Consider the following 287,007-nt stretch of genomic DNA (forward strand, 5'->3'; position numbering starts at 1 on the left):
TGGGAAAATGTAGACTTTCCAGACTTCTGATGTGAGTGCAATTGTATTCTTGTTACTCAGAAGGAATGCATTGCAGAAACTGAAAGTTAAATTATAAGGATATTAACATTTTGGGATTATAAACACAGCAGATGTTTCTCTTATAGCCAGTTTGCATGCAACTACTCTGTAATTTAAACAACAGAGAGAATGCAGATGTGGCTTAGCTGCAAAGTTGCCTCATGCTTACTCATCTCCAGAGGTGTTTGGCACCAGTTTAACTCTTTTCCTGCTGAAAACCAGCACAAAACTGCTTCTACCCTGCATTTCCTTGCTTATATCTTGATAAAGGTGCTTTTTTTCGTTGACTTCAAGGAACAATGCTGATTTGTTGCTTGGTCAAAAAGAATGGGCTTCTTCCTTCATGCTTTTTTTCAGCAATCCACATGCATCACAGGGGTGGAGGAAAAATAATTGGCCCATAACTTTGCACAGCTCAGGGAAAACATACAATTAGCATTGCAGCAAATTGCTCCCGGCTGAAACCGGGGAGCTGACAAGTAGAAAAGCCAAAGAACCTTTAAAGTAGGAATATTTCCCTGTTTGCCTGGAGGATGTTTATGGTCTTAAGCCATCAGCTGTATCTCTGCGTCTTGTTTTCATAATGGAGCATCTCTTGAGATTTCTTCCATCGGCGTTGTCAGCCTTAGCATGGGAAACATCAAAGCAAAGCGAGATAACTGGCAAGTGGCATGGCAGCGTGGGGTAAAAGGTGAACACTCAGTGAAATGGGGCCTGCAGGCTGTATGTTCCACATCAAATGCAAGCTCTCCTGAGCTTTAAAACCAGAGCACCATAAAACTCTAGGTGACTCCCTTAATGGGTTTAAAAATCATTCTCCCAGGCTTGCTCCCCATTGCTCAGGCAGCCTCTCACCTGCGATGGAGAGAAGCAGCAGGCTGCAAGGAAGGGGTGAGAGGGGAGAGCAGACACAGAGCAGGAAGGAGATGGAGGCAGCTGGTAGTCCCACAGGATAACGTAATTGCTCCGGGGCCAAGGGCCAGGTGCAGTGTTCAAAGGAGGCTGAGGAGGGAGGTGCCCAAATCTCATGTAAAATCATTGCAAAATGGGCAATTACTTGCTTTAGGCTTCCATGCTTTGCAGTAATCGCTGTGTGGGGGAGAAAAGGAGTGTAGCTGTCTTGGGCACTAAAGGGGGAGATGGTATTTCAACCTTCACTCTCTTGAGCAGTTCGGTGAGCCCAGCTCTTTCGTTTACAAGCCTGGTGTTGTTCCATGTGTAAAGTCCGAAGCGGTTCGATTGGCAAGGATCATGCACAAAAGGAGCAGTTCATTTGAGACACAGAGCCAGTTTGAGCAGAGGATTGTATGGGCTTCTTGAGGTCAAGAGGCTGGGAAAAAGCAGTCCCAAGGGATCCAAATTGTGTATTCACTCAGCTCGCCGATGTGGTAGGAAGTGTCCAATCCTGACTCACCGCGTGGCAGGGAATAAACCATACCCTAACCTTGACCTGTTCCCTTGTGTCGCTAGAATACATCCTAAACCAGTTGTAATGTCCCTTGTTCTCAATGAATGCTGCCAAAGGTCTCCCAAGAACAATAATCATGGGGAGCCAAGATGTATTTCTAATAGAAACAGAGAGCTGAGGACCTGCTTACAGCTGGAGTGGGCTGCCAGGCCAGATGTACCTGAATGCTTATACTAGTGAAAAGCATCGCAAAGTATAACTATTTCCCCCCCTCCTTTAGCTTGTTTTCTCTCCTCTGCTTAGGAGCACTTTGCAGGCAGGAGATTATCTGTCTCTGGGAAATGAGGGTAGAAGCGTTAGCAAGGTCTGAAGTGGTATGCTAAGTGTTGGCAGGATGGGAATAGATGTGGCACTCTGGGAATAGATGCATTTCACTGCCCCAGCAAATGCTAGTTGTGAAGAAAAGGGTTTATGAGCAGGTTAGTTTGGGAGTGTGAGCAAGCAAACACTGAGTGCATTAGTTCCTGGATGTTCAGTGAGTTGGAGGTGATGCCAATGACAGGTACTCATGGCTCTGCATAAAGAATGAGAGTGGTGTAATTGGCACAAAGGAGCAAGTGTTAAAATCCCAAAGGCATGATCCTAAAACAGCCACGGCCACTTAAAAATCAAATCCCAACCACCCTCAGAAGCATTTCTCCCCTTGCAGCTCTGCTCAGGGCTTCCCTGGACAAGAACAGCCCTGCATTGTCTCCTTCCATGGATGTCTAATTGGGACTTTTCAGAGCAGCCAGACCATGACGGAGCAATTTACTGCTGACTTTGCCTAGGAAATGAGAACCATGCCCCTGTGAGATGGGTCTGCTCTGCCCCTGCTGCAGCTCTGGGGACAGGGGCAGAAGAGGAAGGAGCTCTTGCAAAGCACATAAAACCAGGAGTTTGAACTGTATGATCTTCAGGTCCTTTCCAACCCAAACAATTCTATGATTCTATCATTCTATACTGTGTGCGAGAGGTATGGCATTGCCTTGAAGCAGGCAGGAGGTACTTAAAAGGTCATTACAGGGAGCAATAGCCCCTGCATAAGGGAAGGAATCTGGCCCTAAAGAGAGGGCTGTCCATTGGCAGCATTACTTACAATGTAATGGCAATGATCAGGGCAGCTTTTTCAGATATGACTGCCTTGTGCTGCAGTGTGAGTCCTTGGGGACTCTGTCTGCAAAAGGATGCAATGGAGGACCACAGTCTCCACAGAAGGAAGGCAGACAGATGGAGGTGTCTGATAGCTGTAGAGACATCTTCCTGTGTGATCTCCTTGGGTGCTGGATCTCTGTAGCAGAGGTTGAGAGGCTGCTCATATCAGAAAGCAGGAAGATGTGGAAGAAGCTGGGGCATCAGTTGGAGTCAGAGCATCTCACAGCGCGCCTCATTTCATACTTGTATATGAAGATGAGGCACATCAGAGCACTTAATTCCATATTTTTAATTGGAATTAATAGGATTCCCATCAAGCCTTTCTCATCTCTTATGGTTTTTTTTCCACCTGACTTTTATTTTATTTCTGGCTCTTTATGGCCTCCCTTTCCAGCTGCTTACTATTATCACCTAGAATTCTAATCCCTCCTTAACTGCTCACATAATCACCCCTTTATTTGGCAACCTGGATTCATACCCTTTGATCCACAGGTTATCCTTTTATTTCCTGATCTTAGTTTGTTCCAGGGCACCCAGGGCTTTCCAACATTCTGGGATCCTTGCTTGCTTTAGCCTATCCTTCTTTGCCACAGCATGGGAACAAAGTACATGTAATTGACCTTGCCTCTTTGCTAAGAGATGGGCTGCAGTTTTCATGACCAAAGGGTTGTTTCAATTTGGTGAATCCCCTCTCATAGGTTATGAACAGGCTGCAGTGATAGTTCTGCTTTAGTTGCTGGTTTTCTTCTTACCGCTTCAGGTGTGCTAATACGTGGAGCGCTCTGAAACTCGCTCTGAAGTAACTTGGTGAACATAGGCCACATTCACGTTAAGGCAGAAGGAAAGCTAGGATCAACTAACTACCTGCCACCTAGGATCTGGGCAAGTGGGGCTGAGGTTTGGAGGATTTTGTGTTGTGTACAGCAGAGCTGCTACCCCTTCTTGCCAGTGAAAATCTCTTGCTTTTTACAGCTTCCTCACTTGTCTCTCTGCCTGCATGGCTTCTACTGGCGAAGTTACCAAACCAACACACTGGATCTTTTACTTGCTGTCTACCCTCTCACATGAGAGGCTGGTGAGTTGATTGTTAACATTTTCCTTGCTTTTTCTAGCCAGTGGCTACTTGCCAAAAGCACCTTTTTAATAGCTAAATAATGGAATGTTGCAGTTGGAGCTGCCTAAAAATCTCAGTGAGTTTTAAAGGGGGAATCTTAAGGCAATGGGGGAATAATAAGATATCGTTTGAGGCCAGAGGAAAATCTGTGGAATCATGAAGTTCTTTGTTCTTCTCCACCCTGCAACCAGTTCCTAAAATGGTCTCTCTTAAACTAAACTGAACCCCCCTGTTTATAACCAACCTTCTGCCCATGAACTGGTGTAGCAACCTCATGTTTATGACTGGAAAGAGATTAGTGTAAATGGTGGGAGAGAGTTTGGAGTTGGAGAGACAACATCACTCTGATCACGTCTTTTACTAGAAGCCTGGAGCCTTGGGGAGGAGCAAGCAGGTCAGCCCATTTCTTTTATGTGAACAAAGGAACATGAGCTCCAAGTAGGGGAGATGGTCAAGTGATGCTGGTTTGGGATTTGGGAGATCCCAGGTCACACTGTAGCTCTTCTAGAGACTTACTAGCATGAATTTAGGCTAGTATCCAAGATAATGCAATTAAAGATACTATTCATGTGAGTAACTTGCACCCACTGGAGCAGGGTCACCCACCACTCATGAGAGAATCTGTTCTGGGTCCCTTCAACTCCTTTAGAAGAAAAGGAAGAAAAGAGAGAGAAAATACAAATGCAGCAGGGACACTGAATCTTCCAGGCTTTTAAATGGTTCTTACTGCTTTGCTTCCTCTTCAAATGCTTCAGGCAACCTTAGAAAGTGGTGGCTGAAAGGGTCCAGCCACAGAGGCTGGCAGTGATTCACTGGGTGCACTTTTCCAGTTCAGATGTAAAAAAGGTGTTTGCCTTTTTAACAGGGCACGTCTGCCTATGGCCGGCTCCCTGCAGGGAGCCAGGACCGGGTGTCCAAGCTCTTGCACCATGACTAATGTGGATTCAACTAACCGTATCTGCTGTCAGTTGCATCTGTCCAGCTGTTATGCTGAAATCAGTGCTATTTCTCTTGCTGTAAGTTTAGATTAACACTGAAGTCCAGCATATTTGGCTTGTTGCTGCTGATGCTTGGGCAGGTTTCGAACACACTTCTACTGATTGTATCAATGAGTAGTTGTCTTCTGTACCTATGTGGGGTTTTGTTAACTTAGTCGTACATGTGGGGTTTGCTTTTGCTACACAGTGGAGCCAAACTGAAGGCAGCAGAGAACAGGAGGGAGGTAAAGCTCTTTTGGTTTTATATGAGCATTACCTCAGGTCTGCATAAAGTAGGGCTTGACTTACCACTCATTAATATCAGTGCTAGTATCTGCTTTGGGTATAACTTGCACCGACCAGGTCTGGCTTTCCTCAGTGATGGATACACTGGCTGTAGCTATGTAACATGTTGCCTTGCAGCATCTGCAGCTTTTGAGGTTTTGTGAGCAAAATAAGGAAAGAAAACATTACAACCACTTGCCCTGTGCTGCAAAAGGAGATTTCCTTGCTTTCTTGCAGTTCTTCCCTCTGTCCAGTGACTACAATGCAAGCATTCACTGGACAGTCTCATCAGAGTGAACAGTGATCTTGTGCAAAGGGAAGGAAAATTATGCTGGAAAGGTGATTTGGAGCACATCAGGACCGTGAGAAATGAAGGCAGGGTCTAAGGGTCACTCTTGAATAGCCATGAAACTTAGCCCCCATTTTTCTCGTGCATCGTCCATATGGTTTCTGTTTGACTCCTTCGCAATTCTCACCTTGCAGCCCCAGCTCCGCCAGTCCCTTCCAATGGCAACAGCAATGGTCAGCATACACTCAGGCATGTTAAAGTGAATAAAACCGGGTACATCCTCCTTTTTATGGCAGTTGAAAGGAGGAGTGTGAGGGGAAGGCACTCAGTACAGGCTCTGTGAGAGCTTGGGAACAGGCAGCTTCATGTTTGTGGCACATGCCGAAGCTGTTTTCCTCTAGCAATGGGGTAGATAGCACCTGATGGACTGATGCTTGCTCTCTTGGTTTAGGTTTATAGCCATTCTTCAACATCCCGGTGGCTGACAGGGCACGTGTCAGCACTCGGGTAGGACACCTGGTTACTCCACTGGGAAACTTGGATACAAACAGCCAGGACAAAATGGCATTTAGGCATCTGCTGGCCCAATTGCTTCACTTCCCTGCCTCCCCTCCGCATCACCCCCTCAACCTGCAGTGGGTCTGGGTGACATCTGAAGCATATTGCTGTGAGGTTTGAAAACCCTTGGCACTGAGAGAAGTGTTGGGTGGAAGATAAACCAGAGGTACCTTTTCTTGTGGTGTGAGCCAAAGCCTATTGCAGGTTTGGGGTTCTTGGGCAAGGATTTTGCAAGAGAACGTGTTTTGCAACTTTGGTTTTCATTGTTTCGCCTGTAGACAAACATGCTTAGCTGGCTCATTACAGCATGTACCAAGAATTTGTTCTAGGACAGGATTAATTAATTACACTGTCAACATGCTGGTTTTCCACCACAGTTCTGCTTCGTGGTCTCCCTTGGGAAACAGGCATCTGCCCAGGGGAAAATGTTTATGGTAATGGGGCGGCTGCAGTTTCCTTTTCCTCAGAAGCTACAATTATTTTAGGGAGGAAAAGATGCTTTCAATGCATTCACAAAGGTTTTAACCTAGAACTTTATGGAAATGGTGGCAGTTTGGGACACTTGCAAAAGTCATTTTGGTTACCTCTTGTTCTGACTTGAGACAGGACCGAGGGAGGTGACTGCAGAAAGTACTTGAAAGAAAACAGTAGATGATGTTCAGCTTTGCTCATCCTTTCAAGTGACGTGGCTGAGAATAAACCAAGGCACAGGAAAAAGCAGCAGTCAGCGTCTGGGAGACTGAAAAGCTTTGGGTCAGCAGGCAAGACGTGGATGGGATTGACCAAGGAGTCATGAGAAGGACAGCATTTCTCCTTTCATGGGTCAGAGACAAAGCCAAAAGCAGGACAGAGGAACTCTGAGTTTGCCTTGAGGCTTCTTCACCTCTGATAAGAGAAACTTGCTACAGCAGTGGCAAGAGAACAGGCGCTGTAGTTCTCAGAAGGGAGGAATGGACAGGAACAGAGGTGGGGGACCACCAGCTGTGCCTGGAGGACAAGCATACTGCTCAGGATAGAGCCAGGGCAGGGTGTTCATGCTACAGTCATTCCTCTCTTTCTCCTTCCTAAACTGGAGCCCATGAAGGCTCCTCCTCAAAACATTCTCCAGCAGTTTGTGTCTTGACCTAAAGCTTTCCAGCGTACCAAAGGGAGAGCCATGGGTGTCATCCTTGCTTGACTCTGTGAGGAACCAAGTAGGGTCCTCAGGAGAATGACACTTCACAGTCAAAGTTTCATGAAGAGGAAAGCAAGTCTCTGCTTCGCTCCCACCTTTCTTGTGTGACTGCAGGCAACTCATAGAGGGATTTTCCGAACCACTCCTCATGTGCCTGCTTTCGCTCCCTATGGGAAAATGGGAATACTTTGTCTCTTATCTTAAACTGAAGCTCTTTGCCTCTTCACAGTTCTCTCACTCTGTGTCCGGACAGCTCCCAAGAACATGGATCCCCATCAGAGCTGGAGCTTCCCTGTGATTTTTCTCACTATCATGTGCAGCCAGGAGTGTCCTGGTTTCCTTCAGCTGTGCTGAGGAGGGGAGGGTGCAGTTCAGGATGCTTGTAACTCGTGGTCCTGCTTGTATTTGGATCTGATACCATGGGTAAGTGGGTCTCTCAGCATACTACCTGTATTAGACTGTTGTGCTAGAGTGCCCTAGATGTACAGATGTTGCATGCAAGTCTGGCTATGGTGTTGAGCTTGACAGATACCTGGTAGCAGCTGCCCCTGTGATGGGAAGAGTGAAGGCTTGGAAATCTGGAATGAAAGGCTAAAAGTCTCTAATTCTACCCAGTCTAAACTTTTCAGAGGGCAAAGAGGACATCTCATAATCTTTTCTCACCGATGGGTAGCCCTGCAGCGATTCAGCTTGCTGGACTTCTCCAGATTCTCCTCTGAAAATAGGTCCTTGGCATGATATCATCTAAGTCCAATTAACACAGCTGCTGCTAATAACTGGGTTTGTTACCTGTTGGGTTTTGATGGCCATCGTTATCTTTTTACCACCCTTCCTGCTCCATGTTTCTTTCCACATGTCTTGGACTGTGAATGCCCTGGGACCGGGACCAATTGATGTGTTTGTACATTTTCTGCCACCTTGGCTTAAGCTTCAAGGTATCACCAACTACAGGTGGTAGATAATGGTTATCTGTTGACCAGAAGGGAGGTGCAAGGGGCACATTAAAAGTTTACTGTTCTGTTGAGTTCCTCTTCCATATCCTAGGAGCTGTGGGACATCTATTAGAAAAGCTTTATTTAATCTATAGATCATCCAGTCCCAGTCTTCACCCAAGTTTCCCACTTCTTTTTCACTGCACATGCTCTTTAACCCAGCTCTTCTGAAGTCTACTCTCTTGTCACATATGACTTGCATTAGCTCTAATGAGAGCTATCCATGCAAATATCCCACTCAGCTAACAGTGATGGTTCATGGTTGACAAGCTAATTTTGTCCATGTGGAGAGCTTTGCAATTAGATGGCTTTATAGCTCAGTAAAATTGAAACTTAAACGAAGAAGTTTAAAACCTTATTAGTGGACAACAGACCTAGCACTTGCAAATGCTAACTGCTGCACAGTGATTGATGGCCCAGAAGAGACCTGTCAGTAGACACAGGTAAAGTAGTTAAGGGAGGAAGATCCTAAAGGTGGCATTCAGAAATGTATAGCATTATTGCTGCCTTTTTTAGGAGCAGAAAAGGTCCAAGTATTTGTATATGGCAAATACCTTCCTTTAAGGGTATGCTTGCAGGACTTGTTGCATCTTCTGCTGCAGGTTGTGACAAAGTGATCAGACGTCCTTAGGGATCATAGAATCATAGAACCCTGGTTGGAAGAGACCTCAAGGATCATCTCATCCAATCATTCATGGCGAAGTATGACCTAGAGTAGATGCCCAGCACCCTGTGCAGCCAAATAACAATGTAAAGACCCACTTCTTCCCCCAGCTTGCTGATAGATACCTCTCCCCCTGGGCATGCAGGTGGACTTAGCCAGGCCACGTTCTCCAGCCATGCCAGGCACACCCAGCAGACATGCCCAGAGCGTAGCCAGGTACAAGAATCCCCATTCAATGATAGTGTGTGAGATGCCAAACTGCTAGCAGGTTGGGAGTGAGAAAATGCAGCAGGAAAGCAGCCCAACTCTTACCACCAGCCCCCCATCACATTACTGTTGAGCCTGTGTATTGCCATTACAGTGGCTGGCCCACTGAGTGTATCTGAAAAGCCTGCTTGGTCCCTGACTAAGGAATGTTCCCAGAGAACTTTGCCCATTGCGTGATGTGGGCAGCATTTGGTTCCCTTTGTTCCAGAGAGGAGCGTTTCGCCCACGATTACTTGGACACATCGCAAAAATAGAAAGCATTGCATTATGAGAGTCACTCATTTAGGAAACTCATGCAAAAAGTCATGTAAAAATGTGAAATAAATACAAAAGAAACCCTGTATGAGAGCCAGCTGCATGAAAATCCCCATAAATTGAGCAGATTTCAGCACTGAGATGAAGTCATGCAATCAGGAAGATTGCGGTGCCTTGAGGAATGACACAGCCCAACGTGCAGCCTACACGTAGCTTGCTTGCCCTCTGCCACTGCAACAGGCAAAGTGAAATCTTGCAACCAGCAGATTCTCCCAGCCTGAGCCCCTCACCTCGTCATCTTGGCTGTCTATAGCATGCGGGGCTGGGGATAAAACCGGACTTGAGGCAGGAGATCCTACATTCTTTGCACCCCCATCCTCTTTCCAGCAGAGGTATCCTTTCCTAGGTACCAAGAAGGGACCTTGCAGGTCTCCTGGCATCTCTGGGAATCCCTCTGTGCCCACACAGCACTAGGACTTACTGCAAGACCTGTATTGTCTATCTTGTCTATACGGATCTATATTGTATCAAAACCAGTAAGGGATCAGCTTTGCTTTCATCTGCATTTGCATCCCTGATGATTCTGCATGATGTTTCTATGTGTCCCCTCTTCAGGGAGGACTGAAGCACATGTTTAAAAGCGTTAAGTGAACCCTTTTCAGATATAGATGCATCCAAGGCAATGTGAAATGTATTTCATCCATCAGGGTTAGGTGAGGGCCAGGATAATTGGTGTGCTGAACAGATTCCATCTCAGAGTGAACCTGATAGTGCCGTTGTGGTAATGGTCTTTCTGAATGCATCTGTATTTTCAACAGTACAGCTGGTCCCAGGCCTTTTTTCACTGCCACAGGGCTATAGACTACTGGTATTGCTCTTGAAATGCTATGACTTTCCTCACTCAGCCCTCATGTTTTGAATCACTGTTGCTTTGGTGGGGGAGAGGAAGCTGCTTTCCATCCCCTGGATGCTATTAAGAACTGTCTGATTATTATTTCTCTTTTTCTTTTCAGACCTAAAGTGCTGTGAGTAATGAATGTGCTAAACCTCACACCCCCAGCAGCCCAAGGAGACAGAACATCTATTTACACAAATACAAACTGTCCCCAGCATTCATGCAGCACTAGAAAGCTAACCCACAGCCCCAGAAATCAACCCCTTCAGTCTGAACTTGTGCTCGCAGCATAGGGAAGGGGATGTACTGACACAAAGCCAGTGTATAAGAAGGTGCATGAAGGAGCAGCCAAGGCACTGCTGAACCTCTGCAGCATGGAAACTCAGGAAGTGAATCAGCCCCATGGAGAGCTTGAAGGCAATTAAGTAAAAGGGGTGATGGGTTTAAGCTTAAACCAGGAAGTTCAGGTTAGGTATAAGGAAGAAATTGTTCCCTGTGAGGGTGCTGAGGCGCTGGCACAGGGTGCCCGGAGAAGCTGTGGCTGCCCCATCCCTGGCAGTGTTCAAGGCCAGGTTGGACACAGGGGCTTGGAGCAAGCTGCTCCAGTGGAAGGTGTCCCTGCCCGTGGCAGGGGTTGGAACTGGATGAGCTTTAAGGTCCCTTCCAACCCAAACCAGGCTGGGATTCTGTGATTCTATGAAAATCTTCCCCAAAATTCCCATTTTTTTGTCACTGGTGCTTGCACTGATTATTGGGGGGAAAAGGAAGGAGGATGGTGAATGAAGGGCAAGCTTCAGCCCTTAAGCACCTTCCTGCGCAGTTGATGCTGGATGCTACCTTGGACCAGCAGCAGCCTGTTTCCAGGGCTGAGGGGAGTTCACTCTGCTCTGCCTCCCAGCACTCCTCCTTTACACCCTGGTTGAGCAGCCCCTTGTTGAGTTTAAATGGCACAAAAAGGAGGATGCTCTTTGCATGTGCTCTGGGCTGCCACTCGCTTTGCTCCCCTGAAATCAACTTGTGCTCAAGCACAAGCAGAAGAGTTTCATCTGGCTACAATTCTGCAACTTGATTGAAAGCAGTTAAGCTTTGAAGAATACAGCCCTTATGGCCACTTCTGTTCATTAGTGATGGAAGATAATGTATGGTAATAAGGGAATGAATATAGCTTAAGCAAATGTCCCTTTTCTTGTGCCTAATGAAGCTTTTTGATGTCTTTTCAAAAGGATCTGCTACGAAAGGAAGATAAACACCTGCTGAACATGGCAGCAAGACAAAAGGGGTGGCAGGAGAAGTAAAACAAGAGCTCATAAGGCTGTATCTGGTTCAGACAGCTTCAGTCACAGCCCCCTGCAGCACTGTCAGCTCAGTCTCAGGAGCCTCAGCCCTTGAACAGGGGGCTGTAAAGCTGTCAGGTGCGGTAGGATCACAGCAGCTTCTACTTTCCAGTTTATATATAAAGATGAAAGGCAAAAATAGACAAACACACGTGCATATCAAAAGAGCAGATGATTGCATCCAATGGCCAGCACGGGCTGCTGCTTTCTTTGCTTTGCAAAGCAAGCCAAGATGCAATTAAGGTCTGATGACAATTAGAACCCTCAGAGTAATAAAATAAATAGGACTTATTCTGTGCTAGAAGCAGCAGCTAAAACGGTATTAGACCTTCCCTGGGAAACAATCCCTTCTTTTCTTCCACTCCTCTCATTTTGATTCTTGTTTCACCAGGCTTAGTGGGGTTCTGCTGTTTTATTGATGAAATAATGGAGTTTTCTGCTCTCCAGTAAACCCAAACAAAGGAAATTGAAAAGTGACAGCTCTGTGAACAATGTCTCAGGGGCAGGGTGGGAGGGCAAAAGAAGATGGTTTTCATTACATGTTGTGAATGAGCATTATTTTACCCTCTGCCTTCAAACATAGACCCTGTGGTCTCCCTCCTGATAGGCAACACTGTAAATAAAACATTTTCCTTTCCCCGGCTTGATCCTCTTCTTGCTTCAGCAAATATCCAAGATGAGAGATCTAGATTGCTTGCTCTGAGAAGGTTCTTGAGCCAGTCTGTCAACGTGGTCTATTGGTGGAACCTCTAACTGCATCTTTTAAGGTCTAGATAATCTTTTAAGTTATGTATGCTAACGTGTTTGCAAAGGAAAAGGACAAAGGTATTGCTGGTCATGCTTCTTCACATGGTGACCAGTGGCACCAGTGATGCTCTGTCCCAGCCAAGTGAGTGCGGTGCTGTGATTTATGGTCCTAAACATGCCCGGCGAGGGGAGAGCAACGCCAGCCGCTAGCTTACCATGGGATAACCACACAGGAAGGGCCAAAGTGATGAGTTTGTGTCCAGCAAATTTACAGCGTGGTTGTTTTCCAGATGTTTGCAAAGTGCCTGGTACCGCCCCCAGCGCTGCAATGTGAGGTTAAAAGGCAGATGCAGTGATGAGCTGCCAGGGGCAGATAGGCACATCCTGCCGCTTGCAGGCCAGCACCACAGATGACGCTGGGGCTTCATTATTCCCCCTTCTGCTTCTCACTGCCCAGGGTCCTTCTGGGACAAGCAGGAGGGTGGGAAAAGAGCCCCATTAAATTCATCCTGCTGCAAACCTCCTGATTTCAAAACAAGCAGATGAAAGCACAGTCAAGCTGCATGAACAGCAAATTGCTCTGTGCCTCGTGCACACCCAGGAACATTAACATTCCTGGGTTCTGTGACAGAGATGCTCTGGATCTCTTCAGCAGCCAGACAACATCTTTCTTGATCCCCATCAACTCAGCTTTTACACCCTGAAATGCTTTTGTCCAGCCCTTCTTCAGCATTGGTCAACAAGAGGTTTGGTCTTAACTTGATGGTCTGGGTGCATGTGGGCAGTTCCAACCATCTCTCTGGTTGAGGAGCGATCCTCTGGTGAGCCTGCACTTTGAATCCTGTGTTCAGCTCTGGGCCCCTCACTACAAGAGAGACATTGAGGCGCTGGAGCAGGGCCACAGAAGGGCAGCGGAGCTGGTGCAGGGCCTGGAGCACAGTGTGATGGGGAAGGGCTGAGGGACCTGGGGGGTTCAGTCTGGAGAAGAGAAGGCTCAGGGGGGACTTGATCGCTCCCTACAACTACCTGAGAGGAGGATGGAGCCAGGAGGCGCTGGGCTCTGCTCCCAAGGGACAAGGGATGGGACAAGAGGAACCGGCCTCAAGCTGCACCAGGGCAGGTTTAGATGGAGCTGAGGAACAATTCCTTCCCCAGAGGGTGCTCAGGCATTGGAACAGGCTGCCCAGGGCAGGGCTGCAGGCACCGTCCCTGCAAGTGTTCACACACTGTGGAGACGAGGCCTCAGTGCCATGGGTTAGTGGTGGCCTTGGCAGGGCTGGGGAAGGGTTGGACTGGATGAGCTTAAAGGGCTTTTCCAACCTGGTTGATTCTGTGATTCTGTGATCTCTGCATTTCCGCCTGTGGCTGCAGAGAGGGTAGGGAAACCTTCACCTCCCTGGTGCACGGTTCTCAGTTGGGAGGTGATGGCAAGCTGGAGAGTGCCGTTGTTTGCTCACCTATCTCTTCCTTTCAGCCTGTTTAGGGTAGAGCTAATCCATGCTCCCAAAGCGAAGGCAGGATGCTCAGGTCTGTCAGCACACACAGTCCCCAACCCCATGAATCAATCATCACGAGTCCCAAATACAAGCATCAAATATCTCAGACAAACTCAGTTTTCCAGTTTTGAAGCAAACACCTTTCTTATTTTATTTCTTTTTCTTATTCCTCATTTTACCATTTTAAGTCTAAGATTTAGTGCTAAACTGACAGGCTTAACTTGTAAAGTAACTGGCAAACCTTGAAAGAATTGTGGTTTTCTCCTTCCCAAAGGACATTGCGAGTGACATGGTTTTTCGCTTTAGTGATGGATGGTACTTGCAGGCAAGTATTTAGATATCTAAGTACTAAAGCAGCCACAGGTCTGGTTCCTATCAATAATACATTTTGTCACGCAGAAATTGAAACAGCATGGATACCACACATAGAAATGGAAGGGGGAATTATCCATACAATTAATTTTCCCCATAAATGCACGCAGTTTAAGCACTCTCAGTTCACAGCAGAGTCAGCGCACGTTCATTTCCCGGGGACTGCCCATCTCTAAGATTTACCTTTGATTTGGGGTACCAGTGAGCAGCATCTGTCAAAGCAGCACATGGGAGGAGCCGTGGGATTCCAATGAAATTAGGGAAAAAAAGGGAAAAAACCCAAAACCAAAACACCAACACACACCCCCCAAGCTAAACTCATGGAGCTGACTTGATTGAAGTGTGTTTAAATCGAAGCCTGGGATCAAGATGAGCAATGAGATGTGAAAGCACACTCAGTGCCACATGCCCTTGAAGGACAGGGGGAATATTTCCCATAGCTCAAGGTACCACTGAGCTCTTCCTCGCTGAGTCTTCATGGCAGAAAGAGAAGTTAATGGCCCCCTGGCTATGCTTTGGGCAATGGAGAAGCAGTAACTGCTCCTCACCACAGAGGGGATCATCAGGTTCCAAGACTCACCTCCCTCCCTTTTCAACTTTTTCTGAAGTTCATGAATTAAAGGTAATTTAATTAATTTCTCAATGAACAACAAATCTCTTGCACCAAGAAGCATCACTGGGCTTAAGAGTGTTAACTGGCGCTACTAATGCCATGTGTGGCCAGTATTCGCTTCCCTTCTCTCTTCATTAACAAGGAATGGTGTTGCCTTTCCTAACTTCTTTCTTCTTTGTTTGTGCCACATTAAAAGACTTCCTAAACGCTTTTGTGTTTTATACGTTTCATTTCCTGGTACAGTCATCTCGTGGCTGCTTTGGGTCTGAGGCTTTTCTGCCCTTACTAAGGGACACTTACAAGGCTGATGAGATGGTTTCCCTTCAGACAAAGGTATTACAGGGGGACCAGAGCCAGGCAGAGTCACTCTGTCCTATGCTTATGATGAGGGAAAAAAACCATATCAGGAAGGCAGCAGCTGCACTCCTGATTTTGGGAATTTAAGTCCTTTTCTCTGCTATTCGCTTCCTAGACAACCTTGGGCCCATTTCTTGCCATCTGCCATTGCTTCCCCACCTTGGAATAGTGCTCTGAGGGCAAAGAAGGCTCATGAGGCTGAAAAGAGAAGTCCCATATAGTGGCAACCCTCTTGCAACCCCGATAGCCCACTCTCACTGGAACATGAACATCAAAACCTGGATCCAGCCTTGTCCTTTTTACTATGTATTGATTTCTGTCTGCAAAGACATCAGTCTGAGCTTAGGGCTAGATAATACCAGGCATTTCATTGGCCTTACAGGGCCACAGCTCACCTGTGAATGCTGGCCAAGTGAAAACAGCCAAGAACATCTTTTTGGAGTGGCTTAAATCATCGTTTTTATCATTTCTATTTAAATAAAAGCTCGAAAAAACTCAGAGCAGGTAATTGCAAATTTCAGCATGAAGTAAATGATTATAACCTCACTACAAACCCATAGGGACTTGGGAACAAAGTTATGGCAAATTCAGAGCCAGAGCCCGAACAAGAAGCCCTGGGTTGCCTTTAGGAAAGAGTAAGCTGGCCACTGCTTTGAAAACCAGCAACCAGTACGGAACGAATTAAAAAGGGAAGCAGCAAACTCCTCTGGGATTGCATAATAGTTTAAGCATTCCTCTGGGACATCTGAAGTTTGGAGGAAAGGGGAAGAGGGGGGTGGTAAAGAAATGTTTCTAACTTATAAGGAATGTTCGCAATAAAAAGGCACCCATACGGGTGTGCCATAGCCTGAATTAGTCAGAAAGCAGATGTGTGCATCTGCAGTCTCCACTTCTTCCCCTTGTTTTCTCCTCTGTTTCCTTCCTCCCTCTCCCTCCTCTCCCTCACTTTTACAGCAGTTACACCTGCACGATGGAAGCAGCAGGGAGGAAGCAAAGCTTAAAGCATTTGGTGTGTTAGGTCAGAGTACAGAACAATAGCACCATAAATCAATTCGGAAGGGGAACAGAGCTTGGGGTGGGAGGGGGCTAATCCAAAAATAAACCATGTGTGAGTTTTATTTAGTTCTGTTATTGCTGAAGGGAGTTAACAACAGGGCAGAAATAACACAGTTTGGGGGGGGGGGGTGCCTCTTTCTTTGCCCTCTCCAGCAGCATGAGCTGTGGGTCATATCCATATGGTGCACAGGGTCCTCAGCTGGTGGTGTTCCTTCCTTCTCTGTGGTGCTTGAACCCCTTGGAGGAGTCATGGGGGATGTCAAGGGATCCTGGTGTCAACAGGAATTGTGTTTAGCTGACCATGACAATGGGAGCCAGGAGCCCAAAGCCTTCTCCCCTATGAGCTTTCAATGTAGCCTTACAGCTTGGGCAGGAGGCAGTGGGCATCCATTTCACACAAGCATATGTGTACATGAGCAATGTGTATGTGTTTGGGGGAAGAAGCTGAGGGGTCTTCTCAGCCTTCAGCACCAAAGCGAAGAATGCTTGGGTTTGGTTTGTTAAATGAAGAAAAAGGCAAGAACTAAAAACCCCCAACTGCCTAAAGCCCAAGTGTGACATAAGGAGCCTTGAGGCAACTTTCATCATGTTTTTAATGTGGTTTCCTTCATTTCCCTGGGCTCGCCTGTTTGCTGGAGCAGATTGTATTTAGATGATGTATTTACCAGATCAACAGGAGGATGCTCCCCCCCCTTCAGATCCCCTACCCTGTAACTGTACCTAACAACAACCATAACAGAAAGGTCTGATTTGTGCTTTAAACGCACAGTGCTGCAGCACGGTGTCATTTTGTCCTCATACTGATTCCTGTGGCCGGTGTGTACAGCCTGAATCCTTGCTCTCAGCAGCCACTATTAAGCTCTCCCTGCAGAGACTGGCTGTGGACGTGCCTACAGATTAATTCTCCTTTCTCCTCATTAAGAAACAGTGATTCATTTGCAAACTGATCCCATTGAAACTGAGCTTTTTATGTTGTGTACCACAAGAGAGAGGGAAACCAGGAGCTGTTAACCTTGCAGATAGACTATTCTTCACACTTTGCTAGCTGGAATCTCTTGTGATGTTTATAAAGTTATGGACCAACAGCTTTTGAGCCATTCCTATGGAATAAAAATGCTTCTCTTTCAGAGAGCTCTGTCAATTGCAAAGGGCTTTTGAACCTCTATTTTGCAGGTGGGAAAAAGAGAGTTACAGGGATGAGGAGTGGACAGTGCAAGGAACAACAGTCTGAAACCCAAACCAAGCACTGATGCTGGGAAGCATTGTGAACAAATCACATCTCAAAGGAGTTAAATGAGGCTCTCAATGGCCCAAGATGAGACCCTTTGACATTAAATCTCAGCAGGGATTGTATAGGTAGCAGCAGTGCTCTTCCCCCATCACAAGATGTCAAGTGACAGGGAGCTGAGCAGGGGTGCAGCAGAGCTTGCCTCTGTCTGTGGTCCAAGTGGTTCATTTTTAGCTCATGCTGGTAAGTGATCCTAAACCAGGATAGTTCATCTCTCGAGGCTGATGGATTTCATTTCCAGCAGTGTAATGTGATGGAGCTGTGGTGAAGTGAGGAGCTTCGTTTCTGCAAGAGGTAAAGGGAAACCATGATGATTTCTTCTCAAGGCTACACAGTGCAGAAATGGGTTGATCTGGCCAAACTGTAAGACACGGGGTTTGGCCAGACTTTCAAAGGTGGGGGTCTACTCAGCTTGGCACATAAAGCTTCAGAGGAGACGAGGGAAGGGGCATGTTCAAAAGGCCAGACAAGGTTGCATAAAAGCAACCTTCCTCATTTGGATTCGAGTCCAGATGTGTACTTCCCTGTGTTTTTTAACAGAGAGACTATTATTCAAGTATGAGTAGGAAGAGGAGGATGCTTAGGTCGAATTTGGACAGTTGCACTCAGTATTGAACAGTTCTGGCTTTGGAAGACCTCCAGAGCAGGTGCTTGTCCTGCTTTGAGCCCAGATGTGCTTTGCAAAGTCGGTGGCTTGGCTGAAGCTCACGAACAAATGACCTCACCTAAGCTAATGTTCCATCCAAGGTCTGTTCGCCACAGCTTGCTTACTCCTTAGCCTCCCAGCTAGAAAGCTTTGCCTTCCCTTTTTAAAGTGAGGAGCACCAGGTAAGTCAGTGGGTAGAGGTATTTTCATTGCCACTAGGTTTGATATCACCCACTTCTCTTTGTCCCAAGGGTGCTTGAGCAAGGAGCTGATCATAGGCCCATCTACCTCACCTCCCACCTCATGAACCACTGTGTACCTCCTGCTCCACCACATTCCTCATTCGCCCTGCCCTTGCTAAAGAGGTCTTTTCCTTCCAGCCATCACCTTGGCTTACCCCAGCTGGCACCCCAGCCCCACTCCATGCTGTCTCCTCACCCCTGTTAAGCACCAGCTAGTGACCGCTCTAGTTCCTTTGTGCTCAATGCACAAGCAAACGATGAAAAATCACAGAGAAGCACAGGACGTCCCACAAATCAGCTTTGATGAGATTTTTGAAAGTGAAATAAAGGGAATGTCCAGAGAAAGAAAAACAGATGTCCATCTGCATAAGCAGTCACTCACTCGGGGGGGGTTGGGGAGCTTGCCACCAGCTTGCTCTTCGGTTAGGAACAAAGCTTTGCTCTTTAACCCCCCCCAAAAGACACACCAAAAGCCCTAAGGCAAGCCCTGAAGCTCCTGCAATCATGCCAGGTGTGGACATGTAGCGCTGGAGGGCAATGCAGGGACCTGCACAATGAGGGGAGCGCAGCCTCGGTGATGAGTGCAATGATGAACACGGTGTCAGACAGTACAAGCCCCCCCGCTGCTGAGACCAAAGTGTTGGAATTTCCAGGCACATTTGTCCCGTGCGAAGGTAATTGCCTGCAGTAAATAAACCAGCATCATTGTTTTTGAAATAGAAAGCAGATTATGATGTATGAGGCGTCAACTGTCACTGCAGTCGAGGCCCAAGTGTTGGAAATGCCATTATGGAAGTGCTCATAAAAGTTCGGTGGGGCTGGAAAATGCTGCCTGTTGTTGCTATCTGCCTTCAAAGCCCCCTCCTTTTGCACACTGGACTTGTTCTGCTGTAAAATACAGCAAGAAATACCTTGGTGATTGAATAGGAAAGTGCAGTTAGTAAGCACAGGGATCTGGAATACAATATAGATAGATAGATGTGCAGAGTCTCTGTCTGCTGCAGTCGCTCACAGGAGCTGAACCAGCAGCTTCTGAAGGTGGATTAACTTCAGACTCCAGACGCAGAGCTGAGAGAGAAATGGCACTGCATATGTGAGGCAGAGAAAGCGGTGGAGCAAATGCTTGTGCTCTGGTCCCTGGGAAAGCTTCAGCAGCTCAGCTCCACTGCTCTCCCACCCCAGGCATTGCTCCGAGTGCTGTCCCTGCATCTCCTCCCCAGTGCTTGTAGGGCTGTGCCTGCACCATGCAGTTGTCCGGGAGCATCACAGAGCTTAGTCTGAGCTCTCTTGTCTGACTGAGCAAGCAGGGAGTCATTGCCCACTCCTTACCTTGCACATCTCTACATAACATCAAAGAAAAGCCTACTTCTGCAAGCAGAGACCAGACAGCTCCTTTGTAAATGTCAGCACACCTTGCTCTGTAGGTCCTTTTGCAGCTCCTGTTCTGAGTTTTGGAGGGCCTGAGTTCTGCCAGCAGTGACAGTCACTGTCACATTAACACGCACAGTTTTATGGGTCCACTCATGGGGAAAAATACAGTAAGCGATGTGCCCCTGTGCGTTTTTTCAGGCTGCTTTAAATCGTGCTTCTGCAGCCAAATGATGCCTGAAATTGCATACTAAAAGCCCAGCTTTCAGAGGTTTTTGTTCTCTTTCTCTCTAAGTGCAGGTCTAGTGTCTTGACTTTCAAACTGGCTATTTTCCGTAAGCAAATGCCTTTTCTACTTCACTGACCAATCTGAGCCTTCAAAACGTGTAATTCAAATGTCTGATCAAGGCCGTTGTGACTGGATTCTGGGCTCCCAGTTTGAATGTGGATTACTGTCTATAAAACATTTTATATCATCTACAGTTATATTAGAATCATATTCCCTTGACCATCCTTAGAAAAACAGTTCTTGACTGGGCTAAAAGAAGGGGAACACATGGTATCAGTAAAAGCTCAGTTAACATACCATTCCAAGCAATAACATTACACTATATAGTGTAGCAACAAGCCAAGAAGTAATAATTATTGGGAGTAAGTGGAATCAAGAATTGCCCCCAGTGTTGCATTATGCTCCTTTCAGTGGAAGAACCTCAGGCACACAGTATATAATAACCAGTCCCATTGTCAATATAAAAAGGGTGATAGAACTTTATTTAAAATCTCTCTTTTTCCCTGTTAAACAGAGCAGCAGTGATTTGTGCCAGGGCTGCTGAGCGGTTCAGAATGTGTCCATGAGGTCAACACCGATGGTTCTGTTGCAGTTTGTATGGTGGTTTCTTGTGATGGCAGTCCTTTTTGCCTGGCTGAGATACTCATTTTGGGCTCTGTCGCATATTCCCTGTGCACTTGGCCTGCTCCTCTGCTGGCTTCCTTCATCAGGACCAGCCCATGGAGCAGGAGATGAGTATCACTATGCCCTTCAAGAAAGAATGCTGCTCTTCACTGAAGTGCAGGATGGTTGAAGCCAGCAGAGAGGATATGCCCCGAAGACATTGCCTGGGACTTCAGGTGGGAACCAGGAACACCTGACCTCCTCTCATGGCATGGAGCAGTGAGCAGGTAGGCATCTGCATTGCTCTTCTCCCATCAGCATCTGTCCAGTTCTTTCCCCACATTCAGCCCCACCAGGAAGCCCCATCCTTAACTGGCTGCCCTGCAGACCTCTTGCCCATCTCCATGAGGAGTAGCCAACAAGCCCCTCTCTGAGTCCCTAGGGATAGAGATCCCTGCCCGGCCACATAAGGGTGATTCAGCCAGCTCCCTCCATTCCCAATCCCCCCTTTCCGTGAGTCATGATTTCCCCTTAGCCTCCTAGTTGTGAAAGGGGATGCTCTCACTGTGCTGTCCCATTCCCCAACACAGCCTTCCTCCAGGAGATGAAATGGGGGACTTGTGCCTCATCCTTGCTCTCTAGAGCCAGAGTACCTCAAAACCATCCTCTTCTTCCATAGCCATGATGGGTAACAGAGGTTTCTGCTCCCGTCTCACCTGCCCCCATGCATCCTCGCTCTGATTCACCCCTTTTTAAGCTCTGATGATGGTTTTTTCCTCCTTGAAGAGTGGAGTTGGGTGGCGGGTGGCTGGGGCGAAGCAGACACACACACCAGGAATGCAAGGTTGGGTTTTGCAGGGTACAGCTTCAAGTGCCTGGCAACAACCCCCCTCCATCATCCCCCTCCTGATTTGAGCCATGAAAAACAACTTCCTGTCAATAAACACGAACAAAAGCTTGGAAGCATCTTCAAAGTGATGAGTTATGTCGAAAATATGTTTCAGAGCACTTTGAATGTTCCTGTAAACTGGAGGGAAATGATTGTTCGTGGCGCTTTGGCATTCAGGAGGGTTTATAAATAACCACCGCAGGTCTGCAGGAGTTAGTTTTGCCATGAGAAAAAATGCACTGGAGCAAGGAGGGAGAGAAAGAACAGAGGAGAAAAGCCTAAGAGGGGAAATGAGTGGAAATCAGGTCCAAAACCTGGGGAATGGCATGAACTGTAAAAGCTAAAGCATTACTGGTGAACTGGCATCACCCAGTGTGAACTGAGTCTGCCTTTGGGAGAGTGCTTTCTGCCTGTCCTGGCTGCAGGGCTGGTGGAGCAGGGTATGGATGCTTCTGCCTGCCTCTGCACTGCTATTGCTGCATGGGACGTGGAAGAGGGAAGCAAACATACGGTTCCCATTGGTTTCCAAAAGTGAAACCATGTGCTGGAATCCCAGCCAGACGTGCTTCTTGTTATTTTAATGAGAAATTCCATAATTAGTGGCAAAAAATAAAAAGAAGCTACTCTGCAAGTGAAAGAAAACCCCTCTCTCTGCTCTCCAGCGCATGACAGATGCATCAAAGAGATGTGGTGTTTTTACAAACATACATTACTTGACAGGCTATGATGTTCCTTAATCTGTTTGCTTGGGGGAATTAGAAAGAAACAGGGAAAAAAAGCAACCAAACAAAACTGACAGGTTTTTTTACTTAAACAGTCCTTGTCTTAAAGGGGCAATGCGCTCCCCACCTGTAATTCATTTGTCAGCAGTTAAACATCATTACAACATTAACAGCCAATCTGAATGCAGAAGACCTGGGCTTTGTACAGCTATAAACTACAGGACATCAAACTGTACTTTATGGAGTTGGGGCCAGTCAGAACTGACCCCTTCTAAACTTTTACAATTCTCTGCATTCTTCTGATTATAGTAAAGATTTATTTGCACTTTGATATATATATCTATATAAAAAAGAGTGTTTTATTAAAAACACTGCATCCCAGTTCTTTAAGTGAAGGAGGAGAGAAAAGAAATACGTCAAGAAGTCTTAAGCTGGTAGGTTTTATTCATCTTGCAAAATGGCCATAGATGGATTTGCTTGGATTCAGGTTCAGAAATAAACACATAGTATGCATTACATCCCGTTTACACATTTCGCTCTCCAAGCATGTTTGACATCTAATTGCACGACTCCTTGCTGGTATAACATGGGAAGTCCTTGCAAGCGGCTTGCTGAAAGCCAGGTTTCTGAAGCAGCAAAGGTGCTTTGGTGGCTGAGTGCTGATGGATGCCCTCTCTCACTGTGGTGTTTCCCTAGAGCATCCTTTGATGCTGCTGGGAAAAGCATTTAGCAATTCACATCGCAACAATTCTCCAAAAATCTTATTCATCGTTCCTCGATGTTTCAGCTTGCTGCAGAAAACATGGAGCTAAGAACTAGGAGCAGGTATGGGAAAGATATTAAGGTGGTGCTGCAAGCAGAGCTGTGCAGTCAGGAAAGAAGAAAACACCTTGGGTTTCCCTCCTCTTTTGCAGCACCTTCATGTGTTGCAGTCATACCCAGCTCAGTGCAGGTGGCTGCTTTTCAGCACTCAGACATGGACCCATGTAGCAGAGGAAATGCCTTGATGCTGTGCAAGTTCTGCTTCACCTGCTGGGCAGCAGCACTCCCCAAAGTGATTTTACAAGCTCACATACACACTAGTATGCACACATGTACAGAAATACAAATACAAGAGATGGGATGGGGGTCAGCGTTTAATGGAATCCTATTTTAGGCATGGAATGGTCTCAGGTTCATGACGTCCGAAGATGGACATCAGATATTGTTGCCTGCAGTGCATCTCAGGAAACATGCTCTGAGCAGGAAGGTTGAGTTAGGGACAGATGCAAGAGGCACCTAAGCCATCATTCCCTAATTCCCAGATCAGAGCTATGGGCTTTTCAGAGGTTGTGCATACTGAAGTGCTGATAAGAAAGATTGTTCCAAGGAAACTTGCCACTTGCACAGATTTGCTGTTTCCCATGGGGAAGAAATGTGATTGTGCTGAAAACCTGCCGGCTTGTTCTTTTTTATTATCATTATTGGGTTATTTTCTATTTTGAAGGGTGGGGGGAGACAAACCTGAAATGAAACACTTCATTTTGGTCAGTTTGACCTGATTGGGGAATATTTCATTCTTTTGATTGGATTGGTTTCAAATCAATTCAGAATACGCTTCAGCTTCCCTCAGGGAAAGTGCAGCTCTCTTTATTTATTATGGCTGTGCTTTTAGGAGGACCTCGAAGCCCAGGAGGCAAAGAGCATCTTTTGTGCTGGCTGAGTCCATGGGAATAGTGTAAACCTAGGGGCCTGGTTGCATGATCCAAAGAAGAGCATCCAGGAACTGTATGATATAAAATGGCCAGCTAGCTGCGTACTCTCAAGTTAGTTATGGGGCTTTGTGAAGGAGTATAATAAAGACAGAAACTATATTGAGATACTTCTTCTGCGCCTTTCTCTGCTGCTAGCCACCAGTAAGGTAGAGGTCTTGTGCTCTTTTCATAAGACAAAGCATGCAGAGGGGTTGGAAGTGGATGATCTTAATGTTCTTTCCAACCTTAACTATGCTATGATTCTAAATCCGTTTTAATAATGTAATGTCTTGAAAGTCAGCATTTTGCACTCATTTCAGCTCCTGTTCTGATCTTCAACATTTGAATCTACCTACACATCACTCCAGTGGTGACATTTCTATATAATATTATATATATTATATTATATTATATTATATTATATCAGATTATAGTATATAAGATTATATATCATATTAGATAATATTATGTATTATTTTAGATAATATTTTATATTATATTATATATATAATATATTATATATTATATGTACACATATATTATTATAATATATATTATATATTATATATTATATTATGAATATATATTATAATAATAAATAATATATAATAATAAAATATATAAAAAATACTATATAAATGACTATTATGTGTTATTTTAGATAATATTCTATATTACAATATAGAATATATAATATTATTTTATGATTTTATATTTTGTTATATTATTTATATTATATTATATTGTATAGTATTGTATTGTATATTACATTATATTATATTATTATATATTATTGTATATAATATATAATATAATTTTTTTCCTGGACAATATTCCCGGAGCATTATTTTCAATTCCAACTTTTTGCTTTGTTTCAAAGCATGGAGCAAACTCTGAAACATCAGACAGAACCTCAGAGTCCTCTTTCTCTTCAGTTAACATCTGGGCATGACAACGTGGCTGAGATAGGGAAGACAAAGAAAAGCTGGAATGAGCCCATAGCCGCTGATGTTTTGGTGCTGAAGAGCTCAGTGATCACTGCTTGGAACAGCTCAGTCTTTTTGCTGCTTGTTGGCCAGCTCCCTCCAAATTTCTTTAGTTGCTTTCTTTAAAATTTACAGCACAGATCAACTTGACCAGGTTGACTTCCTTCTGTTCACATCTCTTTCAAAAGAACTGGTGTATTTTGAAGGGGAAATGTCCTAAAAATGCTGGATCCCAATCTCTTGTCAAAAGTGCTGCTCTCCTTGTGTTCTGCAGCCCAGCTACAGAAGTGTTGGCTAAAGCAAAATATGCTGTGTTCTAACAAAAGAGGGAGTCATGAGGCTTTATCGTGAGTGAATAGGGAAGACTGGGGAATGTCACCCTGCTTTGTCCAGGATCCCTGATCACTTATGCATCTTCTGCAAGGTGCGATACAATTACACACTGGAAAGCAGGGTTTCTCTACCCAAGGATCTATGACATGCTTTCAGTGTGTGTTTTACAAAGCTTTTGTATTGCCAACATGTGTCAAACAGGTAACAGGAAGCTCCCCTGAATCATAGAATCCCAGACTGGGTTGGGTTGAAGGGACCTCAAAGCTCACCCAGCTCCAATCCCCTGCCACGGACAGGGACATCTTCCACTAGAGCAGCTTGCTCCAAGCCCCTTCCAACCTGGCCTTGAGCACTGCCAGGGATGGGGCATTTACCACTTCTTTGGGCACCCTGTGCCAGTGCCTCACTGAATGCTCCAGGTCTGCCTGATGCTCCATTTCAGAGCAGGCACTGCTTTCCCACAGCAGGTAACGTGTCCTGTAGGTGTACATGGACTTGGCAATAAACCCCCCAAAAAGGCACAGCACACCTGGTTTCAGCATTTACTCTGAACCTCACTGCTGAACCTTGGCAGATCTTTCTGTAAACCTCGTCCAAGCGCAGAGTAACCCCTGTGAGGAAAGATTTAGTGCTTTGGATCGAAACCAGGCAGCATTGCATCCTTTTGGAGCCCCCAATCTGCCCGCACTCTGGGCTAGGTTTGCTATGGGGTGTTGGCAGTGTAGACACCCACAAGATTGTGGAGGCTGGAAGGGACCTCCAGATGGCATCTTCCCCATCCCAAAGTCTAAGGTACCATTTCTCTAGAGGCACAAGGTTTCTCCCCAGGTTAGAGTCTTTTCCTTCCTCTGAGACTCTGTTTGTGACAAAGCTTCCTTTCTTCCCTTTTCTAATGTTCTTACCAGTCACATAACAAGTAAAGTCTAAAATCCTGAGGTTTTTGACTGTTCACTGTGAGCTGGATTAAAGCCTCAATGACTGTGATGCGTAAAAGAGACCAGAGGAAATAAGGAATAACAAGTCTCGTTGCCATAACAAAGGGTGATCCAATACCTTGAGATCTAAAAATAGTTTCTCCCTATTAACCTCTCCATGGTGTCTGCTCAAGGATTGCTGCTCTTCTGTTTTTGAGCACCAAGAGAAAGGAAGAATTAATTCATGCTACAGAAAGGAGAGGTTTGGCCCAAATGCAGTGACCACATTTGACAGGTTGAGAAGCTGGGCTGAGGAGTGGAAGGATGGGTTTGCAGTTAAATATCTGCGCTGGGATCCCAAAAGGCTCAGCTTTGTCCTTGGTTTTGCCCCATGCTCCTCTCATGGCATTGGACTGATCCTTTCTGCTTCTGATTCCTTCTGGGCTCTTTCTTCCCATAACGTTTAGCAGAAGGCTGAGGGCAGATGCTCCATCCCTGGCAGTGTTCAAGGCCAGGCTGGACTGGGCTTGGAGCAACCTGCTCTAGTGGAAAGAGTCCTGGCTTGGAGCTGGATGAGCTTTAAGGTCCTTTGCAACACAAACCAGTCTGGGATTCTATGAGTATTCCCAAAACGTGGTCAGATTCTGGCCTTACTTGTCTCAGAAACAGAAATCCAAGGAAGCACTTTTTAAGCCCTCCAACCCCACAGCCTGTCTCATCTCATGCTCTCCACTCACCAGCCCTTCTCAGTAGCTGGGAAATAGTGGGAATTTTCCTCCTTTCCTGAAATTTTCCAGTGAAACCGAGGGCAGATCCCCAGCTGCCGTGCTGTGTCCATGCGCCACAGCTGGAACTGGGTTGGCTTCTTTCTTTCCCTCTAAAACCACACAAAGTCGGGAAGGAAGGGAAGACCTGGATGGATGATAGCTTCCATTTTGGAAAAGGGCTGCCTATATCTGAACCTATCTCATAGGTGTGACTGAGAGTTTGCTGTACAGAGCCCCCATGAGGTGGCTGCAAGGCATGGACAGCTTCAGCTCCTTCCTTGGGCACAAATAGTGATTATTGCCCTCTCCTAATGATGTCTGCAGGCTACAGAGCTCTTGAGAAGCTGCTTCGGAAGCAGCCACAGCTCTGTCCCACTGCTTGAACACAGGCAGGATAACTGTGTTTTAAAGAAGAAGCCTCCCTTTTTCCCTCTCTTACAAAGAAATTGATTGGGTAACTTTGTGCTTCCTTTTCTCCCAACTTATGGATCTCTGTTACTTTCTTCTTGTTGTTGTTTGTCACTGTAAACACACAGAGCAATTGAAGGAAGTGCTATTGGTGTAATGCAATCCCTGTCAATTGCAGTCTGCTCTTAAAACCTCATCCCTGCTTGTAAAGCTGCCCAGATAAACCTAAGGGCTGAGTGCAGGTGCATTAAATGCACACAGAGCTAGCAAAGAGGTGGGCTGCTTGGTCCCCAGGAGGTGGCTGGAGAACCCTGCTCCATACCAGAGCACGCAGAGCGGGGCTGGGATCTTTGCCCACTTCTTTTGGGATAGATTGGATATAAGGAGGAAGTTCTTTACTGTAAGGGTGGTGAGGCACTGGAATGGGTTGCCCAGGGAGGTTGCGAATGCTCCGTCCCTGGCGGTGCTCAAGGCCAGGTTGGACAGAGCCTTGGGTGCCATGGTTTAGTGTGAGGTGTCCCTGCCCATGGCAGGGGGGTTGGAACTGAGTGATCTTAAGGTCCTTTCCAACCATAACTATTCTATGATTCTATGATTCTATATCTGCAAAAGACCTCACCAATTCCTATTTGTGAAGTTCACACCATAGCAGAGCCAACGCCAAGCCTCCAGAAAGCGCAGTTTGTTTGCAGAGCAGAAGGACCTTTGGATCTGCAACCGCTACAAACTCACAGGAGATTATGCTTTATTCTTTAGCAAGAAGTGAGAAAGTCTCATTCATTTGGCCTGCCAGTTTCTGAGGTTTTGGGGTATTTCAGCATCTGCCTCAGAGAAGACTGGAAACCCTGTTTCTGTGAAGACTGGGATTCTTTCCCAGCAATAAAAGACGGGGGTCATTTTTAGTGCAGTGCTGAATTTACCAGGGTCACGAGAAAATGGGGATAGAAGGGAAACACTGGTAATAGAGTTATTATGGGAAACCACGTGAAGATGAGCCCTTCCTGCTCTTAGGTCTGCATATTCCTGGTCTCCTTGGTGCTCTGAATCTAGTGCCTAGTGTGGAGCTGGTGCTCTATCCCCATCCCCTCCCTGGGAAGAACTCCCAAACCTCTCCAGTCTGCTTCCAAGAGACACTGTGCTCAGCTGATGGATGCTGAACAGATTTATGGAAGAGAAGAACATTCCAAATAGTCTATGTTATTGCTGTTTCTGCCCATCCATCAGGTTTTGTACAGCATTTAAAACAGAGATGGTCTTTATTACAGCTGAAATTTCTGCTTTTTCCTGAAAATGAAAGCTCTGATTTCACTGTTTTACATTAAACTGCATATTGATGTCTTGTTCTGTTGTGGAAATGGGCAATGATAGATTTCAAATGGCAGAGTAGAGGTTGGAGATCAAACAGGGAAACTCCTCGTTCCATTTCCTAAGGCAGGACCTTGAAAGCTGTTCCTGGAATGCTCTGCAGCTCTGTTGGCTCCCAATAGCAGATACTTGGGCATATGCAAGCAATCACTGTTATACCATAAAAAGCCAGGAGGTCACCCGAGAGGTGCAAGAAGGCTGTAACCTGGTCACAATTGCTGAGATTGGGAATTCCACATCACCTCTTCCATAGGCATGAAGCTGCAGGACACTCATTTCTGCTCCAGCAGGTAGGACTGCAGTCAGTTGATGCATATTACAGGCACTTCCACAACATCCCAGTCTTTGGCTCCAAGGTAAGAACGGCTCCAAGGTAAGAACTGCAAGGTTTGCCACAAAATAGCTGCCTTCATCTTCTCTGTTTATTAAGTTCCTTTCTTAGGCATCTCCTCTTGACAGCTTTAATGATGGGAATCTGCCTTTGGACTACTGTTATGCATTTCTTCTGCACTGCATTTCTACCTCAGCATAGATGGGAACTGAGCTGCTTTGAGCTTCCCTTGGTGAAAATGAAGCAGATGCCATTGGGTAACACTGATCTGTTGATCAGGTCGAATTGACCAGTTTGGAAGCAACGGGGCACACCTAAACTGAGTAATGGAGCATGGTTTGCATGCCCGTGAGCTGGGCAGTCCAGGCTGGAATGTAACCCGGGGAATCAGAGGGGTGCCTGGTTTGAGTGTTCAAAACCTACATCACTTCCCCAGTGGTTTGACTGTGTTGGCTGTGGCTTTTCTTGTTGAAGAGCTGGAGGTGTGGAACCACCTCCACATCCCTCAAGCAACGATGTTGGCATATCTTGAAGGCAATTTGGTTGACATGTCTGCTCTTCCCCTTGCTGGGAACCCCATGGCTCTGTTGTAAGTTGGTCAACAGAAGTCCTCTACCACCATAACAACCCATGTCTATGTCTATCCACAGCAATTGGATTCCACTTAAAGACCAGTTTGGGGATTTTAGTGACACCAGAAAACCCTCCATGTGCCAGCAAGTGGAAGTGAGCCCTCCAGGACCACTGTGGTCCCTGGATTCCTCTCTCTACCCAAACATCATCTGGTCTGTGGACATGAAAAGAGCTCTACTGTAGAACTGATGGCTGCATTGCAACAGGCTTCTCCCGCTTATCTTCAAAGCCAAGTTTTGCTATGGCATGGAATAATGTCTGCTTGGGAAAACAGGGCAATTGTTGGCTGAAGAAAAGTGTCTTTCAGATATTTTATAAGCCATAAAACATGGCTCTCTAATGAGATTTTCCAAGCACGTTACTGCTACACCCATTAATAATCATAGAGCTCCAAAAGAACAAAAAAAATCAGCTGGGAAAGAGTTGAAAGGGAGACCTATTAAAACAAAAAAAAAAGCCATTTCCAAAAAATATACACAGTTTCATTTCCAATTTTTGCTTGCTTTTTTGAGTTATTTTCTGCTGTAACTAAAACTTTCAGTGACCTAAGAGTCCTTTTAAAAGACAGCTGCACAGAATAAAAATAGGCCGTTTTGTTCCTCTTGCATTGTTCCTAACAGCAGGACCCATTTTCCCTTCTCCTGATTGAATGCTTCCCAGAGTGTCTAGACATGTCACCACCAGCACTGAGGAGCCGGGAGATAGCAGGGTCATCCAAGGAGGTGTAAATGCCAGTTGCGTGTCCTCCCCCTCCTCCAGATTTGGGTGAAAATCTGGCTTAAGAGCAATGAGATTCCTAAAAGTAAGTTTCTGTGTTGTTAGTTTTTAGGTTGTGTTGGGGTCATATTTTCCACCTCCTCTTTTTCGGTAGTGGGAAGCTGAGATTTCGGCAGAACAGGGCTTCCTGAGCAGGGCTTTAGATGGCAGCACCGGGTTCTCCACTCCTGGAGACACACAGCAGAAGCTGGCAGGGCAAACTGGCTCGCACCTCCCCAACTACTCACCTCCTCTCCAGCTTGGAGCTGATGCCAAGCCTGGGATAGCTTTGCCTAGGATAGCTTTGCACGCCTTCCAGGGAGGTTCCAGATGCAGGTACCTGGCCCAATGCTCCAGATGTTTCCAGTGTTTATCATGTGTGAGATGTTTCACTCCACCATTTTCAGACTGGTTTGGGTTGGAAGGGACCTTAAAACTCATCCAGTTCCAATCCCCTGCCACGGGCAGGGACACCTTCCACTAGAGCAGCTTGCTCCAAGCCCCTGTGTCCAACCTGGCCTTGAACACTGCCAGGGATGGGGCAGCCACAGCTTCTCTGGGCACCCTGTGCCAGCGCCTCAGCACCCTCACAGGGAAGAGCTTCTGCCTTATCTCCAACCTGAACTTCCCCTGTTTCAGTCTGAACCCATCACCCCTTGTCCTATCGCTGCAGTCTCTGATGAAGAGTCCCTCTCTGCATCCTTGTAGCCCCCTTTAGACACTGGAAGCTGCTCTGAGGTCTCCCTGGAGCCTTCTCTTCTCCAGGCTGAACAGCCCCAATTTTCTCAGCCTGTCTCCATGCAGGAGCTGCTCCAGTCCCTGATCATCCTCATGGCCCTTACTCTCACTCCCACTTCACAGCACTCAGTAGCAGCTGCTCCTTGGTGAGATGTGGCATGGCAATTCCCGGCCTTGGGCTGCCTCCAGTCAGGATGAACCGATGGTTCAGTTCCCCCCTTCATGCCAAATGGGTGTTAGCGCATCCAGCCCACAGCTCATAGCTCATCTCCAGTCACACCCTTGGATCCCAATGATCCTGTGTGCTAAGGGCAGGAACAGTCTTGCTGACAGTTCAGAGAGCACTTGAGACAATAGGAGTGCTACCCAAATAATAAAGAGCGGTGCTAATAATAGCCCTTATCCTTGCATCCCCCTGCAAGCCACACTAATTCACTAGGCCTTGGCCAGAGCCTGTAATCTGTCAGTTATAATCTATTTCAGTCCTGTGCAGAGGGATCTGGCTGTGTTTCCTGGGTTTGGGCTGCTAACATGACTCATTCCCAGCTGATCCTTTCGTGGTTTCAGCCAGGTGCTTCTGGGACTTGGTGTCCTCAGCCCTGCTGCTCTCAGTAATGAATTGATGCTTCAGGGCCAGGAGGCAGCAAGGAAAGGGTGGTGAGGAGCACACCCAGCAGGGCTCCCCTCTGCCAAGAAATAAGCCTCATGAGGGTCTAAGGGAGTATTTTGGAGGTAAGGACAGGAATGAGGTGGGGTGAGAGTCTCCAAGCTGGATTTTGGTGGGGATGAGGGAAAGGTGGAGTCACAGACATCTTGGGGAGATTTCCTGTGGACCCATCACTGCAAAAGCCAGAGGAAGGATGAAATGGGGGAATAACATCCATGGTAGAGTCTAGATGATGAGGTTGGCTGTAGCTGAGTTGCAGGGTGCAGAATGGGAAGGCATGGCCAGATCTCAAGACCTGCTCTCTTTCCCAGGCAGCATGGGACCATGATGTCGCAATGCATAGCTGGGTACAAATAGTAGTGCCTTTGCTTGTGCGAAGGGAAACATCATGCAGAGACTGAGTAACACGCTTTCTTGGTGAAAACCAGAGCTAGAACATGGCCAAACCCTTGGAGGGATGGAGCTGGAAGAGATCTTCCTGAGCCCTGGCCCTGGCAGCATGGACCATTCAGCATTGTGCCCTGTGCAAGCTTATGGTGGGGAGAGAGTGGCCAAAGCCCTAGGAATGAGCCCTGGCAATGTGAGGTATTTCCAGGAGTAAGGACCTGCACCAATGTCTATGAGGCCACTGCACATACATGGCTCTCCAGGCAGAGCGAGCATTGGCATCCATGGGCTTGTCTCCAGCACAGAGATGCTGCAAGTGCTGGTCCCTGCTGAGCTGGGGTTATCTGGGCTTGGAAGAGCAGCTCTGTGAGCAGGAAGGGGGGGAGATCATGTGTGATGGGTGAAGGTGGCTCCAGCCCAGGACCTTCATCCTGGGGGAACATGGGGGTATTCTCCTTCCCATCCAAGCTCTCTGTACGCCGCAATGGGATCTCAGCCCTATCGTTGTCCAAGCAAGCTGTGCTTTCCAAAGCATCCTGGAGCAGAGGAGCAGAGGGCTTTGAAATGCAGTCCAGTGGGGACCCCAGCCCCACACTGGGCTCCAGCAGTGTCACCAAGCTGGGTACTCAGGCATGTTTCCCAAGCCCTGTGGTAATTCCCACCTCATATGGCCATACAGCTCTTTATACATTAGCAAATCTTTCCAAGAGCTTCACTCTTGGCCATGGGAGATGAGTCCTGGATGGTCCTTTTAACCATAGCTATCTCCTTGGGGAAGAGGGGATGGCAGAGAGCTACCATTGCACAGAGGATGGGAAATGGGGAAGCCTTCCCTGGCACCTCTCCAATCTCAGCTCGTCTCATGTTTTGCACACAGAATAAATGCTCCAATAAATGCCAGCTGAGAAAGAAGGAGAGGGGGATGGAGGGCAAGCACCATCCAAAACACTGGTGCTTGTGTTGGTCTGGAGGTGAAGCAAAGCTGAAGGTGAACTGAGATCACAGTGCAGACCTCCGGGCTGGGAGAGAAATGAAATGTGGTCCTAATTACTTGATAACTATCCCACATTTCACAAGTCATTTTAATGGCCCAAATGGATTGCTTTCAAGCTCAGAGTTAATGATGGAATGATAGGGATAGAGTTCTCTTGCAGTGAGACATATGGTGCCAGAAAGCCAGCTCTGAGGAGAATATTATTATCTAAAATGACATTAATACATCCTGTTATTCCCTCACGCCATATCATGTGCAGGGAAGGGACTGTGCTGTTAAAATGTCAGCATTCAGGCAGCGTCTCGGCACGGTAGCTGATGCTGAGCACTCAGTCTGGCAGCCCTGGAAGCAATCCCCATTGCCCTGGGCAAACCATGGCCCTTCACAGGAGACAGATGCTCCAGCAGTGGGCATAACCTGGAGCCACCCCAACCGCACTGTGCTTCCAGGTGAACTGGGAAGGGATGGATGTTGGTTAGCCACCAGCAAGTGCTGTTTTCCAGGGTTTCTTTCCTCCACTGTAATGTCTTTGTACCCAGTACTATGCTGCTGTGTAGGTGATGGCATCTTTCTTAGGCACTGGAATATTATTGCCACGTTGCTTCTGGGCACCTTAGAGTAATTGGGAATAAGCTCAGTAAATTGTGGCTGCTGAACCTCTTTTAGAAATGAACCTTTTATTGCTAATTAATATTATTAATAATTCATAAGGTTTATAATTAATGATGTATTTTTCCTTCCCCTTTTCCTTAAGTTTTATTGGATTTGAAGTGGAGAGGTGAGAAGCCAGGGAGATGTTTTCCCAGCTTTGCCTGCCTAACAACTGTCTCTGCTCTGATCTTGTGGCTTAGCTGCTAAGGAAACACATCAGAAAAGGGAAAGGAAACACCAGCCATGGGTTTGCCTCTGCTAATTATGGAAAGAATCAAAAGAAAAGATCCTCCTTGTTTCCTATGCACAGTATGGGAAAGCGATTAAAGGTGTGACAGTCTTTATTACTCAGATACCTACCCTGCTCTGCACAGAAATAGGGGCTTATTCAAGCAGGACCCCAGACTGTTTGCCCCTCTCCTTACCTTAGTTTCTCACAAGCAAATTCATCCCTGGTGTGATTCTGCTGACAGCAGCAGGGCTGAAGCACAGAAGAATTTGGCCCCTGGATGGCTCCAGGCCAGATGTTGCTTTTTCAATGCAATAATGGGAAGAACAAGCTTTGTTTCCAGTTAGAAGCATGTTCAATAAAGTTGATGGCTCTGTTCTGTGCTCTAATGTGAGTACCCAACATACAGTGAGTGCACATGACCTCATATCCCCCTCCCTGCTCCCCCCTTCTGCTTTTCTAATATAGCTCCTCAGCCTGTCTTGGCTTCCATCTCCTGGTGTAGTTTGTACTGAAGTCAAGCAGCAGGATAAAGATGGATGACCTCATGGATGTCAGGAGTGGGCTTTGCTAACACACTCGCCTTGGTAGCACAAACCAGCATGTGCTGAATCCATTTCCTTTCCCAAGCTTCCACGCATCAGTTCTAAAGGTCTGTGCTTCGTTTTCAAGCCTAAAAGCTGACGTGGAAGGAGGTGCACCCATTCTTTTTCTTTGCTTCATTTTTCTTGCTTCTAATGGGAGCTGTTATCTTCAGTCCCAACCTGCCTGAACACACTGAATCTTATATCGGTGCTGCTATGAACATGCAGCATCACTGCTCCATGCTGTGCCTTGGCCATGCTTGTTTCCAGCTGCTGCTCACTCACTGCAGCCATTATCAGCAATACATTTTAAGCATGTTGGGATGTAGCTAACAGGGAGCTTGCCTGGGCCCTGCTGAGGGAGTTTGTTGTTTCAGTTGGGTCTCCTCATCGTGGCCTGAGATCTGATGGCTGACACCCAGCAGTAGAAGGATGGAGGTAGCTCTTGGCTAGGCAATAACATCTTCATTTGGGAATGGAAACTGCTGCCCACAGCATTAACATGGGATTTACGATGTTCTCAGGGACATGGGTTATGCAGTTTACATTAAATGACAGTCCATCCTCCGCTGGATCATCTCAATCAGGCCCTACAGCTCTGCCCAAGCGGTAGCCCCATTCCCAAACCCCACCATAACAGCCTTTCCATACAGAAATGCTTATTGCAGCTAATGAGAGAGAGAAACCCCACGTTATCTAACATCTTGGTTCAGCCTTCTCACGCTTCCCAGGGAGCCCCTGTCCCATGGTGGAGATGAGATGTATCTCCCACGGTTCAATTGGCCTTCCAGAGCTTCAAGCCAAGTCCATCTCTCTTGCTCAAGGAGTCATCAGGATCAAATCAAAAGCTCGGAAAGCTCTCCTGGTGGCCAAATACAGACTCCCAAGTCGAGGGCTATAAAACAGTGTGCTATTTGCCAGCTGTACTGACAAAACGCATGACCATATTGATTCAAACTTCCTTCTGGACTCTGCGTAGGAGAGAGATCGCTTCTGGGGAGAAACATTAGTTCAAGGACATCCAGATGAAACAAAGGAGGTTCTTGACCAGTTTGGAGCCAAAATCCCATGGACAAGTTTGAATCAGATTCCTCTGTATGAGATCAGGTTCAATTTTGATAATCTACTCTCCAATTCCAGACCAAGAGAAGCAAAGCTCTGGGATTCATTTGCCATAGATTTCTATGAACTACTGAGTAACTTGACATGCAGCAAACCAGATGTCCCCTGCAGAACTCATGTGCAGAGTATGCAAGCCAAATGGACTTGAGATGTGCTCCAAACATCCAACCATGATGGAAAAGGTACCACAAGATGCAACTCAACAGGGTGTCCAACTTGCAGGTTGAGAAAGGCAAACAGCGTGTACAGCTACGTGCTTTGCTCCTCACCAACCAGTGTGGTTCGTTGTGGTTCATAAATGCTCATCTGTGAGAAAGCTTAAAGATTAACTTCAGGCTCATGGATTTATGGGAGGCAGTGGTAGCAATGATTACTGGGTCTTAGACAAACCAGTTGACAACAAACAAACAGCACTTTTTGGAGGAAAAACCCCACTGTTCCTTCATTGCTCAATACATGACCTGTTTTCCTACTGACCTGGTGTGAAACCCCTGCTCTATCTTGTCAGCCTCCAATGGGCAGTGATCTTGCAGGTGTTTGAGTGCATGTCCTGCCTTGCAGTGCTCAGATCCATCCCCACAGATCATAGAATCATGGAACAATCGGGTTGGAAAAGACCTTTAACATCATCGAGACCAACCATTACCCCAGGACTGCCAAAACCACCACTAAACCATGGCACTAAAGGCCTCACCTACACCTTTGAGATGACTTGCATTACTAGATGCCTAATTCATGTATTTCCAGGAATTTTGGCACCCAGTTCGAAATCTATTTTTAAAGCCTTGGTGTCCCTGGCCATGGCAGGGGGTTGGAAAGAGATGACTTTAAAGGCCTCTTCCAACCCAAAGCATTCTATGTTTCTATCATCACCAAACACAGCCTTGATGTCTCTGCCACCTCCCTGGTTGGCCACCAGTGTCTGTTTCTGGTAGCAGCTCACACAGAAGGCTGGCAGTGGCTACCAACATAACCAGATGCTCAAAGCTTGGTGGTTTCAATTTTTCATAGCAATCTCTCTGTCTCAATCTCAATCTCTCTCTTTTCACCCCAAAAACACCCCCAGATTATTCTGGAAACATGAATCAATTATTCCCAGATTCCAATTCTCGTGCAGCAGCGAGCACAGCACTTAACAGTCAGGGAATGCATGGGGTTTGTGTTTCAGCTGCATGCCCATACTCATGCTCGGGATGTGCCGTGCTGTCATCTCCAAGAGCATCCCGCTCTGAGCCTCTGTTTGCCTCATCTCTCTGCAATGGCCTGAACCAAAACTCCAAGGCAAAATACACTGAAGACTTCACAAAAACCCAGCACTTGTAACCAGACTTTTCACCCTCTCTATATTATTTATTATACCTCTTATTCTAAGCCAGTGGATCTGAGGGGGTTTGTAGCTCCTACAAGTGAAAACTGCTTCCTTAGAGTGCAAAAAACACGATTGCTCCACTGAAGGATCAATGGTTCACATTTTCATGATGGCTGCAAAGGAAAATGGCCAGTCCAAAAAGCTGAGCTGTCAGGGCACCCACAGGGGACCTTAGACCTCAACTTCTGCCACTGTCCAGACAGGGATCACAGTCAGGATTCACCTCATCTTGGTGAAGGCACCTTTGCTGCTGGCTTGAATATGTGTGATTGGTATCAAAGGGAGGTGCTGGGGAGGTTCTAGTGTTGGCTCAAGGGGGAGATGTGCCATATACCCCTTCCCCACTCCAGTGCAGCACCACGGGGAACCATGGGGTGTGGGTTTTCTTTGTGGCTCATAAGTACTCCAGCATCCAAACCTTCAGCTTGGCAGGCAAAGGCAAGAATGAGGTCTTTTTGTCAGGAGGTGGAAATCAGCAGAGCAGTACCTGAAAATAAAGTGCTGATGTTTTGGGGAGAGCAGTTCTTCATCAGGGATGGGTTATGGGAGAAAGCATACCCTGGAGGCAGCATAGCTCCAGCACTATAGTACTGGGATAGTGTGGGATTTTGGCTACGCCGCTCCTGGTTCTGGTTGGCGAAGCGGTGCCATATGCCTGGGGACTTGGCAAACCCATTAGGAGCATCCTGCTCCAGCTGATTCAGAGCCAGGGGATGGACAGTCTTCTCTTGCAGACTTGTAGACCAGCCCCTTCTGGCTCTGAAACCTACAGTTTGGGAAAGAACGGCTCATTCTCTTACCCATCATTTTCCTGGTTGTCTCCAATAAACTGGATTGAGTGTGGACACAGTTTTCCATCAGTGAGCAGTACAGTGAATCAGGGCAGAGCTGCAGAGGCTCTAAGTCCATCTGTAAGTCATGGAGGAAGATGGCTCAGAGGCAGGGAAATGAGGTGGACCAAGCAGATGAACGTAGCCAGGTTTGGGATGATTGTATTCTATGCCTCAGTGGCTTTACAAATGGCCTGGTTTAATACCTGGCAGAAGCAGGGAGTGTGAAGCAGGGCTTAGCGGTGCAGATGCAGTCGCTATGCCCCACATTTCACCAGGCTTGGGAGCTTCCAGCTGTGAGATGGCAATGAGCACCCGTGGGCATACAGCATGCGCTTCACACCCTGCACACCCCTTGGTGTCTGCTCATCCCCCATATAGTGAGCTGCACACAGGGCTGCACTACAGCCCCCAGTAGCCTGGGCAGGGTTGTGGTGTCAGAATAAACAGCACTCACCTAAATATATGAAGTGCTAATGACCCTCGTTGGCTTTACTTGAGGGAACAATGTTGCCTCAGCAGTAAATCGGCTTCCTCTTCATTAAAGCCACCACCTTGGGAAGGCCAGCTTTGAAACTCATGCCTCACCTCCTCAAGCTCCTTGCCAGGCTCTGAACACCAGAGGACTTTGTATGAGGGCATTAAAGAAAGTATGTCCCAGAGAGCTTTTGGAGAGGCCTGAGTGCCGTAATAGGAGCAAGGGAGCTACAGCAAATTCCCCCTTCAGCCACTTGTTTTTCTTTGTAATTATTACTTTTGGAATTCTGGAAATCAGAAAAGGCAGCAAATGGGAAACTGTGATTGACGTCTTGGAAAGGATCACAGGAGCTTATAGGTTGCTGTAGAAAGAGAAAGGTCAGCAGGTAGCAGTGGATATTACGGATTAGTATACATACATGTGCCCTCAGTGTGGTTGGGAAGCAGTTCTTAGGAGAAAGACCACCAAGGAGCCTTCCCCTAGGTCATGGCACATGTTTAAACCCAAAGTCTGCAGCCAAAGTCTACAAAGCTCCTTAAGACCAATATAGAAATGAGGCTGAAGTGACCAAATCTTCCATTAGCTTTTCCCTCCCTTTCCTGACCTTTACCAAAGAAATTTCTATGCTAAATTGGGCTTTCTTAGAAATAACTTCTCCAGATGGAGGTGGAGATGCTGTGCAGTGATGGTTGGCTGACCTGGCAACACAAAGAGTCAATCCAAAGGATGGAGCTGGGTGATAGTGAGGTTTTCCTTCCCCAGTGCTCAGCTCGAAGGGATCAATTGATGCTGCCATTGCCAGGGGGTTGGAGAAGATGTTTTTTACAGCTAACCCTTGATTCAAAGGGGTGTCTGGGCCCATGGGGACAGGGTCAATGCCTCAGTATTGTGCCAGCCCATCAGCAGAGGCCAGGAAAGACTTGGCTTCAAGGCAGAGGTTGTACCTGATGGCCCTGTGTTCAGAGGAGCAACATGTGTCAGTGGCACCTTTGATGCACAATCTGTTAGAACACTTGCTTGGGGTGCCCGAAGGAAAACACCCAACACTTGAGCAGATCTGGATGTCCAGACCTGTATTTCAGCATCATAAAGAGGGCCGGACGCATTCAGGCTGCCCTGAAGTTCACTCCAGAGCTGGCACCCTTCAGACAAGGGGTTCATGAAGCAGATGACCCTGTATTTTAGTGCTTGCACAAATGAATGTGCTGTGAATGCCTTGTGTGAATCCTCATAAAAGGCACCGAATGTCTTAAAACCAGAGTCAACAAACACACACACAAGTCTTGATGCAAAAGCATCCCAGTCAGACAGGTCTGGATCCCATAACTACAAAGGTGTTTTATTTCCTGGAATTCTGACATCAAAGGGTGGATTTTCAAGACAAATAGCTGCTATTTTCATTTCTCTGGAGAAATCATATGATGTGATTGACAATTAAGATCAGAAAAAGATTTGATGGGCAAAAGATCAGGAAATAAATCTCCCCACACCACCAAATCCAGGGTTGTTATCAAAAGCTATTCATCCCCGCTCAGCACTATGAGGATCACAGGAATTTGGGACCTAATTTAGGGGCATTTTTTTTAGTAACACTAACAGAGGATTGAGGAAATTTGGCTTAGTTTTACCTGCTACAACGCTCGGTAAGAGCTAGAGTGAAGGAACAGATATTGAGCTGGATTCCCTGAAGATGGTACAACAGAGACATGGGCTTGCAGCATCCCCCACTGGACATTTTAACCCATTGAGGCCAAGAGCCTTTCCCACACAGTGAGCAAACATCATCACCTTCCTCCATCCACATGGAAAAGTTACAATAAGGGGTAAAAACAGCTACCATTTAAGATGCATTGGTAAGTGGCAGTGACAAACATGTTACCCATGTGGTTGCTAGCTGTGATGGTAGGGATGGAGAAGGGGAGACACTAGTCACAGCCATCCCTAAAAATCAGGAGGGTCAACTGAGCCTTGCCTCCACCCATCTCTGACCACTGAGGAGTCTGGGCTGGATTTGACATTGATTGACCATTTTATTCCAAAGAAAGAACATTTTATTTCCTGAGTCCATTATATTTGTGTGTCACAACCGCATAGTCCAGCCTCCTCTGGTAACAGGCAAAGGCATCTGGTTTTATTTCTCTAGTAAGCCTAATAGTGTGCAAGAGGCAAGGTTCTGATGCTGTGTTGGTTTTCCCCCAAGGGAGCTCACAGATGGTCCTGAGTCCTGAGGTGTGGTGCAAGCTCAACCCGAAGCTGGGTTTGGGCCTTCTGTCCTACTTCAGTCCTAGTGTAAAGGCTCTGTGAGAAACAACTTCAAAACATGGACTGAGGGTTAGGAGATCAGGACTGTACTGGGGGAAGTGTGATTGACCCTGATGATCCTGCTGGCTGCTATTAATGCATTTAATAAGGACTTAATAGGGAAGGAAAGGTGATCTTCTCAATGCCATGAGCAGAAGTAGCTGGGGCAGCCGTGTTCAAATCTAACCAAGGGGTCAGATACAATGATTGGGTAGGGGCTGAGGAGTCCTTCCTCCCTCCTACGTTATCCTTCCCTCCAGATCAAGCTGCTGTGCTGGTGTGCTCTGCCAAGCAAAGGATGCTCTCCTGATGTACCATCACCTACTCAGAGCTCTTCTGTGACCCTTTGGGGTGTCCAGATCCTGTAGTGCCACGGGGATGCTAACATTGCTCTGCAGCCCAGAGATGCTGTCAGTTACACGCTACAGTAACGGGAGTTATCAAAGTACAAGAGGAACTTGGCATCCCTTTGTATTTACTGTTCATGGTCTGGACAGAGTTAGATAAAACTGCTTTCAGGTGGGAGCCTCTGCCACCGGCTGTGCAAGCACGTGGCTTTCTTTTCTCCTTTAACTCCCCCAAAACCTGCCCAAAGACAGCATCATTAGTTCCCAATTGTTCCACCCTCAATCCAGGAAAGCACCTTAAGCACACGCTTAACTTTTGGTATGTGAGTAATCCTGCTCCTCGTTGGCAATGCACTTAAGCACATGCTTAATGTTGAGGTTGTTCTTGAGCACAGTGAAATGTAAGCTGGTGTTTGAGTGCTCTGCTGGAGAGGAGCCAGGGCGCTCAGCACCTCCGTGGCTTCAGCTCCTCAAAGAAAGCTTCAAGCAAGCTGTTAACTTTAAGTACTTGCTTAAGTTTCAGGTGTAATGTGGTATAAAGTCTTAACCTGTGAAGCCTAGGTGAGTAATGTGGACAAATGCCAGCCAGAGCTGGTAGAAGAATGAAGAAAAGGTCCCTCATTGTTCTTTGTCTTTCTCTCTTTTCACTGGTATTCTGCTGGTTTGGTACCTCTCTGTATGACTTTAGAGTAGCCAAAACTGATTTAAAAAGCCCAAAGTTGGTCAAGATCTTGAAAGTGCCCATTTTCCTACCCACTCGAAGGACAGTGACCTTTCTTATAACTTTGTTATGAAGTCAGAATGTACATATGTTGTAGAAAATGGGTTGTAAATGATTTTAAGGAAGACATGAATGTGTATGTGCATATATATGCACACACACACGTATATGCACTATATATACAGATATATTTCTCTTCTCATAAATCTGAGACACTTGCTTAATAAGGAATGCAGCTTTGCAATGGTATGGAAGGCAAAAGCCAGCTGCAGAGAGCATTTCAAACAATACCTGTGCCCTTAAGGCTTCCTGCCCATCCCCGCATAAGGGCATACATTAAACATATCCCAGTGTGAAAGCTTGTCCTCTTGGTGGTTTTCAAGCTCCGGTGGTTTGTGAATCATCAAACAACATATCTGGCTAAGATCTGAACGTTGCTTATGTGAGCACACATGTCAGTAACATTTTATGGAAGGGGGGGGGTGGAAATTCCACGTTTTAAGGGGAAAAAAGAAAGGAGCAGAGGTTTAGGTCTGGTTCTCTTTAAAATATGGCAGCTGTTTGAAAGCTGCCTACAAGTTCAAAATGTTAGAAGCTGGTATTAGGAGCTCAAACCTGGTGTTAACAGAAATGAAGGGATGGATAGCACGACCACATATGTGATACTGATGCAAGAGCCGATGGGAAGTCAAAGAGAGAGTGCTCTTGTAACATAATTGTAAATGATATTTCAGGTCCTCTTCAGTCTTTTGTCCATAGAGGATAACTGCCTGCCATCCCCAGGGCATGATAAAAGGCTTTCTCCAGCTCAAGCTGAGCTGGAGATGCTGGTGAAGACATTGAGGAGGGAACAGGGTTGATTTCTCTTGCGTGATGGCCACACGGACATGGAAGAGAGCTTGTTCTGACCTTTCAACAGAAATGGGAATATTCTATTTTCTCCAAAAGCAAGCAAACACAATGAAGGAAGGTGAAACAAAACTTCTGTTTTAATGAATTCTGGTCGATTTTGGATACTTTTCCAAGCCAGGCCACTTTTAACAAGAAAAATAATACCGGTGGATGAATGGATATTAACAATGAAATAAAGCATTTGACAACTGTCCAAGTAAAACCTTTTCATTTTTACTATGTCAAAGCGCAGCATTTTGACACCTAAGCAAACTTAAACATACATTTTTCTCCTTAAACCTCACTGCCTTGCCAAGCCTTAATTCAGCACATGATTCTGCCCTACCCAAAAGGCACTTTGTGGTGGTAGTAACTGTTCTGGCAATTCCTTTCCTACAGCAGTGGGAGAGGAGAGCAATGTAATGTAAAATAAGAGCAATGTAAAAGAGGAGAGTAAGTAAAGTACCTCTTGTAGCATTAGTTGCCCCAGAGATGTGACTTATGATAGGATGCAGCTGCCCTAAAGGCACCTCCTGTGAAGATGCATCTACTGTCCTTGTAGATGCATGGAGCTGGTCCATAGCACCAGCAAACCAATGTCAACTTATTCATTTAAGTCTCCATCTCCCATGAGTTTCCTGAATACCCAGTTTCCCAGGGAAGAAGGAGGATTTTGTACATATGTTTGCTCTTAACCCCTCTTTTGGTAGGAACCTGTCAGAGGAAAGGGTTAATACGCCTGCAAAACAGCCAAGGGAAACGGGAGAGCCAGGAAGCCCAGGTCTTCGCTGGTGTCTGTCATTGCAGGGTCTGTCTTTCAAAGCCTATATAAATAAACTCCCTAGTAAACTCAGCAGTTTTGTCATCATAAAGGCTGGCAGCCTTTCCTGGCAATAAAATAAACCCTAATCATGCCTTCAAATAAAACACAAATAGCAGCAATGCCTTCACAGGAGGCTCTGCCTGCATTGGCTTCTCCCCCCCGCTCCCAGCTCCTCCAGCCACCCCACCATGTGCGTGCCATGCCAGCCCATGATGGATGGAGGAATGCAGGGGCACAGTGCTGCTAAATGACTAAAAGGAAACAGACCCTAGGTCTGCAACGTAAATCAGGAAAGGGCAAGGAGCTCAAATGAAATAAGAAACCACTCTGATCCTCCTGCCGCACGGCTCAACCAGAGCAGAAATACGCCTGTTCCCTCCATGAATCCCAAGGATGCAGCTTTCCTTCCCTTCCTCATGCACACCTGTTGCCTTTCCAGCTCTCTTTTCCTATGAAACAGAACAGATCTGATTCTCTATCTCAGGAGAAGCCTGCTCTTGCCATTTTCCCTCTGTGGTGTGGCTGATTGAAACCCATGCTTCACAAAGAATGTGTTCAATGGACAACCAGCAAAAGGGAAAACCCTGAGTCAAGAATTTATGCCTACAGAAAAATGGATGCCCCATCCCTTTTCCTATAGGCAGTTAACCAGAAAGCAAGGAAATGTGAGCAGAAAAGATGGCAAAAGTGTAAAAGAAAGAAAGAAAAGTGAGGTGAAACTTGTTGTGTGTTAGTTTATGGCCATTGCTCCTTGTCCTGTTGCTGGGCACCACTGAAAAGAGTCTGGCACCATCCTCCTGGCACCCAAGTTTAAGCTATTTATATGCATGGATTTAAATGCCCTTCTCTTTTGAGCCTTGCTCTGCAAGATGCATCAGAGAGCAAAAAAGGGAAGATGGAAGTGGCAAAAGAAGCTGAAACTATCAATTTTTAACAACTTTTTATCTTGCATATCATTTGTTTGTTTGATTAGGAAATAGGTGATGGGGTTTATGGGGATGCAGGTTGGAGGACATCAGATCGCATCCTGCTCCTGCCCAGATTCACTTGGTCCCCAGGGATGTACCTGATCCCTTTTCAGTATTAACCCTTCCTTCTGCGTGTCGACTATTTAGCTGACTAAAAGCTCACAGCACACACTTGTGCATTATCTCCCTGGTCTCCCAGCTCAACTGCATCTCCACTGCAGCATACATGGCAGCTACAACCGCTATTAAACAGCACCGACTCGAACACCCTTGATAGGCATCGCGGCAGGGGGTGCTCAGTGACGCCAAAGAGCACTGTTTGGTTGTGCATCCATCTCGAAAACAAGCACAATATGGTCCAGTTTTAGTCATCTGTAAAATAGAGCTGCTGGCTCCTGTCCTAGTGCGGCGTCAGCCTCTCCAGATGATGAAAGAATGTCACTTGGGCCGGGTCTTTGGCACAGTCCATCTCCCTCTGCATTAGATCTAGGCAACAGAAGTTTTGCCAAGTGGTTTGTGTTTGGTGGAGGGGGGGGGATGTTTTTTGCAATGAAAATACTCAGTTCTGGAAACTTCAGCACGTTTTGCACAAGTTGTGCAGGAGTTTCACTGAGCAGCTCAGTCACATTGAGAAATGTTGCCCAAAACTCTGAGGAACGGGTTTCTTCTGATGTACAAAGAAGACATCAGAGCGGCTTCCAGTGCCTAAAGGGGCTACAAGAGAGGGGCTTGGAGCAACCTGCTCTAGTGGAAGGTGTCCCTGGATGAGCTCTAAGGTCCCTTCCAACCCAAACCACTCTGGGATTCTGTGATTCTATGATCCTAAGACACTTGCTTTCAAAGTAGCCACTGGCTTGCTGGCTACTGCCTAATCCCAACACAGTTCTTCCAGTTCAACAAACTCATCGCACTGCGGAAACCACATGACACAGCAAGGCCACGGTTGTGTTTCCTGCGGGAGCATTATCCCACTAGAATAACATCCGCAAAGAACAAAGGCTGAAAGCCTGGGCAAAGCTTAACGCTGGAAAAAAAAAAGGAGTCTAAAAAGCGAAGGGAAAAATCCTGTGGCATTGCTAATGAAAAATAAACATCCATTTTGCATCTGCAGGGAAAGGGAAAGAAAATGAAGTCAAAGCGCAAGGTTCTTCTATTCTAGGAATTCTCTCCATTGAAGACTGTCAAATACTGCCTGCCAACACTTGGGAGAATGACAACAGCGTCTTTAAGTGCAATGAATCAAAGCCCCGGAGTCAAGTTTTATGGAACTCAAACTGCTATTCTTAGAAATCATCCCCAATCAAATAATAAACAAGTCATCAGGAAAAGAACCCTTCAAACTCGCAGGGGAGATCAACTCTCGTCTGAGTGGAAACAAAACCTCAAATGAGCCACATCGTCATTCCCACCCTTCCCTAATTGCAGTCTTGTTCAAGGGCAGGACCAAGCGGTTGGAAGGCTACAGAGCTGAGTGTAGGAGATGGCGTTTTAAGAAGATAAAAAGGTATAAAATAATACCTTTTCCCTTGTGACAGGCTCCAGGGATGATGCTTTGCCAAGGTCTAGGACAGCAGTAGAATGGATGGGCAGGATCATCAAACAGGACATCAAATAAAGATGTCAAAAGTGCAATACAGAGATGGGGACAACCTGAAATCAGGAACCAAACTGTGTTTGGAAGTAATTAAGGGAGTGCTTTGCAATGTCTTAGGTTGACCAGGCAGAGGCATAAAGAAATGTAGCTCTTGATGCAGGGGAGATACCCGAACACAGGGAATCTCTCAGCCAGGTTTGGTGGGTTCTTCAACACAGGACATCTAAGATCTGACATTTTATCCCTTGAAATGAGTAAATCATGAGATAAGATTTTAATGCCACAGCTACCGAGTGAAAACACTACCTGTACCTAGCCAAAATAGCTGCCTTTAATGAACAGCAGATGCCCATGCACTTCCACCACATGAGAAAACACAAAGCAGATTGCCCTCAGCCTTGGAGGACTCCAGCTCTCCATTTCCAGCCCTGGTGTTGATGCATGTGGGGTAAGCACGTCGGCGAGGGGCAGCTCACTGTCTCAGCTATGGTGGGATTCACGTTGCGCATAGACTTGCCTCAACTTGCTCTTTTCTATGGGAACAAAATCATCTTGGGATGGTCCCACCATCAAAAGTGGGGGGGCTGTGTGGATGAGAGGCCTTGGAATGATCTCTGCCACATATGTGCTGGTGGGAGAAAAAGGGATATTCATAGGCTGAAAGGTGAAGATGCTCTTTAGGAAGTATCACTGTGAATTTACCTCTCTGGAGCTGCTTCAAATGTGAGCGTTCATGGAACAGGGTTTTCTGCAGTGAAAACCTTAATTTCACGCAAAATATTCCCAGAGAAAAAGGCAAAAATCAAACAAATTTGTATATCTTTATAAATAAAACCAAACCAAGCTGCTTGGATGAGTCCCTAAAAATTCCCACCGCAGCAGCATCGGGAAAACCAAAAAAAGGCCTGGAAAACCAATTCACCCCAAACGGGCACTAAGAGGCCTCTGTTACTTGCAGGTATATTCTGAGGGATTTCTTCTTTGGATCACACAAACAAAGTCATTAAAAGTCAGTTCTTTGCTTTTATTAGCAATAGCCAGGGCTGGATGATTCAAACCACATTCACTTTGCAGAACGGAGGTTTTGATCAAAGCGTTTCTCAAATCAGATGAAAGACCATTATAAAATATGTTCATGCAATATGAGCCAGGAAGTGGGAATGGTTGTCCAGGAGAAGAGTTGGGAATAGTGTGAGATAAAACCCACCCAAACCCCCACCAAAACCCAAGCTGATACTATGGATAACCACCTAAACAGTGCCACAGTGTAAAGCAACCTTTATAGGGGCTGTGTTTCTTTATTTGTGGCATGAAGAATGCAATTGCCACTTTAAAATAGGACTGACTCTGTCAAGTTGTGTGATCCTTCAGTGGGATAGAACTAGGATTGCTTTGAATCTTTTCAGGCAGGTGACAGCATAGAATCATACAATAGGGTTGGAAAGGACCTTAAGATCATCTAGTTCCAGCATCCCAGGTATGACAAGCGTGGCCATTCTAGCATCCCAGATATGACAAGAATGGCCAAGCATGACACCACCAGGTTCTTCAGGATGGGAACTTCCCTTCTCAGGTGTCCTCTATCCACTCTTCTAACATGGGTGGCTATTTGTTGGGGAAGCCTTTTTGATTGGAGTTGCTGGTAAAGGTGAGATAATGGTCAGGGTGTGCAAAGTTGGAGAAGAAAGGGGCATGGCAGGGGGTTGGAGCTGGATGATCTTAAAGCCCTTTCCAACCCTGACTGTTCTATGATTCTATGACGGGTGATCAGAACAGAGAGATGCAGAAATAACCCTAAGGAGGTGGATGCTTTCCTGGTGAGAAATCCTGGTGGCAAGTTCAGCTTTGCTAGCACAGGGCTGTGCTCAGCCTTGTGTGGTGCATGAAGAGTGCTTCCCTTCAGCATCTGAGGGAATTAAACACAGAAACCTTCACCCTGGTTTATTCTAATAGCCTTTCACCCTTGTTTTGGCAGTGGGGAAGATGCTGAGTGTGTCATGTATACCCCAGCTCCATATGGGTCTTGAGTTCTTTCTATCAAAAGGCACTGTGACAGGTTTCTGTGTGTGGACATATCTGCTCTAGCTTGAAATGCACTCAAGTCTGGCCATGGAGCTTAACTCTGTCAAGACAACCAGAGACTGACAAGAACCTGAGGCAATGAGGCTGCTTTGTCTGGGGAGACCTTGGGTATCCCTGCATTTGGGTGCTGTCATCTGTTGCATCAGCATTTTAGGGGGTGATGAAACCACAGTGTATTTCCACTGGGACACTGGTGTGGGCATCCTTGGTACCAGTCCCCTCCACTTCCTGCCTTTAGGGTGGATAGGGATTGCTCCTGCTGGTGGCACAGCATCATCCAGGAGAATATGGCAAAGGCAGGAAGAAAAGTGTGATCTTGTGTTCACAAATACCTCGGGTTGTCCCATTGAGAGCTGCTGCAGCTCTGGTGTTCAAATGGCTATGCTGGGGCATAGCAAAGTATTCACCAAAGCTGTGCTTTGCAGCACCACATCCTTGCATTAAAACTCATCTGTCAAGAAGAAAAGGCTCGTATAAATGATGATCTATAAATAGATCATATAAAGGCTTATATAAATGATGAGCAGCTATTCCCTGGGACAGCAGTTTCCCTCTCTAAATGTAGGACATTTCCCAGCACAACCACCACGGTGGTTCCTGTATCCAAGGTCAGCTTCTGCACAGATTTCTGTGCTTCCCATCCTGAAGAACCTGATGCCTAAAGAAGTGTCATTTCAAATCAAATGGGTTTATGCTTGTGGCTTTGGGTTGGTTCTGGTTTGAATCTAATTCATTTTAGATGAATCAGTGACACAATAATGCTCAAAAGAGAACTCCAACCTGAGCAGCTACAATCAGGCTGAAAACCAACCTGAAAAGAGTCAGTTTTCCTCAGTGACATGAAAGAAGTGTGACATTTCATTCCTTGTTGGGAATGCAGATGAAAACCCCAGGGAATGCGTATGTGCTACATGAGTATTTCTAGTTCATGGAAGTTTCATAGCCCTCAAAATGCTGTTTTAGATCATTTCCACAGAGAAGCTGTTTTCCAGCGAGGTGCAGTTTCCAGTCAGTTTCAGACAAATCATCTCCTCTCAAGACTTTAAATCCAGAAACTCTTCCAGGGAAGTTGTTCCCTTTCTTTTTGAAGCAATCGAAGTAATGAGATGTTCTCATCTACTCTTCCACAGCCCCTGCACTGCAAGCTGCTCAGAGTGTATAGGCAGAAGCCAGCTGCCCAAATGAATGGTTTCTGGTTCATTAGCAACCATCATTCATCAAACCAACCCAAAACGATAGCAATTCCAGGCAGAGTGAACCATTTGGGTACAACTTAAAGACAGAAACACAACCTTGCACTAGCTCTTTGCCTGCCCTTCGCCGGCAGAACCTACCTGCGGGAATCCCCAGCACAGCCTGCACATGGACAGTGATACTCACCACAGCAGTGGTTTCTAACCAGAAACCTGCAGATTTTCTCCTATCTGATGTGACATTCAGCTTCTCTACCAGCACCACAGACACCCTTACCATGAGATTTACAGTCACGGAAATCCTAGACTGGTTTGGGTTGAAGCTCATCCAGTTCCAATCCCCTGCCACGGGCAGGGACCCCTTCCACTAGAGCAGCTTGCTCCAAGCCCCTGTGTCCAGCCTGGCCTTGAACACTGCCAGGGATGGGGCAGCCACAGCTTCTCTGGGCACCCTGTGCCAGCGCCTCAGCACCCTCACAGGGAAGAGCTTCTGCCTTATCTCCAACCTGAACTTCCCCTGTTTCAGTCTGAACCCATCACCCCTTGTCCTATTGCTACAGTCCCTGATGAAGAGTCCCTCTCCAGCATCCTTGTAGCCCCCTTCAGACACTGGAAGCTGTTCTGAGGTCTCCACGCAGTTTCTCTTCTCCAGGCCGAACAGCCCCAGCATTAGTTCTGCTCACTCAGTTCTTTTAATGCCTTTTGACCTGGGGACCTCCATAAGAATCCCCACTCAGCCAAACCCTGTCACCCTAGCTCCCATGGGCTGCCTGTTAGGGACACGCATCCTTCATCTTTAACCTCACCAGGAAGCACTCAGGCTCTGGGGTAACTTCAGGTTCCTGCAAGTGCTCGAGAGCTTCCTGGTGGCCTGGAGCTTCCAGCCAGCACCCACCCACATTTGTGGTGCCTTTGAACTGCTTATAAATAGATCGCGCTCATGCGGCTGTTTCATGTGCGACCATGGGAGCGAGGGGAAGCGGCTCAGATCTCAGGCACAGTGTACAGGCTCTGGTGTCATCCCGGCCATCCATCACTGCCGAACGCATTATGAAATCCAGAAGAGATTCTGACATGCGATTTGCTCACTCCATCCAAGGAGGGTGGGGGGAGAAGAGGGCCGGGGAGAAAACCAGGGTGGGTGTTTTTAGGGAAGCGAGCAAGCGAACTGGCAGAATTCCTGCCACAAGGAATGAATTTACACGCACACTTTGATCCCTTTATGATTTTCTTATTTGTGTTAGCCACATCCTCTTCGCTGCACCACTCAGCAAAAGATGCTTTAAATTAGATGAGGCTTGGAAAACACTCTCTTTGTGGCTCCCTCCCCGCCTCCATCCCCAGCCTTGCCTGCCCCCAAGGCTTAGCATTGGTCTTAGCTTTGCCTAACATGAAACTGGCACAACTGAAAAGGCGGATAAATAAACGTCCAGGAATCTTGTTTGTCAGATTTAATCCATCACGTTTCCCAAGCAGCCTGGTCAGAAACTTCTGCAGCAGTGTTTACATCATCCTGATTGAAAGCTACATCCGTGCGTATAAATACCATTCCTGGATGGAGCTCCAAATTCACATGAAGGCAGTTATCATCCAGTCTGCCCTCAACTCTGACAAAAGGAAGCAACCTGCCCTCATCCTGCCCAATCCAGCCTCCAGCACTTGTCCACTCCTTGCTTCCCTTTGTTTTCTGGTGAATGTTGACCAGTTCTGGGACTTCCTGCTATCCACAATGGGTGATGAGCAACTGGAATTCATGACAGCACGAGGAGATGGTTAATCACCATGCTCATGAAAGTGACACAGTGCATGCACTTAGACATGCAACCTGGTTGGGTTTTGCATCACCAGGAGCCACGTGTCTTGTACTGTGCACTGGGGATGGGAGCAGCAACCCTGCTTTGAGGTGGGGAAACCCACCAGCAACACACGTCAAAGCCAGTGCAAATGAGAGATGTTTTCCATTTTAAGGACTGGAAGAGGAAAATAACTCAGCATGAGATCAAGGATGGTCACTGGCCCTACATACAGGCAATCAAGGGCAGGTGATCATGCCTGATAATGCTATGATGAGGGTGGTGAGGCTTGGAGCAAGCTGCTCTAGTGGAAAGTGTCCCTGCCTGTGGCAGGCGGTTGGAACTGGATGAGCTTTAAGGTCCTTTCCAAGTCAAGCCAGGCTGGGATTCTATGATGGTGAAGTTTAGGAAGGACCATAGACAGCCTGACACCTCCACACGCCATGGGCCACCAAACATGTTCCTTCAACAGACCGAGTCTAAAATTAAGTCAACAGATTAAGCTAAAGGACTAAATAAAACAAAAGGCAAAGGAAACTCTAGTATATTTTGTCTCCTCAAACATGATGTTTTCTGTTTCATGGGCTCCTCCTGTTAAAGGAAAACCAAACCAAACTGTACTTTTCCATTCTCACCTTCCCCATTCCCCAACCTTTTTCCATGGCAAAAATTATTCATCACACGGATGTAAATCATCCCTGTAAACTGCATTGTTTGTGGTAAATGGTTTCATCACACAATGTCATGCTATGTTGCCTCATCCGACTCTGCCACACCTATTGCTATAACTTACACATACTTTGCCCACTCAACTCCCCTTACAGAGTGAAGGGGATATTACAGTGCAGTTCAATCACTTCATTTTGTAAGCCTCATCCTGCTTTGGTGCCAGGATGTTTAATCACATGGATCGCCAGTATTGTCCAGAGGTTGGGTTTTGCAAATGGATTGGAGACAGACATCTTAACACTGAAAGGCTTTGAAAGAAACAGGCTCTGACTTCAGCATTCCCTTGGGTTTGGGATGGTTTGTGAGCCCTTAGCATGGAAAACCTCCAGCCCACAAGGAAACAGCACCTGTTTTATCCAGCACAGACATTCCCCAGGTGCCTCTGAACATGCCTTGGAATGAAATGAAGGCTGTCGGATGATGCAGCACAGATAAATCAGTGTTTTACCTATCAGAAAACATCCACTTCCTTCTTTATAAGTGCTGTTAGCACCCCTACTTCTGAAGTGAGGACCTTGCAGAGGACTAAGGCACCACTATCTCAGGTAACAGCAAACCCTATAACCTTTTATCCTATGTTTTTAATCCCATTAAAGAGAAAACAAGCGGCTGTAAACCTACTTTTCCCCTTCCTCCTTCACCTCTTGCCTTACTCCAAAGCAGGAGCTGCTTCTGGCCTCCAGATGTCAAAGCCACAAGCTCTTCCCCTTCTGCTATTTTTGCCGCACGCTTTGATCTCTTGTAACGGCTGCTTAGGGAAGCAGGGGGAGGCACACAGGGCTGTGGATGCCCCCTCCAAGCCCATGGGGCTTTGCCCCCTTGCTTCCCTTTGTCCTTGCTATGGATGGGAGGGAAATGCACCCAAAAGGTGAGGTGCAAAACAGGGAGTGAGGTGGTGGAATGGCAGTGGAAAGGGATAGGCAGCAGGGCTGGGAGAAGACAAAGAGAGAAGAGAGATGGGAAGGAAGGGTGGGCACGGCTGAGCAGAAGGGCTGGAGGGCACCTGTCTGTGGACTCTTGAGTTAGAATGGGTCTTGTGTGGGGTGGGAAGGAGTTTTTCCCCTACAGCACATAGCTCTGAGACAAAGTGGGATGCGGGACCTGATAGCAAGACCATCTTGAGCCATGGGGGCAGTGCAGAAGACAGCACTCAATAGCCACCACCTGCCTTCCTTCCACCCTAAAGAAACCTCACCTGCTTCAGGGACATCTGATTGCCCTGGGCTTTCCATTTCACTGTGCTGAGGTTGAACACTAGCATTAAAGGCAGTGGAATGTGCTATATATAGCAGTGTAAGCACGGTGACACACGAATCACTCGCTACCGGAGGGGTGCCTGACCTCCAGGCATCCCCAAAAGAGATGGGATTCCCTTTCAAAGGCAGCTGAGTCATACCCAGAGCAGTGCTCTGTTACAATTCACTGCATGATCAATGGGCTGCATCGCCCCATAGTGTCTTAGATCCACTAACACCTTGAAACCCACCCTCCCTCCACTAAAGACATAAAAAAGACATCTTTTTCATGCAAAAAGGAAAATGAAATTATACTATCAGTGGGACTCATTCCTGGAGCAAAGGAAGCAATATTACAGCTAGAGAGTCAATGTCCAGTTCAAGAGTCATGAATATCTTCTTTCTCCTTCCTTGCCAGTGTTTTATTGCTGTGGTGGGTGACATAAGAAAGCTTTCACAGCACAGCTTAGCTTGCCTTGAGAGGCTCACTCAACAACTCCAGGCTGGTAACAGTGCTGAGAGGTCTTGATGCTTTTACTGCCAAAACAGAACACAAAGATGAAAACTGGTGGTTTTAAAACCCTATGGGGACAGGGTGGTGGGGGGGAATGGAAACTGATGTTTGTGACCAAAGCAAATCGCATCAGGTATTTGCCCAGTCTCTGCATCCTGCTGGGAGCTTGGGATGAAGACACATCCAGGGCATATTGCATGGACAGAGGTGGGCAATGAGAGTGTAACCCACACAAGCTGCCAAGACACAGGCAAACTGCTGGTGAGTGCAACTGGTGCTTTACTTCCTCTGGTTTTCCAATGGGAATTACAATAGAGGCTTCATTTGGTATGGGCGTGCAAAGATGGCTGAAAAGCACATCTTTCATAGAGCCACCTTTGCATCTTTACCTTCCAAACAGATCACTGCATTTTAACAGCAAATATCCCCATTAAGGGTGCTCCAGGACAATGGTTTACTGCGGACTTCTCACTTTCGGGGCCAGTCAAAAAAAGCTGTAAGTTCACCTAAGGAGCAGCAAACTTAAGGCCTCTTGTGTCACCCTCACATTGTCCAGGGCACCTGAGACTGGAGAAGTGACTTCAGAGCTTTAAGTTAACAGGAATGAATATAAAACCTCAGGTGGGCTCTCTGTTTATGCAGACCTTATTGAAAGCTTCATTTCTTGTCTAAAAAGGGGCAGTACCCTGGGATAATGCTGCCTCTTTGCTGAGTGATGGATATTACAGTGAGATGCCCCTTGGCTGCAAAGGGGCTCTCAGCAGCTCACCAAGCACTTCCCCAAAACCTAGCTCCATTAACTCTGTCTGAGCTTCTTAATCCAATCCAGATGTGCCAGCAGGGATCCTGGCACAGGCCAGCTGCCATTCCCCTCTCATGGCCAGCCACACCACTTCAGGCACTGGGAATGCCTCATGCCTGCACATCTGGGCATCCTTGTTGGCCCCACATGGCCCAGGCAGGCTGCACATCAGTGTGGCAGAGGGTCGTTGAGGTGTCCTGAAGCCCCGTTATAACCATTTTGCAGGTGACAAAGGCAAACAGCAACAGTGAGCTTGGCAGTTACGCTGGATGAGCTTCAATGTCCCTTCCAACCCTATGGTTCTAAGCCAGAGCGGATTTTGTCTGCGGAGGACTAAGGTGATTTAGAAGGTAAAACACTTGAGTTTGTGTTGAATTCCCCTTTCCTCTGCTCCCCAGCACCCACCCACCCAGCTGCCTGTTATCCTCCAGCCCTCCCTTGCTCCCAGCCACCATCACCTCATTGCTCATTGTGGCACCGCTCAGGGTGACGACAGGCACAGGGCTGCACATCAGAGCCTTCCTTGGCCACCTCCACATCCCTGCAGGAGCTCCCCTTCACCTGGAGGGCAAGGGACCGCACATGGGGATGCTCCATCCTCCCAGGCACCCACCACCTACCTTCCCCTGGGCGTTTTGGGGTCACCACAGTGGTGGAAAGCGACTAAACCCAGTGTCAACAACGTGCAAGCAGGTGTTTCCTATCCATACATACGTGCACATACACATATACGTATAGCCCTGATGTGGCACTGCAACGCCTCACTGTTTTCTGTTGAACAGCTTCAGTTTTGCCCCCAGGGCACTTGGGAAAGCAAGGCCATGATACACATTACAGATACCACAACAGAAATCTCCTCTCCTGCAATCACACTGACTCTTTCCCTTGTAAACATATCAAGTTGAGATCAAAATTCCCTCCCTCCAAATGAATTCCTGCATCTCCGCTAGCTGCATATTTGTGGCTGTTTAGTATTCCCAATTTAGGCATTGGCAGAAACAAAGAAGTAGTGAGTATAAGAACACATATGCTGAGAAATGCAGTGCTGAAGGGTATCCCACCCTTCATTTAAATGGTAGAACTAAAACATCTCATGTGTGTGTGTGTGTACACATATGCACATATGTCATGGCACTTAAGCAAACACTGGATCCGCAGACCACTGAGCATTTGCTTCTCCTATGATCACATTTGGAAAAGTGCTAATGCCTTATGGGAAACGTGGAATAGAATGTAAATATTTTGTTCCAAAGCAACATAGCTTACCACTGTGCTCCCCTGCCTCAATCCTCCCTCGCAGCAAACAGCAAGCAATCATGCACCCAAGGCTTCTGCTTTCTCCATGTAGAAATTACTCCTTTGCCCCTTTGAAACAGCCAAACTGGAAGCAGTTTTTTCCCAGGTATGTTTTTAATGCTTTACAAATCATCAGTTCCTATTGGCTGCCTCCTGGGGAAAACAAGCAGATCTATCCAAGACAATTGCCAGGGAAACCTTATAACCTTCTAACAGTCTTCCAATAGCTAAAGGGGCTACAGAAAACCGGGAGAGAGGCTTTGGACAAGGGCCTGTAGGGACAGGCCAAGGGGAATGGCTTTAACCTGCCAGAACAGGGGAGACTGAGATGAGCTCTTAGGCAGAAGCTCTTCCCTGTGAGGGTGCTGAGGCGCTGGCACAGGGTGCCCAGAGAAGCTGTGGCTGCCCCATCCCTGGCAGTGCTCAAGGCCAGGTTGGACACAGGGGCTTGGAGCAAGCTGCTCCAGTGGAAGGGGTCCCTGGATGAGCCTTACTACTGGTGTATGGGGTAGCAGTCTCCAGTGGGAAGGGTTTGATGGCAATAGCCATGCAGTACTGCCTCTGGGCTCATTACTAGCTGCCTCAGCTTAAGCAAGGTGTTTGCACAGGAGCACACTAGCAGATATCAGATGACCAAATCAAAGACGACTCAGTGTACACATTTACCTCAGACTCACTTTTTGCCAGTGACTCCTGTTCTCTTTAGATGGAGACAACACCATGCAGTTGCTTGCTACAGCCTTCAGAGTCAGCATTGATGGGAAGGGTGGCTTTTCCTGGACAGCCAGCAATCTCTCAGGATGAGGGAATCCCAGGCTATCGAGGGTTAAAAGGCATGGGGGGAATATGTGCTCTGAGGATGAATTTATGAACCTTAATAAAGCTGCTGGGAGAGGAAAGATAATTAGGGCAAACTGAAAACTGCTTCAGCATTTGCAGTCCTCCACCTTCTGTCCTAGAGGCAGGCAGACATTCCCCCTCCTGTCCTGCCAAGAAAAGGAATGGCTGTAAAACTGCTGATATCATTTTCAGTTCCTCCCCCCACTATGAATCTGCAAACCTCATCCCTGCTTCCCTCTCCAAGAGTAGGGAACGGTTCGGGCTAAATGATTGTGGAAGTTGGAAAGCCTGGAATTGGAATCATTTCCCTGCTGGCCTTCCAGGGGCTCTGACAAAGGGGAAAAGCCCCCAGGCACAACCGGAGAACAAGATCTCCTGCCAGAGCTTCTTCCACTTACACCTCCCAATGCTTCAACTCATGGGGTCTGCTTTAGCACTTAGGTGGTGGGGCAGAGCCAGGGAGAAGGTTGGTTTTCTCTCCTTCAGCTTTTGTAGATGGAAGATGGTGGCACTTTATGAGCACAACCCTTATGCTTGCACCTTTCAGGCTTGAATATGCTTTGAGATAGGATTGGGAAGCCCAAAGGAACCAAAGGATGCTAAGTACAGTTATGCTTCAAAAGGCAGATGAAGGTTTCCAAGAAGCAAGCGTGAGGAGGAAGGGATGACATGAGGAAGGGGATGCACAGGGGGATGCAAGGCATCCACAGAAATCCCTGAAGGAAGATTGGTCTGTGCTGCTGATCTGTTCCCCTGATCACACACATAAACTGAGCTGATTCAAAGGGCAGTGCAGCTACAGAGATCATAGGACCATAGATTGGTTTGGGTTGGAAAGGACCTCAAGATCTTAAGACAGCCCTTTCCCCTGTCTCGGCAGGGCTACATGGTCTCCTCACACTGACCCAAGGAGCCTGCAGCAGAGGTGTGTGTAGGACCCAGGCTTCATAAGTACAACTCTGCCTGTTAAGCACCAAACCAGCCTTCTCTCCAGATGAATAGGAGGCAATTCCAGCACTCTGGCAAAACTGCTTGGAGAGAGGCAACAGAGCCCCAAGGCTACCCCTAAATCTGTCACATAACACGTCCTCTTTCCCTTAGCACTCACATATTGATATTGTTGGGGGAAAGAAACCAAAAGCAGCCCTGGCTGTCCCTGTAGGTCCCAGAGGAAATGGTTTTATAGGACTCTGGTGGATGCAGAAAATAACTTCCACTTAACGGCAGGCGCTGGCTCAGCATTCGCTGGCCCGAGACAGATCAAACACTTCAGTGCAATTCCCAAGTTATTGGTCTTCCAGCTCAGAGGTTCCCAGCCAAATCTTCATCCTCTGCCTCCAAAACCTGGTTCTACTTTATATTCAGGAATCATATCCCTAAAACCAAGTATTTATGACTGAGCAATACTTTCCTCACCTCTGCAAAAGCCCAGCGCCCGGCTGGAGTCCAGGACACAGCAGCACCTCTTGCAAAGGTGCAGAGCATTTGTGTCCAGACCCCACAAGCACTTTGGGGTGCTTGCAATTGAAACGGACATTGCATTTCTGAACGCACACTGCAGAGCTTTAGAAAGAGCACCAAAGATGAGAAGAGCACATTAACCTTGGTGGCGAAAACCTTCACACTTTGGGAAAGGCCATGTGCAGCCCAGAAGGAGGAAAATGGCATGAGGAAATGGGAAACTCACCCAAAGGGAGCTGTGCTACCAGCACCAGCTGGCTCTGCTCATCCGTTGATAAAGTCCCATTTTCTCTCCAAAAGAGAATCTTTACTGAGGGATTTCTTCTTTTCTCTCCCCCGGCCCTTTCCTTCTGCCACAGTTCTGGCATGGTGTAAAGGGGAACAGATGTAGCAGACATAAATGATGGATGAAAGAAGAGAGAAATAGAGGAGGGTAAGAAACCACTCAGCTTCACCAGCACATCAACCCCTGATTATATCCCCATGCTAAGCTGTCCTCTCCTCCTTCCATCCCCATCCAGTGCACATACCTCACAGAGTTAAGGGGAGCAAAGCACACACAAAATTATAATGGGTTCCCATTATAAAGTTGAGCTTATGTGTTCAATTAAGGAAATGAAGAGGAACCAATTCATTACTTATTCCATGCTACATTGCTCTTTCCAGCCTAGAGAAGCTTTGGAGAAATTGCTGGTCTTGGTTGTCCCAAGGAACACAATCAGCCTCTCAAATCAGGCCATTTGTCAAACCCAAGGCAGGGAGAGTTCAGGAATACATCAGTTCCATGCTAACTGCCTGTAGGAGAAAAGAAATAACTGATGTCAACGTCTTCCAATGTGAGGTTTGACAAACGTCTGATTTTCTGTTGTCAAAATCACATTAAAGCCATTAGCATCAGAATTAAGCCACAATTAATCATCTGTTGAAGCACCCCCTGCCTACCACCACACTGTCAGCAAGCTGCAAGAAGGGGTCTGCCCCATGCAAGGGGATGAGCCGGGAACCAAGGGGGACCCTGGTGCAGGTGTGTCCCACCACTAACAGCATGTGGTGCATAGCAGGGTCCACCAGCAGCCCCAGACAAGGCAAAGGATGGCCCACACCAGAACCCAGCCAGGGGTCCAGCCTGGTCTCTGTCTGAGCACATCTATGGTGCAGATCTTGGTGACAGGCACCTTGTGTCCAGCTCCTCCACAACCCTGGCACATGCAAGGGCGTGAGACAGGCTTTCTCTGCCTGTCTCATTACCTTGCTCAGAGATGAAAGCTTCTGGAAGTCCACTTCCTGCATCCAGCTGCCATCTATCTGCATCCCTCCCACAGCGCCAGCGGAGTTTATTGTTTTTAACCTACTGTTGGATAATAAGACAGATGTCCACACTGGGTCTTATTTTGAATAGAATTAAACTAGAAACAAATGTATAAGACGGGATGAATGGATGCGGAGCGTGAATGTTCCAGCATGTCTGACTGAAGCAAGAAAGAGCTGCTAGCTCCCATTTTATCTTTGTGAGGGAGATGCTTTTTAGCTGGGAAATGGAATTACCCCAGCAAAGGAGGGGGTCCTTGAAGTAAGACACGATTCCTGTAGGGAAGCGTGACAAAACATAGCTGAAAGCATACAAAACACAAGAAAAGAGGTGTTTGCCTATTGCCTCTCCCTCCTAGCGTGGTCCCCTGGGGTGGGCTGAAGCATTCAGATGGGGAACAGAAGAACAGGACAACCCTCTGAGTTAATTCTGGAGGAAGGACATGCTCTTGGATGCCTTTGACAGGCCAAAGGAGTACTCCTGCTTGATGGTCCTGCTTGATCAGAGCCCAGAACCACCTAGGGAAAGAAGAGGAAGAAAACAAACCAGGGGGGCGAAGCGTAGCAGCGGAGGAAGGTAGGGCGAAGATGAAAGGAGAAGGGCAGGCTCAGAGAGCCACTGAGCTGCCTCTGGAGCCAAGGAGCGATCCTGTTGGGTTCTGTTGGGTCTCCCTCCGCCACCCCAGCACACGTGTGCATGTTTGCACAGCTGACTGTCGCTGACCCCGGCTGCTCGGAGCTGTTGGTGGGCTAAAGCGATGCTGGTTCCTCGCTGCCTGGGATGCTCCAGGGGCATCACCAGGGCAGTCTCAAGCCTGTGTGTGGTCAGGGCGCTGCCTTCCCTCCCAGAGCAAGAGATTACAGAGAGCACAGCTGAGAAACAAGAAATGCACCAGAAGGAAGCAGAACAGGAAGCAGGGAATGCAGCGCTGCAGCTGGCTGGGGCTCCAGCGCTAATCAATGCAGTCTATTTTAGTTCTTTAAAGCAGACATCAGTGATGCAGCTGTATTTAATGCCTGTCCCAGCACTCCATGCTTTCTGCAGCGGAAAAAGGCAACCACATCACCCCAGCCTACCTCAGGCTAGCAAAAGCAGGACAGAGGCAAGTCATCATGCCACAGGAATGAAGGGTTTGTAACCCCGTCCACCACCTCTTCATCAGGGACTGTAGCGACAGGACAAGAGTGATGGGTTTAAACTGAAACAGAAGTTCAGGGTGGATATAAGGATGAAATGAGCAGAAGGTGGCAGGGGTTGGAACTGGATGAGCTTTAAGGTCCTTTCCAACACCAATCATTCTATGATTCTATGATCTCTTGCATACAGGACTGGGGACTGCCATTGCAGGAGAAACATCTGATACTGGCACGTGTCTTCATCTCTTCCCAGCTCTCCTACTAGCTTCTGACAGCCTGGGTTTTTTGATTAGGAGGTGGTGTTAGCATTTAAGCCACTGTTCAGAGAAGAGCAGAGTCCAGGCATCACTTTTATACCAGCTACTGTCAAAATCCCCATCTCAGCCTCCACTTTGGAGCTGATGGGTCCAAATCTCAGCCGCATTCATTCACTGCTGCTTATTTTATTGGCAGGAACTGATGCAGCAAAGCAGGACGCGCTGGAGGACTCCAAACATCATTAAATACCCCTGCAGACCAGTGTTATCTTCTGAGTCCAGAAGAGAGCCAAACTCAGGAGGTCACAGTGAGGTCCTGTCTGAAACTCCTCTTGCTGTTTGAATTTCCCTTAGCATATTACCCTGCCCTCAGAGCTTTACTTCACTTGTTGGGTTTGGCATCTTTTTTGCACTATTTTAGTGCACTATTCTAGAATATGTTTCTGATTTTGGCCATCTTCATCATCATCTTCTAATTATTCATGTTTTCCTTCCAGTCACTGGACTCACTCCCATGCTGGCTGCAAGGCTTCAACACCAATAGTCATTTAACTCAATCTTCCTCTCTTTCAGAAGCACCTTCTCGTAACACTGCCTTAGTACTGCTCTAAATCCATGGAAAAGACAAACTTGGAGAAGCAGGAGTTTTCACTTATGGGAAGCACCTTGAAATACATCCCTGGGTATGCTTTGTACCATAAATGCTTTCTCTTCCTCTTCCATGAAAGAGAAGGTCCCTCATAACATGTCCCTGATAGGATACGGGGCGATCCCCAAAAACTCAGAAGGCTAAAAACCCAGTTTATCTCCCTGGAAAGCTGGAATCTGTCAGCCTGCAGCAGGGGGATAGAGCAGAAGGGATCTCCTGATCTGAACAAGTCTCCCCCCATTTTGGACCAGCCAAGGATTTGCCTCTGCAGCCCCAGGAACCAAGAGAAGCCCAGAGATCCCAGCAAGGAAAGAACAAGAAGGGACGTGCCTACCAGAACAAGAGAAGATAAGAACAGGCTGGAAGAAGGAATAGGTTTTCCTGAGCTTGACAAATATTCCACATTCCTTCCTTTTCTCTTTGGGATTGAACTCAACATGACCCAGAGAATGTGTCATGTCAAAATCCACTGTCTTCTGCTGTTAGCAAAGAAATAACACCTAAGAAACAGCAGGCTTAGCTGAAATGAAGGATGTCTAATTTGGTCTCCCTGTGCCTTACAATGTGATAATGAGGTTCCTCATACCTCCAGGCCCTCGATGTACTTTGGATGGTGCTCAGGCCCCATCCAAACCCCACGAGACTCCCTCAGGACAATGACACTCCACTGCATGAGGAACATTTGCATGGATGTCTGCATTCACCATGACTTCAGTGCCATAAAACTTGGGTCAGAAGCACAGAGAACATCACTGTTGGCCCTTGTGGACAAAATTCAGTGCAGCAGAGAGACAGAAAGGGAAGTTCTCCAGTTGCGTGGAGACCTCAGAGCAGCCTTCCAGTATCTGAAGGGGGCCTACAAGGGTGCTGGGGATGGACTCTTCATTAGGGACTGTAGTGACAGGACAAGGGGTAACGGGTTCAAACTGAAACAGGGGAAGTTTAGACTGGGTATAAGGAAGAAATTCTTTACTGAGAGGGTGGTGAGGCACTGGAATGGGTTGCCCAGGGAGGTTGTGAATGCTCCATCCTTGGCGGTGTTCAAGGCCAGGGTGGATGAGGCCTTGGGTGCCATGGTTTAGTGTGGGGTGTCCCTGCCCATGGCAGGGGGGTTGGAACTGGATGACCTTAAGGTCCTTTCCAACCCCAACTATTCTATGATTCTATGATTCTGAGTCTCAGCTAACCTTACCTCAGTAAACCTTAGGACATAGCTGGCTAGAAACCCCACTCTGAGAAAGGACCTGCATGAAAGAAGAAGGGGGGGAAAGAGATTCCTGCAAGCAAATGCAGTATCATTTCAAGTGAACTACAACCAAATTCCTCCATGTGCTCTAGCAAGCAATGGGAAAATCCACAGCTGGGCAGCCAAGCAAGTAGAAATAAACCTCAGGATAAACATAACAGTCTCCCACACCACCTCTGAACTTCAAACTATCAACTCAGAGTGGTTAGGGTTGGAAAGGACCTTAAGAGCATCTAGTTCAAAACTAGATAATCTTCACTAGTTCCTAAAGAACCTTATTTAGGACATAAATAAACCTTTCTTCTTGTAAGATGGCATTACAGTGTCTCCTCCACTTCAGTCTCGAGGAGAAAGCTCTCACGGAGGCTGCACAACACTCCCAATGTACATCCCTCTCACCAACACCAGAATTCACCATCTTCCCTTCTAAACCTCGAGCCACTTCTCTGAGTGGAATAAGACACTTGCCAAGTGAAAGAAGTACCAAAGGAGCAAGGCGATGTGTTATTCCCAACAGAGGAGTACTTCAGAGCAGGGGGAAGCTATTAGAGAAGGTAGCTGATGGGGACCCAGACAAAAGCTTCCCAAAGAATCTGTCTTGGTGGCTTTTCCCACAGGATTACACAACTCAGCACAATAAACCCAAGGAAATATCACAGCTTGCCTTTAGGCCCCCCCCCCCGATGGTATGTTAAGGCATCACTGAGTTTTCCAACAGTAAACCAAGGGAAAACCTTCATTTGGACACCTGGGGTCCAACACAAGGCATGTTGAAAGCAAAAGGAAAGCTCTTGCATCTGGGCAGCCTGTTCCAGTAACAATAACAGAACAAGCAAGGCTCCAGCCACGTTGCCTCTAGAAATGCCAGTGGATAGGACATACGTTGTGTTGACCACTAGAAGCTCTGGTACCCATATAGTAGTAAAGAACAAATGGAGAGAAGTTGTAGTGTCATGCACTGAACTTGGAACTGAGCTTCAACATGGTTTCAACCGCACGCAATTAGCTCAATTAAAGGATTTTTTGCCTTTTCAGGGCCTGGTTAAATCCTGCCTGCATTTTAATGGGGAGAATAAACTTGTGTTGCCAGCAGATGTTGCCACTCGTGCAGCAGGGTGTAGTTTGGGGCCACGTATGCCTGGAGAAGTTGCGTGCTCAGGCTATTAGCAAAGGCAGGGAAAAGGTTCGCTCTAAAGATGAAATGCATTAAAGAAGCTCACATGCTTTCTGCTCATGCTGTGCCAGGCAGCAGTAAATGTGACCAGCTGAAACTGCATCCAAGAAAGAAAAGCAGGGATTTGGGGAGGGGGGGACACACAACTGCTGGAACCCAGGATTCTTTAAAGAGAAAACAAAACCTGGAAACATTTGCCGAGCGAAACCAGACTTTGGTGATTAGTTTGTAATTAGGCACGGTTGAAGGGACAGAAAAACTCCACTATTTAAATGTGCTTACTCAGTTGTTTGTTGCTAATGGTGATGCTTAATGGGAAAGAAAAGGAAGCAATGTGTAGAACTGACATTCAGTGCTTGCCCTCTGCATTAGTCAACCACAGTTTCTTATCGCTATGGGCCTTGTGTGGAGCTGGAGGATTATGAAATACATTGCCCTGTTAAGCCTCCATCCCTGTTGCTGGCATGGAGAGCAAAGAAAAAAGCACATTTCTTTCTCATTTTCTTTAATACCCACATGAAGAATGATTCTGGGATGCTCTGAAATGGCTCTCTACAGCTTTGAAGTTCTGCTTTCAATCTGAAAGAGATCTCAGGAAGCCCAAGTATGTTTGTGAGCAACAAAACTTGTACCTTGACAAGTTCAAAGCAGGATGCAAGGACTCAAGCTTCCCTTAATGCTACCCCCTGGCAGCCTTGTCTGCGAATATCCAAGGAAAACTATCCTGCAGACTCCCCAGATGGGAAAAGGTGTCACACTGCTCTGCACATCTCTTCTGGTCATCAAGAACAATTGCATGGATAAAAAGGTTGTGAGCTTTTCCTTATAGGCAAGGATAAAATCAAGACTTCCTATTGGTAAGCTCTTGCATTCTGTGCTCAAGCAGCAAAGACAAGCCAACAGCACTCCCCACATCAAACATCTGCAACCACCAAATGTACCAGCTTAGACAATAGTCATGTTGGTTTAGGAGGTGACAGGTTTTCTGATGTCCATCAGTGATTTAGGGACATACGTTCCCCTGACACCTAAGACACCAAAGTACTGAAGCCACCCAAAGCTGTGAACAAATATCATGGGTGAGCACTGAAACATCCAAGGCAATGAGACCTTTTGAGTGCCTTCCTAAACATGGGAACACAACTCCTTTGTGTTACCCAAGACAGCCGCACTGGCAGATGTGATGGAGGTCACATCTGGAGCAGCAGTGGGAGACTTAGAAGCCTAACTCAGGACAGGTTTGGGGTTCTCTGGAGATAACGGATATTGGGAGAAATGCTGCAGGAGCCCTTCACGATTTACTGGGACAGCAGCTGCTGACTGCAGCAGCAGCAGTGGCTTTGTTTGTCCCTACTCGGGGGACAGGGTTTCCTGCTGGGGTGGCTGTTGCACCAGGGATGCTCCATCTTTCTGAAGGGCTCCAGACCCATCCTGGCTGGTCAGAAAGATCCCATTCAGGCTATAACTGCCAGAGTGGCATTCTGACAGCACTGGCATTAGCTGGATTTATAGTGAAGCTTTATCTGTTGCCTGCAATTCTAATTTATGCTTCATAGGCCATAAAACTCCCAAGTTTTCCAGGCAGGGGAAAAAAAAAAAAAGAAGTGACGATTGACTGTTACTGCTGCTTCTTTTTTTTCCACTAGAGCTGTTCCTTATGCAGTTGTAACCAAACAGTAACCAAACACACAGTCTAATGGCCAGTGCTGTTTATTCCAAACCAGGATGGATTTCCCATTTCTAATTCAAAAACCATAGGGTGCAACTCTCCTCGCTTGGCATGAAGCGTGGTCCAGCTTCTAGGTCTCAGAGGCGGTCCTGAAGAAAACGGTTCCTGCCTGAAGAAGGATCCATGAGAAATAAACTGGTGAATGATGTGTTTTTTAAAGGCATCTCCAGCCTAAGCTGCAAACCAGCCATTTGTTTCCCAAAGTGAGTATTTATTATACTCTGTGCAGTTAAATCCTTTTTACTCCCACTTAAAAGTCCATTTTCTTACCCCCATGCAGTTATGGTCTTCCATTTAGACTTGAATTTGGGTTTTGAAACAAGCTTCATCACTACCAAACCCAAACAGAATTACAGAGAACTGTTAGCCTGGCTTGTTTCATGTGAGACATAGAATAAAATCAGAACAAACTCACTATTAATCACACTGAAATCTGGCTGCCCACACTGAACACTGCTTCTGCCTTCCTCTACGGGAGTGTTATCAGACCACCCAACCCACCACATGCCAAGGATGCTGAGTTTCACCTCCTGAAATGCTGCAGTTTGGGGGTGAGGAACAAAGTCCCTCTCCTGTCTTATGGAGGAGATGCAAGCACCTTAAAGCTTGCAAAGTAGTTGCAAAGGTGCAGGAACAAAAAGGAAAGGGGGGGGGGGGAGTTCTTCCATATTCCTCTGATGTCTGAAAGCTTGGAAAACACTGCCATGCTTACCTTGCAGAGTAATGTCATTGTGGCAGAAAGCATCCAGGCTCTCAAGTATTATTTAGTGTAAGTAAGATCTGGGGTTGGGGTTTGTACTTCAAGAAAGGTGTGGAACAATGCAAAGGTGCAAACCAAGGCCCAGGAAAAGAAAGCCATCATCTCACACAGTGATACCTGCAATCCAGCTATGGGAAAGACCCTGTGGAAAGACCAAGCTCAGTAGGTGTAAGATGATGTAAGGGATTTAGGGAAGCTTTCTCCTGAGGAACACCAAGAATGGGAATAAAAGGCATGAGAAGAGGGTGGGTTTACTGGGGAGGAGGTTCAGCGCACATCCCTGGGAATAGGTTAGATGAGGAATGCAGCAAGTGCGCAGGCTGGGGAGGGATGGACTGGGCAGAAGCACAAGCTCCAGCCCAGGCATGGCTCAGGGGAGCCCAAAGCATTTTGGCAAGGGGCCCCTCCCCGGGAGCCAAAGGGCAGAGCAGGGAAGCTTCTTGCAGCCCAATTACCTCGGCAGCAATCTAAGAGATATTCCCATTGCCTGCGAAGCCGTGTGCCAAGTCTGGTATTTGTTTGTGTCTGTGTTTATTTCTCAGAGTTTCTTTCTCTGCACCCCAGGGAACTGGCTGGATGCAAGCTCCAGCCTTCTCATGGAATAAGAATTAACTCCTGGATCTTGGCAGCACCAGGAGGAGAGCAGCTCCTGCTGAATCGCAGCCCGGCAAAAGTCCCACAAGCCACAAGACAACCCAAAAGCAAATGCTGCCTGCTTCCTATCTGTCAGGAGACCCCAAATCCCCCAGACTGACAGGCCTCTGTCCCATGGCATTGCATTGCAGAGAGGGGCTTGGTGTGCTCCCAAAAAAGACAGCATCATCCTGGCCACTGTGAACTCGAAGGGCCTATGATTCCCAGCCCCTTATCAAATCTGAAGGTGAATAGGGGAGCAAGAAACAAGAGTGAAAGGCGCAGTGCTGGCTCAGACACTGAAATGAAATGATTTGCCCAAGCCCAGTTTTCCACTGGGCTTTTGAATTCCTGAAGTAATTAAGATCTTCTGGTACAAATTGGTTTTGCTTCTCCCCTGGACCACGCCAACGTGCACGAAGGGAGGCTCTGACCCATCCTTACAGGGGCTACTTCTGTTTGAAGATAGGGTGAGTAATGGCTGAAACACATCGGGACTTCAACGTTTTGGGGTAGTTTGGCTAAAAATGTTCTTTCTCCCTCCCTCCAGTGGGGATGAACCAACGTCAGTGCTTCGGGAAATGAATCGCTGCTCTTGGACTTCCTGCATCCCTGCATCACGCATTCCTGCCAGCGGTGAATCACACACAGCAGACATGGCACTTGCCCACAGCCATCCAGCTTGGACCTGGGGAAGTCTGGGCAGAGATGGGGAGGGGGAAAGTGACGTGAAGGGAAAAACCTGAGTCACTGAGAAAACAGGTCTGGAGGCTCCCAGGCTCATGGGACCTAAGCGCTGCACACGCCTGAGCCACGGTAAGCCAGGGAGCTTGCTGCTCTATCCACTTTCTTGTTGCTGGCTACAGAGAAGGAAAATAAGCAGCTTTAGACACTTCAAAGACAAAATTCCAATGCACTGATGCACCTTATCATGGCCTTTCAATACCTTAAAGGGGCCTACAAGAAATCTGGAGAGAGGCTTTGGACAAGGGCCTGTAGGGACAGGACAAGGGGAATGGCTTTAACCTGCCAGAACAGGGGAGATTGAGATGAGCTCTTAGGCAGAAGCTCTTCCCTGTGAGGGTGCTGAGGCGCTGGCACAGGGTGCCCAGAGGAGCTGTGGCTGCCCCATCCCTGGCAGTGTTCAAGGCCAGGTTGGACACAGGGGCTTGAAGCAAGCTGCTCTAGTGGAAGGTGTCCCTGCCCATGGCAGGGGGTTGGAACTGGAGGAACATTAAGATCCCTTCCAATCCAAACCAGTCTGATCCTAAGGAACATCAGGATTATCTTCTTGCAAGCAGCAGAGAGGAGTGGGGCTACAGACTTGAAACGCCAACTGCTCAGAGGCCAAACAGGCACTTGAGCAGCCAGGGCTGTTTAGCCAGCTCCATCTAGTAGCCTAAACCTCATTTTAAAGAGAGGTGGTCTCTGGAAGAACACAAGATCCATCTGATACATAATCTAATCTTCTAATGACATTCATGGCATATAAACTGTTTTCCATGGAAACCTATCTGCAGGATGATATGCACGCCAGACGCCTTGACTTAATTAGCCCATATAATAGCCTTAGTTATGTTTAAACATCTGACCCATGCTTAACAAGACTGGGTACTTCAAAGCTGGGTGAATCATTTTTCATACCAGAGAAAAGGAACATCACCAGAGCCAAATTTACAGTGGACATCCACTGATGTCCTGTTTGCCTGCCCAGTTACCAGCTTCACTGACCTTGGCAATGAATGTACCACCAACTAAGTCCTTTCTTTCAAACAGCAGGGTGGTGGTGTCCAAATTCCTACTGGATCCTGAAGAGGATCCCATATGAAAATACATCCAGCCAAGGCTGCCCAGCGAATCTGTGCTGGTTAGGAGTGATGCATACTCACCATGGTTCTGCAGCATTTTAAATGCTCTCTGCTAGGAAGCAAACACAATCCTGCAGCAGTTCACACCAGCACAGAGCTCCTTTCAGTGCTATGGAGGTCTAAATGGACAAATAACTTTTAACTGTCCTACTTTTTGTCTTTTGATAGCATAGCATTTTGAGATTCATATTTACCCGCACCTCATCCCCTTTGGCCTCTCTTAATGTGCAGACACACACACAGAGTGAAGGGGAATAAAGTTCATGCACCAGCAATGGGAACAGTAAAACTTCCTAGCGTTGTTTGCATTGGCACAATGGGCTTTGCTGACATTTTGGCGTCACTTATAGTCTACAACGCATTAAATATGTAGGGTTATCACTACACTGAAAGCTTATGGACTAATCCCAAAGTTCACTGAACACCCAGCAAGAACAACTCCCAGCAAGAGGGATCAGACACTGTCTCAGGCTACTGAGTTAAAAGTGATTCTCAACTTCAAGATTTCACAGCTGGCCTTCAGGCTACCGCTCTGAATGATGAATGATTTGGATAGGACACTGTCGTATTGTGTCATGAAGGCCATAAATCTAGCGCTGCCAAGTCCATCAAGTCCAAGGTGCCACCTCCAGGCTGGTGGCAGCCACCAACTAAGGCAAAGAAGAACTTCTGCTTTGATGCTTTGTCTTTAAGAAAGTTTGTACTACTGGAGGCTGGTAATTATAGGGACTGATCTTGGTAGTGGAGCTAGGGTAATTGGAAACTTCTGCTTTCCTAAGTAGCATTTATAGGAGGCTTTATGGGTTGCTTTGAGGAAGGTAAGGACTTGAACACCTTTAAACAACAAGAAAATCTTACAATATGGAAGCAAAATTCCTTTCCAGCTCGACAAATTGTATCTGGAGGTGCATATCCAAGTGCTAGTGTTCAGATGTGAGGAAAATCACTGTTAGACAGCCACAAAGGTCCAAAGTCTGCAGCAACTCAAGACTAAGCCGGGCTTTCCATGCCCCACAAGCTTTGGCCTATCCAGCAATGAAGTGCTGCTTAGAGATGCCACCAGCATATCACCTAGGCTTCATCAGTCATCTGTGCAGGATGGCACCAAGCTAACATGCCCTGGACTGCTCTTCAGAGCATCTGCCTGCGAGTCTTAGTGGTGTCCAAGAAAGCTCTGAAAACATGCTTGGGATCTACTACAGCACCCAGCCTTTAAGCTCATCCTAAGACAAAGGGGGAACAAAGCAAAAGAGCTCTCATTTGAAAGAAAATTATTTAAACGTATTAATTTGATGTAGGTTCCATTCGAGACCAAGCTGCAGCTATCATTAGTCATTTGAAGACATAAATCAAAAAATCAAATAAAATACTGAATCTACTGCATATAATGTCATAGAATAATGTGGATATGATTAAAAGTAAGAGAAAACTTCCAGAAGCTGCTTACATACTGATACAAAATGCTCAAACTCCTGAAGCTTTCCGAAATTAAGACTTGCTGGTAAAAACTGTGTTTTGTGGGAAATGCAATAAGGGATGATTCTATCATGACATTCCAACTGCAAACAAAAGCAGGCTCACAAAGGCCAGAAATACCCACACAAAACCAGCAACAGCCACAAAAGCCATCACCCCACTCCCTGTGCCTCCTGAATCTTCCGTGCCTCCAACCAGCACCACAGCTCGTGATGCTGTGAGAAACACCATGCCATAGAGCTAACAGCCCTCAGTGCTTTTAAAGCAATTCCTTCATTTAACTTCCAATTTATGAAGGCATTTTCCCATCCTTCAACTCCCATTTGCTCTGAGGAAAGGCAGACCCCGCTTTGCAAAATGTTAAATAAATGGATGTCGCCAAATTATTAGAATTAAAGGCAAGTGCAGAGTTGGCCAAGAGAATCATGGCTGGGAACCAGCTCCCAGAATTCCCTGAGCAGCTTTCAGATGGTTGTGGCAAGATGCCACGCGAGAAACTCACCTCATCCTGGTATGTTTGGAAAGGTTAGAGAAAGCCTGTGCCATGGGGAAGGGACTGTGTACAGATCGTACATCATCCTGCTACGTTCTAGGGAATGGCTCAAGACATGAATCAACCATCATTGTTGTCCGGCTGCACCTAACCCATCTTGGCTTTATTTTTCTCTCCGTGTTCCTAATGACAAAAGCATCCTATGGAAGTATTTGGGGATGGTTGGTGCTGGGGCTCACAGGTATGCAATACCCACCCACTGTTCCCTTCTCACACGAAGCTTTTTAGGCCAGTTTTACTTGTGGTACCTCACAGCCTTCACTGAACATACATTTGATGGAAAATGTGAACTTCCAGCAGTTTACCTGTAGATTTTGCCCAGAGAAGCTGTGGCTGCCCCATCCCTGGCAGTGTTCAAGGCCAGGTTGGACACAGGGGCTTGGAGCAAGCTGCTCCAGTGGAAGGGGTCCCTGCCCGTGGCAGGGGGTTGGAACTGGATGAGCTTTAAGGTCCCTTCTAACCCAAACCATTCACTGATTCTATGATGTTCACCACTGTGCAGAGAGTTTGGCTGGCACTTTCTTGGTACCTTTCTTGGACTTCTTAGTACCTTTGAAGGAGAAACGTCGTGGCCCACGTGAGCTCCTGGTCAGGCACACTCAGGCTGGCCCATTTTCTGTTGGAAGGACTCATCGTGCATTTTACAAACACCAGATGCTCAATGCTGGGAAAATAAAGCATACTTTCCAGTAAACAAAAGCAGATTTCATTTGTCTCTGAAGCATAAACAACACAAAAAAAAGAAGAAGAGTGAAAAAAGTGCAAAACAGAGCAGTACAAATCAGGTTTGGAGGGGGTGGGATGTGCTGAAAGCAGCAGGAAATGCGTGTACCTGGAGCTGGCTTAGTGAGCTCTGCAGTGCAACTGTGCTCTGGGGGGCTGCAGCCTCCTTTTCCCTGCGCAGGGCTGGTGTGGGACCCTGTGTGTACTGCCCTGTCTCAGGCACAACACATGGACCTCATCTTTTCCTTCCAGGTTGCAGGGGACAGAGAGCTCATCTGGGAGGGAAGAGGGAAGAGAAGCCTGAAGGAGCTGACAGGGAACCAAAATGAAGTCAAACAAGTAGGGGCTTCCCCCGCAGCGGCTGGGGGAGTGGAAGCAAAGCATGCAAGAGGAAACGCTTTGAGACTGCCTAAGATTTACTGCAGCCTTGGTCGGTTCTCATAGCCCAGGGCACATAGTTGAGCATCACAGTGCAAGCCAAAGCCTCTCCCCTTCCTTGCTGCTGCAGGGAAGGGAACTCAGCATTAGATGTTAAGATAAGATTAATGAGTGCGAGTAAGAAGGAAAACGTTGCAATGCCATTATGTAAACCACGGGCAGACTCACCTATGAGCTCTTTCCCCCTCCCAGCCATACATGAAGCTCAGTGAGAAGCGACCAGAAACCCCAGACTTTCTACTCCAAGAGAAATAAGCAAGAAGAGGACAAGTTAACAGCGTGCAAAATCACGGCTGCAGTCTAGCAGCCCTTTAAACAACTCCCTGTTTATCTTCCTGAGGTCTGCAGCTCAGACACACTGATCTCTCCCAACTGACAGCCAATCCCCTTGTTCTTTCTAAGCTGCAGCACAGAGATGCTGTTGCTGACCCACTACCCAGCAAGGTACCAGCTTGGCATGGCTACTGCGCAAGCCTGAGGGGGATGGAGGCAGGAGGGAGATGCTTCCAAGCTCAAGGAATATCAAGGCTGGAGATGATTTGCTTGTTTTGCTTTGTTTGTAATCACCATAATTTCAACCCATGTGATGGTTTTCTTCCAGCTTAAGGAGAAGCTCTCTTTTTGCCTTTAGATGAAATGCTGGCACCAACGCAAACATTTCCCAAGTGAAAAGAGCAGGAAAACTAAAAATAGCAGGAATCCAGCCTTGGACTGGAAACAGCTATGGGGACTTCATCCTCAGGTACCTGCAATGCTCTTTCTACCAGCTGTGCTTAAGAACACAAAATGGGTGCTGCAGATGGAGCCTGCTGACCCATAGGGAAGAGCAGCCATCAGAAACGCTTGAGCTTGAGCCTGGAGAGAGTTTTCCAATGACAACGCCAGGGGAAAAACAAGGCTGTTATAAGAATCCTGCTGAAACCCGTCCATGGGGAGGCACGGCAGGAGCTAGCAATGGTGCAGCAACCCACTGCCCAGCCCCTGCCTGATGCAGGCAGCACGGTTCTCCGGCCCCCTCCAGCGGTGACAGGACATGCAGAGGAGCAGTGAGAGCCTCCAAGGCATGATTCAGGGTTTTGCAACTCCAGTCCACGCTCTTTGCTGCATAGAGCAGGCCTCCTCCTCCCCAAGGCAAAGAGCCACACTCCTGCACTGGCACATCTTTATCCAGCTACCCATGGATCCAGGCCCACCATAGATACCACCTATCTACTCTCAGACGTGACCTTGCTGCTTGTGCACAGTCATTTTACCCTGGGCAAAACCAGAGCATTGATTAGCACTTCTCGAAGTGAGACCCTGTCACCTCCATTCTGTCCTGGGCTGCTTTCCTCAGTGGGACAGGTAGGACTAAAAAGGTGCAGTACCTTAATGGCCAGTTTGGGTGTTAAAACTGCCTTACCTGACCCTCTGTGAGGATGTTGATGCGCTGGCACAGGGTGCCCAGGGAAGCTGTGGCTGCCCCATCCCTGGCAGTGTTCAAGGACAGGTTGGACAGGGCTTGAAGCAGCAACATTATATCTGGGTATCAGCTACCAGCATCTCAGGCTCTGGAAATCCCCCACAGCAACAAAGACAAGAAGAAAGCCTCCATACAAAAAGACTGCTTTGGATCTGCTTTGCTCAGTCCAGATCTGGTTTGGTTCTATAAGCATTTGCCAAATCTTGCCATTCCCATCCCACCCAAGCTTATACACAATGCTTTGTATCTTACACACAAACATAGCAGACATTCTTCAGTATAGGGGATGTACACACAATTAACAGTTTAATTTCCCACCCATGACTTCAGGATACTCATTTGTTACTCATGTTAGCTGACAACATGGAAAAACAACACCTTTACAAAAGAGAACACTTTGCTACATAGGAGGAAATGGTGAAGTCCAAGTTAAGGCAAAAATAAATGCTGTTCGTATAGTGCAAAGACACACAATATGCACATGTAACTCAGATTTCATATTGGAAGACTTGTTTCTTCAGTTTAAAAGTACAGGGACAGCCAGGGCATGTAGGTTTTGGCCCTACAGGACAGGATACACAGGTCTATGAATAGCATGGATCTATTTTGAGATTCATTATTATCTCCCTACAATGAAAATTCCAGATCTAAGTCTTCACTCAGCACCTTCACTCAGGCAAAGCTGGGTTTATGTAACTTCAGCAACCAACATCCACAGGGACTCACTCTAACAGTTGTCTCTGCACTTATGGCTTAATAGTATGAGTTGTCCCCTTGAGCTGGACTCCCTTCAGGCCCTCAAGACTGAAAGACCATCCAAGTTTAACACAGAGACCTAGGCACAGTCCCTCAGTTGGATGGGTCCAGGCGAAATGTCTCCTGCCCTTCAAAGCTTTGATCCTGCAAATGTCCAAGGGATTGATGAACCTCAAGCTTATTTGCTAGTGGGTTGGGAGAACCATCTTTTGACCTGTGGATCACAGATATCCATGGTCAGGGGAAGCCCTTGGACTCCACATCAGATAGATTTGAAAACCCATATAGTCTTTTCAAGCTTGAGGTCAAAAGAACTACCCAGAGGCCAAAGTCTTCAGCCCCAGCATGGCCTGACTTTACCAGTAGGGCCTACAGAGGAATCCTGGCAGTACCAAGCACTGACTCTGCATGGGGAGAGGATGCTCTTCACAGTTTCACTCACATGGAGTTAGTGCTCTGGAAGGGAGCACTGTTGCTAAACTGGTCAGGGTGCAATGGCAGGCTATCCATAAGCACACTGCAGGATAGCATCAGGCAAGGGCACAACAGTCAGCAAACCAAATACTGAAGCATCTAGAATTAAAGCCGTAACAGCTCATCTGCAGAGTCTTGGCTTCAAGTTACATCAGGCACTGAGCTAACTAAATTCTCTCCATTTCCTTGGACCACTTTCTATCATTCACAGCATATCTCGTTCCAGGTGGAGCCAGCTCTCCCCATCCTGCCACCTTCACCCAAAAGGCACTAATTGGTACACAACTATGGGTACACAAAATCAAGGGGGAAAAAGGATCAACCCAAAGCAGCAGTTGAATGGCACTTTCTCAAGACAACCTACCTCCTTTTCTGCCTCTATACACTGGAGCTGGAAAGTATGGTCGGCCCGTGCTCCTGCAAAACATTATGGTTCTGCCAGCAAGGTGACAAGAGGCTTTACAACCTGTTTGCATCTCTCAGGCATGTTAACACTTCTATAAAGCAAGCGCACAACTCTCCCAGGCAACATGCTCATGGGCTGCCCTGGCCTCCAGCATGGTGAAAACCTAAACCATCTGCAAGCCTGAAAAGGAAACAGTGCAAAACTGCTGCCTTCTCACCTTGAGAGCATGCCTACAGCTACACAGCCTTGCCATTAGATCTCACCTGAGGAGTGACATAAAACTATCATTCTCTTTAGCATCGAAGCACTGAATGCAACCATCACACTTTAGCCTGTTCCCAGCAGTGCAGATTGTGCCACCTTACCCCAAAATCAGGGAGTCAAGCAGTTTAAGGATCTTCCAGGCCTAGCCATGGAATTGGAGTAACAGGAAACAAGCAGGGGCTTGCCCTTCCTCCTCCTCTGAAAGCAGCTTCAAAAGGCACAGTTCTTCAGCAGATAATAAAACATACCAGCAAGCCCATCACTGCTTATTAAACTCTACCCTTAACACATCCCATAGTGGGAGGACAAGAAACTGAACTGAGCTTGCATTCATTTATACTTCTGGAAAAGAAAAAGCACATTTTCTAACTATCAAGACCTATGGGGCAAGTCTTGAGGATCTGCTCCTCTAGTGACAGCCAACAGCATTTGAAATCAAAATGCAAGGTAGCTTCAACAACCCCAATTCTCTTACTGCAGCAGGTCAAGTGATCAGATCAAAGTCCATTCCCAATGGGGCTTATTGTCCCTGCCATCCCACGCTTAACTCAGCTCTCAGCAACAGGTCCCTAGGCACTAATACCATACATGATATAAATATCGAAATAAATCCCCATCATCTTTAAGATCACATCTGGAAAAACATCTGGCAAAGAACAAATTACTCAAAAAATCAACTAGGAAGCACGTGAATCAGTAAAGTAAAAGCAAATACCAATTATCACCTGAGCTTTTACCCCAGATCCTGAGGGACCATCATCTCTGTCCTTCTAAAGCTGCTACTTTGACAATGTCTCCTATACAAGGAACTGGCTGACCCTGAGATCCCTATGAAAGGCCGTCAAATCACCGCAGAGTGAGCTTATCCTGTGAGCTTGTGACATGAAGGCAAACAGCAATGGAAATCAAAGGAGCCCAGGCTGCTGGGCGCAAGGCTGCATTTAGAAGCACATAAACTCCTAACTCTTCAAGAACAGACAAGAAGTCTTCTCTTCTCCCTTTTCCATAATGCTGGAAGGAGCAGTATGCAAACAGAAAAACCTGTGAAGTGGATCTGGGAAGGTTTTCTCTGGTCCTACTGACATGGTGGGATATAGAGTAAAAGGAAAGTAGACTCTTCTATTTCTATGTACTGTGCACTGTCAGCTACTTTACTGGGCCTTCAGTAGCATCATCACCACCGCAGTATTGCAAGCAGGCAGTCTAGTGATCATTCTGGTGTCTTTTTCTTCCTAATCACACAGATACCTTCACAAGCATTGCACCAACTACCATCCAGAACAGCAATAGAACCATTTAATTCCGCACCTCCTCCCTCCACTGCTGCTCTTGGTCACTCTCAAACATTCAAATCCATTTTACAGGGAGCAGAAGATGAGTTTAGGCACTGCTTTTCCAAAGAGCAGTCTAGCAATCTCCCAGGTTCACATGCTGTCATAGTCCTTGCCCCACCACCACTGCAGTAGGGATCACATCCCCACATCAGGCTGTGGAGCTATGAGTTTCCAGAGGTGAAACTACCTTTTCCTCTTCTCTTCACATCTGCTCATTCGTGCTATGGCAGCAGTCACAAGACTTGACCCAGTCCCAGGCTGAGGCCAGCCAGCCCCTGCCTTGTCCATTACAGTGCTGGAGGGAGAGCCAAGCTGCCACAGCAGCTCTGATGCTCTGTAGGAGTGATTCAGACTGGACAGGATTACATATTCTGCTACTCTCCCACCTGTGTGATGAAGCCTCTACATGAAGAGAGCCACCTTGCAGCACGCAGATACAATTTTCCAAGTAACACCCAGCACTGGACAGGAAACGATGGGTTTCACACCATGAGGACAGAAGAAAATACACCAAGTTTTACAGCAGCAATCACAAACTTCATACAGAAGAAGAAAGGTCAGGTACTGATGGGAGAAAGAGAACAGTGCTCTCGTAAAACCTTCACCACGGTGAGGAGAAGCTCCCTTGTACACTATAGGAAGAGCAAAGACACTTCCCCATGCTGAGACACAAGGTGTGTGTAACAGAGATCAAGAACAGAGGCAGAGTTCAAACAAACAGACATATGCTAACAGCTATAGGATGCATTGTATTTGCTCATGTAACAGCCACAGATGCTTACCGGCCTCAGTGCCCAACCAGTTGCAAACAAGAGATCACCAGTGAGATAATCAGTAGCTTAAGAATAGACACACAAAATCACTGCACCCTAAATGTGGGGGGAAAATCACAGGGGCAGGGAGTTATGTGCACTCCATGACCACCACAGTGTTCCACTGTGAGGGAAGGGTTAGGATTGGCATCTGGCTTGATCAGCGCACTCATTTACCGAATCAAACTGTCCCAGAAAGCAGCCAGTTGCCCTTTAACTGTGTTCATGAAGCAGAAATTGTTTAATGGGGTCTGGGACTGGAAGGCTATGGATCAGATCCAGCCGAGATTTGCCAAGTATTCTTCGTACAGCTATGCGGCAGAGAGACAAGAGGCTCCGGGTGCGGCCTGCAAGGAAGAAAGAGAACAACTATTGAGGCTAACAGTGTGTAAACTGTGCTGAGCTCTGGCTGACAGCTGAGGAGCCATTTACTCCTTCCATCCTACACAGCAACATGAAGGTAGTGCTGTGAGTAGAGCACGCACAGATTCCCCCTGTGAGGAGGCCAAAGCCATGGAGCAATGAGCCACCACACACGCAGTGTGGAAGGGCATGCTGGAGGCTGCACGGGGTCGTGACCATGGAGCCAGTCCCCGCACGAGAGGGTTCAAGAGATCACTGCCAAATCCACACCAGGGGAGGCTGTGGGAGGCTTTATGCTATTCAGATTGTTTTAAGATGACATGGACTTTATTTCTGCTCTAAATCACCCCCTTGGGAAACAACAGCATTGATGGCCAACTTAGGCCTTCCACCAACATTCTTTTGATGGCTTCTTTTCAGTTCATGGAGAGCTCTTCCAGCACAGGGACATCCACATTGGTGGTGTCCATGTTGATTCAGGACCTCCAAGGCACCACTCCATTATCCTGCATGCTCTACCTGAGGAGTCCCATTTGCCTCCTAAACCCAGGCTTAATGGAAACCATGTGCTGCAGCTCATGTGTGCCTCTTCCCAGCAAAAGTCCAAGCAGTCTGAAAAACCAGGCACGTGCAAAGCTGAATAACTTGGAGCTGGGAGGTGTATCCCACAGCCTGAATCCCTTGGAAATTCCTGTGGAGTTCAGGAGGGAAACTCCACTTCCAACCTGATGCAAAGTCCTGGCCTTCACCAGCTGAGCCTGGTGGTTTTATGAGGTGCTGCCCTTGCTGGAACAAGCACGCACACTGTACTGGTGTTGCTTTTGTCATAAAAAGAAAGAAACAGCAGGTAAACTTAGGCATGATCAGGTCTGAGACTCTGGTTTACTTCTTTTGTAACCCATTTGCTTTCCAGAGGATGTGAAATTCCAAACCCCAGCTTTTTCCCACCTTTCTCCACCACCATCCTGCCACTTGCTACCATCATTTGTGGCTTCAATGCCCGAGCAACCTGTCCAGATACACCTCTTGGGTCCCTCCCCATGCAGAGAACAGGGTTACCCAAGAACAGTGAGGGTACATCTGCATGGCTTTGGAGAGCTTGTGGAATATGCCATAACCTGCTTGTGGTCTACAGATCCAAAGCCCAGCTCTGACAGGCCCATGCTGCCTAAACCTTGCTGAGGACATGGTTAGGCAATGGAAAAAGGAGCTGGGAGAAAGATAAAGTTACAAACTGCTGCAAGAGGCACCGAAGGACTGAAGAGGGTAGCTGAAGGACTCAAGAGGGAGGAAACCACCACATGAAGGTATCAAATGCAACAGGAGAAAACCAGCTGGCTGGAGGCTCATGGGAAGCCATTGGGTTGAGTCATCACTGCTGGCAGAGCAGCAGCTCAGCAACACTAAGGACCTGTGTCAGGGAGCCACAGAGGCCAGCCCCATAGTCCTATCCTGCTTGATGATGCCTGCCTGGCCAGCAACAGCTCTAGGGGAGCTGTATCAGGGGTGGTGAAGTCATTCACACTTTGCTTAACAGTTTGTTATCTTTTAAGTTAGGTATAATCTGTTTACACCATCTTCATGCTGAACAGACCCAAAAGAGGATGCTACCACTTGAACAGCTCCTAACTCCCAAATAAACTCTCCAAAGAACTCTCCTGAATCCAGAGTGAGATAGAACCAGACTTCAGTAAATCAAAGCTACTTACCCCTTGCTTCTTTGAACACCTGCAGAGCCTCAGGGTTGACTTTGACCCTTCCTGTGGATTCGACTCCCAAGGCCTCCACTTTCACCAGGTTCAGATTGGCTCCAAAGTCAATCAAGAGGTGGACGAACGCCGCTTCACAGCCATGCCGCAGGACAGCGTCCATCACACACACTGGGGAACCCCGGGAGAAGCCTTGGATGTTGATGGGCCCACAGCAGTTAAAATCCGGGTTGGCTCCAGCCTGGAGCAGCAGCCGGAAGCACTGGAGGTTGTGGTAGGCAGCACTGATGTAGAGTGGGCAGACCACCAGCGTGGTGAGGGGCCGCAGGGATAGGCTGGGGCCGCGGGAAGGCAGGTGGTGATTCACATCCACATCTGCACCATACCTGGTTGGGAAAGAAGAGAAAAGCAGAGGTTTGGAAACAAGGGCAACAGCACCACAACTGCAGCCCAAAATGGCAAGAGGTGAGGCCAAAGAGTGAGCACCTTCCCTGTCTTTGGTACCTCTGGGGCCCACCACCCAAGTACCATCCATACCTATCCTCAGATGGGCCTGGTGGGGCTTCTGAGCGGGGATGCTGTATCCAGCATGGTCTGATCTTCAAGAAGCAAAGCTGTTTCTCTGCCCACAACAGCCCAGGCTTTGGAGGGAGGAGGAGCAACTGAGGAACATCTTTCCCTGCCCTCCTGAAGGACTGGCCAAACACAGCCTTGGCACAAGGGATGGCTCAGCCCTGAGCCAGCACCACGTAATGCTGGATGCTAGTGAGCTGGCTAGGGAGCAGGGATGCTTCCAAATTACTCAGTTGAAGAGATGCAGTGAAGTAACTTCCCCATCAGGCTAACACAGGCCAAAAAGCAATACAGACAATCGATCTGACTGTCACAAACAGCACGGAAATGGAAACAGAAATCTGTGCTCAACAGCAACACATGTATGTCAAAACCGTGCTCCCGAAGGAACTAGGGCACTTGGAATACCATCAGAAATCCCTTCAGGAAGTCAAAAAGAGGCCTTTTTCCTAGTATTCAGCTCAGAAAACTGGAAGAACACAAAGTAATGGCATCAGGCCCTCCCCTGTCCACATCCATCCTGCACAGCTCCATTCACAGGCTATACATTGTACTGGATACCACACAAGGGATTACAGCTCACTTCAGGAGCTGCAGGGGGAACCCCCAGGAGCTGCAGCACCAAACCTCCCAAGCTTTTTGCTTTGCCCTACCCCACAGAGAAACCCACATCCTGTATCTTTGCCATGGGCTTGGGCTTGCAAGATGCCATGCGAGCAGGCCAAAGCCCTGCTCAATGGCCATCAGCATCACCATGAAACAGAAGCAGTGCCCGTAGCATACTTCTTTTCAGTAAGTACAGATGGCACTAAGTTGTGAACAAGCAGGAAACAGGGCTATTGGCTTTGGTTCTTTTCATTTTGTTTTTTGTAGGAAGTGAAGAATGCAGCCAAATAAATGGGAGCAAAAAAGGCCAAGTGCTGCTCTCTGGCAAAGCAATCTGAAAAATGGCAATGCTGCAGAAAGAAGAGACAGCAGAAATAAGCATTTCTTTCCCCCAGGCTGGGTAACACCCAAGCAATGGGGACACTATGTCCATCTGCTTCACATGCGGCTTGGATGGGAAGGAGGTGGAAGACACACAGTCCCCTCAGGAGTAGCTGGTTTTAATTGCAGCACTAAGATCAGGCAAAGCTCTCCCCCTTCTCCCCACAGAGGGATAAAACCCTTCTTCATCCACCAGTCCCTCACCCAAAACTAGACTTTTCTGTCTTCCTAGGTAGCATTATAGCCCTTTCTGCAGTTAATAAAGCAAATAAGGAAAGCACCTGGGGACAAATCCTGCCTCAAGGCAAGCACAGCCCAAGGAGGGGCTGGTCCCCATCCAGCAAATGCTTCAATTCTGAGGATGGGAACAGTCTCATTTAAACGAAGCACACTCAGAACAAGGCCCAAGGAAACTTGTCAAAGAGCTGCAAAGGACATGCAGTGCATTTTCACCCCAACAAGCAAGATCTCCCAAGCATGAGCATCTTAGCTGAGATTTCAGGAGATGGGTAGGGCCACTGCTTCCTATGGCCATGATCCTGACCAGACAGCAGATATCCTTTTATTTGAGTTCTTCTTTTCCCATTATTGTCATCAAAATTCCCAGTGGAAACCCTCAATCCAAAGCTAAATATGAAGTTCTACAGCTGAACACGCACCTGGGGCAGCAGGGCCATTTGTCAGGTCTCTTTTTCACTGTTTTAGTGTGGCAAAAGGATTCTCTTCACCCTTAATCCTTCATAATCAGGTCAGCCCTCAATCATACTGCAAGTACAGTGCAACAGTCCAACCTCATTGTGTCATGATCACAACACAAGCTGTTAAGAAAGTAATCTCTATACCCTGGCAATCTAACCATAAATACTTCCACCAGTCATGTTAAAAAACAGATCACCGTTCCATAGCTATGTGTGTATTTACTATTCATGGATACAGTTTCAGCTCTTGCTTGGGTAGCTGGTTCAGCAATCATAGGAGTATCCAGGAATCCTGATTGTGGTACCATATGATAAACAAAGAGATGAACTAGGTGATGTTTCAACACTTGCAGCAAGCCTGGCTGGGTTGGGCTTTCTCTTTAGGACTTTGGAGGGTTTCTGGAGTTGAATATGCTGAAATATTTCCTTCTATCCCAGTAAAAGTGTCTTCCTCGTTGCATTCCCCCTGCCAAAGCCTTTGAGAGCAACATCTTACAACACTCCAAGTGAGCTCTGCAACAACAGACTGCATTTGAAAGAAGCAAATCTGAAGAGATCTGTGAAATCCATCCTCCAAGATATTTGAAATTGTGGGCAATCTGACAATTTGGTATTAGCTTAGCAGCTTTGGGAGAGACATTGTCTAATAAAAACACATTGGACAAACTCCAGTTCATTTTTAAGCCTGAAAGTGTTCCAAACTCTTGCTTTTAATATTGCTGGCAAGGTATCCCTAGGAGTAGACACATAAATCAATGCATCAGCTCTCCCTTGTGCTGCTGAAACACCATTTGCTATGTTTCACTCTGCCTAAGCAGATATCTCAGGGCAGATTCTTGGGAATGCAGCATGGGAGCTGAAGCCTGTACTGACAAGCACATGGCAATGGGGACATCTTTCTCTCAGCTTGAGAAAGGAGAGAGGAGGGGGGACCATCTCCCCTTCTTTCTACTTGCCAGCTTCCTTAAAGATGCCCTTGTTGGAAAATTAACTTCCCCACAAGCAAAAAGGAGAGGAGAAAATCACCAAGTACTTTGAAATGTTGCTATTCAAACCCTTTTGATTGTTATTTTCTAGCATCTGTGGTCACTGAAGGGGTTTCTTGGACAGCATTTCTGTGCGAATCCAAGAACACTTTCTTCTATTATTTCTTTCTACAACCTGTATTTTCCCCTGATGCTCCCTTAGTATTTGGTGTCAACGGCCCATTTAGTCCCTTATACAAAGAGCTTCCAATTTAGAAGAAAGGAAGTATCACAGCACACCACAAAGTTCACACAGCCTGCTGCTACATCTTGAGCACTGCTGGTGCTGCAGAGGAAGTTTCCTGAGGGATGGATGGTCACCAATCAGTCACCACCCAAATCTAAGGTTACTGTTCATCACCTTATAGTGATGGCCATCACTCCCTGCCCCAGAGATGCCACTCCGTCAATGGAGCTGTGCATCGGATGTATAGCAAGGGGAGACTGAAACAGATGCAATGGAGGGTGTCCCAGTGACGGGCAAACATCAGGCAGGCAAGTACAGCCAGTGTCAGTGACAAACATCTCTCCTCCTAAGGGCAGAAAATGGTCAGAGCAGCAGAGCTAAGCAGAGGAGAGATGTGTTTCCGAACACTTTTTGCTCACTGGGAGATCCATCTCACTCACAAATTCAGGCAGGGTACAGAGCTGACAGTCAAGAGAGAGTTTGGGAGAAGACACTTTGAACAATTTGGATCTGACTGAATAGTGGATGGTGGGCTCAGAAACAGAGATTCCTCTCTTGGGCTTCATCCTAGGAGAACAGGCATGGGAGTCACACAGCGGGGCATAGACCTGTTGTCACGGTCAATCAATGGGGAATACAAGGATGTCCCTTTGGGTACCTCTCCATCCTCTCACCCTGTCCCTCACTTAGTGAGCTTCACCAGGCCTGTGGAGGCACTGGGCATGCAAGGAGGGAAACAGTAAGCTCCATGGGGGAAAAGCTCCCAAGGGAAGAGGAGGGAGGTAGAGTCACCCATCTCCAGCATGTACCTGAGCTCTCACCTGATCAGCTCCTGAAGGATGTCTGCCCGGCCCACACGTGCCGCATGGTAGACAGGGGTGCTGCGGTGGTGCCTGCTGCCGTTGGGGTCAGCCCCAGCTTCCAGGAGGATCTTGGCACACTCGAGGTGCCCGTTGACCACAGCTACGTAGAGGGCTGTCTGCCCCTTCACGTCCACCAGGTCGATCTCAGCCCCTTTGCGGAGGAGGAAGTCCACGCAGGGCCCATGGCCGGCAGTGGCAGCGATGCGCAGCGGCGTGCAGGGCAGCCAGCCACAGCACCACACCGACTTCTCGTTGATCCGGCTGCATTGGAGGGGGAAAGCATTCCATCAAAGGAGCCCTCCTGCTGCCTTGCACCCCCCCACCTCCCCCAGCCCCCAGGGAGGATCTGGGAGAACCCAAGCTGCTCTCATGAAGCTTTTCCTGACCATTCTGGGCACTTCAGAGCAGCCCTGAAAAGCTCCTGCCAATAATAGGAGGCTATGCCATAGTGCCTGGGAGATGGGCTTTATGGTAGCTCAGCTGCACATATGCAGTGAGGGGCAAACCCTGCATCAAAACGCAGTCAAAATTACCAATAAACAAATAATATAGTCCCTTTTTACAGGGAAATGTCCCAGATCAGCAGCAACCAAGCTGGGGACCACAACCACTTACTTCAAGCTGCTCCAAAAGGGACACAAAGTCATCACAGCAGCAGGAAAAGAGCAAGACGGCATAGCGAGGAAAGAAACAATGCATAGAAATATACACATATCACACCACCAGCAATATCCACACGGAGCCAGGCATCATGGCATGACAAACACAAATTGAGGGAAACCTAGCCCTGCCAGCAAGCAGCAAAGTGGAGAGGTGCAGCAATCCCGGTCCGAACAGGAGGCCATTAGCATCCTCTCTGGGCGGGTGTATTGGCATAACAGCCTTTTCCAGTTTATTGGAAGACATAGATCTGGCTGGCAGCTGCTTAGATCCCTCTGAAATAACCTGCATTAGCCTTTATGCTCATGCAGATCTCAGGTTAGTCCTAAAAGTCTCATAAGCATCACTCCCAAATTCTCTGCAAATCACTGCCAGTGGCCTTTGAACAGAAAGGAAAGGATTTCTTTAAGGCCAATGTAGGCTGGTGAAAATGCTCTTTAGCCAGCAGAGCAGTGGATGTGCTCTTCTGGCTCACTCCATAAGCCCACGTAACTGGTACAGGACAAAGCAGTTTCTATACAGTGTGCTTACAGAGTTTGCCAGGAGAGCAATCCCACAGCTGGGGCTTTTTTAACCACGTCAAGCCCTCACCTTTTAAGTCTTATGATAAAAGTGCCCCTCTTTAACCTTGGAGGTTTGGGGATCACCACCCCACACGTACCCTCAAAGCCGCCACTTCTCTGCTCACTCCATCCGCTGTGTGATGGTGCTGCAACCTCCAGCCCTCCTCCTCCCACCAAATACTGCTTTTCCTGCTAGGAAGGACAACCTGGCCCTGCTGCCATAGGGTTGTTATGTGACATGGGGCAAAATAAGGTAAAAATCTCAAACCAGGGGTCCATGGGAAATTTGGGCCAGCAAGAAACCCAGAGAGGGGCTTTGGACAAGGGCCTGTAGGGACAGGCCAAGGGGAATGGCTTGAACCTGCCAGAACAGGGGAGACTGAGATGAGCTCTTAGGCAGAAGCTCTTCCCTGTGAGGGTGCTGAGGCGCTGGCACAGGGTGCCCAGAGAAGCTGTGGCTGCCCCATCCCTGGCAGTGTTCAAGGCCAGGTTGGACACAGGGGCTTAGAGCAACCTGCTCCAGTGGAAGGTGGCTGTGGCAGGGGGCTGGGGCTGGATGAGCTTTAAGTTCCCTTCCAATACAACCCAGTCTGTGGTTCTAAACACCCCCATCTGCCCAGAGGCAGAAAGAAGGGCTGGCTCATTCTCATTCTCACTTCTGCTGAAAGGACACTTCTTTGAGGCTGGGAGACATTTCGCACTCAAACCAGCTTTCTCACCGTGGTGCAGGAAAATTCATTAACTATCCCCATGGTTCCAGACTTCGCACTGGGCAGATTTTATAACATTGGGTGTTTCAGGTTTATATGCGATTTTAATCCCTTTTGCATGTTTCTTCTATCATACACAAGCCCCCATTTCTCATGGTATGACACTGTTCTGAAAGGAATCAGAGGACACACACACTCACAAAGTGGCTCAAGATTTCCCTCCTTGGAGACCACAGAGGGAGGATTGTGGGGGGCAAGCAAAGCATCCTCCCATCCTAACACCCATCCCTGGCAGCGTTCAAGGCCAGGTTGGACACAGGGGCTTGGAGCAAGCTGCTCCAGTGGAAGGTGTCCCTGCCCGTGGCAGGGGTTGGAGCTGGGTGAGCTTTAAGGTCCCTTCCAGCCCAGCCTATGTGTCTGTACATGCAGGACACCTCCCTCACCTTTGGAAGCTCTCCTCCTGCAGCAAGCTCTTGAGGGTGGGCAGGTCCCCCACGTAGGCCGCGTCGTGCAGCCGCGTGTCCTCGCAGTGCTCGAGGGGGTGGTCGCAGAACTGCTCCCGCAGCCACTCCTTCAGGTTACGACCTGCGCTGGAGAGAGACCGGGGGGGGGGGGGGAGCCAGGCTGAGTCCTACCCCGGGGCGAAGAGCCGGCGGTCCCGTCCCCCGGGAGAAGCCCCTATCCCCCACGTTACCTGCCTGCCCGCCGGAGGCAGCGGGCGGATCCCCGCCGCCTGGGAGGCCGCCCTCCGCCATCTGCCCCCAGCGCCGCCGGCTCGGCTGGGCCCGCCCTCCCTCCGGTCCCCCCCGCCCCCGGTCACCGCCCGCCCGCCCTCTCCGGGCCGGCCTGATTGGTGCCTGCCTTCCCCGCGGCTTCCTGCCTCCGCGTTAAGGTGGTTTTCCGCGGCAGCAGCGAGCGCCGGAGGAGCCGTTCCTCCTTCAGAGCAGCGCCGCCGGGGTACCTCAGCGGCAGGGAGGCGGCGCGGCTCGGCCGGCAGCGCCCGGGGGGCTCCTAGAAAACGGGAGTCGGGCGGATGCTCGGCCGCTGATGGAGGGGATGCTTCTTGTTCCAGCCATGGGTGAAATGGGGCTGACAATACATAGTGTTTGTGCACACAGCGTGGGGGAGCCCCGCACCGCCTGCAGGAGGGACGGAGCAAGTGACTGAAAGCAGATACATAAACAAGGCTTGTCACAGCTAAAAGCTGCAACGGGGGGGTTACGTCATGGAATCCCAGACTGGTCTGTGTTAGAAGGGACCTTAGAGCTCATCCAGTTCCAACCCCTGCCACGGGCAGGGACCCCTTCCACTGGAGCAGGTTGCTCCAAGCCCCTGTGTCCAACCTGGCCTTGAACACTGCCAGGGATGGGGCAGCCACAGCTTCTCCGGGCACCCTGTGCCTTTGGCTTTCCTTGAGTCAAAGGGACCAGATCTGGGAACTAGGCTGCGGGGATAGGTGTTTAGGAAAGGCTTTTCTAGGACTGGTATGGGCTCTGACTGGCCATTCTTTGGGAGATGCTTTCGCTGGGTTTGCAAGCATCCCGGCCGAGGAGCCCCACCACATTGTGCTCCTCTGCGTTTCCTTCTTGGTTTCCAATGTACAACTGCATCTAGCTACAGTCCCTCTCTGTGTCTGCTCATGGGCAGGGAAGCAGCCACATACATCTCAGTTCCCAGCTGCTGTGCTTGAATAAAGCACAAGACAGACCAGAGCAGCTTTCTTAGCTGTTGCATCGTCTGCAGCCCTCACAGATTTGATGGGACTAGATTTAATGAGCAATTCCAGCTGCAAAGTGTGGTGTTGGATTGCTGGTCTCATCCAGAGGAAAATGGCATGTTAGTCCATGGGCTTTCATACACATGGCCCCGGACCAAAAGCCATAATGCCTGTATGCACAAGGGGATAGTTAGTGCAAGGGACAGAAACCTTTGTACTTTAGTGTGTTCCCAGCAGGAACACAATGCCAGTTTTCAAAGCTCTTAGGGAAAGGCCACTCCTACTCAGCACAATCTGTCTTTAAAATAGATTTGTTTACTCACTGTGTCATGCAGAGCTGGCTCTTCTCTCTTCTCCCATGGGGAAAGTGCAGACAGGCAAGGAAGGGCAGCAGAGGATGTAGCAGTGTTTACTTGTAATACGGGATTTGTCCCCATGGACAAGGCAGAGAGGAACAAAGTGAGGGTAAACAGGACAGATGAAGCTGGAACACCAGTGTCTGGATCACGCCTGATTTGAGGTTCATTCAGTTCTTGCAGCAAATGCCTCCATTTAACCACAGTCTTCTCTCTCCTCCACAAATTGTTATGTATTTCTGTACTTACAGACATGCTGCAATGAAAGGCAGAAGATTTTTACATACCATATCCCATTATCCTTCCTAGCAGAATTTTATCCCCTTTTTTTGTGTGCATGTTTGTTTTCCTTAAATACATACAAAACCCAACCCATCCTAAGTTGACCTAATGAGTTCTTGTACAGGGATGGTAGCAAGGGAGTGACTGTCTCAGCCTTGGAGATGGCCAGCACTGGAAATCCATAGGTGTTTAAGAGAAATCCCATAGAGAAATAAGACTATGATGGAAACCTGTATCACTTTGACTGCAATTTGCAAGCAGGTTAACATTCAGCCAAGATCTAGGAAATACATGTCCAGCATACCTGACTGCTCCTACCAGACATCTCTCTTACCAGCTGAGGACATAGGCTGTGGGCAGCCCTGGCTGCATTTCCTGCCCCACCAGGACACTGGACTAGATGACTTCCTGAGTCTGAATTCCTTTCAGCCTGAATTATCCAATAACCCTGGTAATAGTCAGCCAATGCTTCCTGTACCTGGAACACTGCTCAACTCCAGGGACCGCTTCAAAAGACTGCAAAAAGCAGTTGTTTGTTTGAGGTACATCAGGTAGTTCCTCCTCTTGCACAAGACAGCAGAGCTCCAGAGGGATCAGGATCTGCTGGCTCACTGTCTTGGAGCACATTACTGCTAGTAACCTGCCTTGGCCATGCCCACCACCAGGAGGGAGGAGCAGCCAGGCAGGTGAGCAAGCTTGGCCCCTCTTCCCTCCATGGCCAGCAGTTCATTATCTGTGGGTGGCCTTTTGGCTTACTGCAGTGATTCCAGCCCGCTGGAAAACCAATCCACCCAGCAACTGGGGCCTGTGACTCTCTTAAGGAGAAGCTTCCAGTATCTAAATATAGCCAGTAATCCAACACAGCCAACACACACTGACTCACTCGTTAGGCCAGGCCATTTCTGCAGCTCCTAATGCTGAAGCAATGAAAAAGAAACAAGTACAAGAAAATAAGTAAATAAAGACAAAAACCTCCTTCTGAGCCCTCAGCCATGGGCAGCTCCCTCAAACACCATCCACATTCATGAACATTTCCCACTGCCTCTCAAGCACGCACATCATAGAATGTGGTGTGGGTTGGAAGGGACCTTAAAGCTCATCCAGTTCCAAACCACTGCCACGGGCAGGGACACCTTCCACTAGAGCAGGCTGCTCCAAGCCCCTGTGTCCAGCCTGGCCTTGAACACTGCCAGGGATGGGGCAGCCACAGCTTCTCTGGGCACCCTGTGCCAGCGCCTCAGCACCTTCACAGCAAAGAACTTCCTTATATCCAGCCTAAACTTCCCGTTTCAGTTTGAACCCATCACCCCTTGTCCTATCACTGCAGTCCCTGATGAAGAGTCCCTCCCCAGCATCCTTGGAGCCCCCTTCAGACACTGGAAGCTGCTCTGAGGTCTCCATGCAGCTTCTCTTCTCCAGGCTGAACAGCCCCAATGTTATCAGCCTGTCTCAGCACAGGAGGTGCTCCAGCCCCTGATCATCCTCGTGGCCTCCTCTGGACTTGCTCCAGAAGAAGGAAAGAAGAAAAGAAAGCAAGCAAGCAGGTATAAAAGAAGGAATGCTGTAACCAGAACTGTAATTCACGCTTAGCTCAGTCTATAAAACTTCTCCCTTCTGGAACTAAGCCAACAGCTTGAATTTTTAGTGAACTCTGAAGCTGAGTTGCCCTAGTGATAAATGCATCTGTGGGGTAAGGAGAGAGGGGCGGAATTCCTGTCCTCCCATTTTTAGCACAGCTCAACATTTTTCTGTGAAATTTGCATAGTTCCTAACATGGACATGAAGATGTACATCAACAAGGGGATGGGAGGAGAACTTAATTCCAGCATCCGGGACTGTCATTAGGACTGGGGCTGTAATCACAAAGACGATGAAAGATAGGTTGCTTGGAGTCCAGTAAGTGAATTATGCTGCAAGAGGCAGGACTGATGCATCAGCTGTATTTTGACCTTCCATCTGCTATCCAGGACTTTGCTCCATCAATCCTGACCATGGGAAAGTGGAGGACACGGAGTGGAGGTTATAATGTAACGCCACGGAAAGGCAGAGACTAGAAAATCCCACCCACCTCTCATCTTCAGCATGGCACAAAATGGGACGGAGATGACCAGTACCCCTGATGCTCCCAGCTGAGCAGCACAATCAGTCCTGCAAGTGAGGAAAGAGGGTTAAACTTGAGTAAAAAACCACCACAATAAACAGATAAATTCAATAGCTTGGATATGGGTGCTGGTAGGTCAGGAACATTTCACCTGCATGTAGCATGCCAGCCCCAAGGTGGTCCCAAAGGAAAGGTTACACTGGCTTCACCATGCAATGACACCCTTAAGGAAAACTGGCCCCATAAAAGGTTGCATTTCATCCTGGTTGTACTCAGAGAGGTGCGAGTTGGGGTGAAAGAGGGTGGCAGCACATGCCTTGGCCACAGGCCCCCAGCTCACGGAGCAAACATGCTTACAAGTATTCGGATGCCCCATCCCTGGCAGTGTTCAAGGCCAGGTTGGACACAGGGGCTTGGAGCAAGCTGCTCTAGTGGAAGGTGTCCCTGCCAGTGGCAGGGGCTGGAACTGGATGAGCTTTAAGGGCTTTTCCAACCCAAACAATCCTGTGACAATATGATCTATGAAATGAACTCTTCTCCTCCCAAGCTGTTATAGCTCTTTTCTTTTTTCCTGCACTTGCTTTTCCTTGAGGTATTTCTGACAATTCCACACAAGTGGTGAAAGTTGTTGTTCAAAAGGCAAAAACAATGGGGGGGAAAAACTTCCCAGTTGTATTTTCCCATCAAATTCTGAGTATTTTCTGAAAAGAAAAAATAGCAAAAAAAAAAAACAACCCATAAATAAATCCCTTATGTCTGCAAATCCCCTGGTGAGACTGGGGGAGGTCTAAACCGTTCCTGCGTGACTCATTTCTAGGCAGCTCTTTGCTGTCAATGGAAACTTGTCCTCAGCAGATTTTATGTTGTTTTCTAACCTACCTGCAAGGAGGTGATCCGTTTGGTGACTGAGGTAAAGGAGGTGCCTACTTCTCCTTTGATGTTCCCACATCTGCCATCAGAGGAAGGCTCCAGATGGCCATTTCTCCTGAAAAAGAGTGATAAAGTCTCCACTGGTGTTTTCTTCCCTTGCCTTGTGCTGGGGATGTCTCTACTGCTGCAGAGACAGAGGTAGCCAGGGTCCACCAAGCAATGGGATGGGGCAGGTTTCACCCTCAGGTATGTGGCTTCTCTTCGCATTTAGTCTCAATGATGAAAAATGCCAAAGACACTTTGCTGGAGGGTAAAGCAAATAGCTAAAGCCCCCCTTTAGAGCGTTAGGCAAGCAAAGAGAATGTTAGGAGCAGCATCCTGGCTGTTAAATAATCCAAGGAAAATCAGTTATGGAAAGTACATCCACATGGAAATGGGCAGGGGAACTGCTATCAGCAGTGAGAAGCATGGATTAGTGTTTAAAGTAATAAGCAGAGGTGATGTGGGATGGGAAATCCAGCTCCATTCAGTGCCTGATGCCCAGCCTCTGGTGGTTTTGCCCTCGCCTGTCATACCTACAGCTCTGATTCCTTCTGCCAACCAGATGCATCCCTATGTTAACCTGGCAGTGGAGATCCTTCCCTGTTTAGAAGCATAGAATCAACTAGGTTGGAAAAGGCCTTTAAGATCAAGTCCAACGAAGTTTCATACATTTCCTTCAATAAACCAAACCAACTACTTGTACTATTTGTGTAATAGGTATTTCAGTTAGGCTTGGAGAAGATGCTGGCTCTGGCAGGACTGAGATTAATCCCCAGTTAGAGGAAAAGAAAGACCATAACACAAATTGCTGGAAAATAACAGGAATGTTTGTCCTTCACTTTCCTAGCACCATTGCTGACAGCATTGGAATGTAAGCTCCTAGGCAAAGATGTCAAAAGCAAGATCACTCCAATGCTTTCATATAAACTACAGCAAGGCTGTAGACTCTGTGTCTAGGAAAGGAGAGGTCTGGCACAGCCCTGGAGCTGATCCTTAATGCAGAGACGACAAGCATCATCTGTAAGCCTTTCCTGTTCTCAAACTCTTGACCAACAACAGACAGGATCAGGATCTTTGTTCAAAGTCATAGTTACTCAATGAGTTTCATCCTCTCTCCTTCTAGACCAGAATCTCCAGTACATGGACCCACCAGAGAACTAACACCAGCTTACCCAAGAGCTGACAGCAACCTGTAGATGGATGGACACCCTTTCCAGCCTGCAGCATACTGCCTCTGTCCTCAGTTGAAGGGAGAAGCAGCTGTAGTAATGGGAACACTTGGTTGGGTTTTGCAGATCAACCTAATTTGAAAGGAATGCCTTCTGGTTTATTACAACCATTAAACATTGCCATAAGGTGGGAAGCAAATCTAACTCAAAGCAGCAAGACCGGCTTATCCCAAAGCAGCTGAGGGCAACACAAGTAGGAAGGTAGCAGATTACCACTCATAGGAACTGGGTTCCCACCCCCGCCCCTCGCTTTGTGATTTTTGGCAGGTCTCTGAGGCTCCCTGAGCCATCGCCCTCCCTCCTTTCAGTGGGAAGATGGAGATTTCCTAATCTCATGTCATGGGAAGCAGAGCCAAAGATGCTGTGAAAGGCACTCAGCTTTCATTCAGAAATACACTGTGGGCTTCCTCACTGGGTAGAAAACTGAGATTGTGAATGGGAAGGCAAAAACGGAAGAACTAAATCCATGGGTTGTTTTGAATCTGGTGCTTTGCAAAATCAATTGCACATCAGGAACTAAGGGTCAGGAGGGATTTGACTCCTGATTTCCCAATGCTTATTGCTGACAATGCTGACATTGTCAGAGGGACACTTCTGCCTTGTGGCTTTGGCTTAAAGTCCCTCAGGCAAAGAACATGGTTTATTCTGTGAACATTCAATGCCAGGCCCAAAGGTGACAGCAATCACCCTGACCTACTGGCATCTGAATGCATCTGGCTTTTCTGCATCAGTCCATCCCCACTGCCCCCTGCCAGGTTTTAATACTTCACTACAAAGAGGCAGAATGTCCCAAAGTACCGTTTGTCTCCTGACACATAGAGAAGTTAAATGGTTTGGGTTGGATGGACCTTTGAAATCCATCTAGTCCAACCCATCAAGACATTTGAGGCAGTCCAGATCCAGGCCTAAGAGACTCCCAGTGTCTTGGTCTCACCAGCATTGACCAAGCAGCTCGTAAGCCTGCATTAGTGATAAAAGTCCGCCATGGCAGTATCTACATCTCCACATTCCTTTTGGAGCTGCCAGACTTCACTGCTGCTTCCAGCTAGGAACAGGCATTGGGATCTTTGTGGTGTTGGATTATCTATGGAGAAGGCATGCTGTGAAGGTGGCAAGTTCTGGCAAAAGCTGGAAAATGCTGTTAACTAAGAAACAAGCACAGGACTATGCAAAAATGGGAGCGTGTTTCATAATGTGCTCCCATAAACAGATGAATTAAGCCTGCTCTCCAGACAGCTCTAGCTCTATCTGCCTTGCAAGTGCTTGACTTTCCCACCTTAACACTGTGCTCTTAGCAGGCTTTTTTCTCCCCATGCACTGTATATAGCAAATCCAGCCGTTCGCCCGCACCCCTTTCCCTGCAGTAAGAGAATCCCAGTGTTGAGTGAGTGCAGGCACTTACCGCCTGACACAGCATCCCTGCTGCAATCACAAGGGTCTCTTTATAGAGCAGCTCTCTGGGCACACAAGAGCTGGACCAGCCTAACTGAATCAGCAGAGAAAAATAAACATCCTTCTCTTGGAAGTGCCTCGCACAGTTTCATTAAGCCAGCCTAGGACTGTGAGGGAGCCGGATGTATATTTATTGAATTGAGCCCTAAGAGAATGAAAGGGGAAAAGAAACCCCCAGGCTGTTCTGGTGAGGGGGGATTAAAAACTTAGGGAAACTAAGCAAAGCAAGCACTAACCCCCCCCTTACTCCAAACTCAGCATTAAAAAGAGAGAAACTACAACGCATTATCAGGAAGGGAATGGGAACATGGTGCGGTTTGAGAACAATTACATGAGGAAAGGTGTCTCTTGGAGAAAGGGGCACAAGAATTATGAGCGTGTTTCCAGGCAGCGGCATTCCTGCCTGGTTTACGGCATGCTCTGGATGCTGGCCTACCTCCGACGTGGGGTGTGAACATAAAACATGTCCCTGGCTGTTGTCCCCGCTCCGCTGCAGCGCAGGGCAGTGCTCCCCGCCTGCCTTCCACTCGCTGGGGCAGGGCACAAGGGTTTAGAGCTAATTAAGGAATAAAAATGAACTCTTGACACGTTTAACCACCTCCCCTCGCTCCCAGCCAGGGGGGTTCCGTTTCTTTCGTGGTATTTCAGACCAACCCCTGCTCATTTTTACTCTGCTGCTTTTGTGTAGGTTGGAAGTGACTCCAGAGAGGCTCTTTAAAACATTTTGATTACCAAAAGTCAGCTTCCATTATAGAAATAACATGGACTGTTCTGATAATACCTCTTAAAGAATCTCTCTCCTATCAGCAATGCAACATTTCCGTTAACAAGTGAGCCTGAGTTCTTACCTCTCCCCTTAATAAAGAAGTCCCGGGCTGGAGATGCATTAGAACCATCACCTTGTGTGCTGCAGAGAGAGACACAAAACCTGGCCAGTTGTGCCTGAAGGACATGAAAATCACAGAATAGAATACATATTTTCATAGGGCATAGAATCACAGAATCCCAGACTGGTTTGGGTTGAAAAGGACCTTAAAGCTCATCCAGTTCCAACCCCTGCCACGGGCAGGGACACCTTCCACTAGAGCTCCAAGCCCCTGTGTCCAACCTGGCCTTGAACACTGCCAGGGATGGGGCAGCCACAGCTTCTCTGGGCACCCTGTGCCAGCGCCTCAGCACCCTCACAGTAAAGAACTTATTATCTCCAACCTGAACTTCCTCTGTTTCAGTTTGAACCCATCACCCCTTGTCCTATCACTGCAGTCCCTGATGAACAGTCCCTCTCTGCAACCTTGTAGGCCCCTTCAGATATTGGAAGCTGCTCCGAGACCAGGACAGCAATACAGCAATCAAACCCATACTATAGCTATGTTAATACTGGTATAAAGGTGTATTTTTTGCTTTTAGCTTCTGAGAAAGAATAAAAGGTGACACAAACTAATCAAGCTAAACCCAGAAGGTACAGAACTGGGCATAATGAACTCCAATGTGAGAGATGGCCTGTGTAGAGAGGATACAGGGAAGAAGGGCAGGCAGGGATGTTCCTCCACTAGATCCCAGCAAACGCTTCCCTTGGACCTTCCAAATCACTCTCTGAAATGGCAGAGCTGTGACCCTCTGCACTGAATCTGCTAGGGGCTGACAGGCAGCATCACAAGATGCCACCACAGGAGAAGCATCTCTAGGGTGTCAGGCTACCTCAGCCCATGTTTAGTGACACCAGCATCCCTCCCTCAGGTTCAGGAGCATCCCATTACACAGTCCTGGTGTGACAAGTGGAAAGACACAATAGCCTCTCAAGAGTATTTTAGCTGGGCTATAAAGAGAATCATAGAACCAGGTTGGGAAAGACCTTTAAGCTCATCCAATCCAACCATTCCCCAGCACTATCAAGGCCACCACTAACCCATGGCACTGAGGGCCTCACGAACAGGCTGCCTTCCCACATGTGGCCGGACTGGGCCATGCAGGTAGGCAGGGAATCATTAGCCCCAATTATCCAAGCAGATCTGGGAGCACTTAATGCAGTGATGGATCAATACAAATCTCTTCAGGCTTTGTTCCCCAAGCGTGGAAGTTAAACTAATACAATGCAGTTGCCTCTTTTTGTTTAACCAAAAGCTAAATGGCAAGAAAAGCAGAAAAGATTACAGTCATCAGCACCTGGTTATTGCCAGAATCCATGGGGTGTGGAATCTGATCCCCATTGCCTTTATCAAGCCAGGATTTGACAAGTAAAAGAAGTAGATTAGGGGAGATTTTGAAAGCCCTTTTAACAGTGCAGACAACTGCAAAGCTGAGCACTCCAGTCTCAGCCTTATTAAAGGCTATTTTCATAACCATAAACCAGGCAGGACAATGTCTCATTTTATAATTAATACATATTGTTATTAATAGAGTTAAACAAAGCTGGCTTTCATTCCTTTATTTAGTGGTGCATTTGGTGAAGCACTTAAAGGGGGCCAGTCCAGTGTACACATAGAACTGTTTTAATTACATCCTGTGAATTTATTTTTCCAGGGAGAAATATTTCTCAGGGAAAATGTCTATAAAAGTAACTTTAGAAGCAATGTAATTTTGTGTGTGTTTCCTATAGGAAATCTGTTTAGTTTAAGTCCCAGGTTCTAACACTCTCTTTTATGCAGCAGTGTGACCTGAAGAATGCTGCTGACAGCCCTGTTAAAGCCCTGTATCTCTTCTGAACTGAAGCTGCTGATGGATTTGTGAGTCCTATCTTGATGGGACCTTACCTCCTCCCTCTCAGGTGGATTTCACTTGCAGGATGGGACTTCCACAGGCAGCTCCTGCAGAAGGAGACGCTTTACCTTAACGGGCAGTCCAGGCACTGATTTATGTGCCCATGTCGGTGTTGCATTTGGGAGTTATTTTTACTGTCATTTATTTAAGCAAGGACCAGCCCCACAGGAGCTCAACTGCAGTTTCCCAGATACAAGAAGAAAAATGTTATGGATTTCACAGCCATCAAAGTGAGAGTTCCCAGGAAATGGATCCTCCAGGAGGGGCTTTGGTCAGGCTTGAGCGTATACTTCTTTCCTCTTGGAATCAACAGAGACAGCTGGAAACCCCAGCCCATAGCCACTTTGTCACCCTTTCTAATCCAAGGTGATGGAAAAGCTGTTGGCTCCCAACTTCTGGAACCTGAAAACCAGCTTTTTCTTCCCTAATAACTTACTCAGTAGCACTCTGCTCATCCTGCTCAGATTTTGCCTTATGCCACCTCATCCTGGAAGAGCAGACATACCCCAGCACCCTGGTGAAATGATTCTGTGATGCACCAGCACTCTGATGTGGCAATTGGAAAGCCTTTCTCTGCCCTACATCCACTGGGTGCTAGTGTGACGATTTGCATCATGTCACCTTGGAGAGGAGAGCACCTTTCCTCATGCCCAGCTTCTAAGAAAGCCAAAGGAAGGCAAAAGCAGCTTTTCTCTAGGTGATGGCAAGGAATTGGACACTCCTGTGGGACAGAAGCAGGTAGCATACAGATAGATTCAGGTAAAACAAGGGAAGAGCTGCTTATCCTTCCCAGAATCTCAGCTCCGTAAGAGTGCACCCAGCTGGAAAGAGTCTGGATTTGTGCATAGTTTTGGAAGGAAAGCCCACATAGTTGGAAGTTTCTGATCCTAATAAAGGATAGCCCTTCAGGTACCTAAGAGAAGACAGTATCTTCAAGATGCTGCATCTTTGGTCCCAATTGCCTTGGGTTAATTGGGCACTGCTTTCAGATCAGCCTCACCTTCCATGCTGCCAGGTCATTTGCCAAAATGTCCTCTTCTTTCCTTTTCCTCTCCACCATTGAGCCAGAAGCAAACGTGGCATGGGGTCTTGCAAGTAGGTGAGATGAGTTCTCTCTGGATTCACTCAGCTGTGGATTTGCTGCTATGTGGTTTCACCATGTTGAAAAGCCTTCCAGAACACAGAGGAAAGGGATTGAGTCATTTTAAACATAGGGAAAAAAGAAAATCGAATGCAGAGAACTTGGCTTTCCCATGACAAAAGGAGGGTGGATCAGCTTTGCCAGCTATAAAACCCCATCCTACTTAGGTACTTATTGTAATGACAGAGTATTTTCCCTGTTCACCAAGACAGTGCATTAGCACTAACACAACTGAGTCTGTAAGGTCCACTCTAGCTCTGGGAAGTGAGTCTTTTGATACCACAAAACATGCTGTGGCATTTCACACTGCCAGAGACACTTAGGAAACAGGCAAAGTGCTGGAGGCCAATAACAGGAGGAGAAAGACCTGACCCTGTAAGAAACCTTGTCTCCACTAGATCCCTGTAGAGCAGGGAAGGAGGGACAGCTAGAGATAACCTGCTCTAGTGGAAGGTGTCCCTGCCTACGGCAGGGGGTTGGAACTGGATGAGCTTTAAGATGCCTTCTAACAAAAACCAGGCTGGGATCCTACTAAATTCTCCACGGTGTGTATGCCCCTCCTGGCCCTCCTTGACAAAGCAAGGACACTCACCTGCTCTGAGGTAAGGGAGAAAGGAGATGTTAAGGCTTTATCTCCCATCTCCCATCACCCAAGGGAGGCTCTCCAGCTGCTGGCTTGCCTCTCCCTTGACAGCACTGGGAGTTAGGTCATTTCCTTTCCCCTTCTCTCCAAGGGATTGGAATTAGCATTGCCATTGTACTCCTTAACTTGACTGTGCTCCTGGCTTCCAGTTTAAGCACTCCCCCCCCTTCTGTTCTTGTTATGAGCCCTTTAAGACCCAGCTGTAAAACCCTGCAGCCTGTATATCCTAACACTTCATAATCACACCTTGTAGTAACACAACAGAAATCAGCTCACTCCTAGTGACCCGCAGAGCCTAAATGCTCACCAGTGCCCATTAAGATTGAAGCTGGGAAGGAGGCATCAAGCTGAAGCACCACTGCCCCCCACTGCTGTCCTTAGGGGTCCTCTGGGAGGACCTCAGTGGGATGGGGCTGAACATAAGGCATCCCCTTAAAGCATCCCATAAGGCAGCCCCTTTTGATCTCCTGAGTGCACAGGAAAGCAGTATTAACCTGTAAAGAAAACAGCCTACCTATAGTATAGGCAGGCTATATTCTATATATAGTGTAGCAAATGGAGTCAAGCATCCTTTAGAGCATAGACACACATGTGTAGGTACGTTCATCCACTAAAAATGGACAGATCACAGATCATTGAGTAAGAAAATCTAATTTCTTCCTTATTTTAACTTAATCCACCGACAAGATGTGGTTTTGAGGCCTTGGGCTCTAGCAGAGCACAGCCCATCACAAAGAGGACAATGACAGCCACACATTGTGCTTACTGGAAGCCATCCAGGCAGCTCAAGAGCACTGCTCCCCCTTTTCTGTGCTGCCCACGATGAGATCAATGCAGCACCTTGCGCATCAAAGCCTTGCTGTAATTAGCCCCTATTCAGCTGTAATGACACTAATAGTGGCTGTAAAGCCTCCCAGCTGCAGACCTCCAACTCCCCATCACTTCCTTCTCCCCAGGACCCCATTCTCACCTTCAGCAGCACATCCACTGGTTTTCATGGCGAAGGGCAGTGCAGTTCTGGCTCCCACCTCACACCAGCCCTTCCTCCACTGCACATCGTGCTGCAGTACAGTCCTTACATGGTCCAAAAGCCTCTTCTCATTTGGCTTGGCTTCTCTCCGGGTTGTGCAGTCACCTGTGGCTTTGGGAGTGGTTCAGGTGACTTGCTGATGGCCTCACCTCCTACCTCTGCCTTTCCACTCTGGGTTTTAGAACAGGTTTTTGGGAGTTTCTGTACTGTGAAACAATTTCAGATTAAGCAGCTGTTTTCACACGCTCTCCATTCCACAACGCATCCACCTTTTGGGATCAGATTTTCCAAGGCTCCGGCTCTTGCCCAAGGCTCTATTTTTATTTTTCTTTAAATAAAATTCCAAAAGGAAAAATAAAAGTTGGTCCAAATCCATCCCACGTTCCTGGGCTTGGCCTGAGGCGAGGAACTTCCCCCGTTCACAATGATCCCTGACCACACTTCTTGTTGTGGAGCTCAAAGGATGCACGGGAGCTGCCACAAACACTCCAGAAAGACAACTGGAGCCCAGCCATGGGCTGAAATCCCTGGTCCACCTCAAAGACTTGCAAGTGAGGTGCCTCTCCTCCCCTTGCTGTCAGGCAGTGGGTGGTACATCACTGATGCAGCTCCATTACCTTGCAGGGCAATGGTGCTATGAAGGTGGGTTCTCCATCACAAAAACCCATTGTCAAGCTCTGATCCAGCCTCTGCTGGAGCCAGTGGAAGCTTTTCTACCAAAATGGACTTTCAGTCAAGCTTGCAAGTGCATCACAGAGTCCAGACTGGTTTGGGTTAAAAGGACCTTAAAGCTCATCCAGTTCCAACCTCCTGCCACGGGCAGGGACACCTCACACTAGACTATGTCACCCAAAGCACTGGAAGCATCTGGATGGATGCCTTTGGGAGGTCCTGTGCTCCAGCTGCTTTCTGTGGTTACACACTGAGAGCCCACAAGCCCCATGCAAATACAGCACATGATACTTGAGAAAGTGACATTTGAACACAGGAACACGTTTAACACCCATTCACACATAGCTTCTGGTCGCTCCCACCAGCAGATCTAAACCACAGCACAATAGAACAGTATGTAGCTGTGAGACACCCTGGTCTCTCACCCTTCACTCTGGCTGCAAAAGGATACCGTTAACGTGGGCCCTGAGGTTACAACCCTCTAATGCAGTTAAACATCAAAACAGCTCTTTCTTGACACTTGTGTGGCCAGGAATGAAAAGCTGAGAGCCAGAGAACATTAAAACTGGAGGAGAACGCCTTTCCTTCCTCCCACCCGGTGGGCACAGGGCTACCTACCAACAGCATGAATTCCTCCTGGCTCCAAAGCTGAAGGTGCTCCTCACCTGAGCTGCACAAGAAGCATGAATAAGAATCTTAGTGTGATCAGAATAAATAAACCTATCTGCTACATCAAGCTACACAGCCCAGGAAGGGCTAAGCATCTTTGTCCAACCTAAACAATCCTATCTGGCCTTGCAGTCCTCTTCTCCTTCCCTGCTCCAAGTGTAACTCTCACTGAGAAGAATGGCCTCCAAGAGATGAGCACAACAGGGTGAGATCTGGAAAGGATGCTCAACAGAGGGCAGGGAGAAAATCCCTCCTCCAAGAGCTGCAGAGGGAAATCCAAGCACAGTTGGGCTTTACAGCTAAACATAATACAGCAAGAGTCATGTTGAGAGACACATGAGCTGCATGTTAGCTGCAGAGGAATTCCAGATCTTAACTGGGTAAAAGGAGACATTTTTTCCTCTCCTGGCCCATCCTTCTCCGAAATCTCTGCAGAGATAATGCACAATCCCCCTGCAGCTCATGGAGGTCCATGTGGAGCAGATACCTCCCTGCAGCCCATTATATTTTCCTCCCTCTCTAGTTGAGGAGGGGAGTGATGGAGTGGCTTTGGTGGGCAGCTGGCCAGGGTCAACCCACCAGAGATGATCAATGGAGTAACTTGGGAACTGTGGAGAGGAGCATCTTGGACTCTTTCCCATTGCCACCTCTCCAGTGAACAAAAGCACTGTGCAATGGTTGTGATGAGACAGAGTCCAGCATCTCTGTGTTCTGGCTGCTCATTCACAATTAGCATCACTACTGGTTCTTCCCCACCTTTCCCTATGCTTCACACACTGATGCTGACCCAGGGCCTGCCTCAGGTTGACTCCAGTTTCCAGCTGTGGAACGTGCACTGGAAGGACCATCAGAATTATTTAAATTGGCCACAAAAACTTCCTTTCTCTCTCTGGAGGTTAAAGCCAGAGTGGGTTGGAACCTCCTGCTCAGAGCAACTGCTCCTTATCCAAACAGCTTCTCCTTCCCCGGCAGATCTTCAATACACTGAGTATCCACGGCCAACACTTGGTCTCCAGCATCAGTAGATGCTGTTCCAAAGAGCAGAGAAACCTGAAAGCAGAGAAGAAACTAAGCACCTCTTGCCACCAACCTCATCCCATGGAAAGCTGTGAGCCAGAAAACAGGCCCTGTGGCTAGGCTGCTGCCCAGGAATTGTGAGATGCTGTGCAGCTCATCCACGCCTCTTGCCTGTACCACTTCCCATCCATTTCCTTGTAGTCCAAGTCAGTCTTCTGGAACAAAAAGAGCTCTGTTAAAATATGCCTTTTCCATTAAGTCCATAGAAGCCCTTTCAGTTTGTATCCCTGTCACCTGGAACAGGTTCTTATGGGCTTTTCAGAAAAGAGGAATTCACATCCATACTTACCTGTTCAAACAAAAGCAGCTGGAATAGAAAGCAAGGGCTATTCCTTTCCACAGCATTGCAGCACAAGACCTCCCTAAATGTGGTTTGGCAGGAGACAGAGAGAAGACAGGTTCTGGTATACCCTGGCCATGCAGACTCTATCTGCTGTTCTTCATAGCAACAGGAAATTCCTTCTCTTTGCCTCAGGTTTTGGGTTGTATTCTAATACAGAGATGAATATGCTACTAACCTTTAACAGACCTTGCAGGAAAGACAGGCACATGGGTCCCAAGGGTAGACTTGTTGGTCTTTGCCTCTCCAGCATCCTCCTGGGAGGAAGGAGGGAGCAGGAGCCTCTGTAGCCACTTATCCTGCAGGAGGGTGATGCTCAGCAAGGTCCTCAGGCTCATCCTTTGTTAAAATAGATGTCCACTTCTTCAAAAGCTGGGAAAAAGGCATTCCTTTTCCTCAGAGACTCATTTGCCACCCAGCTGGTTCTTGGTGGGGGGTGGGAATCATGGAATCAACTGGGTTGGAAAAGATCTTTAAGATCATCAAGTCCAACCATTACCCCAAGGCCACCACTAAATCATGGCACCAATATTATAATGGCCAAGTCATATCATCAGTTAATTCCTTCTACTTGAACCATAATCTGAGCATTTTCATTAACCTCTTTGAACTTTGGGACATGAAATACACAGAAATAGAAATCGATTCCCAATAGTATTAGTTAATAAATACCTCTGCTTTCCAAACTTGTTCTCATCCAGGTTCTATTAAGGAAGTTAAAAGAATTCAGTGCTTGCTGTCTTCGATGCCAGTGTCCCTGGGGCCAGACCCCTCTCATTCCTTTCAACCTCATGTTCCCAATCCCTGTCACTAGCCAAAAAGATGCCTGGAAGACCCCCACCTCACCAGGACAAGCATAAGGTCTGAACACACACTTCACCATGTCCATACAACCAAGAGCCTCCATGGCTCAAAATAGCACCTGAACACACAAGTGACCTGCAAAAGCAGCCAAAACCATCAGTTTTCAGCCCATTCCTGGGCACACAACAAAGTCAAGTCTGTGGGACCCAGCGTGACATAAAATGAGGCTAAACCCAGGCAACCTCTGCTTCACAAGTCATAAATCTGGAGTGGAATTTCTCTCCCTTTTCTTCTTGGTAAGCATTTCCCTTCCCGTGGCTGTCAGCTGCAATTGGAGGCCATCATCTCAGGTTGGGATTTGGGCAGGAGGGGGAGGGAGCTGAGCCTTGTTTCATCACATTAAATTAAACTATAAACTACACCTTTTAATTCCTCCTAATTAAATTCCACCCTGGAAAACGGAAATGTTCTTTCTTAGTACTTTTTCCACACCAAACATGGCAGGAAGCATTTTGGAAGAGGCCTTGGTGCTGCAGGCAGCTACCAGGGCACTGCAGGACATGCCTGGTGTGTGATCTCCACCAGAAGATCACTCTGTAGTTGGCAGCTCCTGAGTCCATCACATGTACTAGACTGAGTCACATCCACGTGTGCATTCATTCAGACTCTGGGGAGAGGAAAGAGTGCACATTCAGCTGAGAAAGGCTCCAACCATTTAAGATACACAGGTCCTAGTGCTAGAACACCCCTGTTTCTGAGAGCCCAGTTCCCATGAGCATGAGTGAGATGAGTGCACAGCATCCCCTACATCACACAGCACTGACTGAGACAAAAACATGGAATTCAAAAGCATTTGAAAGCAACTGGTATTTTCCCCTTTACATTCCAATAGGCACTCATGGGAAGTAACCCAATAGGCAAGAGACTGCTCTGAGGTCTCCACACAGCTTCTCTTCTCCAGGCTGAACAGCCCCAATGTTCTCAGCCCTGACCCAGAGGGGCCGGCGGCCACCTCCCATCCTGCACAGAGAGGAATGTCAGGCACGTTGTGAAATCCAAGTCCTGCTTCCCAGACCTGTCAGGCCCCATTAGCACCAGCAGGCCTGACAATGTAAGGGTTCTAAACCCCAAACCACCACACCAGCAATGCTCCCCTTGCTAATGAACTACCCACAAGCTGAAACACAAGCCCAAGGCATGGGCAAAACACCGTGTGCAAGACTCAGTGCCTGCAGACATTCTTCTCTACCCATTTTCTTTCCCCTTTCGGGAACCACTGTTGGTTATTTGGGGTTCTTTTGGTGCTGCATCCTCAACCTTTAAAATGAAAGCAAGCCCAAGCGCCAAGGCACTACCTTTGTTCCACCATACTGGAAACCAAAGCAATCCTGGATAGAGCACCAGCTATGACTGCAGCTGATGTCAGATGTCTTATTAAACCCTGACACTACCTGTTTTTTTTTAAAGTGATATTAGATGCAGAAAGCATTAAGAAATCAGGTGCATAAAGATGCAAATCATCCCTAAGATCTCTCAGGAAGCAAATGAGTGCCTCCAAGCAGCAGGTAGATATGAGCCCTAAGCTTTCCACTCCAACTCAGGGCATGCTCACTTCTAATGCAAGGACAGATGAATACATGGGCCATGTCGCCACGCAGCACCCATTAGCAATGAGAAGATGAGGAGAGGAGGGTCTGGTGAAAGGAACTTCATGAAATAGAGTAGCGGAGGGAAAGGAAAAGTCATCATTTAAATCCTGTTTAACCCAGGGCAGAGCTGAAGTCACTTAACATCCCTGAAACACCCTGCTACTGGTCCTCTGACTGCCTTCCTGCCAGCCCTGTGCTCCAGCAGCACCATGCTGGTCCTGGCTGTGGATGCAGAAGGGACATGGGATGGGTGACAAAGGCTGGGGGACTGGTAACAAATCTCTCTGTCCTTTTAAAGGGTGGCTTCTAGCACTGAGGGACCAGGAGCTCTCAGGGTCTAACATCCCCTAAGCAGGGGGCTGAGCAATCCCATCAGACCCCATATTGTCTGATGAAAGTAAAAGGCAAAGGAAGAGAGTGTTCAGACTGCTCTGAAGTTATATATTGACCACACAGGCTTTCACGATCAGTCCTGTGCTCTGGGGATTCTGGTGGACATCCTGAACCCCTTTTCTTTCATGGATGGAGTGGAAAGGCTCCAACCTTGTGTGCAAAGCAATGCATGGTAGGAGAGGGTGACAACGAAGGGATGGCTCACAGGAGGAGTCCTGCCTCCCTGGAGCCTACCCACAATATTGCTTCACCATTTAAGTTCAGACAGTGAAATAATACAATTCAAGTGACAATTAAAATGCAAAGAGCATCCTGTCATGTTGGTTCGATGGGGCTTGGAGCAACTTGCTCTAGTGGAAGGTGTCCCTGCCCATGGCAGGGGGTTGGAACTGAATGAGCTTTAAGGTCCCTTCCATCCCAAATCAGTCTGGGATTCTGTGATTCTATGAACTCTCAAGAATAGATCAGAAAATGTCTCCTATTCCTTCACAAATCCTGTACTTCATTTCCAATCCCACCCCAAAACCCCATGCAGCAAAGCATCCTGTCCTTTAAAATGTCTGTATTTAACATAGCAAATACTCACCCTCTTTGGTGATGGTCTGTTTGGTTGGCTCTTCATAGGTCCAGATCCCAGAAAAAGCAATGAAGAAGGTAAAAGAAAACCCCACAGATATGCCAATCAAAGAAGAAAACCCAAAAAAGGCCACTAGCACTTCATACACAATCCAAACAACAGGGGAGGAGGAGATATGCTCATACATTAAACACCTTGAGAAGAGCCTTGCATTGGACTAAAGCCTTCTGCACTCAGCAAAGCATCATATAGTTGTGTCTACACTAATATGCTTTGCAGATTCAAGAGTAAAGCTGGACTCTAACGTGCACTGCACTCCAAAGGTCATTAGGAGAACAGCAGACACCTGCAGTTGAGTAAAATAAATCAGTGGAATTATTCACATACAAAATGTTACAGAAACGTGCATTTGGGAGGAAAGAGGCACTTAAATTAATCCTTTCCAAATGAACAGATGCAATAAAAATGGAATTAACACCTGTGCAGATAAAATACTTCTGCTCCCTTACACAGTGATGCATGGATTGCATTTTCAGTTGTTCCCTGTAAGATTCCCAATGGCTCTGAACATATGACGCCATCTCTGCAATGGTGCAAAGAAGTGCAGGTTACACAAGGCTTTACATCTTGATCTTTGGTTTGTAGATAATCTTCCCTCTTAATAACAAACAGGATTCAGTAACCTTCTGACCTACAGGAGATTGGTTGTTTCCAACTTCTGATCAAATATATACACTCAAACTATAAAGAGAAGGTTGGACCAGATGATCCTTCAGGTCCCTTCCAACCTGGTATTCTATGAGGTCACGATTTCATGACTTTTTAAGGGGGCAAAAGTAGTATCATGACAGCGTGTTCAACAGGAACCTCAGTGGCAATGAGAAGGAGATGGAAAGAGAAGTGGCTCAGAAACTGTGCTCAACAGGCCAGGGAGGGAAAAAGGGCTGTGAGGACCTGGTGAGTGAGTAACAGCAATTCACATCTAAACAAACAAGTTATTTTAATAGCTCTGCAACTTGAGCATTCAAATGAATATCATTCTATCCCAAGTAATACCAGCTTCTAAAGATCAATGCAATAATAGACTTTTATATAAGTTTTAGGCTTTGGGTTCCTAAACATTTTATCTCTCAACAAGGGATATCTTCGTTTTCTCTGCTATTTGTTTTTTATTTGGTAACAATGTCAGTCAGTTCCAGTTCTTCACCTTTTGGAAGACAGGTTTATGCTAAGAACCATCCTCCGGATTTTCTCTTCATTCTTTATAATATTAGCTCTTACAGCACAGATCTTGTCTTGCTGGTCTTTAATCAACTGGTCCAGTTCAGCCAAATCAGCTTTTAATGGTTCAACAGCGCTGTCTGTGATGCTGAAAGAGACACAAAGAGCCTAATGTGAGTGAAAACATGCTAATTCAAGTTACTTAAGCTTTCAAGAAAGCACATACAGTACTTGAAAGTACTGTATGTATTTAAGTTGTGCCCACACTTTCTGAAAGAACTTTTAGAGTAAGAAGCACAAAGGCAAAGCTAACAACACAGAGAAGACTGTTCAAGAGAGATCACCTGCAATTGAACACTAAACAGCTATTTCTTGGCTAATCCAGCTCTTCTGCTAAGGCTCTTTGCCATTATTTCACCCCACTCTAGGCAGAGAAACTGTGGCTGCCCCATCCCTGGCAGTGTTCAAGGCCAGGTTGGACACAGGGGCTTGGAGCAAGCTGCTCTAGTGGAAGGGGTCCCTGCCCGTGGCAGGGGTTGGAACTGGATGAGCTTTAAGGTCCTTTCCAACCCAAATCACTCTGCGATTCTATGATTCTATATGAAAACCAATCCATCACTAGCTCCTGACAAGGGCAGGTAATTCCACACTAACAGGAAATGTAATAAATCCTATGCTAATAAACAAGGACACTGATACATCTTAAGTGAATGGGGCTGTTTGGCTTTACAACCAATGTGCCCACTTCCATAATGCTTTGCTCATCTTCCAAGAATGCTGAACAGGCAGAAAAATGACAGACCAAACTGGCGTGTTCTCATTCTGAACTACCCAAGTCACTTTGAGCCCTAGATAAAGTCCACATCCCAAAATCATTTAGCTTTCCCCTTTTTTCCACCACATTAGCATATATCACAAAGAGCACTGCTAGAAATTGCACTATTCTCCAATGGGATTTGTTAATTGTCCTTCACAGGAACAAAGAAAAAGACGAGCATCCAAATTGCACTATACATAGAAAGCATTGTCTTCTTCATGTCTGATACTCATTCTTTCCTGAAGGAGTGGACATGCCTTAGCACTCCACTGGTCTGATGAGGATCCATAGGACACATCACTAGGTGCGGTGCAATGATGAGTCAATGCCTCAGTTTCTCCAACCATAAAATAAAGCCAAACACTGTTCCCTTCCCTCTTTGCAGCAGTGCTGCATTCGGAGGCCAACCAGAGTTTTAAAGCCTGTCAAGGGTTTGGGACAGAAGGTGCTATGGAAGTGCAAGGAATTAACATCATTACACTTTATATGTGAAGGAAAGCCTTAGTTCCCACCCCAGGCAGTGGACTAAGCCAGCTGCTGTAAATTCCAACATTTAACACATTGCTACCTACCAAGATAGGACTTAGCTAAGAATGCTACCCATTCATGCATGAGTGAAGCACACTGATTCAGAGAACAGCAAATCTAGGCTGCTTGTGAATCCAAGATCATCACTACCTAGTTCATGTTCAAGACCAGAGGACACACAGCTGAAGAGAACATTCTGGTTTCAAGGAGCATCAAGACACACTGGTGAGACAAAGTAAGGCCAAAGAAACTGTTTTGAGGCTTGACTTCCTTGTTTCTATCATGCACATCCCCTTCCCTCTCCTGGCTTTCCAGTGCTGTCTTTTCAACCTCGCAGAGATGACAACTGTTATTAACACCACTGCAGAACACCCTGAATTCAATGGCACAGAGACAGCAGGTTGTGATTTAGGAATCCACTCTTAGTCCCACTCCAAATCTACTTTGCTCTTCCCTCACTGCTCCTTTATTTGTGAGAAGCAGCAAACAAATCAAGCCCTCTCCTATCACACACACGTTTGCATCTCTGCTGCCATGTCCATCGTGATAAATTGAGTTGAAAAGACTTGAACACTTCAAGTCCAATCCACAGAAATGACTGATGACAAATCTGCTTTGAAAAATGAGTTAAAGCCTCCCCAACCCCAGAAATCTGTCTCAAGAGATAAATGAACCTTTCCCTGCCCACACTCACCTCTGCTCCTTCTGTAGAGTTTCTGCATGCTGCCTGTTCTCCTGCCGCCACATCTGCAACTCGTTCTTCATGGCATCCATATCTTCTTGGATGTAATCCATGATCCTGCCAAGCGTCAGGGCACTCCTGCACAGAGTCTGAATAGAGACCTGAAACTTCTCAATTTCTTTGGCTACCAAGTCTCTCTCTCTTTTCCTGGCTGCTTCTGACACAAAGGGCTTCTCCTAAAAGAAAGGATGAAGAAAGAGGAAAGCATCAAAACTAAAGAAAACTAAGGAGAAACAAAGCAAAACAGAGGAGCAGAAAGCATGAAATATCCAAGTCACCACTGCAGAGCACTGCTACAGAAGTGTGCAAGAGCATCAGCAATAGGAAAACTGCTTTTCAGACCACAAGTGTGTAGAAGTAAAATTAGTATTTGATCCCATTCAATGATCTCATTGATGTTCTCATTCTCAACATGATCTTTCCCAAGGCAGTGGGTGTAGGAGGGGAAACCTTCTTTGCATTCAGCCATGGTTTATCACGGAATCCCAGACTGGTTTGGGTTGAAAAGGACCTTAAGATCATCTAGTTCCAACTCTCTGCCATAGGCAGGGACTCCTCACGCTACACCATGTCACCCAAGGCTCTGTCCAACCTGTTACCACATCACTCCATATCATGTTTTAGGCTACTGCACCATCAGTGTTCATTGGACCTGGTTGCCACAGTGTTTTGCTGCTCCTTGGGAGCTACAGCTGATGCTGAAGGGCACAATCTCCTTCTAGTTCTCCAAGTCACTTACCTCAAGATGCTTCTCTCACTCAACTTCTGTATCTGGATTTCCAGCTCCTAATGCTGGAATAGCACTTCGTGCTGCACAGCTAAAATACATGGTGGTTATTCCATGCCTTGTGCTTCCACTAACAGTGGTTGTAAAATCATGCAGGTTGCAGATGTGGCCTCACTAAACTCCACTACTCAGAAATAATCTGGTCTTGTGCACGCTTTCCTCATGTGCAGCCAGCAGAGTCTCTGTGGTCAATCTCCTGAAGCTTTCAGCTTACTACACGTTAAATACAGAGAAAGAGTCTCTTAAAGTGCCAAAGTCACGAAGAGCAAAAGAATGCCATAAAAAGAGCAAAGTGATGCCACATTACTAACACACTGTAATAATCTGATTCCAGGAAAGCCCTCCCTGAAAGCAACAAATGCCTTTAAAGAACAGACTGCTGGGTTTTTTCTCCCCAATCAAGAAAAAACAACCTAATTTTTCTTTCTTTCCAAGAACCCTATGGGTCAAATTCCCAAACTGAGGGGGTTTTTAAGACACATAAAGCTTTAAGTTTATTTAAAGTCATTTTAGTCATTTAATATATGCTGGAAAACTAGAGAGGTCTTTCTCTACCACCCCAACCACAGGACCAGCCGGTTCCTCAGCCCAGTTCCTAGTGGCTATATCAACACAGAGGTGGCAGTGTGCTTCTCCTCGTGCTGGGACACCGAATCCACCACGCTGTCCCCTTCTGCCCTCCTACCCAATTGGCCTGTCTCCCTGTGTGAGCTGTGGGCTGTTTGTTCAGCTGTGTTTGGAGGCAACAGGGACTATTGCCAAACACATTTCAGCAGCCCTTGGCTCACTGATGAACTCATATATATTTTTTTTTTCTTATATATATATATATAAAAAGAAAAATACTTCTAAAGACTGGAAGGCTGAGATTTACTTCTGTCTGATGCCTGTGTTTTACCACACACACAGTGCATGAAAACTGTGGCACTTGTGAGTATACTGCAACTTTATAATGTTAAAAGTTGTTTAATTAGGGGCCAGTCTGAAGTGACAAATGCTGCTGAACTTGTGACCTTCACTTCCTAAGTCAATTCCTGAGTGCTGGCTAAACTGTTAAAAATAACACTCCTCTTAATTCCTTCTCACTCGGCCCATACCTCTCTCACAGAAGCAGGTGTTTCATTATACTCCATGACATAAAACATGGTATTTAGATACTTTCTGGAGTCATCCATGTGTTTGCCATCCTCTACAAGGCAAAAATGAAAAGTGCTGCTTCAGGACCCATTTCATCCCTTGAGAACTGGTGAGCAGCCCTGTTCTGAGCACAGGTACATAGGGTTGAGCAGATCTTCTCCCCAGCTCTCCTCTCTTGGCCAATAGTGTTCACATCAGCATTGTCCAGCTTTTCTCCCTGTTGATCTTGAAGAGAAGAGGGTTTTTGCCCAGGTGCCCTTGAAGGCACAGATCACAGGATCCTGCACACCAGCCATTTACCAGGTGTCTCAGCACACACCTCAGGTGGATGAGTTTGTCTCTGGAAATACACTTTTGTCCCCCTGCCTTGCTGCAGCTAGTGAAGATGTATGAACAGATCCATAGAATCCCAGACTGGTTTGTGTTGGAGGGAACCTTAAAGCTCATCCAATTCTAAACCCCTGCCACGGGCAGGGACACCTTCCACTAGAGCAGCTTGCTCCAAGCCCCTGTGTCCAACTTGGCCTTGAACACTGCCAGCGATGGGGCAGCCACAGCTTCTTTGGGCACCCTGTGCCAGCGCCTCAGCACCCTCACAGGGAAGAGCTTCTGCCTTACATCTAACCTGAACTTCCTCTGTTTCAGTTTGAACCCATCACCCCTTGTAATAAGGGTAGTAATAAACCATCATGGAATATTTGCTATGAATAAGGAGGATGCCCTTGAAGCATATTAGTAAATATTAAAAAAACATTTTAGTGTCCCTTTGTGTAGTTCAATTCTTCAAACTTGACTTAAACAGGACAAAATATTATCCCATCCAAAGTCATTTTGAGTACTGAAACACTACCACTAAAAATCCATTAAATACTATTCAGACTTAAACCAGTACATCAAGAGAGTCATAGAATCATCATCATAGCATGGTTGGGGTTGGAAAGGACCTTAAGATCACCCAGTTCCAGCCCCCTGCCATGGGCAGGGACACCTCACACTAGACCACGTCACCCAAGGAAGCACAGCCTTGTTAAAAACCCTTTCAAACACATACTATATGATAGCAAAGTAAGAACATGCAAGAGGTTTTTAGGGTATCTCTATCTCTCTGAAGAGGAAGTACTTAAATGTCAAGCTCCCATGACAAATTGCCTTGTACCTGGAGGATACAGTAACTCAACTGGCATGTTGTTGTCCCTCACCATCAATTCACTAACACTTGCACTCCCAAGATGCCAAGATCCTGAGCTCAGGAGAAAGAATTACCCCAATGAAGCACTCAAGCACTGCCAGCTATTGATGGTTACAAGTACCTAACGGGAGGCGGGAGGCATACCGTGTGCTTTCAGTTTCACACTTCCAGTGATGGGTTAACATCTACGTGGGACACTCTTGCAAATCATTAAGACTTAATGGCAGATGGTTTATTACAACAGGCAACGTGGGTGGTAAGAGTCCTGAATGCCACCTTTACTCCTTTTGCACAAACATGTAACAGGATATATTCAGTCTTCAGGAAAAAAAAGCCAGAATCAGAATTGTTCCAGCCTATTTAATGAGGCCATACACCTCACTGAACCCTCCTTTCACAAAAGCCCAAGAATCAATAAATTATCCCTATATAAAAGACTCCATCACTTCTGTAGGCCCAACACGCTTCCTTTCCTCCGTGTTTTTCATAAGGCACCAAGATAAATGTTTATTTTGGATTCCTGGGAAAAAGTCTGCCTTTCCCATTACCTCAATGTGAACAGAACACAACGTGGACTCGGAGGCAGGGACCTAAGCAAGGAAAAAGCAGGAATTTTCTTCTTCATCACTAAAGGGGAAATTATCAACAGGGCTCCAGAAACCACCAGCATTTACTTGGGTTGAAATCACCCTGCCTAAAGCCATTGGTGTAACTACTGCAGTGTGCACAGCTCCTAAACATGGATCATTCACAAGACAGGCATCACAGAAACATAGAAACATCATGTATGATAGCACAGAAATATCATGTCTGATAACTGGGCTTTTGAGGGCATCTGAAGTGCCTGCCATCTACTAAGCTAAAGGAGTCATAACATGATTTTTAATCCCCACTGTTTGAAAGCTAACTATGTTTGAAGCGGTATTTGCTTACTTTGATAGAGCTCCTCCTTTGCTTCCATTTTTTAATTAACGGCTTTTCTATATGAATCACATTAGAACAACCATTCATGAAGCACTTATGAGTTTCTACAGCCCCTTTTAAGTATTCTATTATATCCCACTATGAAAACAGACCCAAGTAATCACAGTTTTATGGAGCTGTACCATTTCCCCCCTACCTCCTTCTACAGGACAGCACAGAAACTTCATTTTGGACAAGTCATTTTGATCCGTTCAATGTAAAACCAACAAGGTGGGGTGGTTTTTATTGTACAAACTATTTTTTGATCATAAAGGGTGTTTTCTTTGCCTGGTTTTTACAGAGTCTGCATTTTAAGCAGATTGTAACTATCCACCAGGGATCACCATAAGAAAACTCTTTCACAGAAACGCAGGGAAACCAGTAAATGTTAAATCATTTCAAATGAACAGGATGCTTTGCTGCTTATGCCAGGTACTGAGTTCAGTAATAGGCCAAGGAACTGGAGACACAATGTTCTTTACCATTACATTTACCAGAGTTCATCTGACCTGCTGCTGAGTTCGAAGGCACCAAAAGCAAATAAAAGGAGAGCTCCTTAAAGAGGGCTTGTTTTTCTTGGGTTTTTAGGGACAACGTTCCCCTCCAGTTCACATCTGATACCTCCAAAAAGAGCTGGGCTTTTCACACGGACATAAACACCCCACCTCAGCCCCCAGAGCGCGTCTGCTTTACTTCACATGCAGTAAGTGCTGGGGAGAAGTCAATTCATAAAACCTCGTGTATTTGGTGGGGTTTTCAGCACACTAAGCAGAATCCTACAGGTCTGACCACACACATGCCAACAGACAACAATAGCAGATAGTATTAAATTGGTACCAGTGGGTGCCAGACCTGCCTGGCTTTCTGCTCACATTGCTTCGACTTCCACAACCTCCTTTCTCTTGAAAAAGCAACCTCCTTCCTCTTCAGAAAGCAACAGATCTGTTTCTTGTGTTACACAACAGCTTTCACACCAGTCACAATCACTGCTAAGCTGCTTGAAATATATGAAAGTCACCTGTAATGTATCCTACACCACATTGCTGCTGCATCCTCTCCAAGGGATGGAAATCACTGTCTCACTGCAGTTTATAAAGCCTTTCAGTTTAACATACCCATCTGCTGTCTCATGGTGTATTTATACTGTACCCACAGGACAGAACCTTTTGGGTGCAAAGGCCACAGCAAATGAGCCACGACAGCAGGAATATCCCAAGAGTGGCAAAAATCGCATTCCTGTGCTCACAGCTTGCTTCTGGATCACAGAGGTTTAATGGGAGTTGGTGGACATTTAAGCATTAAACAGTAATGCCCCATCCCTGGCAGTGTTCAAGGCCAGGTTGGACACAGGGGCTTGGAGCAAGCTGCTCCAGTGGAAGGTGTCCCTGCCTGTGGCAGGGGTTGGAACTGGATGAGCTTTAAGGTCCCTTCCAACCCAAACCAGGCTTGGACACCATGGCGCAGGGATACATCTGGTTAACATGACAAGTTACTAACTGCTTTGACTGGAGGGGACAATGTCGTGCAGCTGATGGATTCATGTAAAAATCAATGACCTGAAGAACTTCAAACAAACAGAATCAGCAGTGATTGTATTTGTTCTAAGCTTAGAAGTACATACCTAATTTATCATATTTGTAATTAAAGTTAATATTATCCAGGTGCTAAGCTATTTAATATCACTTGTTCCTCACAGAGACCTCAAAGCTGCTGCTTTGCCGAAGCCCATGAACTGCATTTGGGAGTGCAAAGATGGGAATTCTGTGATCCCGCTCACTTCAACTATTTAATAACCTGCCTACATTTTCCACACACAAAATAAATGAAGTGGAATACAAAATGTAACATCTGTTTCGTTCTCTGTTTAACATTAGAGGGCTAGATTCTAAACAAATACATTTAGGAAGTCTTTTTAGGAATTTGTGAGGCTCAACACAGCTAATCAAGGCACCAGAATCTTGTGTATTTCCAAAATGACCCCTTTGTTTGACCTGAAAATTGTGTATATTATTTTAAGTTCCTGCACATGCAAAACCTCGATGATGAAAGTCTCAGGCTTCTTGCCTTTGCTCTTCCTTTTGCTTTATTAAACCTTCTTAAAAAGCAAATGCATGCTGGGGAAATGCAGCTCATAAAAAGGCTGTGGAGGAATGCTTTTAACACAAAGAAATGCTCCTCAGCCATCAGCGGTTCAATGTGTGAAACAGCCCCAAGAATCCACTGCTGTCCTATGTGGATTAAGTATTAATTCACCAATGTCACTTAATTTCTAGTTGATTAATAAGATGCCAGCTTAATTGTTATTAGTTTAGTTACCGTTATTAATCTACTTCATAGAATCATATACTCAGGGAATGGTCAGGGTTGGAAAGGACCTTAAGATCATCTATCTCAGATTAATCTACTTGATTAATAATGATAGTAGATCCATTGATCATGGGGTTTGCTGAATATTGCACTTAAGAAAGTATTAGCTGGAAGTTCCAGGATATCTTTTTTCTCCCTTCCTTTTCCCAACTGGCAGAAGAATGAGGCTTTAAAGCCTAATGAATGTAACTGGGAAAAGATGTCATTATTTTGTAGTTATTGAACAGTTGAACCAAATGAGGGAGGATGAACATTCTTCCTGACAGACATGAGGATCACCATCATCAGACCTCATTTCCCAAAGCAAGCAGTTCTTTCAGCTTTACACTGGATTTCTGGTTACCTTACTCCAAACTACAGAAGTACACTCCTAGTTCCCTCTCCAGTGCATACGACGTGTTGGAATTCAGTTGCATACTGATGGCGAAGATATTTCTTCTGGAGAGTTCGATGGAAAACAAATTAAATAGAAGAGCTGACAGGCTGGGGAGAAATGGTCAAATCCCAGACTGATTCTGCTTCCCAGCAGACTACAGAGCGAGACCTGGCACAAACCCTATGGCCATTTGAACACATCACACTGCAGAGTTCATGGACCCATCCTTGCAATCCCATCGCCATAACAGGACATGGTTGCACTTGCCTGCATAGACCACTTGGCAGGAACAAATCACTTGAAACTCTTCCTTCTTTTTAATTACTTCTGCTGCCTTTATCCAGAGAGATTCCAGAGAACAATTCCTCCCAAAACTGCTGCTCTGTAGTACTGCAACAAAAAAACCCTTGCCACTGCCTTCCTTGTGATGCTAGGAATATCCCTCAAAGATGAGACATGCTCAAGGTGCTAGGATAACATGAGCATGCCAGACCCCTGCCTGCTACCCTCTGCATATCTGCTCTGTGAAACATTCCCAGAGGCAATGCCATGTTGGAAATACAGAGCAGCCCTGAGGAGAAGGACTTGGGGGTGCTGGGTGAGGAGAAGCTCCCCATGACCTGGCTTCAGTGTGCGCTTGAGCCCATAACCCCCCCGTGTGCTGGGCTGCACCCCTAGAGCATGAGCAGCAGCTCAGGGAGGGGATCCTGCCCCTCTGCTGTGTGAAGGGGAGACCCCCCCTGCAGTCCTGATCCAGCTCTGGGGCAGCAGCACAAGAGGGACGTGGAGCTGCTGGAGCGAGGCCAGAGGAGGCCACAGGAGATGCTGCGAGGGCTGGAGCAGCTCTGCTCTGGAGCCAGGCTGAGAGAGCTGGGCTGGGGCAGCCTGGAGAAGAGAAGGCTCCTGAAGGGGAGACCTTAGAGCAGCTCCAGTGCCTAAAGGGGCTGCAGGAAACCTGGAGAGGGGCTTGGGACAAGGGCCTGTAGGGACAGGCCAAGGGGAATGGCTTTAACCTGGCAGAGGGGAGACTGAGATGAGCTCTTAGGCAGAAGCTCTTCCCTGTGAGGGTGCTGAGGCGCTGGCACAGGGTGCCCAGAGAAGCTGTGGCTGCCCCATCCCTGGCAGTGTTCAAGGCCAGGTTGGACACAGGGGCTTGGAGCAAGCTGCTCTAGTGGAAGGGGTCCCTGCCCGTGGCAGGGGTTGAACTGGTTGAGCTTTAAGGACCCTGCCAACCCAAACCAGGCTGGGATTCGGTGATTTTACTGTTTCTCACATCACAGTGTTTGCCCTCTAAACCAAACTCCCAGGATTCAGTGAAGTCTCCAGGTCATCTCTCCTTGGACTACATCTGTCCTGTCCCAATCACCAACTCTGTGCACTTTTAATCATCTTTTCCTTTGATTTTTCCCTCTGTTGTCAGGAAAACGACACTCTTCTCTGGATCTCAACAACTTCAACAACATCATTTGAAAGCAGTAGCAGCAAAGAAACCTCCTGCAGTAGCAGCCAGCTGCTTGGATGTGAGATCAGATGATATTCCAGGAGCTCAGCATTGTATGCAAGTCCTCATGTGATGGACTAGGAAGTCAGCACGTTTTATTTTCTACCATTAGCTCAGCTAACACAGACCAGGGCTTCAAAAGATGCAACAAAAGACAAACAAGGACTGAATGAGTGCTTTACAGACTGAACATAGGCAATGTGCCTGAATGGTTATTGTAGGAGGCCACAATTGTCCACATGCATTTAAAACCAGACAATCTAACGGGTTAAAAGGGAATTGTTTGAGTTATTCAGAATATAACCCAGAAAATGCAGCACAAACAACATAGGAAGCTTCCTGAGGATGAAATCCATGCGATTTTGTAACCTTCTCCTGTTGTCCTTTTCATGTCCAGCTGACAGGCCACAATAGCAAACTGCACAGCCTACAGCACAATTATGCACTGGCAGAAGACATCAGTAGATGAACTGCTGTTCCCAAACTTAGCCTGGGGACTGATGATTCAACAGCACCACCTAGTTATAAAAGCAGGAACAACTTGCTCTTGCGAGTGCCAGCTCAAGATCATGAACTTCAGAGCTACTGCATAAACAGCAATGTTAACTTTAAGCCCTTCTCTTCTTCAACCAGTTACAGAAAGAACTTGCTCAGGCAGGCAAAGTGTCACATTAGACATACTCATTAGAAATAGGCAATGGTGTTTCACAATCAGTACAGAGACACTACAAGCTGCACATCTGTAATAAATGGATTGTGAGTCACAAAGTTGGATAAAGCTGTAACTGTCCCTAATGGATTATAAGCAGGAAATTAAAGGTGTTTTCCTATTTTAAGCCACTTCTTGTAACACGAGTTTTACAAGGTTGAAAAACTAAGAGCTCTCCACTTGGAACAGGAAGACACTTAAATCAGGGGGCTCAACCTTTTGCTTTTGGTTTGTGATCACTGCTAGACCCTAAGTGATCAAACAACAAGAATAACCAACAAAACCATAAACTCCCTTCCTTTTCCAGCTACTGACTATGGAACAACTCACATCAAATCACTTCACATCGTAATCTATCATAAGATTATCACATCACTATCATAATCAAACCACATTCATAGACCTGAATGCTGGGGTATAGTAGGGCAACATTTGGTGAAATAATACTACTTCATATGGTTAATTGCACCAGAGATGCCTTTTATTAAAAACACCCTAATGATAGTGATTGCTGGGCTATGGGATACTGCCTAGAAGACAAGTAAGATTGAAACGCTAATATTGCAGCTGCACAAATGCACAGTGTGTCCTACTCCATGTAGGCTGAAATGAGCAGATTTTGTTGTAGGAAACAAAAGAATAGGCTAAATTCCCCTCCTTGAGAAACTGTCCTGAAATCCTGGAATAAAAACCAAACCTCCAACCCACAAAAATTAAATGTGAGATAGAGAAAGCACTACATGGAGGAGGTGACACCTGACAGACTGATGGAGAACTAAGAGCATCAAGGAGGAAAGGTTGATCATAAATGGGAAAAAAACACATCTGAGGCAGAGAAAAAGGTCATGATCACAGTATTTAATATTGACAATTCTATAAAGGCCATTACCATCTTACCCTCTCTGTCGTCTTCGAGGATATCTGTGATGCTTCATAATCCTTTTTTGTTTCTAGCAGTCTTTTTACAAGCCCACCTGTGGAAAAACCAGTACATTTCTTACACTGGTTGGCACTAAAGTTTGTTTGAAACATCCAGACAATCAAATAGAACCCAATTGCTTAATTCTTTTTGTTAATGTTAATTTCCAGCAACATGAACAGCATTCCATGACGTATTTTAATTCCTGAGCTCCAAGGTATTTCTTGATTGGTCTATTTTCTCCAATGTCCTCTAAATTGAACTGTATCATCAGTATCATTTACTGAATAACTCTTGGTCCAGAAACAACTCCTTGAGCTGTATGAACACAAAGGCTTTTCCTCTGCACCCCCCTTTTGGAAGAATTCAAGAACTGCACAAAAAAACTTTATAGCTATTCCTTTGCAAGGAGATTTTGGATGCAAATAAGTCTATTTGCCTCAATCACATCCAGTGTAACCATAACAGAAGCCCCTGAATCAGAGATCTGAAGTCTCAAGTAAGCATAAATGTTAAGAAGTCTTCTAAAAGCTTTTCTATAGCTTGCCTTGAGCAGCCAATGCTATCTCCTTACAGCTGACAAGCTGTACCTGACACTGTAAGAAACATTCATTTCTGAGTTTGATGAAGAATGTTTAATCCTGCTGACATTAGAGCTGTATAGAAACTCTGCTGAACACCACTTATAAATCCAGCTGCACAAGAAAACAAGACTGGGTTTGATTTGACTGAACTTCTGGTTTTTTTCTTGCAAGCTCCTACCCTCAGGAGGTATTTTGCTGCTTTATTCAGCATTTTAAGTGTTCAGCATTTGTTTGAAACTCATGGGTCTATTATACGTATCTATATATAAATATACAAAAGCAAACATACCATGCTTTTGATCCTCAACCAGCTCCGCTTCTGGCTCCTACACATGCAGGAAGACAGCTTTAGTTGGACAAAGTTGGCATTGCTCTAATACACAACTCTACCAAAATATTCAGCTAGAAGCTACTTAAACAAGTAAGTTACAAACAAAGGATGGAAAAAGGTTCTATAACATGCAATGTGAACAGACCATTTCCATATGTGGCACTTCGGGCAGTGGCAGTGCTGCCTCCACCACAAACTGGTCATCATCATCATCAGAAATCTGCTGGTCTACGATCACGTTTGAGACTGTTTTACCACTACCACTCCTGTAGGAGACACAATGAAAATGAAAACCTATTAAAATCTGCCCCAAAAGCCTAGTAAGACCTATCCAGAATAGAAGAGACAGCAGTACCCTCCTTTCTTCTCATAAAATAAAGCAGCAGCAATTAAAAGCACATCAGATTCTGTTATTTCCATTCACTGCCCAAGGTAGCCATCCTCCTCTCACAGAAAGACATATATTTTCCTTCTAAACACACTACTTCAGTGACTTATCACAGATCAAGTAAGCTATTTTGACCACAGTTTCAAATGGCAGTTTCAGCCTTTTTTGAACATGGGATAATCATTGCGTGTTTTACAGATCTTTTACAGATCTCTTCCAGTGGTAGAATAGATGAACATTCTAAGGTTGTCTGTTTCTGAGTTCCCAAAGGTGAAAGTTATGGTTTTGAACTTCCAGATGTGACAAATAACCATAACTTGTAGATAATGCACTGGATTTGCAGAAACAATGAAACAAATAAAGTGGACTTGAATTTTCCAGCCTGAAACAATGAGCAGAGATGATCTTGGCCCAGTGGAAGGTGTCCCTGCCCATAGCAGGGGGTTGGAACTGGATGAGCTTTAATGTTCCTTCCAACCCAAACCACTTCAGGATTCTATGATCCATCCTAAAGCTGTTCATCAGCAGATAAGACACAGAAGATCTGAGAAAAGTGTGGCACAAGAGCTAGAAACATCTGTACCCACATACCCTGTTCCTTACCTTTCTGGAGGTAAGAGCTCAGCGCTTTCTGGACGTTTCACTCTGGGTGGTGCTGGTCTTGCACTGCCAGGACGGGGAATTCGTCTGCAATAGCAAAGAGGCTGCTTCATTTATAGTATAAAAGGAAGCCTGGCATGTCCATCCAAAGAAATAGACATGTAAGAGCTGAGTAAACTACCCAATGCATAAACCCACTGAAAACATCTCTAATATACAACCCAATAGCACAACATTTACTATCCTTGTAGGAGTCTAGGAAAAATCTAGAAAATATGTCTAAAACAAAAACCCCTATGATCTGTGTAAGACCAAGGCTCAGAAAGAACCTTAAAGCTCAACCAGTTCCAACCCCCTGCCACAGGCAGGGACACCTTCCACTGGAGCAGCTTGCTCCAAGCCCCTGTGTCCAACCTGGCCTTGAACACTGCCAGGGATGGGGCAGCCACAGCTCCTCTGGGCACCCTGTGCCAGCGCCTCAGCACCCTCACAGGGAAGAGCTTCTGCCTAAGAGCTCATCTCAGTCTCCCCTGTTCTGGCAGGTTAAAGCCATTCCCCTTGGCCTGTCCCTATAGGCCCTTGTTCAAAGCCCCTCTCCAGGTTTCTTGAAGACCCCGATATAATTACAAAAGCCTTTCCTGAGCAAAGGAAAGTAAATTAGGATTTAAAAAGCAAGTTCACCTTATCCATAACACTGCACTTATGAAACACAGGTATGTAATGCCGTATTCTTCTCATTAGACTCTCCACACATCTTTCATATTTTAATAAGCACATCGAGGCACTTTGTGAAGTGTTTCAGATTTATTTTCTAAATCCATAAGGTTAAAGTTTTCCTTAGAGAAGGAAATGAAAGTGAATAAAGGGAAACCATACATGGGATAACACTTATTATTTGGTACCACTAGTAGAAACATCCTGCTCCAAGTTTCCTTGCTGCTTCCAACTGGACTGACTGACAGGCACATCAGAGTTTGATTCAAGGATAGGAACATACCTTTGGATGGGCTGAGGTGGAAAGTCAACGGGTACTTCACCATTTTCTGCAGGCTTCTCAGGAGCCACATCCTCCACTTCTCCTTCTGTTAAACACAACAAAACCAAAACGTTGGCTTAGGCAAATCTAACTTGTCTCACAACAGCATTTTGAATCCTATCAGCACTACACTTGACTGTGTGCTCATGAAATCCAGCACAGAAAATGTCTCTAAGCTTATATAAAGTTCTGTATCTTGTGAACTTCCAGGTTTTCCACATCTTGGAGTGTTCACAATTCAAAAGGGACACTGAAAAAAAAATCCATTTTAAAATGCCTTCATCCTTTATTTCTTTCTTAATATTGTGAAATTCCCTCATCTGTGGAAGTGGCATCATCTCAATTCTTCCACAGTTTCATGGTAACATTGACCCTGATTTGAGCAGGGGTTGGCCTGGCTGACATCCATCTGGCCATCCCCTTCAACACCAAGGGTTCTATGCTGATTCTCTTGATCAAATAAATTTATCTTGTTTTCAAAGAAACAGCTACCATAAAGCAAGGAGGCCACGATCATGATCAGGGGCTGGAGCAGCTCCCATATGGAGACAGGCTGAGAACATTGGGGCTGTTCAGCCTGGAGAAGAGAAGCTGCGTGGAGACCTCAGAGCAGCTTCCAGTGTCTGAAGGGGGCTACAAGGATGCTGGAGAGGGACTCTTCATCAGGGACTGGAGTGACAGGACAAGGGGTGATGGGTTCAAACTGAAACAGGGGAAGTTTGGGTTAGATCTTACGAAGAAGTTCCTCCCTGTGAGGGTGCTGAGGCGCTGGCACAGGGTGCCCAGAGAAGCTGTGGCTGCCCCATCCCTGGCAGTGTTCAAGGCCAGGTTGGACACAGGGGCTTGGAGCAAGCTGCTCTAGTGGAAGGGGTCCCTGCCCGTGGCAGGGGGTTGGAAGTGGATGAGCTTTAAGGTCCCTTCCAACCCAAACCAGGCTGGGACTCAATGATTCTATAGTCAGCTGATTACTTGCTCTCACAACATCCCAAAATGCATCACACTAATATAACAGCTACTCAGGCGATAGAAAATCAACAGTTGCAAGGAGTCCTGCAAGCCTCGTGCAGGTGTACACTTTCCTCGTGACTTGAAATCCAGCTGTTCCTCTCTTCTTGCTATACTGAGTGCATTTATGTTTAAAGAAAGTGGAACCTAAGTAACTTCGGGGGTTATGAGAAAAGAGCTGAGGCAGGCCAAAACACTCTTCTGCCAGAAAGCTTTAACATTCACTTCTTATTTAAGAGGCTGCCATGAATCCAGTGAGGATTCCTAATGGATGATACCAAGGGAGAATAACTGATGTGCTGACACATCCTCATTTGTAAGGTTTAAAAAAGCCCCAAAGAAACAAAAAACCATCATGGAAAGGTTCAGAACCTCAATGTTCAGAATGATCATTTAAGATCATCAAGTCCATTAAGAGGCAGTTGATCACTGCCTTCTGATTACTCCACTGTCTTCTGATTACTCCAAAGAGCACCCAACTTTTAGCTATCTGCAATGACTGTCAGACTTTATTTTCCATTCCAACTTGTGAAAGGTATGAAATGTGTGAGTGACAATTTCACCTCTAGAACAACTTGCAGGAAATAAAGGTTCACCAATGCACTACTGTGTTACACTGATTGAATAAAGCTGAAAACAAAGATCAGTCAATACGTGGTTCTTATGCCACCTGGGAAGCCAATCCAAATCAATAGCGAACCTGGGAGTACTCCCCATGCAACTTACAAAGAGAGGAATATAAAGTTATATTCCATAACAGATACATTCCATTAGGCAAGACAGGTCCAAAGGATTAAAAGGAAGAATGGATGTTCTCCCACTTGTGCAAGGTCACACAAATGTCTTGGCCAAGCTCTGACACAGCTCCGAGGCCTTGAAAGCCACAGCTGGACTGGGAAACAGCCTTTGACCTCCCACATCCATGGCATCAACTCCCCCAATGAAGTCAAGCATCTGGACTTGAAGAACACAAGAATGCAGCTTTTTTGCTTAAATCTCAGTTCTTCCTCCTACATTTTGCTTCTATGGCTCCATGTACTCTGCAGCTAGATACAAATATCTCATTAGCAACGTATGTCTTGGGAGCTATACAGAACTTGGAAAAAAATGGAGAAATAAGAATGCAGAGATGGAATTTTCCTCTAAAATCCTGTCAAATGCAAACACTAAAGTGCAGCTCCCAAATACTTGTACAAAAAGGCAATGTGCAGTGAGTCAGTTCTTACACAGAAGTCGTCACCACAGGCTTCACACACAGCAGCCATGCACTACCCTTGAGGTACTGTAAGCACTGAGCTCTGAAAAGGTGCAGAAGAGTAAGGAAAGACAAACTAAAAGTAACTGTTTTATCAGGGAAAGTACATTTTTCAAGGAGGACATTCATCACAAGACGTGATTAAAACACAAGGGAGCAGTTGAATTAAGCATAAATCACTCTCCTTAACTCATTTAGCTGCATGGATTCAAGTTCAATCCCAAGCACTCAAGTTAGACTGTCCAAGGCAGTCAAGTTGTTAGTCTCCTACCTTTCTCTTCAAGTCCTGATTCAGCCTTTTCTTGCAGTTTAGCAACACTGTCCTCTGAAATCCTATCTGCCACGCTCTTCATTTCCACAGCTTCTGGAACAAAACAGTTTATAGCCAAATGAAACCAAAGATACAATTAAAAGGTGAAAAGAAAAAGCCATGCTAAACTCCTAGTGCTATTTCTTTAAGGGCTATCCTGCTTTAATAAACCATCTGGAGTGTAAATAAGTAACATACCAAGTTCACAAAGCCTTTTTACATGACTGCTGGTTGAACTCCTCACACTCCTGCAAACTAATGGCAAATTCTTCAATTCAGAAACTGTTCACAAGATACTATTCGTTAGCCTAAGAGCTGGTGAAAGAATACAATATTTACCTAATAAACTAATGACTAATAAACTAATTGCTAAAACACAACCTATTGTTTGTATACTGCTTGGAATGCACAGTGCACTTGGGTTTGTTTCAAAGGCTTTAAATGCTTCTCAGACTAAAGCCATTAAGAAACTTCAAGCAAGAAAAGCTGATTTCCGGTAGCTGAACTCCACAACTTGCTGGTAATGCCATAGAAGAACCTCGTCCACAAGCACAGTCCTCTTCTGTTGCTACCTAAAAGTGGTTTATTCTTGCAAAAAGACGTAAGACCATTTAATCTACCAATGATCTTCGATTCACTCCCCCAGTTACATTTGTACATCATTCCTGAAAATACACCTGTGCATTGAATACATGTGGTCAAGTTAAACTACTCATTCAGTTTGCAAGGTCTGTATAGTATGGGCAGAGTATTTAGCTTTAGGCTTATCATTAACAACATACACACACACACAGCTCCCCCTTCACTTGGAGTAATACATTCAGTGCCTAATGCTCGGTGGAAACATCCCACACCAGCAAAACGAGCCACGAAATTACTGCATGCAGCATAAAGCTGAAGCTTTCAGGACATACAGCTGAACAGCAGAGGATCTGCTCCTCCACCCATGCCATAGGAAATAGCCACAAAGATACACAGTCCATTGCAGCAAAAATGCTGAGTTCTACTACTGCAGGAGATGAACAGACAGCAGAGAGAGGACAACCAGCACTTTCATTTACCTGTGCAGACTAAGGCCAGGAGAAGTTGCCATTTAATCAAACTGAAACTAGCATTTAAGCATTCAGCACCATCCTGCACAGGTTACTCAGGAGAGCTTAGCAGAAAACCCAGGGAGAAGCTCTGCCCAGAGAAGCTGTGGCTGCCCCATCCCCTGGCAGTGTTCAAGGCCAGGTTGGACACAGTTGGAACTGGATCAGCTTTAAGGTCCCTCTCAACTCAAACGAGCCTGGGATTCTGTGATTTCTATTGAGAAAGTAATTCAGGGTCTTAAAGGAAACCTGTTCAGATCTCAGTTAAGAGTGTAAGTTTTGCTGCAAGGCACATTGCAACTATAAAAAGCAGCCACTGCCTGAGTAATAAATGTAATATTAACTATAAACCAAACCAACACACATTTGCTCCAATACCATTAGGAATTTATTCATAACAGAGGTGAGCAAATGCTGGTGTGACTTAGTTTAGTTACCAGGATAGCAAATATACCTGCTTTTGCTTAATTAATCCCCCATTCACCATTTCAGTCTGGTTTATTACAATTGGTATTTAGTGATGACACTAAACCTTTGGCTTCTCCTGTTGTGCATTTGTTTATCTCTGTTAATAGTGGAAAACACAGAAAGAACTGATCATCACCAGTAACTACAGAGACCAGTGGGCAACAGGCATCAGTACAGCTTCAGAAGGCTTTTACTCCCCTCTGCATTACTTACTATGTAAGTAAGTAATGTAAGAAAGCACCTATGAGCACTGCACCTACTGCAGCTCTGTTGCATTAGAACAAAACAACTGATGCCCCAAAGTATTCATCACTTCAGTAAAGTGAAATTTGAGTGCACTGAGTTGCTGCTTCATCAAAAACGAAGGCTTTTATAACATTTACCTTAAAGCCAAAACACAGCATTAGTCATTGGCCATATTACATTGATCCCAAAAGCTGGATCCTGATTTGAAAGAAGGGACAAGCCTATACAGGCATGTCTAGTTCAGGCTATCAAAAAAATATTCAAACCTTGGGAAATAAGACAAGTTATAGGATCAGCAAGGATCACTAAGCAGTAAAATCAGACTATATTTAATAGAATCCAGATGGAATTTTTCAGCTGGAAAATTATTAAAACCTCACAGCACACAAGTACATGAGATGTGATGTAAAATCTTCAATGTTCAAGCACCAACTTAATTTAAGCTCCTATGTCAACAGCCATCCATATCCAAAATGCCAGCCCTTTGCCAAGGTATTTTAGGTGCCTAAACGTCTATTCCATTTCCCACCTCTTTTAGTACTTTGTCTCAGACACATGGAAATCTGCTAAAACAGAAACCCAAAGAAAATGTGGGTGCTTGGTAAGAAACATGGCAACATGTGATGTTTATACATACATTAATATGCATACATCTCTATACATACATTAATAACAGTGACATTGCCAGATTTAAGTGTATGAAGATCTTCATGCTTTATTAGCCTAAACAGTACCAGACTTTACACAGAATGAGACATCAATTCACAGGTGTTATTGTATCTTCTGAACAGCAATGCTAAACTGATATATAGAATCATAGGATCCCAGCGTGGTTTATGTCAGAAGGAACCTTAAGGCTCATTCAGTTCCAACCCCCTGCCATAGGCAGGGACACCTTCCACTAGAGCAGGTTGCTCCAAGCCCCTGTGTCCAACCTGGCCTTGAGCACTGCCAGGGATGGGGCAGCCACAGCTTCTCTGGGCACCCTGTGCCAGCGCCTCAGCACCCTCACAGGGAAGTGCTTCTGCCTAAGAGCTCATCTCAATCTCCCCTGTTCTGGCAGGTTAAAGCCATTCTCCTTGTCCTGTTCCTACAGGCCCTTTGTCCAAAGCCCTTCTCCAGGTTTCCTGTAGCCCCTTTAGGCACTGGAGCTGCCCTAAGGTCTCCCCTTAAGGAGCCTTCTCTTCTCCAGGCTGAACCAGTCCAGCTCTCTCAATCTGGCTCCAGAGCAGAGCTGCTCCAGCCCTTGTAAGCAATAAAGTTACAAATTCAGGGTTTGTGGCTGCATGATTCATCCCTATAGGAAATCGTATTTTGCCTCACAAACCTCTTTCGCCTTACTAAAATACCTTTAAAAACATATCTTAAGTCTTACTGAAACAAAAATACTGCGCTAAACATTGCTCTGCTCTACACATTGAACAGACTTTTACACATGACTTTATGTAAAGGTAACATACAAGAATGGTATCAACTTGGGACATACTGTCCACTAATCTTCAGTGATAGGAAAAAGAAAACAAGTTTTGCAAGGCATATTTGTCTAAATTTGCTAGATTTTCAAGCAAAGAAAGAGTTCTTGTGAAACTGAAAGACCAACTGAAAAAGGGCATTCTGAGACAACACAAGGAATACCAAGAGCAGGCTGAATTGACATCTGCATTCGTGCATGAGGAATGCGAGCAAAGGGAACCCAGCATCACTCTCTCTCTGTATCAAACCCATGCAGAGAAGTTGCCTGTTGGCTTCATAAATGTGGAGTGGGAGTATAAAACATGCACTGAAAATAATAAACATGGATAGTTGAGTATTTCTGCTATTCCTATTCAATAAGCCTCCAGCTTATTTAATAGAGATAATATCCTCCCTTTAGTTACCTTCTCCTCTGGGTCTGGCGTGTTGCCTTGCTCCTTTTGTTGAAGGCTGCCTTGAGATTCCTGAAGAACTTTCATTCTTTAAAAAATAAAAGCCACAAATTTATATAATTATCCATAAAAATATCTTTTTTTAACATAAATTCACTTACATGTGTTGCTTTCTTATCTATATGTATCATACATAAAAAATACTCACAAAACTGACCCATGTAAGATTACTTCCAGTTTATTTTCCTCAAAGTCTGCAGGTGTTTTCCTGGATACATGTTATTTCCTTTTACATACACCTATATGATTAGATTTCATTATTGTAAAGACAATTCCCAAATGTAATACTAAGAATATCCAAGGCAGAGCAATCTTGTGAAACCTGCAGAGCATCTGTGACACCACTGCTTGTCTTGGGATAGAATGCTTAGCTACCAGTGAGCTACAAAATGAGTAAGATGCATACAGCCACCTGCATGTTTCAGCTACATCAGATACACAGTTCCTCTTTGAGAAATTCCATTTCAGAATAGAAGCAAAGACTAGAAACCTGTGCCATGAGACCTGCATAGTCCTCTACTCAAGTGGTAACTTCTCTGGACAAGGGAAGAAATGGGGCTGGCAGGAAAGCCAAGCAGACAAGCAGTGGATGATCTGAAAGTGCAACCAGTGCAGCAAGAAGAAGAGCTCCAAAGTGAAAAACATCAAACTAGATCAACATTCAGGCCACTTCTGAGGCCTCTGACCTTACTCCAAAGCGATTCAGAGGCCAGGAAATGAAAGCAGGCAAGCACACACAAGGATTATTCTGTTTACTTTGCATAGCAAGAAGGTTGAACCAGATGATCCATTCCAACCCAAACCATTCTATGATTTCTATGCCTGAAATGAAGAACACCTGACTGACAATACACAGTATGTTAGAGATTGGAAGGGACCTCAAAAGATCATCTAGTCCAATCCCCCTGCCAGAGCAGGAACATCCAGATAAGGTCACACAGGAATGTGTCCAGGCGGGTTTTGAATGTCTCCAGAGAAGGAGACTCCACAACCTCCCTGGGCAGCCTGTTCCAATACTTTCTGCACGTTACACATGTCAATGGTCAGATAGCCATGGAAAGGAGCAAGTTAAATCAGCAGGTCCACTTGGCTGGAGGGTGGGAGGAAAGATGTGCATAAGTCACTACCTCTTGTGAGATGAGATCAACACCAGTTCCAAGAGACAAGGCCACCTGGGCTGCAATGCCCTCTGTGTGCAAAAGAAGAATGAGCCCATGCACAGGTAGCACCAGAGGCTAAAGGCAGCTACAGCACTTGCCCTACAAAAAGGCTCAAAACACCATCATGGCAAGAGCAGGCAGAGGGGCAGATCCATTCCACTTACGATGACTACAGGTACGCTATGGCACAGATTTACTACTCACCCTATCTGAAACACAGCTGGGGCGCAAATGCCTGCAAGGAAGGTGTAAGGTGTAAATGAGGACTCCTGCTAACCCAACAAAACTCCTGGATATGAGATCAGGCTAGGAAGACGTCCATCTCCTTACACCAATCCTGGCTAGCAGAAGGGGCAGACTTTTACTTGTGTGTACTGCATATACTAACAAACCAGTAGCTTCCAGCAAGCCATTCACACTTCTAATAACTTCCATAGTATCCCAGACTGGTTTGTGTTGGAAGGGACCTTAAAGCCCACCCAGTTCAAATCCCCTGCCACGGGCAGGGACACCTTCCACTAGAGCAGCTTGCTCCAAGCCCCTGTGTCCAACCTGGCCTTGAACACTGCCAGGGATGGGGCAGCCACAGCTTCTCTGGGCACCCTGTGCCAGCACCTCAGCACCCTCACAGGGAAGAGCTTCTGCCTAAGAGCTCATCTCAATCTCCCCTGTTCTGGCAGGTTAAAGCCATTCCCCCTTGTCCTGTTCCTACAGGCCCCATGTCCAAAGCCCCTCTCCAGGTTTCCTGTAGCCCTTTAGGCACTGGAGCTGCTCTAAGGTCTTAAGGAGCCTTCTCTTCTCCAGGCTGAACCAGGCTTTCCTGTCCTTTTGTTCAACTCCCTGATTTCATTAACAACATTCATTGCTACAGAGGAAGCAAACACCTCTGTACACAACAAAGTACAAGTGATTTACAAAACACCGTCATTCTATTTCTGCACTTTCTATCGCCAGAACACATCTCTGCACCTTATTCAAAATCCTGTAAGGTTTAGCACCTCATGAGATTTCCTCTTTATCTGCTTTTTTGTAGTTTATGTTAATTGCTAGTCCAAGCAGTTTGCATCCAAGATTTATTTCCAGCCCTGCTGATAATGTCCATAACAGAAATGAGAACTACAAATTCTTCCATTTCTATGCAAATGATCAAGGCCAGGCTGGACAGGGCTTGGAGCAACTTGCTTTAGTGGAAGGTGTCCCTGCCTGTGTCAGGGGGCTGGAGCTGGATGAGCTTTAAGGTCCTTTCCAACCCAAGCCATTCTATGGTTCTATATTCCACTAATCTGTAAAAGAGAAATGATAAATTGCATTTTTCTTCTATAGTATCTTGCATATAGGATAATGGGAGCTGTGGAGAAGGCAAACTCTTTGGAAGTGCTTTACAGACAAGTGAGCAGCCTACGCAAGAGTCAGCTTCAACAGTTAGTTTAGGTCCTCTAGAAACTACATCTCCTTTACCTCCATGCTCAGAATTCCAGGCATTCAATCAGGCAAAAGCAAGCCTATATCCTATACTTCAGCAAAATCTAGCTGCATGGCCATGGTCCTGCTTTGACAGAAACTAGTTTTCACTTACACTGTCTTAACTGGCTTTTTAAATCATTATTTAACTCACACCAGAGCTACCACTATTTTTGTTTCACACTTTAGGAACTACTGGCACATTGCAAAGCAAAACAGAAGTCCATAATATCAAGCTAATATTGAAGCGGTTAATCTTAATCTTACTTCATCTTAATTACTACCAGCTTTCTCAATCACAACATTACGCAAGCAGAAGTAAAGCTTACATCCCAGCACCATGTGGCTCTATGGGCCTGCAGGCCACATCTGGCACATTCAAGCTTCAGCAGATCTTTGGGTGATGTAATTATTAGCACAGGTGGGGAAGGAGTTGGGAATAGGTGATGAGGCTTCTGCAGGAGTGGATTTAGTAATTTATTTATGTCAGGTAGTGACTACAAACAGTGCTGAACACTAACGTAGAGTCGCATGTGCACACTGGCAACAGGGGCAAAGTAGAAGCTGAAACTTCATCACTATGGTAGCACACAAAAACATAAATCCTGCCATATTTATGGGTTGAGTGCTTCTCCAAAGGGAGATAAAAGAGGTCATTCTTTTTTCTTACAAATTCATAGGCTCCAAGACTTTGAAAAGCAGTCACTGGAGAGTAAGAAGTCTTACACTTCATCTCACACCATCCTGGAAATCATAGACTAGAGTGGAATCCTAGATGGATGTATGCACACATCCCTGATCAAGTAATTACACTCCTATTTGGAGAGGATACAGAAGCCTGCTGTAAAGCATCCAATATGTTGCTTTTCCCTCATTCTTAACCTCTAAAAATGTTGACTTGCACTTCAATGCATATGGAACCATGATTTCTAATGTTGCAGCAGGTCAAGAAGAGCAGTATGCTTCGAAAAGACATCCTGTTAATTCTTCCTCCTTTCCATGCAACAACCAACCTCTACATCCATGAAAGGATGTAATGAACAGTTTCTATCCGTGACTTTATATTGCTCTCACAAGCAATTCTGTACATGCCTGTTACACCTCCTCCAGCCACACACACTCCATGTACAAAGGCAGAAAAAATGCTCCCCACTCAAGAAAGGAAGGGGGACAAGTTATTAGTGCTCACTCTCAGTATTGAGAGGAGCCCTGAGGAGATGGACTTGGGGGTGTTGGGTGAGGAGAAGCTTCCCATGACCAGGCTTCAGTGTGTGCTGGGCTGCACCCCCAGAGCATGAGCAGCAGCTCAGGGACAGGACCTGGGAAGACTTTTTACTATCTGGTTTTATTATCAGTTTTGTATCCCTCAAGGACCTTCTTTGCTCTTTCCTTCAAACTGTCTGTATTTTCAGCATTTACTCCTAAACTGGCCATCATTCCGAACAGGCAGAATTTATTCATGTGCAACAGCAACAAGGAAAGAGCTCTACTTGCTAAGGTCAATTTAACTGCTGTGGTGATAGAAGTGATTGGTAAAATAGCCATCAACTGTCTTTTCCTTACAAGATGGTGTTCTCTTGGTGGCAGCTGCTGCTAATTCAAACTTTTCCAACCCAAAAAGCACTATTGGAAAAATCCTGCTTTTTAAAGTCTAAGTTTGAAAGATGGATTTCTATAGCAGGAGCCGGTTAGGAATAACTGACACCAAAAAGAGAGGGTCATTCACAGCACTAGAACAAAACTCTGAGCCACGGCCAGCAGATTTCCATGCAATGACTCTCTGCTGCTTCTGTCTGGTTTTCACTCAGTAGTTGTTCCATTATCCAGTCAAGATGAGTTCCAACAGAAACAGAAGTTCATTAGATATGACTTAGAGGCTGATTCAAACGACCAGTTCCAGAGCAATACAGTTTGTAGGGCAAAAATAAAGTCATTCTAGAAGTGGCCAAAAGTGACAGGATATTACAAAATGCTTTAGCCAAGAGGTTCAGCTGCCATCTGTAAAATGGAAGAGACCTTTCCAACGTGTTTGGCCTTAGGGGTAAATGACATACCTGTTCTGCAGCCACTTTCATCTAAACAGCTCAGAAACTCTATGATCCCGGTCACCTTTTGTCAAAAGCCAAAGTTCTCTTTATTATTAAGAAGGTGAGTAAGTCATGCTATGAAGTGCTTGTTTTAAACATGACTTTTACGTGAGGTGGACTGAGAGCTCACAGAACACAACTCATGCTGATGAGTGCGGCAGGCAACAGCTAGCCTGGAAGCAGCAAATAGTCTTCTGATTGCCACGTGGTAGCCAAATGTCTCAATTCAGACTTAGACTTGCTTGCTTTTACTTCTAGATAATTATAGTTACTCATATGAGACTACAACATGGTAGGTAGCATACACGGTTTCTGTAGCACCAGAAAAATACATTGAAATCAACCTGTCAATATTTCAGTACCATTTTAAAGCTGGCTTCTGATAATCAGCAGCAAGAAAAATGAAGACTTTCATGAATAGAGATAGAAAGCTATTAAAACTCCTGATATAGAAACATAGAATGATTTAAGTTGGAAGAGACCTTAAAGATCATCTACTTCCAACCCCCTGCATCAGGCAGGGACACCTTCCACTAGAGCAGGTTGCTCAAAGCCCCCCTGTGTCCAACCTGGCCTTGAACTGGCAGGGATGGGGCAGCCACAGCTCCTTTGGGCACCCTGTGCCCTGTGCCAGCACCCCCAAATGGCTTCACTTGTATGTATGTAACATAAGTAGTTACAAAAAGCTAAAGACAGATGTTGAAGTGCAATTAATTACGCAGCAGAGGCTGCAAAACACGAGTCAATACTTTTCATGTGCATAAAGATATAAAATGTTTCACTTTTTAATACACTTGGTTCACTGCCATGTTTCTTAAATGGAGTTCCAGTAGTTTAAATCAGGGTAAATCCCTGGAAATAAAGGCATTACCCCACTGTGAAACTACTGTAAGGACAGGAAGATCAACTCCAGTTCATTAGATGCACTTTCCACTTATTTCATGCTGGAATTGCCTCTAAATCACTTGGTGCAGCTATCTTAGATCACCAGCTCTAAAAATTCATTGGGGCCATTTTCATTTAATTTCTCTCTTCCACAGTCTTCAGATGATGCCCATTTGTCACCCACTGGTCTAAAGTGTGTGTTTTCATCACCTAAAAACTAAGCAGCACTTACTGTTACACAAGCAAGTAGAGGAGAGCAGGTCATCTAGATCTAAGGCAATAAACCCACATGCCTTGGAATCACTCCCAAAAGCACTTGAGAGGGGAAATGAAACTTTACTGCCCCAGTGTATTATTGTGGTGCCCAAGAGCACGACGAGAGTTTGGGATGAGGCTCAGAATTTCCATTAGAGACCCAATTTGCAGGAAGTTGAATTGGCCAGGAACATTTGCTTCAGGCTAAAAAGTATTTTATAAGCTCTCCCTCCAAGTGCCAAGAATTTCAAAAGTTGCCTTGGATTTCAGTCAAAGAATAGCAATAAATTTGTCATCTCATGTAGAAGACACAATGATGTCAGTGGCCCACAGACTCTCAACAGAGACTCCTGCTAGACTTGGGATCCTGCCTGTTTTAGCCTAGCCTGAGCTGCTTCAGGTTAATTTACTGGAGTCTCACTCTTTAAACATTTAGCCATATGGTTCTATAACTCCTCAAAGTGTGTCTGCATCTGCTGCTTCTTCCTGACCTGAGGCAATGGTATCACAAGCAACAGCTACTGTTTAGAGGCAGTCATTGAGTTGCTCTTCCATCCTACCATCATCCAGCTGCAAAACACACGCTCGGATGCAACACTGGACTCATTTGCTTTCCAAAAGAGTAATTTCTATTAAAGCTCAAAAAACCTCCCAAATAATGTGACAGCTTTCCAGGAATGATTCAGTGGAATAAACAGAAAGCTCTCAATGAACAAAGAAAGCATAAAACCCCACCCAAATAAACAGACAAGCCTCTATTTTACAGCCCTAAAAGTTCCCATGTACCTACCTTTCAACCCTACTTTCCTTTGAGGCAGAGTCCCAAACTATACTAAAATGCAACACTTCTAATATTCACCTTCCCAGATGTTACCCACTACTAACCTCGGGATCTGGCTGGCACTTGCTATCTTCAGTTGGCCTCCGTGGTTTTCTATGTGTGGATTCCTCAGCATCTGAAGACTGAAAAGAAAGCAACTGGTTTAGATCCAGCATGCTGAGGAGCGAGCTGCTTACCCAGATAAAGTGAAAAGGGAAATGAGCATAGAGTAGAACTGAGCACATTACAACATGCATTGATGTATCTTATCCATCTACCTGCCCTCTTTACCTTGCTTCTCTGCACAGCAGACTAACTGAGCAAAATCATAGAATCCCAGACTGGTTTGGGTTGGAAGGGACCTTAAAGCTCCTCCAGTTCCAACCCCCTGCCACGGGCAGGGACACCTTCCACTAGAGCAGCTTGCTCCAAGCCCCTGTGCCCAGCCTGGCCTTGAACACTGCCAGGGATGGGGCAGCCACAGCTTCTCTGGGCACCCTTTGCCAGCTCATCTCAATCTCCCCTCTGGCAGGTTAAAGCCATTCCCCTTGTCCTGCCCTACAGGCCATTGTCCAAAACCCCTCTCCATATTTCTTGTAGCCCCTTTAGGCACTGGGAGCTCTAAGCTCTCCCTGGAGCCTTCTCTCCTCCAGGCTGAAAAAGCCCAGCTCTCTCAGATAACATTGCTCTCTCTGAGTAATACCAGGAAGGCAAGAATCCTTATGGCCAGCAGACAGGCACTGATAAAAGCACTTTCTCACATCAAACAAAATTAATCTACTCCCTAACAGAAGCATCTTTGGTGTCCATTAATCCTGAATTTCTACCATGAACCAGCATGTAACACACCAGAAAAGGAGAATCAAGAGTATTTAGAGGAGGAAGAGAGAAGAAGAAAGAACAAAACAAAAAGCAATGAAGAGATGGCTCCAGGCCATCCGGGACTTTACGTTGAGAAGGCCTGAAATATGTGGAAGTGGTGGATGTGTTCCTTTTCAGGGATGTAGCAGAGTCCAGTGATATGCATGATATGATGACATGCAGAGTCCAGTGCAAACAGAAAACCCTTGCAAGAATCTAGATGGCTGGAAGCCAGCAGCTTAATTTAGAAAGCCAGAAAAGTAATACAAGATGTGCAACCCCATCCTGTCCTGCTCCAGAGGAAGTAAGCTCAAGTGAGACTACTTACGGCCCAAAGGAACTTTGTTCAGCCCCATCTTCCCTAGAAGCTGCAAGAGCAGCATGCATTGAAGGGAAGAGGATATAAGTACATAGCAATAGTTGCTACCACTACTCTCTGCCAAATATGTGATCAGAAGAATTCAGACATGCAGAGTTCAGAACATAAATTGCTTCTCAGAGGTTCAAGAAGCAGTCAGATGAGGCTGATGGCTCGAGGCAAGACATACCAGGAGAGATAAATGAAGTTACACATTACCTCAGTCACACTCTGACCAGTCAAATCCACACTGAAACTTTCACCTCATGACAGTAATTTCTATTCAATAAAGCACATGCCAGGTCAGTGGAACAAACATTCAGCCTCCAGCACAGCATGCAAAAAGCTCCTCTCTGAAATCAGATTTCAATTACCTTTTTCTCTGCTTTATCGTTTCCATGTTTTCTTAAGTGCTCCTCATCTTTTTCTCTGTCCCTTTTCCTATCCCTTTCCCGATCTTTCCCTCTCTCCCTGTCTTTCTCCCGTTCTCTGTCCCTAGCCTTATCTTTGTCTCTTCCTTTCGGTGTGTCCTTTTCTCTTGCTCCTTCATATTTTTTCTCTCTTTCCTGTCCTTTATCATGCTTGAGTTCATCTTCTTGTTCTGTGTCTCCTCTGCTCTTGTGTTTTTCTGTTTCTCTTCCTTGCTTGGTTGTTCTCCTTCTGCTCCTTTCCTTTTCTTGTTTTTCTCCTTCCTTAAACGTGTCTCTTTCGTGGTCTTTGTGCTTGTCTTCCTTATCCTTATGCTTAGTGCTTTCCTTTTCCCTTCCTTCACTCTCTTTCAAGTCTCCTTTGGCTCTTCTGCCTCCACTTGAGCTTCTGTCTTTAATTTCAGCACCTCCTCTACCCTAAAAAGAAAGAAAAACTACACATTAATTCATACATATGGCAACTCTATCACACAGTTACTTTACACAGCCAAAACCACAAGCTAAAAACCCAACAAGCCACAAACAGTGGCAGCCCCTGTCCCCCACAACACTTGCCAAATCCTACCTCTTTATCTCTATGGCTCTTTCGCTCCTCTGATTTGGATTCTCTGCTTTCTTTCTCTCGAGACTTAGAGGTGGGAGGCTTCTCTATAGCATCAGCTCTTTCTCCAGCTAAGATCCTTTTAACAGCAGCATCACTGGACAGCTGCAAGGAATAAAAATGCATCATTCAAATCACAGAATCCCAGACTGGTTTGGGTTGGAAAGGAGCTTCAGATCATCTAAGGCAGGGACGCCTCACACTAGACCATGTCACCCAAGGCTCTGTCCAGCCTGGCCCTGAACACTGCCAGGGATGGAGTATATACGAGTAAATGATCTCATTAAATATCTCTTTTCTCCCTAACTCTGTAACCAACATGACTTGGTGGTGGTTTGGGGTGCTTTCTCCTTTGCTTTTGTGTTGTTTTTTATAAAGAAAGCTCATCTTAGACCTGTGACAGATTGTTTCCAAAAGAGCAGAAATAATGCTCTTATGTCAAATACCTCTTTGTAAGTCTTGTAATAATGTGATCATATAAACCAGAGCTACCTAAATATATTGTGATTTTTAGGTATTTTAACACAATAGCCATCCTCATTGCAAGAACTGAAGTAGTTTTCAAAATGGGAAAGTAAATGACTGTCAAATCCTTAAACCATGACTGCTGCATTGCTTAATCATTCTTAAAACCACACTATGTTGTATCTACATCCACTCTTGGGTCACTCCACTTTCACCTCATACTTGTTCAAGCAGCAACAGTCACTAAAGAAAACAAAGCTACATTAAGAATCACTCTCAATAAGCTGCAGTTACAGTGGTTAAAAAGCATCTAGATCATATATTAAGAAGACAAGCTACTATTAATCACATCATTCAGACAGCAAGACAAGGTTTCGTGTCCAAGTGGCAAAGCCTTTGACTGCTTTAACCAAAAACAAAGGGGGAAAAGAAAATCATCACCCCACTGCCTGGGCATTCTCCTTCCTGAACAAAACTAAACCTGATCTTGCCCTGGGGGTCGACTCCTGATTCTCTCCTGGTTTGTAAATGCAAACCTCTGAATTTTGGTGGAGTTTCACGTTTGGACACTGACTTCTGCACCTGAACTAACTCCCAGCTCAGCACTAAGAGTCTTAAGCTAAAGACTTGAAGGAAGTCTTTGCCACAATGCACATGGAGCTTAGGTTTCATCCTCTAGATATTGATTCTTATCACAACAGTCTACAGAGGTGTTCCACCAAAGACATTTTCAAACTCATCCAGTCTCTTGCATATGTTAATGAATTTCAGCCGTTCTCATCTCAAGCAATTCTCCTTTGCTGCATTTCCATCTTCAAACCAACACACTGGAAAATCACTTTTATTACAGAAGCAGAGATTTGACTGCAATTTTAAAGAAGCTAAAGTCAAAGGTGGCAGCATCTGGTCATAGAATTAATGTGTCTGACTCTTCCTATCATTCTTCAAAACTAATAAATGTTATTAAATGATCAAGGAATCAAGTGAAAAATGGAAAACCCAGCATACATTAAAAGCGCTATAATATCCAGACTGTGTTTGTGTGAGTACCTGGCTCAGGCTCTGCTAAGATCACATCCTACCTATCTGTTGTTATAAGTGTTAATCCACCATTTATCTTGTGTAATGATACCATAGAATTATGGAATGTTTTGGATTGGAAGGGACCTTAAAGCTCATCCAGTTCCAAACTCCTGCCACAAGCAGGGACACCTTCCACTAGACCAGGTTGTCCACTAACAGGAATAGCAGATAAGCGCCAATAAAGTCTGTTACAAATAACCTCTGAGAAAATAACAGTACATATATAAGATAAACATAGTGAGATCATACCAACACTACATATATAACATAAACCCAGTGAGATCATACCTTATTTAAGCAACACTTCCCAATTGCCTGAAGAAATTCATTGGTTTTCTCAGGTTCATGCCCAGCCACAACACGTGCTGGTTTTACTGACAGTGGTTCTCCTGTAACCATCACAACAGCATCAATTGCCTTCTGAAGGAAGCTGATTTTGGCATCTTTATCCTGGTAAAGGAGCAATTCAGAAAGAATATTGAGACTCCAAAGTATTTCCATGTACCACCTAAATACTAGAAAATCTCAGATGGGAGGAAGAGTTCATAGAACCACAGAATCCCAGACTGGTTTGGGTTGAAAGGGATCTTAAAGCTCATCCAGTTCCAACCCCTACCACGGGCAGGGACACCTTCCACTAGAGCAGCTTGCTCCAAGCCCCTGTGTCCAACCTGGCCTTGAACACTGCCAGGGATGGGGCAGCCACAGCTTCTCTGGGCACCCTGTGCCAGCGCCTCAGCACCCTCACAGGGAAGAACTTCTGCCTAAGATCTAACCTCAACTTCCCCTGGTTTCAGCTTGAATCCATCACCCTTTGTCCTATCACTCCAGTCCCTGATGAAGAGCCCCTCTCTGCATCCTTGTAGCCTCTTTCAGACACTGGAAGCTGCCCCGAGGTCTCCACGCAGCTTCTCTTCTCCAGGCTGAAAGTGTCCTCTGGAGCTTACTAAAGCCAGTCGTGGTATCTGAGGTCCCAGGGCCACACTCTGTAAACAAGAGTTGGGTTCTGCTGCAAACACATGCACGATAGTTAAAGGCATGGGAAGACAGTCTCCAGAGGCAGGGTCCTTCCCATCTTGTAACTCTTCCAAATGGATTAAAACAAACAACTGCCACATAGCTGGGATTTTCAGATTGTCAGCATTAACCTTAGGGACACATCACCCTCACCAGTGCTCCCTTGTTTCAAATATTAAAAAGGAAAGGAAGGAAATATGCAACCTCCTCTATTAAAATAGTCACCCGTCCTCCCAAGGACATATGTAGTCTATTAATTTAGGGAAGGAGACAGGCCACTACTCTAAGCCAAACGTGTTTTGGTTTAGATCCAAGTAAATCCAAAATGCAGATCCAAACTTTCTTCCTACATCCTCATCACACTTCACCAGTGTCTTATGTCTTTAGAAGAAATCCTCAGGAACCCAAAGAGAATGGCATCAATGTATAAAATCCTATCACAGTAACAAACATCTGAAATAGTGCTGAGAGCTTAAGGAAATAGGGAAGGTATCTCCCCTATTTCAAGTGATAGGACTTTACGTATACATATATATAAAGATGGGTTTTGTGTGCACATATATATATGACACTGATGTAAAAGACTACAAGAGCAAGCATGATATCCAACCTTCCTGTTCACAAGAGAACAAGAACATAACAAGATGAACCTTTCTGATAAACACACAGATAGCAATATCATCCAGATAGCTGGTAGAAGAAGTATATTTGTTTCAACAATTAAGGAATCCTCATGCTTTAAATTCTCTTTACATCTCTCTCCAACTGACTGTCATGACTATACATCCCTAAAGCAAACTAGAACTCGCTGAAGTCCATGTGCATGCTCTCCAGGCTAGATCTGGCTCACGGGATGCTGCCAGCCTGCCTCCTGCACGTTTCTATGCAGGAGGAGGAAGAGACCAGCAATCTAAGCAGAACGTGTTATCCCCAACAGTGGAGACACTAAAGGTAGCACAGAAGCAGCAGTGGGTACTTCAGGACCCCACCGCTATGCGCAGGTGAAAGAGGGAGTTGAAACTAGAAACAAAGACGGTTGCTGCATCCATGTGTACATGTTGCTGTGTATCACATAACGGGATGTCGAGAGCATAAGCCAGCCACAGAGGCTGGACCATGTGCTTTAGTCTTTCCTAAATTCCTTCTCCATACCTTGTGATCTGCAACAGCACAGCCAGCTTACAAAGAGGACCTGCCAGTTCTTCCCACCTCACAGCAGAGTGTGGGCTACAGCACTGGGAGTATGTCACAGGGGGTACAAGCCTGCCCTTGCTTTCTGAAAGCATCCTGCCCATTCCAAGTCTGTGCATCTCCTGCCAGATGTTCACACCCCATGAGCATCATTCCCTGGTGTTACATAAAGCACCTCAACCTCACACAGAAATACACACAGCTACTCAAACCATGGACTCTGGCTGCTGCTTTCAGGCTCTGTCTCTCTGTGGGTAGTTTTGGTCTCTAACTGACAGCAAAGAAGCAGCCTATGTGAGCAAAGTCTTTCTCCTGACCAGTGTTCTGAAGGGATGAACACGACCTAGAGGTGTTTTCCCCTCACACTACAGCAGTTTGATCTCCTCTGCCCTGAACTCTTGAAAAGCATCATTTCATGGACTGTGTAAGAAACTCCCAGATAGGTACTCAAGATTGGTGCAACTTCACAGCTATTGCAGGATGCAAATACAAACAAAGACCTACTCAGGAATTGCTAAGAAATTTGCTTTCTCCATCCACAAAGTGCTCTTCATCATAAAACCCATTGACAAGCTTCAATAGGGACAGCACCAACAAAACAACAATCTGTTGAGTAAGTACCAAATATAAAGTATAAACACATGCCTCAGACTCATAATTAGCTCTAAGAAGTGCATAAACCGTCCCTGCAATTGGTTGTATGGGTGACAAGCCAGGCCCACAGACCTCATACTTTGAGTTGCTATGTTAAACAATCACCAAGGGATGCAGCTACCTAGCTAGCAACATACAAACACTGTAATACGTGCTATAAGTGAACAAAGGTTCCAAGCAAGTCAGTAGTTGGAGAACTCAGCATCAGCTCAGCAAAGAAGCAGACAGTAGAAGAGCAGCAGAGACTAAATTCACTCTTGTGCTTCAAAAAAAAGCAGTTTTCAGGAATAACATTAACATCCTCTTTCAGGAATTAGCTATTTCTATACCATAACAAACCTATTGTGGAATACATACACCAGACAAATGCCTTGGCAAGTAGCAGGATATTAAGCAAGAATATTTACTACCTATATGTATACACTATATACCTATCTGTATGTGTAGATAGATAGAGCATAGATAGATGCACACATAGATAGAGCAATAAATATAAAGCCATATATTCCATTGAGAGACCACGAGACTCTAAAAAGGGTTTGATGGATTCCTAGAGCTTGGGATTTCCCATTAACACCTCACTACTTCAAGGTAATCTTGCTACATAATGATTCTTTTCATCTGTAGCATTTGGGAAACCTAGGTCTGGTCCTAGATTAACTCTCCCTGCTTTGAAACTGTCCAGAAGGAGTTCTTTACACACAACAGCTTGTCTGTGTCACATCCATCTCTAGGTGCCCACCCCATGCACTGCATAATATAACCAACAGGCAAGAACACCTTCTCCAGTGTCTTCACAAAACCATAGACAGGCCCTTGATGCTGAAGGCAGGAAAGCCCAAAAATGGCAAGTTTCAAAGGATACCAACATTAAAGCTAAATAAAAGAGGCAGTTTCATACCCACCTTAACGTTATCCGATTTCAACTCAAAATCCGTGTAAAGTCCTTTCATAAAGCCTGTCACTCTAATTACCTTCAAAAGAGAAGAGAAAGAGTCAGTTAAGAACACTCGTTCAACAAAGCTTGTGTGGCAACAGGAAATACATTGGCTTTACTTGCTTTCAGAGACAGAGCTAGAGCAGGTTTAGAGCTCTGCTGTGTCTCTGCATCAAGATTTAATCCCTGCTTATGGCTCAGGCTTCCCTTCCCATTTAAGTCCATCTTTAACCTTGGTACTTGGTGAATCCAAGAGGCTCACAACACAAACACCAGCACATGCATTTGAAACGCAGCTCTGCATTATTCCCTTGGTGACTTCACGTCCACTACAGAACACAGAGATACACTCACTAGCCTAAATCCCCCGACACTTACTTACCCACTACTCCGAGCATAGCCCCACACAGGTCCCAGAGCGCCGGCGAAGTGCCGAGTCTACCCCTTCAGGCACTGCAGCGCCCATGGCCTATGGGGTCCCCCCCATAGCGCCCATGGCCCTGAGGGTCTCCCCACAGCCCCGCTCCTGTGGGACCCCTCTCCCTCCCATGTCCCCCCCCCCGGCCCGCCAGGGGGCGGCCGCCGTGCAGGCAGGCCCGGTGTTGCCTAGCAACCGGTCGGCGGGCCCGCAGGCCGGTGCGCGGCCCACCTCGGTGATCACGTCGTGCAGGTAGCGGAAGGGCGGCTTACTGAGCAGCCGGTCGGTGAGCGGCGGCTTGCGGATCACCCGGCCCAAGGACTCCTGCGTGCGCCGCACCACCGCCTCGTTCATAGCGGCGGCGGGACCCCGCCGCCACCGCCGGCCCCGAGCATTCCCGGCCTGCCCCGCGGCGCCGGGTGTCTCTCTGCGCAAGCGTAGAGCACCGGCAGGCGTTGCTAGGCAAAGAGCGGCCCTAGCAACAGGGTGTTGGGAATGGATGAGCTTTAAGCCGCCTTCCAACTTCAATCTGTGCCTCTGTGATGCAGGAATGACAAGTGCTGAGTATTTATTCCTTAATTACAAGGCAAGCTCAGCACAAATTCCCAAAGCAAAGCCCCCGGCTCTTTCCTTCCCTATTCCTTCCATCCCCACATGCCTCTTCCCTCTTGGTGTTTGTACACCCAACACCCTTCAGAACACACCAGCTCTGCTCAGTGGCCACAGAGGGAGGACTGAAGTGAGCAGTGGATGCTTTGTCACATCCCCCTCTCCTCCTGCAAACTGAGGTGAGTTACAAGGAAAAGAGAACATAGAATTCTCCCATAGTAGGATTCCCAGAGTGGAACACTCACCCTTTTACAAGTGCTGCCCCAGGAACACATACTATAGACAACCACTCTTTAGCAATCCATGCTTCTCACTCTATGCCGAGCCATGCTCCACCAGTTGATTTGTAGCAGCTCCTTTGAAAAACAGACCAGATTTAATGTCATGTGCACAAACAAGGAGTTGAAATCATGGTAAGTAAATGCTAGAGCACCTTCTGAAACGAAAACCTAAAAGTCCATTTCATTTGCACCAAAATCCCAATTCTCCAGCTGAACCCAGGTCTTGGCACAGAACAACCGCAATCTACTTGGGGAAACTTCTTGCATGGAGATCATATGATGTCTTGGGAATAGATTTAAACATTAAAGCTCAGTGAAGGTTGTGTCCCATCCTAGGTTAGAAATCAATTCACCCCACTCCTGAGCCATGTGTCAACTGAGACGTACAGAGACAAACCAAATAGATATATAGAAATGGCTTTTTATTTTGTGCAGAACACTTGAAAAATAGAGATGAAAGCTTTTCCAGGCTTTGGAATATAACCATCATCAACCGTGGAATCACAACGACTCCATTTTACAAAGGTGTTCCCTCTCCCCACTCCCATTTTTAAGGAACTTTCTTATTGTGGAACATCCCACAATCATTTTAAGGAAAGAAAAAGAAAAGACAATGCATTTTGAGCCAACATTAGAAATAATCCAAGATTGGTTCAGTGCAGGAGCTGCTACATTACACTTGAACAAAGGCACATACTAAAATCTCTCAGCACTTGTAATCCCGATTTAAACCGCTCCAGAGGTTGTGCTTCCAAGAGACTGGAGTTACTCAAATGTAGTGGGGAAGGTTGAGCTCAGCACAGCAGTCCAACAAGGAACTCAAGTGGCAGCAAAGCAAGTGCAATGCAATGGGACAACCTGCAAACACAAACCTTTCTCTCTTACCTTTCTGTAAAGCCTGGCTCAAGAGCACTTGGTGAGAGGGAAGAAGGTGATGCACAGTAAGATGGGGAAAGCAACTGCTGCCCTCACCTCAGTCAGGAAATCCACCCAGAGAACTAGGATTGCAGAGTCAAGTAAAGCCAACCTAGAGCTGAAGCAGTGGGGAAACTAAACTGTCCTCTTCTCCCACTGCACAAGTGTTGTAAGCACTAGCAAAGTGTTGGCAGTGATACTGAAACATCAGCTTCTACTAAACCCTGATTCCCAGCCTCAAGCACAAGAAAAATAGGGTCTTTCATCAGGTAGTACAGACATCTCAAGCTTGAGTTCCAATCTCACAAGCACTCCATAACCATCTTGCTTGATGCTTAAGAACCTTTGATTCTGCATTCAGCAGGTGATCAGCCACATCCCCTGTTAGAGGCTGTCAGTCAGCTTTGTGACACCAACAGTAACATTTCCATTTCCTCACATGCACCACTATGAACAAATCAGAGCTACTGAAAAAATAAGAAATGAGGGAAAGTCCTCTCAAGAAGACTGAAACTAAACCCAGCCCTTTTCCAGAGTACAAAAAAAACCAACTTAAAACCAAACATCAGATCCACCAATTTTTTTCCATACTTTGTTAATGAAGCTTATGGACAACCAAAAAGCCCTGCAACTTTAAAATGCAGTCTCAGCACACTGCTCTTCCACACTACGAAGAAACTCCACGGCTTACAGCTTGCAGATTCTGAACTTGCTCTTCTTTGAGCCAATTTTGCACCCTTTGCCCAGAGATTCCCGTATTTCCTTCATTCCTGACTCAGCTACTACAGGCTTAGGTTAAGACATAAAAGCAAATCCTGGTATCACCAGTAATTTCAGTGATCAGAGATGGGAAAAATCAAAGGAAAACTGTAAAAGGAGACGATTTTGACTGCATTAAGAACCTCAGCAACCTCAGCAGTGATGGTGCAAGACATCAGCATCTGACCAAAAAAATTTGAGGTGATTACAAAAGAGTCACCAAAAGGTTCTACAATATATTAATCCATTTTCTTGTGGATAAAGTGCATTTAACTAGCCTGAGAATAAAGACCACATCGATAAAGGGATGCTAAACAACTTCCCCAGGAGAGATTAGAAGAAAATCAGTGTTATCCTGAATCCACTTTGTCTCCGTGATTCTTCAAGATGCTTCGGGGCACAGCCTCTTGCTGCTCTTGGCAAGGTTACTCCATTCCAATCGAGTACATGGGTACTATGGTCTGGTGAGCAAATCATCTCCTGCTGCTATCTGAAAACACCCACATTGATAGAAAGAGCCACTTCTGGTTTACGGTGCTTCACGTTGAGCTTCTCCTCAGAGAAGGCCGGGTGCTGTAAGCGCTCAGCTTGCCGGCTAGTGAAAAGAGAGATAAAACAAGATACCCATTATTGGTAAAGTATTATTTGATTCTTCATCAGGGGCTGTAGGAACAGGACAATGGGAATGGCTTTAACCCGCCAGAGGGCAAACTGAGATGAGCTCTTAGGCAGAAGCTCTTCTCTGTGAGGTGCTGGCACAGGGTGCCCAGAGAAGCTGTGGCTGCCCCATCCCTGGCAGTGTTCAAGGCCAGGTTGGACACAGGGGCTTGGAGCAAGCTGCTCCAAGGAAGGTGTCCCTGCCTGTGGCAGGGGGTTAGAACTGGATGAGCTTTAAGGTCCTTTGCAAACCAATCCAGTCTGGGATTCTATTAGTGTGAATACTTAGCACCAACAGCAGCATGAGCCTGGACTAGAATGTGATTTCTACAGAGTTGTAAGAATGACATTCCAAGCTCACCCTTGCAGGGCCAGGGCAGCCAAGGAGCTCATATTTCATCTCCAAGGGAAGGATCAAACATTGCAGTGTGTTTCAAGAGAACAAACTACGGCTAGGGGTAGGACCACAGCATTTAAAGCCAGGAGTTTCAATTACCTGAACACCACTTCCTCGAGGAATAGCGGAATTGTGTGCTCCAAGAGCACCCAGCTAGCACTGTCCCAAAAATTTATGTAAGTATGAAGCTAGGCTGAAAAGCAGCAAAGAACAGTACTGATGTTTCTAACGAAGAAGAAATGTCAGTGCTCAATACCTTTTCTTCTTTAATAATGTAAGCTGCCTTTGTTTCTCTTTCCCAATGTCATCCCTCAGCGTGCTGAAGTCCTTCATATCATCAAGGAGAAGGTTCTGGTGTTGAAAAAGATGTGGTAGATGAAAAATTTTAAGCTTAAAACTATCTCCCACCCGTTGCTCAGTTACACAGGGAGTATTCAGAGTATTTCTTCTAACTAGTGTGACAGCCATTCACTTCCAAGTTAACTAAGTGGGAAAATACAACAAGGCAAAACAGTTTGTTGACTCCTATGTTTAGTTTTTGCATTTAACAGTGAATTTGCCTTATTCAGATGCTATATCCTGCTGCATAGTTCTTTTGGACAGAATTAAACAGATCTGTAAGAATTCTTTGGATAAGGTAATGGGTTGCAATTTACAAGATGATTTTTAAAGAGTTCTTGAGTTTTACTCAGAGCTGACAAAAAACCCAATAGTGAATAAAATGAGGGTAAAAAGAAAGATCCAGTTTCTTTTGGGCAGGATTCAAGAGTAGAGCAGAAAGTGACTGCCTGCACTGAGAGCTGCACCACAGTCTCTGAAGTATTGCCTTCTAGTATCAGTACCTAGACCTAAGAGGGAAAAGCATGGAACTTCCATCAGGTTGCTAAAGAACAGGAGAAAAAGACAAAAAAGCACCAATAGCAACAATTTTCCTACCCACACAGTGTATTGTCCATATCCACATCCCAGTACTTTCATAGAAATGTAGCAGGATGCATGAAACTTAGGAAGAGGTTAAGATACCACAAAAGGGGCAGTGCAACAATGAAAGCCAAGTTCATTTACCTTCACCCCAATGATATCTCCATCCTTCAGGTGGTACGGTGCTGCCTGTAAACTCTCCAGCTTTTTCTTCCTTTTCCTCTTGGAGATTTGCTGTGTCTGAAGAAAATCAAAGCAGAAGATTCCTACATCAGAAATCTACTCTAACACATTAGCTCAAGAACTGCAGCACAAGCCAACATATACTTCTCCCACCCATACCACTGTTGGATTCTGTCATTCCAGGTCTTACCCAGCTGGATATTGGCAGCCACTCAAATCTTTCAGGGAAGTACTTGGCTATTTCAATTTTCTCTACAGGGAGATAATAGTGAGCAGCCACTCTCTGCCTCAGTGCCCAGGCTGTGCACTCCTTGGAGATATCCCACACCAAATCCGTGGAGTCATAGTAGTCCCTCTCCCCTGGTATTCCCATCTGGACTCGAAGCAGCAGTTCATGAGGGCTGTCATCAGAAATGGGAAACAGATCATTCCAGTAAGTCATGCCTTCAGAAAGCAGAATTCCCAGTTTTCACTTCCTTCTGCCTTCCCCTTCTCTTTATGGAATGCAGAAAACAAGTCCCAAAGTCTTCTCCCAGTCTGAGAGTTGCAATGCTGACAGATAGCATTTAAGAGCAAAGCTGCTCAGTTAAGTCTCATCTCAAATGCAGTGCTGTAAGAAAGAAGTACCTGAAGATCTTACCCCAAATTCTCCTCTTTTTGCAGAGGTTCTATGCAGATTTCCACTCTGGCACCCAGCCTATAGTCACTGAAAGCAAAACAAAGATGATATAAATCACTGGTTTATCCAAGTAAAACTGTACTTATCTGGAAACCCAAAGCAAGATGTGATCAGAACAAAACTGAAAACCCCAGAAAAGGACAAAAGTGGCATTTAAAATCACCTAAAATCAAGCTCAGCAGAATAAGAAGTGGTGAATGCCTCATCCCTGGCAGTGTGCAAGGCCAGGCTGGATGGGGCTTGGAGCAATCTGGTCCAGTGGAAGGTGTCCCTGCCCGTGGCAGGGATTGGAACTGGATGATCTTAAGGTCCTTCCTAACCCAAACCAGTCTGGGATTCTATGATCACATACTCACATCATCCCCTTCCACAGCTCTTGAGTCAAATAATGTGCTTGACACAATATAGAATTAACCAGAAATGAGCCTTCTGGCTCTGTTTGACTGAGTCCATTTCTTTCTCCACCAATCCACCACCCCACAACCCAGCCAACAGCCAGCCTGTCCCACTGCTGCTTGTGCCTTCAGCACGAAACCTACTTCAGTTGCTGCTTGTTGCTTCTTAAAAGCTTGCCTGGGCGCTTACTGTCCACTGTCCATGCTCTGAGGAATGAGGGCAGGGGGACAACCTGCTCCTGGCAGCATGGTAAGGTCAGAGCCTGAAAAAGAAACACTTCCATAGTTTCTCAACTCACTACTGAAGCTACCTGGATCAAAGTATTCATATTTATTCCACCCCAGCTATTGCTTGTGACTTACAGGTAGTGGCTACAATTGATATATTGGCTTTTCAACTGCAAAGCAAGTTGGATTTCATTCCCTCCCAACACTTCCCAATTGAACTTACACTTCAAAAATGGATGACATTCCTTTTTTGAACCCAAATTTGCACAATGAGGGAATGAGGCTGATGGAATCATTGCCTCAATCTCCAGCCAAACACTGGGCAAGCTCCTCAAAGCCCCTACCAAGGACACAATGCTCGTTTTCATGCCAAGACAACTCTCCTTGTTCACAAGATGCAAGTAAACGGTCAGTTTTTCATAGCTGTAGTTTGGCAGAGACTGAAACCCAAGTTGAGTGAGTGTCGCTATGGACCAGAATCAGGTGAGACATTCTTCCCCATGTAGTTTAACTAGAACCACCAACTGGCTAGACAATAAAGAGCTTTACGATAGGATTGGTTTATGTCTTTGGTGGGTTTGGGATTGGGTTTTTTGGTTGAGGTATTAAAATTATACTTTTATGGTTAAAAAAAAAAGGCATAAAAAGGCACCTTAGTTTCTGGCTTTCCTGAATGACAAACACAACCTTCTGTGCATCAAAAGCAATTCTTTCTTCATTAGATCCAATATACAAACCACAAAAAAAAAGGTGCAACAAACTACTAACAGGAACAACATGGAACGAAAAGTGGCTTTTTAGGAAGTGCTTGTACGTGTGTGCTTTTCCTGAGGGATTTTTACACTGTGAAATAAAGGTAGGGCTCAAGCCAAGTTCCAGATGAAGTGCAACAAGGCTTCTGAGGTCAGGACACATGAGAGGTAGAATGGCAACTGCAGGGGATGCACTAAGGAAGTGTCTGAGCTACATGCTCCAATTGCCTCTTGGTACTTACCACTGAACATGGCATATAAGCAAATGCCATATCAGAACATACTGGAGACAAAGGAAAAGGAAATAGAAATAGGTATTAATAGAGCTCAATTAATCCCGGTGTTGCTGGAAGTTTCCAAGACAGGAGAACATCTAACCTGCATCTTCAGATCTTCCAAAGAAGCTTCTCCTGCTATTTCTATACTGCCAGCATAGCAAAGATCCATGTCTGTGTGGATGTGTCCTGGTGAATCTTCAGATGGGAAAGAGAGGCAGAAATAAACAACAGAAGAATCAACATGACTTTGTTTAGCATCCTACGACATAAGTCACTTTGAAATGAGATTTCACTTATAAAAGGGACCTGACCTTATTTGGTTTTGGAGATCAGTTAGAAAAACCTCATACACAGTTGATAAATACATGGTTTTTAGTTGCCAGACAGGAAGAGTTCCAACTGATCCTATAGTTCAAATCTGAAACCCAGGGCCAATTCCATTTATAAATAGCATCAATTCATTGGTTACGACTCTGAAATGTAGAGCATGGTGCAAGGAAAGTTCCAGCTGCTCTTACCCATGCTACTGAAATCATTAGGGGTAAAATCAAACTGAGAAAGCCAGACAGAAAAGGAGACAAATGCAAAGAGACCTTCTCAAAGGCGCAGGGTCCTGCTCTGCAGCACAACTCACCAGCAAACCAAGGGTATTATTTTTCCTGTAGAAAATTGGTTTCCCATTTTTCAATGTTGTCCCAAATCAAATTTCTTCTTTCCCAACCCTCCCGCAATATTCCTGCCCTGGCTGCTTTTTGGTTTGGATTTCAAAAGAAGGGGAGATGTACATCAGACATTAGGACAGGGCTTAGAGCAACCTGCTCTAGTGAAAGGTCATGGCAAGGGGTTGGAACTGGATGAGTTTTAAGGTCCCTTTAACTCGAACCAGTTTAAAGGATTCTACGAAAAGCAGGTTCAAATACCCTATGTAAGATCTTTAATGCTGTTTAAAATGGACTCATCACTCCTTCTGCAGCTTCTCAAAAAGCAACACAGCCTGAAATGAATTAAATATGATATCAGGTATCAGGCATTTAAAGCCAATCTCCTCTGCGCTCATGGAGTAGATACTTTAGAGTATTGTCACTGCCTTCAGGTATGAAAAAGCCATTTTACTTGTGACAAAAAAAAGATCCCCTGCTTCAAAATTACCCTTGACTTAGCATAGCTGAGGAACATCAGAACCCCACCAGCCAGCATTGGTGGCCTTGTGAAAACTGCAGCTGCCTCCTAAGTGGCTCCTCTCACCATAAACTTGCTGATTAAGCTCACCTCCTGCAGGAGACACCTGCAAAGCATCCATCTGGCAAGTCAGCCCATTCACTTGGTCTGGTGCAGGCTCTCTGTATTTCTTAGGACTTGAAGACTTGAACCACCAGATGGGTATCTTCAGGAAGCCCTGGAAAGTGAGCAGAAAGCACCAGGAAGCTCATGTGAAGAAAAGGAAAAGTTCCACCTTCATCTCAGGAAGAACGAGAAGACTTGTTCACATCTGAGCTGTTGTAAACAACTCGTACTTCCTCCTTGTACAAGGACAAGAGTGCAAGCACTCCGTCCTCCTGCAGCCCTACAGCCCCATCGTGGCTCTGCTGTCACATTACAGATCCAACTGAGTGACACTCTTGTCTGGAGCTCTGGACACAGATATGACCTTACCAGAGGAAGCTGGATTCATCTAAACCCTCTTTTGAAGTGGAGAAATGAGAGATGGCTGCAGGAACTACCCACAAAAAGGAAGAGGTAGCAGATGGGAGACAGCACTGGTTGTGTGGCTTATGGTACGGAGCCCATGGAGGTGGATACACCCAATGACCAAGAAGAATTCATGGTAGTGGATCCACCCAAACACTAAAAAGAGTCCACAGAGGTGGACATCAGTTCTCACGCAGCTGATGGTGGGGAGCACGTGGATGTGGATCCCTCAAGACCAAGAAGAACTCATGGAAGTGGATCAACCTAACCACCAAGAAGAGCCCATGCAGGTGGACACCAGTGGCTGATAGTTGGGAGCCCATGGAGGAGAACACCACTGGTCTTGTGGCTGATGGCAGAGAGCCCCTGGAGGTGGATCCACCTCCAGCATGACTCCCCTGGAATGTCTACACCATGCCGGAGCTCCCCTAATAGCTAACTAGCCCAACCTGGTCTTAAATACTTCCAGTAATGGGGAACCCATGACTTGTCTGGGCAGCCTGTTCCTGTGTCTCACCACAAACTGTCCTACGATACTGCTTAAAGTTTGTTAGCAAAGAATCCTTCCATTTGTGTAACCATCACTGACAAGAGTCTCGCAGCAGGGCCCTGTGGTTTCAAACAGCATCCTCAGGCCAAACCTGGAGGCAAACACTTAGAGTTTGTAATTCTGGGAGGAGGCAGCAGTCTAAGAGCTATGCCTTCACAAGAACTAGGCATGCCAGAAAGCACAGAATCAGCTGGGTTGGAAAAGATCTTTAAGATCAAGTACAACCATTACCCCAGGACTGCCAAAGCACCACTAAACCATGGCACTAAGGGCCAGATCTGTTAAGCTTAACAGATCTTCTAGGCAAAGCTGCTGCAATGGGCAAGGCTTTTACTACAGCAATTGAAAGAGTAGAATAAATAGAGACTCAGAATCTTGTAGAAATTGATATAAAACAAGAGAGATTTAAAACTACAATCACTCTTCATTATTGCCAACCAGAATTCTTCAACTGAAATATTTTAAAGACATGCAAGAGGACAAAAGAGAAGTAACTGTCATATTTTAGTCTCCAACCACTGCCAACTGCCTAAATAACACAATCTCTCTGCTTTTACCTTTGGTGGAAGCTTTCCTTCAGTTACAACCAAAGTATCTCCTCTGCAAACATTCAGTTCCTTTAGCGTGGCATTCTGTAGGAAGAGAAAGCACAACAAAGCTGTAAGTCTCCATGTTCTTGGGCTTTGTTTCCTAAAGCAGATGTTGGTGGGTTTTTAAGCCATGCATGCCAAAGGTCCCCCGAAGAGCATGCGTATTGATTTAACATTCATCACTCAGAGGCAGCTTTGCAGCAGCACAGAATGCGGCGCCTATAGGAGTCTGCTCTGCAGGAGCACCTCCACAGCATCCTGCTGAGCTGTGTGTTTCCTTTGCACCTCCACATCTCACCAGCTGACACCTCATGTTTCTTAGCACACAACCCTTTAATGCATAGTAAGCCTTTAGAAAAAACTCTCTGCATATGGCTTAATCATAAGGGACAGGTGCCTAAGGTTTCCATTTGCACCATAGGTATCCCAACAGCATCTTCACAAGGGCTGTGAGAATCCAATCTTTGTGTAGCACACAAAGACCCGCCATGGGTTTGTGGTGCTGCAGCTCTCTTCAGGGAAAGTCTAAAGAAGCGTGGGAGCAAACCAACCACAGCATGATTCAAGTCAAAAAGAAGATGCTCTTACCTCCTGACTCAGGGCTTCCCCTGCTTCATAGCACCAGTCAATCCTCCTCAAGTGCCAGTTGTCACCTACCAAAACCATACAGATGGGAAACACATTAGCCAAGAATGGGGGCTCAAGATAAACCATTACCTCCATCAGTGGTAAAGGGTTCTTGTGATCCTTTGTATTTCAACCACAACTGACAAACTGACTGAAGTACTCCTTCATGTCCTTCCCCAGGCCCTAGAAACATTTTGCTCTTTGGAAATGGGTCTTCTCTTACTTGCAGTAATGTCTCTTCTTCACCTCCCCAACAGTTTCCCTGTTTGAAGAGGGAAGTGAAGGAATTCTCATGCCAATTCATCACCTGAATGGATGACAGACTTGCTAAAATCCGAACTACACTATACATAAAATCCAACTCCCCCTCTCCAATTGTCTGCCAGGAGAAATAAAGAGATAGTGCAGTTCAGAAACTACAATACTTCACATTTAGCACCTATATGTAAAGTGCACCGGAGACAGGAAGAACAAATATAGTGCTCAAAACTGGTCACAGAAAATAAAGCACTAAACCCAGAAGCACTGTTTCTTGGCAGGAACCCTCCACTGCCAGCAATGAAAAAGGTGAAGTTTATTTCAAGGCCTCTTTAACTTTTTCAACTCACATGTACATGTACACAAGAGCACAATGTTTCATTATCAGTTGGGCTACTCAATGTGTATTCTGATTGTAATGTCTTTCAGGTGAACTCTGATGGCTTTTGGAGCCATCAGTCTACTGTAACACACACTCAGTATTCAGAGAGTGTTCAGCATGGAAAATGGAATGCAATGCCACTCCAATTCTCTTCTCTCCTTCCTCTCTCTTAACATAAATGGAAGGAGATGTTCAGCCAGAAAATTCAGGTGTCATTTTTGTGCTCTATCTCCTCCATAATTCTCATACAGAAGCTTAGTAACAATAGAGACTGGTTTGGGTTGGGAAGGACCTTAAAGCTCATCCAGTTCCAACTCCCTGCCACAGGCAGGGACACCTTCCACTGGAGCAGCTTGCTCCGAGCCCCTGTGTCCAACCTGGCCTTGAACACTGCCAGGGATGGGGCAGCCACAGCTTCTCTGGGCACCCTGTGCCAGTGCCTCAGCACCCTCACAGGGAAGAGCTTCTGCCTAAGATTCATAGAATCATAGAATAGTTAGGGTTGGAAAGGACCTCAAGATCATCTAAGTTCCAACCCCCCTGCCATGGGCAGGGACACCCCACACTAAACCATGCCACCCAAGAGCTCATCTCAATCTTCCCACAAGTAACTGCCACCACTCAGATGATCTCAAATAATGGCTCAAATGACCTCATTTTGAATAGCCTGGGTTTGCAAAGTGACCAAAAGATGCTTTTTTACAGTTAATCTCACGCAGTGGTTCCCACTACAGCAAAGAACTTGTCAAAGCAGCCAAACACCTCGAACTGCTCCCAAGCCAATAGTCTTGGAACTATGGATTTTGCACATTGTGATTAAATAAGAGAGCCTGGAACTGCTTTTCAAGAGCAATTGCACAGCTTTTATCAGAGCAAGACTGAGAGTGATAATTCTCTCCCCTCCTCACATTACAATGACACATCCAAGTTGTAAGTTTGTTTGAATGATCCAACTTTCAGGATAGCAAAAGCTGTCTTACAAATCCGGGAATTCCTTTTAAAAAAATCATTAAACAGTAACACAACTGACCTGATAATCCAGACTTTTCCAGCATTAAATTTAGACACTGAAAAAAGAAACACATGGTGAGACTTGGCTTAATTCATAGCTTGGGAAACGCAGTTCTCAGCAAATCTATACTGGAATGTTCTAGCAACGACTGAGCAACTGATTCTTTGTCCAGTCCTAAAACCTATGCTGTACTTGAGCTATACATGAAACCCTGCAAGGACTGGATTCAGGCAAGAAATTACTATCACAGAATCCCTGATCTGTGTTGAAGGGAGCTTAAAGCTCATCCAGCTCCAACCCCCTATCACAGGCTCATCTCAGTCTCCCCTCTGGCAGGTTAAAGCCATTCCCCTTGTCCTGTCCCTACAGGCCCTCGTCCAAAGCCCCTCTCCAGGTTTCCTGCAGGCCCTTCAGGCACTGGAATGCCGTGCAGATGAGTCAGCCATTACAAGCTTTTTCAAAAGAAAACATCCCAAATCTGTGCTGTCTTTTTGTTGCTTTACTTGAACAACCTCTGCCCCAGAGTTTGAAGATTCACCTTTTCAAAAGCAATTGTACAAGCTCAACACTTCCCAGCCACTGCTCAGCGACATTAGCACTCTGTGCCAGAACCCTGCATTGGTAGTACTAAGAACTGCTTCCTTCACTGTGTGCACAGCTCTTCCCGACTCCCTTTACCCCAGTTTTGTGCACTCAAGAGTTTGATAAGCTACAAGAGAACTGCGTCAGGCTGTGCCATGTGTGTGTGTTACCATTCTGAGGACCGCTGTGTATAATAGGAGTGGCTGCCATGCACGGAGCAGCTGGGCTGAGTTCATGCTTGGGAAAAGCAACCATGTCTCTTTACTACTTGAAGAAAGATCAAGGCCTTTTGTTATTGAAACACTTCCTTTGTCTCAGTGCCTCTTGGTGACCTGAAGTGATGCCGGAAGCAAAGCTCTCCAGGAGAAGCAGACCTGGGCCAGGTATGAGAAAAGCTTTTCAAAGCACCAAGACTTACCTCTTTGACAGAAGTAGTCTCTTCCACAACTATCTCCATCTCAGGGCTTGCCATGTGGTCACTCCCAACAATGAAATACAAGAAGAGCTGAAAAGGCAAGTATAAGCCTATAAGCACACATACTTAAGTATGGATATACTGGGAAGTAACACTCCCTACTGCACACATAGACCAGCTATGGCACTCCTGCCATCAGTCAAACAGCACTGAAACTCCCTTGGGCTAAAGCAAGCAATGTAAGCAGTACAAATAGAGAAGCACATGCAATTGAGTTATGGCCATCCTTAGATCTTCATTAATCATCTGCGTGCCTGCTGAAAATGCACTCTAATCTTTACAAATATACATCTACTTTTTCTCCTCCATACTTACAACTTGTAGATATCAAGAGCTGTGTACACAAGAAATGTGTAATTCTTAGCACAACTGAGCATTTGTTTCTATGCCATTTTCAAATATCAGGAGAATAAAAAGGGGATTACAAGACACACTTGGAACTCTAAACAAAGCATGAAAGCAGAACAAGACTCTTTTCAGTCACACCACTACCATACCTGAGTGGAAGTTGGAGCTTTCCCATGACACAGCCCAAGCAAGCTTCCCATTTTCAGTTCTGCCTCCTTGACAGTATAATCCTCAGGCACTTCAAGAAGGACAAAAACAGAGAGAACATCATCATCATCTGCTGCTGCTTCCTGAAAATACCCATTCTATTATGCTGCTCTTTAAGATAAAAACGATTCAGTGTCATTTAGAGAGCTTCACCTGCACAGTGCTGACATCACATCTGTAATCCTCCACTGAAGAGATCAAAGCAACATCCATGCAAAGGTTCCTCCCCACCACTCCTTGTATACAGACTGACAGAATCATTTAGGTTGGGATGGATCTTTGCAGGTTGTGTGGTCCAAACTCCTGCTCTGCCGTCCCATCAGTTGACTCTGGGCTTTTCCCAGTCAAACTGAACAGCTCCAGGGATGGATAGCCACCAGCCTCTCAGGGCTCCCTATCTATTGTTTGATGCCTCCCAGTGTGAATTCCCTTCTCCCCTCTCCATACCACCTGGAATTTCCCTCACTGAAACTTGTGTCTGCTGCCTTTCATCCTTTTCATGCGCTCCTCCGAGATGAATATGGCTCTGCCTTCCCTCTATGTCCATGTTAAGGAGTTAAGGACAACAATTACACTTCCTCCATGCAAGACTCTTCCTCTTCAGCTGGAAAAACCCAGCTTTCCTCCTCTTTCCTATGTTCCAGCTACCCAAACCATACTGGGGGCTCTGCTCTAGATGGGCTCTAGTGTGTAAGAGCTTCTTTCTCATGCTGAGGAGCTCCCAGAACGGACACAATTCTCCAGGTGCTGGCTGACAAGCACTGAGTGGAGGTGAATTAAACTCTCTTTGGCTTCCTGGCCATGTTTTACTAATGTAAAATAGCAAAGACATAGCAAATGCTTCCCAGCAAGCACAAAGCTGATCCACTATGTTTCTCACCATTGCCCCTGGAACATCTACGAAGTTGCTATGTAAATGTATTAAATATGATTTAAAACAGATCACATAGAGACTCCAGCTTAAGCCACGGAACACAGGACTTAACATTAATTCCCACAGCCTTGAAGCATATGGCCAGTGGTCAATGAACAAAAGCAGGAATGCCCATCAGTTTTAATCATTAGGGATGCATGAAAAAGAAGAGAAGGCTCCCAGTGCTAAAGAGGCTTAAAGAGACCTGGAGAGGGGCTTTAGACACGGGCAAGGGGACCAGCTTTAACCTGCCAGAACAGGGGAGATTGAGATGAGCTCTTAGGCAGAAGCTCTTCCCTGTGAGGGTGCTGAGGCGCTGGCACAGGGTGCCCAGAGAAGCTGTGGCTGCCCCATCCCTGGCAGTGTTCAAGGCCAGGTTGGACACAGGGGCTTGGAGCAAGCTGCTCTAGTGGAAGGTGTCCCTGCCCATGGCAGGGGTTGGAACTGGCAGAGCTTTAAGGTCCCTTCCAACCCAAACCGGGCTGGGATTCTACGATCCTATTTAAGTTTCACCTCTAGCACTGTATTGGTATTGTTAATAAACAGTAAAACTGGGGAAAAAAAAACCCAACCACAAACTCAAACACAGTCATGTCCGTTAAGCCTGGAACTCAGTGGTCTCTGTGTGTGCTTCTCCCAGGAAAGGACAAAGGGAAGCTTGAAGTTTCCCAATTGATCTTTTTACAGAACCATGATTAAATTTACCTGGAGATAGAAGTTTCCCATTTCCACTGACAGGTCTCAGACAGCTAGCATTTGCTGGAACAAAAAGGGCAGGAAAGAGAGAGATCTAGTAATTCAATAAGGAAGAAATATGGCTTAGAACTTTAGACAGACAACATATTAGGATTAAGAGAGTTATGTTTGAGGCCTCCCTCTGGAGGGATGACATCGAAAGTCCAGTTGGAGAGAGATTCCTAAAGACTTCTTGAATACTCTTAGTTGTGATGCTTTCAGTGAAGGTTTTTTTCTCTCTGTCAGTCACAAGCAGTTCAATACAAACTGACCCTGTCCTCCCATAGGTAAAGGCATCAAAAACAACTTTAAAAGAAAGGAAACTGGATTGTCTTAAAGAAAGGAATAAAGTTAAAGAAAGTCATCAATACTCAGTGTAATACTGTAGTAAGATACATGATTATTCCTACTCCAACAGCTTCCGAAAAAGAAGAGCTTCATAAAATGTATTTAATCAAGTCTTGCACCCATTGATGTTTTCTAAGCTAAGAAAAAGAATTTGATTCAGAATTAGATGAATTAAGACCTTTACACCCTCTTTTATCAAAACCAAACCCAAAACCTCTTCACAGCAATGGATTTTCTAACATTATCACATGCGAAAGCACTTACCCAGCTCCTCCTCGAGCTGAAGCTCCCGTATAGCCTTCATTTTTATATCTGCCATCACCTAAAAGAAAGCAGCATTAGCACCCCTAATGCACAATGCCAGTAACACACCTGTTGTTCACATGTCTGCCCACAACATGCAGCTTTCAACTGATATTAGTCCTAGATATATTATTATTCCTAACATTATACATACTCTCTCCAGCTTAAAGCCATTCCCCTTGTCCTGTCCCTACAGGCCCTTGTCCAAAGCTCCTCTCCAGCTTTATTGTAGCCCCTTGAGGCACTGGAGCTGCTCTAAGGTCTCCCTAGAGCACAGCAGAGGGGCAGAATCTCTTCCTGAGCTGCTGCTCATGCTCTGGGGGTGCAGCCCAGCGCATCGTGGGGTTCTGGGCTCAAGTGCACACTGAAGTTGCATCATGGGGAGCTTTTGTTCATACAATACCCCCAAGTCCTTCTCCTCAGGGCTGCTCTCAATCCATATCTTCCTCCTCTAGTATCTTTTTTTGCTTTACTGACATAGCCTCGCCAAACATACACTAATGGGATAGACTAAAAAGAATGTTGTTTCTCACTAAAGTCCAGTGATGTAGCTGCACCGGTTTAAGTTACCTGCACTACAGTCCCATTATACAGCATGCTAACTATCCCAGTAACTGTGAATCTGAGTTGCATGGCACTGCACCTTGAATCCTGTGTTCAGTTCTGGCCCCCTTACTGAGAGACATTGAGGTGCTGGAGCAGAGGCAGAGAAGGGCAACGGAGCTGGTGCAGGGCCTGGAGCACAGCGTGATGGGGAAGGGCTGAGGGACCTGGGGATTCAGTCTGGAGAACAGAAGGCTCAGGGGGGATCTGATGGTTCCCTACAACTGCCTGACAGGAGGATGGAGCCAGGAGGGGCTGGCTCCAAGGAACAAGGGATGGGACAAGAGGAAACAGCCTCAGGCTGCACCAAGGGAGGTTTAGATGGAGCTGAGGAACAATTCCTTCCCGAAAGGGTGCCCAGGGCAGTGCTGGAGACACCATCCCTGCAAAGTGTTCACACATCGTGCAGCTGAGGCCCTCAGTGCCATGGGTTAGTGGTGCCCTTGGCAGTGCTGGGGAAGGGTTGGACTAGATTAGCTTAAAGGTCCAACCTGGTTGACTCTATGATTTTCATCACAGACACATTTCAGCCCTGAGGTTAAATCTACTCCTCCTCAATTGGCCCACATGCACTGGCCAAGTTTTCCTGGGAAAGAGTCTGTGTTACATTCCTGACCAAACATGCCTCCTTACCGTTTCTATAGTGGCAGTAATTTTAACATGTTTCTCTTCATCTCCTGTTCTGCAGAAGTTTTTCACTTGGAGCCAGCTGATGTCATATGTAAAAGCTGTCAAATTGCCACTTGACACATTCACGAAGCTGTAAGAAATGAGTAGAACAAGGATGGTGAAAGACGGCTGGTGTAGAGCCAGCCTTGGATCCTCTGTATCCCAACTCCACAAGCTGAGGGGTCAAACTCTCACTGCTTGATTTAATCTCCATTTTTCAGTACTGTTGCAACTAGAAAGCCAGAATTTATGCAGCAAGCATATATACATCTCTGAAAATGAGAATTAACCTAAGGATTATGCACTGGGAAGTGAAATGAGACCAGAAATCTGCCCGAGCATCTTTAGATTCAACTCAAGAGATTCAGCAAAGCTGCTTCTGATATTGCTCTGTTCTCTCATCCCACTGAGTCCCTTGGAGAACCACCCAATTCAAATCTCAGGAATTCAGGTTATGACAAGATATGCCAGCACATGGGTTGTTCTCACCAAGTTTTCCTCTTTAAAAGTGTAACGGATATGACTGAATCTGCACTTTACGAGCAAAGAAACAGTTAAGAGTTGGTAAGTACCTGATCTCCAAAACTTAAGATTACATTATGTTGAACTAAAAAGCTCAAAGTGACAAGTAAAAGACTACATACATGGCTGGCATAATTTGAACTAAACAGATTTTGCCAAAATTGCTGTTTTCCTTAATTATACTTGTAATTCAGATGGTTACCTCTGATCATGGCTGTCTAAGATGAGTACTGAGCATCCATCCGTCAGACCAACACTTCTGACTGTTTTGTTCATATCTTCTTCCAGAAGAACTTCCCAGCTTTTAGCTTCTTTCTCTGGTCCCGAGAGGTTCTTTAGAATGATTCCTCCGGCTGGTGCTAAGGCTCTGTGCAGCTCACCCAGTTCTGTGCTGCAGGAAAAGACGTGCTGTGACTCTGTGAAGTGCTGACCCTTCCCTCCCTCGTTGTACTCCGCTAAACGAAGAACGTTTAGGACCACAGGTTCGTGATCGGCGCCTGCCATCACCTTTGTGCCACCAACCTGAAGGAAGGAACGCAAGATTCATGCTGTGGGGATCAAGACAATACAGAAGAGACTGGACAGCAGTAAATAACTATTATTGAGAGGAAAAGATGGACCCTCTCTCCTCATTAGAAACAAACCACCTTTGATCAAATGCCTACTGAACAAACAACTGGAGTAACTCAGAGGTATTGGGAAGAGAAAGCATAATGTCTGATCCTTAGCTGTTCCAAGTCTGCATATAAAAACACTTGGTCTCCATTGGACTAAAAAGAGAGGAATTCAGCCCTTCAGGTTCTTAAAGAACTACCCAAAACTGTGAGGCAGATCAAGAGAGTTAGACTTCAAAATTTGGCCTTTCTGATACTCAACCTAGGCAAAGAACATAGTTCCTCGCTGAAAACAATTGAACCATGCAGGAAGCTGGAGTAGTGAAGAGCATACCATAAGTACAACCAGGACAAGAATGACTCTTACTAGATGTTTTCTTTTGGTTTGGGGTTGGTTTGTGTTAGGGTTTTTTGATAGATCAGAAAGAAACACATACTTCTACAACAGAAGTCCTTTAAAAGTATCACAGAACTTTAGAATCATAGAATACCAGGCTGGAAGGGACCTCAAGAATCATCTGGTCCAACCTTTCTTAGCAAAGCATGATCTAGTTCTAATATCTAGTATTTTATTAGAACTAACATCTGTTTCCATTACAGAGATAGGATAAAATGCTGTATTACAAGCATTTGAAAGACAAGCAGAAGCCTTACTATTAAAGGAATTTGCAACACTTAAGAAGTAGTGTAGTATTTCAGGGACATCATACATAGAAGTAATCACTGACAGGTCTCATTTTATATGTGAAATCATACAATCCCAGTCTGGTTTTTTTTGGAAGGGATCTTAAAGCACACCCAGTTCCAACCCCCTGCCACAGGCAGGGACATCTTCCACTAGGGCAGGTTGCTCCAAGCCCCTGTATCCAACCTGGCCTTGAACACTGCCAGGGATGGGGAAGCCACAGCTTCTCTGGGCAACCTGGGCCTCACCACCTCCATAGTAAAGAATTCACTACAGGGCGTAAGTTTTTGTTATTGCATTACTATCAACCCATCTCCATCCAAGAGGCACCAGATGTTTCCAGAACATCCTCTGATGTAACTGGCAGTAGGTATCTACATCTTATCTCTTCAGACTAGACAAGCAGAGAAGGTATTTGGCTCTTTTACCTCTTTCCCATTCCACACAAAGACATCTGCTCCATCAGCCAGCCCAATGCCATCCAGCGTCAGCTCATCTCCTAAAAACGAGGCAATCATCAGGTTCTTGCCCCCCACAAAACAGACATACAGGGTCAGCTGGTGAACTGAAATATACTGGCACATTCTACTCTGGCTCAAGTGTCTCAGTACAAAAGCTTGTGTGGTCAGAATTTAGGGTGGGTAAGCTAGGGTTCACCCATGTAGCAAGGGCCCCACAAGCAGGTACACACCCCTACAGCACTCTCACCAAGTAAACAGCGCCACAGCACAAAGGTTTGAATTCCATTTCCTTTGCAAAGTGAGGCCCAAGTGAGCACTTGGCAAAGCTGCTTGGTTGGAATTATCTACATAAGACTGAAAAGTGAATCAATGGACCTAAAATGAAAAGGCTGGATTTTATATGGATTTACACACTGTACGTTCCAAGCCCATTCTTTTCAAATACTAATGCCCCTGCTGCAGTTTCCTCTACCTTCCTACAGTAAGTCAGATTCAGATTGTCATTTTAAGAACCACAGTAGCACATGGAGGAATACTGACAGCAGCTATGAGTGCCTTTCTATATTGAAGTCACAATCACAGGAAGTTGGTTATGTGCTTGTAGAACCCTCATTCTCTGAAACAGACCACAAAGACTATAAAATCTTAAAATGGCTTTTGAAGAGAAGCCCTTGGAATTGCACAACGGTGTAAAACCAGAGACAGAACTCATGCTTTTTAAAAGCCTAATTACTCAATAATGTACTCTTTACGTAAACCTCTTCCTTTACAGAATTCCAACTTCAGCTTAAGTCTAACCACACTTTTCTTTTGTGTCACCCTGGCTCCTCTCTTTTATGTTCCCTGCCTAGCATGAAAGCAAACATTCATAAGCAAACCAAGATCAAAATACACAGCTGCTATTTTTGTCAGCAAGTATGTTTAACTTGGATAAGATCTGCAGTCTCACTGTATTTCACAACCAAGATTACATACAACCAAGTCTCAAATCCCTTCATTTCACTAACAAGAGTGTCCTAAATAACTTAACTGCATTGGACTTGCACCTAAGTTTGAGTTTGAAGACTCAATGTCTTGTAATACACATCTCCAAGCTGGTTTACACGTGAAATGCTCAATGGTTGCAGAAATACAGCACGTAAATAACATGGGAGCCTTGTCTTACCATCAAGTATCTGGTAAAGATGCAGCCCTGCTGGTAAAGGCTTGGCAATACTAAGGATCATGTCTCCTTCCCAAGATTCCAACATCTAATTAGGAAGAACAAAAAAGAGTCAAAGAAATAAACTACCAGCAAGCAATAACTCACAGCACTCAGGATTACAACTCCACTGAGCACTGCTGCACCAGGCTACCAAGCTCGCTGGGTGATGAGTAACAAGTTACAGAGATTTATCTCAACCAGGCCAGGAATGCAGGAAACACTCAAGCATTTAGGACTCAGCCTTTCAGGCCTGTCACCAGAGTGACAAAAGTAGCTTCAAGTGGACACTAACCAGAATGGGAGGTACAAGGAAAGCAAACAGTGTTTCCTGACACTGAGTTAGCTTTGATGTAAATCTCTCTGAAACAGCACGTTATAAATTGGGCTTTCAGTCCCCCTCTAACTACCTTTACTGTTGAAAACTTCTCAATGAGATAAAAATTGCAGCAGAAATTCATCTGGGAAATCTCCTTGTGGCCCAAGTGAAAACTAAGGATCTGAGTTCATTTAATACAGAAAATACCTGGAATATTGATTGCCGAAGGTCTCCTAGTGTTTTCCTTCTATCAATAGTCAAATCCACAACACTTTCTTTCCAAGTAAGCGCAGGGTGCAAAGCCCCATTGTGAAACGCATAACATGAGCTCAAGTGGAGATGTAAATCAATGCCATTGTTGGCTGAATCACATTCCGCTCTTGGGAAGAAGAACACAACAGTAAGGCAGGGGATTTAACCCCAACAAATGGCTGTCTTATCTCAGAGATGCTTCTGTGGCCTGAACTAACACGCTCATGGCTAAACTGACTGCCACATTCTGCCCTCCTTCAAGAGGTATGCAAAGAGGTGTTCAAAGATGATGTGTAACACAGAGACATCCTCCACATAAGCACTTTAAGAGTATGTTCTAGGTAGTTCTACAACTTAGTCAACATTTCTAAACATTATGACAAACTTATCTTTAAGGATGTGGAGATTACAGGGGTTTTCAGACTGTGTTGCTGATCAGTACTCTGTTGAAAGGCAAAGAACAAATGCAGTGGCACTGATTCAGGACAGACACAGCCACGTCTGCCTCTTTACACCTATATCCTTATAGAATCCCAGCCTGGTTTGGGTAGGAAGGGACATTAAAGCTCATCCGGTTCCAACCCCCTGCCATGGGCAGGGACACCTTCCACTGGAGCAGCTTGCTCCAAGCCCCTGTGTCCAACCTGGCCTTGAACACTGCCAGGGATGGGGCAGCCACAGCTTCTCTGGGCACCCTGTGCCAGCGCCTCAGCACCCTCACAGGGAAGAGCTTCTGCCTAAGAGCTAATTTAAAACCCTCTTGCATCTGGCTCTACTTTGAGTTTCATTCAATTTAAGTCCCTTTGGAGATCTGCAGATTAAGAAAGCTGTTCAAGAGATTGGTACAGTTACATTAATATACCTCTTTTTTTGCAGCTCAGTATTAGCAGCATTCATCTCATTCAGAAGGTGTGTTGGTATTTTGTACCTTGGATTTCCTCGTGCTACAACAAATACCATAGGTTAGTTTGACCTCAGCTGCTCGACATGCGTTTTGGCAAACAAGTGATCAAGATGAGATATTACAGTATGGTAACCATTGAAAATCCAGAGCCATAATGTTGCATCCTTTCCTAACAGAAAAAATTAAACTGCAAGATGATTTAACTTCATCCCAGCAATTTTTTCTTAAGGGAAACAAAAATATCAACTATGTTAGCAACACCTTATATTTGTTCCAGAAAGAGATGTTAGAATCCCAGCCTGGTTTGGGTTGGAAGGGACCTTAGAGCTTCTCCAGTTCCAAACCCATGCCATGGGCAGGGCCACCTTCCACTAGAACAGGTTGCTCCAAGCCCTGTCCAACCTGGCCTAAAGTCAGCTACAGCCAACTAATTGGCCACCACCTCCTTGGAGGTAACCTTGTATTCTTCAGTTCACCCTTTCTTCAAATGAGCACTAGAAGGAAATCTGTATCTTCAGTTCTTGCAAAGCACCAATATGCCCAACAGCCTTTGCCCTCTCAAAAACAAAGTGCAATGAAGGAAGCGCCCAGAACATCAAGATGAGCTTTGTGTACCTTCAGGTGGCCTTTTTAACTGAGATTTGCGATAGAACAGCATGTAGGCGCTCTCTTTCCCCTCAAATTGTTTCTCAATATCCTTTTCCTTGATGGGCTGCACTTTGGAATCATTGAGATCAAACCAATGACAACCAGCAGAACTGTCCTTTAGCCTTGGAGGGGTTTTCTCTGGATCCCACTGGACATCATTCTTCTGAGGAGGGCTTTGGAGATCTTGGCCTTCAAAATCTGACTTAAACGTGAGCTTGTGTCTTTCCTTCAGACCAACCTTGTTTTCATCAGAGCTGAACTGAAAAATCTGAGGATGATTCTGCAGATACTAAAACAAAAGCAAAGGCAGGATGAAAAAGAAACCCAGTTTTCAATATAAGAAACTTGAATTATCTACTTCACCTGATTCATCCTCAAATTGACACACAAACCCCACCACTTCAAACTTGGCTTTATGACGCTTCCACATGTATTTCAGAGAATCCTTGACTGGTTTGGGTTGAAGGGACCTTAAAGCTCATCCAGTTCCAAAATCTGCCACAGGCAGGGACACCTTCCACTAGAGCAGCTTGCTCCAAGCCCCTGTGTCCAACCTGGCCTTGAACACTGCCAGGGATGGGGAAGCCACAGCTTCTCTGGGCACCCTGTGCCAGCGCCTCAGCACCCTCACAGGGAAGAGCTACGTTATATCCAACCTGAACTTCCCGTTTCAGTCTGAACCCATCACTCCTTGTCCTATCACTGCAGTCCCTGATGAAGAGCCCCTCTCCAGCATCCTTGCAGTCCCCTTCAGACACTGGAAGCTGCTCTGAGGTCTCCATGCAGCTTCTCTTCTCCAGGCTGAACAGCCCCAATGTTCTCAGCTTGTCTCCATACAGGAGCTGCTCCAGCCCCTGATCACCCTCATGGCCTCCTCTGGACTTGTTCCAACAGCTCCATGTCCTTCTTATGCTGACGACACCAGAACTGCACACAGTGCTCCAAGTGAGGTTTCAGAAGAGCAGAGGAGAGTGACCTCTTTTAGACGTGTTCTACCTTGCTAGTCCAAGGACCAGCACTTGCAGTTATCATCCTACTACTATTCAAATAGGAATAGAAATGGAAAGTGATCTTAAGAGTACAAAAGAAACTCACATACATGCACATTACCTTTCGTAATGGTCCATACTGCTTTCGGTACTTCTTATTCCAGGACACTCCTTTCTTCTCCAATAATTTCTGCCCCAATTGATCCACAGGAATTTGTTTAGCTTCTTCCTACAAAAAACAAAATTGAAAATGAGGATAACAGAGGCTACAAAAGTCAAGGGATACACACAAGTATCCAATTCTGAACTGCTTCACTCAGTCCTGTTTGTTAACAAGCCAATGTCACATCACCTCTTGCAACAGCTTCAGTAAGCACTTAAATACTCAAAAAGGGCCCTTTAGTGCATGAAGAACCACTTACTAGTATTAAAGCAGGTTAAGTTACAAGTCTTACATGCTTCACGATATTCAGAAGAATTCTGTACTCTTAAACCTACCCACTTGTGCATACACTACCACCACCTCCTAGGTTCCCCAATATCAAAATCAAAGGAATAAACTCTTTACATACCATACCTCTGACAAAATCCCTTTTAAAACTGCCAATGGATTTTCCATTTCTTTGGCATTTTCAGTATCTCTTAAAGCCTTATCTTCAATCACCTTCTCCTCTTCTTCCTGTAAAAGAAAAAGAAGACTCACAAATACTGTTGTTTCACATGCAAGTACTGGGGGTTCATTATAGTCTGTATTAAAGTTAGCAGACACAATTTCAGAGTAGGACGCAGTTGTGATAAGCTGCCTCTGCCACCTGCTATGGACTGAATTGTGGCATTCAGAATCTATTTGTATTCTCTTAAACAAAAAAAGAACATTTGTGGTATTTACAAACAAGCACCTGGAGTCATCCACTACAATGACTGTGCTGGTCTTCAGCAAAGAAAGGATTCATGTGGGAAGGAAAAACTGAGCCTGAGAGCCCCACCTTGCAGCACTGTGTGTAATTCTGGTGTCCTTAGTGTCTGGGGGCTACAAAGATGCTGGAGAGGGACTCTTCATCAGGGACTGCAGCGACAGGACAAGGGGTGATGGGTTCAAACTGAAACAGGGGAAGTTCAGGTTGGAGATAAGGCAGAAGCTCTTCCCTGTGAGGGTGCTGAGGCGCTGGCACAGGGTGCCCAGAGAAGCTGTGGCTGCCCCATCCCTGGCAGCGTTCAAAGCCAGGCTGGACAGGGCTTGGAGCAACCTGCTCCGGTGGAAGGTGTCCCTTCCCCTGGCAGGGGTTGGAACTGGATGATCTTAAGCTCCTTTCCAACCTAAATCACTTTGTGATTCCACAATTTCTATGTGAGACAGTTCAGCAAATCAGAAAGCTACAGTTTGCGACAAAATCTGGATAGACATTGCATACTGTGCAAAACGAGCCTTCTCCATGAGGGAAGAGACCAAATGCCTCACTCAAATATTAATTATTTGGATGTACACTTCATCCATTACCTCTTAATGCTTTTCTGAAAAATGAGACCTATCAAGAAAGGTAAAAAAAAAAAGCCTTTAGGACTTACTTGTAACTGCCAGTTTCCTAGTTCATCCACATCTCTGACATAAACATGATAGTGTCCTCCATAGCAGCCACCTTTGTGTATAATAACAGAGAAGAGCTCATACATGTACTCTGAATCATCCATTTCAGTCTTTAAAAAGAAAAACAATAACAGTAACAATAACACATCAGTAAGTCTTTCACACAAGGCCACTTTCACACCATCAGCATCGCTTCAGGTACTTTTCAAGGTGCATTTGCATGTGCAGATTGAAATGGCTTTTCAGGACTGAAGAACACAAGTATAGACTGACACAAACCATGGACCAAGATACAGGCTCCTTAAGCAACTTTCTAAGCATGACTCTGAACAACATTGGAAATTCAAGGTTTAAAACAATGACATATTGCTGTAAATAAGGGAATACCTCAACCTGTTTGTTCTAAACCAGGCTTATTTTGCTGCAAAGACTAGAGAAAAACAAGCAACACATTTATATACACAAAGCACACGGAGGGGAAAGATCTTCCTCAAATGCAAACACAGAAGTTTGCAAGCTTGGTACTGCAACATCTCAGTAAGAAAACGTCTTTTTCAATACTAGTGCCTCCATGAAGTATATACTTTATATATTTGAAAGCTGTATTTATAATCAAAATACAGAGATATGATGCAAAGACAGATCCTTCAGAAAAATCAGATAACTCCAGGCACATAAACCGTATTAAAACATAGCTAAATTTCTCCACCATGTTATCAGGCAATGCCAATACAAAAACCAATTGGATTTCATTTCCAGGTGATAAACTTCCTTTCAAGGGAATGTCAGATTAAGCTCTAAGTAATGATTACACCCTTTCCCCTCACATAGCTACAAGGTACTTCCCACTCAGTCAGAAAATGGCCTTTTGAAAACAAACTGGAATTCCAAAGATTTAGAATAAAAGACAGAGGAGAAGCCTACAAAGCTTCTCAAATACCCTTCCGTGACAAAATGTCAACTAAAACAGAACCTGACCTTGAGATATTAGTTCCCAGCTGAGTGTATAGAAACTCCAACAAGTGTAACAGTACAAACCTGCTCACAGAAAGGCCTCAGGTTTATCTGGCTGGGGAACGTGTAGCAGCTCGTCTCCTTGTATCGCTCACACTTCTCAAAGTCAAAGTTAAATCTCAGGAGGGAGATGGTGAGGAAGGGTGGCAGCTTGCGCAGCTTAGCAGACTGGAAAGCAATTTAAACACACTGTCAGCACAGTTAGAACAAAAGAGAGTTTCCACCTTGCTGTGCCCAGCTATTCTTTAACAAAGCTTCATTACAAGAAGGTAGTGTATTCAGTTTTAAAAATGTCTTCTCAATTCCTTATTCCAATTTCCCTCCCAACTACCCATCCTAAAAGCAATGCAGATCTTTCCCCTTTGTTAAGCCTTACAACTTCCTCGAATGGTCATCACCACTCCTACCCTTTACCCTACTACAGAAAATGAAGGAGGATGTTGCTGAAATTCTACTCAATAACCCACAGGTTTTTAGTGTGAGGATTTTCTTGGATCTTCCCTAAGAAGCAATTGCCTCAAACCCCTGAGTTTGTGAAGTTGGAGTAAACAGCTTCTTCCCAGCCCCTGTCACCAACTGGCAGAGGGAAGGTTTACATTAGATCTTCGGAAGAAGTTCTTCCCTGTGAAGGGCTTTTGACAAGGGCCTGTAGGGACAGGACAAGGGGAATGGCTTTAACCTGCCAGAACAGGGGAGATTGAGATGAGCTCTTAGGCAGAAGCTCTTCCCTGTGAGGGTGCTGAGGCGCTGGCACAGGGTGCCCAGAGAAGCTGTGGCTGCCCCATCCCTGGCAGTGTTCAGGGCCAAGCTGGACCCACAACATCCCTACAGCCAGGCACAGAGCAACCAAGCAAGAGTTAAGGCAATCAAGCAAGAGTTAAGATTTCATTTATACAGAAGAGGACCTTCAAGGCAGGAAAGCCAACATGATCCTTCTTAATATGAAAAAACATCAACCAAGATCAAACAACTTCAGGCACGAGCACATAAGGAACCTTGGTGTGAAATGAAACCAATCATCTTGTATCACCTCTGAATGTAAGTGTGGATTCAGTGAACACACTTCTGAGCCCTTCCAATGTTTCCAACCAACTCTTCATTTGCAGAGACATAACAGACAGCCTCCCAGGAATACACATACCCTTGAATTAGGTATTCCATTTGCATCAGTTGTGAAGACTACATTGCAGAGATTACTGGCAACAAAGGATTTTGCAAGTTCTCCCAAATTTAGGGTGAAAATCAGACTGTACCATGGAAATTTGATCAATTCTGGAACATGAGATTCTTAAACTCGTATCTCTAGAGGCCAAGACAAAAAAAGGGGGAAGAATAACATCCAAAGACCCACAGAGTACTGCAGGGAGGGATGAATGGAGTGGGTTGGTATGGGCCATCTTGCCTTTGAAACAGGCTAGCTGTGGGCAGGTGGGCACACTGTTGAGCTTCCTAATGCTGCCAACAAGCCTGGAATGACCCAGTTGGCACCTCACCTGCTGTCAGAGTACACTCTTACCACTAGAGCCTGTGGTGATCACACACACTGCACCAGCAGAGCCACAGGCAGCACTCGTGCTGACACAACATCCCTCCTCCCTGATCCAGCCTTTCAGCACAGCTCCTCCCTGTTGACCTTGTCCATCCACACCTCGACATCCCCCAGCTATGTGGCTTCCTACTCCAGTTCGGAGTTCCCACTGCACGAGCACAGTAAGAGGTACGCAACTTACCCTGCACTTCCTTGAACCCAGCAAAGTTTAACTCAACCGAGCCCTTGCAACCAAGCCATGAGTCACTGATTAACGTGCTTTGCACCCACTCCTGCATCCAGAGGGCTGCAAGGTTTGGACTGCACTCATCCTGCTGCAGAAGAATCCCAGCAGTAGGGCAAAGAGCGTTCTGGTTGTGAAGAGGGCAAAGTATACGGAAGGCAGTGCACTAACAGCCGTGCCTGCTTCCCCTTCACAAAAAATAGTGGGAATAACAGGAAAAAAGGACATGACATAAAAAAAATAGCACCGAAGAAAACCAAATACCACTTTTTCTGGGTAAATGCAATTCAAAGACCTACAAGTCCCATAAAGCTTTCATTGGGTTGCCCTTCCCTGGCCCTGGATAAGGGGACAGACGACAAGTCACATAAGAAGTCTTTAATTTAATGATTGTGTTGGGAAAACCAGTCCAAACTGTTGTAAACCAACAAAGAGGCCAAGCTGTCAGCACAAGGATGCCGCAGGCTGCACTGGCATACAGACAGTAACCAGTGTTAGCAGCCAGGCCATCACTTCACAAAGCACTAAGTGTCACAAATACAACTCCTCTGGAGAATACCAATGTCAGCAAGTGTCAAGCATCCGAAGCTTTCCCAGGATTCCCAGGGGTGAAGGCAAGGAACTACACAGAGACGAGTATTCCAGTCTGGATGACCCTGAGCTCCTGGGGACCACCCTCAGTGAACACCACAGGCTTAATGTCAACAGTTCTCCATTGAACACAAAACTTTGATGATTCAGCACAGGAAAGGGGGGGTCACTGTATTCGGCTTTACAAGTAATGAGGAAAACACAACCCAAAACCAACAGATCTCACCCAGAGCTGAGGACAGATGAAAGCAGTAAATCATTCACTAGAAGACAGTGAATTACAAAGCAGAACACTCAGCGTATAAACCCATCAGCTTCCTTCAAGCTACATCCTGAAGGAAAAGACTTTCCCAGTCCTTATTCTGACCACAGGAACATGACTTTGAGGCTTTGCTGCGCCTGGATTTTCATCCTCCTCCTTCCTGGCCTCTCAGATGGAGGGAAACTCCTGGTATTGCCCATGGATGGAAGTCATTGGCTTAGCATACGGCTACTGGTTGAAAAGCTCAGTGAGAGAGGACATGAAGTGGTGGTGCTTATACCAGAAGTAAGCTGGCAGATGACAGTGGCACAGGCCTATATGGTGAAAACATACGCAGCGCCTTACACATTAGAAGAGCAGGAAGGTTCCTTGCATGAAGACATTCTTACCCACCTGAAGGCTCTAGCACTACAGAAGATACTGAAAACACCTATTAAAGTGTTACTTCATCACTGGAAGAACTTGTTCAGTGTCAGGGGAACGTGGCAATAGCTGGATCAACAGATCCCATTTCCCTGTGCACAGCAACAGTTCTTCATTATTCTTCTCTCTCATGAAGAACCCAAATGGGAGAATTTCCCTGGTTTTCATTATATGGATCTGTTTTAAGTTTTCCTTTATGCGCTAGTGGATCTTTCAGCTCTGAAATGGTCAAAGCAACGCCCAAAGCCAGACACAGCAATGGAAACAGAATTCCTGTTAGCAATCTGAACACTAAGGATCACCAGTGCATTACCTTGGAAGCTTCAACAAGTTTATCACAGGCTCCACATCGATACAAGTTCTCATTCTCAAAGTGCTCTTCTTCTACATATGCGTTCCACAGGGCCTCTTCCAAGCCAGTAACACCTTTTACTGCCACAGTTAGGTCTAGGAAATCTTCCTATGCAGGAGTACAAGATAAAAAGAAGGTAAAACACACTTTTTTTTAAATTACAAGAAGCACGAAAGACTATAAAGATATGTGTTACTGTTGTCACCTCACTGTTCAGCTCTCTACTAACTACATCTACCAATGGCAATGCTTGTCAACTCAGAAGATGCAACAGCACTTGTTTTGTTACCTCTGAGTCACAGATTGATGTAGGTGGTTTAGAAAATGCCAGCCAAGACTTAAAGGCATGCATAATTGTCATGTGTTCAAGTGTGCAGTGCCCTAACCACTACACAGTACCCAGGTGCAACAAGGCCACCAGTGACACTCAAGAAAGATGTCCTGATTTCTGGAGTTTAAAACCCCAAGGACTTTGAAAGGATCTTCAAGGGACCGAACACAAACCTCTCCTCGAGCATCATGCGGCTTTACCTGTCTCTCACTGATGTTCTTGCATTCTTTACACACAATCTGGTTGACAACAATCCCATGGTACAGTCGGTTAATGAGGTCATGACCTGAAGTCCCCACAAGGGATGTTTCCAAAGCACTGAAGAGGATTCGATTCAACTCCTGCACATCATGCTGCCTCATCTCCTGCAGGATGAAACAGAAACAACTTCAACAGTGTCATCTGCTTTCCTTATTGCTTAAGTATGTTAAGTGTGACAAAAACGGCTGCCACAAGGACTACCAATGCATTTACTTCCTTGAGTAGTAAATTGCTACCTTTATTGTTGTTATTCTTAATTTAGATATGCTTGAGTTACAAGAACATAAATTACAACCCACATAGGACACTTTCACTTGGGTGGATTGAGACTAAACCCTAAGATGAGTTACAAAGTTCAATTCAGGTAAGAATCTCAAGTACTTGAGGACAAGGATCCTAATTACTGTTGAATAATAACCCGTAAAAACACAAAGGAAAAGCTACTGAAAATGTATCCAACATCAAATTTCTTCTGCTGCTTGCTGTAAACTGGCATGTACTTCATAGAATGGTTTGTGTTGGAAGAGACCTTAAAGCTCCTCGAGTTTCAACCCCCTGGAGCTGCTCTAAGGCCCCCCTTAAGGAACCTTCTCCAGGCTGAACCAGCCCAGCTCTCTCAGCCTGGCTCCAGAGCAGAGCTGCTCCAGCCCTCGCAGCATCCCCATGGCCTCCTCTGGACTTGCTCCAACAGCTCCACATCCCTCTTGTGCTGCTGCCCAAGAGCTCGATCAGGACTGCAGGAGGGGCAGGATCCCCTTCCTGAGCTGCTGCTCATGCTCTTGGGGGACAGCCCAGCACACAGGGGGTTCTGGGCTCAAGTGCACGCTGAAGCCGGGTCATGGGGAGCTTCTCCTCACCCAGCACCCCCAAGTCCTTCTCTTCAGGGCTGCTCTCAATCCAGTTCCCACCCATGTGTATACAACGGTATACAATACTGTTCATATATATACAATTCAATGCTATCTCCACAACCTGAAGTATTTTAAGATATTTCTTAAATATTAGACTTAGAAAAGAAAATAAATCTTCATTCAAGAGAAGTTCTCAGTGCTGGTATCACTGATGGTGATTGTACCTCATGACTGTTCCAGCCGAAGCTCTCCGTCAGGTCTGTTGTAGATGCAGCCTGCTGGTCCAAGAGCAAAAGCTGAGCAAATAACCGCTGAAGTTGTAATGGAATTATTCGAACCTAGAGACAAAACCCAAAATATAGCCAAGAGATGAGAAAGGGTCCTCAAACCCTTTATTTCAATAAAGAGAAAAATCATTTCATACAAAACATGGAATAAACCATCACTGTCTATTGCTTTTAGAACACAGGTTACTCAATTCAGAACAAAACATCAGAGCTTGTCCCCAAAAATCTAGCACTTCACCATACTCAGCCAAATACAGCCATGGAAGATGGGTTTTGCAAATCTGCAAGGATTAAATTAAGCCATCACCATAGCAAAAAAGGACAACTTTCTCTGCTATTTGCCATAACAGTAAACCCCAACAACAAAGCTGCAAGGCACCATGACATACAGATTTAATATATGCTACTCCTTGGTCAGTAAGGGGTTTGGTGGGTCACATACGCATCACACGAGATGGGAAGGAGAACAGTTCATGTCATAAGCTAATGTCTCATTGATCAGCTCCCTATAGTTATCTTGGATTTGCAAAGAAATACATTTTTCAAGCAACCAGTTGCATCAGTTTAACCTGAGAATTAAGGAATGAAATTTTGTAATCAACTTTAGGAAGCACTTTTGAAACAGGGATTAAATTCCAGTCCTGTTCCACCTTGTGCACAGGTAAGCTGTTAAACCTTCAGAGAGGTTCAGTGCAGGCATCTGGGCTGCACATATTATTTAGTTAGGTTTTTATTTAAACTGGTGACAAAGTACTTCCTATGGAGCCAGACTGAGAGAGCTGGGCTTGTTCAGCCTGGAGAGGAGAAGGTTCCTTAAGGGGAGACCTTAGAGCAATGCCAGTGCCTAAAGGGGCTACAAAAAAACCTGGAGAGGGGCTTTGGACAAGGGTCTGTAGGGACAGGCCAAGGGGAATGGCTTTAACCTGCCAGAACAGGGGAGATTGAGATGAGCTCTTAGGCAGGAGCTCTTCCCTGTGAGGGTGCTGAGGCGCTGGCACAGGGTGCCCAGAGAAGCTATGGCTGCTCCATCCCTGGCAGTGTTCAAGGCCAGGTTGGACACAGGGGCTTGGAGCAAGCTGCTCTAGTGGAAGGTGCCCCTGCCTATGGCAGGGGGCTGGAATTGCGCGATCTTTAAGTTCCCTTCAACCCAAACCACTCAGTGATTCTATGAATCAACATTTAGCTGTGGCTAATGACAATAAAAAGTTAAATACCTTTGCATCCGGCTTACTGCTATCATCTAGAGTCCCAAGTTCTTCAGGTCCTAGAGAGAACAGTGCTTCTGCAATTGGAAAGAAAAATGCCTATTTAAAAAGAAGACAATATCCCCTCTTTAAAGATTTATTGTATTTTAACTGCCAAGCAGTTCTGGCAACTGAAAACATTTAACAACATTTCTGGACATCATTCAACTTTGCTACTAGCTCAAGCTACAACAATCAAGCAGAATTAAGCATGAAGGTGTTTAATGGCAAAGTATCTTCCCATGAATCAGGGGTTGCATTAAGAAAAAGGAAGACCACTTTACATCCAGCAATAACCTTTCTGTGTTTGCAGTGTTTCTTTACCATTAACAAATGCAAGCCACTGTAAAATATCAATTCCAACCTTATTTTAAGACCAGTTTGGACACATTACCTCGAAATTCAGGTGTGAAAAGCAGGGTCTGCAGAAGGGAATTGAGGTAGCAGGTCCCACCCTGGTTTTTGATACCACTTAGGTTGGTGAAATCCCTGGGAGCTGGAGGCTCGAAATCTCTGGGCTTTGATTTCTTCCCTTTCCCACAATGATTGTTGGAAATAAAGGAAAAATCCTCTTCAAATAAATCCCCAAACATTGTGAAGGCAAAAGAGTCCTTTAAAAATATGAAACAATGTATTTACTATAAAAAAAGGCAATTGAATGCACCTCCCTCTAATCATCCAAGATGAACCTCTCAGCCCTGACTGAAGAGTTTGTTTCATCTCATTCTGCTCATTCTAAAAGTTAATGTCAGATCTTACAAAAGCATGCACTAATTTAACAAAAAAGGGGTGAATTCAATGCATTTATGTTAGCACAGGTCTGAACAGCCTTTTAACCAGAAGCAAATAGATCACATTTCAATCTGGATCAGCAAAATCATAGACTGCAAAATAAACAGGTCTTTCTAAACATCCAGCATTAACCAGTGCTCAAGTTGCCCTGTTCCCTGTGGGAAAGGTGTGTAAAGCCTCTCAAATTCCTCACACTCAACCACTCAACAAATCTATGTGCGCAAGTAATCTGTCCCTACTATTGGCCATAAGGTAAGTGTAAAAACAGCACTGTATTTTTGATTATTTCTATGAAAATATTATCTTTGCTTCCAGGTGGTTGAGCCAGAAATTCAATGCAACTAATTATTATGGAAGTTTTTCCAGTCAGTTTTGGAAGTTTTGAAACCTCTTAATATGTACCAGGACCTAAAGCCAGTTCATTTTGGTTTGTACTTGACCGCTCCATAACGTCATATGGTTGTAGCTCTTGCATTAGAAGTGTGTAAACAGTGAGTTATCTTGAAGCAGTGAACAGTCGTTCCCCTATTAACCATCACTCCACAGGCAATTTTACAGACCTTTATCATACTCCACTCAGACATTTCTTCCCAAGACATTTTCATTCCTACAACTGAACTTGCCCCTATCTTCCATTATCCTTATCTACCTCCTCTGACCCAAACAGCGATCTAGCCCTTCCGGATAACTCCCCCCAGTTTCTATCCTGGACATGATGTGCTGTGGTAGGGAATACCCCTTTGGCTAGTTTGGGGCAGGTGTTCTGCCTCTGCTTCCTCACGGCTTCCCATGCCCCTCCTCACTGCAGAGCATGAGACTGAAAAGTCCTTGATCAGAGTAAGCAAAACTTAGCAACAACTAAAAACAGTGGTGTGTTATCAGCGTTGTTCTGAGGCTGAAGTTAACACAGCACTGCACCAGCTACTAAGAAGGAGGAAAATGACTGTTAGAGATGAACACAGGACACCCTAAAACTCTTTGTATAAAATAGCATTACATTAAGCACATTTAGTTCTTCCCAAGTAGCAGTGTTTAGGCAAAAGGGTATGCTCAGAGCAGCTGACTATGAAAAAGCATGGCAGGGTTCACCCTGCTTGTTCTAGAACACTTCTTCAGTACTTCCTACAGTAGATGTCCCCTTATAAGCCCCACAAATTATAACAACATGGCTGGAAATACTTCTTAATGAACAAAGAAGTTCTTTAAGGCCAGGTTGGATGGGGCTTGGAGCAACCTGGTCTAGTGGAAGGTGTCATTTAACCATCCAGAGATTATGACCCTTCCATTTTTCCCACACTGGAATGCACAACAGCTTCTTCCCAATAGGCTTGTTCACTATAAAGAGGCACGTATCTAGGAGACAGCAATGAACTGACAGTCTGCCGTACCCACCTACCCACCCACCACTCCAGAGAACCACTTCAGCAGGACAGTGCCAAATCCTCCCTCACTTGTTATTCCTGGATCCTCAAAGCACTGCCAACGGCTTCCTTCCCTTAAAAATAATACACAAATTAGAACCAATCCCTGGATGATGTCTCTGGTTCAACATGCTCACAAAGCTAGGATAACTTAGACCACATTATTTAATAGGCCCTGCCCTTCCCAAAGTTAGGATAACTCCACATAAGGAGATCCCTAAGTCCCTGCTTTACATTCGTTACCTCTGATGGGAAACTCCTGTGTTGCAACTTGGGCCTGGCACCTCTCATCTTACCCCAGTGCATGCTGCACCTATGCTCTCCCCACAGCAGTAAATCATAGACTCAACCAGGTTGGAAAAGCCCTTTAAGCTCATTAAGTCCAACCGTACCCCAGCACTGCCAAGGCCACCACTAACCCATGGCACTGAGGCCTCGTCTCCACAGTGCGTGAACACTTGCAGGGACGGTGGCTCCAGCCCTACCCTCGGCAGCCTGTTCCAATGCCTGAGCACCCTCTGGGGCAGGAATTGTTCCTCAGCTCTATCTAAACCTGCCCTGGTGCAGCTTGAGGCCGGTTCCTCTTGTCCCATCCCTTGTTCCCTGGGAGAAGAACCGGACACACCTCACTACATTCTCCTTTCCGGAAGCACGGCTTCCCCCTCGCCTTCCTGCCTGCAGGCTGAACGCACCCGGCTTCCCCCTCCTCTGTCGACCTCCCATATGCTCTCCAACACCCTTAGGAGCTGGGCCCAATATTCATTCGCGGTGTCACCGGCCTCGACGAGAGGCCGAGGGCCGGTGCCCTGCGCCTATAGCCCGCAGCGCTGGAGCTGTCAGGCATGGCTCCCGCGCCGCGGCCAGGCCGGACTCACCGCTTAGCGCCAGCACTAGAACCGGGCCCGCTCACACCGCCACAGCCCGACGGACGCCGCCATCTTTGTTGTGGCGCCGCGCAAAGCACTCCGGGACGGGCACGGCTCCGGGCCTACACGTACCTGGGCCGAATCGCTCCCCCTCCACAGACCAAAAGTCCGTCCTCCACCGAACACCACAGAACCACCGAGCACGGGCACCGATGTGAAGTAAAGAGCGTCCGGCCACGTGACCCCGAGCGCAGAGCCTGCTGGGAGTCGTAGTGTAGCACCGCCGGGAGCGGGGTCGCCCCGCGGGGCATGCTGGGAGTTGTAGTTTCTCGCAGCAGTCACCGCGAGGGGTGGAGGTTGCCATGGAGACCCTGCGGCCTGCGCTGTCTCGGCGGCCAGAATCTGGAGCGGGCCGGCTCCTGCTGTAGTGCGATGTAGGGGCTGGTACAGATGGGACCAACCCAGCTACACCAAAACCCTACCCAACCACCACCAGGGACCAGCCCTGCTGGAAAACAAAGCCAGGGATATAGATCAATCATAGAATTGCAGAGTGGTTTTAGGTTGGAAGGGACCTTAAAGATATTTCTCTTTGTCCTGTCCCTACAGACCTGTGTCCAAAGCCCCTCTCCAGCTTTCCTGGAGCCCCTTTAGGCACTGGAGCTGCTCTAAGGTCTCCCCTTAAGGAGCCTTCTCTTCTCCAGGCTGCCCCAGCCCAGCTCTCTCAGCCTGGCTCCAGAGCAGAGCTGCTCCAGCCCTCGCAGCATCTCCATGGCCTCCTGCAGAATTGCTCCAACAGCTCTATGTTTTACCTGTGCTCATGGTGCCTCAATAGGTTTAACGCTCCTGGCACCCAGCAGCCCTTGTGCTCATGAAGAGGGTGTTTGTTACCTGTCAGGGTTTGCATGGTTCCCATGGGGTGCTCTGGACAGGCACAGGCTGTGGTGTTTTGGGGTTCTGTTTGCATTGTAAGTAGGTTCAGCCACCAGAGTCTCCATTAAACTGACCCCTGTTTGAGTTCCTTGATACACGTCTGAGGTGGTTTATAAGCCCACCCCTGCAGAAAGAACACATCTGAAGCTGCACTGTACACATCTGGGATTCGGCAGCTCAGTGAAATAACAACAGAGAAAAACATCTTTATTCTTCTTTGTCTTCCTAACATAGCTTCCCAAGCCAGGCAATAAAGAGTTGGGTGTCATGGTCGGGAGGCCTAGTATGGTGCCTAGTATGGAGTTGCCAGGTGGGGCATAATGGGAGTAAACTAGCCTCTCCAGTGTTCTTTGGCTTCGGGTAGATCCAGCTCCATGGGTTCTTTGTGGCCATTGGGTGTATCCACCCCCATTGGTCCTTCTTTGGCTTCTGGTGGGTCCAGCTCCATGGGTTCATTGTGGCCATTGGGTATATCCACCCCCATGGGTCCTTCTCTGGCTTCTGGTGGGTCCAGCTCCATGGGTTCATTGTGGCCATTGGGTATATCCACCCCCATGGGTCCTTCTCTGGCTTCTGGTGGGTCCAGCTCCATGGGTTCTTTTTGGCCATTGGGTGTATCCACCTCCATGGGTCCCTTCTCTTTCTGCTGGTGGATGCAGCTCCGTGTGCTCTTTTCATCTGGGAGGTGGATCCACCTCGGTGGCTTCTCCTCGGTGTTGTGGAGAATAGCCACTATGGGCCCTTGGTGTTAACTTGGGTCTTTCATTTCCTCTTCATGGTTGGGGAATCGACCTCCATGGGCTCTTCCTCATCTTTCGGTGGATCCACCTCGATGGCTTCTCCTGGGTGTTGCGGAGAGCAACCACCATGGCCCCTTCCTGATGTTACCTCGGGTCTCGCGTCTTCTTTTCACGGTGGGGTAATCGATTTCCATTGGCTCCTCGTGATCCGTAGGTGGATCCACCTCCATCGGCTGCTCCAGCACTTCAGGCTGGTCTACTTCCATTGGCTCTGCCCCGTCAGCGCCGCCTCCCGTCTCCAAACTCTTCCTCTTCCCGCCTGGCTTGGGCACCATAAACACTGCCCCGTGAGACATCGCAGGGCAGCTCCCTGTTTGCTGGCACCAGAGCAGTTGTTGGCAGTCGTTGCTGGGCCTCGGACCTCAGCAACTGCCTGATGTCTGCGGGGTCCCTGTATTCAAAGAGCACAGGGCAGAAGGTGCTTTGTAACAACCCCAGGGCACTGTCATGGTGATGGACAGAGAGGCCTGCAGTGGGGAGGGGTTGTGTGTGGTCTGACAGATGTCCTAATGTAGGAGCAGGAGCAGGAGGATGCTGTGGGGAGAAGGCCCCCTCTGTGGGGCTCTCTCCTCAGTGCCATTCTGCCGCCTCTTGGGCACAGGCACTGCCTGTCCCTGCCCTGTGTGCCCTGGGCCCCTCAGGCTGGGCCTGTGTCTCCCTGAGGAAAGGGAGGGGGGAAACTGTTCCGGAAGGGTAAGGGCTTCTCTGTAGCAACTTCCTCCTCAAGCACTGCCTGTTGTCAAGTGCTGCGTGGGACCGGAGGTGTGGAGAAGGGCACATACCATGGCAGTGAGGGGCTGTGGGGCAGCAAAGCTGCCATGTGGCTGTGGGGCTGCAGCAGGGTGAAGCGTTTGCACTCTTGTCCTTCTGCAAGGAAGAAGTGAGAGTTGGTGATGTGTGACCTTAGATGAAGGCCAGGGCCTTTACAACAGCTCCGATGTGAACAAGTCTTCTCCTTCTTCCTGAGATGAATGTGGAACTTTTCCTTGTCTGCACATGAGCTCCCTTTTCAGGGTTTCTTGGACACCCTGTGCCAGCGCCTCAGCACCCTCACAGGGAAGAGCTTCTGCCTAAGAGCTCATCTCAGTCTCCCCTCTGGCAGGTTAAAGCCATTTCCCTTGTCCTGTCCCTACAGGCCCTTGTCCCAAGCCCCTCTCCAGGTTTCCTGCAGCCCCTTTAGGCACTGGAGCTGCTCTCAGGTCTCCCCTTCAGGAGCCTTCTCTTCTCCAGGCTGACCCAGCCCAGCTCTCTCAGCCTGGCTCCAGAGCAGAGCTGCTCCAGCCCTCGCAGCATCCCCATGGCCTCCTCTGGCCTCGCTCCAACAGCTCCATGTCCCTCTTGTGCTGCTGCCCCAGAGCTGGATCAGGACTGCAGGGGGGGTCTCCCCTTCACACAGCAGAGGGGCAGGATCCCCTCCCTGAGCTGCTGCTCCTGCTCTGGGGGTGCAGCCCAGCACACGGGGGGGTTCTGGGCACAAGCGCACACTGAAGCTGGGTCATGGGGAGCTTCTCCTCACCCAACACCCCCAGGGAACAGGAACTGGATGATCTTTAATGTCCCTTCCAACCCAGACTATGCTAGGAGACTATGAGTCCATGATCATGCCAGCAGGGCCACATAGCCACAGGCAGCAGCTGTGCTGACACAGCATCCCTCCATCCCGCTGCAGCCTTCCAGCACAGCCCCACTCCATTGGGGCTGCCCATTTGTTCCTTGGCGTCACCCAGCTCTGCGGCTTCTTATCCCACTTCCAAGTTCCTCCTGGCCCCTTGCACTGGTTACCTGCAGCTGTTGTCTCGCACTCCCTTGAACGTGGCAAAGTTTAACTGATCAGGAAGCCCTTGCCAGATAACCAAGGCAACTTAGGGAGCCGCTGGCAATCCCTCAGACACTCAGAAACACCTCTAAGGTACTGATTAACTTCACCCAACCTGGGCTTGCCTTTGCACTCGCTATCGTAAGTGCAGTGCAAGGTTTGGATGGCAAATGTATCCTGCTACAGAAGGGAGGGGAGGGCAGGATGTGTCCCTGGCAGCTCTCTGCTTACCCCTTTGCAGCAAAGGGGAGGTGGCCATTACAAAATACATAGATTAACTTTTTTGTGGAAGAGGTTGTTTGCTAACTGCTCATTTTCCCAATGTTCATTTGGAAATGCATTTTCCATAAACCTGGAACTAACATGATTTAGTTATGCGTCATTTTTTCCTTACAGTTTATAACAGCGGCAAAGATTCTCAGGGTATTTGTTTCATTTTTACCTCAGAGCTTCTCCCCCTACTCTGAAGCTCATACATTTGGTTTTCTGGGAAGTTCTCCTGACAGAAATCTGCTCTCTGATACTTTTCCAGTAGTTTCTCTACTGAGAAGCTGCTGGCTCTCATAAAGCCACACTTGTGCCGAAGCTGTTCCTTGGCTAAGTCAGATGCGATAGCTGGGCTGGGCTCACTCCCCAGTCTCTATTGAACAGTCCAAGCCATACTGGGAGTAGTAGTCATTAAGACACAGTAAGTACATGTCTTATGTCTGGCCTCTACTTGAGGTATAGGCAAGTGGTGAGGAGTTTTCACCTGCCTGCGAGCCATCTCATAGGCTGTGAAACAACCGCATTAATGCTCTGAAGCCTCATTCATTGTCCCTCTTTTGTGTCATTGTGGACTCTGGAGATTCCTGCTAGCTCAGACTTGCTTCATCTAGGAAATTCCTTGAGGCTGTTTACATTTGTTACTGTGGTGGTGGAGCTGTTTGCACCCAACCTGCCTCCCTTAGTCTTGGCCAAGGCGTAAGACAGGTTGCATCAATGATAAAGAGAGCTGTGGGAAACCTTACTAGCGTGCTGAGGAGCTAGTTCTCCCTTGAACATAAAAGCTTCAATGACTCAGCACATTAAAGGGTCACTGCACTTGGCTCCACAAGTAATGAGAAAGGAAAGCAACCCAAAGAGTCCATAATCCAAAGCAGTAAATCATTCACTAGCAGACTATGACAAAGCAGCCCAACTCAGCATATAAACCCATAGGCTTCCTTCAAAAGCTTCTTCAAGCTATAGCCTGAAGGAGAAGACTTTCCCAGTCCTTACTCTGACCACAGGAACATGACTTTGAGGCTTTGCTGCGCCTGGATTTTCATCCTCCTCCTTCCTGGCCTCTCAGATGGAGGGAAACTCCTGGTATTGCCCATGGATGGAAGTCATTGGCTTAGCATGCGGCCACTGGTTGAAAAGCTCAGCGAGAGAGGACATGAAGTGGTGATGCTTACACCAGAAGTAAGCTGGCAGATGGGAGTGGCACAGACTTACACAGTGAAACCATTCCCAGTGTCTTACACACTAGAAGACTTGGATAATGCCTTCTCTGAGTATGTTGCTACTCACCTGAAGGACCTGCCTTTCCCACTGAACACCGTAGCAGTGTACAACAGCTCAGTACAAGTTTTCCAACTACTATTTACTCAGTGCAAGGACCTATTCAGCAACAAGGAGCTCCTTCAGTATGTGAATCAAAGCAAATTTGATGCTATCCTAACAGACCCCATCTTTATGTGCGGACCACTGCTCGCGCATTATTTTTCTCTTCCATATGTGTTCTTTATGAGAGGATTTCCTTGCAACTTACACTATGATGCTCCGCGGTGCCCAAGTCCTCTGTCCTACGTGCCCAGGCTATTTACCTTCAACTCTGACCAAATGACTTTCTTCCAGAGAGTGGAAAATGCACTGATTTACCTCCTGGAGCCTGCGTACTGTAATGGTTTCTATGAAACAGCACTAAAGTTTGCTTCTAAAGTTCTTCAGAGAGATGTATCCCTCATAGACCTCGTGGACTCTGCTTCCATTTGGCTTCTGAGATTTGACTTTGTGTTTGAGTACGTCAGACCCGTGATGCCCAATATGGTCTTTATTGGAGGTATAAACTGTGCTCAGGGGAAACCACTTCCTCAGGTATGGGTTTTATTCCTCCAAGTCATACATTTGCAATGAAATGTGATGATGTCATTTCTGGAACTTCAGGGGTTTTGATGTATTTTATTTTTTCTCGTATTATTTATTTATTTAGAATGACTTAAAACAACCAGGATTTTGCAGTTGTCTTCAACAGGCTGAAATCAAATTCCCTTGATGGAGGCAGATAACTTCTGTGAATTAATAGGGATTTTCTGACAAGTCCAACAAAAAATGGGCTTCATCTACCATTCATCTCCTGTATATTCATTAACCAGGTTTTGATTTCATTTTCATGGAGTCTGACATATATTTCTTTCACCTGACCGTAAACCTAAAGACCATGCTCTGAGAATTGGCGTTTGTTTTTTCATTCCAGGCTCAGCAAAATCAGTTTATTTGCTTTGGTTTGGTTTTGTGACACATGGTTTCCAAGCTGTCTGTCTATGTTGAGTTATGTCTGTTTGTAGATCACACTGAAACAGAAATGTCATGTTGAAATGGGAAAAATTAATCTCAAATAGTGAAAAGGTGAAAGACACGTGCATGCAAAACTCAAAGAAGTTTTCATACCTATTCCTTGATATTCGCTGTTATCAGAATTGTTCTGCAGGGTTTGTAAAGCTAATAGAGAAATTTAGATCTCTTTTGACAAAATCTCTTTTAACACTTACTTTGTAGTCTCTATATCAATTTGTAGCACTAGACATTTCTTTCCAGGCACAAAGCAGAACGTATTCCCTTCTGAACGGGCGTCACACAGTATCATTGCACAGTTGCAGTACAGTATATTTGAGCTCAAGAGCTTTTTCTACTATCAGATTTCTTTTATACCTTTCAAGAGACCTGTGCAGATCCCACTGCAATCAATAAAGAGCAAGGCAAATGAAGAATAATATTATAAATTGGAATATTAGAGCAATATCAGAAGGCATTCTCTCACCTTAGGCTCAAAAGTGGCACTTTGTAGTTTGTAATCTAAGAGGCAAATTCTTGCTGGTTGCATGACAGAAATCTCTATGTCTTGAAGGTCTCAGAGCTGCCAACACTTTATAAGCTTGCTACATGGGCAGAGCATTCCTGCCCTTATTGTATAGCTGGCATTTCATACTAACACACGTCATTTGCTGGAAATCCCATTTTCCAAACCCGGACAAACCTTGTGTATTCTCCTTATATTCACCCTGCCTTTCCCAGCTATGTTTTCTACAGTCAGCAGAGAAATTCGTTATCTAGGGACCTGGGAAGTCAAATCACATCATCCATGTGTTCTTGCATTTGAGCTACTTTGTGTGACATGGTTTAATGTGAGGTGCCCCTGCCCATGGCAGGGGGGTTGGAAATAGGTGATCTTAAGGTCCTTTCCAACCCTAACTATTCTATGATTCTATGATTCTACTTGTTCCTGCTTGCAAGCGCCAGAGCATAAGAAGGTGAGCAATCTAATCTAACAATGAAAGAACAAATCCAGTACATGACATTAACCCTTACAGGCTGCCTCAACAAACAGTTTGCTCATATAACATTCCTTTTACCTTAGTGCCACTCACTGTTTGCTGCTCAGGTTAAAAGAAATCCGCACTTCACCATGAAGTCCAACTCAGAGATAAGCATTTTGAGAGACTCTCCCAGCTGGAGCAATCACAGGGTGAAGAGCAAGCACACCTGCTCCTAAACCCTTCAACATGGTTATGGCTTATAGTCTCAACTCCTCAGAGCTGCTTGCATAACAGTGGAGAGCTGCTCCATAGATGCAACACTCCTTGCCAGCTCAAAGAGACACCTGAAATAACCCACACAAGCTTTATCACAAGGGATACTTTTAACAGGAAAACGAATCTGCAGTCTTGAGTCACTCAAGCTTCAATCTTATGTCCTTCAGTGTCCAGAGAGGAAGGCTTTCCTCCAAGCTGGCACATGGCTCTCACTCTCCGAAACCTCATGTCATAAACTACTCTGCTGCTCATCTGCACACACAACATCCTTCAAAACTAGAAGTGGTCCAGGTGCCTTCTGCTCCTGCATAGTGAACAGCAAACACTTGTAAGCCTACCTTGGCAGCTGTGATAGATTAGTAAGACATGCAGGTTTGACTGCTTCAAGGGGGTGAGAATATAACATCAAGCTTTTTACATAGTGGTTAGGTATTCTCAGTTAGGCCAGGCCAGAAAAGAAATGGTGTTGCAATTTCCATTTATTTTACTGTGTATATTTTAAAGGTTGCCTTTTGAAACCAAAACCAGGCTCATTTGCTCACTGGGTCCTTACCAAGTCAATGGTATTAACCACAACTCTTCCTACAAGATGACATTCCTCATCTTAGTTCCATGAAGGAGGGCATGTGCTGCCATACTTCCAAGCTTAAAAATTAACAGAGAGTTCAAAGGAGGGCATCTTTTTCTAAGAACAGTGTGCTCATCTTCCCTGTTATATGAGCAGTTGCATCACTGAAGGCGTACCACAGCAATATTAGGAAGTTAAATATTTATCCCTGCCATCAATAAATTCCCTTGCAAGGACCTTCATATAAAAGACTGTGTTGGATACCTCTAGAGTAGAGCTCTCCAGTTTCCTTCCACCCAAATGGCTCTTCCATTCCAGTGTTTCTACCAATATACAGGGATATTTCTTCTTCTGATTTCATCTTTAACCTTTGCTGAAGGTGGAAAGATACTGGTGATACCTCAGGATGGAAGTCACTGGCTCAGCATGCGCCCAGTAATGGCAAAACTCCACCAAAATGGACATGAAGTTGTTGTGGTTGTTTGCATCTGAAGCCAAAGGAGCCTCAGAATTACACAGTGAAAGCATATCCAATGCCTTACGCAGAGGACCATTTAGCTATGGTGGTCAAATCGTTTGTTGATGCCCATTTTATTGAACAATCTTTTTTGAATATGATTATTACAATGTACCAAAGCATCTTAGAAATATCCAAGCATTTTTTTCAGCAACTGTAAGAGCTTCTTGCTCAACAAAGACATGATGCTGTATCTGAGAGAGAGCAATTTTGAGGTAGTTTTGACAGATCCAACTCAGATGTGCGGACCCTTAATTGCTGAGCATCTTTCAATTCCTTTTGTCTACTTTCTGCATGGATTTCCTTGTGGTATGCATTCTGATGCCATCCAGTGTCCAAGCCCTCTTTCCTATGTCCCCAGGTTATTCCTCGATAATCAGATAACATGACATTTACTCAACGGGTAAAGAACACGCTGGTCCGTATGCTGGAGTTCTTTTACTGTAAGCCTTTCTTTGCTCAGTTTGAAGAACTTGCAGCTGAGGTTTTCCAGAACAAAGTGTCAACTGCAGACCTTCTAAGCCGTGGATCTGTTTGGCTTATGAGATATGACTTTGTGTTTGAGTTCCCGAGACCAGTGATGCCCAACATGGTTTTTATCGGAGCGATAAACTGTGATCAGAAGAAAAATCTCTCTCAGGTATTAAACTTTATCTTGTTTTTATTGAAAAGGCAAGAACAGAAGTGTTTAAGCATCCTTACATCAAAACCTAACAGGCAACCTCCTCTTGGTATTTAAAGGTAGAAAGCTAATGAGAAATTCTACATAATGCAGAAAGGTTATTTCCTAGTATCCAGCATTCAGGTGATAGCATATCCTGGCAAACCTAAGCCTTAGCAGATGTGAGAATTTAAGTGACATGTAACTTTAATGCAAATAATAAGCTCTCTTGTTGAACTGAAGCTCACCCCAACTGTGGTGAGATGTGGATTTTCCTCCCCAGCAGGAGCCAGATTTGTTATCTTCCATTTCATCTCAGTTTCTTATGTTATATCCGTCTCTGGAAGAGCTGTCCTTGCAATCCAAGGCAGTCTCAGAAGATGTAGCTATATTGCTCTGAAAGAGTAGCCTGAGGAACACCTATAAGCACAGTCTGCTTTCTGTCTGCCACATGGTGTCCTCGTTTCCCGGCTCTCTCGTGAGCTGTGCATTCATACTTCCATACAGTAATTCTCCTTTCACCCACATCGAAGATTATAGGATTTAAGATTTTAGCTTTTCATCTTTTAGCTAGTTCTTTTTCTGTCACCCAGACTGATTCATTTACACCTACGTCAAGGGGTCATTATCTAACCTTAAATTGTATCCTTCCATACTTTTACTGGTTATTTAATTAAGTTTTAAGCTTTCCTGGGCATGGATGTCTTTTGTAAATTCCCATTGGGTTTTTGGGTACGAACCAGGTCTCTGAATCAAATACAGCATATCCTATAGCAGCTCAAAAGCAGGAAAGGGGTATTCGAGTATTGCAAATTGTGAGTATCCCTAAAAGAAGAAAGCCCTAACACCCTCCCCTTTTGTCCAGATAAGTATGTTTAGTGCTGTTTGAAGTGTCAGAGCCAATCCTCTTACCAGGACAGTCTCTGGTGCTACTTAGTTCACTCTAGTTGTTCAAATGAAGGACAAGGAGTAGCAGTTGCTCACAAGGCATCTTTCAAAAGGACATGGAGTTAGGACTGGCAAGTGTGCGAGGCCAGGTTGGACAGGGCTTGGAGCAAGCTGCTCTAGTGGAAGGTGTCCCTGCCCGTGCTAGGGAGCTGGAACTGGATGAGCTTTAAGGTCCCTTCCACCACAAACCATTCTCTGATTCTGTGACTCTGTGGTTGCTGATCGGATATTAAAGACCCACACAGATGTCTGTAAGTGCCCTACATGAAACATGCATGACTGTCTATCTTCATCTGTTAATCTAGCTTGAAAGCATCTTCTTTTAGTGTTCATTTGAGAGCTTTTTCAGAGGTTATGAGCAAGAGGTCTGTTTCTGTGCATCGCCTTCTCCTGAGCTTTTTGAAAACTTCCATTAAGTTAAATCTATGTTGTAAATGATTGATGTGGTGACAGTGAAGGGGATGGATCTGGCTGCTCTTTTGGGGGGGCAGGTTCTCAATAAGGTCAAAACTTTCCAACCAGACTTGAAAATAAGCTTGCAGAAACTGCATGTGAAAGAAAGCTCCACTAATGATGTAGAGCCCTGAATGTCCTGGAGGCACAATTGTATCCCAAAGGCACCTGGATAAAACTTATAACTGGATATAAAACTCATAAACGTTTATGGTGAGAGATTATCACTAACATAAAACCCCAGCAATTTACAACTGGAGAAGGACCTGGACCCCCAGAGTTCATGAACTGTTTCAGTCACGAACTGAACTGATACTGGCCATGAACTCGTGAGTTCATGAGTTAGAAACATGTCGTGAGTTCGTGTTATCTGAGGTACAACGGTGAACTGTTGTTTTGCAACTTAGTTTTATATCCGATAGGATAAGAGGTTAGGTGGGAGAGATACGTACAGATGGGGGAAGGTGTTCTGTTGGTTACTTAGTGGCCAAACAACACATGTTTGCGTCAATGAAAGAAAGAAGTCATTTTCTTCAGTTGTACCAACTGGTTTGGGTTATTAAAAAGAAAAAAGGCAAAACATAGAACTAAGGTACCTTAACATTGCTTTCTCATCTTTATCTATCTTCCCTGCAAGTTATGTTTCACTGTACCACCTTAATTGGAAAAGAAAGTACTTAAAAAATACCAAATTACTACACTTGGTGACAACTCTGTGAGGCTTCAGCCTGCAGTGTCAGCCATCTCTTCCTTTCAGAACAGAAGAGATGGAAGAACTTGACTACTAGAGGGAAGTCATTTTAGTGTGCTCTTTGTACACCCACTACTATCATATGGGGTCAGCAGGGTTTCTGGGCATCCACTCTGTATGCATTTCTTTCATGGATCCCCATGCACCTTAGAGCATGTTGTCAGTACATGTCAGCAAAAGTTGCTGGGTTGCTAAAGGTAAGAAGTGTCATAAGGCACTGTGAGAAGAAGAGAAGGCTGAGGAATAGAGCTGTTGTTTCAGCTTGCCTGAGTCAAGTGTACAATAAGAGACACACCTTTCTTGTGCTCATGCATTTTGAAGTGCAAATATCACCTCATCTTTTACAATCATTACTCATCATGGCTTCATTGCGTGTGAACTTGCTAGCACCAGAAATGCAGAGGCAAGTTGAAAGGGCAGAGATATGATAAGAGTGCCAGGTGGGGTGTTTGCAAGGGTGGAGCACAGATACAAAAGCTTGTGAACCCCTGCTGGGCTCTCTCATGTGTGGGTTCCTATCCATCCAACCTGCAACATGCTGGTGGCAGTGCTGCTCCTCTTTTTGTGCTGCCTGAGTCCTGCTGCTGCTGGGAAGCTGCTGGTAATCCCTGTGGAGGGCAGCCACTGGCTCAGTATGAAGGAAGTGCTGGCTGAGCTGAACAAGAAAGGGCATGAAATAGTTGTTATTGCACCAGAGAGCAAAATGCTGATTGAATCCTCGGGGATGTATGAAATGAAAAGTTATCCTGTACCTTTCAAAACGGAAGAGATGCGAGAACTTGTGCACTCCCTTAGTGCAAACGTTTTTAGTGACAACTCTTTCCTGACCAGGTTTATGAACACTTGGAATAACTTCAAACAAAGCTTTGCCATGTTTCAGGCTTCCTGCAGGTCCTTACTGTATAACAAAGAGATGATGAAATACATTGAAGAAAGTAAATTTGATGCCATCTTTACAGATCCTCTGATACCCTGTGGACAGATAATTGCCTTGAAATTTTCTATCCCTACTGTTTTCTTCTTGCGGAGCCTCCCATGGACTATAGACATTCACGCTGCTCGGGCACCGGACCAACCATCCTATGTCCCACGCATGTTCTTATCCAATACAGACCACATGACGTTCTCTCAGAGAGTGAAGAACTTCCTGATGAGCCTTTCAGAGCCTTTCCTCTGCAGTATGACCTTCTCAGGATTCGAAACCCTGGCCTCAGACTTCCTCCAAAAGCCAATGACAGTTACGCAGCTTTTAAGTCATGGATCCATTTGGCTGAAAAGACTTGACTTTGTCTTTGACTATCCCATGCCTATAATGCCCAATATGATTTTCATTGGAGGCATAAACTGTGGCCAGAAGAAACCATTATCTCAGGTCAGTGACTGGCTGGTAACAAGGGAGAAGACGTGGCAGTCGTTCACCTGCATGATCTGAGTGAGGGTTAATGATGTGTTTGATAAGAATGTTTCTTACCTAAAGACATAATTTAGTGTAACACTTTCTTTATAGCAAATCTACACAAAAAGCAGACCAGGAAAGCAGAATGGGATTCCACCTCCTTTCCTTAGGTCTGCTTAACATGGAGATTTTGTTCAGCAAGCGAATCACATGCTATGTTGTGTTTAATTCCAGCTGAAGTCAGGTACATTAGCTGAAGTTGAAGGCTAATATGTTGTGGTGAAGATTGGTCTAACAGATTTCATCACAAAACCTAGATAGCTGAATTCTCAACTGCATTTTTAGGAGATGCCCAGTTTGGATAGGGAAACGTTGCGGAGTGGTTGCTTAGGCATTTAAAGGTATGCATGTGATGTGTGTTAGCTTGGTGGTACTCATGGTGTGTGTCAGGCTCTCGTCACATGTGATGCCTATTCTTGCTTGTGCTCTAAGTAAAACAGCCTCATGTGACGCCAGAGATTAAGTGGGAAAGGAGATGCAGGAGTAGACAGCTCTTCTCAGAAAGGAGGACTCTGAAGTTAGTTTCCGCAATAAATCACAGTGTTTCCTGGAAAGGATAAAGTTTTATCCTTTGTGATTGTTAATTAAAAATAGACAGTCTCTCCTCTTTTCTTCCCTGGAACTCCTTTCACTTGTCAGCCTTCCCTGAGTCTTGGGGAATGGATTCCTCCTGCCTAACACCACCCTTACTCTTCCCCCAGATTCATAAGCTTTGTGAAGAGGAATGAGTAAGGAATAGATTTGCATTTCACAAGCCTGGCACATCCTGCCATCAACCCCCCCCCACATGGCCGTCATCGGGGCAGTGCTTTCTCCTATCTGTTCTCTCCATCAGAGCTGCTTAATGGCTCCTCAGGGACAAACCCAGGCAGAAACTCTGGGAGGGCAGAATCCTACCCTCAGGCAAGGGCATGTAGCAGCTCCAGCTTCAAATCAGCCTCTCCTCTAAAGACAAAGCTCACTCTCACTCTCATCTTGCTCAGGAGCTAAAGACCATAGTCCAGGAACAGTAATTATTGCAGAAGTATTGGTTCTTCAGTCCTGGTTTCTTCTTATCTTCTGACTGCCTCTGAATCACACAGAAACATCGTAGGGCAGAAGGAAATCCTGTGGCTCGACAAGTTTATCACAAGTACTTGTTAACTGCTCAGACATGGGATCTTACTTTTAGCTTCTCATCTGAAGTAGTATCAGCACCTCTTGCCATTTAAAATCAGTTCCTGGCCTGGAGCAAGAGGGCTGTTTCTGGCTGCTTCTGTCCAATCTTTCCTGTATTTAATGAGGTACAAGGGGAACAGAGTGGCTTTTCCTTCCTATTGCTCCTGGACGAAGACACTAAATGATCGAGAGATGAGTCAGGATGAGAACAAAGTAATGTCATGGATGACAGCATGGATTAGGTGGCTTTCCTTTGATGATGCAAGCCTCTGCTGCAGTGTTACTTTACTGCTATAAAGTGCTGCCTGGTGTTGTACCTGGCCCCAGTGCTGAGCTGTATGTAAATCAGAGAGTGTCTCCTTTAGGATTTGCAGAGATAATATGCTGTATAGTGGCATCGTCTTATAATGTGAAACATAAACTCACAAGCATTTCAGAACAGTTGTCTCTGGAGACATCCAAATCCTGCCTGCACACATTCCTTGGCAGGGGCTTCAACTAGATGATCTCCAGAGGTGCTTTCCAATCCTAATGATCCTGTGAAAAGAAGGAAAGCAGAAAGCATTTTAATTGCTGCCTTCAGCAAGCCCAGTTACTTCCAAGTGCCAGCACTATTCAAAGAATTGGGATTTCTTCTTTCGAAGTCTGCTTTCATTATCAGTCTCACATCAACCAGCACAGGGAATCAATCTGAAAGGACCCATTCCCTCAGACAAAGCCCAATTCTGCCCAACCCAAGCTCAGTTATCAGGTCCCCTAAATGATTCATCAGAGCCTTGAATGGTTACTGGTAACTGGTTCTGCTGGAAAAGCTGGATCATTAAGGGGGAATGTGGGAATTGGGCAAGGGGCTGTTGGTCTACTTAAAATCTGTTAGGTCAGTGCTGTTGAACACACTTTGGATTTCTAGGAACATGGCTCACGTAAGTGAATACAGCTCAGTGTCTGCGGGGGTTTTGGGTTTCCTGTCTCTGTTTTGCTTGTCTAGTGCTGGGAAGCTGTTGGTGGTGCCCATGGATGGGAGTCACTGGCTCAGCATGCGCTCACTGCTGGCAGCGCTCAGCCAGAAACAGCACCACATTGTCACTGTCGCACCAGAAGTAACCTTGAATGTGAAGGCATCTGAGTATTACATTCTGAAAACATACCCAGTGCCTTCAACTAGGGCAGAACTGGGAGCAAGGATGCGTGCGTTTGCAAAGGATCTTTTTGAGAGAAGAGCTTTTCTTCAGAGAATTACTGCGCTTTATGAAAAGGCTCAAGTCATCTCCAAGCTCTACATCTCCTCCTGTAGCAGTTTACTGAACAACAAGGATCTGATGCAATATCTGGAAGGGAGCAAATTTGATGCTGTTCTCACTGATCCTGTTGTACCTTGTGGACAAATACTGGCCCTGCATCTCTCTGTACCATCCATTTTCTTTCTAAGGGGACTCCCCTGCAGCTTTGATTTGGAGGCTACTCAGTGTCCAGACCCCCCTTCCTATGTCCCAAGAACATTTACAGACAACTCAGACCACATGACATTTATCCAGCGTGTGGAAAACTTACTTCTCAAGGCATCAGAATCCTTTATTTGCAATTCTGCCTATCTACCATTTGAAATTCTGGCCTCAGATGTTCTTCACAGACCAGTAACAATAAAGGAGCTCTTAAGCCATGGATCCATTTGGCTTAAAAGAATGGATTTTGTTTTTTGAGTATCCCATGCCAGTGATGCCCAACGTAGTTTTTATTGGAGGTATTAACTGTGGAAAGAAAAAAACATTATCTCAGGTCAGTGATTTCCTTGCTATTCTTTGAAGGGGGAGTGCTGCTTGCAAAGGCTGTGTGTGTGTATGAGTTTGTGTGATTTATATGAGCCATAAGTTACACTGTAAAGACAAAGAAAATAGGTGAAAACTGGGTTGATTTGAATTCTCTCCCACTCCTGCAGTTAATTATCTGTAGCATTAGCAGGATCCAAGTGTTTTTGCTTACATACTTGTTTCCTTCGGGCTACATGGAAGCAGTACATCACTGCACTCTTGCAAATGATGCACACACACACCAGTGGCGGTGATCCCTGTCGTATTGTCTCCTGCTGATGTTTGCCAGGTTGTTGAACCCTGACAGAGCAGTATTGTGAACTCAGACTCTTTGGTTTACTGTCACAACTGATGTTTAAAAACAATTAATCCTTTTGGTTAGTGAACCAGCCTTTCATAATATAGAATCATAGAATCCCAGAGTGGTTTGGGTTGGAAAAGACCTTAAAGCTCACCCAGTTGCAACCCCTTGCCATGGGTAGAGGCACCTTCCACTAGAGCAGGATGCTCCAAGCCCCTGTGTCCAACCTGGCCTTGAACACTGCCAGGGATGGGGCAGCCACAGCTTCTCTGGGCACCCTGTGCCAGTGCCTCAGCACCCTCACAGGGAAGAGCTTCTGCCTTATACCCAACCTGGACTTCCCCTGTTTCAGCTTAAACCCATCACCGCTTGTCTATTGCTGCAGTTCCTGATGAAGAGTCCCTCTCTGAGACAGTGTCATAATGCACCAGTCAGCAGCGGATGTGCTGGTTGCTCTGTCAGGCTAAGGCTTAACCTTTCACCGCACAGATTTTCTGCATAACTGTTGGAAGTTTTCATAGCTGCTGGCTGGCTCTGAACATCTGCAATAGCTTATGCTGCCTTCTGAGAAGTTTCCTTACAAAGAGTTTGCTCAGAGCTGCAGTAGTGCAAAAAGGCCTTAAAATAATTCTGGTGTGTACTATCAACCTCCATATTAAGTTACCCTATTGTCAAAATGACTTCTGTGCAGGAATTGTCATAATTAGGGCTGATTTTCATGTATTATCATTTCATGTATTCCATGCATTAATGTTGTTTGCTTTCCTGGCCCTGGGGCTTACTCTTCTCAGGCTGATCCGGAATGGTTTTTTGGAGTTGCTAATTCAGATTTAAATACAGCTGGCAAAAACCATTCCCTTGGCCTTCCTCCTTCCAAGTCCTACTTCATCCCTCCAAAAAGAGGCCTCTCAGGGAAAAGAACTCCAAGAGCCAGTTTTCCATTCTCGTTACAGTGTCAAGATATAAAACTGATAAAGAAACCAGACTTTTTCCCATATGAAGTATTCGTATCTTTCTGATCTTTTGCATATAGTAAATTATTTGGACAGGCAGGAGAAGAGGAATTTTCTTATACTGAAAAGTCTTATGTGGCAAATTAACTATCTGTTACTTACCCATGATTATACACTTACCACACAACAAATGAGTCTAAAGATCACCCACATTAAGCCCAGCACAGATTGCTTAAAAACAGAGCTGGGAATATTCTTTCTGGGTAGCACTCACCCTGTTTCTGCAGAGACATCCTGGCGCTTAGTGCTCAACTGCAAGTCACAGCAATGCTGGTTCTGCTCCTGTTGTACTCAGTCAGGTATCTTGAGGAGAGTAAGTTTGATGTTGCCTTTACAGACCCTGTAGGCAGACGTTAGTGAGACATCTTTCAGTTCCTTCTATGGTTTTGGGCTTTTTTTTTAATGGGTAATGCCATGCTGTCCAGATTTTGAAACCACTCAAGTGTCCCAATCCCCCTTCTTACACCCTCAGAGTATTTACAGACCATGCAGACTGCACGGACTTTCTGCAGTGTGCAAAGAAACTAATCCTGGGCATCCTAAATTGTTTTCTCTGTGATTTTGTCTTTCAACCATACACAAAACTAGCTTCTGAGTTCCCCCACTGTGCTGTTTATGGTGTAAACTGTGCACTGAGAGTTGTCTGGTATATACACTCAACACCACCAGCACGTGGACTGGACACAGTAAGCACAGTGCTTACTGTGACGCCTTTTATCAGGCCAATGATTATACATTTACCACACAGCAAATACCTTAAGGATCAAAAGTTAGGCTGGAGCACAGACTGCTTAAAAGCTTGGAGCTGATGCTGTTGCTTCAGTGCTGCAAGTGGTTTGGTTTTTGGGTTGCACTCACTATGTATCTGGAGAAAGGGCCCTGCTCTTGCACAATACTTCACCTATGACTAACACTGAAATGTGGTGGCAGCAAGCTTAAAGGTAACAAAAGGGAGTACTTCTTCACACCATCCACCTCCAAAAAAATCTGCCTTTCAGCACCAACACATTTATTTCATTGTAGAAAAACCATATGGATTTAAAAAGGATTTGGGTGGTTAATAGGAGGTGGTTAATACATTCTGACTGCCAGGATTTAGAGACTTTTCAAGGAGGTTATCATGGAATCCCCTAACTGGGGGTACTTGCTGTACCACTTCTAGCATACAACCTTGTCACTCAACTCTGCACTTTAGCTTTACTTTCTCCTAACAGATATCTCTTTTTCTTGCCTTTGGAACAGGCTGAACTGTGGACTTCAGTCTCTGGACTGTCATTCACGTGAAAGGGTTTTTGTGTGTTGCTCAAAATGCAGTGATGCAACTCTTATCCTTAAGGGGTTTGTTGGTTTGGTTTTACCTTTCAGTGTGGTTTATATCATTTTATAGAAGTGTTACACAAATAATGCACGTCTGGCTGAAATGTTAGAAGAACTTACAGACTATGTGAAAGCCACTAAATATCAAACGTCAGAACAGGGTAACATACTTCAACACTGCGTAGGTCTCTGGGTGCATACTGCCACCTTGGGACGTTTGTAGTGATGGAATCCTAGAGTGGTTTGGATTGGAAGGGAACTTAAAGCTCATTCAGTTCCAATCCCCTGCCACAGGCAGGGACCCCTTCCACTGGAGCAGCTTGCTCCAAGCCCCTGTGTCCAACCTGGCCTTGAACACTGCCAGGGATGGGGCAGCCACAGCTTCTCTGGGCACCCTGTGCCAGCGCCTCAGCACCCTCACAGGGAAGAGCTTCTGCCTAAGAGCTCATCTCAGTCTCCCCTCTGGCAGGTTAAAGCCATTCCCCTTGGCCTGTCCCTACAGGCCCTTGTCCAAAGCCCCTCTTCAGCCCCTTTAGGCACTGGAGCTGCTCTAAGGTCTCCCCTTAAGGAGCCTTCTCTTCTCCAGGCTAAACAAGCCCAGCTGTCTCAGCCCATCTACAGCATCACCTTGTTATGTGAGATCTTTTTCTCTCTGAAACATTAAAATGCATACATAGGTGCTTCAGCTAACCCTGTGGCATACAAGAATACCTTCTGTCCACCTCCTTTAGTTTTTGGTCTTTTAATGTCACCTCACTGCCAGCTAGAGGGAAAGGTTTTCTTAAACAGGCTGTGGAAAAGAACTGTACTGATGTCTGAAACTCTTTCCTCTTAATGCAGTTTCCTTAGATGTTACAGTCCTTCCTGCTGGCTTGTGAGAGTCGCAATGCCACATGTAGGACATGCCATCAACATGAACTTTTTAATAACAGTATTAGCCTTAGAATGTGCTTATCACCCTCAGGTACCTTTGACAAAAGTAACCATTTCATGAACCAGATATCCCATCACTCCTACCTGCTCCAAGACAACTCTTCCAGGCTGCTGCACTGCATGAAGAAATCATTCAGAGCTCTCTCCAATCAGGTGTGCTTGGTAGGAGGGTATAAAGCAGTATCTCTTCTCCAGCCATTGCTCTTATTCAGTTACCATTCCTGTATCTCATTTTGCCTTTGCAAACTTCCAGCATCCACCTTTTCCCTTTCCATGAAATATGCCTTAATGGCAGATGAGATCTGCTTGGTCAGGTACTTCTTTTCAGCAAAAATTGCTTTCTAGGTTTACCTTGAAAGTTTTCATGTGTTTTTCCATGTTCTCCCTGTCTAAGGACATGGCTTTGTTTAGAGGCACATTCTCTGGTTACCCATTAGGTTCCATTGCATCGTTAGCTGCAGCTTCAACCCAGGTGCTCAAGAATAATTAGGAGCTTAAATCCCATTCAAATCAATCTGATTTGGATATCTAAACAAGTCTTTGGAGGAGGATAATCTTCCACATCAGATCAGCCTCAGCTGATCACAAGCAAACCTTCAACACTTTCAGAGGCAGAAACCTTCTTCTCAGCGTTCAGTCCCAATCTCTCAAACTGCTCTTTTGGGTCCTGATTATGCTATTTACTGCTACCTGGAAAAGTTGGGCTCCAGCATCATTGTTACTCCCAATCAAGTAGCTATAGGCTGTGGCTGAGTTGTAAAGAACAAGACTTCCAACATGGTAGTTTTTTTTTTTGCCTTAAAAATCTTAGCACAGCACAAGCAGGAGCAGCTCAGAAACTCTGTTCTCCCCTTCTTCTGGTAGGCACAGAACACAAGTTTGGGTTTCCCTTGGCTCATGCCACAGCCAAGCTTTATACTCCTGAAAAGAAACTATTATTGAGACCTTTCAACACTGTTAGGCCTGTAACCTCTTACCTATGAACTCTTGTAGCCCCTCTTGAGCAAGGAGCACATATTCTGCTGCATCGTTACTTGCAAAGAGATGTTTGGCCTCAAGGCACTCACCTGCGAACTCTTATGGCCCCTCTTGAGCAGGATCTGCATATTCTGCTGCATCACTATTTATATAAAAAGGTCTTTGGTTAATACATGACTTTGGTGACACCACTGCTGCTTGTGCCAGCTCCTGCTTACCATGGAGAACATTCTGTGTGAAATCCAGGCACCTTTCTGAGGTACAAGAGAAAGTTTAGGTCTTTCATATCAATATTGCAACATGTTCGGTGGCCATAAATGTAGACTCCTGACTTGACATTGGCACAGGGCTGTCAGATACACAGTGACTCAAAATAACCCTGACCCAGCAATATCCCTTCACAAACAACTAATCAAAGGTCCTGCTAATTGTTCTGAATCATGTAAGATAATTTCAGTGCAAGGAAAATGCATTTTGCTTTAAATCCCTTGATAGCACTCTTATCAATGCTTTTTATCATTGTCTGAAACATGATCTTTGAACGTCAACAAGCTGTCATAGTAAACATTTTGTAAAGGGAAAGACTAAAGACCATCAAGCATAAATAAGGTACAACTCTTTCTCGCTTTCATATGCTGCTTGGAAGTAAGAAGGAACAGTTAATTCCTTTTTTCCTGCCAATAGCCTCAGGACAGTGATGTGGAGGTACCAGATCTACAAGAGGCTTGTTCTTTTTCTTTCTTTCTGGAGTTTGGCAGAAGGTGGGAAGCTCTTGGTTATGCCTCAGGATGGAAGTCACTGGCTGAGCATGCGTGTGGTTCTGGAGAAACTCTGGAAGAGGGGGCATGAAGTCGTTGCGGTGATTCCTGACGCTGCTTTGCTCCTTAAAAGCTCACAATCTTTTACCATCAAAACATACTCCGTGCCTTACACTCAGGAGTTTGTGGATGAATTCTACAATTCCCTTGGTGAAATGAGTTTTACCAACCCTTCCCTTCTAGACAAAATCACATTATTCAGCAATTTAACAGAACTGACCAACATGTACACTACTTCTTGTCGGCATCTCTTATATGATGAAGAACTCATGAAGTACCTCCAGGACAGCAAATTTGATGCCATTATGATGGATCCTGTGTTGCCCTGTGGACCAATTGTTGCCGAATATCTCTCTCTCCCTTCAGTGTACTTCATGCGTGGTCTTCCATGCAATTTAGACTACAAAGCCGCTCAATGTCCAAGTCCTTCTTCTTATGTGCCAAAGATTTTCACGTACAGCTCAGATAACATGACATTTGCAGAGCGTGTGAAGAACTTCCTGATTGGGGCTTCAGAGCACGTGTTCTGCGACCTGTTTTACTTAAATTACAAGAACTTAGCTTCTGAGTTTCTTCGCAGAGAAGTAACAATGCTGCAACTATTTAGCCAAGCATCCGTTTATCTGATGAGATACGACTTTGTTTTTGAGTATCCGCGCCCAGTAATGCCAAACATGGTCTATATTGGAGGCATCAACTGTAAGCAGAAGCAGCCATTATCAGAGGTTTGTTGTAGTTCACGGTGATCATATATATGACATTTAGCATATATTGATTCTAAATATAGCATTTATTAGCAATTATTTAAGATATGCTTCCTATAGTAGTATTTGTGCTTGAGCCAATATGTGATCAACTACCAGGATGGCATGATTTGGGAGCAGGAATTTCAGGCTCTTGTAGATGATCACCAGACTTGCACTACAAGCAGCTGAAGGGTTTCTCTTCAGGAGAGCTTAGGTGAAGTTGACTAAGCTATGTAGCTGCCTAGGTATAGCTTAGCTTATTGTAAGCATGTCACTATAATCAAAGCTTCTCTGGGCAACCTGTGCCAGGGCCTTACCAACCTCACAGGGAAGAACTTCTTCCTAATGTCTCTTCTCAATCTACCCTCATGAAATGTATGCTATAGCTAGATAAATAACCAAATAATTCTAGACCAGATAATTTAATATCCCTAACAGCTGAATACTGATTAATTGTGGAAGATTTGATTGGCCAAAACATGGAAATGTGGATTTAACTTTGTGGATATACCCAGGCACTTGTACTGTGCCGTAGAGCCTGATAATGTGCTTGAATACCCTAAAACCAGGGATATGCAAAGACATTAGAGGGAGATCTTTTGCCTCTGAATTTGTATAAGAAGCAATGCAAGGGAACATATAAGAGAATGCTTGGAAAAAGAAGCCCTTGGGATTGTAAGTACCTGCTGTCCCTCCCTGTTTTAAGTCTCTTAAGTGGCTCTGCAAGTAGTGCAGATGTTAATGGTTTGTTCTGTTTTCCAGACCAGTGGTGTTGCAACAGCAGAAGTTATTGCAAAGCTTGCACCATCGCACGTACTACCGTAGAGTGAGGGCTTTCACTTTGATAACTGCTATAATATAGAAGGAAATCTGAAGATAAACCTTATCAAACCCACTCTATATCGAATCTCTGTCAGTCATCGCTTCTTGGTTAGCCTAGGAGAGCACAAAGTATTCCAAAGGTCAGGCTTTTCTTCCGAGTTTTGTGTCCAATCAGCTGAGCAGACTCAAGGCAGGGAGTTGATCATTAACTGGGTGTTAGTAAAACACTGATTGCTGGCTCAGGTGTTACCTCCCATTCATGACTTTTGTGCAGCCTTTCAGTACCACATGCTTCCTCTCGCATTTGAACCCTCTTCTGTTGATTCAAGCATTCAGTGCCTTCATGAAGATGATAAACCCAATCTTTACTCCCAGTTAAAAATTATCCTCATTTCTGCCTAAAGATAGCCAGCCCGTTAAAAGTTAACCCCCTCAGTTAAGATTAAAGTGCAAAGTACCCCCCAATTCGTTCCTCGTCCCCTGCAATAGTTTGGCAGCTCTTTAAAACTTTGCTGACAGCACAAGGGAAATGGCTTCTTCAAATGTAGGATTTCATTCTCTTGCCTCCCGGCTTGTGCTTTTCCTGCTCCTGTGGACCTTTGCTGAAGGTGGAAAGCTCTTGGTTATACCCATCGATGGCAGCCACTGGCTCAGCATGCGCCCAGTTGTGGAGCAGCTCCGACACAGGGGACATGAGATCATGGTGCTTGCGCCAGAGATAAACTTGCGGATAGGTTTGTCGGGGCATTATACCATGAAAACATACTCTGTATCTTACACCAAGGAGTTTGTGGAGGCAGAGTTTAAAAAGCTGGGCTATAGGAGCTTCACACCTCAACCCTTCTCAGCAAAATTCTCCAATTTGGCAAATATCTCATCCCTGTTCCTGGATTCCTGCAAACGTCTCCTGGGTAACAAAGAGCTGATTGAATCCCTTGGAGAAAGCAAATTTGACGCTGTCTTTATGGATCCTTTTTTTCCATGTGGACAAATAGTGGCTGAACATCTCTCCCTCCCTTCCGTGTACCTCGTACGGGGACTGCCATGCAGCCTAGACTTCCACGCTACCCTTTGTCCGCATCCTCCTTCCTACATTCCGAGGTTCTTCACTCGCTACACGGACCGCATGAGGTTTCTCCAGCGTGTGGGCAACCTCCTTGCTAGCCTGAGCAGCTCCCTGCTTTGCAGTTTCCTTTACGCACCATACAATAGTGTGATTAAAGAATTCCTCCAACGAGAGGCAACACTGCTTGAGCTCCTAAGCCACGCATCTATTTGGCTCATGAAATATGACTTTGTGTTTGAGTATCCCAGACCCTTAATGCCGAATATGGTCTTGATCGGGGGCATAAGCTGCACTCAGAAAAATGCATTATCCCAGGTTAGTCCCATTTTTCGCCCCCTTTAGTTAAGTTCTGACTGCACTGCTCGTTCTCACCAGGAGATGGAGCTCCCGGCAGAAAGAACGAGGTGGAAGGTGCTAGGAAAGCAAAACACTTTGCAGCTCTGCATCCCTTGTTCAATAACGTCTTCTATAACTACCTGAAAGAAGGTTGTAGTGAGGGGAGGTCGGTCTCTTCTCCCAAGGAACAAGTGACAGGACAAGAGGAAACGGCCTCAAGGTGTGCCAAGGGAAGGTTAGTTGGAGATTAGGAGCAATTCCTTCCCCAAAGGAAGCTGCCTATTGCCAGTGACTTTCATTTGTGTATCAGTTTACAAGACTTTGTTCTAGCTGGGGCAATGCAGCATGCCAAATCCTGGTGGATTTCTGCAAGAATTTCAGGCAACAAGTGGAATCCCCAGCACCCAGCTAGAGATCAGCTTCTCTGTCAAACACTCTGTCCCAGAGCTGGACTGCAATTGTATTTTGCTTAAACTATGCCAAAATTCCTAAATATGACATATTTGCCACTTTCCACTAAGAAATCCTCCTTATTCTTAATGCTTTCTCTTATTTCCTCAGATATTTCAGAGATGTGGTGTGTGGCACCCACCAAGAGGAGCAGATCCTAGTTAAAAAAACTACTAAAATAAGGTTATTTTAGGTGATTTTCTATTCCCAAAGCAGGGCTGCAAAACATTCCCTAAAATTAGTGGCACTTCAGAGCATGAAGTCCGACCTTGGCACACAAAAACACTCAAAGAACAGAGGAACACTGATGTGACTGGTCCCACAGAATATAAATAGGCCTTGGAATAGCTCTATGTGTTCCACTGCATCCGGAACCACAGGAAGCAAGTCACCCACTGCCCAAAGAATTGGTATGAAAAGCACATTTGTAGCGTGGGGAGGATTCTGCAGTTCCCAGATGTCTGAGAGTTTATACAGAACCAAGGTCAGAGTTCCCAATCATTAAGTTCCCATCTACGATGCCTTAATGCAGAGGGAGAGCATCTCTTCAGAGAAATCTAGTAAGAAAGAACTAAGCCCTGAAATAAGAATTACAATTCATCTTCTTTGTCCCCAGGAGAGCTTCAGGTCTGCCCTTGAGGGTGCAACTATCACCAAACCTTTGATGGTTCCTTCTGTTTGGGACACAGTCTCAAGTAGAGGGCCAGGGTACTCATAAACTAAGGGAGTCAGTCTCAGTTATCCCCTTAGATCCTAAAGGTGAAATTCCAACAGACTTACAGGAACATCTAGTTCATTTTAGTCCATTCATTTAACTCTGAGGCCTGCAACAATTCCCTCTGGTTTTGTCTTTCCTTCCTGGCTTTACCAGATAGTTCTCAATGGCACAGGATTTTTGCTCCGGCCTTTGGCTGGTTTTATGCTTCATTAGAATCCTTCTGTTCTTGGATTCAAGTGACAGATCTAGTCCTTCTATTAGTTAAACCAACTGACCAAAACAGATTAAAAACCTGGCAGTGGTTCAGTATTGCCATTACTCAAAGCAGACCCAGTAAATCTAGATAGTAGAAGTTACAACTATCTGCTATTAGAACACCTTTAAAACCAATCTTCATTCTCTCTTGCAGCTGCATGGTGTGAAAAGAAGAATATCAACTCTAAATCCAGAGCAAGTGATTGCAATGAATGGGAAAATAAACCACGGTGTAGGCACCTGGGGGTTGGTTGCCAGGAAAAGCCTGATGATGACTTCATCTCCTTAATTGCTCCAGGATCTTTTTTGCTGCACAGACACTGATGTCTTAGAGTAGGCAGGCTTTGCTACAGGACTGGTTTAAAGTCAGTCTTTTCTCATGTCCCTCCTGAATCTCTGTTCAGGCTTCAATTCTGCCAACACTCAGGTACCTCCTTAACTTTGTTTAGCCACATGTGCCCATTCTTTTTTCTCTGGGACTCATTTTCATATAGAATCACAGAATCCCAGCCTGGTTTGGGTTGAAGGGACCTTAAAGCTCATCCAGCTCCAGCCCCTGCCACAGGCAGGGACACCTTCCACTAGAGCAGCTTGCTCCAAGCCCGTGTCCAACCTGGCCTTGAACACTGCCAGGGATGGGGCAGCCACAGCTTCTCTGGGCACCCTGTGCCAGCGCCTCAGCACCCTCACAGGGAAGAGCTTCTTCCTTATATCCAACCTGAACTTCCCTTGTTTCAGCTTGAATGCATCACCCCTTATCCCTTCGCTACAGTCCCTGATGAAGAATCCCTCTCTGCATCCTTGTAGCCCTCTTCAGATACTGGAAGCTGCTCTGAGGTCTCCACGCAGCTTCTCCATGCTGAACAGGATATGGATGTACATAGATATATAGAGATAGATAGAGTATATAGATAACTAATTTTCCCGATCAGCATTTTGTTGTGTTGACTGCTTATTTTCTTGCCTTTCCTGACAGTTTTGTGGGAACGTGATGGAACCTACGGCATCTGACATGAAAAGGACTTTGACTAAGGATGTGCTTTGTGTTGGCAGGAATTGGAAGCTATTGTGAATGCCTCTGGAGAACACGGCATTATTGTCTTCTCCCTGGGCTCCATGGTCTCCGAGATCCCTATGAAGAAAGCCAAAGAAATTGCAGATGCCTTGGGAACAGTCCCTCAAACGGTATGGTTTCCCTCTTCCCCTTCCAGCACAGCAATCCAACATGGTTTTCAAACACAGTACCTGATTACCTTCAGCTTTCAGTGGGCTTGCTCCTCTCTTCTTTCTCCTGCTCCCTGATGCCAGAAAACCCGCTGAGGAGCAGCAAGAGGCCACTTGCTGAGAACTGATATGTTGGTTACTTCTCTTGCAAGGTTTTGTGGCGATACACAGGAAAGGTGCCCCCCAACATGCCCAAGAACATAAAGCTCCTCAAATGGCTGCCCCAGAACGACCTTCTAGGTAGGTACGAGATACTTTGAGTGATACCAGCATGTTGCTTTCAATCCTATACTGCTGCTGTAAGGCAACGTTAGCATCATTTATGCTGACTCCCTGCATCACTGTGGGTCACAGGGCTTCCTTAACAGCCTTTGCTGTTTGAAACAGAGCTCGTCTCTTAGAAGTGTATCTGATTGCACCTTCAAAACCATTGACTTATGAAACAGCTCTGTTTGGAAAGTTGTTCCAACACTTGACTACCCTTAATGGCAAAAATGGAGGTCTTTATCTCTGCCTAGCCTGCAGTCGTAAGTAATGATGCACAGGACAATGCAAAGTTCTTGACTGACACCTACCAGTGCCATTTTCTGTGGCAGTTTTTCCCTAGGGATGTGTTACTGTGACTTCCTAAATCAAAGAGCTAAGCAAGTTTTTCTTTCCTCCACAGCTCACCCTAAGGCTCGTGCCTTTATTACCCATGGAGGCTCCCACGGCATTTACGAGGGCATATGCAACGCAGTGCCAATGGTGCTGATGCCTTTATTTGGAGACCAGATGGACAACGCCAAGCGAATAGAGTCACGGGGAGCAGGACTGACACTGAATATACTTGAAATGACCACACAGGACCTATCTGCTGCCCTGCAAGCAGTTATTAATGATAAAAAGTCAGTAATAGAAACAGCCTTTGTCCTTCTACTCTTATCTAACACCACCATGCTAGCTTCCAACTTAACAGAATGATAAGCTGTTCTTATATGCCTTCTTATATCAAAGGTACATCACCGAGAGGCCAATGCTGGCACTGGGTTAACCTCATCCTGTCCCTGTAACAGCACTGTCCTTCTCGCTGCTCAGAAATACAAGCATTAGGTGACAAGAACCAGCTGATATGAGAGGATTCAGGTGTCAGAGAAGATGGGGTATATATGCAATGGAAGAAATCAAGTTGACAAAAGATGAGCACAAAGCCAAATTGACCAGGCAGTGATGTAGAGGGCTTCGATACAACATGGCAGAAAAGGCAATTGGTGAAGGTAGATGTGGCAAACTGTTTTTTTTCCCCAAATTGGTGGTGTCGTGGATCAGTGGGGAGCCTGAAAAAGTTGAAAGGCTCAGCTGCCTGGCTGATGTTCTGTGCATGAAGATATCCCAAAGAGAGGCAACTGGAGGTGCCTCAGTATTTCAGAGGCTGTGCTGTATCAGGAAGCGTTGTCTTCCAGCTGGCAGGGTTTACTAAACACACCTCATTTACAGACAGGCTTTCTCAGTCATATCCCCTCCCAGTGCTCGTATGAGCACAGTAAGCTGCTGCCTGGCTTGGCAAAGCTGGACAATTCCAGCACAGAGCTGGAGGAACATGCAAGAGTATGCTGAGGCAGTACAGGGAACTACTCTAGACACCATCGTATTACAGTTAGCACGCCGAAGGTGTTTTAAGGTGTCATGGTGAAGGGAAGCTTCAAGACCCTCCTGCCATAGGCAGGGGGTTGGAACTAGATGATCTTAAGGTCCTTTCCAACCCTAACCGTTCTATGATTCTATGACCTATCCTCCTCTTCCCTGCTTCTCTGAGGGCTTCTCAGTATTTGGCATCCTCTTCCCCATCATGTTTTTGAGAAATGGCACCTTATTGCCATTGCTTCCTAAGCAGTATTCTTAGAGGAATAACAGTAATAATAATGCATCTTGAACTTGAAAAAGTGGATGGTTTTTCTACAGTCAGTTACATTTCAACCAGATACCTTCACCCCACAGACACTGATGACAGCTCAAACTAAGCTTTTTCTTTTTCTTTGTTCCTAAAACCTTTCCCTCTGTTTTTGCCATTGAAAGCAGCACTTTTCTGGACCCTTAACTTTGCTATTATCCTTCTCATGGGGTGGTGGGGAAACACCACCACAGAAATTCCCAGTGGGCTATGAGCCAAATAACACCGCATCCCTTTCCTCTGCGGCCACAGTCTCAGAAGAACAAGTCACTGAAAGCACTGAACATCTTGTCTTGACAGGTACAAAGAGAACATCAAGCGTCTCTCAGACCTTCACCTTGACAGGCCCATCCACCCCATGGACCTGGCTGTGCACTGGGTGGAGTTCGTAATGAGACACAAAGGAGCCCCACACCTCCGACCTGCTGCTCACGACCTGAACTGGATCCAGTACCACTCTCTGGACGTCATTGCCTTCCTCATCGCTGTGGTCCTCCTCTCCCTCTTCATTTCTCTGAAGTGCTGCCTGTTCTGCTGCCGCAGGTGCTGCTGTAAGAAGGGAAGAACAAGAAAGCCAACCAAATCCAAGTCCCACTAGCTGGAGAAACCAATGGTAGGAGATAAACCTCTGCTCCAGACCAGATGATCAGAGGCCATCCCAAATTTCACTGATTGCTGACTTTCAGTCAAGAAATAATAGTTCCTTTAAACTAGCGCCATGGGAGGGGTTGTTTCACTGATATAATTGTTGCCTTTAATTAAGAATTGGTTGTTAAAATTACTTTGTATAGGAGTGCTTCTGTCACCTGGGAAGATATCAGTGTTAAGTCCAAGGCTCCCAGCTTCCACATCTTGGTGTACAGAGGACTCACATTGACTTCCTTTTTTTTTTATCTCTATTGCAATGTATATATATATATATATATATATATATATTTAGGGATTTCATGAGATTTTGCTTCAAGGGCTTTAGGAGAACCATTTGCTCTAGTTTAAGGCTGTCAGGTTTATCAAGCACTTTGAAACCTTTGGATAGCTGTTGTTAAAGAAGAGGCAAGTGTTATACACTGACAATACGTGTCACATAAGCTAGCTAGATGCACATCTTACATGGGTTTTATGTGTGCTTACAGTCCCCTAAACAAAACTAATATTTTGGCAGGGAAGTCATTGTAAAGACACTGGCGTTTCACCCAAGTTCCCCATCAGGCAGAGTGCTGTATCTGAAGCTTACCTTTTAGGCGATCAGAGCTTTGTAAGCGTCCTTGTTCATAAAACCCAACTGATTTACTTGTTGTAAATGTTGTTCAGGTGAAGACCCAAAGCCCAGCCTTATAAATAAATCCCCACTACTACCAATAATGGCTCTTGTGTTTTCTAACTTGAGAGATATGGGGCTGGAGAAGGGAAAGCTTGTTCAATCAAGGGGAGAGAGCTGGAGAAGCCTCACGGTGTGGAAGCTACCTCAGTGCACAAAAGCCAGTTCTCATCATCACTGCTTGGTGACTCGGTCCTTGCTGAGAGGTTACCTCTTGAAGCTGCCACAGTTCCCACTGCTAAAAAGTCAGAAAAGACCTTAAAGTTAATAGTGAGGGCTCAAAACAGGCTGGAACATTCTAGTATATCATGGCACAAGCATCCTGCTACATATCTGCTGCTGTTCTTTTCTATTGCTGTTTGAAAAAGCAGGTACTTCAGTGGGAGCTCTGAAGCTCAAGAAGACAGTCCATCTTCCCCTCAGCCTCTCCCCATTGCAGTGCCTGATTCCTGGAGGCACCCATGCCAGTGCAACCTGTTCAGGACCTTTCATCTTCTGCCTTTGCCTCTCCTCCTCCTACCCCTGGTAAACAGAAGGAAACCCTTCTTTGGGTCACACAGAGAGCCTCCACTGTGCCTGAGAGCTGCTGACCTGCTTTTAAGATGCAGCTTTTGCAGCTCCACCCAGTTCCTGCAGTGACATGTCTGGATGTCCCCACGGTCCATCCAGTGACTTTCTCTGCATGGACAAGAGAAAACCCCCTTGATTTCAGATCAGATGAACAGAGTTAGAAAGAATTAATCTTAATTGGCTTTGTTAGGGTTTAATTCAAAAACCTCTTGTGTAGGAGCTAAAAGAAAGGAAGACTCAAAATGTCCATCCCATGTCTTCTAGAAAGAACTTGAAAACAACTAAAGCAAAACAGCAGCAGAAACCAGGTGCCCTCCTCTTCTCGTTTTCCCTTCGCTCTCCTTAGCCTCGCCTCTTTTGTCCTGCTCCTTCTTTTCCCTGGGAAAAATGAGATGGAGAGAAAGGGACCTTGGGAATGTGCAAGTCCGTGACTGAACAGCCCCGTTTGTGTCGTTTCAGCTGTGCCCAGCAGAGGGCAGTCCAGTATCACTAAAGTTACCACTGACGGGCATGAGCAAGAACATCCTTCCCCCACCAAGGCAGAGCCAGTGGGCTGGGGGAAGTTCCGTGAACGTGAACCCTGCTACTCAGGGATGGATTTCAGAGTGAGTGAGGAGCAGAGCTGAGACTGGGTCACTTCCCAAAAGGGGAAACTGAGGCAGGGACGACCACTGCTCCTCTCCCTGAGCTGCCCAGGCTCCACCTCACTCCAGTGTCCAGGCACCGCAGCCTAAGCTTTGCCAGCAAACCCTTAAATCTCTGCTTTTAAACACCTGCCAACAGACAGGAGCCAAAATCCCTTCTCTGCCCTGGCAGGAAGGGGGCACAAACTGATGGTCAAAAAGCAAGAAACAGCAGTGACCTCCCAATGAGCTTCCCATCCTCCTTCCCTGTGCAGGGTGCCCGGCGCAGCCACCAGCACACGGATCCCAGTGCTGCCTTGCCCTGCTTGCTCCCGTTCTGATGCTCACACTGCAATGACTTCACTTGATTTAAGAAGTAAATACCTGCTGCAGCAGCAGCCAGCCAGGACACCATGTCTGCGATGGTTCAGAGCTCTGCCTTCCTCCCTGAAAGGGTGGGAGCAGTGCAGGGGTGATGCTGCCATGACTTCTGCATCCTTCTCTGGAGCTATACCCCTGCAGCCCCCCCTGCAGCATCCCAGTGGGGTTTGGCACCAGAGATGTCCCATCCCATGACACGCTGCACTTGGTCCAGCTCCAGTCCCCAGACAAGAGCAAGCCAGGTCCTTTTAGCAGCCACAGCAATTAATTCACCTGCAGAGGTGGGGTTAGAAGTTATTTATAGGTGAGGTGATGAAACCTGGGGAAAACCCACAGACAAAGTGAACCAAACAATGCAGGACAGGCTCCCCTGGAGGAATGTGCCAGCACCTCACCAATCTCACACAGAAGAACTTCTTCCTTATAACCAACCTGAACTTCCCCTGTTTAAGTGTAAACCCATCACCATCAAATCTCCATCACCGATTGTTTACTCACTGCCCGAGGATGCTGGTACTTCTGGGAGAGGAGAGGATGTCTCCAAGCTCATCTGTCCCAGAGCAAACTCCCATCCTGCCTATGGTGGGTGTCAGGGCTCTCCCTATAAGCTGCTGTTGCACGTTGCTTGACAGGTACTAGCAAGCGCTCCCAGCATCAATTCCCTTCCCATTAAGGAAGGGCAAAACGTTTCATACACCAGACCTGATTGCTTAGTATGATAAAAGCAAGTCATCAGAACAGGCTGCTCAGTCACCAGCAAATCCTAAATCCCTGCCAGCCACACACTGGCCGGCTTATCCTATGGCATGACCCGGCTTCAACAGCCAGCCTGAGCAAATGGAGCAGATTTCCTCTCTGACATGCTCCCAGCCTTATGCTGGGGGCGACAGGTCCCTCTTGGCTGGGGCAGAGCCAAGCAAGCTACATCTGTTACCAAGCATCCCTCCCAGCAAGGGACCAGGCTTTGCAAAGCATCTGCTGGAAGTTTTAATTACCATTCAGTGGGGGGTAATCAGAGCAAGGAACTGGGGTTTGGTACCTTCCCGAGGCTGCTCAAGTAGATGGTGGAGGTGTCCTATCGAGTTTTGGCCACAAATGGTTGGTCTGAACTGCTTAGAGTGGGTGCAAAATGATTTCACGTAGAGAAAGGGTCCAGTGATTGTAAGGGGTGGGGAAAGAAGGGGAAACCACAACCCAGCATCGAGCGAGCCTGGTAAGCAGTATCAAAACCAACACATTCATCTACCCAGCCTGAGGCTCCTTCATTTCCATGTAGGATATCAGGGTCCTTCCACCCCAAATCAAGCCATCAGTCACCTCTTGACTGCTCAGTGAGTGAAGCTTGCCTGGGTTTTGGCCAGACTTCTCTACACACAGCCTTTGGGAAAAACACACCTTTATAGCCTGCCTTCCTTCCCTCCACCCCATTATAATGAAGAAGCCTAAATGTGTCACCTGTAGCTTTGAAGTCCCTGGATTTCACGAGTGGATTAATAGGTGAGCCCCAGGGGATGCTTTGGGTAAAGCCTGTTATGAGGACAAAGGGCTTCGAACAGGAGGCTTGAGAAGGTCACCCTGGGAACGCATGATGGGATGAACACCACCTCCATCCATTTACAGTCATTCAAGCCCATGTTTTCAAAGGGATCAGGCCTGAAGAAGGTGGCTTTGAGTTATTAAGGTGCAAAAGGGTTCAGCAGACAAGGAAACTTTGGTTAGACTTTGGTGACAAAGAAACCTGCCCTAAGAGGCAAACATATGAACAGCTCTTGACCCACCTCCTCTCCTCTAAGCACTCGTGATCAGCTCCTCCTATTGCAAGACAAGGATGTCCTGACAGCAGCTAATCCAAGACGAGCATTTAATTAAGAGCTGGAAAGGAAGCAAAGCAATTGCTTTTCAGTGGGGATTTCTATGGATGGAAATAGATGCCCACAGAGCTCCAGGGCTTTTAATCAGGCGCTGGTTCTCATTGCAAACTGAGCTGGATGTGCAGTCACCGAGCACCAGCGAGGATAAAGCAAACCTCATGGATAAACCAGCTCTTCTGTACAGACACTGATAACCCAGAGGTGACTTTCCTTCCCTCTCCCCTTCTGACACATCATCTTCAGTCATTAATGCTGAGCTGCTGTGAGATGATCATTCAGTTGTGCTGGCAGAAGCAGAGGAGGAAGTGGTGTGAATGCACTTGCAAGGGGACTGGTGCTGAAGGAGTTTGTTCCTTTCATTGGCCCAAGGGGAAAAAGCAGCCAAATCCTTCCTTGGAAGTTGAAGTGCTAAGAGGGAGTCAGTCGGCCTAAATCAGAGGCTGGTGCCCTTCTTGCCCAGACAAGGTAGGAGCAAAGAGGCACATGGCCAGAGCATCCCTAAATCCCAGACAGGTTTTGGTTGAAAAGGACTCTAAGATCATCCAGTTCCAACCCCTGCCATAAGAAAACATGGATTTGCAGACATTCAAATCAAGCAGGAATCAATGAAATTGAGAACAAAACCTGAAATCAGAGAATCATGGAATCAACCAGGTTGGAAAAGCCCTTTAAGCTCATCCAGTCCACTCACTCCCCAGCACTGCCAAGGCCACCACTAACCCATGGCACTGAGGCCTCGTCTACACGATATGTGAACACTTAAACATTCCCTGTTGAAATAAACCCTTTTTGGTGAAAGATGCTGTTGGGCTGAGGACATCCCGAGCTCCAATCCTGCTCTACTGCCTGGCAGCCTGCCCAAGCCTGCCTGTGGGCATTGACTGTGCTTTCTCTTCAAAAGACACATTTACATGACTCACATTCGGCTCCAAAACACTTTAAAAGGGGTTTCTACAGTGTAAAAACCAGACACAGCCCCCAACCTCCCCCCAAGTGGTTCCAACCTTTCCTGCTTGTTACAAAAAGTAGACTTTTATTTGTAAATGCCTAAAAAATGGGATCTCTCTCCTGTTCCCTCCCTCCCTTGGAAGTTTTTAGTAAGAAAGAAGTGGTAGCAATGCCATAGGAAATGCCAGTCCCTGCTGGATGCCTTCCCATCAAGGAGGGATGTCTCCTGCTGATTCCCAGTCCTGGTGGATTGCTTAGAAACTTTGGCCTTTTAAAGCCCAAGAACAGCAACAACCTCCATCTCTTTTTAGTCAACTGCTTAAAAAAGAAGGGGGGGAAAGCACAGGATAAACACCCCAGCAAAGGAGATACGGACAAAACCAGTGCTGCAGGACCTAGATGGCAAAGTCCTCATGGTCCTGTGGGCTGAAGGCAGCTGCCCGCAGCATGTCCAAGGAGTTGACGAGGATCAGGGTGCCAGTGAGGTGCTTCCAGCGCTTGGTGATGGGGTTCTTCATCTTATCCAGCCCAGTGTGCAGCTCCTGGATCACGTCGCGATAGCTGTCGCCCATCTGGCTGCTCCAGGTGAGAAGGAAGTCGTATGCTGGCTTCCACATGGCCTGTGGTCAGAGAACCAGAGACTCAACTGCGCTGGAAAAGACCTTTAAGATCATCAAGTCCAGCCATGGCCACCACTAACCCACGTCACTGAGAGCCTTGTCTACATGGTTTGTGAGCACTTCCAGGGACACAGGGCAGAGAGGGAGTAGATCAGAGCAGAGGCAGGCTGGAAAGCATCATCCAATGCATCCCCAATGCACCCCCATCCCAGAACAAGCACATTCCTACGAATACCCCAAAACTTCTCCACCATCCCCAAATCCCTCTTATCCCCCAAAGGTGCTCCAGCAGAACACACTTTGAAGGTACCTGCAACCCAAGGATGGAGGCCAAGCTCCATCACTCTCACCTCGCTGTCCACTGTCCCTGTCTTGTCCCGGTGCGGGGCCTCGTAGGCATCCATCTGCTGCTTGGAGACCTTGGCGAGCTTCTCAGCCAGCTCCCTCCAGCGCTGGGCCACCTCCACGGCTGTGGTCAGCAGCACGAAGTCCTGGATGAGCCGCACCACCAGCCCCTGGCAGTCCATCTTCAGCAGGGCCTGAAGGACAGGGGTGAGAACCAACTGAGAGAGTCAAGGAAAGCGGGAATGGGAAGGGAACCATGCAGGGAAGAAGTCCATTGAGAAGCCATTCTAAAGCCTCCCACCCCCTCTGGAGCAGCAGCTGGTGAAATGAGGCCACCAGGCTCCTCAGAAGGGTAATCCCATTAACGGAATGGAGCACCATACCCCAGCCTCATCTTCCAGGCAACCCCTCCAGATGTTCAGGCGCCACCATAAGCAGTTTAAAGTATCCTAGGGGCTAAGAGGAACAGATGCCTTTAATCAATGTAATTAATTCAGCACAGTCCATGCAGCTTCCCTGTCCAAGCACAGAAGAGCATCATCAGTGAGCATGAGCCAACCAGAAGACTTTGGGATGGGACCTGGACAAAGGTCCAGGCTGAGGAAACTGGGGCTTGGAGTAACCTGGTCTAGTGGAAGGTATCACAGGGGATTGGAACTGTATGAGCTTTAAGGTCCTTTCCAACCCAAACCAGTCTGGGATTCTACACTATGATCAGTCTTGGGAAGAGATGGGCTGGGGTGAGACCCAGGCAAAGGGCCAGTTAAGAGCAGTATAGGACCATGGCTTGGCTGGGAATGTTCTTGCTCTTCTCACTGCTCCTCTGCCTCCCTATGCCAGTTCAGGAACCTCCTCCTTTTCCATCATTTATGGACCTAAAACCTGAGATTTTCTGCATGGTTTGGAAGAAGTGGGGAAGAGGAACAGCAGCAGTCCTGGTTTTCCAGCAGGCAATGACTTAGCCAGGGAAAGAAATGACAGAGGAGGGTTATCTTGAGGATAAGAGCTCCTATCTCTAGGACAGGAGATAACCCTTAACATCAGGAGATCTGCTCCAAGTGAAATAGGAGAAACCCCACAACGCAGCCCAGAAAAGGAAGGATTTAAGTAACAGTTCCCAGAGGACAAGATCTGACCAACACAATAGCCCACTCACCAGGGCTCCCCCATCCTTTGCCAGAGCCTGTGGACCACAACACCCTCAGCAGAGCAAATCCCACCCCAAGCTTCAAGTGGCTACAGAAAGGTGTTTTGGATTAAGAAAGTGGCATCCCCCTTTTGAAAGCAGAGAGATCCCACACCATGCCCTGGGTGCTCATTTGCTGAATACCTCCTTGTTTTCCTACAGCCAGATCTGGAGTCATGGCACCAGTGTACTCAGGATGCGTGAACACACCCATCAGTGTTCCAACATGTCCCTTCCATAAAGGCAAAGCACAGCTCAGGGATGCAGGGGACAGCCACACGAGGGGTGCCAAGCACCAAGGAACCACGCTGGTTCCTATTTGGGAACGCCACTCATACCTTCACCATGGAGCTATGGGTAAACCCCAGCACGTTTGGCTCTGGGGCAGAAAAAGGGTTAAATCCTCACAGGGACATTTGGTGGAAGATGGGCATATATGAAAGCACTTCAGCAGTTTGCAAGGCAAATGCACATTGATTTTTCCCTTATCTGCTTCCAGCTTAAAGCTGGGCTCCATTCTAATTACAGCTGCAGCCCAGCGCTTGTTTGCTCCTCCAAAGTGCTTACACTGGTTTCCTGTGTGAGCTGAAGTAACAAACCCTCTTGTTAAGCAAGCACGGAAAATGCATTTCAAAGAGCATCATTCTTTAAGGGCATTAAGCAGCATTTAGATCTCACACCTGTGTGCCAGAACTTCCTATTCAGCAGCACTTCCTCACCACCCAACCCCTGGATCCATCACCCTCTCGTCTGCAGGCAGAGGATCCGGATGATCCTAAGGAAGGGGAAGATTTAGCATCCTCAAAACTGCCTTTCCAGGCAGATGGACGATTCCCATCTCTTGCCAGAGGCTGAGCAGGTCTGAGGCATCAGAAGAGGCCACCAAGAGCCAAGTGCATCAACTGGGGTTAAGGATAAAGCTACAGGACACAGATTCTCTTGTTCCTTCTGCTGCTCAATATAAACAAGAGAACAGCACCAAGCAAAGCAGTTGGGGACACTCTAATGACCCAAAGCAGCAGTTTTGGAGGAGATGGATTGCTCCCCACCCTGCAGTGTGAGTGTTAACTCTGAAACCTAATTATGGCCACAGAACCACCTCCTTCCTGTGCTTTGCCCCCCATGATTTGAGCAGGGGGGGCATAATGCACATTATGGGCTGGGGAAAACACGCAGGAGAATGCGCAGAGGTGATGGGAGATGGGAAGAGCACCAAAGCCACACAGGGATGGGGTGCAAGGAGCAGACAAAGCCACTAAGGTCTGAGTCAAAGGGTAGTGGTAACAGCAACACAGCCTTTTTAGCCTGGGTAGAACTTACTCCCCCTGTCATAGAACCCCATGGAATGTGGGCAGCCATGGGGCTCTCCTGCAAGCCTTGACTGGGATCAACAGGGCTACAGCCACCTCATTCCCACCCCTTGGTACCCAGCCATGCTCCCTGCAGAGGTGTGACCTGGGCTGTGCCTCACCAGCACCCTCCGAAGCATTTATTAACCTCAGAAGGGCTCCAAGCCAGCTTCACCAGACAGGCAAGTAAAGGAGGTGGTTTGATATTCAAATCCCAGTTCAAAGCAATGTAGAAGCGCCTCTACTTAAAAGGCATCCAAGGGAGGCTGGATTTGCATCCCAGCTCTGAAATGCAGAATCCCATTTCCCATCCTCTAATAATGGAAACCAGCACCTGGAAGAAAGCAAGCCAGGCTAGAAGGTAAAGGAAACCCCACAGACTGCATACAGATGCATGGCCAACTCCGGCCTGTGCCCATCACCACAACCTTCACTGTCCACTCCCGCACCTGCAGGCACCGTGCCTAGGGTGGCACCACAAACACAGCTCCCACCTGGAACCTCATCAGACATAAGGAGAAAGGCTCTATAACCCCTAGTAGCTGGTGAGACCCACTGGGGAGAGGATGCTCATGCACAGGCTCCCGTCTCCATCATCCTCTCCAGGACACAGGAGTTGGCTGTGTGCAAGCACTCCCCAAAATAACCATTGCTTTAGGCATTAAACATCTCTTTCACTCCCTTCTTTTGGCTGAAGCACCCCTAAAATCACCAGTCATGTGCAAAATACTGCACTATACACAATCTTAAATACCAATTCTTTTGGGTGTTCAGCACAGCGCAGCATGGTTCCTTAGGGAAGCAGCATCCAGGATCTATATGTGTGATGGGGATTTGTTCCCATGAAGTCAGAAGAAGGGCAGGAGTCAGTCTTTCCCTCTGGACCCAGATCCAGCACAGGGACTACCATTAGCCAGCTGATTGCTTTGGAATGGAGGAGTAAGAGGGGCCCAACATAAGCTACCTTGCTCTGGCATGCTCTGCTGCGCCAACACAAGGTCCAAGCAATGGACACCCTGCTTAAGCTCACCTGCAGCTCTTTGGGACCTGCACACACCAGGTACAAGCATTATCTTTTGGTACAAGGCAAGCAGCATGCAGAGCAAATGACAGAAAACAATGGGGAGAAAAAGATCCCAACATCATCTTCTCTATGACCTTTAAAAGTAGCCTGAAGAAGAAAAGCTCCTGATTTCCACAGCTCCCTGCTGACATGCCCAATGGCAATCCCAAAAGACCCATATTTTTCCCCAACAGCAGCATCTGATGGAAAGGATGATAAATGAGTGGCTCTATACAAACACCCAGAGAAAGAGAATTGTTCTGTCTCATCATAGGTCCATCTGAAGGACCAGGCAGTGCAGTCACTGCATGGCCAGGTACTGGTGGCCCAGCTTCTTGCATCAGTGCCCAGGCTAACATCTGAGCAACATTCCCCCAGTTACCTTCACTGCTGGTGCTCGATTAAAACCAGTAATGATTAAAAGCAGGTCACTTATTAACTAGTCACCATCATCAGGCTTTTCCATGCTTGGCAGCTGGTGCATGGCTCTGCCACTGCAGTTCTGTGTACTCAACACTCAAGGGAGATAAGCCTCCTCTCACCACTTTACCCTTCACAGTCCCTTTGAAATGAGACAAGCAACGGTCAGATCAGAGCTTAGTGCAACCAGTTCTTGCCAGCAGCCATCGGAAAGCAAGACCCTTTGTTAGAAATCAAATCAGATTTAAACACAATAAAATACCTTGCATTTCTTCCCAAGTTAAGGAAGATTTAACAGCACCAAGGGGCTTTAGAAGCAGCATCTTCCATCAGAAAGGGAGCTCATCCTTGATGGACAGGCTCAGACCCAGAAAGAAGAGCAAACAAAGCCAACGCTGAGGATTAGGCTCCATTCAAACAAGGGGAATAAATCCCACTCTGGAGCTCTGCACTCCAGGCATCCCTCGGGGAGCAGGATGTTTTCCTGCAGCTTATAGACCTCTCCTTGAAGGAGCTGCCCCCTGAGTACCCAAAGAGCTTTATCTTCCCCTTATTCTCCCCACTGAGGTCTGACATAGATTTTCCATGACCTACAGACAGTTTGGGGGCCCTGGAAACAAAGGGAATAGATAGAAGGAATGCTTACAGGTAAAGCAAACAGCACAAAGCCTTTGTGAGCATCCCGCAAGAGGAGCACAGATTTCATCTCATTGTTCACTCAGGCTAATGATTAAAGGAGCAAACCCTCTCTTAGGGAAACCATGGGGTCAGACACCAGCCTTGACTACCACAGTGGGTATTCTCCTCTCCTGAATGGCCCCAGAAAGGAGACAGACAACCTCATATGATGGCAAATAGAACCCTCAACAGAAGCAGCAGTGGTGGCATGAGCTGGCACCTGAAATACCCATGGGCCACAAAGTGGTACCCAGGCACAGGGAGTGGAGCATCTCCCTTATGAGGAAAGGCTGAGGGAGCTGGGTCTCTATAGGTTGGAGAAGAGGAGACTGAGGGGTGACCTTATTAGTGTATATAAATATATAAAGGGGGAGTGTCACGAGGATGGAGCCAGGCTCTTCTCAGTGGCAAACAATGATAGGACAAGGGGTAATGGGTACAAACTGGAACACAAGAGGTTCCACTTAAACTGGAGAAGAAACTTCTTCTCAGTGAGGGTGACGGAACACTGGAACAGGCTGCCCAGGGGGGTTGTGGAGTCTCCTTCTCTGGAGACATTCAAAACCCGCCTGGACACATTCCTATGTAACCTCATCTGGGTGTCCCTGCTCCGGCAGGGGGATTGGACTGGATGATCTTTTGAGGTCCCTTCCAATCTCTAACATACTGTGATACTGTGATACTGTAATTGCTGGACAATATTTCCATGAGTAATGATGGGCTATATCCTCTTGTAACACTTCACACCTCAAACTCCAGCCTCAGATTTCCCCCTTATATTTAAGGGAATTTTGGGAAATGAAATAGAATCATGGGATCAACCAGGTTGGAAAAGCCCTTTAAGCTCATCCAGTCCAACCGTTCCCCAGCCCTGCCAAGGCCACCACTAACCCATGGCACTGCAGGGACGGTGGCTCCAGCCCTGCCCTGGGCAGCCTGTTCCAATGCCTGAGCACCCTCTGGGGCAGGAATTGTTCCTCAGCTCCATCTAAACCTGCCCTGGTGCAGCTTGAGGCCGGTTCCTCTTGTCCCATCCCTTGTTCCTTGGGAGCAGAGCCCAGCCCCTCCTGGCTCCATCCTCCTCTCAGGCACTTGTTGGGAGCGATCAGGTCCCCCCTGAGCCTTCTCTTCTCCAGACTGAACCCCCCAGGTCCCTCAGCCCTTCCCCATCACACTGTGCTCCAGGCCCTGCACCAGCTCCGCTGCCCTTCTGTGGCCCTGCTCCAGCACCTCAATGTCTCTTTTGTAGTGAGGGGCCCAGTCCTCCTTACCCAGGCTGCCTTCTCACAACTTCATTTTACTGCTGCTGCCTGCACCCATCGTAGCCAAGTGAAGCTGTTGCTTTGTCTTAATTCAATTGGCATCCTAAACCACACGATTCCCTATAACTCAGCTATCCTGCTTCTACAGGACAGCCTTTTTAGAGGAGAGCTGCAAATCTCTTCCAGGCATTTCATCCTGTATTTTCTCTGGCTTTCTGTAAAATGCTAGAAATGATCATGAAGATGGTTTCTTGTAAGAGATTTCCTAATCCATCCTAGAAATACTCAGAGGCAGCACTTCCCCAAATGCTTTTCAGGACAGAAGAGAGCCATGCATTTCAATTTGCAAACATGAGCTGGATGTAAAGCATCCCAGCTCAGAGGTACCTTGGGTTTAGCTGCCACCCAAAAAGAGACTGGGCAGTGCTTGACAACCCTTTCTGGGTAGGAGTTCAACCCTAAACCTCCTGCTCTCTTGCAGCTGGCCACTACAGCCAGGCATACACCTTGGAACCAAATACCCATCAAGTGACACAGCTCCTTTGTCAGTTCACAAATAAGCCATGAACAGGCCTCGGTTTTGATGACTTTACTCATTACATTCAATTACTCAGTATGGTTTATGTGAATGTATGTCAGCTAATAGATAACTCACAAGTTTAGTTGCCCAACTCACTTTAGTTGCCCAAAACCAAGCTGACTTCCAAACATAAGGTCACCTAAATCACCTATTAAATTCAGATCCCAAGTGAAGACAGCTTTTCCACTAGTATTGCCTTTACTGATGCACACTTTGACACCGGGATTGAGGAAACCACCAGCTTCTGAGTGACTCCTACAAGCATCCATCATTGAAAGGGATCAATCAAGTAGACATAGGACCAAAATCACCTTGATCTTGAGGGGCTTTAGATAAGCTTCCTTCCAAAGCAAGCCTGTTGCCTGCCCTCACACAACATGTCCCCATGCCATTTCACCCAGCACAAGCCTCATTTACTGCCATTAAAGCAGCAGTCCACCAACATGCACAGCGACAGGGTTAAACTTCCACCTGCCTGTGTAAGACCTTAGAGATGGACTTGATTTCCTACAGACTGAATGAGGAAATGTCCATGTCCCCCAGCAGGGAATTGAGATCCCCTCATCAGACCCCAGACTCACCGTCATCAGCTCCTTCTGGAAAGACTTCCTCTCCTTGTTCTCGCTGTTGTTGCAGTCTTCCTTCAGCTTCTCCAACACAGAGGCCACTCGCTCCGGCTCACTGTCCAGCTCTGCTCGGCAGAAGAAGGTGAGCGGCAAGTTCAAGTACCCCAGAGCATCGGCAAAAGACCTCCAGCTACTGAGGTTCTCCATGAGCAGAGTCCTCACAGAGGCGTAGATGTAGGTCAGGAACTTGCAGGGCCTCAGGATCTGCTCAAGCAATAGGCTGGTGGTCAGATCTGGCCCAGAGAAGTAGCTGGGCTTGACCTTCCCAACCACGAGCACGTTTTTGGTGTGTACAAGGCCTATTTTCCCCTGGTAGTAGCCAATGTACCACTCCTTGGTCCACAGCTGCCCTTTCAACCTGATCTTCTCCTCACTGAGGAGGGCTATGACATCTCCTTTCTTGTACTCCAGCAAATAGTGGTTCTTGCTTTGCCTTACCACCGTCTTCAGCAGCTTGCCATACTTCAGGCTCAACACTGGCCGGTCCTGAAAAACCGGATACTTGGTGGTGGCAGCCAGAGGTGAAAGGATGATCTTCCCAACCTCATTCTTCTTGAGGAACCGCCTCTGCCCCATCGGTTTGATGGCACTTTTTGGAGGTGGCTGCGGGGTCTGGACGCAGAACTGGGTCAAAATGGCATCCTTGTCATCCTTGACCTGTATCCTTAGCGTGAAGTCCGAGAGCTCGTTGGGATCAAGGGATGCAATGGGGAAGATGAGGCGGCTGACCTTGCCCAGCTTCATCTGGAAGCCCCGCACGATCTTGGCTTGCTCGCTGGCTTTCACCTCGTAGTTGGTCATGTTGGAGAACATGCAGAGCTTGAGGTCCTGAGGCCGGGACAGAGCAAACTGATGCTTTCCCCAGAGCTGGAGGGCAACAGGAGCCGGGCTGTGGGACTGTCTTGTGACCTCATTCACCAGGAGAGTCTTAGGTGCACACTCGTGCCCGAACATGGCCACGACAGTTTTAAAGGAGGGGTGAATGTGTTTTGGGCCATAAACACCAACCGTGATCTTCTTGCTGATGTAATCCCAAACGGTGTAAGGGTAGAGGATGTTCTGCCCCTGGGCTACGGCTGCGATGTACATGCAAGGCTCCAGGTTCTCCAGCTGCACCTGGATTGTGTCCCCATAGGAGTAGCTCAGCTGCATCGGTGTGTATGGCCCCTCTTTCATGTCACTCCGCAGGCACTGCAGTCCTACCAAGCTCTTGCTCATGATGTCATTCTTGACCTCTGCTGACACTTTCATCTCCAGGATGATGAAAGTTTTCACCTCCATGTTGCTCAGTTTGATCTGCAGGACCGGGCTGATGGTGCTGCACTTGTCACTGTTCAGCTCCAGCGGTGGATCCAGCATCGCCTTCATGGAGATCTGCTGCGTTTCCCCAGGGCACACATGACCTTCAGGCACGCGAATGCTGATGTTGGTGTCTGGAAGCTGAACGGCCCCACCAGAGCTATCCAGCTTGCAGACAATGTTGGTCTCCACTGGTTGCGTCTGACCCCAGCCAGGATTTTGACCAAGCAAATCCAAATCATGGCAAGACCGAGCCAGCTTCCTGTGGTTCAGCCACGCTGTCCTGAAGTCCTCCCGGCTCTGGAACTGCTCAGGGGTGGGAGACTTCAGACCGCTGAAGAACCCTGATGATGCTGGAGCATCTGACTTGGCCTGAAGAACGGACAGTTCAGACAAGCTGTAGGAGCGCTTACTCCTGAAGAAGGGATTATCCCTTTTCACAGGCTGCTCCAGATCCAGCCTGGTTGTAGAGGGAAACTCATCAAAGATGTTACCCAGGCTGCTATTAGCAGCCAAACTGGAAGCAGCTGAAGCAGGAGTCCCCGTGTCAAAGAGCAGCAAGTCAACAGTGACGTTGGAGTTGGATTCCCTGTCCGCGCTGGGCACTGTCTGCAGATTCCCATTCAGAAATGGGTTTGTCTGGACACCATTCAAGAATGGGTTGTTACTGTAGGGTTTTGCAGAGTTCCTTTTCACGTCAGTCCACTCTCCAAGCAGGTCTAACTCCTTGACCCCCTCATCAGGGCTCTCCAGTAGATTGTCTATCATCCCGCTATCCGTTAAGGAAGAGTCACGGTAGTTTACAGGCTGGACGTAGGAGGAAGGGATGTAACCCATTTCGGTGGTGTTGTGAGCATACCACCACTCCCCTCCCGACGTGTCTAAGACATAAAGGTGGTCACCCTTGGAGAACTTTAAAGTGGTGAAATTAGTTGGGCAGTAATCTTTGATTGCTATCACTTCCTTTGCGTTTCCAAAGCATGTGGGATTGTCGATCAGCAAGGCACTAGGAGAAGGCACTGCAAAGCCAAGGAGAAAACAGCACCGTAAGCAATCCACAACAGTCACATCTTACTTGCAACCACTTATTTCAGGTCAGAATCCCCTCTGTTTTAAGCAGTGAAATAAGGTAATTTTACAACCTCTCAAACCTTCTTCTCCCTCTGGTGTATCTGATACATTCATGTTCCTCTTCCCAAAGGGTTCATGATCTAAAGGCACTAATGGAGCTGGGAAGAGCAGTGGGAGCCAAAACAGGAGAAGCAGCAACTTGTTATGCTCCTGATGCAGTCAACTGCCTTAGCAACAAACCTCCCCTCAATGCAAGGCCCCATGCAGTGGCTCCTGTACCAGGCACCAGCATCCCACCGCCTCACTGAACCCCTGATGGATGATGCACTACATGTGTTGGAGGAGTTTTGAAGGAGTAGGAGTTGCTTCCTACCAGCTCTCCATTTCACCTGGCATGCTGGGATCTAAGCTCCTAGAGGCAAAGGCTAGAATGGCAGGCATCCCTTAAATCACAGAATCGCTCTGGCAGGTTAAAGCCATTCCCCTTGTCCTGTCCCCTACATCCCTTGTCCAAAGCCCCTCTTTTATATAGTAAAGGAAGAGTTTGTACACATCCTAAACAGCCCATCATTAACCCACTTCCTCTGGCAGCAGGCAGGCAAAGCCATGAGGACATTTATTCAGCATAAAACTAAACACAAACTGTGCTAAAACTGTTTTGCCACCTTTGTAGGAAGCCACCATGAACTCAGCGCTGCAGCTGGAGCTGTCTGCAGGATGGGGCATTTTGGTCTCCCCATCCCTTTGGATCAGACAAGTGGCCGTCCCCATGTCCCTACAACTCTGCACACCAGCAGCAGGGTTAACTGGGGATTTGTTGAAACCAGCAAACCCCTTACAGAATATGAGTAATTCCTATTTTTGCATTCAAAACAATCTCATTTGCAGTGTGTTTGACATTTGCTTTCTTCTTGCTACACCTGCAAAAGCAATCACTTCCGTGCATGCTTCCTTTTAAAGGCCCTCGGCACACCCTAACTTCCATCTGGATTTATTTCATGGGATGCATTTCTGCCAGGGGAGAAGTAATTCCCTTCTTCCCTGAACACAGCTTTTCCGCTGGGTAAGGTAAAATACAGCTGGAGAAACAGCAGTAAAAGGAAGAAATAAAGATTATTCAAGCAACCTGCAAGCTCCAGCTCTGGGGGAGAGGGAAACAAACACCTTGTTGCTGTCACCTCTCTGAGCTGCTGGACCTTTTGGTGTTTGGTCCAAGCCCATCCTTGCCCCTTCATGGATGCAGCAGCACTTGATGCTCTTCCCCATCACCCCTGTCCTGGACCACAGGGGAAAGGGGGCATCATCGCACCCAGCCCGTGGGACCCCGACCCACCTTTGACATCGCAGAGGCTGGTTTCGGCCAGGCCCTCGCCGAGGTCGATGAGCGTCCCCTCCGACTTGCACCGCGGCAGCGCGCCCGCGTTGGCAGCTCGGATGCGCTGCGCCGCCATCGCCGCCGGGCCGGGGGCACTAGGGAGCCATGGCCCGTCCGAGGGCAGAGCCGGCTGCAGGGACCCGGCGTCACCGCGAGCAACCAGCCTGGGGACAGGAACAGAGCGTTAGCAAAGGCTCCGGACCCATCCTGCGGGGCCCGTACGGGAGATCCGGGACGTTGAAGGGACCTTAAAGCTCATCCAGTTCCAACCCCCTGCCACGGGCAGAGACACCTTCCACTGGAGCAGGGTGCTCCAAGCCCCTGTGTCCAACCTGGCCTTGAGCACTGCCAGGGATGGGGCAGCCACAGCTTCTCTGGGCACCCTGTGCCAGCACCTCAGCACCCTCACAGGGAAGAGCTTCTGCCTAAGAGCTCATCTCAGTCTCCCCTGTTCTGGCAGGTTCAAGCCATTCCCCTTGGCCTGTCCCTACAGGCCCTTGTCCAAAGCCTCTCTCCATGTTTCTTGCAGACCCTTTAGGCACTGCAGCTGCCCTAAGGTCTCCCCTTAAGGAGCCTTCTCTTCTCCCAGCTCTCACATCCTCATGTTCTCCATAAAGATAACCTGGGTGCTCATAGTAAGCACAGCACTGCCTACAAATCACTAAGGGCTTTGGAGAGCAAGGACAGTCTGGTCTTGGACAACACTACTGCTGGCTACAACCCTGTACAAAGCAGCCCTCATGCCTGTAAGTTATTTGGGGTTATGTTGCTCCAAGGCTCATAAATTGGTCCTTCTCTCCATTTCACAAGAGCTTGCAGGGCATTTAAACAGTTACATTGCTCTAATACATATTTATAAAGCCATCAAGCACTCAGATGCTGGGGGAGCCCAGGGCAGAGGTTAGCAAGTGTGAAAGACCCACAGGACCTGGACTTCTGCATGTTCAATCAGGTCATCACTCTCTCCCATTGCAACACTGGAATATCCTGCGATGGGGACCAGCTTTTCCCGCATCCTGGCCAACCAGGCATGGACCAGGCAGAAAAACATCCCTTCTTGCACCAACTGCCCTGCTTTACTTGAAGAAAAACACAAATAGAGGGGGGTTTATCTCCTTTTTCCTCGAGAAATGCTTCCAAAAGCACTTCCAGCATCCCTGGGGATGACACATCAGCATCCCAGAGCCGAGCCTGAACCATCTCCCGCTGCCACAGAACACACAGCACTTGGACTGCCAACGCTGTGGCTGATGCAAGCGCTGGTAAGACCTCAGCTGGTGTCACTCCCAACGCTGTTCTTCCTTTCTCCCCCCCCAACACATTAAAATCCCTCATCTTAAGTTAAATCAAGCAGAAAATCACCCCCAAACTTACGTTCCTTAGGTAGGAATATGGAGCTGATAGGAAGAGGAAGACAAGTACCGCTTGCTTTGGCTGTTTCTAACCTAGTGGGGCTCTCTCCTCCAGCACAGAAGCCCTGAAGGATTTGGTGCCCTTTTCTGGAATGCTGTAAGAGGAAATCCGCAGGGGAAAGCCTGAGCAGGAGATACTCCAGCCTGCTTCAAATGCTTCCCAAACCATCCCCCAGCATTGGTATGCTGGGAATGCGGGTAGCTGGAAGGGATGCACCGGGCTCCAGCCAGAAAAGGGAAGGGAGAACTTGTGTGGAAACGCTTTTCCCTTTGAGAAGAGCATTATTTCAGGTCCTGCTGGGAGGGGAGAGGGCTTGGCAGGCATTAAACACACAGAAACCAGGCTTTGAGACAAGTCTTACCAGAGCAGGTAAGACAGGGGGCCTTGGAGCTGCCAGGAGCAGCAAGGAAAAGCAATGAACAGGCAGCGGGGAGAATGGAAAGGAGGAAAGATGCTCTCTTTAGCTAGCATGGTTCACCCTCCATCCAGCTCACCCCTTTGCAAAGCACCACTTCCTCGAGCAGGTGCTTGCTCCTCATCAGTGCAAAGCACTGATTGGAACTGCAAGTTGTTGAGGTGGCAAATGAAGACCTGGAAATGCTACTAAATGCTTACTAAGCACTTACTAAGCACTTCCTGCCTCCCCCTAAAGAGACCCTGCAGACACGATGTGGGGTCTTGTAGGTCCCTCCAACCCTCAGCTGCAGGGTTCAAACCCACCACAGCTACACAGGCACGAGGTGTCGGGCATCATCACTGCAGAAATAGCTCAAGTGGCCAAGTTTTCACCCATTTTAGCAATGCTTGTGCTAAAAAAAAACCCCCAGTTTAATCACAATCCGGTGATAAAACCCCAGAAACACCTCAACAGCCCAAAGGTGACCTCTGCTTGGTAAGCACTGCACAAGGCAAGGCAGAAACCAGCCACAGGTAGGTGATTTCTCCTGTCAATCACAGTGCAAGCCATGAATATAAAGACCTGCCTCATAATCCAGCATCAACTAATCTTGCCATCAATCACTGCAGTCGTGTACTGACAAACCCACAAGCCCCACAGTGCCTGGCATTTGCAGGGATGCATCCCCTTCCTCTGCTTGTAGAATTCTATGGGAATCTTTATGCTAAGGGTCTGACAGATGTGGTTCTGTGGAGAAACAGCTGGGAAATATCCCCTCCTACCCACACCTCTCCAAAAGCAACAAGAACATACATCAAAACGAGCCAGTATGAAAAGGTATTTCCTTTCCCAAAAGCAGGAGCTTGGCTGCATCTCAGTCCACTTGGGATGGAGCAATGCTCTCACACATGAAAGGATGGGGGTGCATGGCTGGATGTGGGGTGGAAGCTGTGTTTTGGAGCTGACAGAACCAAGATGTTTCTGAATGCAGACACAGGACAGAGAAGCAGCCAGACTTTAAACTCAGGCTATGGGAGAATAAACAGGGACACTGGGGAGGAGGATGGGGGTAAAGCAAGGGTGGGTAGGGGAAGATTTGCTTAGAAATCACTTCTGCAGCCACAGCTAAGACAATGGTCTGCAAACTCCTCTGAAAGCACTTGGAATACTGACTAGGATTAAATGTAGACTAGGAAAAAGCCAGCCCCTCTCCAGGTTTCTTGTAGGCAAAATACAGGCATGCAAGCCAGGAGGACCTGCTCCATGCTTCCCCCACCAACAGGCAGTATGGATGCAGGGCTCCACCGCAGTTACACCCCTTGGTGCCAGCTAAGTCACTATTCTTTCCAATATCCCAAAATAGGCTTCGTGGAAGGTTGGGCAAAGCTTTAGAGAAGCTCCAATGAGCCCATTCCCATAGCTACTGGCTGGCACCTTGCAAACCCTCACCAGCTTCCCAGGGCATGGGAGCAGCAGGGATGGTGCTGCCCTTGGCATGATGACAGCTCCTCTGTCAGGTGACACAGCGGCTGCTTCACCTCCCCTCCCCATCTGCTTGGTGTCTGCTCCCCAGGGACATCACGAGGATATCCATCCTGTGAGTCACCCACCAGGGGAACAGCAGAGCTGTCATCAGCAAGGACTTGCCAAGCATGGATTTAACCCTGCATTAGCTGGGGCTACGAATAAGGCTTTTAGGAAGGGACAGATGGGACATACAGGCCTGGCCACGCTCCTCTTGCAGAGAGGCTGGCTACTAGGCAAGGGGCAGAGATGCTGTTGGGAGGGAGCAAGCTGGGGAGCAGTAGGGATGCTGAATCTCCTCTCTACCACAGATCATTGGGAGCCCCCCTGAGATGCAAGGGGTGGTAGAGCGGTGCCAGCAGCAGAGCCCCATCCTCCCCAGTGCTCCTGAATCCATCCATTGTGCCAAGCTAGTCCTGATGGGATCATGGTACTACCTGGATACTGAGCTATAAATCAAAGCCATAGCCCAGCATCTATTGCTGGCCAAGGGGAGGTCTTCTCCAGCAAGCACTGGCTGCAGCCCAACTTAGGTGGGAAAGAACTCCTCCCAAGAGCCTCAGTGATGGAAAACCCCTGACTGCCAAGAATTTGGGCTGATAACACCCTGGAGGCTTAGGAGCTCTGAGTGGTACCAAGCACCATTGAGGCTGGAAATGGAGCCAGGTCCTTCCAACATGCAGCCAAACCTAGGGCAGTACACAGCAAAGGGAGGTGGGAAGCACTGATGGACATTCCTGCTCATCCCACACCTCCCAGCCATCCCCGGAGCTGCAAGGTCCATCCCACTTCAGCACACACATGTCCAAGGGAAGCATCAGGAGCAGGAGCCACCATGACACAAATGGGTCAGCCTCACAGTAACTACACCCCTGTGTGCCTGCTCTCCCTGGGTGATGCAGAATAAGCCCCTTAAGCCCTAAGCACCAAGTGGTACAAGTGCAGGGGCAATCCTCCACCTACCCTTGGCCACAGGGTGGGAAGAGAAGAGCTCCAAATCCATCACTCATCATCATCTTCTCATGCCAAAGCCAAGACCAACTCCAAGCACTTGTTGTTTATGGCTTTTAATGTGCCTTTTCCTCCTCCAAAGTCAAGCTCCTCCAGCTTTTCTACAAACACAGCAGTGGGTTTGGGTGTTTCTTGTAAAAACAGTCATCTCTGCTTAAACACATGTGAATCCAGTTTCTTGTAGCTACAAGTTCATTTCCCAGAGCCACAGCACTACCCACAGAGTTCATTCATCCCACACAATGAACTGACTGAAAATCACAGCTTTTATCACACACAAAATCATCAGTAACTCCAGACCATGGAAGCAGGCACACAAGGGACCCCTGGAAACCCAGGGGACACCCCAGCCCTGAAGGAGAGCCAGAAGATGTGCCTGGGAACACCACCACCAACCAGATGCTGTCACCACAATGGGCAATGGCCTCCTAATGAAGCCTTTTTGGGCCAAATTTCAGCAATCTCATTCAGGAACTTGGCTTTGCCTTGTAGATTCTTCACCTTCAAGAGCTTCCCCATGACCATGGTCCAACACTACCTTGACCATTGGGCTGAAGTTGCTCAACATGCTTTGACCAGCAGCAAATGAGCTGACAACGTAAAGATTTGCTTGCTTTTCCCATGTTTGTGTTAGCAGATCTTCCAGCACACGTGAAAAACATCATCCTCTACACTGGCACCATCAGCACAGACCCAACCTCGACTGGTGTAACGCCATTGTTTTTTGCACATCTGATGCCAGCAGTGCCTCATACCTCAGTGATTCCTGACCTTGTTGTTCGCTTGTCTTCTCCTGTCCTCCTCCTACTTCACCACTTGGGTTTCCCAAGCCAATGCTTTCATCTTAACACACAAAAAACATCCCCCCACCCCTCAAAGAACTCCAAACCCCCAACCAAAGGTAAACTGCTCCTTGACAGTGATGGGACAAGAGGAAACAGTGTCTGAAAACACACATCCCACTGTGGCTCACAGTGTTACCCCAGCCCTGCCAAGGCCACCACCAACCCACATCACTGAGAGCAAACTGATCTCCCCTCATGGTGGCCCCTCATGATCTCCAGTCACAGCCCCCCCTCATCTCACCCCCATAGTGGTCCCACACTCCATAGCTGCAGCTCCTCCCCCTCATGGCCACCCCTCATCTCCTCCGAAGATCTCCCCTGATGGCCACTCCTCACATACCATGGCCGCCCCTGCTCTGTCCTTAGGATCTCCCCTCACAACTGCCCCCATGGCCACCCCTCAGCCCTCATGGCTACCCTCATCTCCCCTCATCATCTTCCATCATGGCTGCCCCCCCCTTCCCTTATGATCTCCCTTCATGATCTCCTCTCACCCCTCATGGCCGCCCCTCTGATCTCTGCTCACGATCTCCTCTCACCACTGATGGCTGCCTCTCTCCTTCCCTCATGATCTCCCCTCATCGTCTCCTCTCACCCTTCATGGCCGCTCTTCCACTTCCCTCACCATCTCCACTCCTGATCTCCTCTCACCCCTCATGGTCGCTCCTCACCCCTCATGGCTACCCTCATCTCCCCTCATCATCTTCTGTCATGGCCCCCTCTCCTTCCCTCACAATCTCCGCTCACCCCTCATGGCCGCCTCTCTCCTTCCCTCATGATCTCCGCTCACCCCTCATGGCCGCCTCTCTCCTTCCCTCACGATCTCCGCTCACCCCTCATGGCCGCCCCTCTCCTTCCCTCACGATCTCCGCTCACCCCTCATGGCCGCCCCTCTCCTTCCCTCACGATCTCCGCTCACCCCTCATGGCCGCCCCTCTCCTTCCCTCATGATCTCCGCTCACCCCTCATGGCCGCCCCTCTCCCCTTCCCGCCAACACAAAGAGTGGTCTTTCCCCACCAGAAGACAGCCACAGGCACAGCTCACCTTGGCCAAGCTGCTCTGGGCCACCCCTCCAGGGCCATCCCATGGCTGCGGAGCCCCACCAGCTGTACGTGCAGGTGCTCACCCAAGAGAGCTGGTCCGAGGGCCCAGTGATGTGCTGGTGCCGTTTCCTGCAGCGGGGCTGAGGCACCCAACGGGTATTATTCCATCTTGTCAGAGCTGAAGTAGCTGGATTTATGCCACTCCCCATCAAATTAAGCAGGGCAATGAAAACTTGAAGCATGGTACAAGGCTTTCATTGAGACAAGCCCTGGAGGAACTCATTATCCTGCTACCCTCAGGGCCACAGTCCTGGCAGTGTCTCCTTCCTTAGATCATATAGATGCTAATTTGAACTTCAAGAGCTGTCAAAAGCTGAAGCAACCAGTAGCAGAAAAGCTGTGCTTCACCCAAGTGGAGATGATGACTGAGCTTTAACTGCATCAGTGCTTAAGAGCCCTGTCTCCATCACCTTCCACTCATTCCATCTTTGATGGAAAGAAGTAGCTGTTCTCAGTGGGATTGCTGATGCAGTGCACAGAGCCACGAGCTCTTCTTGTTCCTGGCTGCAATGTTGGGAAACCAGTCCCACCAGTGTGACCAGAGAAGGGCAGGCACAGGAAAGTCACTGACGCTGCTGCCTCGCACCATAACTGATGCAGTGACACACAAAGAAGACAACAGAAAGCTCCAGAGATGAGCTAGCTCCAACTCATCCTTAGACCAACACACACACAACTCCAGGCAGCTCTTCCTGCCCAAGCATTCCACCAAGATGCATCTTCCCCACACTGACCACCACTTAGTCATGCAAAGAGTGTCAAAGGCTGAAACACTGGTCATGCTTGGTCCTCATGACCTGCTCATCATTTAAAAGGAGAGGGCTGCATTAGGGATGAAGATGCTGCAGGCAGGATGTCCATCATATTGTCCATAAGTGTCATATTTGTCCATAGCAGCCAGGCGAAATTCCCAACGACTGGAAAAGGGAAATATAACCCCCATTTCCAAGAAGGGGATTATGGAAGACTCAAGGAGCTACAGACCAGTCAATCTCACCTGTGTGCCCGGCAGGATCTTGGAGCGGATTCTCCTGGAAAGCATGCTAAGGCACATGGAAAACAATGAGGTGGTTGGTGGCAGCCAGCATGGCTTCACTAAGGGCAAAGTTTGTCTGACCAGTTTGGTGGCCTCCTATGATGGGGCTATGGGACTGATGGATAGGGGCAAGAAAAGCCACATGGAGACATCAGAGCAGCTTCCAGTGTCTGAAGGGGGGTACTAGGATGCTGGAGAGGGACTCTTCATCAGGAACTGCAGTGATAGGACAAGGGGTGATGGGTTCAAACTGAAACAGGGGAAGTTCAGGTTGGAGATAAGGAAGAAGCTCTTCCCTGTGAGGGTGCTGAGGCGCTGGCACAGGGTGCCAGGGATGGGGCAGCCACAGCTTCTCTGGGCACCCTGTGCCAGCGCCTCAGCACCCTCACAGGGAAGAGCTTCTGCCTAAGAGCTCATCTCAGTCTCCCCTCGGGCAGGTTAAAGCCATTCCCCTTGGCCTGTCCCTACAGGCCCTTGTCCCAAGCCCCTCTCCAGGTTTCCTGTAGCCCCTTTAGGCACTGGAGCTGCTCTAAGATCTCCCCTTAAAGAGCCTTCTCTTCTCCACAAGCCCATCATGGCTCACTTTTCAGCAACAAAGACTTTGCCTTAACTGAGATTAGAGCTTGCTTCAGGTGGGAATTGAGCTTCCCAGGTGCCAGCCCCCACCTCTGCCAGCCAGGAGGGTGTTTGAGCTCACCCCAAACAGACCAATGTTGATGCAACACAGCAGCAATCACCAGCGCCTGCTGGTTTAATGAGTTACCCCTGGAATTCAAGCCCTTCAAACCACACACAGGCTTCCTGCAACCTGCACGTTAACTTCAGGAGAGCACAACCCAGGGGTGAGGGATGCCAGATAGAACCCAAGTGATGGCTCCAAGCACTTTCCACACCATCAACAGTGCCGTGAAGGGAAAAAACCCAAAACAACACCACCCACCCCATCTGTCTGCACTTCAGAGGTTGTTGTTTTGGTCTCCCCAGGTTAAAAGCTGCTCGATTCCATCATCACAGGTCAGATGGCTGATAAGAAGCCACATTTCATCATTTTCAGACCCCAAGTGTTTATCGGAAGGGTTTATCTGCAAACAAAGCTATGCACTTTGAACTTAGCTTTACATCAGTTAAAATGCATGAGGCCCTTGTCTGGATGGATGCTCTCGGAATTCATGCAGTATGAAACGAGAGCCCAAGTTCACTCTCTGCAGCCTCCACGTTGAAGACTTTCTGCTTCTCTGCGCTGGCGCATAATCCTCAACAAAAAGAAAAAGCAATTTTGGGGAACAGTGTGTCCCTTCTAGGAAGATTTTTGGGTGCAAAAAATGTCATTTACCAAAACTGGGCAAAAATCTCACCTTTGCTCAAACTTGCTCCATGCAGCAGGGTTCAATCTCAGACACGGTCTTTTGCAGTCAAAGTTGATGGGCACAATTAAAATGATGCCTCAAAGTCATCTTAAAGTAACAGGAGACTTCTCCCTGCTTAAAGCAGAGCTTTCACGGCTGAGTGGAGTCACTTTCTACCTAGTTCTGCATTGCACTGCTTGCAAGCAGAAAACACCCCCCCATGTGTGCATCAAACCATGGTGACGGGTCTTCACATGAGCATTCCCTAAACATGAGCAATTCCAAGCCACCAGAGATGGAATGCTTCCAAAAGACAAGTTATTCCCTCTGTGCTGTCCCCAAGAAGTCAGCCTCAGGCAAGGCTGGAAGGAGATGGGTGCTTCATCCACTCCTGCTGAGATTTCCAAGGCCACACCACTGAATTGAGGATTACTGCAGTCTGAATTAGGGGTGAAGCGTTATCAGCCTTGGTACAGGGCTGTCTTAGGCCAGAACAGCACCCATATTAGAGGAAAAAAGACCAAGACCTTGCTGGTAGCTATGCAGAGGACACAAAAAAGCCCAAAGCTTGTCCACTGTCTCTAGAACAATGACTTATCTTAGAATGCAAGGCCTAAAATCAGGTTAAAAAGCCCCACATATTCAGGGACAGCTGAACATTGGCTCTATGCAGCCAAGAACCTGCTCCATTTATTGATTTGTATGGAAAGCAGCTTCAATCCCACCACCTGCTCTGCCTCAAGGCTGCTTTGATAACCACAGTGATGTGTGTTCATTTTGGCTTCATATCTAAAGCACGGGTTGGGATCTACAAGCAGCATGCTTTTGGCTAGAGAAGACAATCCCAGGTACAGCCAACATGCCAGGGCACCATCCATGGCCATCTCCACTGACTTGCCTCGACAATACCTCCTTTCTCAGCATCTTTCCCACCAACACCCCAAGTTTTCCTCCCTCTGGGATCAACTTTTCCACATCTCAGTGCCGCTTGTGTCCATGAGTGCAGCAGATCCTGGTGCCAGCAATAGGACAGCCCTGCAAGGAGAAGCAGAGGAGGCAGCAATGCTATCCAGGAGCTGATGCCCATAGGCACCCTGCAGAACTCCACTATCAAAGGGCCAGGGTCAGGCCAGAATTAGACATGCTCTTGCTGGGAAAAAGAGAGCCTAAGTATCAAACCAATACAGATGGACCTGGTTTTTAACTCCTTTTTAAGTTAAAACCTGAAGTGACACATGGAAGAAGTGAAATCCCAGGCTCAGCTGACGCACAAGGATGGGTTTATATTTAGAAGAACAACTTACATGCTAGATCAACAGGAAAGAAAGAGAAACCTTCTTGGCACTGTCCAGAAGGAGAAAAGAAAACCAAAAGTTAGGCAGCCATGGCCACCCCTTACTGCTAAGGGCAACATCCACCAGCATTTTAGCCTCCCAGGGCTCCCCTTTTACACTGAATTAAGGACAACTAACAACACATTAGCACTTCAGCATGAAACAAATACACTGAGGCAACAAAGAAAAGCCATTCCCAAGTTTTGCAGCCTGAATTTTCCAGAGAGAGAAAACAAACAAGAGAAATTCAAACAGAATTCCTCAAAATCTGCTGTTTCTTCTGCTATGTTCTTCATTTGGGAACTTTCAATTCCAGCAACCAGCTCAGCCGGATATCCCATCGCTTGCTGGGCCTCATCCCAAATTTCTCTAACATTACTCACATTTTTCTGTACAGGAAGAGGGATGAGGGGTTTACACTCCAAAGGGAGGAAGAAATGTTTGCAGCACTACGTAGGGATTGCAAGGGTTAGGCTCAGACCTCTGGGCCCCAATGATTCCCACATATCCCACCCACAGAAGGGGAAGGATATCAGGCTGACACTCAGCCTGCTCTGCCTTTGCACTGCTTGGAATGAGCTGGGGTCCCCCAGCACCCAGCAATGGATGCTCAGCTCAAAGGAACACGCTCTGCACACAAACATCCGTCCCAGTAGGACCAGCAGCCAGCTTCCCCAGAGGGAACTACTCTCTGCCCTGCTTTCACAATCCCAATTGCCTCAAAGCAGCCTTAAGCCACAAAGCCCGTTCCCGAAGCAAAACACCTCCCCTTTCCCCTCCAGGGGAGGGGACCATCTGATACAGCACTGGCATCACCATTTCCTGGTCACAATCCCTTCAAAATTAGGCCAAACTGCAAGTATTTTTACTCCTTTTATCCTGCCTGACCGCAGGACAATCTGGGCACAGGGATTTATTCCCACACATCCCCAAACTCACTTCTGCAGGGATTTTAGAGCCTATTTTTTGAGGCAAGGCTGCTGCACGAACCCAGGCAACACCGATGTTCCGTGCCTCAGTTTACCCCCGGCTGGGACGCAAACCCTGCAGGGCATGCATCCCTCTCCATGACCTAAAGGATGCACCTCTGCCTGCCTGCGCCAGGGTTTCCCATGGGATTGGGATGGAAAGATCATCCCTGCTGCAGGGCCCTGCATTCCTCTGCTCAACCAGTGTGCTGGGCTAAAGGGTTTTCAGCTTAATGTTTCCATGCCTGGTCACGTTTTGCATCCTGGATCTGGAGAATATTTGAATAGCTCATATTAATAGGAAGAGCAGGAGCTGGAGAAGCACCAAGTGCTCTGGTGAAGCTGCAGGACAAGGTGCTAGAAGTCACAGAATCCCAGATTGGTTTGTGTTGGAAGGGACCTTAAAGCTCATCCAGTTCCAAGGTGGCAGCGACACCTTCCACTACAGCAGGTTGCTCCAAGCCCCATCCAGCCTGGCCTTGAACGCTGCCAGGGATGGGGCATCAGTAGTGGAGATGGGAGTGGAGTATTGCTGCTCACGCTCCGGGGATGCAGCCCAGCACACTGGGCTCAACACATACTGAAGCCAAGGCATGAGGAGCTCTCATCTCCCACTCCCCACAGGCCCAAGAGCAAGGATGTGCTGGGGACCATAGCATATCCCCTGGGGACCTGAAGCAGTCAGCGTGTGTCCCCCATTGCCAGGCTGTGCCCTGGTTTCACGTGGTGTCAGCAGGCACTGCAGGAGGCCAGATGGACCGTCTGGTAATGGAGTTAATTAAAGCAGGTTCTCAGCAGCAATTAACTTCCAGGCAGCCACTCCAAAGCAGCTCCAGCTCTCTCCAGGGAGGCCCAAGCCACGCCTCAGAAGAGGATGGGGAAAATCACTTGGAAGCACTCATTGATGACACTGAGCAGCGTTTGCTGACTCCAAGCAGCTTCCCAGGGAGAACCAACCAAACTAAACCTGAAAACCCCCAGACCTTCCTCTGTTTTTCACCTCCAGGATGAGAAGGGCTCCATGCGGGCTTAGGCAAGGCTGTAGATGATGGATTCATGGGAAGGAGACCCACTACCCGATTGTCCCAATCCCAGAGCATCTTTCCCCTGGTCTGGCGCAAGGCAAATGGGATAAGCCTTGGGAAGCAGCAGCATTGCCTATGATTCTTAGGATGATAACCTGGTCAAGGCCAGAGCCAGCAGCACGAGCTATCAGCTCTGCTGACAGGGTAATCACCATCTCCCAGGGACAGTAAATACTTTGTCCATGGCCCATGCCCAGAGATAACCAAACAGAATGCTTGTGGAGGCCAAAAGAAAGGCTTGCATTGTGGCTGCTGCTGTTTGGCTCCCCAGCAAGGAGGAGCTGGAGAGGACACGCAGCCTGGGAAGCTGGCATTACAACAACAAAACAACAAGGAAACACCCCAGAACCAACTCAGCCTGTTGTCAGGGACCCTGTGCTTCCACCCCCTTTCCCCCAAACAACCTCCTTGTCCCCCTCTACCCGAGCAAACACAGGATGAAAGCCTATGTGTGTACTACTTGTACAACAGATGTGCAGCCACCAGCATCCATAGGTAAGGAGCTCAGGAAGACAAGCTAAAGGATGCACTAACCCCATCTCCTCCTTTTATACAGGGATGCAGCCCTCCTCCCTCCTTTTTGTGGGATACCCCCCACACACCTCCTTTGCCTTTCCTGCAGGATGCACCCACCCATCTCTTCTTGTTTTTCCTACCTTCAAACCCTATGAATTGCAAGCACTGGTTGCTCCCAGGCCATGTGCATGGGGAACTATTCCCTATGCTTCCTTATGGACTCTTAACAGCTCAACCTGCAAGCAAAGGCACGGCCACATGCACTGAAAGGAAGATGATGCTAACAATGGGTTTAGTGAGCAAGGAAGTAAAGAGGGGCTTGGAATGGGAGGTACAGTGCTTAGGAGGGGAGAGAAGAGCAATTCCCAAGGCTGGGCAACACTTCTTAGGCTGACAGAGAGCAACCCCACCCCAGTCCAGCTAATCTGATGGCAGGTTTACAATGCTACAGCCAGGATACAAGGGGCTGGCAAGGGAGGCTGGCGAACGAAGGGGAAAGAAAGCAAGGAAATGCCACAGAGGTGAGAGGCTTTTTCTGGCCGGGGAAGGGTTGTTTTGTTCCCTGCCTTCAGCTCGCTGCTGTTGTCCGGAAGCTGCAGCACTTACAACCTAAGAAGTTTCTCTTTGTTTAATTCTAACCGGGGATGCAGCATCCCGCCCCGGCTGCACTGGGAATGGATGTGAATGGAGCTCGTGGCAAAGCAGTGGGGAACAACACAGGAGTTAAAGCTTTAACGTCTCCCACAGTGAGAAGACCTGAGCTCAAGCAGTGTTTTTACCCCCAGAGGCACTCAAACCTGGGAGGTTCTGGTCTCAAGCGCCGGTGTGACCATCACGTTGGTTATTCAAATCATAGAATGGTTTGGGTTGGAAAGGACCTTAAGATCACTTAGTTCCACTCCTTCTGCCTCCACTCTTTACCTGGTGTAGGTGTCTTCTAGATGAATAACTCAAGCATCTCCTACCAATGGATGCTCCAAGCATCTCTCAAGCAAACCAATGGATGTTGTCACCAGCCCTGGCCTAAGCCACACCCGTACCAACACCAAGCTGCAGCCAAGAAGTCCAACCAAAGCCTTCCATGGACTTACTGCAAATTCATCCCCCTCTAAACTCAAAGAAAGATGTCTTGTATTCCCTGGTGTAACAGCATCAGCCCTGAGCAGGATGTGCTGTGGACTACCATCAAGAAGAACCACCACAACTGTTAGTGAACCCTGCAAAGCCCTCACTGAGCTAATGGAAACCCATCTCCTGCCTTGCACCATTGTTCAACTCCAAAAAAGCCTTTTCTGTTCCCAAGGAAACAGCCGGTGTCATTCAAACAAGGGCACACACCATGCAAACACCTTCCCACTAAAAGACAACCTAAAGCAGGCAGGAAGGGAGAAGGGCAGCTCCTGGATTTCCCCCTGGAGAACAAGTCAGGGAGAGGGAAGCGATAGCTTTGCACAAGGCTTGTTTGCAGCATGGGGTGAACAACCCAGCCTGACAGCTACATACCACAGCACGTTCCTTTGCTGTGTCGAAAGGGTGTTTGCTAGAGTTAGAAAACATCTGGTTTTGCTTCGTGGCAGTCATCTCCCCTCCTGAAAATGAAGGGATGCTCCCCAGGGCAACCCTCCCAAGGGGCAAGAGAGGGGGCAGAGGAAGCAACTCTGTTGCAGGGCCTGCAGGAAACGGTGAGAAGGAAAGGCTTTCTCATCATTATCATCATTATTACCATCATTATTATTATTGAAGCTTCCCTCACCATTTAAGCAGACATGCATCACCATCCCTCCAATCTGTGCACATGCATTCAGACGATGAAGAAACACTGGAGAGCTTAAAGCAAATAAATGGCTGAGCCACCTCCTGCCTTTGTATGTTAATACACAGAAGTCTGAGGGCACGAAGTTGCTTTCACATCCATCACCCGCACATGCAGATGGTATGTGTCAGCCAGTGGAAAGGAGATGGGACGCAACATACAGCCCCTTCCTGCTGATGGGTCTGAAGCAACATCTCATCCAGGCGGAGCTGGAGCATCTATTCACATAAGAGCAGGCAGAAACATTTAGCCTTAGGACTTGCAATTTGTTTCCTTCTATCAGTAATGAGCGTTACACTCCCCACAACCCATTGATAGAGCAGCTGGGAATGACAACCTCTAGGCACCGAAAATAAACCCTTGCATGGCTCCAAATGCAATCAGCAGCTTAAAAATAGAACTATAGCATAGGGGAAGGGGGGCACAGGACAGGGGTTGGTGACAGCAGAGCAATAGACTGGCCAGCCTATAGATAGTGCTAGGTTTCCACCAGAAAACTGGATTAAAGGCAGGAGATGCTGCTTGTGGGGCACCAGTTTGCTTCAAAAGACATGCAACACACCCACAATGCCAACTTTGATAGTAAAGGGGAAAAGCGTGAATCCAAGGGCAGGATGAAGAAGCTGGAAGTTTTACAGTCAGCTCTTTAATGCGTTACAAACAAACTTCATCCTGGAAACACCAAGATGCACATGGGGAACATGGCTGTGGCTGCAAACTACCCGAACAGCAAAGGGATTTCACCTGCTCCTTCACTTACCCCTTGTGTGAGCCATCAGTGCACCCCACCAGAGAAGCCCCCACTGGTTTGTGTTGGAAGGGACCTTAAAGCTCATCCAGTTGCAAGCCCAGCTCTCTCAGCCTGTGTCCAGAGCAGAGCTGCTTCTGCCCTCACAGCATCTCCATGGCCCTCGCCATACTCCCATGCTTTTCTTTACAAGCTCTATGGGCCAGATATCCACTGAAATCACTTGTTTCCAAGGATCACCAGGAGAAATGAAGGACCCCAGGCTGCAATGAGGACTGTGGGAAGGGATGGATGCCACAAGCATCCCGAAAAGCTCCCCCTCACTGTGATCTGCGAATGATTGCAGCATTGCTGGAACCGGGACATCACTTTAGCATTAAGCCATAACCAGATGTGACCATCTGACCTGCTGGGAGCAAGTCTCTCTGTCTCATTTAGAAAGCCAAGGCTCTGTGCTGGAAGGGAAGAGGCTTGTCAGGACATGCCTATTGGAGGACCTGCTCCCACCAGCCCAAGCTACAGGTCCTGCAAGTGCCTTCTCCTTTTATGTTTTTAAGGAAACAAACATTATTTATAGCCACAAAGCAAGCTCAGGCTGCTTAATAAATGCCACAGCTTCATAACCAAGAAGCAAGGGTGTTCTTGCACCAAACCCACCCTTCAGGGGCTTTAAGGGGAGAAATTGGACCCATCACCTCCATGAAGAGCACCTCTCCCACTGCCTCCATGGGGTTTGCTTCCAAGTCACGTCCTTGGCCAGCACTGAGAGGTCCACGCGCTCCCTGCCCCAGCCAAGGCTGGCACAGCGCTTGTGACAATGCCCTCGCACAATGACAGCCCTGTGCCCAGTGCTGGCTCCTCACCAGGGTTAACGCAGGGCTTGTTCCCTGCTCACAAGCACAGGGCCAAGGAGCTCTGAAGAAGGAGAGAAGGAGCTCACATCCTATGTGAAATGATGGGGGACTCCTTTTGTGCTTGTTAAGGTGAAGTCTCACTTTAGGGAGCAGCCTGGATGGGTCTCTGCTGGTGCTGACAGTGGAGTGCCTGCCCTGTCACAGTGGGGCATCACCCAGAAGGCAGGGTACTCCAGGTACCAAACAGCCTGGCACTAGACCTGGGGTATTATGGAGAGAGATATGGAGCCAGGCTGAGAGAGCTGGAATTCTTCACATCCCCAGGGATGGCAGTGTTCAAGGCCAGGTTGGACAGGGTTTGGAGCAACCTGCTCCAGTGAAAGGTGTCCCTGCCCTTGGCAGAGGTTGGAACTGGATGAGCTTTAAGGTCCCTTTAACCCAAACCACTCTGGAATTCTGGGATTCCCACAAGGAGCAAGCTCTCAACTCCGCATCCACAGCGACACATGGTACCAAAGCCACCTATGAAACCTGACAGGAGGTCCCAGTCAAGCAATTTAAGAGCAACTGCATACACTGCAATACATATATTCTAGTTAACAAGCCCCAGCAGGTTGATCCCCCCTCTTTCAGACCCAGCTCATTCACTGGTCACTGGGGAAGCCAACATTTGGCTACAAAACCCCTCTGAGAGCTGCCATACACAGCCAATGAGCAAGAGATACTCAGCTCTCTGCTTGGGGAAGCCCTACACCACCACGGATATCCCTCTGTGATGCTGCTGGCTGCCAGAACACCCTTGGTCCAGCAGCATCCCAACCAGCCCTGCCAACACAAAGCATAGCCTTTGTAGGGACAGCAAACCTGCTGCAAACCCATCCCACATCCTTCCCCTCCCCAAGGAGCAGGCTGCAAGGCTCAGGTGTTTTCAGAGTGAATCCTGGAAAAGAGAGGAAAGGCAGGAGCCAAACCTGAGGCTAAGACACTCCAAGGTGAGGTTATTTGCATGTGTTTCTGTTCCAGCCACCAAAGCAGGAGGTGATGCAACTTTAAGACCTCTTGAGAGCAAGGAGATGAAGGAGGATGCAAATCACCCTTCACATCCTGACCTCTCCAGCTGCAAGCTCAGCCAGGCTACTGCGACCAAAAGCTCCTTGCTGGATTTCAATGCCTTCCTCAGTGTCTAAAGCACCTCCTCCCCATAGACACAAGCTCTCCTCAACAAACCCCACCAGGCTGGCATAAATATTTGGCTTCGCAAATAGTTTTCTTCTCATTCAAATGAAAACATAATTAGGATGTCAAGCACAGAGACAAGCGAGGACTGCAATCGCTCCCCGCAGCACCACTGCTCAGCCTTTACTTGATTAAAAGGAACAACACGGCTATTTTTGACAGCACAGTCTCTTCCACCACCCAAGCAGAGTTCTTTTGGAAGTGTATATGGAAAGCTGGCATCTGTGCCAGCAAAATCCCCACCCTGCAGGACATGTACTCAGCAAAGGCTGGGGATCCACGGGATAAGGCAACTGCATCCTCCTGGTGCTTGCTGCCAGGGGGTTAAAGCTTGCTGTAGGGAGAGCACAGCGACCCTGGACAAACGCCTAACCAGTGGAAAGGGTGAGAGAAGAGAAGAGGGAAAGAGGAGAAGGAGAGGGGGGAAAAGAGATAAAAGATGCTACCAGAGACGTTGTACAAGGGCACCTGTGCAGGGTCTGGTAACGATGTTGCCCGCATGGGAGGAAAAGCCACAGTGGGATGCAAGACATCCCAGGACAACATTATTCCCACTATCAGTTATTTGGTTGGTTGGTTTTAAGCAAATCTAAGCACCCTGCTGCTGCAGTTAGGCACTAGGAAATAAAGGATGAGTCCTTCTTCCAGACTGGAGGAGGATGTTTCACTATCCAGACAAAGACGTCAACTTAACACGCGTCCCCTTCCAACTTCTACTCAAACACCTGCTCTGTTCATTAAAAGCGACAACTTAATCATTACAAATCTCAGGTAGCTTTAGTCAGGAGGGACAGGCTGCGGGGACAGTGATGGGCAATACACATGCTTCCTCAGCATCTCCCTGCCAGAGCATGGATGCTGCACTAGGCATTTGCATGCGAGTACAAGGGGTAATAGGTCTAAATTTAAACAGGGGAGATGCAGGTTAGATAAAAGGAAGAAGCTCTTCCCTGTGAGGGTGCTGAGGCGCTGGCACAGGGTGCCCAGAGAAGCTGTGGCTGTCCCATCCCTGGCAGCGTTCAAGGCCAGGTTGGACAGAGCCTTGTGAGCTTTACCTACAGAACAGCATCACAGTCACCACCGTCCCCCTTTGTACTGAAGTTAGTTTGAGTGTAAGTACTGAGGTGTTGACTCCTGAACAGCTGTAAAACCAGGGATCCCCAAAACCCCAAATGGGTACACAAGTCCCGGAGCCCAAAGCTCCAACATCTCCCCACCGATTCACACCTCCCCATAACACTCCTTCTGTTCGAGTCTACCTCTCTTGCTGAACACGGTCCTGCAAGCACCGCTGCTTGCAACAGCCATAAGCCAAGCCTTGGACATCATCCCTCCTTTGCAAAACAACACAAACACACCAGGAAGCCAGCAAAAAGGTCAGCGACCCCACGACATCGGCCAGACCCTGCTGGCAAAGAGATGCCATGCACGGCCAGCGCAACGCTGTTAAAAAAGCCTCAAGCTCCCAGGGAACGTCCCAGGCGCGATAAGAAAGGAAAGTAAAGCCAGCCCAGCCTCTGCTGCAAGGCATCCCCACGAGTTTCCAGGCTGGACACAGCAGGAAACGCCTGTGCTTTGTCCCCCGAGTACACCCGGTCACGTCCACCGCGGGTTCCCCACCGGCTGCACGGATGCCAACCCCGGGACCTGGCCCCCATCCTCTTCATCCCCTCCTAGCAAACACCAGCGGGACGACAAGCGGGGCGCTGGGGCCGCGGGCAGAACCCCCCGAAAGCAGCGGAGCAGAAGTTAGTTGCTGCGATCATTCCCTGCTCCAGCCTGGCTCCCGCTCGCAGGCGTGTGCGAGCTTCCACCCGCACCGCAACACTCGCTTACGAGGCGTCGCACACGCAGCGCTTACACACGCACAAGCGTTGCGCGGTTACACGGCGGGGTCGGGGCGCTGCACTCCCGCAGCACCGGATGCTGGCCCCGGGAGGACCGCGGTGGCGGGGTGAGGGACACGGCTCCGGCCGCTCCCGGTGCCACCGCGGCAAACTTTCCCCCTGCGGCGGCGGGGCGGCAGCGGAACCGCAGGTACCAGCGATGCCCCCCCGGGAGCTCCCGCACCCCGGCAGCGCGGCGCTTACCTGGGACCGGAGAACCAGAACCCGAGACGCGACTCCGCTGTGCCCCGCTCCCGGATCAGCGCTTCCCCGCCGTACCCCGCCCCGCCCGCGTCGGCGGTGACGTCAGGGGGAAGGAGGCGTGGCCTCGCTCAAAGGGGCGGGAGGGAGCGCGCCGTTGGCGCGGGGTTTGGGGCAGGGCGGGGTGGGGGGGAGATGTTGAAGAGTCGGTGATGCTGAGGGTCCGGTCCTCGTGTGACACAAGAGACCCTGTGCTGGGGGACGGGAGCGGGAAGCACACACATACACCCGTGATCCTATAGTGGAGTAATGGGAATGACTGAGAGAGGAAAATCACGGAATGGTTTGTGTTGAAAGGGAGCTTAAAGCTCACCCAGTTCCAACCCCTGCCACAGGCAGGGACACCTTCCACTAGAGCAGGTTGCTCCAAGCCCCTGTGTCCAACCTGGCCTCGAACACTGCCAGGGATGGGGAAGCCACAGAATCACTCTGGCAGGTTAAAGCCATTCCCCTTGTCCCTAAATCCCTTGTCCAAAGCCCCTCTTTTATATGTTAAAGGAAGAGTTTGTATGCATCCTAAACAGCCTATCATTAACCCACTTCCCCTGGCAGCAGACAGGCAAAGCCATGAGGACATTTATTCACCATAATACAAAACCCGTGCTGAAACTGTTTTGCCACCTTTGTAGGAAGCCACCATGAACTCAGCACTGCAGGAGTTGTTTGCAGGATGGGGCTTTTTGGTTTCCCCATCCCTTTGGATCAGCCAAGTGGCCATCCCCATGTCCCTACAGCTCTGCACGTAATGGGCGCAGCAGCAGGGTTAACAGGGATGTGTTGAAACCAGCAAACCCCTTGGAGAATATGAGTAATTCCTAAAATGCTAACCCCAAATCGTTATCCTCAATACAGCAGCAAGTTGCACAACCCGGTGCCTTCAGTTAACCACACAGCTCATGAAGGCGGCTTCAAAGCTCGCAACGGCTCTGACCCCACAGCAGCCAAAGCCAAAATAAAAGGCTTTGTGCTCATTAAAACCCCCAAAACTAATTAGGAATCCAACCAGGTCACCACTGGACATCCCACCCCTGCGCTGGCTGTGGCTGTGCTGCCTGGCCATGCCTGCAGGGATGCCAGGAGCAGCAAACACAACAGTGTGGGGATGGACACAATGTGCATAGACACCATCGGAGTGTTGGAACACCCCCGGGAGAAGCAGCTGAGCACCAAACACTGGGTATTGTGCACAGCAGGGTTTGGGCTATGCGAGACGCTGCTTTTCCCTCCCCTCCCTCCTTGTTTTTTCCTGGATCTAATCGGGATACAGTGATTAAATTTCCTCTTCCTGGTGTTGGCTCCTCCTGCGCCCAAACTTCCAGTGCTGCAGAAGGAGACAGGGTGTTCACTATGGCTGCAGTGGAGTGGCCACAAGCCCTCATGCAGCCAAGCTTGCCTATGAGCTGGGGCTCTCTGACCGCATCCAGCCTAGCTTCATATACGTTAACACAAACGAAACGAGCCCTGCAACCACTTCAGAGCACCCTTGGGAGCTCATTCCTGTTGGCATTGTTTTGGGAGAGTTGGGGTTTATCAAAGCAAAGCTCCCTGCAGCGGATAACCTCGTTCTGTCATTGCCATGGGGCATTTCCATCTTGCTTTGCTGGTGGAAATGGTTCAGATGGTACCCACGGATGCTGGGGTGCTCCCATCTGCACCCTGGCACCAAGCCTGGGGCACCCTGGCCAGGTTGCTCCTATCCCTCTGCTTCCACACATGTGTGCAAAACTCTGGTTAACACATTATTGGAGGTGCTGATTTATTTCTCTCCTACATCCTTTCTCTGATTTCATATCTTTCTGATACTGTAAAGTTGAAAATCATAGAATCACAGAATCCCAGACTGGTTCGTGTTGGAAGGGACCTTAAAGCTCATCCAGTTCCAACTGCAATGCCCAGAAGCAGCTCAGAGCAATAAGGGGCTGTAGGGTGGGTGTTGTCCATGGCAGGGAACAGAAGAAGATTCTCCCCCAAGCATCCTTCAAGCCAATGCCCCAGGGCTCCTGCCTACCTGCCTGCTGCTCCACGTCCCCTCTGCTCCCACTGTGACCATAGCGAGCCAGGAGAGAGCCAGGCATGAGGGCACAGTGGCAGAGCTGTCCCACCTCTGGATGTGTGCCACTCCTGCTTCCCCTGCCAGGAAGCGATACCGGTAAGCAATTAGACCCGGACAGGATGCCCTTAACAAGTTCAGGCTTTTATAACAGGGCTGGAAATTCATCTTGCAGGAATTCCGTGTTAAAGTTCAGTTCAAGACTTTCCCTCTTCACCTATGGTGTTTCTCAAGCACTTACACAAAAGTGAATGGTAATTGTTTCCGTTTGCCTAAATAGTGCTTAGGAGAAAAGCCGGTCCAGGATGACAGACCCGTGACTCAGATGAGTGTATATGGCTCTTTTGGAAAGGGAAGAGCTCATCTTTGCTGTGATGCTGCCTTTGAAATGGCAGATAAAAGGAGCACTTCTCCTATGGAGCCAGGCTGAGAGAGCTGGGCTTGTCCAGCCTGGAGAAGAGAAGGCTCCTGAAGGGGAGACCTTAGAGCAGCTCCAGTGCCTAAAGGGGCTGCAGGAAACCTGGAGAGGGGACTGGGACAAGGGCCTGTAGGGACAGGACAAGGGGAATGGCTTTAACCTGCCCGAGGGGAGACTGAGATGAGCTCTTAGGCAGAAGCTCTTCCCTGTGAGGGTGCTGAGGCGCTGGCACAGGGTGCCCAGAGAAGCTGTGGCTGCCCAATTCCCTGGCAGTGTTCAAGGCCAGGTTGGACACAGGGGCTTGGAGCAAGCTGCTCTAGTGGAAGGGGTCCCTGCCTGTGGCAGGGGGTTGGAACTGGATGAGCTTTAAGGCCCCTTCCAACAAGGATGCAGGTGTAGGTGCAGGGGTAGCAGCAGCTCATCCACTAACGCTGAGCTCCTGAAACCTTGATGGGAGCCATTGAAAATGGGAGCACTCCCAGATCTAACCCTAGTAAAATCCACCAAACTGACATCTATTAAAAGCCTGTCCCACGGTGGAAGTGCCTGAGGCCCCGCCACAGCTTGGGTTTGTTGCTGCCTGATGCTATGCGCTGGAGGGAGCAGTTTTTCCATGATCCTTCAATGTCGGTAGGAGTCCAGCAAATCCCTTGGCCTGTATCATGCTATGAATTGCATTCCGGAGCTTGGGAAGAGAGTGCTTGGCTGCCAAGCTATGTTTAATAATGCTTCATTAGGACAGCGAGGCCAGCAAAATCCCTGGAGTGAGCTCTTTGCAAGCCAATCTTCCCTTGCTGTGATTTAATTACAGCTGTGATGGTTAATGATAAGGGATAGGGATAGATACAGGGATAGCTGGCAGATTTTAATGTACCTCTTAGTTTGTGCCATACCAAGACAGACCTTCTGCTATGGAATAGCCCTATGGAATTGCTACCTTCCCTGGAAGCAGCAGATCTATTTACTTGTATTCTTTGGCAAGGAGTAAGGCAGGCCCCAGAGCATTGCTGACACAGGTGGCACTTAAAGGTGTTTGAACTCTGCTTGGTCAGGGTACTCCGATGTTATGGTTGGGATAAAGTAAAGGAATGATGCAGGCAAGGTTTATTTTGGATGTGTAACTTTCTTGCTGCAAAACCAATCACCCACAAAAAGGTTCTAATAAAGAAGTCTCGGAGCATTGGGACTGGCAAACGAAGCCTCATCTTCCTTCTGCCAGGCTCCCCCAATGGCTTTTTCTGCTTCATTTTGTGAATTGGCTGACACTGGGCTGCAATGATAGACGGGTAGATCGACTCCTCTAACACTCAGCTTCGCTTCCAACATGCATTTACCCAAGTGGGTTTTATCACTGGAGCCTGGAGGGCTTTATTTCCATTCCTTCCTTGGCCACATGCTGTGAACATCACACAAGATCTCCGTCCACTGCAATGGCTGAAGGCAAAAGCAGTGAATTCCTATGGTACATTCGCAATCCTCGCCTTTGCTTTTGCTTTGCCTCAAGACACAGAGCACAGCAACCCCCAGGCAGGCCGGTGAGGTAACCATTGCCCTGCAGCAGGTGAGCACCTCATCCCTTCATGAATGTGGGGCTGTGCTGGTGCCAGAGGGGAAGGAAAGTTGTGGGATGAGGGACTGCAAGTCACCCGTGACCACTGTGCAAACCGCTCAGCTCTTGTGTACGCAAGGTGTTTGTAAGGTGATGGTAAACACCCAGCCAGGTAACAATTGCCTCCTACTATAACAGGGATTAGCTTCTTGCAGCCTGAGGAGGAAGTGTGCAAAACAAATGACAGGGCTTCCGGAGTGGCTTACCTTTCTTTGCCTGCCTGGAATGAATGAACAAAGGGAAGCAAAGAAGCAGAGATGAGAGATAAGAGAGGCTCCAGGGACCAGTCCTGCACCTCCTGCAGTCCTTGGGTGAAAACCTACAGCATCCTTCCCCCCTGCTCCCATCGCATCCCTCATCCTTGCCATGGTGCATCAGATGGTGCTGCTCGCTCTGCCCTGTGGGGAGGGATGCGTGGTGGAGTTTGCTGCCTGGAGCTTTGCGCCACATACATCCTCAGCCTCCCTCCTCCTGGAAAATGACTCCATGTGGCAAAATACCTCACTGGAAACTAAATCCTTTCTTTTAACCCAAATCCCTTCTTTCAACCAACCAGTTTCCAGTAAGCAGCACTTTCCCCTTTCACTAGAAGCCAAGCAATCCCCTGTCCATACCTCCCACCCTGGCAGATGGCACGGTGAGACCCGCGAGCCAGGAGTTAATGCTGTGGTTTCCCATAGGGAGTTTCTTCTCTTCCCTGAGTCCGAGTGCACGAAATAAAACAGCTTTTGTTCACAGGAGAGATTCTCCTGGCAACAGGATGACGGAAGCTGCAAAAAATGCCAAGGCTCAATGACAGCTCTATCTAAAACCAACCACCGAGATGAGCCTGGTTTATCATCCCTAGGGAAGAAAGCACCAAGCTAATGGGAAGGGAGATGGCAGACTTGCAATCCCTTCTCTTTTCCTTAATGCTAGCTACTGTCTATTACATCAAGAATCATCCCTGCTGATCCCTTCATCCAAGCCCTTTCTCCCTAGGAGCTCCTGGGCAACCCCACCATCCCTTTCTGCCATCATTCCCCTCTTGGTGTCTTTGCTGCTTTCAAAGGTCTCTCTCCCCAACTACTCAAACCTGCCTCTGAGACAAAACTGGGGACATCTGAGGCCAGGAAAGGGTAGGCAATAGGATGATGCTGATGTTCAATGGGCCAGCTTGGAGCTCCTGTGTTAGCCCCCAGCACCATGGCTGGGTTTGACGTCCAGAGCCACGTGCAAACCCTGTTCTACTTGCACAAGGCATCCTCTGTCCCCTTCCTTGGAGCAGCCCCAAGGACAACGATAGGGTGGTTGGGACAGACGGCATTTTGCAATGGTCACTGCTACCGGGGACATGGGTCCTAGGGGTTATTACACCCTGACAAGGGCAAAGAGCAGCATGAGCCGGTCATATTGGTATATAATGATGTTAAATGTCACGCTGCCAGGTACCCTTGCACAGAGGCCTCCACACATTGCACCATTTGTGGCTCTCTTAACAAAGGGAGTCTTATAAGATACCCCTGTCTGGCTGAGATTGAAGCCATCAGAGATAACTGCTTGGCTGTTTCTTGCTTGGACCACAATACCTCCTCTTGCATGGTAAAACACACTTCCTTCTGTGCTGCCAGATTTGCTTTTCAATGCTTCATTATGTCCCAAGGTCACGGTGTATTGAGCAGTTTGCTCGGCTGCCCTGCAAAGAAACGAAGTCACAAGAAATGGGTTTGTTTAATTTATTAAAAAGCCTGAATCCCTTTGCTCTAAGCATGTAAAGGAGAACGGGAGGCGCTCAGGTCCACGTTCTTTTTGCACTCCCTCCTTTATAAGTCCATTATTATTTCTACAGTGAAGAAATACCCAGTTCTTTTCCAGCTGGCAAGCGCTGGACTCTCATTTTGTTCTCAGTGCCATGGAATTATTTGCATGGGTGCTAAGAAATGGTACCCTTCACAGTCATAATGGTGGCAATCAGCCCAAAAGCTGAGCTTCCCCCCCTTAGCATCCACCAAAGGGATCACCACAGGTGTGAACAGCATTATTCCTATTTCAAAAGCAGAAAAAATGGTGCTGGGGGTTATTAAAGCAGATGGAGGTGGCATTGATTGAGCTGGTTATCATAGAATCCCAGCCTGGTTTGGGTTGGAAGGGACCTTAAAGCTCATCCAGTTCCAACCCCCTTCAACACTTTCCACTAGAGCAGGTTGCTCTAAGCCCCATCCAACCTGGCCTTGAACACACAGGGATGAGGCATCTGGTGGGCAATGGGTGGAAAAGCCTTGGGGCTCATGTGGTCCATTCGTGCTGTGGTCTGTGTCGGAGCCAGGACCATTGGCAAGTGGGAGAAGCAGAGCTTTGGGGCAAAATGTTGGTTTCTTTGCAGTGCTTTCAAGTTCTGTGGCTCCAATTCACCACATGGGAAGCAGGAGGGATGCAAAGTGAATTCTCCTGCACAATGCTTCTGAAACAGGTCCTGTGTTATCTTTGCCTTTGACAACACTCAGACCCATCGTGCATGATGCTGGGGCTGCTCAAAACGCATCAGTCAGAACAGCTTCCCTGGGATGCAGAGTTCCACCACCTGCAACCTTCCAAAGGGGGAGTTTGTACAATTCCTCCCCTGTTACAACTCCCCTGGCTTTCACAACTCATTTCCACTCAACCCCTATGAGCCTCTACCACTCCTCTGTCCTGATGCTTGCAGATGAGGTCCAAGCCACCACGCTCACTGGCAGGCTACTCTGGGGCTAATTGCAATCAAATCTGACACAAGTATTGGCGAGTCCAAGGATAAATATGTCCTGGCAAAACTTTATATCCAAAACATCAGTGCTGAGAAGAAATAACCGGTAAATGTCTCAGTGAGGGAAGAACTGCATGAGGTGCTCATACTTTATTAAACAGCAGAAACCCACCTCAAGAAAGACACAGAAGTCCCTGATGCGAGAAAAGCATCCATCAGAGCTGGCTGCTGAAGAAGCCAGGCTTTGATGGCTTTTCTGTGCTCATCCAGCCAGCAAATGTGCAGTGCTCACCTTTCTGGTGGTGATAGAAAAGTGCTGTCCCATCACTGGCACTTCCCCCTTTTAATAGAAATACATCCTTAGTGCTTGCAGTGGGAAATACCCGGAGCTGGCAGCTCCGTGATGGAATAAATCCTCTACTGTGATAAACACCCCAAACCCATTGCTGGAGGAGTATTTAGAGACTGTGAGTGATGGCAGGAGCAAGTAAACAAGGCAGGGTTTCCCTCTGTGCATGCAGGAACGTCTCCAATGCAGTGGAAAGGGCGATCAATAATTGAGTGAGAAGGCAAGCTGCTCAAGCTGCTCTGAGCTTTCACAAGGCACAGCCTCAGCATCCACGAGTTATTTTTAGGCCTTAAATAATGTATTGGAAAATGCTTCTAACCGGGTGTTTGAAGACAAACAAATTTATGTCATAAAAAGTTAATTGGCAAGAGCAGCTCTGAAGGAAAATCAATGGCAGCCACAGGAAATACCCTTTAGCTTCTCCACACATTGGTCCTCTTCCTCCATGGAAGTTAGGGGCAGTTCTATAACATCTAATTAAGGAATCATTTCCTATCAATTAGCCCATATAAGTGGATTTTACTCATTCTCCAAGCTAAATCACTTAAGCCCTGCCATTTCCTCCTCAGTGCTGCTGCTATGCCAGCTGCCAGCAAGGCACTGCAGGGATGGGAGTCAAGGGATGGAGTGGCCTGCCACTGATTTCCTACGGGAGCTTGGTGGAATGCACTCATCCCATGAGTTAGTTCACTCAGTAGATACTGTTGGCACATAGGAAATAAATCAGCCTGTTTCCAGAGAGGTGGGATGGGTAGAAGGTCTTGCATGGCATGGAGATAACCAGATGCACAGAGCAGTGGTCACAGGGGGTCCTGGAGGTACTACTGTTAAGGACAACATGAGCAGGAGGTGGAGGGAACAAAGCTGCTGTGTATGGCACTGCTGCATCCCAAAACAGCATTCAGCATGGGCATAGAGGCAAGGGCTGTGTTGGAAGGACCTTGGCCAGGGCTGTTGTGTTCCCACAGGCATTTGCTTGCACGTTGGCAGCAGATGAAGTATCTGCTGTGTTAAATCCACCATGGCTTTAATGTGGTCACATTCCCTCCCTGCCTTGTCCTTCAACTCATCCCCAGTGCAGGGCATGAGAAAACACACTGCTGTGCCAGCAGCCAGCCCTGGGGATGCCAAGATCCTGTCTTTGATCTGGGAGAGACACGAGTCCTTCCAAACAGTGTCCTGTGGCTGTAGGGCTGTCCCATCCCACACCACAGTCTCCATGCAGCATCCCCATCCATCCATCCATCATCCATCCATCCATCCATCCATCCATCCATCCATCCATCCATCTGCCTGCCACCCAGCACCCAGCAGAGGCTCAGGGACAGGCTGCTGCCACGTCAGGCTTCTTGTTATGAAACCCAAAGAGATAAGATAAGAAAGGTTCATGACTTCTCAATCACAGGCTGAGATTTCTCATCTCCAGCCAGGCTCCCCTGCCTCTGATGTTTATTTGCTGTTACATCCAGCATCCAGCAGTAGATGAACTGACTCCGCTGGGATTTCAATTCAGGCTGATCAGAGGAAATTGGTTTTGACAGCTATGAGAGATAGAAACATCTTGGGCCAAACTCACCGCTGGTTGAAGCTCCCTGGGGTTGGCAGGGCTGGATTTGGCTCTGGCTGGGGGGGCAAATGCAAACCAGTAATGAAAAGCCTGGAAATGGAGTAACCTGTATCCAAAAGCATTCCTTCAGTCAGCAGGGGATGGTTTAGGCCACATCACCCTGAGGAGTGAGAGACAGGAGGACAGGGACTCAGGCTGTAGCTGCATCAGGCTGTATGATGCTGGCTTTATCTCCTCCAGGGCTTCAGCTGGCAGAGGAACACAATCTTAAAACCATGAACTAACTCAAGGCAGCTGTACCCCAAACACCCCCCTACAAACCGAGCTGAACCCAACAGAACAGCACTGCTGCTTTTCTAGGAGCGGTTTCTTCCTGGGCTTTAAGAAGAATCAACGTGATGCTGACACAGAGCTCTGAACATCCATGTGTGACTCCTCAGCTCCTTTCTTAGAGTCATGGAATCCCAGACTGGATTGGTTTGGAAGGGACCTTAAAGCTCATCTGGCTCCAATCCCCTGCCACGGGCAGGGACACCTTCCACTGGAGCAGCTTGCTCCAAGCCCCTGTGTCCAACCTGGCCTTGAACACTGCCAGGGATGGGGCAGCCACAGCTTCTCTGGGCACCCTGTGCCAGCGCCTCAGCACCCTCACAGGGAAGAGCTTCTGCCTAAGAGCTCATCTCAATCTCCCCTGTTCTGGCAGGTTCAAGCCATTCCCCTTGTCCTGTCCCTACAGGCCCTTGTCCCAAGCCCCTCTCCAGGTTTCCTGCAGCCCCTTTAGGCACTGGAGCTGCTCTAAGGTCTCCCCTTCAGGAGCCTTCTCTTCTCCAGGCTGACCCAGCCCAGCTCTCTCAGCCTGGCTCCAGAGCAGAGCTGCTCCAGCCCTCACAGCATCTTCGTGGCCTCCTCTGGACTCACTCCAACAGCTCCACATCCCTCTTAGAGCAAAGCTTTTGGTTCAGGGGAGGTTTTCCCACCCCGGAGGAGCTGTAGGAGGTGGGAGGGCTGGGCAAACACAGATGTGCTTTTCATGCCGTGCTGTTCTCAGTTCAAAAGGCTTGCACCTCCCCAGGAGCACGTTCACTGCTCCTATCTAGTCACAGCAGCTCTTGCACTCGTCAGGAGCTCAGACAAACAGGAAAGCACAGGCTTGCTTTGATCCCTACAGCACTACAAGGCTGTGTCTTACTCTTGGGTGGTGTGAGCTGGATGCCGGAGGAGTGGGGAGCAGCCTCCCCTCCATAATCCTCAAGGCTTTCTGTTGTGATTTCTGACCCCATGAAAGAGAAAAGGGGACCATTTGGCTGATGGGAAAAGCTCCTTCCATAAAGGACAGAGGCTAGCAGCAGCTGTACAGGCAGGGTGGAGAGAGCCTGAATGCAGGCTTTCATCCTGATGGAAGGAGCTGGCAAGGGTCTTCCCAAATCACCACTGATGGAGGCTGTTTTTTGGGGGTAGCCATGAGGAATTGAGCTCACAGCCTTGGGAAACACAACACAACACAGCACAACAAACACAACACAACACAATACAACACAACACACAGCTTTAAGGCCTCACCAAGAGGTAGGCACTGCTGGAGCCCAACATGTTGTCCCTGAGCAGGTCCAGCTGCGTTTCTCCATCTCCCTTGATGCATATGGTTAACCCAAGCTCAAGGACCTTCTGTCCTAGTCAATCCATTGGATCCTAGTTGGATCCAACTCCACCAACCCCTTTGATTTGGGTCCAAATCCCTTCTTTTTCTCTCTGGGGATGGGGAAGAGGCAGGAGGTGGCAGGTAAACATTTATATGGCAAACTGTTCAGCACTTGTTGGCTTCATCTTCATGCTTCATGCAAGCCACAGCCGGGCAGGAAGGAGGTGTCGTGTACATTCATTATTCACTTAAAAGAAGTCAAATCCTAAGCTAAGCCATGCTGTTCCCTGCAGATGGCTCTTCTTGCACATCCCAGTTTTTCAGGTGGGACCACACGAGTGATGTGAAAAGCCTGTTTCTCTCCCTGCCTGCCTCAGATGGAAAACTGAGTGCTGTGGTAGTGGGTTTTGTAGCAGCTGGGATGGGTTAGGGTTATTGCAGGCGTTTTTCCAATGCAATATTCATTTGGGGTGAAAACACCATTTGGAAAGTACAAGTCTCTCAGGAATTATGTCCAAGCATCATAAAGCTTCAGAAAAGCATAAATCCCAGAGGAAAATGGCTACAAGAATGCTTTAATCTTCCCGTCCTTTTCAGCATCAATAACTGCTCCCAGCTTTGTTGTCCATAAGTCACCCATATCGACTTCATTAGATTCCAGTAAATCATTCTCAGAGGCAAAAGCTTGACAGTTTGCCTGGACATTAATGGCATGTTTCACTTCCCTGCTATTTTCTTTATTTGCTTCAGACTGCATAGAAACAGTCAGATCTGAGTTACACACAATCAATATGAGGAGCAAGGAAAATAGGAAAGGAAAGCTTAGGCCTAGTCCATTCTGTAATGAGGACAGTGAGAGCCCGTGGGCTTTTAGGATATGCTCATTACAACATAGATAAGCTGTTAGTTGGTGTATAAATACCACTTGACATAAATCCATCATCTATTTTAAACCCCCTGCTTTATATTTATTTTTATATATAATTATATATATAAATATATAAATATATGTATTTATATACATGCTTGCTTTAAAGCATATTAACCTATCCCTCTCCCCACCAGACCCAACAACAGAGAACAGGACTTTTGCTCCTGGGGGTCACCGGTCACTTTCCAGGTAGCAGCCGTTGAGTCCAACAAATTTAGGACAAGCTGGACCACGAGGACAAGAGATCCGTGTCTCCCAATGGATTTACTCAGCCCCAGAAAGGGGCTGTGACCCTCCTTGGACAGGAGAGAATGAGATGTCCCTTTCACCACAATGAGTTTTCAGGTGCCCATACCAGAGGGACTCTTCACCTTCACTCAGGCCTGAAAAAGCAATTCAGCTCCATACTTTACATCCCGACACACCATATCTTGCTTGAGTGGCATGTTCATTAGCCCCAGGGCTTTGCAAAATGGTCTCAAGCGACAGTGATCAGAGCTGTCAGGCTCACAACATCCCTTTAGCAATGCTTAACCTTTCTCCTGCTGCAGGGTCTGCTGCACCAGCCACTGCCGAGTGCCAAAGGCGGGTGATTGAGGGGCAATCACATACTTTAAAGCACAGATAGAATCACCTTTCCCGATTAGTGTCATGCTTCACTGGACCTTCTAACTAATCTACCATTAACATTCACGTCACTATCCATAGGACTGCAGCTCTTTGTTAGCCAAGCCTGGTGTATCATTTACTGAGGGCATTCAACTCCACATGTTTGTATCTGTTTCTTTGGAAGTGTGGCCTGTGGAGAAGGAACTTGCCATGGTTTTAGGCACTTTGAGAAACCCACAATGCTTTGGACTGCCAGCAAAGCTGTAGCCAGGCCTCTTCACAGAAGAGGATGCTGACAGCAATGGCTGTGCAGTGCAAGTCTCCATCAAGATGGGCAGGCCAAGCTGCTGCATGCTGAGGTTGAGATCACGCTCTCTGTATCTGATGTCTGCAAAGCTCCAGCACGTCACCTGCACTCTCTTCATCTCTCAGAAGACCTTTCCAAGTCAAAAAGGTGGCATGGTTCTGTTCCGTCCCTTTGGACACCCCAAACTGATCCCTTAGGCAGCAGCTGGGCTCGGAGAAGGACCCATTGTGCATCCCCAAAGGAGAGCACAGTCCCCATGATGGAATAAGGGCTCAAACACTGAACAAGCTTTTCCAAAGCCTCTTAGAGGAGCAAATCCCACTCACAGCCTCTTCCCCTGGTGCCCGGTATTTACCAGTGGAGGGATCTATTTGTTCTAACTTGGGCCATACCTTGTGGCTGGTATGGTCCAAGTCAGATCCAGACACTTATTCCTGATCCAAATAAGCCCCATTCCTCCAAGGCCCACCATCCTGGCCCTTCCAGGAGCCTTGAGCATCCTCGGGTGCTGCTGTGCCTCTTCTCCCAGCTTGGGATGGATGGCTGGGACATCTGAGCATGCAGACAAGGAGAGGTGACCTGTTGAAAGCAGCCACTGCTTTCTCCTGCCTCCAGGAAGTAGAGGGATCCTGCAAAGAGGTGTCCCAGGACATTTATTATGTGACACCATAAGGAAAGACCTGACTTCCTGTGCATCTTCCCCTATTTCTGGGCTGCTCCTGATGCTGTGCAAGGACGTGGTATTTCCTATCCCAGCAGCACAGTTCTCTCAGCTTCGTATATGGCCTCTCGCCTACCTGCTGCAGTGGTACCTCCAGGGCTTGGACAACCCATGCAATAGCTCTGAGCCCCTTTACCCCATGTAGGACTGGAAGCAAAGCCAGGGAACATGCCGAAGTGAAGCAGGGCTCCAGCCAAGTAGCAAACAAAGAACAGGAATGGCAGCTCCACAGAATTAAAGGCATCTCAGTGCAAAGGATGCAGCCAAGTGCTCCTTCTCCAACAGGTTAGGTTGAAGGCAGGTTAAGCATCACCTGTGGCCAGGAAAGAAGCTATCAAGAAAACCAGGGGTGTTTCTTTTAACCCCCAGGGCAATGTGGCTCCAAAACTTGGTGGCTTGAAGGGGAGAAGCTGTGGTTACACACCCTGACACAGCACTTGCCTCACTGGAGCAGGAGCTATGCAGTGTGAGGATGTGGTCCAGAGATGTTGGCCAGCCCAGCACAACACAGGAGCCGCACAGAGCACTGCTTCACAGCCTTACTCTGATAAGCAGCTCCATAAGCTGATGTGGCTTATGGAGGCCCAAGCAAATGTGGCTGGAGAAGGGAAGCTGCGTAGAGACCTGAGAGCAGCTTCCAGTGTCTGAAGGGGGCTACAAGGATGCTGGAGAGGGCCTCTTCATCAGGGACTGTAGCAACAAGACAAGAGGTGATGGGTTCAAACTGAAAGACGAGAAGTTCAGGCTCTTTATAAGCAAAGTTCACCATGCTCTTGCCTTAGCAGTACATGCAAGCCCCATGTGTTAGGTTTTAAGCAATCAGTTCACTGCTTTAAAACACTTCTCCTGTTGGCTGATGCTTGGATAGGGATATAGCTGCTCCAGCTCTGCCTTCATTGCAGGAGCCCACACAGCATGACAAGGGCTGCCAGCTTCCATTTTGCTACTGCAGTGTCCTTCCTACTGAGGACAAAACACCTTTCCCATTGCCCAAAGGGCAATATGGAGTTCATAAACACCCATTTGTCTCCTGATGGTTCCTGAAATGGGGCACATTCATTGTTCAATGCAAAAGAAACTGCACTGGGGACCTAGGATCATGACAACTCACTCATTCTTGGCCACTTTACAGCTGCACAATCTGAAACTTTTTGGTTCCATTTAACCTAATCTGGACTGGAAATGATGTCCCTAAAGTGAGGGAGATCATGGACAACCTTTCTCCCATCTGTGTTTTGACTGCAGTGTGATTTCCGAGAGTATCTGTCACTTGTATGACTACGATGGGAGGGATGAGAACTGTTTTCCAAGATGCTCAGAATGACTGAGGGCACGAATCTGTGTCAGGTGAGTCTGCTGGAATGACAGTCAACCCCCTTTTCCCAGGAGGAATCAGGTACTAACGTTGCTTGACAAGCAGCAAAGTTTTACAGCTTGCTATAAACAGAGGCACGTCAACCGGTAGTCAGTCATCCTATAGAAAGTCCATACTTTTTATAGGGGGTTGTATCCATCCCTCTGAGCTCCATCCACATTTGTGCTCTAAAAACACCTCCTCTTGGGTTTTAGATTCTCTGACCATCCTTGAGTGCCCTGGATATGATCACAGGCTCAGTAGGCTTAAATACCTAACATGAACTAGAGCCAGAAGAGACACAAAGACCCATTTGGGATCCCTTCATACACATCAGGAAAGGAAAGAAAGCATCAGTCTGTCGTTTTGTCCTTGTCAAGAGACCCCTTCTTGCAGCCTCAGGTTGAAAAACCAGAGGAGGAGAAACCCAGAGCAGGAGGTTGTGCTGTGCTGAATGGGGATGCTATCCTGCAGAGCAATCAAATGATGCTGAGATTACACTAACTGGAACAGGACAGAGCAGACCCAAGAGCACTGGAGATGGTGAACTGAGCCAACAACAGCTTGAACTATTGCTTCCCAGCAACTTCCTTTATAACGCTAATATCCTGGGAAGAAAGAGTGCCAAGAAATTGCTCACATTCCTCCTTGCAACAACAAACCCACAAGAGCCAAACCCCCGACCCCACACTTTTATCCTTAGCCTGGTGCTTGCTTTCAGGCTCTTGGTTCTGCTGGGGATGTTCCCTTTCTCTTCCAAAGCCACCACCCAGCAGCCCAGCTCCACTCCTGCTGCATTGCTTTGTGCAATTCAATGCCAGGCATCTGCTGGGTGCAAATCTATCCTCCATTCCCATCATATATCCCAGCTCCCGCTGCCTCCTCTTTCCCTCCTGCCTTGGGAAGGCTCCTCCTTCATCGAGGAGCATTCCATTATTGTTGCTTTCCACCATCAGCTAGGAAGGTCTGAGTTCCTTCCTGGTGAGCAATTAGCTCTAATTAGTTCACAATTAGAGGGCTTTATTCCATTCGGTTCCATTCGATTCTATTCCAACCAGCAGGATTGGAGCCACTAATCACTGTGCTGATGCAGCAGTAACCCAGAAGATTGCAGCCATGGAGTGAAGCTCCTTTGTGAGCCATGCTGACTCCCAGTCCACAATTCCCTGCTCCAATTAGGGCCCAGACACCTACCAAGACTGAACATCAAGTGGGTACAGTGAAAACTCCCTTCAAATAAGTCCTTTTTCCTGAGGGGAGACATTCCTTGCTCTGAATTTGGATGAGTGAATTCCCACACAATTACAAGATGAATACATGAGGACGATGCCATGCCAAACGGAGACACGGTGCACATGGTACTGTGGCTTGATGGAAAAGCAGGAAAAACCCCACGTCCTGCTGAGCTTGTGTTCCTGTATAAGTCTGAAAATAACTGTTCAGGAGACAGATGAGAACATAAAGCAGAATGAGACCCCTTTCATGTTGTTCAAGCACTTCATTCCAAGGAAGACGTCCATTGACAGAGCGTGGCAGGGTGCAGTGTTTATCAGCCCCTCGATTTTCTTTGGCACTAGGGCCATAAACAAGAACAGAGCAGCACTGAGCCTCTGAAGTCCAGAAGAAGTCTCTTGGCTTTGGAAGGACTCTGTAAATATTAGGACAAATGCTATCTTAAAAGGCTCAATGCCTTTGATTATGTTCCCATGTCCAGCTTCCTCCATTTATTTTGGTCTCATCGTCTCTAATGTTAAACTGTGTGGCCTGTAAAGAAGTTTGTGACCTGAAACACCATCACAAGTTTCTTCTGATGGAGCCTGAGCTCCAGTAGTGGAGAGCCACGTTTCCAGCCATAGGCTCAAAAGGTGTAGGACCTGTAGGCTAGCATGGTGTAGGACCCATGGGTTGGATGGAGAAGGATCTCCTGAGCTTATTGTCAGTGGTCTAATGCTCCTAGGACAAGAGGTGTGTCATAGGGCCCTGCTGCTCTAATCACGTTCCCCTCCAGACCATGGCAGAGTTTCCACTGCCTTCAATGGGAACGGAGACCCAGCCATTGTCTGACACCTTTGATATTTTCTGAGGAACTACTGATGTAAAAGGAAGGTCAAAGGGTGAGCAGGCACATGGGAGGAGGGTGGACGACTTCAAAGCTCAGCTCTGAAGTCTCTATGGCTCCACGGAGCCACGTGGACACAGCCCAAGCAGCGCCGAGCAAACTCACTTTGAAGGAAGATCCTGAGTGCTATTTTTATGGTGGAAAGGTCCTTTTAGGAGAAGGTTTCATAACTCCTCAGGTCTCAGCCACTTGGCTTGCTCCTCCTCTGCCCACTGCAGGTTGCTGCAGTGTGATTCTGCAGGAGATGGGCGGTTTGTGGGATAAGATCAGACCATAGCACTTACCTGCATTGTACCCTCAGCACAAGGCATGAGCACCCTGTGGCATGTGGGAAGCCACCATGCTGGCCTTGCTGACCAAAGGCAATGGCTATCCATGCTGAGCATGGTCCCCTGCCTGGGCTGAGCCCAGGGCTAGCTCATGTCAGGGTTTCATGTCTGCCTGCACATGTCCAATGCTGCTTTCAGTGACATGACTGGATACTGCAGCCACTAAACCTTCCCTGTTCAAATCTGTGTGTGGTACTCGCGATCTCTGCATCATGACTTTATTCATGTTTGCCATTCACAACACACTTGATGTTTCAGCGCTATTAACCCTGCTGTTGGGATGTCTGCTTGACTGAGTCTTCTTTACTCTGGCCAAGGAACAATGATTACAAACATAAACTTGTCTGAAACATCAAGAGTAATCTATGCCTCGTTTTGCTGCTGGCATCTTGTGTAAGTCATGCTGCCAGCCTGAGGTTTCCAAAGGAGCCAGCAAGTCAGGAGTGAAGAGGAAGGGAAGCTTTTGCTTTGGGGTTTTTCTGTAAGAGAGATGTCAAAGGAAATTGATTTCACTGTGGAGTGTCTGTCATAGAATCATGGAATCCCAGACCGGTTTGGGTTGGAAGGGACCTTAAAGCTCATCCAATTCCAGCCCCTTGCCACAGGCAGGGACACCTTCCACTAGAGCAGCTTGCTCCAAGCCCCTGTGTCCAACCTGGCCTTGAACACTGCCAGGGATGGGGCAGCCACAGCTTCTCTGGGCACCCTGTGCCAGCGCCTCAGCACCCTCACAGGAAGAGCTTCTGCCTAAGAGCTCTAAATCTCAACTGCACACTTTGGGCGGATGCAACAGCCCCTTGAATAGCGAAGTGCAGGATGCCATGAGACCACCAGCTCCAAGTGAAAGGCAGCGTGCAGGCCTTTCTGTCTTTCTTTTTCATGCTTACCCCAGACATGAGCCTTTTGAAGTCTGCTTTGATGCTGATTTCTGCCCTAGCATGGCCCTGGGTGGCGGAAGCAGGACCTAGGGCTAGGTACAGCAAAGATGCTGCGTGTCCACGTCCCTCTCTCCTGCATCAGGGCTCCAAAGCCTGAAGGGTAGTTCAGTAGCTCCCACTGCAACATGCTACAGCCCTGCTCTCCTCCAGACACCATGCACCTTTCCTGGGTGGCAATATTGCACCTACTTGTAGAACAAACAACAGCAGCATGGTGACTACTGACTTCAGTAGAATGGCACGGTCAAGACACAGCATGGGAGATGTGGTCTGTGGGGGCTTTAGGCCTGTAAGGAGAGCAGCAAAACAAGGCTGTAGCTCCTGTTAAACACGATCATTCATTTTCCTGCTGATGGGTTTAAGGTTTGGGCTGAAGAACGAGAACATTTCTTGCTCCAGGGCACTGGCAAGCTGCTGGGTTGGCTCCATTTCCTCTCCATTAATACTTGTGCCGGTTGCTACACAAACAAAAACCTCACAGACACTTTCAGGTTCAGCTCAGTTTAGCTCAGACCCCAGCTTTCCATTGAGAAGAAAGCTTCCAAGTGCAAACCAAGACCTACCAGCTTCTTCAGGGGAGGAATTAAACTGTGCCTGGCTCCTCACTGCTCTTAGAAACCAGCAGCAAAGACACATGCAGCAATGGGGAGGTGTCCATCGGTGGGCAGACCACCCCATCTGCCCATGATTTTCACTGCTTACACACTGGTGTGCCTCTTGGTCCTTCCTGTCCCTTTGGAGTTACCCCCTGCCAGCACAGAAGCAAACTCCCACATTGGCAAGCCTTAATCCTTGCCATTGGCAAGGATTTTCCTCCCCTCAAACCCAGCCATGCTTTTGGGAAATGGAATTGCTGAAACCTTTCCCTTGGAAATTAATTCCTAAGGAAAAGTAAATCTCTCAAAGCCACTTCAAGCACACAATTAGCCTCGCGAAGGTGGGCTGCCAACTCATGCAAGTGGAAGACCACGCAGTGCCTATTGGAGCTCTCTGGGTCCCTCCAAGACCCCCCAGTAATCACTGCCCAAGTAATGCTGGAAATGGTGTGCTTGCTCCAGTAGTGAGCGCTGGATGGGAAGCCCACTTGGGCAGCACAGCATCAAATGGGTCTTGAAGTGGGAATGGGGTGTACAAGAGTTATGTGGAGAGAGTGCATCATCTCAGTGATCTGCTGGGGAGACAGTCTGTGTCTCCTCTCATCCATAAACCCTGTGAGCTCCAGTTCCCCCCTGTTTATCTGGACTCAAAGCGCTCTTCCAAAACCTCTCTGAGATGCCTGGTGGCAGCATGGAAACGTGGATAAGAGCATGGGCAAGGTGATGCTTTCCCCAGCTTCAGTGAGAGCAGGGCTGAGCCTGGGCTATTTTTGACCACACTCTTTCCTGCTGCTTAGTCATCCCTGCAGGAGGGTTTCTGCCTTGGCGTGAATGCAGACATGGAGCCCTTCCTGACAACCTCTGCTGGGAGGTGTAAATGTTACTGCACAGAAAGCCAGTGAAACACTGCAAGTGACTGAGAGCACCCTGCGCAGGCACCCAAAGCATCGTCAGCCCTAGGGCCAGGGAGGGGGACGATGGCATTTGCCCCATGTTGTCCCTCATGGCTTGCTGGTACCCAGCATTCCAATAAGCCTCTGCTACCCTGGAGGTTTCACCAACCCCATCCCTCCGGTGATGAGGAGACAGGAGGAGACAAGACAGATGGAAGTCATTTAAGATGACTGCATTTTCTCTCTCCCGGGCTTTTTGTTATCCACCCTTCACATAGCTGCCTCAGGCTCTGGATGCTGGAGCTGCTGTTCCTGGAATAAAGCACTTGATCTGGCTGCAGTCCCAGTGGAGGATGCATATGAGCACCAGGGTGCATAGTTTCTGGGTGATGCAGTGCTCCCTAAGGTGCTAGAGCAGGTACAGCCGTTCCCTCAACACCAGGGGAGTCTTTGCATCCCCTCTGAGATCAAGCAAATCTCATCTGCAGCCAGAATAGGGCTCCTATGGACAACCCAACCTTCTGCACCTCCTTGTGCAATGCAATAGCACTGAGATACCAGCATCTGTTTAGGCACAGGCTGCAGCATAGCTGGACCTCTGGGAAGAAACTCAGCTTCCATGGGCTGTCCTGCCTTTGAAGAACACAAAGAGCTTTTGGTCAAGCTCACCAAGTGAGTGGAGATCCAGCCTGGGGCCCATGCAATGCAAACAGCACGATAGGGGCTGAGAAAGGCAGCCTTTGAAGAATGGGTCATGCAGGGCAGCGTAGGACCCCCATGGCAGCATCATCTGTCTGTTTGAGGCCCCACTTCCCCAGCACATCTCAGCAGGCTTCCCGCATGCTCTTTACTCCTAGGACAACTCACATTCCTAAGGGATTTGCTGAGCTGCAGCATGTATGAGTTTCCTGAAGGATTCACATGCTGGGTAAAGGAGGTTTAGAAGCAATTCCTTTTCTTATTGCATTTTTTTGGGTATTGTTCTTCACTCTGCTCATGAGTACATTCCAAAGGCTTGACATCGCTTTAGGGGATGAAGGAATGAAGGTAGGAAATGAAAACACAAAGGAAAGCAGAGCCACATTCAGAGGAATTGCTCCTTGCTTTGTTTCTTGGCCAGTTTTCCAAATGCCAGGCTCCTGCAGGATTATCTGCATCAAGCAAACGCCTTCCCATTGTACAGCTCTTGAGCAGCTAAAATATCCCCTTCACCTGAGGGCACACCCAGCAAAGGGAAAGATATTGCTTACTAACAAACAATGGAACTTCTTAGGAGACACCAGAGCTTTGTGCCTGTCTCTGATAAGCAGGGATGGAGATCCTGCATCGGCTCTTGGTTCCAGCAGCTCAGAGGTGCTGTGATGCTCAAACCTGGCTTTGGTGGGACTCAAGAAAAGGGAACACTTGTGGGAATCAAGGCTGATTTGGAATTTTAACAGGCAGGTGCATTTGAACTTAATTTAAGGTGTATTCTACTGCTTTTACCCATGGAAATGTCCTTAGCAAACTGGTGAGAGCCACATTACTAGAGGTTGCAAGATGAAGCTCTAAATGAGTTGTTGCAATCAGGTAAACTCCCTAGTTTCAGGGCATGAACTAGTGAAGACCTGGAAGAAACTTCCTTAGGAAAGTCATTCCATGCCTGCCCAATTCCAAGGGTTTCTATAGCTTGTTCTGGAGGCCTGGCACTGGGCTGATGATGCCAGTGGGCTCAGGGGATTTACAATTGATGGATTATTGTCTGGTTTTTCCTAAAGGATCCTGTGCAAGCCGCCCATAGGAAAAGCTCCTGGAGGACTGTGTTTTACCTACTGCACTTCTCATCTGTTAGCTAAAGATCTGCCCCAGGCTCAGCCTCAAATCAGGGCCAGGTAAATGCAATGTGAGAGCAGAATTTCAGGTACCTTTGGCTCCAAACAAACAGCAAGGTGTTGATTGCTGAAGGAAATAGATGAAGTGCTTAGACCTTGATTGAACAGAGCATTTAAGTCTATGCTTATACTTAAGCCTGTAACAGCAGCAGGGCTATTCCTAAACTGAAAAGGAGGTGAAGGCTTAATTATGTTGCTGAATCAAGGGCTTTGAGCGTGGAGAACTCAGATGTTAAATGTCAGCAGGAAGGCAGATTCCTATGGCCAGTTACAAATCACTGGGATTTATGATCACTTTATACCCTGGAAACGCTGACAGCTTTAAATATAGCACCAGGGCTGTGATAAATGGTTGGCATTTTTTCCTTGTTAGCCTTTTGTAACTAAATTTAAGGTATCCATTGCAGCATGATCCAATTATGGAAGCACAATCGGAATGGTTCCCCATGCAAGGGGCCACATCTATTTTTGTCCATGCAGCTTAAATCTGCATTTCTGAGCTCAGGATTTATGTCAGACTTTAAATTAATAATAAGGCATCTATCCACAGGCAAATATTTGTATTGCAAGACCTATTCAGCCAGCCAAGGCTTCAGTTACAGTGACAGCACAGATCCTGTTTCAAACATCACCTGGCAATGCACGATTATCATCAACTCCTCCTCGCTAAGGAAATTAATACACATCAGCTTAAACTATTGAACCCTCAGAGAGTCATTCCCGAGGCAAAAATACCCCAAAAAGGACGTATTTTAGTTAGATTTATTTCTACTTATCAGGTTTCTGTTATAGACAACATGCAGGTGTCCAGCCTTTGTGGGCTCAAGGAGGCAGTGGACATTGCACAGACACAGACCCAAAGGAGGTGCAAAGCTGAAAGGCAGAAGGATAAATGCTCACCACGCTGTGACACGAGTGCTGGGACACAGCAGATACAAGATCGTGTCTTACTTCTTCCATGGCTCTTGGAGCAGTCACTCTCTCCTGCATTAATCAATGGGAAATGCACTGATTTCGTTTGCAAAGTGCTCTGTGACCTGCTGATGGCAGAAGCAGCGTAAAAGCCAAAGCACTGTTGACATGATCCAAGTTCAAGAAGCCTTCTCCAATTAGTCTTGTCTAGAGCAGTTTTTCCTATAGCAAAGGATTGGGGTTTGCCAGTCAAGAAGTGTGTTTGCAGCTTCTCATGGTGCACATTAGGATCTATGTGGCACAGAGTCCTGTGCAGCAAGGCAGGATAAAGCAATGCCTGCCAGAAACTGGGATGGAAACAGGTGCTCCCACCTACAGGAAATGGGAGATGCCATGAGTCGTCACATCAATATCCATGGATAATCTATAAGCTCAGATGGCAGGAGACCTGGACACGCTCCCTGATCCACATATCCCATAGGAAAACCAGGCCAAGTGCTGGCTGAGTGCCCCACCATGCTCAGTGGCAGCACAGGCCACAGAGAGGGATGACACTGGATACAGACCAAGCTGTGTCTGGAGTTGAGGTGAGGAACGTCACTGCTGGCAATGTGCTGGAGGTAATTGCTAGTTTACAGGCTAAGATGTGCCTGCCTTACACTCACAGAGCAGCAGCCTCATCCCTTTTTGTGCCAGTGCAGGTGCGTGCGAGTGGATACAGCACATATCAGCCACTTCTTGCTCCACAGCATTCATGCAGCCCCCATGGCATGGTGTTCCCAGTCCTCCCCTTTCGATTCTGCAGGCACCTGCCTTATTTAGGGTTTGAATTGCTCCCACTGCATTGAAGGAAGGTGCCTCTTGTAAGGAGAGTGGAAAGATGCTCAGTGCAAACTGAGGGCTGATGGGAGGCAGAGAGAAGCAGCGCTGATTGGATGGCATCTCCGCTGGTGCCACCAGGATCTTCTATATCCAAGGCAGGTCTCTGAGCCTTCAAACCCTATTTTTCAGAAAGGTCAGTAAGGAAACCTATGGGACTGGGTGCAATGCATGGAGCCACAGGCTGCTGCATCCTGTTCGCTCTCAGCCGGACCCCCCAAATACTTCAACTGTCTGTGATCACATAGGGCATCATGTCACATAGCCCTGTGCCAGCATCCCCAACCTGCTCTCAGAGACCTTTGGTCCCTCTTTTTGCTGTCAGTGTCTCACCCAGCATAAGTCCAGATGTGATGAGAGTCACTTGGATGCCAAAGTTAACCCCTGAGGACCCACTTGAGATGGGCAGGGCTCCGTTTCCTTACTACCAGCCCATACCCTATCACTGGCATGAACCCAGGAGCCACACGGCCTTACCTGCGCATCTTGGGAGCTCCTCAGGCTGCAGCAGAGATTGAGGGGTGAGTAAACACCAGCGCTCTCCAAGCCTGGCAGAGGGAGCAGAAAGCTGACTTCAGCAAAGAGCAGCAAGGCTGCAGGGATGCTGAGTGATTGCTATCAGATCAGGCAACATGAGGCCAGCGTGGGCTCATTAGGGAAATCCATCCTCTGCTGTGGAGATAAGAAAGAGGAGCTGGACAAGGGGAATGAGGACAGCATCACTCACAGTTTGAGGCTAGCTCTCCTTGCATGTCCTCTGCAGCACACCGAACAGAGGAGCAGCCATGGAAAGGCACAGCAGGTACTGAGGCTGGCAGTTAAAGTAGTGGGAACTCATTAAACTCATTGCTGCCACCTGAGCTCCTGGCCCTCAGCACCCATTAGGGTGAGTGTCAAAAGCACTGTGCACCCAGCCTGGCTTGGAAGCTCCATGAAGAAGGGATGCCAGCAGTGCCAGTCCTCCCCAGTGCCACCAGCACAGCCGATCGCAGACTGGCTGTGCCCTATGGGCAGGGACACCTTCCACTGGTCCAGGTTGCTCCAAGCCCCTGTGTCCAACCTGGCCTTCAGCACTGCCAGGGATGGGGCAGGCACAGCTTCTCTGGGCTGTTATCCCAAGTCTGAGAAAGAGTTCCCTGATCCAAAATACAACCTGCTGCTGGGAAGGACCCCACTTCCCAGAACTCAATTAGACTGTCACAGGCGTTTAAGCCATGCTGTGAAGGGAAAGGCCTCCAGACTGCTGCCTTCATCATTTCAAGCTGTGAGTTACCATCTCCCATCCAACCTGTCCCATGGCAGGGGGTTGGAACTGGATGATCTTAAGGTCCTTTCCAACACAAACCAGTGTGGGATTCTATGATTGAGGGGAAGAGGGGGGACAGCACTGCCCTCCAGTGTCCCCATCTGACCCCAATCAGCTCCACAGAACTCATTCCCCATTCCTCGCTGCTCATTAGCATCACTAATGCAGCAGCGCCCAAGGGGCTTGTGACACCACTTCACCCTCCATCTGCTCACTGCGCAGCGGCACCTTCCCTCCCCGCTTTTCACACCGCCTTCATTCCCGACACGCTTCCCTTCTCACCCTGTCTGCTGACACACCAGAACCCAGCGTGCTTCATAGCAAGGTCGACGCTGGCTGACAGACTTGAGGAGATGGGCGAGCATTTGCTACAAGGCAGGCTGATGCTGGTGGGAGGGATGACAGCAGCAATTAGGGTTGTATTCCATGAAGGAGACCAAACTACAGCTTTTTTCCTTGGTGTTCCTAATTCAGGGCAATGCTGGTGGTGTTTTCCCTCTCCAGCAGCAGTAAGCAAGAGACAAGCCCATTTGGTGGCACTGCCCTTATTGCTTATGGACTTACGAGTGGAAAGTTACGGTGAACAGCAACCCGTGATGCTTCTCTTCCCTTGAGGATGAACACAAGGACTTCTTGCCTCTGCTCAGAGCCTCAATGCAGCAGCACTGAAAGATGTGCCCGGACAAGCCGCAACCTTTGCGGGTATTATAAAGCAAAGAGATGAGAAAGCCCCTGAGAGGACAGGGGAGCACTGCTGGAGCTGCAGTGCTGAGAAACGCTTTCATTTCCAAGCACCTCATTTATTCTGTCCTCAGTGCTCTGCTCTGTCCTTGGCTTCCCCAGCTCAGGGCATGCAGCCTTTGCCTGTGCAAGGGGCAGAAAGAGCCCTGCCAACAGGGAGAGGCTTCAGGGAGCATTTGCAGGGCTCTGCTTGCGCTGAAATCAGTGCCTACCCTGACACTTTGTAGCTCCTTGCTGGCCAACCCACCCTGTGAACTGGAGGCACCTCTGCCGCACAACGCCCGGGGTTGGGCTTCATTTTCAGCTGGGAAAGCAAGGAAGAAGAGGCCGTGAACCTTTTCCTTTGGCTGGGTTCCTCATGGACACAGCCAGGCTCCTGTTAGAGCTGCATTACCAAGTCAAGTCCTGATAAGAGCATCGTAGGGTGCCTACATCACTGCCAAGCAGGTTTACTAGAGAAGAGCACAGACCCTTTAATGGTGCTTCTTACCAGCTCGGGGATGCAAACCCTGCCCTGAAAAGCCATTGCACAGTGTGCAATGCAGCCTCAGGAGCACTGATCAGGGGTCTGTGATGACTTTTCCTTCTCCTTTGCACCATGCGTGGATGGTGACAACCACAGGCCAGCTCTGCAGGAGTGGGGCCAAAAGAGCCCTTCCAGGGCCTGCAGAAGAAGCTTCTGGAGCCACGCGTGGCCTTGAAGATGGGCTGAAATGGTGCCAGGACAGTCACATGTGCTGCCCTCTCTTCACAATAAAGGTGCCTTCTTCTCACAAACACAGCTTCAAAGAAAAACAAACCCCACAGAACCATTCCCAACCCACGATTCCCATTGTTAACTCTTGGCAAGGTGTGGGGGACATCTCATTTTGGAGTAACATCAGCCACTGAAGGCCAAGTCCTTTCACACTGCTACAGTAAATAGCAGTACTCCAGCAAATCTAACCTCCATAAACTCCCAGCCTCCCTGGCATCCGGACAGCAGGGAAGAAACCAGCAACTGCAGAAAGCAAGCGATCAGTGCAGGGTTGATTTGAATAAACTCCATAATCTCGGCTCTGATTAGCACTGGAGATTAAACCCTGTAATTATTGACCAGGACATCTTCAGTATCCTCAGAGAGCCAAAGGGCCGGTTTCTGTGTGCAGCGTGGCAGCAAGCTCTGAGCTGTCAGCACTCTCAGACAACTGGAATTATGCGAGGAGCTTAAAGATCATCATATTTATCACACAGCCAAAGTGTTACAGTTTTATTGCTTTCTGTTCCAAGTCTAAGGGTTCTCTGGTTTTTTCCTCCTTGTGTGACACTCGGAAAGCTGCGATTCCCACTTCGCTCAAGGAGCCAGGTTTAACAAAGCATAACAGGTATCACCATGCCTGCAGTAAATCAGGGCTGAGGCACTCGCTCTAAGTCCCCTGTTGGCTTCAGCAGAGCTGCCTTTGATTCTCCTTCACTTCAGCAACCTTTTGTTCCAGCCCAGCATGGTTGCAGTCCAGGCTGCCCGTCACCAGCCTTTCTGCTCCAGGAGGTCAGTGGAGGTGAGCACTGGGTATTTGTACCCATGTCACGCACAGCAGAACACCCTCACCTGCCTCATTCCACCATGAGTTTGAAGCAGACACCTTCACGCAGACAGCTCGCACACAGGGTGGCTTGCTCTGGCAATGAGGGAGCAGCTGGCACTGATTGCTGGTGACACTGGTGCCCAGTAACCTCTACATAGGCAGTCACATTGAAAAGAAACCGGTTGCCAGACTCCTTCACCAGGTTACTGAGCACCTTACCTGAGGAGGCTTAAAGCCAGAGGATGATCAGGGGCTGGAGCATCTCCTGTATGCGGACATTGGGGCTGTTCAGCCTGGAGAAGAGAAGCTGTGACCTTAGAGCCCTCCCTCAGTCTAATGGAGATTCTGGGACACACTGGGTGCATGGGACATCTCTTGCACTGGGACAACAGGGACTCTCTTAGTGTCAGTGGTGCCAAGATGACAATTCATGCCCTTGCAGGACGATGCTCTTGACCTGCAGAGGTGGGCAAAGCCGAGGAGAGGATGCAGAGCCGTGTGTGTACATCACCCCAGCCTCTCCGAAGGCAAGGCCCGAGAGCCATGCATCCTCCAGGCACGCCTGCTGTTTATCCAGCCATCAATCCACAGCACTGACGTGGTGTTTATATCACTGCGTGCTTCCTGGCAGGCTGTGAGCCACAAGAAGTGGTCCTGCCCGGCCAGTTCAGTGCTGCACTGGCACCAAGCAACCAGGCCTGTACCAGGAATAGTGCAGACCCCCTTGCCTAGGCTTGGAATTCCAGCCTCCTGCAGAACACTCAGCACCACTACAGTGCCCTGCCTGCTTTCCATGCCTCCCCTGCAGGGGAAACCCTTGGGTTTTGGAGCATGGAGTAGCAGAGGTATATGGGGGGGGGCAGCAAGCTGCGGGTCTTGTCCAGCTATATTTTGGCCATGCTGTTGCTCTTACAAACTGGGAGTAAAAGTCGAGTAAAGGGACTGACCAAGGCTGTAAAAGCCACCAGCTTGCTGGGATTTGAGAGGCAGAAAGCACAGTTAAGGGGAAGCGCTGCTCATGAAGATCCCACACCCTCCTCAAGCACCACCTGCAAAGCCCAGGGTTGGAAGGGTTTAAAAGCAATCAAAACCTTCTTGCTGACATCCTTAATGCATTAAAAGGGTCCCCGCAAGTCTTTTTGGGGGTTTTATATCTTTAATAAAAGATATTTTGGGTGGGAATAAAAGATGTTTTGGGTGGGAATCAGCTCATTGCAGCGCGAGCAGAACAGGCCGTGCTCTCTGAAGAGAGCACTAAAGGTTCACACAGCCACTACTAAAAACGGCTTTGCTGTCAGGAATCTTGAGCCAAGGAACAGGCATCTGAGCCAAGTGGGATTTTTGACCTGCTCCGTTGTTGGATCTATTCCCACTTAGAGTCTTAAGGCTGAGATTCGCAGTGAGCCAACCATTTGACTTGGCAGGCGTGCTGGGGGCCAGACCTGCCTTTTAAGTAGCACTGAGCCCTTCAAAAGGAAACACAGAGCCCCCCAATACAACAAACCCAGCTGTTCCTGAGCCGCTGTCAAGGGGGACAAGGAGTCTGCTCATGTTGGGAAGGATTAGCAAGCCTTTCCTTCCCACCGAGCCAATGGAAGGAAGGGAAAGGCTCAGCAAAGGGCCGAGCACCGTCGGTGCTCAGGGTAAACAGAGGTGAGCTGGAAAGTTGTCTCCAGCCGAGCCCTTAAACAATGGGGCTGAAGGGGAAATGGAAAAGCAAATATTAGTGTTTTGCCATTCGCATGGCCCTGGAGCAAAGAGAACAATGCCTTTAGTTGGACACCACCTTGACGTCTTCCTCCTCCTCCCCTCTTAATGTCATCTTAGGACCAGCGATTTCTTTGGATGACTGCTGAAGGCTGCCTGCTGCCCACTGCAGCCCTGCTGCCTGCTTTTCCCCTGCCAGAATGAAGGAAGACTGAATTATCAATGTATTCTGGTGCTCCCACCCAAAGTCATGAAGCAAATGAGCACCCCTTTGACCTTGCCTGTAGAGATGAACTCCCCTCAAGTGGATGAGAGCAGGGCTCAAACACATGCACGCAGCTATCCTAGCCTGGCTATATCAGCCCTGCACTTTTGCTTCTCACCAGTGCTTTAGCAGGACCAAGGTCCTCTTCTGGCCAGAGGGTTCAGACCCTCTTGGCAATGGTTCCATTGAAGGGTGAGGTTCAGCCTCGATCATGGGATAAAGTCAAGTGTCAGGGAGATGTCACCACGGTGGTGGCATCTGCTAAGGTGAGGTGCAGGAGACCAAAATGCCCCTCCTGGCTGCACCAACGGCACCTGGGAAGGTTTGTCATCAAGGCTGGGGGTCAGCAAGTGCAATGGGAATAAGAAGCAGGCTCCTTGGGCCCTTTGCTGGGGTTGTGGGGAGAAGGCATCAGGCTGCCTGCTCTGTGCAAACCATGCTGAAATGCAGCTGGGCTCTTAACCTGGCCTGATTGTTCTAGAGGCAAAAGGAGACCAAGAAGATGAGTGGAGAGCCCTTGTGCTGTCCGTTTGATGTAGGAGGTTGTCATGGAAACTGCTGTGTAATTAAAGCCTCCCTCTCCACTCTTAGATGCTTTGGCTGTGCAGGAGATGGGCTGCATCATTTGGGGCTTTTCAGTTATTGTGGCTGTTACAAAGGGAGCTGTCACAGTTTCCCCTTGAAATCAGGCTGCTTCAGCAACATGATCACATCTAGGAAGAGATGTGGCATTGCTACATGTTTATTGTCTTAAACAGGAGCATTTATTCCTTTGTATCAGCAGCCATGCCCGCACTCTTATTTAGCCCATCTCCTCCAGAGCAGCAGCAAGGATAACTGCTGGTGGCCTCTCAGGACGCAGTGCTAAGGAGAAAACCCTCCCTGTTTGGAGCTCAGGGTATATGTAAGAGCCCAGTCATGACCTGCAGAACAAGGCCATATAACCCTGTGCTGATGCCAGTAAACTGCGTGCTGCATGCACCTAACACCACCGAGGCCAACAGCACAACCCTAACCTAGCAGAGATTTATTGTCCTGCCATAAAGGCATCGTGTGGTGAAATGCTACGGTCACAGAAGGGGGTTTTTAATTCCTTTTTCCAGATGTATCTGAAACCTCAGGTTTTGGGTTTGGGTTCTTTTTTTCTCTTAACTAAACCTCCTAGCATGGAATGAATCACTGCTTTAGCATTCCAGCTCTCCCATTCTTTCCTAAAATGGCTTACAGGAGGTTTGCGCTTAATAAAACCAAAGGAATATACTCATTCAGTCTCAATAGCAGTGGGGGGTTTATGCATAGCAGCAGCTAAATCCTGCTGGACGCTGTCACAGGTTCATTACATGGTACCACTTTGATGGTTTCTCCCTGGCTGAGCTGCAGGAAAGCCTGAGGAAACACATGATACTTGGAGGGGAAAACACTTGTTTTGTTCATTAGCATGCATTAAAGCCTGCCTGCCTAGAAGCCAGGCATCACATAGTAAATACAGCGGCTCTGCTCTCACCCTGGCAGGCAGGGTTAGCTGGAAACCATCCTCTAGGCCAGGTCTTTGCAGAAACCTCCAGCAATACAACCTCCATTGCTGACTGCTGTGGGCCATGGGCAGGCTTCTTATTGGTTTCTGACAAACAGAAGGGAGCTGCAGGTGCCTCTTCACACCCTGCTTTGAAAAGCCCCAGAGTAAGGGTGCTACAGTGGAAGTAATCTGGTTGGACACCAAGGGTAAGGAGCAAGCCCCATGGTGGGAAATGAAGCAGCACCAGTGCTGGAGCAAGGCTGAATTCATAGCATCATAGAGTCATGGAATGGTTTGGGTTAGAAGGGACCTTAAAGCTCATCCAGCTCCAACCCCCTGCCATGGGCAGGGACACCTTCACTAGAGCAGGTTGTGGGGGGAAGCAGGGAGAGAAAGTGATGGAAAACAGCATTCACCTGTGAAATCCAACCGTCCCATGTGAATGGCCTACGTACATCTCTGTATATGCATATATGGTGGCTCCAGGCCAACATCCACCTGCTGAATATAGCAAGAAGTAAAGATTAGCATGAATCCATGAGGAATGACATGTGTGTGATTACATTGATATAGCCAAGGCCTCTCCTCAGGAGCAATGACAAAACTGGAGCATGGGAACCAATGATTCACTCACACATCTGGAAGTAGGTGATCTTCAGCTCCCTTCCAGCCAAACCCATTCCATGAATCTGTGATTGTAAATCATCACTTTTCTTCCTCAGAGGCACATCCATCTCATGGTTTGCTTTCCTTGCTGATGGAAAGACAAATGCCTGGAAGCAGCCCCTGCTTTCTTCAGCCTTATTGGTGCAAAGCCGCAAACACACATCACTGCAACAGGTCAGCTTCCTATGGGATTTGACTCAGGAGGAGGCTGGGCTCCTTTCTCACATGCTTAAGGAACTCATTGAATGCTTTGGATTGGATCCTCACCTCACCTGGGCTTGCCAGACTGAGCCACCCAAGCAGAGGGTTCCCTTTCTTCTGGGAGCAAGTAAAGGAACCTTTCAGGGGTCTTCTCATCACCTATGGTTTTCTGGAGACATCTCCCTCCTGAGCCTGCAAGATCCTGGTGGCCTGAGGCACCCCCATGGGCTCCACACCATCAGCCACATGAGCTGTGATGTTGACCTCCATGGGCTTCCCGCCATCATTAATATGAGCAATGAGTCCACCTCCATGGGCTCTTCTTGGTCATTTGGTGGATCCACCTCCATGGGCTCCACAATGTCACCCATATGAGCAGTGTTGTCCACCTCCATGGGCCATTCTGGGCTGTTGGGTGGATGCACCTCCATGGGCTCCACAACATCAGCCACATGTGCAGAAGTGTTGACGTCCATGAATTCTCCACCATCAGCTGCAGAAGCAGTGGTGTCTACATCCGTGGGCTTCCCACCATCAGCCACATGAGTGGTGGAGTCCACTTCCATAAGCTCCCCACTGTTAGTCACGTAAGCAGCGTTGTCCACCTCCATAGATTCTTCTTGGTCTTTGGGTGGATCCTCCTCCATGGGTTCCCAACCATCAGCATCATGTCAGTAGTGTCCACCTCCATGGGCTCTTTTTGGTTGTTGGGTGGATCCACCTCCATGGGTACTTCCTGGTTGGTAGGTAGATCCACCTCTGTGGGTTCTCCTTGGTCTTGGAGGGACCAACCATTTGGTGTTCTTGGTGTTTGGGTGGATCCACCTCCATGGGTTCTTCTTGGTCTCTTTTGAAGCTCCATGGGCTCTTCCTGATCCTTAGGTGGATCCACCTCCATTGGCTGCTCCTGGTTTTCAGGCTGGTCTACTTCCATTGGCTCTGCACCATCAGCGCCACAATTGGCACTGCCTCCTGTTTCCCACCTCCTCCTCTTCGTGCCTGGCTTGGGCACCAAAACCACTTCTCTTTGAGCCACAGGTGGGCAGCTGCCTGCCTCGCTGGCACCAGACCTCCTGGTGGCTGTCATTGCTGGCTTGCCCCTGGGGCATAGAGGTGCCATCTCTTGTGCACTGAGCCCAGAGCCCAGTGGAGCCTGGCACCCTTGGGGCTGCAGTGCCATCGGTGGCACAAGGATCCTGTTGGAGGTATCTTCAGAGCCACCACCAGTCATGCCCTAGCCAGACCTGACCTGTTGCACATTACAAGGGGTATCTTCTAGGGATGGTTGTAGGGGTAGTTATGGGAGGCCACCAATACTGATTGTTCTGGTAGGCACATTATGGGACTAGCTGCAGCCCTAAGCCAGTTCGATGGCTGTGGTGGGGCTGTCATCACTGTCATCAACCCTTTCCCTCAATGAGCAGGGCGGCTCTCCACGCAGCGCATGTTCCCAGGTCGTTGGTTACAGAGAGGCTAAAAGCACACAGTGTGCCATGGCAACGCGGCTGGGAAGTCACCTCTCAGGAGAGGCACATCAGGGTGATGGACACATCCTGCCTCTGGGAGCTGTGGCCACCCAGGCAGGGACTTCTCTCGCTGTCAGGTGGAGCAGTGCAGGGCAGGATGCGTAAAATGGGGTTTGTCACCCGTGAAAGCTCCATTAGAAAACAGCTGTCACTTGCGTGCATCCCTGCTGAGCCCTCTGCTGTTCGCAGCTGAGGGGGGAGCCTGGAGAGGCAGAGCTGGCCCCTTTGGGTACCACAGCATCCCTCCAGGTCTCCAAAACCTTTGCTCCATGGTTCATAAACCAGGTCCAGCTCCTGCAATCTCTTCTCACACGACAGGCGCTCCAGACCCCTGAGCATCCCTGTGGCCTCCGCTGGACCCTCTCCAGTAGCTCCTTGTCTTTCTTGTACTTGGGAGCCCAGCACTGGACACAGTGCTCCAGATGTGGCCTCACCAGGCTCAGTAGAGGGGGAGCATCACCTCCCTCCACTGCTGCCACCCTCCTCCTGATGCATCCCAGGACACTCTTGTCTTTCCTGGCTCAAGGGCACACTGGTGGCTCATGGTCAGCTTGTCATCCACCAATACCCCCTTCTCAGCTGAAGGTCAGTCCCCAACCCGTGCTGGTACTTGGGGTTCTTCCTCCCCAGGGGCAGGACCCTGCACAGGTCCCTTCAACACAAGCCAGTCTGGGATTCTGTGATCCAGGACTGACTCCTATAACCTCAGCCTGAGCCAGAACAATTCATGGCGTTGGGGGCCTTTGGTGCTGGACGGGCCAAGCACGTCCGAGCGAGCAGTGGTGGGAGGAGCGGCGAAAGGGGGAGCGAGAGCTCTGCGGGAACCGGCTTGGTTCCGCGGTCCAGTGCTGCCCTCTAGCGACACAAGAGCGTAAGGCTCCGTCCCGCTATCCAGTGCTGCCCTCTAGCGACATAAGAGCGTAAGAGCAGGAGCTCCAGCAGGGATGGGGCGCAGCAGCCACAGACAAAGCCATATCGCTGCGCAGGGCAGGGGGGGATGGTTTTGGCCTCAGCCTTTCCAAATCTCGGTCTATGTATGCACAGATAACAAATGCAGTGAACGAAGTTGTTCCCTGTGAGGGTGCTGAGGCGCTGGCCCAGGGTGCCCAGAGAAGCTGTGGCTGCCCCATCCCTGGCAGTGTTCAAGGCCAGGTTGGACACAGGGGCTTGGAGCAAGCTGCTCCAGTGGAAGGGGTCCCTGCCTGTGGCAGGGGTTGGAGCTGGATAAGATTTAAGGTCCCTTCAACACAAGCCAGTCTGGGATTCTGTGATCCAGGACGGACCCCTGTAACCGCAGCCTGGGCCAGGACAGCGCGAGGCACTGGGGGCCTTGGCGCTGGAGGGGCCAAGCACGTCCGAGCGAGCAGCGGTGGGAAGAGCCGGGGATGGGAGAGCGGGGGAGCTCTGCGGGCACCAGCTCCGTTCCGCGGTCCAGTGCTGCCCTCTAGCGACACAAGAGCGTAAGAGCAGGAGCTCCAGCGGAGATGAGGCGCAGCAGCCACAGACAAACCTGAACCGCTGCGCAGGGCAGGGGGTTGGGTTGGGGGCTGGTTTTGGCCTCAGCCTTTCCAAATCTAGGTCTATGAATGCACAGATAACAAATACAGTGAACGAAGTTGTTCCCTGTGAGAGTGCTGAGGCGCTGGCACAGAGTGCCCAGAGAAGCTGTGGCTGCCCCATCCCTGGCAGTGTTCAAGGCCAGGTTGGACACAGGGGCTTGGAGCAAGCTGCTCTAGTGGAAGGTGTCACTGCCTGTGGCAGGTTTTTCCAAACAAACCAGTCTCTGATATGAGTCTATGAAATAACCCTTCTGCCACTCAAATGCTCTGAGGACCAGCATGTGCTTGGAATGAAAGGGTCCACTTTATGGGAAGGATGAAGTTGGGTGGTTCATCAGTTCCCCTTCTTGAAAGCCTGGATTGGGTTGATCCCTGAGGCAGTGAACTCCAAGTATCAGCCTCCTGCAGCACTGGCAGCAGGGACAGGCACTGATGGCATCACAGCATCCACTCCAGCACTGGTGGGGACCATGCTGGGTGCAGTACGTTCAGTCCCTCCCTCCCCTTGGCTGCCTAGCTGCAGAAGGATAAGCAGGAGCAGTGCAAGGAGCTGGGAAGTCCCTGGCTTCCCTAGGGCACTGCAAAGAGCAGTGCCAAGCACCTATGGCACAGCCCACCCGGTCAGCATCAGGGTGGGTGCCAATGGCCATGGGACAGCTTTGAGGCAGCCAAAATATGCAAATGCCCCAGGGCAACCACAGCCTGGCCTGGGTGAGCAGTGGCCATGGCTGCCGTGGGGAAAGGAGGAGCTCACAAAGCTTAACCAGATGCTTTGGGTGTTGCCAACGCTGGCTCCCAGGGAATACCTCATCCCCCTCTGAGGGTCCTGTTCTGCTCCTCACTGCTCACACCTTGTCTCATTACACCCCAGCTGTGGCCACAAGAAGGGGAGGGAAGAGGGGAAGGGAAAGTAGGAAGACTTCTCTCCGGGCCTCTGAAATCCAAAAGCAAGGCTTGTCTCTGCGCCATCACCAGGTGGCCCTAGAAAACCGGCTTTGCCGGTCTTGCTGTCTGGTTAAATCTGATGGCTTCTAATGTGTTCTGCTTCGGTTTCTGCAAAGCAATACAGAGGCCAACAGCATCTGTCCCTGTTCACCAGCATCGCTAGGAGGTCCTTTTGGCCCTGGTCCCCTTGGGCTGGTTTTGCTGCCCAGCAGTACAATGGGATGCTTTTGTGCCCCAGGGTATCAAATAGGGCTCCTTTGCAGCACTGCAGATGGAGGAGACATTGTGGCAGGGATAGTGAGATGCCAGCACTGTGACTGTCCCATTGGTGTCCACCACTGCTGTCTGCCTGGCAGCTGGAGAGCATCTCAATGGAGATTCGTGCAAGGGAGGCACTGTGAGGTGGCTCTGCCTGTGGCAGGGCATTGGAACTGGAGGAGCTTTAAGGTCCCTTCCAACCCAAACCAGGCTGGGGTTCCATGATCCTATGAATTACAGCTTCACTGCATCACACTGCCTCTGGGACTGGCAGGCAGGTAATGCTCAGCACAGTGCGAAACCACATCAGTGCCCCTTCATCCTTGTGCCTGGAAGGTGCAGAGCAGAGTGGTAACTCCCCAGGCCCTACAGGCACTTCTTGCCATGATGGAGACAAGGATCAGTGCTGCACTTCCACCTCTGCCTCTCATGGGAAGGAAGCTAGCAGGGAACAGGGATGATTGCCTTGAAACTAGCAGGTCCTGTCCCCTGTGCTGCCTATAGAGCCTTGGGGACAGTATCCCTGTCCCCAGCCCTGGGCTCACGTCAGCCTTCCAGGCTGGGTATGTGCAAACAGAGGCAGTTTGGGGCTGCCTGGAGGGGAAGGCTGGTGTGCATTAGTCAGGTGTGGGTTAGGAGCTGAGAGCTGACCTCCTACAGGGCTCCTGATGACTACAGGAGCTGTAAACAAGTGCAGGAGTTTTCCCCTCTGGCAGTGCAGCAGCTCCTTTAAGAGGAGAGGGAAGGGAATTCGGGAAGGGAAGAAGGAAGGAAATCACATGCAGTGACATTCTGGGGGGCTCAGCAGAGCTGTGTCGTGCAAATCAGTGCAGGAGGTTCCCTGAGCTGCTGCTGTGCTGCTGGAGAGTGCTGGGTGATTCATGAGCCCTAAATCTCCACCAGCTCTATTCTCTCTCTGCTGTGCTTGCAGCTCATTAGGCTCCAAGATTTACTGCCACTGCAGCCTCGGGCAGGAGTTCTGCCAGGGTGGGAAGGGGCTGAGGCCCGGCATTATCCAGGACAGGAATGAGGGAGGGATGTACAACCATATGCCTGCAGACAAACCTGAACCACGCTCTACATCATAAGTGTGTGCTTAACCCTCCCGCTTTAGCATCCTTCCTTTGATGTGGAGGTGCTTTAGCCTTTCAGCTTCCAGGCTGCCACCATATGGGGTTACACTGCTCCAAAGGAGCCGTTCGAGGCCAGATCCTCACCCCTGGTCACAGGTGTGTTCAGTGTATACTACAGTGTATACCACAGGAACTTCCCCCTCTCTACCCCCCAGTTTCCCCTCGGCTGGACCAAAGGGAGCTGTGCTTGTACCCAAACCCAATGCAGTGTCCTGAGGCCATGAAACCAGCCAGGTTTCAGTCTCCTCCCTTCTGGCCCCAGGATGCTTGTGAGCACAAAAGCAGCCATTCAGTGTAGTTATTTACCCATCTGGAAGCCGGGGCAGTCAGGGGTTATTCCCCTCCAGGCACTGATTGTACAAAGCGTGTTGGGGGTCCGGTATCTGGATCATCCAGGTGGAAGGAAAGGGTTGATCCCCCCTTGCTCTCAGCCCTGGACGTGTCTCACTCACCCCTGGATGTGTCCTAGACAAAGCAAAGGGGGAGTATCTGTTTCCAAATAAAATCTCCATTCTTCTGGGGTCCGCACCGGGCTTCCCCAGGGCTTTCCTCCCCTCCTGCAACAAGGGCTAGAACTATGGAATAAGTGGAATCATAGAATCAGAGTGGTTTGTGTTGGAAGGGTCCTTAAAACTCATCCAGTTCTAACCCCTGCCATGGGCAGGGGCACCTTCCACTAGAGCAGCTTGCTCCAAGCCCCATCCACTGGGAGCTGCTCTCAGGTCTCCCCTTCAGGAGCCTTCTCTTCTCCAGGCTGCCCCAGCCCAGCTCTCTCAGTCTGGCTCCAGAGCAGAGCTGCTCCAGCCCCCGCAGCATCTCCATGGCCTCCTCTGGCCTCGCTCCAGCAGCTCCACGTCCCTCTTGTGCTGCTGCCCCAGAGCTGGATCAGGGCTGCAGGGGGGGTCTCCCCTTCAGGCAGCAGGATCCCTTCCCTGAGCTGCTGCTCCCGCTCTGGGAGTGCACCCAGCACACAGGTGAGGAGCTGATGAGCTCTGCTTTGCCCAGCAGCCACAGCCCTGGGGGTCAGGAGATGCTCAGGAAAGAAGCACCAGTGAAGTTCCCCTTCCTAAGGCTACTGAAACCTCAACCTCTAAAACAATCAAAGGAGGACATTCTTCTTCCCTCCCTCTCAGCACATGGGGTTTTATTCCAAGCATCCAAGCTGTCAGTTAGGACATCCAAAACGGAGTGGACACGTTAAGAAAGAGATGCTGGATGCAGTGTGAGACAGCCCCGTGTCCCGTCCTGATGCCCTGAGCTGCAGCAGTGGGGCACAGCAGTAACCGGGGGAAAGATGACGTCTGTCACCTCAGTGAATGACAGGGACAAAGGCACAGAGCTCTCTTATGCTTCTTTTGTCTCTGCCTGCTCAAGTCAGGCTGATGTTTTGTTCCTCCTGCTGAGTTTCATTCACCGGAGGAGGAGGAGGGAAGTGACAGGCAGGGTTAGGGCTGCAGTGCAGGTACAGCACCAAAAGAATGGGGTTTGATGAAGATCCCAGCCTAACCCACCAGGAAACCTTTGTGCTGCCTTGGTAAGGCTGTTTGCATGGGGCTCCTTTAGAACAGTTTGTGGCTGGTTTAGTGTTTCCCGGCTGTAAAGTCAGCTTTAAGCCTGTCCTTGAAGGACTCTGCTTGGCTCGAGGAGGCATCTGAGGTCATGAAAGGGAGCTGAGCTGCTGTGCTGCAGAGGAACGGATTATTTCTCACTCCTGCATTAGGAACTCCCTGGATTTAGTAATTTCTCCGCTATGCTGCTGCTTTTATCCATCCCTTCTCCATCCCTCCCTTCACACATCGTTCATGGAGTCATGTACCAGAATCCCAGCCTGGTTTGTGTTGGAAGAGACCTTAAAGCTCCTCCCTTGTCCAAAGCCCCTCTCCAGGTTTCTTGTAGCCCCTTTAGGTATTGAAAGGCTGCAATAAGGTCTCCGCACATCCTAACATCCTCTGTCCACCCAGGAGCTCCTGGAGACATCTCTGAGCCACAAACCCTCCTTGTCCCAAGAGCCTTCATGCTCAATGGGCAGGAGCAGGCAGGGATGGAGAGGGCTCAGCTCCAAGGGACATGGACACCCGCAGAGCATGGGGGTGAGGCAGAGCACAGAAAAGCACACAAGTGAAGTTGTCTCCAAGAGACAGCAGAGGTGTGAATGGACCTCTGAGAGGGATAATCCTGGTGTGAAATATTCAGTATCTGCCTCTTGTTATTCCCCTGTGCCCCTTTGCTCTCCTTCTTTAACCCTCTCACTGGGGGTACCCAAGCTGTATCACCCTGCTCCTGCAGCCCCACTGGATAAAAGGAGTCCCATTAAATCCATGAAGCTTTTTTTCCCCTCAGAGTTAACGTCCAAAAGGCTCCTATGGGACTCACAGGCTATTCAGCACTTAATGATCCTGCATTACCCGGCCTCGTTATCCAGTGAGTGGGCTGGAAGATCCTTGGGAAGAGAGTGGATGAAGGCAGGAAGGAGAGTGGCACAAGAAAAGGGTGCTGACTACCAGAGGTGTTCCCACATCCAGGCACTAGTCACAGGATCCTCAGCGATCCCCAAGAACGAGGGCAGCCCTAATTACAGCCCTGCCTGGTAGCTTTGTTTTGGCTGGTGTCTCTGCTTTCGATGCAGAAACAAAAGGGAGCAGGCTAAACCAAGTGATGCTAGTAAGAAGGAAGGGGCAGGGGAGGGGGGAGAGGATCCTCCGTGCTCCAGGATCTGGGATGCTCTCTGCAAACCCATTTCTCCTGCTCTGAGTCAACAGATTTGCCAGCAAAAGCTGCTGCTCCAAGGCTTGGCTCAGCCTGGGTGATAGGGGGGTAATTGGCTGCAGAGTAGAAACCACTATTAGGGATAATCCATGAGAGGGCCCTGGAAGCATGGGAAGCATCCCTCTGGCGTCTCTGGGATGTGTGCGGGCTCTGGCGCTTTGCGTTCCATCCCCCCAAAATAACCCAAAGATACTTGGAAGCATGGGATGAGCTGGGGGAAGGGAGATGGGATAGGAAGGGGGGCTGGGAATAAGTAATTGCCATGTCTGAAAACAGTTACTATGGCAGCAACAGTCTTCTTGCTGCTGGAGCGAAGTGTTGGGGACCAGCGAGGGGTCCCTTTGTCAGGGTGCAGACACACGTTTCGATGCTAATGCCTGCTTTAACCTTGGCTGCTTGACCTTGGGGAGGTGGAAAGCTGGTGGGAAAGCAGAGGAGAAGGTGGGGTCTTATGGAAAAGGCGGGTTTCCTCTGCCTGAATTTGCCACTGGATGGACTTGGCAGACTCCGCTGCGATTAACGCTGTTATTGCTGTGCTTAATATTCAGCGGAGGTCTTAACAGCTTATTTATGGAGAGCTGGCATTAGTGCAGCATAAATCACCACCACAACGCTCCTGGTTTATCTCCATCCCCTCGGGATTGTCTAATATAAGGCTGTTTTATAGAGCATCCCTCCAGTTTGATCAGCCTCTCTATCTAACCTCGCCTTTATTCCTAACAGTCAGTGCTGGGGTGAATAAAGGAGGGGTGCACAGGAGGGAAGTCTCTCCTTTGGGCTTTGGCTGTTTGAGGTGAAAAATGTTGGTGTCCTGCTTAGAAAAGGAAGCCTTTGGACTCGAGGCTCAAAGCTGTCTTCAGCAGTGGGGATGAAGGAAGAGGGAAGGAGGGGATTAGAAGTGATGCAGGGGAGAGGAGGAATTCCTCAGCCTGGCTTGCACTTGCCTTGAGATAATCCTTCACAGCAGTGGTAAGGAAAGCTTTTGCTGGAGCAATGCAGGCAGGAGAGGTGGGATCTGCTGGTGACGCTGCTCACAGATGTGACCCTGTTCTTCTATTTCTGGCATTCCTTTAATGCTCCAGCTCCTGGAGCGAGGTGATGCCTCAGAGCTTCCTGCACATGCTGTTGGAAGCTCATTACCTTTGTCTGATCCAGAGGAAACCCTGAACAGTGTGAAAGGTCCCTGCACCTTTCCCACTGTCACCACATGGTGATTCCTATCTAAGCTGCGCCTCTGAGCCCGTCACAGTGAGCTGCAGGCGTTTGCAGTGATGGGATGTGTTAGCAGGTACTCTTATCGCCATGCAGAGCTGCAGCACGCATCCTCGGGATGAAACAGAAAGATGAGAAATGATCCCATTCCAGCCTGACAATCCTCGCTGCACGTTGCGTGGTGAAAGCATCCTAAGTTAAAAGCAGTATCTGTCTTCTACAGAGCACTTCTTTCTCTGGGGCTTTCTAGTTAAGCTGTTAGATAGAGTTGGTATTTATTCTACATATGCTGTAAAAGAGGGATGTGTGGTATTGTGCTGCTGCTGGCTCAGGAGCAATGCCAGGGATAAAGGCAGCAGCAAAGAGTAGGGCACCCCAGAGCATGCAGCAGGGGTGGCTCCCCTGTCCCCATGTTGGCCTGGAAGGAGCAGCTGGATCTCTGAGCCATGCTGGACCTTGTGAGCTGTGCCTAAAGCACTTTGAACCCCCCCGGCTTCCTTAGTCCGGGATTACAGATGGAGCAGCAGAAGGTGTCTCACGTGCAGTGAATAACACCTTGGCTTGGTGCTATTTTTAGGGGTAGAAGCTGTTCCCTGTGAGGGTGCTGAGGCGCTGCCACAGGGTGCCCAGAGAAGCTGTGGCTGCCCCATCCCTGGCAGTGTTCAAGGCCAGGTTGGACACAGGGGCTTGGAGCAAGCTGCTCTAGTGGAAGGTGTCCCTGCCCATGGAACTGAATGAGCTGTAAGGTCCCTTGCAACTCAAACCGGGCTGGGATTTCCGTGCCCGGTGACGATGGAAACCGAGCTTTACCCCCAGGAGGGTGAAACTCCCCTCTCCTCACGCCGGGGCTGACCCCGGGGGATGCGGGCAGAGCGGGGCGGGCAGGAGCAGGGGCGGTGCAGGCAGGAGCAGGGCGGGGGAAGGCAGCTGCGGAAGGCGGCGGCGCGGTCCCTCCTCCCGGGCGGTGCCGCCAGTCCCCGGTCGCTGCCGCCGCCGCCGCGTGGAGCTGCGGTGCCCCGCTCCCTGCCCGCTCCCTGCCCGTCCCAGCTCACCCCGAGCCGTGCCCCTGCGGGCCGGCGGCGCGGGGATGGGCGCGGGGCTGTGAGGGCGCGGCGTGAGCCGTGGCCATGGGGAACATCTCGTCCAACATCTCCGCCTTCCAGTCCCTGCACATCGTGATGCTGGGCCTGGACTCGGCGGGGAAGACCACGGTGCTCTACCGGTTGAAGTTCAACGAGTTCGTCAACACCGTGCCCACCATCGGCTTCAACACGGAGAAGATCCGGCTGAGCAACGGGACGGCCAAAGGCATCAGCTGCCACTTTTGGGATGTGGGTGGTCAGGAGAAGCTGCGCCCGCTCTGGAAGTCTTACAGCCGCTGCACCGATGGCATCATCTACGTGGTGGACTCAGTGGACGTGGACCGGCTGGAGGAGGCCAAAACGGAGCTGCACAAGGTGACCAAGTTCGCCGAGAACCAGGGCACCCCGCTGCTGGTCATCGCCAACAAGCAGGACCTGCCCAAGTCCCTGCCGGTGGCCGAGATCGAGAAGCAGCTGGCGCTCCACGAGCTCACCCCTTCCACCACCTACCATATCCAGCCCGCCTGCGCCATCATCGGCGAGGGGCTCACGGAGGGCATGGACAAGCTCTACGAGATGATCCTGAAGCGGAGGAAGTCCCTCAAGCAGAAGAAGAAGCGGTAGAAGCCCCGCAGACGCGGGGAGGGATTGGGGGAGCAGACAAAGGAACCGAGGGGGCGAGAGAACCAAAGCGATTCTTTTGGGTTTAATAGTTCTTATTATTTTTGGTTTTCCTCTTTTTTTTTGTTTTCCTGCTTATTTTTCTTCCCTCCTTTCCCAATGCACAGACAATAGTGGTGATAACAAAGCCGCTCCTGCCCGCCAAGCCCAGATCCCGGCTGCGGGCGATGAGCCGGGATCTCTCCCCTTCCCCACCGCCCCTTTCCGAGAACCACCGTGCTCCCAAGGGCCCGATCCGGACGGAAACATGCTTTTGGGGCGAGACCCCCTCCATCCTTCGGGACCACCGAGCTTTTGTGTGCCGGGGTGGGTGTGTGTGTGTGTGAACAGGGCAGGACCCTGTTGAAGTGCATTTGAGAGGAGCCCAGTGTGCTTCTGGATCTTTAACGTGTACATTTGGGGCCGAGGGGGGGTTGGTAAAAGCAGCGCCAGGGCTCGGCAAGGTCAGCGGTGAGGGGGCTTCAAGCTGCGCCCCGACGCTGCTGCATCCCGCTGCATCCCTCCATTTGTCGGTGGGAAGGGGTGTTGGAAGCCGGGGGGGGGCTGGACCAGCACAAAATGTCGGTGTGTGTGGGGGTGATGGGTGAGGAGACACACACCCACCCCACAGGCTGGCGTTTTACGGTGCAGAGCAAGGACAGGCAGTCTTCAGCCCTGTAAGGCTGCAGTGCCAGGGGTGCTTGGCTGACCGGTGCTGAGCTTTAAG

General features: G+C 47.5%; 6 protein-coding genes across 15 annotated transcripts in view; 2 read left to right on the forward strand and 4 right to left on the reverse strand.

Annotated features, from left to right (window-relative positions):
* Positions 1–77,458: 77,458 nt before the first annotated feature.
* On the reverse strand, positions 77,459–97,683 carry ASB1 (ankyrin repeat and SOCS box containing 1). 2 transcript variants are annotated; one of them, XM_080631995.1, is made up of 10 exons: positions 97,623–97,683; positions 94,714–94,772; positions 92,357–92,485; positions 91,152–91,257; positions 90,240–90,319; positions 87,857–88,145; positions 86,260–86,406; positions 83,842–84,144; positions 79,551–79,936; positions 77,459–77,825 (listed from the first exon to the last, which is right to left on the reverse strand). In XM_080631995.1, exons 6-10 carry the CDS (start codon positions 87,862–87,864, stop codon positions 77,692–77,694), a joined length of 978 nt encoding a protein of 325 aa, XP_080488121.1. In that variant the 5' UTR covers positions 87,865–88,145; positions 90,240–90,319; positions 91,152–91,257; positions 92,357–92,485; positions 94,714–94,772; positions 97,623–97,683; the 3' UTR covers positions 77,459–77,691. The 2 variants fall into 2 exon arrangements, with proteins under 2 accessions (XP_080488121.1, XP_080488122.1); XM_080631996.1 differs by lacking the exon at positions 92,357–92,485 and having other exon boundaries at positions 97,623–97,669.
* Positions 97,684–102,382: 4,699 nt separating this feature from the next.
* TRAF3IP1 (TRAF3 interacting protein 1) lies at positions 102,383–143,770 on the reverse strand. Of its 6 annotated transcripts, none has more exons than XM_080632142.1 (17): positions 143,648–143,770; positions 142,344–142,412; positions 138,865–139,026; positions 136,993–137,133; positions 136,374–136,844; positions 134,846–134,923; positions 128,065–128,140; positions 124,344–124,436; positions 121,774–121,858; positions 120,780–120,863; positions 119,934–120,054; positions 119,747–119,783; positions 118,852–118,928; positions 108,878–109,101; positions 106,825–106,986; positions 105,627–105,642; positions 102,383–102,566 (listed from the first exon to the last, which is right to left on the reverse strand). In XM_080632142.1, exons 1-17 carry the CDS (start codon positions 143,675–143,677, stop codon positions 102,489–102,491), a joined length of 2,004 nt encoding a protein of 667 aa, XP_080488268.1. In that variant the 5' UTR covers positions 143,678–143,770; the 3' UTR covers positions 102,383–102,488. The 6 variants fall into 6 exon arrangements, with proteins under 6 accessions (XP_080488268.1, XP_080488269.1, XP_080488266.1 ...); XM_080632143.1 differs by lacking the exon at positions 143,648–143,770 and adding an exon at positions 143,066–143,168; XM_080632140.1 differs by lacking the exon at positions 143,648–143,770 and adding an exon at positions 143,025–143,150 and having other exon boundaries at positions 124,344–124,433.
* A 2,045-nt stretch (positions 143,771–145,815) lies between these two features.
* On the reverse strand, positions 145,816–179,024 carry USP40 (ubiquitin specific peptidase 40). Of its 4 annotated transcripts, XM_080632132.1 has the most exons (32): positions 178,918–179,024; positions 176,101–176,317; positions 175,677–175,744; positions 174,400–174,513; positions 173,264–173,428; positions 172,694–172,840; positions 169,357–169,500; positions 168,300–168,428; positions 167,311–167,412; positions 166,855–166,962; positions 165,712–166,033; positions 165,055–165,136; positions 164,148–164,319; positions 163,586–163,670; positions 162,388–162,458; positions 160,863–161,182; positions 160,103–160,229; positions 158,828–158,885; positions 158,186–158,239; positions 156,510–156,598; positions 155,956–156,042; positions 154,974–155,010; positions 153,265–153,329; positions 152,644–152,718; positions 151,117–151,243; positions 149,948–150,042; positions 148,734–148,852; positions 148,156–148,221; positions 147,706–147,916; positions 147,477–147,572; positions 146,668–146,762; positions 145,816–145,952 (listed from the first exon to the last, which is right to left on the reverse strand). In XM_080632132.1, exons 2-32 carry the CDS (start codon positions 176,297–176,299, stop codon positions 145,844–145,846), a joined length of 3,738 nt encoding a protein of 1,245 aa, XP_080488258.1. In that variant the 5' UTR covers positions 176,300–176,317; positions 178,918–179,024; the 3' UTR covers positions 145,816–145,843. The 4 variants fall into 4 exon arrangements, 3 of the variants coding, with proteins under 3 accessions (XP_080488258.1, XP_080488259.1, XP_080488260.1); XM_080632133.1 differs by lacking the exons at positions 163,586–163,670; positions 164,148–164,319; positions 165,055–165,136; XR_013958237.1 differs by lacking the exons at positions 145,816–145,952; positions 146,668–146,762; positions 147,477–147,572; positions 147,706–147,916 and adding an exon at positions 149,812–149,852 and having other exon boundaries at positions 148,212–148,221.
* A 4,585-nt stretch (positions 179,025–183,609) lies between these two features.
* On the forward strand, positions 183,610–207,995 carry LOC308228640 (UDP-glucuronosyltransferase 1A8-like; the record flags this gene model as incomplete). Its single annotated transcript, XM_080632034.1, has 5 exons — positions 183,610–184,455; positions 205,297–205,428; positions 205,620–205,707; positions 206,135–206,354; positions 207,698–207,995. The coding sequence occupies 5 exons, from the start codon at positions 183,610–183,612 to the stop codon at positions 207,993–207,995; spliced, it is 1,584 nt and encodes a 527-aa protein (XP_080488160.1).
* A 5,508-nt stretch (positions 207,996–213,503) lies between these two features.
* On the reverse strand, positions 213,504–225,058 carry SH3BP4 (SH3 domain binding protein 4; the record flags this gene model as incomplete). The annotated part of the gene is made up of 4 exons (XM_080632044.1): positions 213,504–213,728; positions 214,079–214,267; positions 221,193–223,555; positions 224,941–225,058. 4 exons carry the CDS (start codon positions 225,056–225,058, stop codon positions 213,504–213,506), a joined length of 2,895 nt encoding a protein of 964 aa, XP_080488170.1.
* Positions 225,059–285,538: 60,480 nt separating this feature from the next.
* The window catches only part of ARL4C (ARF like GTPase 4C), a 1,667-nt gene continuing 198 nt past the window's right edge, over positions 285,539–287,007 (forward strand). The window contains exon 1 of the mRNA XM_080632046.1: positions 285,539–287,007. This exon is cut by the window's right edge and continues 198 nt beyond it. Within this exon, the coding sequence (XP_080488172.1) occupies positions 285,666–286,244 (579 nt within the window). The 5' untranslated portion in view covers positions 285,539–285,665 and the 3' untranslated portion in view covers positions 286,245–287,007.

This window comes from Psittacula echo, assembly GCF_963264785.1.
Source record: "Psittacula echo genome assembly, chromosome: 20".
NCBI lineage: Eukaryota > Metazoa > Chordata > Aves > Psittaciformes > Psittacidae > Psittacula > Psittacula echo.

Excerpts from the sequence above, each read along its gene's own strand:
- USP40 (XM_080632132.1), bottom strand. The coding sequence starts at position 176,299 with ATGTTTGGGGATTTATTTGAAGAGGATTTTTCCTTTATTTCCAACAAT. Across the intron at positions 169,501-172,693 it reads AACTTGTTGAAGCTTCCAAG|TCTGCTAAGCTGCGCAAGCT; the intron begins GTAATGCACTGG and ends ATTGCTTTCCAG. Across the intron at positions 160,230-160,862 it reads TTAGACAGCCATGATCAGAG|CTTCGTGAATGTGTCAAGTG; the intron begins GTAACCATCTGA and ends CATTTCTTACAG.
- TRAF3IP1 (XM_080632138.1), bottom strand. The coding sequence starts at position 143,147 with ATGAACGAGGCGGTGGTGCGGCGCACGCAGGAGTCCTTGGGCCGGGTG. Across the intron at positions 128,141-134,845 it reads AGTGCCAGCCAGATCCCGAG|AATGAAAGTTCTTCAGGAAT; the intron begins GTTAGTAGTGGG and ends TATTTTTTAAAG. Across the intron at positions 118,929-119,746 it reads GGTTGAGGATCAAAAGCATG|GTGGGCTTGTAAAAAGACTG; the intron begins GTATGTTTGCTT and ends GTTTTTCCACAG.
- ASB1 (XM_080631995.1), bottom strand. Across the intron at positions 84,145-86,259 it reads CAGGAGGAGAGCTTCCAAAG|CCGGATCAACGAGAAGTCGG; the intron begins GTGAGGGAGGTG and ends CCTCCAATGCAG. Across the intron at positions 79,937-83,841 it reads ATCCTTCAGGAGCTGATCAG|GTATGGTGCAGATGTGGATG; the intron begins GTGAGAGCTCAG and ends TTTCCCAACCAG.